Source organism: Emydura macquarii, unplaced genomic scaffold (assembly GCF_026122565.2).
Source record: "Emydura macquarii macquarii isolate MOO-44397 ecotype Brisbane River unplaced genomic scaffold, CSIRO-AGI_Emac_v2 contig_2924, whole genome shotgun sequence".
Lineage (NCBI taxonomy): Eukaryota > Metazoa > Chordata > Testudines > Chelidae > Emydura > Emydura macquarii.
This window is the reverse complement of record NW_027133061.1, coordinates 4602813-4806548: the sequence shown is the minus strand read 5'-3', so window position 1 is coordinate 4806548 and position 203736 is coordinate 4602813. Positions and strand designations below refer to the sequence as shown.

The 203736-nt window shown below is 52.9% G+C and overlaps 6 protein-coding genes across 12 annotated transcripts; 3 read left to right on the top strand and 3 right to left on the bottom strand.

Moving 5' to 3' along the window:
- The first annotated feature begins 68989 nt into the window (after positions 1–68989).
- Positions 68990–81723, top strand: TNFAIP8L2 (TNF alpha induced protein 8 like 2). 2 transcript variants are annotated; one of them, XM_067569722.1, is made up of 2 exons: positions 68990–69033; positions 80103–81723. In XM_067569722.1, the coding sequence occupies exon 2, from the start codon at positions 80108–80110 to the stop codon at positions 80666–80668; it is 561 nt and encodes a 186-aa protein (XP_067425823.1). In that variant the 5' UTR covers positions 68990–69033; positions 80103–80107; the 3' UTR covers positions 80669–81723. The 2 variants fall into 2 exon arrangements, with proteins under 2 accessions (XP_067425823.1, XP_067425824.1); XM_067569723.1 differs by lacking the exon at positions 68990–69033 and adding an exon at positions 69056–69105.
- A 1233-nt stretch (positions 81724–82956) lies between these two features.
- Positions 82957–89137, bottom strand: LYSMD1 (LysM domain containing 1). 2 transcript variants are annotated; one of them, XM_067569721.1, is made up of 3 exons: positions 89044–89137; positions 85966–86282; positions 82957–84919 (listed from the first exon to the last, which is right to left on the bottom strand). In XM_067569721.1, exons 1-3 carry the CDS (start codon positions 89092–89094, stop codon positions 84760–84762), a joined length of 528 nt encoding a protein of 175 aa, XP_067425822.1. In that variant the 5' UTR covers positions 89095–89137; the 3' UTR covers positions 82957–84759. The 2 variants fall into 2 exon arrangements, with proteins under 2 accessions (XP_067425822.1, XP_067425821.1); XM_067569720.1 differs by lacking the exon at positions 89044–89137 and adding an exon at positions 88149–88479.
- A 40-nt stretch (positions 89138–89177) lies between these two features.
- On the top strand, positions 89178–95317 carry SCNM1 (sodium channel modifier 1). 2 transcript variants are annotated; one of them, XM_067569719.1, is made up of 8 exons: positions 89178–89338; positions 89997–90067; positions 91306–91394; positions 92050–92148; positions 92230–92329; positions 93125–93309; positions 93875–94001; positions 94514–95317. In XM_067569719.1, the coding sequence occupies exons 1-8, from the start codon at positions 89288–89290 to the stop codon at positions 94566–94568; spliced, it is 777 nt and encodes a 258-aa protein (XP_067425820.1). In that variant the 5' UTR covers positions 89178–89287; the 3' UTR covers positions 94569–95317. The 2 variants fall into 2 exon arrangements, with proteins under 2 accessions (XP_067425820.1, XP_067425819.1); XM_067569718.1 differs by having other exon boundaries at positions 89180–89338; positions 94509–95317.
- A 4479-nt stretch (positions 95318–99796) lies between these two features.
- On the bottom strand, positions 99797–116700 carry TMOD4 (tropomodulin 4). The gene is made up of 10 exons (XM_067569455.1): positions 116583–116700; positions 112769–112933; positions 112158–112314; positions 109437–109559; positions 106644–106733; positions 106022–106152; positions 104409–104516; positions 102750–102893; positions 100795–100939; positions 99797–100104 (listed from the first exon to the last, which is right to left on the bottom strand). The coding sequence occupies exons 2-10, from the start codon at positions 112889–112891 to the stop codon at positions 100082–100084; spliced, it is 1044 nt and encodes a 347-aa protein (XP_067425556.1). The 5' UTR covers positions 112892–112933; positions 116583–116700; the 3' UTR covers positions 99797–100081.
- Positions 115275–123233, bottom strand: VPS72 (vacuolar protein sorting 72 homolog). Its single transcript, XM_067569454.1, has 6 exons — positions 123075–123233; positions 122574–122726; positions 121539–121650; positions 121087–121266; positions 119900–120044; positions 115275–119211 (listed from the first exon to the last, which is right to left on the bottom strand). Exons 1-6 carry the CDS (start codon positions 123189–123191, stop codon positions 118821–118823), a joined length of 1098 nt encoding a protein of 365 aa, XP_067425555.1. The 5' UTR covers positions 123192–123233; the 3' UTR covers positions 115275–118820.
- An 8469-nt stretch (positions 123234–131702) lies between these two features.
- LOC137167485 (26S proteasome non-ATPase regulatory subunit 4) lies at positions 131703–192432 on the top strand. Of its 4 annotated transcripts, XM_067569691.1 has the most exons (24): positions 131958–132063; positions 142033–142067; positions 143313–143402; positions 147978–148108; positions 148590–148707; positions 150081–150233; positions 151652–151951; positions 152823–153028; positions 153761–153844; positions 154582–154630; positions 155065–155149; positions 155422–155559; positions 156452–156533; positions 160635–160666; positions 161288–161303; positions 178270–178410; positions 178935–179049; positions 181465–181551; positions 183993–184061; positions 189811–190026; positions 190136–190244; positions 190878–191009; positions 191651–191718; positions 192077–192432. In XM_067569691.1, the coding sequence occupies exons 1-24, from the start codon at positions 132006–132008 to the stop codon at positions 192242–192244; spliced, it is 2682 nt and encodes an 893-aa protein (XP_067425792.1). In that variant the 5' UTR covers positions 131958–132005; the 3' UTR covers positions 192245–192432. The 4 variants fall into 4 exon arrangements, with proteins under 4 accessions (XP_067425789.1, XP_067425790.1, XP_067425792.1 ...); XM_067569688.1 differs by lacking the exons at positions 160635–160666; positions 161288–161303; positions 178270–178410; ... (6 more) ...; positions 191651–191718; positions 192077–192432 and adding exons at positions 157568–157648; positions 161412–161496; positions 162320–164860 and having other exon boundaries at positions 131703–132063; positions 156452–156581; XM_067569689.1 differs by lacking the exons at positions 160635–160666; positions 161288–161303; positions 178270–178410; ... (6 more) ...; positions 191651–191718; positions 192077–192432 and adding exons at positions 161412–161496; positions 162320–164860 and having other exon boundaries at positions 131703–132063; positions 156452–156581.
- Positions 192433–203736: the final 11304 nt, after the last annotated feature.

The window sequence follows — 203736 nt, the reverse complement described above, 5'->3', positions numbered from 1 at the left end:
GCCCAGGGTGGACACACAAGGGGGCTGACGCGAGGTTGCATGGACAGCCCTAGAGAGCTGCCATTTCCTACCTTTCGAGGGCTTTGCCACCTAAATAACCTTTTTCTAATGCCTTTTTTTGAATGCAACTTCATTAGGAGGTCAGCCATTTCTCCAGAGGATGATGACTTTGTAGTGAAGGCATTGGACTCAGGAGATCTGGGTTCAGTTCCTGGTTCTGCCACCGACTCCTGGGTGACCTTGGAAAGACTGTGTCTTTCTGTGCCTCAGTTTCCCCACCTGCAAAATTGGGATAATCCTCCTTTCCTTGCCTTGTCTGTTTGGACTGTGAGCTCTTGGAGGCAGGGACAGTCTTTTGCTCTGTGTGTGCAGCGCCCAGCATTATGGGATCCTGATCTCAGTCAGGCTCTGCGCTGCACCCAGTACAATATGGCCCTAGATGCTACTGTCATGTAAAGAACAATAACACAAAGTAAGGAGGGACACGAGGCGAGGCCAGATCCTTGGCTGCTGTCAACCAGTTCAGCTCCAGCGATGTCAGCTGAGCTTGGGTGACTGAGATTCTGGCCCTGTGGGTTTTTCCAGCCTGTCTGGATCAAGATCGAACATGAAACTCGCGGGTGAGGAAATCAGCTGCTCCCCAGAGATGTTGGAGCGATTTGCCCCAGTGGCATCAGAGGGGATTCCGGCTGGGGCCCCTATGGGCATGGAAGATACACGGGGGGACTCTCTGGCTTGAGATGGGAACCTAGTGGCCTGCAGTTGGGGCTTCGCAGTTCCCGCGACTGAGCCAGGCCCGGCAGCAATCCAGCCACGCAGAATGAGCAGCTCCCCGTGGGACGCGCCCCGCCTGACGCGGTGATGGCTGTATGTGGGCTGGGCGCACCCAGCGGACACGTGACTAGGTGATGAGTGTTCCATATCCTACGCTGCAGGGACTTGCTCCAGCAAACACGTCTTTGGCTGCCCAATATACTTCGCTGGAGGCAGGCGCGTCCCAGGGGAGAGAGCACCAGGTGAGCTGGGCAGAGGGAGAGCGACGGATGAGGGACGTGTGCCAGCAGCTGAAGGGCTCGGAATGCTGGCTGGGGCACATGCATCCGCCACCGCCCTCTGCTGGATGGAACCCTAACTTCTCCTCTGTGTGTCCTAGACCCCAATACTGCGCATGGAGATCCCCTTTCAGCGCAGGTAGCAGGAGGGGCTTCACAGCTCTCTTTAGCCCACCCCCTCCCCACCAGCCACGTGACCTTTGCAGCGAAGACTCCAGCAGAACGGCTAAGCGAGCTGGCTCCCTGATCTTGCACTGGTGTGGATGACTGCGCGAGGGGCAGAGAAACAGGGGTAATCGGGCCATGGGTGGCTAAATAGCAGCAACATTGGCAAGGCATCTATTTACAGACCAGTTCCCCCGGACTTTGCAGAACACTGTCACAGCTGGAGCTGGACACAGCATCTCCCGGTCCTGAGAGCTCAGGCTTTTCAAATTGGGGCTAAAAGGATCAAATTCCTCAGCGGGCAGGAGGGGCACAGTCCTGTTCTGTGTTGATCAGTGCGCATCGGTGGGGGGCATAGAACACCCACTGGGAGCTCATGTCACCGTTGACACTTGACACTTCCCCCAGAGGGAGCTGCGCTGGGTGGCTGTCTGTGCCTATGGAGGTGACAAAGAGATGGGGGGTTATTATCTGATCTTGGAAAGTCATGTCCCATCTCTGGGCCTCTGGCTCCCCCTCCCACCTCGGACAATGGGGGAGGGAAATGAGGCTGACCCCCTGCCCAGGGTGTGTGGCTTCATGGTCAGGAACAGGCTTTGAGACGAGCGGGTGGGGTGAAAGCAGCTTTCCCATCCCACGAACAGGGTCAGGATTTTTCAACAGTTTTCCCGCTCCACGGTGGGACGAAGTCGCCGGGACCGTGCCAGGTTTTTTCACACGGAGATAGAGGGGCACAGAGATCCCAGCCGGGAGCAGCCAGGAGGGTTGCCAACCTTGCATTTTCGTTTTTACTGAAGATCTGACGTTGATTTTTTTTTTACTGACACGGTAAATCTTTCACTGACATCACTAAAAATACCATAAACAATACAATAAAGTCACAAAAGCGTGTGGTCACTCGCGATATTCTGTGCATTGGAAGCACGCAATTGTTTTAGCTGCAGTTAATTGATCAATCGGGTTCTTTGGCCGTGTGCAATAATAGAAAACAGGAAATTGATAAAGTCCTGATCAGGGCAGTTTTACGATACAAGGAGTGATTCTGAGCCATGACAATCAATGTAAAAACACAGCATGTTTTATTTCTACCCACTTTTATGGACATTTTCATTTATTTACCGATTTACTGACAGTGTAACAACTGCACATTTTTTTACTGCCTGTCCATACATTGACGGCTGGTTGGCAACCCTGAGCCAGGCGCCCCGTGGCCATGGCATTCACCTGGCACGGGGGAGACCCAGGCTCAGGGGCCGGTTCTGAATCAGGCAAAGCCGGGATTTGCGCCTGGGTCACGCACCCCAGCTGTGACCCCTGAGCACGAGGCTACAGAGTCACTCTCCGTCCGGAGCTGTCTCCTGCTGCCGCGATCCCACTTGGTGGCAGCGATTAACCAGGCCCTGGAGCACGGGCACCAGGCAGGAAACACACCCAGACCTTGGTGCTTATTTACACTAGGCTCCGACAGCATAAAGGGGCCTTCAGAGTGGGGGTCGATTACAGCTGGGGCCACCCTAGGGCCTGCTTGGTGCAGGGGAGCCTCGCGGGACACGTCAATCAGGCCTGTTCTCACACCCCAGATAGAAAGATCTGTGGAGAGGCCCCCCTCTGGGAGCTGGGAGTCCCCTGCACAAACACACACACACACACACACCCCTCCTTTGCATGCCGGGGCCGCCTCCTCGAGCTCCACTCCCTTCCCATTCTCCACAGACAAGTGTAGACGGGACCGGTGTGACTCAGCTGGGAACTCTCCCGCCCCATTCTGCAAACCTGGCTGAAGGTCGAGGCCCAGCAAGATCAGCAGCCCGGGGCACAGGGCCCCTGGCTACGTGACAGGAGGAAGGCAGCAGCGATGAGTCGTTGCAGGGGCGCCGAGGGGGTGGGCGGAGGGTTGTCTAAGGGAGGAATGGGAGGAATTTAAGAGGGGTGTGTGCAGGGAGAGGAGGTTCTGGCCTGACCATCAGGTAACTATGATCCTGTCAGGCTGCAGCATGATCCCCTCCAGGGCAGGGTCGGGGGAGGTTTACCCCTAGACGGTCGAGGTCCGTTGGCCTCCAGGCTACAGCAAGGGCTGCACGCACTGACCTGATCCCCCAACGCCTGACACTGCCTATCACAGCAGAGCAAAGTGGGTGCTGAGTGTTATTTGGGGTTTTGACACGCATGGGTATAAATGCCAGCACAAGGGCCGGGTGGGGGGAGTCGGGGCCCGAGTGTGGAGTCCCAAACATTCAGCCCTGCCTGGGGCTGGCTGAATAAGGAGATAAAAGTGAGCTGGAAACATCTTCCCAGGTCTGCCTGCTCACAGGGTTCCTCTCTGCAGACTGCTCAGCCCACACCTAAGGACAGCCCACCCCAAAGAGCCTTCTCCCCATGGCTGGCTGCTCCTAGGATTCCTGACTTTGGACTTCTCAGCCCACATCCTAGATCCCACTCCACCTCCAAAGAGCCTTCTCTCCCTGCCTGGTCACTCCTAGGGTTCCTCTCTCTCTGAACTGCTCAGCCCGCACCCTGGATCCTCACTCCCACCTCTCTTGTATCCATGTGGGGAACAAGAACAGCAGGGGTGTTTTGGTGCAGTCCTGGCATGGCACACACTCCAGATCTGGTGCGCCAGCAGGAAGGGGTGATTTGTAAATGAAGGTAGCCGCCTGGGCCAGGGTGGTTTAACTGGCTGCTCTCCTTCCCCGAATTCCTGTCAATCTTCCCCCCTCCAACTGGCATTTCCATCACTGGCTCCTTCCCCAGCTACGCCCTGTTGCAGCAAGGGAGCGCACCCCATTAGAGGCCTGAAGAGAGTAATTAACACAATGCAAAGGGAGCGAGCACCTCGAGGAGCAGGGGTCTCAGAGGTTGAGCTCTGAGCTGCCCAGGTGGCAGAGGGTGTGGTACTCTGGGGAGAGCGCCTATGGGCTGGAGGTCAGGATCTTCCCTCTGGGAATTGTTAAGTCACAAGCTGCCCCGGTAGAGCTTCCCACAGCTCCTGGAGGGAGGAATTTATCATACCCTTATTTCAGAGAGGGAAACTGAGGCACCAAGCAGGGACGTGACTTGCTGAAGGCCACAGAGCGAAAAGATGGCAGAGCTGAGTACAGAACCTGTACGTGGTTCCCCTGCTCTAACCACTAGACCGCCCAGAATTGGGGCTGGGAACCCAGGAGTCCTGGCTCCCAGTCTGTTCTCCACCCAGAGCTGAGACTAGGAACCCAGGCATCCTGCCTTCCTCTCCACTACGTCCACACCAACACCAGGGCTTGTTAAACATCCACCTTCCAATGACGCTTAAGCCACGTAAAGGGGCGCACAAGAAAGGGGGTGCAGTCAGACGCAGACGCTACAGCATGCGACGCAAACAACCCAGGGTCCCTTTAAGACCCAGTGGGATATTAACATCTGAAGAAGCTGTTGGGTTGATTTCCCCTCCTTCCTTCCCCCATTATTTTTTGACTCAGACATTTCGTGGCAAACATGAAAACACTCTGATCCCAGCTGAAGGCAAACGAGCCCAGCTGGCTAGTAAATACCGTGGCTGTTTGTTTACAAGGGGATCTCTTTGATATAGATAATTAAATGTTGGCCCCCTTCCCGAAGGACTTAATTTTCCCCGACCAAGGTACTTTCGGGAGGAAATGGAAGCAACAGCAGGGGGTTGAGACTAAATATATTCTCTTTAATTTTTGTCGATGAAGCTCCGAGCCAGTGGAGCTGTGTAAATAAGTCCAATATCAGAGATTAATGGGAGTTTAGCCTTGCTAAATTAATAACACTCCAGCAAATCTGTAAAATACTGTCCTTGGCTGGTACAATCTAGCAGTCCTGCATATTTCACCTGTCCTGCAGCATGGAATGTCTTTTAAACAAGGTAATAATTCCAGCGCCTTGCTCTTAGCTAGGCTTTTCATGAGTCAATCTCCAAGCCCTTTACAAAGGCGTTCACTAGCATTAGCCCTGTTTTGCAGATGGAGAAACTGAGGTCCAGAAAGGGAAGTCCCAGGTCAGAGCTGCAGAGCCAGGAATAGAAACCAGGTCTCTTAAGTGCCCGTCGAGTGCTCAGTTCACTAGGCAACACTGCCTGCGTCATTCAGGGCGGCAGGCATCCCTGCACAGGACCTCAAGGGTCTGATGCTCCAGCGCTCAGCGCTTTGGCACCCGTGCAAAGGCGGGTGTGAAATGCTCCGCTCGTGTTTTAGATCTCGCTTGGCGCGGGCGGAAATGGAAGCCTGCAGGGTGGGGAATGGGGAAAGCCGTCTGCGTCCTCCTTCTCAGATCGAAGCGACACCCACCAGGCGCGTCAGGCTGGGGACTATTTACCAACACAGTCCAGCCTTAATTACAGCTCTGTCCTGCAGCTGCATAGTGGATGGAAAGTTAAAAAAAACTGACTGTGTCCCTTGAAATAAACCAGAGAGGGGAGCCCAGGTTCCAGAGAGTTTTGATCTGCCATCAGAAGGCGGGTCGAAGGCTGTTGGCCAGCGTCTAGGATTAGACGTGGGTTCAATTCTCTGCATGACGCTGAGCGAGTCACTTAAGGCCGGATTTTGACAACAACAGGAGTGATGGGGCTAAATACCTGGAACAGTCTGGCCCATCGTTGTTCTCTGCCTCAGTTTCCCTATATGTGCAATGGGGATAATAGCCTGCCCTACCTCACAGGGGCGCTGTGAGGATCATTACATCCAAGACTAGGAGGTGCTCCGCTGTGACAGGGGTGGAGACCAGGTCAGGGCCAGAGTTGGAAAACGTGGACCTTGCCCCAGACCCACAAAGGTACTGCGGTGCCTAACTCCCATGGACATCAACATCCGGCCCTAAGTGACTCCCTCAAAGTCAGGCCGCCTGAGCGGTGAATTGCACCGAGTGCTCCCATGCCCCAGGGAACAGATTTCAACGGGAGTGCGGTGCTAAAACCCTTGGGAGGACATGGGCCCAGAGCCCTTGCAATAGACTGGGGCGGGGAGGATGGAGACAGCTGCTTCTGTGTGGGGGGGATCATCCCTCCAAAGATGGCCTGTGTCCCTTTAAATGGTTCCAGAGCCCAAGGCCCAGCGAGCAATCACTCAGCAAACAATCAGATCATCAGCCACCCTGCTCAGCCCTTCGCTGCAGGCTCCTCAATTGCCTCCATTTGTCCACCTGTCAAGACCCCGTTCTGCGCCGACGAGCCGCCACCGCCGATCATTTTTCCCTGTGAAAAATCCCCCTGACGATGACTATTTCGTGGGCATCGTGTCTGAACGGGCGGGTCGGCGGCAGGGGTGGGGGGAGGAGGAGAGAGGGGAGGAATAAAGCAAATCTGGCAGCACGGTCTGCAGGCTGGGGGGGGGGTCATATCGATGAAGGGGTCTCAGCTCCCTGGGGTGCTTGGGGCCAGCTGCAGCTGACAGCTTACCTGGGAGTCAGCTGAAGAAAGCCAGGGTGGGATGGAGACGAGGATCCTGCTGGCCCAACCTTGGCAGAAGTTCACTTAGCTCCAGAAACAGTGTGATCTCGACCTGGCTCTGAGCGGCACACTGCATTCGTTGATTTCATCTCCCCAAACTCCGACAACCCCCAACCCCCTGTAAAATGGGGAGAATGGAATTCCGGCCATCCAGCCCCCCTACTCTAACCGCTAGACCCCACTCCCCTTCCAGAGCCAGGCATTCCTGGGTTCCCTTCTTGACTCAAACTGTGGCCTTGGGCAAGTCCTTCTCATCTCCCTATGCCTCAGTTTCCCCCTCTCTGTTAAAGGGATAACAATACTCACCCTCCTGCACAAGGCGCTCTGAGAGCACAGCATGACAGAACAAATCACTGATGGTTCTATTGTCCCCTAGAGCTGGACCAGAGCCAGGCCCCCAACACTTGTGGGTCCAGAGAACCGCTCCTAACCCCATCACACTCGGATACCCTGCAACAGAGGGGGCTGGGTTCAAAGTCTGCGGCTTGGGGGTGGCAGCAGCGGCAGGGAGGGGGATAGACCCTGAGTGGGTCAGTAAGCAGTAAGGACACTTTCTTGCGGGGCTGGACTCTTTGGGGCTGGTTCTCTCCTCAGCCCAGTGTAAATCCGGAATAACTCCATTGGCGCCAAGGGCGTTAAATGGAGAAGTAGCTGAGACCCTTGGCATCTCCAGCAAGTGAATCTGAGCTTTGGCCCACATCTCCGGAGGGGTGCAGGCAGCTGCCCCTTGGTCAGAGCCAGACTGACCTGCCATCCTCTTCTCCCCTCCGTTCCCCAGGCAGGGTAGCCACGGGCCAGCTATCTTCCTGCCAGTCCCCGGCTCCGCCTAACAGCCCCCATGGAGGATTTAGGCAGAGGGGGGCCGTGGTGGCGGCGGATGCATTACGGGGAGTTCATTAGCATCTGGGGAAGATAGATGGATCATAAACAGCCTGGCCCAGAGTGATTTACAAGCTTCCTTCAATGATGCGATAATTCCACTGTCTCCACGGTGACACTGTAATTGACCTAGACGAGGAAGTATTTTAAAGGGGACAAATATATACGTAAATAAAACATCCACCCAGGTGTGCATCTTGCACACAAGCACTACATGCACGGGGCGTTGCCAAGGCAAAGGTAAGCCCCTCAATGTCCGGAAAAGGCAGACGTAAGGTTGCCCATAACTCTGTGGGGAGGGAGGATGGAGGAGCTGGAGCATGGGTGTGGTCTAGGGAGAATTTAGCCGCCCAACCCTTCCCGCGTGCACTGAGCGTGCTCACACTGAGATGCCCTCGGGGTACATTTTCTTAGGGAGAGGAAAAGGCAAATCCTTGGCCTCAAGTGATTCCCTCAAAGGCAGAGGGGGACTGAAGCATCTCAGTGAAACGGATGTAAGACGGGCCAGAACAACACGTTCTTTTTAAGCGCCTCGTTCTGGGGACCGGCTGAACCGTTTTAGCGGAAACGCTCGCCAAAAATTCCCCCTGAAGCAGACACACGCTGGAGGAAAGAGGCCAAGTTGTTGATGTCTGGCAAAATTATAAGCCATTGAGAAAGCGGGGTCTTATAATGAGACATGTCGGGCAAGTTACTGGAGGCCAGGCCATGAACTGTGCCTAGAATACACACACGCACAGCACAGCTCCGGCAGCAGGGCTGGCAGGACACAAAGGAAACCTGGCAGCTAGCACAGTCAGCGCTGGAGCAGAGGGGACAGCAATCAAATCAAGGAGGAATGGGCTTGGGGGTGGAACTGAATTACGAGCCCCAGCTAATCCTGTTTCCAGGAACCTAATTAGATTGTTTAAACTCTCCAGGGGAGCAAACGAAAGACCAGATGTATTAATCTCCGAGCTAAGTGGACTCTGCTGTTTGCCGCCTGGCATGCTGGATGGCTTCAGGGCAGGGCTCTGGGAGCATAGCCATTTCAGTAGGGGGGAGGGTTGCCCCGTTTCTATTAGCAGTATAGGGTTTATGACACACGCTGGAGCAGCTCTGATCCCAGCAGGGGGCAGCATTGTGGGCGATGGAAGGTAGAGGAGCTGCTTCATGCCAGCTGTCTCCTGAGCATTTGACTGAGCTCATTGGCTCTGCATTGTGACTCCTGCCCCAGCATCTCCCCCTGCCCCTGAGCCAAGGTGCAGCTGGGAAGCCCCCTCCCATTTAGCTGTATGGAAAGGACTGGGTAGCTTTAATTCCTTCTAGTCAGCGCGGGCGAGGGGCCTGGCCAGATCCACCGGCTGTTCTGGGAAATGGCTATTTGGTGCCTGTGCCACCGCTTAAATCTAGCACACACGCCCTTAAACACATGCACACGCGTCCCCACGTGCACACGCACCTGTGACCACACACACATGCACATGCGCACGCTCATGCATCCATGAACACACACATGCGCACACGCCTACGAGCACACGCACACACATGCACATGCAGCCATGAGCGCACGCATGCACACGCACCCGTGAACGCACACACGCACACACAGCTGTGCACCACCCTGATGCACTCAAACACCCACATCCCCACATGCGCACACACCCAAGCACCACCCCATGTACTTGCACAAAGGTACACCACTGCACACACACACACATGCACGCGCACGTCCTTCCCACACCTGTGTAGCACCCCCTGCACCTACACCCTCGCACACCCACTCATGCACGCACATTCACACCCGGGCACTGCCCTATGTGCGTACACTTGCTCACACATACTTTGCCTCCAAGCGGGCCCAAGGAGCTCAGTCTCTATGGGCTGCGCAGCCCATGGGGTCCCTGTTGAGGCGCTGATGATCGGGGGGGCTGGAACAATTTGTACAGTGGGGGGGGGGGCTGAGAGCTACTGAACCAAACTGAAAACCCTGCATGTGCTGGAAACCACGTCAAGCCAGGGGGGGTGCGGCAGGAACCGCCTCCCAACCCCCTAGTTCCAGCACCCATGCCAATGGTGTCAGTTGCGCTGGTGGCTTTTGCAACATGGACACCAGGCAGAGACCCTTCAAACTCAGCACACGCCAGGGCCAGCAAACAAACACTCCGGCCCCTGCCAGCTGGGGCAGGCTCCAGGCTGGGCTCTGTCTCCCATTCCAAGCCCCCAGCTCCTGCAGCCTGTCTCGCAGGGTCAACGCGAGCTGCTTCATGGGCCAGCAGCTTTGATACAGGACAGGGGAGTGATGGATTCCGGCCAGGGGGGAGACCAACCGGTGCCAAAACAGGGCTTGGCTGTCCCTTGAGCTCTCCCAGGGAGCAGGGAACGCAGCCCTGGGGGGTCATTCGCTGAGTACGGGTCCCACCCCTTCCCACCCCGACCAAGCGGGATCCAACGAGGGAAGTGGCAGGAAACCGTCAGCGTCCGCCTGGAAACACAATTTCCTTTTCGCCAGTGACACCGAGAAAAAAACCACGCCAGGCTCTCCTCCTCCCGGTGTCATTATCCTCATCCATCATGCTAAACCAATTAAATGCAGAGGCAATTAGCACTACAGCAATAAACAGCTGCAGGGCTATGTATGGCTTGGCTATATTACGCTCATCGATTAATATTATGCCGCCAAGACTCTTACAGCAACCAGAGAGAAAACAGGCTGCGCGGGGCCCTTCGTAGAGGGAGGTGGGGAAAACCTCCGGAGGCATTAAATACGCATCGAGAAGTGACCGCTGGAAGTCACCGGCTGGCATGGGCGGGGGGTGGGTGGGCAGAGCCTTGGCAAGGGGGGATGGGAGGCCCCCTCACCTCGGGGGTGGGTTATGTCGAGGCAACTGATTCATGGGGGATCAGGATCAGGCAAGATCCCCCCATACTCTGCGCCTGCTCACCGATGTCAGCAGCTGGCACGGGGGGGGAAGGACAGACCTCGCCCATTGCTCAGGTTCCCCCTCCCCCAGCAATCCCCTACTTTGCCCCACCCGGCCCTGGGACCATGCCGCCTAGCCCTACACCCAAAGCAGCAGCGGCACCTTGTCCTGCACCTGGCCTTTTATCCGGAGAGGAGGCGGGGCTCTGTGTTCTGGGCGGGGCCAGGCCTCTTGACTCCACCCACCCTCCTCCACTGCCTGTATAAAAGGGTCTGCACGAAGCCCGAGGGCCAGGGATCCTGGGTTCTTCTCTGTAGCACCTCACCCCCACAAGTGGGGCTTCCGGGAGGCTCCATTACCCTGTCTGGGAGCCATGGCGCGGCACCACGCTCCAAGCAAGCAGGCGGCCTGGGGCAGCGGCCCGTAGTGTCCCCGGCCAGCTGGCCCACCGCATCCCGCAGCTCTGCCAACTCACCCAAATCCTGCCTTGACGTGTCCTTATACTGTCTCCTTCCAGGGCTGGGATCCCAATGCCCATCACAGCTCTGCCAGGGTCCTCAGTTCTGCCCCACAGCCCCCTGCTATCCCGGCTCTCAGCTTCCCCACACACACACACAACCCTGCCGGTGCCCCTCAATTCCACCCGCCGGCGGAGCACCCACCCGCCGGGCGCTGGAGCGACTGGCTCCGCATTGTGTGGTGGGGTGTCTGTGTGCTGGGGACCAGCCTCCGGCCAGCTGCACTGGTGCACTTGGGGGGCAGCCTGTGTCTGTGGATTGGGGGGGTTTGTATTGTGCAATTCTGCACGGGGCGGGGGGAGGGGATCCGCTACTGTTTGCGGTGGGAGGGTTTGTGTGTGCACCCCTGTGTGTTGCTGGGGTGTGGGGGGGGGGCACAGGCACATGCCCCAGTATTGCTGCGGGTGAGTGGGGGTGCACATGGGGGGGCACTGGTGAGCTGGCATGCGAGTGCTGGGGCCTGTCAAGGAGGGAGCGGGGCAGAGGAGGGGGGGCTCCCTGCGCGGCAGCCTGTGTCCCAGCTAAGTGGGATCATCTCTTTACCAGGGCTTAAGTTCTATCTATAGGGAGAAATGGCCGAACCAGCACAAGGTGCTGCCCTGTCCCCAGGGGAACCCGCTGGGTCCCCCTGCCCCCTCCCCAGGGGAACCCGCTGCCCCCTCCCTAGGGGAACCCGCTTCCCCTTTCCTGGGGACCTGCTTCCCCCTTGCTCAGTGGCTGCAGGGGGGGCGACTCCCAGAGGCCTCTGATAATTTGAAGGAAGGATTGAGCAGGGCGGGGGGAGGTTAACAGCCAAGGCTGGGCAGGCCCCAGCCTCTTTCCTTGCTGCATTCGTTTGGCTCCCTGCCCCTCCGAGTCAGACCCTGTGCAATGCAGACATGGTGGGGCAGGGGAGGGTAGGGGGCTGAGAGAATACAGGGCGCCCCCCCCCCACTCTGCCTTTCAGCTCCAGAGCGGCTGCCCCTAACGCGCTCACTGAGCCCCGAGCTGGGGTCTGATCTGCAAGGGGAGGGCACTGGGGCGGGGATACGGGGGGGGGCAGGATTCCCTAGCTTCGTCTGCCTCCTCCTGGCCCCCCAGCGGTCGGAGTGCAGGCCCCGCTCCCTCCCCGCTGGCTGGCTCGGCTGGCAGCGCTAACAAGGGACCATATGGACGGCTTGCCTCAGCCGCTGGGGCCGCTCACCTCTCTGCTCCGTAAGCCTTTAAACCCACAAATCCCTGCAATCGCCCTGCCCTAAGCTCCTCAAATCACAGACACACGCTCCATTAGCCAGACCCGGGGAAGCGAGATGCCATGGCTCTGGCCCGGCCGGAACGGGCCCAGGAATTCTGGGTTCTGCTCCCAGCTCTGGGAGGGGAGTGACGTCTAGTGGTTCCAGCAGGGATGAGGGCCAGGGGGGAGGGCTTTGTACTTAGGGGTCCTTTCCCACCTCCTGGGTTCCATTCCCACCCCTGCCATTGACTTGCTGCACTGACTCCCTGTGCCTCAGTTTCCCCCTCTGAGGAGTGGGACTAACGGCACCGAGCCGCGCCAGGGGGGCAGGGAGGCTTGTGAGGCTTAATTCATTGGGATGGCAGGGGCTGGAGACGCCCTGGCTGTTTCCCCCCAGAGCCCATTGATCGGAAGATGGGTGTCGCTGTGTGAAACAATCAGACATACTGTCGTCCCCGTCCCCCCCCCGCACCCTTGTCTGCAACGCTTGGGTTCTTCTAATGTACCCAGCCATGGGGGGCAAGGGCACCCCAAGCTGGCTGGAGGCGAGAAGGGCGGCACTTACAGATCACCCCTCACAGCTCCTCCTCCGGTCCCAATTCCCCTCCTGCCAAACCAGGGGCCGGGGGCCCTTTAGGACAGTGGCTTTGCAGAACAAAAGCCAGGACTGTTCACCCCTGCCCCATGCCTGGCCCTGGACGGGGCACACGCTGGGCCCCAAGTGGGGGTCAGGATGCTTTCTGCATCGTACTCACCAGGGTGGGACTCTGGCTGGCTCAGCACATTGCTTTCCTTTGACCCCATCGTACCGACTGTTTCCTTGGGCTCTCCCATCAGTCCCTCTCCACCTCTTGGCGCACGCTTTGATTGGCAGCTGGCTGGGGTAGGGACCATCTTTTTGTTCTGTGTTTGTACAGCACCTAACGCCAGAGGGTCCTGGACCATGGCTGGGCTCCTAGTGCAACCCTAACACAGACAGGGAATAATAAGCAGAGCCTTTCGGAAGGAATTTAGGCTCAACGTTTGCGTTCGAGTCACCCACGTTGCACTGGGTGTAGGTGGCTGGCCAGGGTGCAGGGCCATGAGAGCAAGGTTGGGCGGGAAGAGACCTCGAGAGCTCATCATTCCAGCCCCGTGCGCTGAGGCAGAGACAAGCAAACCTAGCCCAGCCCAGGCAGGGGTTTGTCCAACCTGCTCTTCCAAACCTCCGATGATGGGGATTCCACAACCGTCCTTGGAAGCTGGGTCCAGAGCTTCACTCCCCCGACAGTTAGCAAGTTTTTCCTGAGATCTCACCTAGATCTCCCTTGCTGCAGACGAAGCCCGTCCCTTCTCGCCCTGTTTTCTGTGGACGCAGAGAACAATTGATCCCCATCCAATTTATAACGGCCCTTAATGTATTTGAAGACTATTCTCAGATCCCCCCTCAGCCTTCCTTTCTCCAGGCTGAACGTGCCCAGTTTTTTAATCTTTCCTCGGAGGCCAGGTTTGCTAAACCACTGAGCATTTTTGTTGCTGTCCTCTGGACTCTCTCCAATGTGTCCACATCTTTCCTAAAGTGTGCCAACCAGCACTGCACACAGCATTTACCTGGACACTTACCTCTAGTGTCTTGCATGCACCTGTTAATACACCCCACCATAAAATTAGCCGTTTTTGCGACTGCGTCACAGCGTTGGCTCATACTCCATTTGTGATCCACCGCAACCCCCAGATCCTTCGCGGGCTAGCCCGCTAGTCCCCATTTTTGTAGTTGTGCATTTGATTTTTATACCCTAAGTGTCACACTTTGCACTTGTCCTGGAGAATCCAACCATGATTCAGGCGAAGAAAGAATAAGATTCACCTGTGAAATAGTTAAAAAAAAAAAAAGTCTCGGAAACCTTTTATTGACTTCTTGGAACAAGACTAAAAGGAGCGAACGTGGCAACCCTCTTTTTCTCTCCCCCCTGTACTAACAAATGGTGAAGTGTAATTGAGTTGTTATTGCAAACAGCTCAGTGTTATGGTTTAATTTGACTAAGAAAATTGTTTGCAAACCATACATTTGTAGAATTTTTCATCTCTCTGTCATACTTTAAAGCACTGGAACATTATCCGACGACGTTACACAAGCCTCCTGGAAAAAAAAAAAAAAAACATTATGAAAATGAATACTCCAAACAGGCTATTTGTAAGGGGGAATAATAAAAGTTTGCTCTCAGGCAGTGCTTTTCATCAGAGGATTTCAAAGCACTTTACAATCGCTTAAAGATCACAATGTTCCTGGGAGCTAGGTGTCATTAAATGCACTTTACAGGCTGGGTTAAAAAGGTGCAGACTGACTTGCCCCGAGTCATGTTATGTGCTAAGTGGAAGAATAGAACCCAGGAGTCCTGATTTGCCCTAACCCCTCTTCTCCCCAAGCCAGGAACAGAAGCCATGTGTTCTGACACCCACGCTCCTTTGATCTAACCAGTAGACCCCACTCCCTTCTCAACACCAGCCACAGAACTCAGGACTCCTGACTCCCAGGCCTCCCTGCTCTAACTACTAGACCTGCTCTCCAGTTTGTCTTCTGCCTTGCATCTGCTTCACTCAAGCATCCTCTCATCCCAGCCTGCCCTCAGGTCCCCTCGATTTGCACTTTGGGATCATTGCTTTTTATTATTAATTAGCTTTTTTTTTTTGGTGCCTTCCATCCTCACGGCGCCCTCGCGGCGCACAGAGATCAGCCCCTCCCACCCAACCTGCCGCTGCAGCATCAATTACGAATGGCTGGATGGGCACCCGATGTGGAGATTTATCCGGCTCCCACTGCTGGGGAATCATTCTTCCATACATCCGCCGCTTCCACTGCATTGATTCCTCGCCTCTGCTCGGCTCTGTGAAGGCATCCGTCTCCCAGAGCATTAGGGATGCTAATGAATTCAGGGCCACGCACAGGGCTCAGACACACAGGCTGGCAACCCACACCGCTGAGCGCAACACACACGCACTCCCCTGGCTTATTCCCTCCTGTCCTTTTGAGCTGACCTTTTCCTGACCCATTATTAGCATGAGAAAGGCAGGTGAGGGCCAGGCTGACAAAGGTATTTAGGCACCTTGCTCCTGTCGTCTCATTCCTTTTAAGGATGTAGGCCTAGGTGCCTATCTGTGTCTTTAGCTGCCTAAATACTTTGTCATATCTCTGTAAGGAAGGGGCGGCCTGGGTCTGTACAGCACCTAACACAAGGAGGTCCTGGTTTCTGATTGGAGCGCCTACGCTACCATCATACAGAGAAATAACGAGGATCATAATTAATTAATGCCAAAGGGTGAGCGGAGGCTTCGGTCCTCCCTGTCTCCCAACAGAACAAGGGGCCAATTGATGAAAGGTGGCAAACGCTGAGCCGGTCAAAGAGGAGCTGGGGGATTAGCCTGCGGAACTCACCGCCACAAGACAGTGTTGAGGCTACGAACTCGGCATGACTCCGAGAGGGGTTGGATATTTCTGTGGGTGACAAGACGCGCTGGGGTTAGCATGGATAATGCTGACTAAAAGAGCATTGGCAAGGAGCCATGATTTCCTGTTTCAGGGGTGAAACCCGTCTCTGATTACGAGGGTCAGGATGTGATGGGGGGAGATATAACTGTGGGCTTCTGACACCTCCCTGTGAAGCCTGTGGTGCTGTCAGAGCCTGGGCAACGTGGGCCTGGGGTCTGCTCAGCTCCGCGGATTCCTGCGTTCCTTTACACGGGCTGATGTGTTGTTTCAGGAGGCAGCCGCCTCTCAGTGCTGGCTGGGGGGAGGGTGCTGAGTCACTGGCAAGATTTCAACAGGAGCAGAAGCAAAAGGGGCCCGGTAGCCAAAATACAGCCCCAATCCCTGCCCCAAAGAGCTCACAGTTCAACTGGGCCAGGAGAGCATCATGAGCCCCATTTTGCACCTGGGGAAACTGAGGCACTGAGTGATTAAGGACTCTCCCAAGGAGCCTGCGGCAGAGCCAGGATTAAAGCCCAGTTCTGTGGCAATTGCGTTCCCACATGCCCGTCCTTCCTCTCTCAGAACCGAGCTGCTCCTTGGTGGCCAGGGACGATCGCCACTTCCCAGCAGCCGTTTCCTCGCTCCCCTTCGACCTGCGGCTGCTTCTGTTGCTCCTGGGGCTCCTCATCTCCGCAGCCAACTGCAGCCAGGTTGGGTGCTCCCCCAGACACAGGATCATTTTCTGTCAGGCCCAGGGTAACCCAGGATATGGTGCAAGCAGCCAAAGACACACACACACACACACACACACACACACACACACCCCTCCCCGGCTCAGGTACCCTCCCTGCTTGGCCAGCCGGCCTCATTTAGGTCAGTCCCCAGCCGGCGATGGGGTGGGGATTTGGGTGATTTTCCCTGCCTCATCTGCGGATGTGAGAGTGGATCTGCGTGCGAATCCTGAAGAGCCTTGAGATCCGTGCAGCTTCAGCACCTATCAGGCCCTTAATCCAGGGAGATTACGGCGCCCGGCTTTCCTGAGCGACTTCATTTGTCTCTTAAATCTTCTCCATGGCACTAAACCCCCCTCCCTCCGTTCTCAGCCAGGCCGGGGCAGACGGAAGGTGCTGGAGAGCGGAGCCTGGCCCCGGAGCCAGCGGGAACCTCTCTCAGGCGGCACCTCGGGCTCCATGGCCCAGTCAGTCGTTGGCTTCTCTGCCAGCCGGGGACAGGCCGGTGCCCATTTAGAAGGCAGGTTGCTGGTGGAATGAGAGAAGCAGCCTCCGGTAAGAGACACGAGGGTGCAGCGGTCAGGGTGGGAGACCCAGGGAGTGTCTAGGCAAAGTAATGGTGGACCTGCTGCTCATCTCTCACCACTAGGCCAGACCACCCTACCTGAGCTGTGACGAGGTGCTTTAGCTTATACCAGATCCCAGGCCTAAAGATGCTCACCCGGCAAAAAGACGTTTTGCTGCTGTGTCTAGGCCACGGCCTTTGCTAACATAAAAATGGGGATAAATACCCCCCAGCCTCAGCCCCCAGGGCAGCAAATGTTTCTAGCGTAGCCGTGGCCTTAGGGGTCCTGTCTTTACGGCAGAGCTAACGCTGAGTTCTCTGTGCCTAAGGTAGCCGGGTTTCAGCCGCCTGGGGGTGGACGAGCAGCACAGAGCGGGCGCGTTAGCAGCTGGTAAGTTGGGCTGACTCAAGCCGTGGCCTTCGACCCCCTGATACGGCATCTGGCTTGCGCTGAAGCGTGCCCACGCTCCGGCCCAGGCTCCTGGAAGCAGGGGGGCTCTCACAGACCAGCAGCCATTGTCCGGAGCATCATCCAACCCCTGGTGAAAGTGCCTGGGGCATTTCATTGGGGGGGGGGCGCCCTAGGGATCTGTGGGGAGCAGAGCTCCCAAGATCCACCCCCTCTGCCCCCCAGCCTGTTCCCAGCGCTGTCACTGTCTCTCAGGCAGGCCCTGCTTCCTGCCCACCCCCCACCCCCCAATGGACCATGCAGATTAAAGCCACTTAATTAAAACCAGCCACTGAGCTGCAAACGCAGATGGGGCCTCGGCTGCCAGAGATTAACGGCTTCTTGGCACAGACAGCACTAGCGGGGGGTCCCCCCCACCCCGATTCATGCAACAGGGCCTGGGAAACCAGCTGGGAGCTGGTTGCAGTTAATGAACGTGCTACACCCCCGCAGCCACCCATGGGGGCTCTTGAGCTGACACCCCCCAGGGATCATTGTTGAGGGTGGGGGAAGGCCACCCCCTGGGAAGCAGGGATCCCCCTTTTAGGATCGGCTCAATGCTGCCCCATCGATCCCCCAATGCACCCAACTCCCCCACCACCACCCCGCCAGCCAACAGGGGCACAGGGCACTTTCCCGTGAAGCCAGGGCAGATATAGCAGGGGGCCGTGGGTCGGGATTGAGGGGCAGCAGCAGAGCTGGGGGTGGGGCGGTGGGATTATTCCGTAGGGCTCCATTGGGGGTTCGCTGAGGCTGGCCCAGTGGTGGAAGGTCGCAGAGGGGCACCTCCGGCTCACTGCAGCCTCTAGACCATTCCCGGAGCTCTGGGCCCCTCTGTGCCCGGGCAGGGCAGGTGTCTCTATGGCGGGAGGGGAATCCAGACTCACTGGGACTCAGCCCCAGAGGCGATGGGCTGGGCTCAGGCAAGGGTGGAGCCCAGCTGGGCTCTGGCACGACATCCCCCTGCCCCCTCCCCCCCGTGTCCAGCAATGTTGGCATGCGGCGGGGGCACTGTGGAATGAAGGGCAAGCATGCGGCTGACCGGGGCCACACACACGCAGGCAGGAACGCGCTGCCGAGAGCGGCGGGTCCAGGCCTGGAGCTGGGGGTGCAGCCGTCCGTGCTGTTTGCAGGGTTTCGCTCTGGGAAGAGAGCCCAGACGTCCCGGCACGGTCCTCTGCTCTAACCACTAGACCCCCCTTCCCGCTTTTCGCAGATGCTGGGGACACACATACCGGGAGAGAATAATCAGCCGTCGTCACTGGTTACGGGCCCGGCCCGGCACTCTCCAGGGGTATTTCGGTTCCAGCAGCGCATTGATTCTGTCACTGGCAACTCCGGACAGCTCAGTCATTGGTGTCACGAATTCACAGTTCTCTGCTGGGTATTTTAGGGCTCTGCAGCGTCTGGCAAGGCCCCCAAGGCCTGGGCAGGTGAATGATCAGGCACCGGCCCTGGGAGGGGAGGGGACAACACCTGCCCCCCCCAGCTCCAGAGTGAAGTGGAGAGTCAAGGCTGGCTGAGTCTGGGATCCTACCAGCCCAGGTCACTGGTTCCACTCGACCGCCCCTGCCGGCAGCCCCCATGGACACTGAATTTGGGGGGATCTCAGCCCAGTTCCTAGGGCATAGGCACCCAGCCCACAATAGCCGCTGCCCCCCACCCTGCCGGATCCAGGGTTTGGTCTCTGCCTACAGAGGGGCCTTTGGCACAAGCCAGAACTCAGAACGTGGGGGAGCCAGGCCCCCCTCCTCTCCGATCTGGGCTCCCAACGCCTCCCTAGGTGCTAGTGGAGCCCCGCCCCCCTTCATCAATCAGCACATGAGGGATCTCAAGGGGGCGGGCAGGGGGTCAGCTGCAGCAAACTCCCCACCCCTTCTCCCCAGGGTCCAGCTTCTTCCCCTGAAGCCCCAGGGGCCAGCTGGTGGGGGAAGGGGTTTGTCCCATGGGGAGCCAGGCTGGCACCAGGGGGGCAGGAGCCCCGTGGCCGTTTCTCCGCAGACAGGAGCCCAGTGCCCGGCGTGGGCTGGCGATAACAGAGGCCCCATTCTTCCCTGCAGGGGCTGGGATTCTTTCTGGGGTGGGATCAGCCAGATTCCTGCACGGCTGGGACACTGCCTGCCCCACAGTGGGAGGTGGGGCAGAGGCTGGGTCACTGGTGCTAGGAGAAGGGGCCCTGGGCTTATCTGCAGATCAGCTACGTAGCCGCGAGCTTCCCTCCATGGGCCTGCTCCCTGCCCTGCCCTGCAGGGACCCCCGAAGGGCAGTTGGGGGGCTCGGGCCCCATGGCTCATTCTCTCCAGAGCACAGCTAGGCTGAGACCCCCAGAAACTCCTTGCACTTGTGATCTCCCCACACGAGCTCAGCTCCCCAGGACTGCTGCAGGGACACCCCTGCCCCCTTGGGGGGCATAGAGCAAATAGGGGCCCCTGCCCAACTCCCCCCTCCCCCCCCACTGCCAGAAATACTCTGTCTCGAGACAGGCTCCCGCCCCCCTCCCGCCCCCAGGACAGGCTCTTATCTCCCCTTTCTTCCCACTCCCAGGCCCTTCATCTCCATGCCAAGCCCAGTGCCCGCCGGGGAGCCGGCTGGCACAGTGATGGGCTGGGGGGGCCGCGTCACTGCCTGCCGCTGCCGTGCGAGGGGCAGCTCTGATCTCCCACCCTGCTGTGGCTCCCTCCCCCAGCCCCCCATCTCCACCCCTGGGTCCTGCGGTGAGAGCCGGGGGATACTCAGGATCGGGGTCTCTGCGGAGTCTCCCACTGAAAAGGGCCAGGGAAATGGGAGCCGACTGCGGCGCAAGGGCCGCTTGGGGAGAAGGGGCCGGGCGTGGGAGGGTGCCCGGCGATGCAGCCCAGAGAACAAGCTGCCACTAGGAGCGTCCGAGGGCCTCCGCTGGGTCTGCTCACAGCAGCTGAGGGGTGGGTGGGTGGGTGCTGGGGCTGGTGGGATCCACAAGGACTTGGAGAGCAGCGGGAAAGAGGCTGCGGGTCTCGCTGGGGCAGGGGGTGCCGCCAACCTGGCCCGAGCCCGGGTAACGGGCACCAGACGACAGCAACCCCTTCATCGGCTGCACCCTGTCACCCCCTGGGGCCGGCAGTGCTGGGGCGGGACCGTGCCCTGGCCGTGCCCAGGGAGGGGAGTTAAACAGATCCAGACTCTGGGGCTTCTCCCAGCAGCCTGGAAACACCTGCAAGGAACTCACCTGCTAGCCCGTGGTGGGGCTCCCCGGTCATGCCCCCTGCAGGGCCAGCTCAGCCCCTCGGGGCAACCCCATCATGCAACTCTGCCCTCTCCCTCCGGGCACCTCTGCCCTGCTCTCTGAGCATCCCTCGGGCCCGGGGCTGGAGCAGCCTCCCGTCCTCCCAGACGAGCCCCCCTTCGGGAGACACTGCCCTGGGCATGAACCAGGCACCCCAGGGCTAAATTCAGGAGCTGCAGTAACGTGAGCTAACAAGCCAAGCTCCCAGCTGGGCCTGAGACGGGGCCATAACCCCAGGGGAGAGGCTCGGCCGGGTCCAATCCCCCTCCGGCCTCCGTCAGCCCCCTGGCAGTCAGCCGCCCCCAGCCCAGAACGGTTCTCCTGCTCTACCCCCAGCTGAGTGCCCCCCAGGATCGCTGGCGTTTAGCCAGGAAAGGCACCTCCTGGTTGAGTGCCCAGAACTGCCCCGCGGTCCCCAGGGCCCCTGCTCCAATCAGGGAGTGCATCCCACTAACGGCCTAAATGAATATGCAACAGTATTAATGAGGATTTGGATGGGGGGAGGGGCCCCAACAGCTGCCCCCCCAATCAGTGGGGCTGCCTGCCCCAACGTGGCAGGGGGCCCAGGGAAGGGGTGGGTCTGGCATGCATGGGGTTAAAGCAGAGGTCGGGGCCACCTGAAGGGACCTGCATGGTGCTACCGGCTCCCCCTGCCCCCCTCCCATCTCCAGGCTCTCCCCCCCGCCCGCCCGCCCTGCATGCTGCATTAGCCAGTGCAATGAGCAAACTGATTTCCTGCTTGAGGGAAGAAGCAATTTGCAAGGGCACGGCTGAGGTTTCATGCCCGGAGGAGAGATGGGGGTGGGGAGCTGGAGATGGGAGCGGGGGCGCCCCACGCCAGCGAAGGAGGCTCCCCCCCCCACCTCCACGGGGTGCCCCACCTGGCCAGGGGAGGTGTCCCACAGCCGGCCCCACCCATCACCTGCGATAGCTGGGGCACATCGCGTCAGTCACGCCTGCTGTTCTGGGCTGCAGCTGCCCGGGGTGGGAGACACGCCGGCAGGGGGCTGAAGGGCCCAATGAGGGGTGAGGTGTCTGGGCCAGGTGCCCTGGAGTGCAGCCCGCTCTGGGGTGGAGCACGGCGCTCCATAGCTGGGGACAGCGCTGGGGAAGCCTGAGGGAGGCAGGACGTGACGGCCCAGCTGGGGATATGAGCGGGACCCAGGGCTAAGCACCCCCAGCCGCAACGGGCGTCAGTTTTACGGCACAGGAGAAGGCACCCAGCCTGCTCCCTGGACCGCCCTGCCCCGTAGCGCCACTGCCACAGAGGGGAGAGCGCCCCCGCCTGAGCCCCCCGCACCCCTCAAAGTCTCCCAAATGGTGCTTGCCCAGGTGATCACCAGGGATCTGATGCCACCCAGCAGGGGGGGGCTGTGTGCCGGCTGGTCCGTGGACCGGAGCCGGTGCCTGGGAAACATGGGGCTTTGAGAGCCAAGTCCTGTGTCTCCTCCCCTGTCACCCGCTGGGCCATCTCGTTGCCCCCCCCCCCACCCTCCCCAGCTGGAAACCTCCTGCCTGGGCTAGCAGCCACCTACTGCAGCTGTCACTCAGCAAAACCAGCAGGGTGCTCGGCGCAGCCCCGGTGATGCTGCCCACGGGAGAAGCAGCTAAAGGGATTCCTGAACAGCAGCTGCTGCCGCCCCCGGGGCTTCCTCGAAGGTGCCTGGGAACAGAGCCAGAGCTCGCCAGGCCTGGCATGAGATTTCTCCGGAGTCAGGGGAGATGGGATGTCAGCGTCCCAGCCCCCTCCAGCGTCCCCGTCCCGCCCCAGCGAGCCCTCCCCCAACAGCACGGCCACGTTCTCTGCTCTGCTGGTCGCCAAACGGCGCAGGACGGGCTGGGGCTGGAGGTGGAAGGCGAGAAGCAGGATTGCCCAGTGGTTAGGGTGTTAACTGGGACTTCGGAGCTATGGGGGAGGGGTCAATTCCCTGCTCTGCTACTGACTTCCCATGTGACCCTGGGCCAGCCACTTAGGCCCAGATTCACACGGGTGTTGGTTTTAACAGATGTTAGATGCCTAAATGCCTGTGTGGAGCTGCTCTCTTTGTGCCTCGGTTGCCCGTTAAAGCCGGCGAGGTGCTGGCGAGGTGGGGTGATGGAGGCCGGGGCAGTACCACCAGTGCCCTGGGAGTGGGCAATTGAAAGCCAGCCCCAGATTTGGCCTGGCCTATGGGGCAGGGCTGAGGCACATGGCTGGGGGCAGAGCACGGGGGAGGGGATGGCGAAAGGCTGCAGTAATATGTCCTGATTGCATCCTACGAGCCAGTCCTCTCCTGCCCCTCCTTCCTGTGGACAGCGAGACGCCACCAGCACCGCCCAGGGCAGCCGGGACGAGGGCAGGAGAAAAGGATTGAGGCTTATCTCGGGCCAGGTGGGTGCAAACAGCTCAGATGACGCACGATGCTCGCAGCATCCTCTCGCCAGTCCGGCTCAACCAAGGGCTCCCAGGATGCCCAGCGCTAATCACCATCCAGGAGCTTACGCTCACCCACTCCCCACTTCTCCAAGGCAGGCTCCCCTTTTTGGACCCAGCTGGTGGAGGGCCGTGACCCCCGACGCAGCAGCAAACCTGCCTCCCTTCTTCTTCAGCCCCGCGCTCGGCCCCGAACCTGGCTCTCCCGCGAGCAGCACCTGCATCGAGCCGCGGGTGGCGGGCAGGAAAGGAGGCGGCCTGCAGGCGGGGACGTAGGGCGCGTGGAGCTCTCGAGAAGGGGAGAGTGGAACGTGCCCGGCCCGGCTGCGATTCTCATGCGTTCCACCCCATCCAGCGCTGAGCGGGGAAGCTGCAGACCCTGCCAGGGCAGGATTGCTCCCTATACGCGCACACGGGAGGCTATCCCGGCATCCCCCATCACTCAGCACCGTCTCCCAACGGCTGCCGCGTTGGTGAAGCAGGGCCCACACTAGCAAACGGAGTCGTAAATCACCCCCCGAAGGGCCGGGCAGCAGGACATCCGGGGAACTGTGGGTCCAGATGGCAGAGTGACAAGGGCGGGGGCTGTGGGGGGCACAGAGCAAAGGGGACATCTGGCCCTGGCATAACCACCTGGCCTCCATTTAATCCCAGCTGCAATTAATAATCATTGCTAATTACCCCGCCCGCAGCAGGAGAGCCGTAAATAACCGCTGAGTCCTTTTCCCCCTGAACGATCTGTGTCCGTGGGCAGTCTGGAGGGAAACCAATGACACGGAGAAAGAAAGAACAGACAGACAGACAGACAGACAGACACTAGCCAGGAGGGGAAGAGGGTCGGGGAGCCCCACAAGCCCCCACGAAGCCGGACCTGCTGCAGATGGCAGGTGCTGCTGGGTCCCAGGAGGCACTGCTGGCCCAGGCTGACCTTGCCTGGGGACGGATCCGGCCTCCCTTTCTCTGGTTGTTGGTGCAGGCCCCTTTCCCTGCAGCTCTCTTCCCCTGCCCCGCTCCACTGCCCAGAGCCATCCTCCGTTGAAGAGCAGGGCCATGGAGACACCAAAGGTTAGATCTGTCCCCCTGGTGTGCGAGCACCTGGGTGGGGGGCAGGACAGGGCGCCAGGTCGGGGGTGGCTTCACCCTGGGACCCGCTGTGATGGTGCGAAGGGCTGCAGGCTGGGCAGGTCAGGACCCTGCTGTCCCCTCACGTCCTGCTAGACTCACCCCTTCTTAGGACTCCCCGAAGGGTGATCTGCCCCCGCCCCCCAGTGCAAAGCCCCAGATCAACCTGTAGGCTCCACAACCTCAGGGTCATGTCACAAGCCAGATTCTCGGGCCAAAGCAGATCCAAACTGGGCAGAGCTGGTTTTTGGGGTGCTGGGAAGGGGGTGCCAGCTTGCTGGTGCCCCCCACAGCATGCATGCAGCAGGGGCAGGGAGGGGTGTGACTCGGAGACCCCAGAGATGGGTGTGTTTGGGTTGTGGGGCACTGGCTGTGTCAGGAAACTCCCAGAGCTGGTCTCCGGAGATCATGGGTCTGCTGTGAAATCAGCCCCTCCCAGGGCAGCTCCTATCCCCTGCCTCAGACAAAGGGCCCATTGAAAGGTCCACCCCTGCACCACGGATCATGTGGGGCCACGTGCCCTGGGGCTCCCATGACCTCCCCCAGACACCAGGAGCCGTTCATCACCGCCCCAACGCGGCCACAAGCTGGCGGAGCAGCCTGGTCCCTCGGCCACATCCACGGGCCATGCCACCAACACTAGGGGCTCCCAACGGGAAAGGGTCATCACCCAGCTTCCAGAATGGCCAGACACTGTGCAGCAACCTGGAGCTTCTTGGCTTCCAGACCTGGATGGATCTAGACCTTCAATCTAGAACCTGGGAATAGACATGACAGTCACTCTAGAACAGGCATGACGCAATGGGGCTGAAAACACAACAGTGGTTCTAGAACATAGCCAGAGTCATCGGATGGGCCTAGAACCCTGCTGTGGACACCCTGATGGCTCTAGAACCCCAACAAAATCCCCAGTGGTTCTAGAATTCAAAGCTAGATACATGCCTAGCCCTAGCTCTCCCAATGATTATGGAATCCAAATGCTTCTAGCACCTGAACCTAGAACCTCTGTTTCTCCATTATGCACCGCTGAAATGCAGCCACCTCTCTGGTGGAACACAGCAGCCATTTAACAGCAACACACACAGCTGTGCAGGAGCTGCTCTCCCAGGACTGAAATGCAGCCAGCTCTGGGGTAGAACACAGCAGCCCTTTTAAAACCACACACAACACTGCACAGGTATTGTTCTCCCAGCGCTGAAATGCAGCCTCCTCTGGGGTGGAACGCAGCAGCTGGACTGTGAAGAATACTGTCTGCAGGGGAAACAGCCGGTGGAGGCAGAATGTGATCCTCCAACGTTGAAAGTTGGCTGGAACGGTGGGGTTAAGCACCCTGACTCACACAGACAGTGCCCTCGGGTCTGTAATGATCCCGGGCAGGCAGGGTCTCTGGGGTAGATCTCATCCAAGAAATGCAGAAAGTCCAGCAGCACAGGGCCCCCTACGGTCCACACCTGCGGCCTGGGCTAGCTCTGATTCAGAGGGGAGAGCGCCTCTGAATGACCACCGGCTGCAACACCTACTTCTTCCCTCAAGCACCTCAGCACTGACCTTACAGAGGGCATCAGAGGAGCGAGACGCTAACCTGGGTGCCCCTGTCTGGGAGCCCCTTCCCTGTTCCCAGGCACCATGTCTCAGCCACTGAGCCACTCAGTGGGATGTGATACGGGGCGGGGGGCCGAGCCCGAGGCGGTGATGACACCCAGACAGCCACCGCGAAGGTAATTGCCGGGATATGAACCCATCCATCATGAGGGCAGAAGATGACTTGCAATCAGAGTAACATGCTTAGCCTGCCCCTGAGCCTAGGAGAGCAGCGATGGGGATGAATAATGCATGGGCCACTTGGCACTGGCGAGGGAGGAAGCAGCTGGGGTGGAGGCACTCCCAAGAGAGCCCCTTTGAGCCGATGGGCTAAGACAGAGCCCACCCCGGTGTGCTCAGGATTTCTTTGGAGCTCAGCAAACAGGGTCTGATTAGCCCCTCCCAACCCCCTGTAAGGCAGGGGTAGCATTATTCCCTTGTACTGATGGGGAAACTGAGGCACAGCTAAGGTCACACAGCAAGTCTGTGACAAGAGTCCTGGCTCCCAGCCTCCATGCTCTCACTATTAGACCCTATTTTCTTGTTCCACAGCGGAGAACGGAAGCCATGAGTCCTGACTCCCACCCCTTTATTCTAACCACTAGACCGCACTTCCCTCCCAGAGCTGGGAATTAGAATTCAAGAATCCTGATTCGCATCCCCTCATATTCTAACTTCTTTCTCTTTCACATGGCTGGTGTAGAGAAGCAACTGCAGTTTCGCCTCAAGTTGATTGAGCCAGATGGCTACATCAGGAATGGAAGAATATATTGCAGTGATGCCTCTTTGATATTTATCAGTTGGGCAATAGGTGGTGATACATTTGATGGTCTGTTGTGGGGAGCTGCACTCGCATGCCGGGGAGTCCTTGATTGTGCATTAAATATCCGCATCTGACATGGTTGGTTCGGATTCAGTTCATTGTCGACCAAGATGTCCACGACAGGGTCAAACCCAGGAACCTTTTGTGTGGGATCTGTCACAAGGTGTGTATTTTTCAAGTCTTGGTTAGCCCAATCTGTTTTCCAAGCCTCCTGACCATGGCCTGATTACACGAGGCTAAGCGAATATTCCCAGAAAAGCTTGCGGGATTTAAGGCATTGAGGATGGGGTGTTGTTGAGGTCTTGGTGGATAGGAAGATATACCCTAACCATTAGACCCCACTCTTTTTCTGCAGCTGAGAATAGAACCAGGAGTCCTGACTCCTATTTCTCCACTACACCCAGTGCTTTAATTATGAGATCCCACCATATTTCTGCAGCTGGGACTAGAACCCCAGAGTTCTGACTTCCTGACACTTATTCTGACTATTAGATTCCACTCCCCACTTCCCTCACAGAAAGAGATGATATCGATGTAGATATCGATATAGATATAGAAAGGGGAAGTGGAGAGTAATTAGTAATGAATATAAATCAGAAGCTAGGAATTGTAGAAAATTGATAAGGGAAGCAAAGGAACACAAGGAGACCTCAATGGCCAACAGAATTAAGGACCTAAGGAGTTTTTTAAGTATATTAGGAACAAAAATAATCCTAACAATGGTATTGATCCATTACTAAATGAAAATAATAACACAGAAAAGGTATATGTGTTCAACAAATATTTCTATTCTATTTGGGAGAAAAACAGATTATGTAGTTATATCATAATACTTTGTCCATTCCACTTGTATCTCAGGAGGATAAACATACAACACCTATTAAAGTTGGCCTTTTTTAAAGTAGTAGGTCTGGATAACTTCCATCCAAGAGTTTTAAAAGAGTTGGCTGAGGAGCTTGCTGGACCCTTAATGTTGATTTTCCATAAGTCTTGGAACACTGAAGAAGTTCCAGAAGACTGGAAGAAACTACTGTGCCAATATTTGGAAAGGGTAAACAGGATGACCTAAGTAATTATAGGCCTGTCAGTCTGACATTGAACCCTGGCAAGATAATGGAGCAGTTGATATAGGAGTCAATTAATAAAGACTTAAAGGAGGGTAATATAATTAATTCCAATTAACATGGGTTTATGGAAAATAGATCTTGTCAAACTAACTTGATATCTCTTTTGATGAGATTACAAGTTTGGTTGATAACGGAAATACTGGTGAGCTAATATACTTGGACTTCTGTAAGGCACTTGATTTCAGTACCTCATGACACTTCCATTAAAAAAAAAAAAAAAGAAATATCAAATTAATTTAGCACACATTACATGGATTAAAAACTAGCTAACTGATAGGTCTCAAAATATAATTGTAAAATCCAACGGGTATGTTTCCAGTGGGATCCCACAGGGATCAGTTCTTGGCCCTACGGTATTTAACATTTTTTATTAATGACCTGGAAGAAAACAAAATCATCCATGATAAAGTTTGCAGATGACGCAAACGTTGGGGGAGTGATAAATAATGAAGAGGACAAAGCACTGACATAGAACAACCGGGGTCTCTGGGCACAAGCAAACAATGTGTGTTTTAATATGGCTAAATGGATACATCTGGGAACAAAGAATGTAGCCATACTTACAGGATGGGGAGACTGAGAGACTCTGAAAAAAATTTGGGAGTTGTGGTGGATAATCACCCAGCCATGAGTTCAACTCTGGCCCAAAGAGCTAATGTGAACCTTGGATGCATGATTTACAGCGATAGACGCAAGGAGCTCAATCTATTTAGTTTAACAAACGAGACGATTAAGAGGTGACTTGATTATGGTCTAAAAGTACCTACAGGGGGAATAAATATTTGATAATGGGCTCTTGATTCTAGTGGAGAAAAGTCTAACACAATCCTATGACTGGAAGCTGAAGCTAGACATATTCAGGCTGGAAATCAGGTGTACATTTTAATCATGAGAGTAACTAAGCATCGGAACAATTGAAGAAGGCTCGGGGTGGATTCTCCATCGCTGGCAATTTTTAAATTGAGGTAGGATGCTTTTTCTAAAAGATCTGCCCTAGGAATTAGTTGGAGGCAGTTCTCTGGCCTGTGTCATCCAAGAGGTCAGACTAGATCACCCTTCTCACCTTGGAATCTAGGAACTGACGTTCATTCCCATCTCCCGACCCCACTCTCCTTCCGTAGCTGGGAACCCAAGAGTCCTGACTACCAGTCCCTTCCTCTGACCACTAGACCCCACTCCCCTCCCAGGGCTGGAGCCCCATCTCTCTGTCCCCTCTTCTGATTGCAGCCCGTTCTGCCAGCCCTGAGCCAGGGGTCAGGCCGAGCGCTTGGCAGCTGCTGGAAAGGTGAAGAGAGACGGTGCGCCCTCAGTCCCTCACCTGCTGTTTGTCAGACTCGAGACACAGAAAGCACATATTTATTCTGAGCACCTTCATTTGCTGTTCCAGGGTATTTTAAGCTTTAATTGCCAGGCTATTTTGGTTGAGAACCATCTGGTCCAAGGAGGGATTTTTTCCTCTCCTCCCTTCTTCCTTTTGTTAATTTCACAGCAACCCTGCGGGGCTCCTGCATCGCCTAGGGAAAGTAGGCATGACTATACACGCCTCCTGGGCGGGGGAGGAGGGAGAGGCACAGGCAGTCAGGTGTCGGCAAACCAAGCGGGCAGGGGAATCCCTCTGCGACATTCTGCCAAGGAACTGGTCCATGCCAATCCCGCAAGAGGCTGTCTGCAGACTCAGGCAGGCGTCGCTGTGTCAGTTACCCTCGGGGCAGCTCCTCCCTCAGAGCAATGGGCTGAAGCGCTCGGGGGAGCCGGGCAGGCATCGCTGAACTGGTTACGCTGAAGGCAGCTTTAGCCCAACCTGTTAAAGCCAGTGAAGATCTCTGGTGGCACCTAAGCGTCCGGACTGCCAGCCTGGGGTAGGCTGAGGCAATCTGGGCCCTGGCACACCTCCCGCTGGCTCTGCCTCCCATGGCCCAGCCCTGTCTTTCTCTCCAAGAGAGGCAGGGATAGCGGCCAGGGGCCCCTGCAGAACAGGGGTTCCTCTGCCCTGGGGTTGGCAAGCCTGCTCCACAGCAAGGCTGTGCTTGGGGATAAGACACTGACTTAACTTACCCAGCCCTGAATGGACATGGAGACTGAGAGGGGGAAGGGTTTGCCCGGTCTCCAGCCCACTTGCCCCCAGCCCCAGCCCTGGTTCAATCCTTGCCGCACACAGCGCTGGAACACTGCAGGCTAGAACCACTCCCCCCCCTGCCACTGCACTACGCCACGGGCAGGACAGCTGGAGCCGTGGTCCCTACGGCCCCTGTGTGGAGGGAGAGGGACCCTGGCAGTCTCACACAGGACAGATGGTGGTGTGACAGAACCCCTGGGAGGCGCACTGAATCGGTGGCTGAGGGTAAGGGGCAGCAGGCCTTGAACCAGATCAGGACTCTGGGGTGCAGGGCGCTGTACAAACCCAGAACAAACCTATTCCTACCAAGAGCAAACCGGGGTTTCTCTTCATGGCTGCCAGAAATTTGCTCATTGTGGGCTGGGGAAGATGTATCAGGCACGTCACTGGCCTGGATCTCAGCTAGCTGCTTCAGCGGCAGTCTAGGGGTTAGGACACACACAGGGGCAGGCACACGCTAGCCCCTTTGGATAACTCACCAATGTTGACTGAGCGCTGGAATGCACCTGGAGCAGGGAAATGGCCCATTGTCCGGAGAGCCTCAGAGTGTGAGATCACCGCACATGGGGGTCGCCTGTCCCCACCTTCACAGGGTCAGTCCTGGGCCTTCCGCTGGGCTGGGCCGCTCCCCGGGGCTCCCCGCGGCCGGGATTCATTCCTGAGACATGTACTGGGGTTCTCGGGGATCTGAGAGGGGGCAAAGCACCTCAGAGGCATGTTTCAAACAGGCCCTGGGGGAGAGATTGGAGGGGATGTGCCTGCCCAGCGCCAGCAGGGCCCCGCCTGCTCCACTGTGGATGGCCCAGCTTTGTAACATGGTGACCAGGTCCCACCTGCTGCAACGCAGACGGGTGAGGAAGAGTGGGGTCTAGTGGTTAGAGCGAGGGGGCTGGGAATCAGGACACCTGGGTTCTTGTCCCTGTGTTTGGAAGGGAGTGGGGTCTAGTTTTTAGGGCTGGGAGTCAGGACTCCTAGGTTCTGGTCCTAACTCAGGGAAGGGAGTTGTGTCTAGTGGTTAGAGCGGGGGGGGGCCTGGGCATCAAGAGTCCTGGAATCTCATCCCAGCTCTGGGAAGGGAGTGTTGCCCAATGGCAGATGTGGGGCTGGCCCCTCTGATTTAGGTTTATTATTATTTATATCTGGCCTTAGTTTATTAAGCCCTTTGGGATCTTTCAGGCTATAAAGTGCTTGCTCTGACCCACCAGGCCCCTGGGTTCCTCACTCAGCTCTGCCTCAGGCTTTGCAAGTGACCCAGTCCAGGGAAAGCTGCTCTAAAGCAAACCCCGTCTCCTTCCCTTGCACTGCGAACTCCCTTCTCCAAAATAATAACCCACAAGCTGCACGTGGCAGTTTTAATAACCCTGCAATTTGAATAACTGAATAACTCAAGGGGCTTCTGGCAAGCGGCAGCAACACGCGGCTCCACCTCTGATCATCTCCCTTCCTGCAAAGATCTGGGGCAAGACGAGCAAGCTTTGCCTCCCCGCCTTGCAAACTGGCAGCAGAGGGGCTGAGAAGCTGGTCCTGGTGGTGACCCTTCATGCTGCGCTGCGTTGGGCTACATGGAAATGTATTGCTGGTGAAAGAGGCTAGATGGAAACCGCCCACCCCACCCTGAGATCAGACTCCTCTGTTCCTCCGGAGACCAGGGACAGCCCAGGGGAGAACCACACAAACACACAATCCCCTCAGAGACTCCAGGTCTGTGGTCCATCCAGTCCTTGGTCAGTTCTCAAGCGGGAAGTGCAGTCAGCGCCGATTGTATGGAGGGCACCGTTGGGAACGGGATGGAGGCCCATCAATAGCCATGGGCATGACTTACAGGGACCACCGGCCCAAGCTGGACTGTGTTATCCCTTTTGGCCTGAGAGATGAGCCTATTTTCAGGGTCCTGCAAGTCTTTGCTGTTAGGAGGAGAAATGGATGGAGAATTTGAAGCAATCCTCTTTATGTACAAGGAATGTATATAAATTCCTGGTTCCCTGGACCCAGGAAGAATCCAAGAGGAGATTATCTCCTTGCCCATAGTTCCAAGTCTGTGTCCAGCCAGCACTCGGAAAAGCTCTCTCCTTCTAGGCATTTAATCAGGGCCATGCTTGGTCCAGCTGTCTCCTTAGCTTTCAACTGCCTTCTCTTGCTATTTCCCGCTCTGACTCACGCACAGCTGCAATCAAATCAATCCCTCTCCCCTGAGTTTGTTACCAGACTCCTGGGGAACTCCTTGGACCACACATCCCAGGCAGCCACCACCCAGGCTTGCATGCTCTGTGGTCCGTGTGGGGTGGCTTTCCATTGTTTCAGCTATCACTAAACAAAGGAACAAAAGGGGCATTTAATGACCACCTTCCATTCAGGCTAATTGAGGAGGCAATCACCCCCAACAGCTTTGAGGAGGTGATTTGATGGTCCATAGATCAAAGACACGCTTGTGGGGAGCTGCCCAACCCCCAGCATAACAACTGGAACTGCCCAACTAGAAAGGATCAGTTTCAGAACTCCCATTACCAGTCATCTAAGTGAGGCATTCCCTTTTTGGGCATACATCGTATTTTCTACCAGGCAAAGGGAACTAACCTCGTGAACTGCTTCCCCAGGGATATATCCAGAGCATTTTTTGCTTGAAGCCCCAGCTCCTGGAGTCATGTGAATTACAGTTTTAATGAAAAAAATTAAATTTCTTGACTTTGTTGCATAGAAAAGTTTGAGAATGTGATGCTTAAAACAGCACAAAAGCCAGAGGGTGAATTAAAAAGGGTCCCCTGATATATTAGTTTTTTAAAATTGCATGATCTCTAAGCCGATCTCAGGATTTTGGGGAGAACTGCTTCACAATTTTGGAGTGTTTGGGGGTTGGTAAAATGGGGTGTGGTGGATCGTGCTTCGCTTGGAGATTTTAACAATGCAGATCGGATGTTTCCTCTCTGAAAAGTGATGCTCTGAGTTCAACCGCAAGCGACAGGAATCTCTGAGAGGTGTTCTGGGCTGTGCTACGCAGGTCAGACAGATGAGCATGGGCCTTTTGTCTTTGAAACCTCTGGATCCGCTGCCTGGTGGAAGCAGTGTGTCCTAGTGATTAGAGCATGGGAAACACCTGGGTTCCATTCCTGGCTCTTGGACTGCCTGGGTAACCTTAGGCAAGTGGATTCTCCATCACTGACAACTTTTAAATCAAGATTAGATGGTTTCTTAAAAGACCTGCCTTAGGAATTATATTGGGGTCAGTTCTCCAGCCTGTGTTATACAAGAGATAGACTCGATCACAGAGGTTCCTTCTGGCCTTGGAATCTATGAAGAAATCACTTTCCCCTCTCTGTGCCTCAGTTCCCCCAACTTTATAAAGCAGGCGCTCCATATTATTGTTATTCTTATTCGGCCAGTGTAACCAGAACCTCGGGGGAACTCCCTCCTACAGTTAGCACATTAGACCAAGCAAACTGTTTGCTTCTCAGAGAAGATGGGAAATAAAAAATATATCGCTCAGCGCGCTCCCAGCACTCAAGACGTGTAAATTACCAAATTACGCAGCACCCACTGCAAGCTCCAAGCCAGGGCTTGTTTATTTTCTCTTTGTACGAAATGCCAATCCGCTTCCTTATCTGCCAAGGAAGAAGAGATGGGAATGAAAGAGGCTCCTTATAGCATCTGATCAGCTGCATTAAAGAGGGAGCAGCCGGCGAGATCAGTAGGGAAATTACATGAGATTAGATGAGCTGCCTGGAGATGCTGTGAAAGGAGTTCATCAAAAGCCAGAGAGGGGAGAATGGTGAGTAAGGCCTAGGTGGCCGGCCGCAGGGGCAGGGTGCTGCATTATGGACTCTGGCCATTTGGTCAGCTTTTGCCAAAGCCCTGTAGCGCTCAAGGAAGCTCAGGGCAGGAAGATGCATCACTAGCCGCCCTGCTATACTTAATCCTGCGGCAGCAGGAGGGCATGGATGAGAACACGAGACGACCTCTGGAGGTGCTGTCCAGCCCTGCGATTCAGTTCTAGGGCAGAATGATATATCCAATCCACATGGCCTGGGAGACGCGAGTGGGGGGAAATGTAGGGCACCCCAATGGGAAATTCAGTAACACAGTGCTCCATGAGCAGCACTGATTGGCAGGCAGCATGGGTCTGTGGGGAGGGCATTTGATTTGATCTGGGGTCAGAAGCCTTGTGTTCTGCCACTCTGCCCTCGGTGATTTTCTGTGCCTGTTTCCTGATACTCTGCCCTTGGGTAAGGTTCTGTGCCTCAGTTTCCCTGATACTCTGCCCTTGGGTGATTTTTCCTGTGCCTCAGTTTCCCCTCCCACAGCTTTATCTGTTCAGATTGTGAACTCTTTGGGGCGGGGAGCATCTCTGACGAGGGAGAGGTGGTGTGTTTGGTTTTTAATGATGTAACAAAACGCCACTGGGGATTCCCATTCTTTAAGCAACCGGGCTGCACGAGCGCCGCGCATGTGCCCACAAGTGAAATGAATTTGGAGGGTCTTAGCCAGCCTAGTCCCCGTGGGGGTTTGCTGGAGACCATCGCCTCTCCTGCTCCACACATTGATGTATCCGAGCCCCACACCAACTGTGATGCCACTATCCTTGCAGCACCTGCAACAGCAGCTGAAATAGCATCATCCTCATTGCATAGATGGGGAAACTGAGGCACAGATTTGATTTGATTTTTTTTTTAAAATGGGGGGTGCTGAGCGCGTCAGAAACTCTGTCTGACAGCACTTTGAGTGGGAGGGGGCCTGCGAGTCAGGATTTCTGGCTTCCTATTCTTACCTGTGGGAAAGCAGTATTTACTAGTGGTTAGAGTGAGGCAGACTCGCGGTCAGGACTCCTGGGTTCTTGCAGTATCACCAATCCCAGCTATTCAAAAATCCCAAGGTTTTACTAAACACTCAGTGCTGGGTTCTGTGTATTCGCCCTCCGCTTCTGGAGCCTTCAGGGCCAGCTTTTCTTCCCAACGCCGAGGGCGAGAGATTGCCTCTTTTTTGAATGGAAGCCGAGATCCTTCCATAAACTCATGACTCAGATCTGGTGCTTCAGGAGACCCCCCCCGCCCCACACATGGCCAGAACAGGAATCTCTTCGCTGCTTGGGCCCTGACTGCCCTGGGCATCGCTTTTCCCATCTGGAAACCCTGGAATTTGGGAAGTGCCCCGCGACGCTGCAGCTCACGGGCCTGGAGCCGAAGGGACCCCAGGGGAGCCATCTCCTAGTCAATATCCCTCTCCGTCCTTTGGAACCTCGCCACCCCTCCCCACATGCTGGAGTCAATCCGGGCTGATTCCATCAGCGGCACAGCTGTAAACCCAGCGGGAGAGGAGAATCCATCCCACAGAGTATAACCCTCACACCCCACCTTTCCCCTGCCCCATGTTAATTCCCCCTTCCCCCCCACAAGAATCACTCAGTCCTGGGGGAAGCCGCATGCTGCTTTATTAAAGCCCCGGTAGCTATAATTTCTCATAAGGCGGCGTTTGATAAATTCCCATCTCAGGCCCCGCTTTCATTTTCCGTGCCGGGCCCTCGGGGAGGGGGGATTCGCTTATTAAAATGCAAATCAACCTGAAATTCAGCTTGAAACCCTTCCCCCCCCCCCACCTCCCGCTGATCAGGCATAAAGGCAAAGCGCCTGCACAGCTGACACAGGGGGCCCCATGCCATGCCACACCAGCTACCTGCCCTGCTCCCCAGTGCCAGCACGGCTGGCAAGGAAGCAGCTGGCGTCTGCTCCCGGGGCCAAGGAATTGCAATGGAGGCATGGAAGTGAGCCCCATTCCTTCTCTGCTGCGTCCAATCCTCTCCCTGCCTCTCACCCGCCGCTGGCCCAGGCCTGAGTTAGGATTTATTCAGTGTATCACAGTGGCGCCAAGAGGGCCCAGCCGAGAGCGGGCTGCACAGCCCCGGAGAGAGAGACAGTTCTGCCCTGAAGAGCTCACAGGTGGAGGGAGGTGAAACTGAGGCACCGACAAGGCAAGGGATGGGCCCAAGGTCACCCAGCAGGCCGGTGGCAGAGCCCAACGCGGGGCTGGTTTAAATTCAAAGTGAAACAAGCTGATTAACAAAAGAGAGGTTCCGAGTGAGTCCCAGGCCCGGGGATCAAGACAAAACAATGACGAGCGAATACAAGGCAAACACACTGCCTGCTTGCTAAGTCGTAGCTAGCAACAGCCTTGGCGCGAGGTCGATTTCGAGCCAATCTTTTTCTTCCCAGCCATGGCTGACCGTCTCTGAGTCAGGACCTTCCACAGCTGCGCAAGGGGCTGGTGTCCCTTGTCTTCCTGGCTCAACGATCTTTGCCAAGGCAGGTTTCTCACCTATATTCAGTCCCCCAGGACTTCAACCCCCTCCTTGGTTGAAGGACCCATCTGTCTCAGCTTGCAAGAGCTCTGACCTCTTGCGTTTGTCTAGTGACGGACGCCGCAATGGCTTTTGTACATCTTCTCAAACTTTTGTCTCCAGACTCAGGATGCCCCCGCTGCTGTTCTTCCCTGGCTGGAGACTCCCACCGCCCTGCTGATTCATATATAAATGGGGTTTTGTTGGTTTTGGTCAGACCTCGCTCCGGGCAGGTCTACACTACAGACTGCACAGGTCTACACTACTCACTGGAGTGCTTCTGACGAAGACACTCTATGCCGACGGGAAAGAGCTCTCCTGTGGGTTTAATAACTCCACCGCCATGAAAGGAGGTAGCTAGGTCAGCGGAGAAGCTCTCCCACCAAGATAGCGCTGTCTCCACAGGGGTTAGGGTTAGTATAACTATGTCGTTCAGAGGTGTGGATTTTGCACAGCCCTGAGTGATGTAGTTATACATAGTAAGTAGGTAATGTAGACCTGGCCTTAGGGTCACAGGAGACGGGTAGCTAGCTGCCTTCCTCCCTGTCTGGGAGAAAATCTGTGTCTCCCTTGACTTGGTCACAGACTTTAAAGCGTAAAATGAGTGAGCTTCCACGATTCCTCACATCGGGTTAGCACAGACGTGTTACAAGGACATTAATCACCAGTGGATCATTGGCTTTCATAAAAGACCTTCCTTGTCACGCTTTTATCATGCAGTCACATTCCTACAAGCAGCTGATTCAAGTATTTATCATCGGAGGGTCAGTTCCCCAGTAGAGGCTCCCTCTGGCCTCTCATAGGGTGATGGCTTTGTTTACTTTTTATGTAAATGAGCCCTCATTATCTCTGCCTGACGACCAAGTGGGTCAGACAAAGAAACACACGGTCCTCTGTCGGGGGCAGGCTGGGCTGCCGCACGGCTGCCCGAGACATTTCAAGAACATCATTCTAGCACTGATCCATCACCCGAGAATATTAACCATCAGTGAGTTATTAGCTTTACAATGCCGCCTTCCGGGTCCCTGGCCTGACAACAAGGTGTTAGGTGTAGCGAGTATGTCAGGCCTGACCAGAGTTGCCGACACCTAGTGACCCGCAACGATGCACAGGGCCGGCAGGCAGCCGCGCAGCCCGGCAGGCTCTGGGTGGGGGGCTCTCAGAGGGCAGGAAGCTGGTTGTTCACCCCCTGGTGCAAGTGAGTGCTGCTCTGGGGGGCAGCTGGCGCCGATCCGCCCCTGAGTGTGGAACACAGAGTGAACCCACTCGAGCCACTGGGCCAGCGGGTCCTGAGAGCAGGGGCCGTGTGGCAAGTCGGGAAGGGAGGAATGGGGACCAGAGAGGCCCTACCCTATGGCAGACCCTGCTCTGTGTGGGGGAAGTATGCAGAGCCCCGGGTGCTGGGAAGTCTCTGCCAAGGGAAGGCCCTGCTCAGTGGGTAATCACAGCACAGGCCAGCAGCCCTAGTGACATTCCCCGCGAGCAGCCGGGTGCCTGCTGAGAAGTCCAGGCAGCGGGACCCCGAGCCGTCACCCTCCCCAGCACTGAATCCAGAGGAGCAGATCCCCCGCTGGTGTAAACAGAGTGAACGGAAGTTATTGGAACAGGGCCCGTTCACGCCAGCTGGGGATCAAGCCCATTTTAATTCTTTCAAACCAGTTTCCCTCTGCTCCAAAAACAGAGTTTCCTGCCAGGTTGCTTCCAAATTCCCAGCGGGGCATTTTCCAGTGACCTAGCTGTGAGCCCCACCCCCGGTTTAAAAACTGGCCCTCCTGCTCTGTCTATGCGGGAGGGGTGGGTGGGGGGGGGGGGTTGCGGGAAACACCCCGCATACTCTCCCCACATCTCAGCCCAGCTGATTTGGATCAAAGAGGCCACTCCTAAGGGAGCTGTTCTCTCTCTGTGTTGTAATGCGCCTCTTTGTTTGAGGGGCCTGAAGCAAAAAGCATTTGACTTTTCAATCCCTTCTCCTCGGAGGCTGTTTTTGCCCATCTCCCAGCTAGCAACACGGCCCGGAAAATGCCAGACGGGGGGGAAAAAAAACCAGGCTAAAAATAAAAAGCTCTTTTTTTAATCGTTTTCCCATCTGGATGCATTTTACCTTTTTTCTCTCGCTCTTTCTTCCCATTCTTAAAGACTCCAGAGAAAAAAGAAACCGCAGGAGGCAGGTTCTGATTGGTCGACTGCAAGGTGGACGTGCCAGTGGCTGTCTCCTGCAGGAGACATTTGCGCGCGGTTCCTTGACGGCGCTAAGTGAGCGGCTGGGTCTCCTTGTGCAGGTGTCGGGCAAACCTGACTCTCCTTTGGGGTGCTGTGCAAAAGCCCTGAGCCCTCCTCCACTAATGGGGTCTCCCAATAGCCATGCTTTATGGATGGGGAAACAGGCACAGAGGGGGGTGGCATGACTTGGCCAGGGTCAGGCAGTAAGTCGTTGGCAGGGCTGAGAATGGAACCCAAGGTGGCTTGGATGCTGGGGGCACTTGACTCTGAGATACATCATGGGAGCCTTTCTAAAAAAACCAGGATCAGCTGTGGTTCAGGGTGGGGTCTAATGGTACTTAGCCCTAGCCCGGAGTGACGCCCATGGCCGAGACAGGAGCTCAGTCTCCGTGGCCTGGGTGCGGAGAATGCCTGGCCAAGGTGCTGGTGGTGCCACCAGATGGGGACAGCTTCCTCTAGTGCCACATGAATCAGATTCCAAGAGGATCCCTAGAGGAGAGCGGCTCTCGACCCCATCCTCAGCCTCTGGGTCTTCCACTCCCGAGAGCAGGAGCGTAAAGACCCGGGGTGCTGCTGACATGGGCAGCAGCCCTTTAATAAGAGGCAGCATGGTCTAATGGCTAGTGCACTCAGCTGGCCATCAGGACACCTGGGCTTCTGCTCCTGGCTCTGCCACTGGCCTGCTGCATGACCTTGGGCAAGTCTCTGTACATCAGTTTCTCCTCCCTCCCCTTGTGTATTCAGACTGTGAGCTCATTGGGGGCAGGACTGTCTCTCCCCCGGTGTCTGTGCAGCACCTGGTGCAGGGGGTGGAGGAGGCCCTGATCTCAGCTGGGTGCTGCCAGGCTTCCCCTCAAGATGGTGCTATTGAATCCCCATTTCTGTGCCCTCATCCGGAGCTCAGAAGCCCTCAGGTGGCTGAGAAACTCTGGAAAATGTGACTCCGATGGGTCTGAACTCCCGCGGCCAAGCCACAGACCCCTCGGGGATTGGTTTGGAAAATCACCTATTTTTTTCAGCCACTCATGATGCTGAGGGGACCTGACGCCTGGCTGTGGATCGGGTAGTGTTTTTCCTAGCAAAGGCCTCACAGCAAAGGAGAGAGTCAAGGAGGACAAGGACGTTTCCAGGAGACAGCATGGGGTGAGGGGGGGGAGAAAGCTTGACAGGGGATTGTTTGAAAATGCAACTAGTGGGTGCTGGAGGCTGGGCGTCATGGGCTGCTCTGAGGCGGGAGCTGACCTTCCGAGAGCGAATGAGAGCTGCTCAGTTGGGTGGGGACAAGCTGTGAAAGGCGCTTGAAAGAGACAACCAGCAACTCCCATTTGATGAGATACACCAGGGGGAGCCAACAGAGGGACATAGCAGCAAGAGGGGAGACATGGGCAAAGCAAGGGGCTAGGAGAACAATCTGGGCAGCAGCCTGCTGAACGGAGGCAAGTGGGGTAAGCTTCAGTACAGGAAGGATGTGGACAAATTGGAGAGAGTGCAGTGGAAAGCAAAAAAATGCTGAGGGGGCTGGAGCACTGGACTTATGAGGAGAGGCTGAGGGAACTGGGCTTGTTTAGTCTGCAGAAGAGAAGAGCGAGGGGGGATTTGATAGCAGCCTTTAACTCCCTGAAAGGGGGTTCCCGGGAGGATGGAGCTAGGCTGTTCTCGGTGGTGGCAGATGACAGAACAAGGAGCAACGCTCTCAAGTTGCAGTGGGGGTGGTCTAAGAAAATATCCATAGGATATTTTTCCGTAGGAGGGTGGTGAAGCACTGGAATGGGTTACCTAGGGAGGTGGTGGATTCTCCATCCTTAGAGGTTTTTAAGGGCCGGCTTGACAAAGCCCTGGCTGGGCTGATTTAGTTGGGGTTGGTCCTGCTTTGAGCAGGGGATCGGACTAGATGCCTCCTGAGGTTTCTTCCAACCCTCCTCTTCTAGGATTCTATGATTGTAAGCCTGTTGTTGAGCCATGAGAGGAGGAGGGTGAGGGTTTTAGCTGTGGGGATGGGAAAGGCCGTATCTTAGGAACGCTCCGCAGAAAGAATCCGCAAGTCTTAGACATAACCTGGATGTGAGGACCTAGAGAGGACCAAGTCGACTAGCTGACGTATGTTAAAGCTACAACTTGCCTTGTCTACACTAGGATTTTACTCACTCTGACATGGGTTTAAAAACATGCCTGTTTTCTCATGTCGTGCCGGCCCTGGGGTTGGCCAGGCAGCAGCTGTGTCTGAGAAAAGAGGGCTGAATAATTCGATTTTCTTTTTTCATTTAGGAAGCTCACCCAATAACCACAAATAACTGGCAATTTCTGTGACTTATTCAATATTGTGAGTCATGAAATTGCTCTTCAAAAATCCCACATTATGGCTCATAGAAAGCTCTAAAAGCTGCTGTGTAGACGGGGGGGAGCAGATATTTATGTCTTTATTACTAATACAACCTTCTTGCAAGATCACCCAGCTTGAGGGCCTTGGGAGAAATAGCTGTGTGTGTGGGAAGCCCGGGGCACCTAGCCGGATTGTGTCCTTTGGGCCTGATCCTGCTTCCCTCGGTGTCAATGGCCAAACTCCTATTGGACTTCAGTGGGGCCTGGCTCGGGCCCCTCGCTTGGCGACGTGCGCTGTAAACAGGAAGCAGGTTTCCCGAGGTCGGAGCCAGGTCGCCCCTCCGGCACGAGCCCCGTATCCTGCCACCAGCGGGGGTGGGGATGCCTGCCCGTAGGGGCACGCAGCTCCCTCGGCCTGCAGCTGGCCAGCCAGGAAAGGCTGCATGAGGCCGGGGTGGAGGGGATGAGTTCGTCCAGATCTAGCTCGCAGACAGAGCGCACCCCAAAGGAAGATATTGAAGCGCACCTGTCTCCGCTTGCCTAAGGGAGGGTAGGTTTAGAGAAAAGGCCCGAGCACCAGGACTCCTGGGTTCCATTCCCAGTTCTAGGAGGGGGTGTGGATTAGTGGCTAGAGCAGTGCACCAGGACTCCTGGGCTCCACTCCCAGCTTGGCCAGCGACTCTGTGTGTGATCATGAGCAAGTCATTCCCCTAACTGCTCTTTGCCTGGGTTTCCCCACCCTAGAACATCGAACATCCTCCTGGGGCCTGAGCCATTGAGTCTCAGCCCTTGGAGATCTGGGGATAAAAGACGCTCCCAGAGGATTCTTATCTGCAAATACTAAACAGACTCTGGAAAAAAAAACACAGCCGCTCCAGGATCTCTCATTCAGAGAGAAGAAATCTCTGATGGGTCCCAAATGGTTTCCATAATGAAATTTCTTGAAAAAATCAGCAGACGCACAAAAGCTCTTCGCACGCCATCACCGCCAGTGTGCCCGGGCAACATCAATCCCCAGGGCGGCACGGGGCAGGCGCCAGGCTCATTGAAAGATTTTTAAGGCCAGTCACATCTCGACAGGGTGATAAATTGTGTTATTGCAAAACACTCAGCAGCAGCGGGGCAGGAGGGGGGTTATCCGCCCCCCCTGTTCAATCAGGCACAGGCTGCATGGGAAAGAGCACACGTGGGGCGTTAGCGTGCACGCACATGCCAGTGCACATGGGTTAGGGTGACCAGATAGCAAGTGTGAACAATCAGGACGGGGGGGGGGCCCATAGGCGCCTATATAAGAAAGGCCCGAATATCAGGACTGTCCCTATAAAATCGGGACATCTGGGCACCCTAACACAGGTGCAGGCAGTTGGGAACACGTGTAAATGCACACGCATCCACATACGCACACGCAAAGGCACATGCACACACGCAAAGGCACCTGGGAACCACACGCAAAGGCACACGGACATATGGGCCTCCATGCACATGGACGTGCAAAGACAGACACAGACAAGTCCAGGCAAACGCCCACGTGAACCCACACGTGCAAGTGGCCTGTGGACGTGCTCTTGGAACCGGGGAGCAGCGTCCGGGTTTTCCCTCTCTGGGTCCTCCTCAGAGGGGGACCACCCCTCCCGGCTACCTCCCACCGGGAGCAGTCTTGTGCCCTTTTCAGGGCAAGCAGTCTATGGCCAGGCCCTCAGGCAGGGCTGGCCAGGCAGCAGTCCGAAGCCAGGCCCTCAGGCCGGGCTGGCAGGTGAGCAAGCCGCTCTCGGGAACAGCACGGCGGGGAAGGCTTCCTCACGGAGGATAGGGAAGTGGGGAGGGGGACGCAGGCCCGCCCGTCTCCACTGCGTCCCAGCCCAGGGCCCTGGCAGTGGCAACAGCGTTTGCCACGGGGTCGGCGGGGCTCCGGCCGCAACACACCGCCCGGGTTGCCCCTGACTCAGCCACCAACGTGCGGCTATCCCTGGGCTCCTTCCTCCCCGAAACCCCCGGTACCTGCCTCCTCTGGACCGCGGAGGTGGGGTAGACCTGCTAGGCCCTCCTCGTCCACGGGCGGCAGCTTGGGTAGCTCCATGGGCTCGTCTTCGGGGGGTAGCTCCTCCAGGTCCTGCAGTCCCCAGGCCTCGGGCAGGGCCGGTAGGTCCTCGGGGTCCCAGGCTCAGCACTGCTCTGGCAGGTCTGGTTCTGGCTCCCAAGCCCCAGGTGTCTCCGGGGGGTTCTCCTCCGGCTCATAGTCCGCGGGGAGCCCCAACGGGCCTTCTTCCAGCCCCCAGGCCGAGGGGGGTCTCTGGCAGTCCCTCCAACTCCCAGGCCGTAGGGTACCTGGGGGAGGCCTCGGTCAATCCCCAGGCTGGGTTTAAGGCCGGCCACTCCCTCTCGGCCCAGCCCAAGCTAGGCGCTCCAGAGGAGACACATCCTTTCCCTTCGGCCACCTCCCGCCAACTGAGCTCACCGGCCTGGTTCTTAAAGGCCTAGCTCCGCCCCCCTGCTTCCGGTCAGGTGGGGCCACTGGGGCCTTTAAAGGCCTAGACCCGCCCCCTTGCTTCAGGTCAGGTGTTTCCCTGGGGCAGGCCTCTGTCAGCCAGGGTGGGTCTGGCTCCCTCTCTGGGTCCTCCTCAGAGGGGGACCACCCCTCCCGGCTACATGGCCACACACGCACCTGTGCACACATACACACGTGAACACATGCAGACACATGCACACACAAACACATGTTCATATGTACAAATGCACCCATATACAAATACACATCTATGCATGTGCACACCATTTCCTGTACACACCTCCACAGACTCTGATTTGCACCTGCGCATGCTCACTCACACACATAGCCTCCCCCTCCCCCCCCCAACACTCCACATATCCCTCCTGCACAAGGGCCTGCCCAGCTGGTGTGGGGCTGATGTAAGAACACTGCACCAGCCCTGCTCCCAGCCCCCGACATAGGGGGTAGATCAGGGGATGGTCAAAGCACGCTGCACTGTAGCTATTCTCTGCTCCCCAGCTCCTGTAGGGGGCAACAGGGAGCAGGGCACAAGGCAGAGCAATCCTGAGGCTGCTCTAACTTGCCCCGGGACCCAAACATGCCCCAGAACACAGGAAGCACAAAGGGGTCCCAGAGCCACTTTAACTCCCCTTGCCACATCCAAGCCCCAAGCGCAGGGATCAAGGAGCTGAGAATGGTTCAGTCCTGATGGCCAAATCCATCGCCCCAGCAGGCATCGGCGTGACAGTGCCCACCAAGGAGGGAGACGGAGCCCAGCACCAGGAAGCTCGTGGTTTCTGTGGCGGCGGGGGGAGGGACACAACAGCTGTTCCGTCCAGGGAGGGTGTATCTCACCCACCCGGCCATTAATCACCTCGCGCTAGAATAAACCTCCGTGGGGAAAAAATCACCAAAAACCCAGACCCCCACAGTGCAGCCTCCAGCCGCCACAGGCACCAGAAGGACTGCAAGAGTGGGGAACCAAGTCCCCCCCAATGGCCCAACCATCCCAGAGCCCCCCCATCAGCCTTCCAGAGCCTCCACTCGCCCCCCCCCCCCCCAAACACTCTCCTTACCTTACGCTCTCTCCTGCCCAGCCTGAAGGCCTCGAGTGACGAGTCTGTCCCGCTTCCCAGACCCGGCAGGTCCCTTGCACCAAGAAGAGCCTCCGCCGCAGTTTTGGTAGCTGACAGGTGAGGATCCGGCTACTGGCACGTGGCTCAGAGCAGACTAGGACCCGGATACTGGCCAACCAGCTCAGGTCAGGGTGCTCTGCCTCCCAGACAGATTTTAAAGGTGGGCGGTGGGGGGGAGGGCTAATGGCAATTAGGTCCTCCCACACACACACACACACACACACCCGCCATCTCCAGCACCTGTGGCCCCAGCTTGCATGGAGACGTTGGCTCTGTGCTCAGTGATCCTATTTGAAGAGAAAGCTGAAAAAATTCTGAGGCCGGCAGAGAGCTTCATGGCTTAAGGCAGGGGGCTGGAAGGCCCAGACGCCTGGGTTCTATTCCCCAGGGTACCCCAGAGCTGCAGGCATGGCCCACTCCCCCTGCCTCAGTTTCCCCCTCTGTAAAATGGTGATAAGGAGCCTTCCTTCTCCTGGAGGAATTTGCATTAATTAGCGGTTTGTGGAGCGTGGTGTGGACCTTGGCTGGGCGTTGTTCCAGATTTGCAAAGTGCTGATTATTAAGTGCAAGCACCGTGCATTTCTCCTTAGCAGCGCAGCCCAGCAGCCCAACATCCCTCGGAGATTAGGGCATCTGGGGCCAGATCCAGACCTCAGGCCCAGCCGTAATAATCCCACAGACCTGGATCCGGCTTGGAGTTACCCTAGGGTCAGTCTGTGGAATCATTCCAACTTTACACCACATAAGTCGGCTCAGAGCCCAGCCCCTTGACTCCAGTGCAATGATCAAGAGTCCAGCCCCAGGCCAAGCAAAGACACAAGCACTTGCCATCCAGCTAAGTCTAGAAGACTCAGCAGCCCCTCCCGGCCTCAGGATGTGTGAGCCTGTTTGTATCACTTGCCATTGCAGCAGCCTCATTGGCTCCAACGGGAAGAGTTTTTAGAGCTGGAATTTCCATCCCCCTTGACATTAATCTCTGCCCCTCTGAGCTGCAGCATTGCCTCCTGGGAGCTGTAGTGCAGGGGCCCCATGCGCCTCTCCAGGCCAGAACTACATCTCCCATGATGCATTGCATTGGGTCAAGGGAGACTGAGGTGCCTCATGGGAGATATAGTCCAGCCAGAGAGCGTGGGGGCACAAGGCACCATAACTATAACTCCCATGATGCACTGGAAGGGAGACCATGGTGCATTGTGGAAGATGTAGTCCAGCTAGGGAGCCTAGGGTATAGAGGAGAATGGGGACATGATGCACCAGAACTACAGCTCCCATGATGCACTGCTGCAGCTCCGGCAGACACAGATTAATACTAAAATGGTTAGGTTTTCCTGATGGAAAAAATCTAAAACTTTGGGCAAAAATCACAATTTTAACCTTGGAAAAATTTGATTTTTGTGGAAAATGCATTTTCCATGGGGAAAAAAGACATTCTGAGAGAAAATTGCTGAGTGGCCCGAACCCTCCTGGGTGCAAAATTCCACCACTGCAGGATCAGGGCCAGGGCTGCAATGCGTCAAAGAGGCATGGCACTGCTTGACAGGCAGCAAGCTGGCTCCCAGGGCCAGGAACAGGTCAGGAAGCCACTGGCCTCTCTGTCACTGGCCAACCTCCAGCCCAGCTGCCCCCTCGATGGCAGCTACTGGCACCGTCCAGCACTTTCCCAGAGCTTCCATCTCTGCTCCAGCAACTGCCCGCCAGAGGCAGCCTCTGCTGCTGGGAATGGAGAAGGAATCTACACGCACACACACTCACACACATGCATTCACTCAGCAACAGCTGTCAGTAGCTGCTGTGTGGCTATCAAGAAGGGCCTCAGACTAGACTCCAGGCGCCTCCCCCAGCCCAGAGCTTCATGGTCGATCTGCCTGTGTTCCGGGCACAGGCACCTGCCCAGCTGGCAAAACCCTGCCCCACGCAGCCCACCCAAGCAAGCAGCCAGGTGGACAAAGGCAGGGGGTTTTGCCATGCGCGTTTGCATGTGCTGGTGTAGTTGCGAGTCCGTGCTGGAGAAGGCTTCCCACGGGGGCTGTGCTGAACATAGAACCCAGGAGTCCGGAGTCCCCATCCACCCTGCTCAGATCACTAGGCCCAGCTCCTTCTCACAGCTGGGGAAGACAACCCCCGAAGTCCGGCTTGTCGTCCCTTAGACAACACCCCCACCCAGTGCTGTGAATTGATTGCATGAGGGCTGAGTTCCAGTCCCACCCCCTCTAACCATCAAACCCGATTCCCCTCCCAGAGCTGGGGACAGAACCCAGGAGTCCTGGCTCCCAGCCCCCCGGCTCTAACCCTTAGACTCCCCTTCTCTCCCAGAGCTGGGGACAGAACCCAGGAGTCTGTGAGGGCTCAGTTACTGTGGTGAAGGGAACCAGGGACAAACCAGACGTAGCTGCTCCATCTGTGAAAGGGGGGAAGGAGCCTCCTCCTGTTCCCAGCCCCACAATCACAAGATCAGCTTCAAAATCAAGAGACTCTTCTAAAAACCACGATAAATGTCAGGTTCTGACTGTTTCCACCTGGTTTGGGAGGCTGCAGGAACGACCTTGGCTCACGTCCAGCTCTCCTTCCCACCCACAAGGGCTAGAGACATCCCACGTCTTTCAATAAAAGCTGAGCGTCTCAGGAAATCACGTGACTCCCAGCGCTGGGGCTTTAAGAAACACACCCAACGTTACAAGTCTCGCAATAAAGTCGTTAGAGTTGGCAACGTTGCGTGGTTATCTTTATTCAGACTGTGAGCTTTCAGGGCAGGGACTGTCTTTAACTCTCTGCTTGTGCAGAGCCCGGTGCAACAGGGCCCCCATCTCAGTTCGTCTGTGTCTGTGCAGCACCTGGTGCCCAATCTCAGCTGTGACCTCCAGGCGCTACCGTAATATTACCAGTACTAATCTGTGCCTGCATTGAAGCCCCAGGGCCAATTACTCCCAGGAGCAGCATTTCCAGCAGCGGCTACCACCCGCAGCCGTGTGGCTCACGCAACTTCTACGCAGTGGGTTGGGTGGGCGGTGCCATGGTAAAGTGTAGCCCAGGCAGCAGGACTCGATCGCTTGCTCACGTGGAGGCAATTCAAGTTCGAGTCTGCCGGCCGCCCGGCTTGCATCTCTAACAGCCAGTTGAAATCTTCAGCTCCCGCCTGTGCTGAGCTGGTTACGCTTGCACCCGGCGCCAACTTTGACACAACCCAGTCCCAGCGAAGGGGCAGATCTCCCCTCTTGCTCCTAGATGGGGTAGGGCGGGGACACACCGGCAGATGCGGGGGTGGGGGGAACCTTGTAGATTTCCGCACCACCCGGGCACCGTTCTGATCCTCGATTCCGGGCTGGCATCCTGCAGAGAATCTTGTCTCGTGCGTTCTGCACCTTGCCCTCATGGTCTCAACGATGCAACAGCCCAGCGCTGCCTCTGCATGAAATTCACCCCTGAGCAGAGAGCTAACGGGAGGCCCGGGCACTGCTGGTGAAATTCACCCGCTGTCCCCGGCTAACTCAGAACTTGGCACGGCAGAGTTTGCAGTGAGGGCCAGCAATTCTCCCCGGTCCCTTCCCTGGCATTGCTACAGCCCCTGTTGCCCCTGGCACAGGATTTGCCTGCGGGGACAGAGGAAAAGGATTGCACGGAGTGTGAAGGGAGAGACAGAGACATATTGCTCTCTGTCTAGACACGACCAGGCAGTGCCTGCCAACGAAGAGCCTTCGTCCAAATCCCCATTAAAGCATCGGATGTTTCCACCACGTCTCCGTCCCCCATCGCTGCCAGTCGCCAAGGCATCTTTCACACCCCCTCATCCTCCTCCGTCCCAGTGGGGGGGGGTAAACGGCTGGGGGCAGGGCAGAGAAAGTGAGGCCCTAGATCACAGGTTCAAATCCAAGTCGTGGCTGGGAAGCTGGTTATTGTCTGAGGGCTGGGGGGGGGGGCTGTTGCATGAGATGAGTTTGTTGAGTCTCAGCCCAGTTCTGAAGGGGGTCAGTGACCCCTTTGTAAACAGCTAGAGCTGCACAAGGCTGCGTGGGCCTAGAACCCAGGTTGCAGAGACACCAGGAGGCCAGGCAGAGCTCCAGCCAAAGGAACACTGTGAGGACCAGATGGACCCATGCTAACTATTTCACCCCCAGGGTGCTTCAGCAAGCCAGCCGAGCAACCACCCAGCTTTCTGCCTGGCTGTGACTTCACACCTCCCCTCGCTCTCTGATCTCTCGCTCCCGGCTCTGGCTCTGATCCCTGCTCACTGATTACCGGCTCACGGGCGCCCGTGACATGCAGACATGACGAGCCATGGCCATGAGAGGCCGGACTGCCTATGCCCCAGGCCCTAACAAGCCGGCCAAAACCCCGTCATTTCCACCCTGCAGCAAATTTCAAACATTGGTTTCATCCTGAAGTCAAAAAACCTCAGAGGCAGGTGCAAGAAGCCTCCAGTGGCCAGTTGAGGAGTAACTCCAATAGCACATGCAGGAATATCCATGATCAGGGCACGCGGGGGCAGCACGGCCACCCAGCATGGGCTCTAGACGGGGGCACCTGCTTTCCTTTGCCGGTTTCACGACTGATGCTGAGCAAATCACTTCCCCTCTCTGTGCCTCAGTTTCCCCCTCCCACCCTTTGTCTAGCCCAGGGCCCAAGCATAACTTTTTCGGGCCCAGTACAAACTTTTAACACGGGCCCCCTCCCACACTCATACCACAATCCCTCATCCCAGACATACAATCTCATGAGCCATGAAAAATGTCTTCCTCATGATAATGGGGGTTGCCGCCTGGGCCGGGCCTCCAAGGGCCGCTGGGCCCTGATAAGGTGTACCCTTTCCCCCTCCCCCCCATGTGGGGGCCCTGGTCGAGCCCTTGGGGGAAGGATGTGTCTCTCACTGCGTGTCCATGCAGTGCCCAGCAAACTGGCGCTCTGAGTTCACTTGGATCCTATAAGCACCGCCATGCTACATATAATATCTCCAACCCCAAATATTCGAAACTCCTGTGCCTGGCCTCAAAAAGTCCTGAGACTGGCTTCAGAATCATGAGATTAAAAAAACAACAATATCTTTTGGAGTTCTTTTTCTTTGCTTTCTGGCTTTACGGCCGCATTCGGGTCACATTTTCAAGCTTTTTTTTCAAACGCCAGCTGAGCTTCTCATGTAATCACAAGACTCCAGGAGCTGGGGCTTGAAGGGCAGCACCAAATATCACGAGAGTTGACAACGCTGTATTAGCTGCAGGGAGAAGGCAGGGTTACGCCAAATATTAATTGGAAAGTTTCTGGCTTGAGCATGCTCTGCAACAGCTTCAGAGCCGGCCAAATCTCACTGCAGAGAATTCCAAGCTATTCATTTCCCCTGGAACAGAGCGACCGAGGCCTGGATTCTTGTTCACTGGCAGTGTGCTGGATTCGCAGGCCATGCTCCCTGCTCTTGGACTGGGATGCAGAGATATGACAGCCCTCCCGAAAGCAGCCCAGTGTGTATTCCTGCCTGGAGGCAACAAAACCGCAATCAAATCTTGCATTTCTGGGTTGATTTCGGCACTGGCGAGAGGTGCCCAGGCTGCCGGCTGCCTTGGCAATGATCTAGAAGCTCTCCGTCCACAGAGCGCTGGTTCTATGGCCTGTTCAGTCCTCAGCTGCTAAGGCGCACGAGGAGTCCCAGAGGTAACCTTCGTAACGTGCAAACCTATCTATTAGGAGCAGAGACCCATCAAACTCATTTCACTCAGGCCACCCAACAGCCATCATCAGTATAGAAGCCTCCCTGAGATCAGGGCCCCTTTGAGCTAGGCTCGCAGAGCGAGAGATGGCTGCTGCCCTCAAAGAGCTCATGGACAAAGGAAGGATCATTATCCCTCCTTGGGAGAAACTGAGGCACAGAGAGACGTAGCAACTCACCCCAGGTCACATGTGGAGTCAGCGGCTCCAGGGCTCCCCTCCCAGTGCTTCAATGGCTGGACCATCTGTTGCCGCTCTGCTTTTGTGATGCAATGTACAGAATATGAGATAACCACCTGGCCGTAGCTGGGCTCCAAGTATCTGTGTTTACAACTCTCTAGGACAGACAGACCTAGCTCCACAGACACACGGATGCTCTAGGGACCCTGCCCAATTCCGATACGCTACACCACCCTCCTTGGCTTTCTTAGCAGCTGGGGTGGACCTGGGCCCCTGTCCCACTCCTGGAAGCCAGGCGTGAGGTCAGTAACAGCCTGACCCCTCCTCAGTAGGCTACTAGCAACGGCAGCCTGGCATTCCAGTGCCAAAGGTCGGCGCGTGAAGGGAGGCACAGAGATCTGCCCGTCAGGCCCCTGAACCTCTTGCCTCTTGGCATCCTGCGGCTGTGTGAAACTGGCTGGGTCTCAGTCCCATTCCCAGCAAAGTAGGCGTCCGTGGCACAAAACCACCCCCCGCCCCAGCTGGCACTAACCATCGCCCTCTGTGGCAGCCCCTGCAGAGGGGCCAGGAACTGAACGAGCCGCAGAGAAGACGGGCCCCCTGCGTGGGGTCTGTCTGGGGTGGAGGGTCCGTGGCAGGGCCTGTGGGCCAGGGAAGGTTTCCCGGGCATAGTGCAAACGTTGTGCAAGGGCTGCCAGGCTCTCCGCACAGAGCCTCTTGCTAGGGCTCAACACGGCACCCAAACGTCTGGGAGGATGAGGGTTAAAATGGAATTTTCCCCTTTGATCTGCCCCCCCCCGGCCGGGGCTCTGCAGAGGCAACCAGAGGGGGCAGGAACAGGGTCTGGTTTTCTACTCAGTACGTGGCCAGGTCTGGCGGCTGTAGGGAACCGATGGCAATCAGATGAGGTAAGAGCTGCAGCCGCACAGATTCCTCATCTCCCCCTCTTCTTCTGTGAATGCGCACACATGCACAGCCCTGCATGCCCTGCACACACCCCTCTGCACACACCCCTCTGCACACAAATATACACACCCACACCGGTATGCACACACCTGCACACACATACCTGTCTGCACGCACACACCTGCGCACATGTACACAGATCCCTGCACACACGCCGCACAGAGATACACATACACACACCTGTGTGCACACACATGCACACACACCCCTGCATGCACACACCCCTGCACGCACGTACACATACCTGCATGCATACATAAGCTCACAAATACATGTACACACGCACCCCTTCACATGCTCACACACATTCGCTCCCACTCCCTGCCCCCTGCCCACATATCCACACACTCCACACACACCCACATCCCCACCACCAACCTCCCCCCATACACACATGCTGCCTGAAGAGCAAAACGACCCAATTTCACCTGCTTTAACAGCTCTCCTGACTGCGCCTGCCTGGAGCATTTAACGGCCTAAATCAATTAATGAAAATCCTCCCAGTCTGTGCCTGGCCTAGTTCCCTTACTCGCTGCTTCACTTCCCCATCGCTGTCTGTGCCACATGCTCGGACTCCTGGCCACGTCCCTCCCCTCCCCGGCCAGGTCTGGACTCTCAGCACCAACTCCCTCTGAGCCTCTCCAGACCCTGACACGGCTGACGGACACCCCTGTTGCAGGGGGATCCCCCGGCAATGCAGAAAGGCTCAACTGGGAACATTACGGTGCCACAGGGCAACTGCTGTTTGTGTCAGGGGCCAGCTCACACCCCAGCTGGTCCCCAGATCAGCGTGGGGCGTAATGCGACCTCTGACCGCCACCCCTAAGCAAACCAAATGCTGGCACCACACCTAAGGATCCAGGCCCAGATGTCTGCAGGAAAAACCAAGGGGCTTCTCTGCGTGCGAGACAGGGCTGGAGATGATCCAGTGTCTGCATTCAGTCCCACTGGCTCTTCATTTGGATTCAATAGCCAAGGGAGTCTAATCGGTTTCACGCTTGCTTCTGGTCAGTTTCATCTCTGGCAGCCCTTTACTTTTTCATCCATGCTTTCCGGATCCCACCATGAGGTCACCTGCTCCCTTTGTCCCGAGTCTCCACCAGACCGGGGAGACTCGCCAGCATTGCACCCTCTGGCACCTCTGTTTTTCCAGCAGCCTTCGTTGTCGCCCCGCAGCAGTGCACCCTACTAGGCAGCTAGCTCTGCCTCCGGCATGGTCACGGGACTCCCCGCATACCTGGCTGGCTTCTGCTCTCCTCCCGCCAGGTTGCAAACCGGCTGCGGAGGGGCTGGTGCTCGTTAAGACCCTCCCAGGACCTGGCAGGTGCAGTGGTAACGTTCTTTCTTCTTCCTCACCTGGGCTGGTGGGATCAAACCTGGGACAGCCTGGTTCCTTGACTCTGTCCCCATGTGCTGCTCTTGTCCACTGAAGTCAATGGAGCTTTAGGTTGTGCTTGATGTACCTAGAACATCCAGCAACACGGCAGGTGGGTTCTATCTGGATGTACCTAGAACATCCAGCAGCATGGCAGGTAGGTTCTACCTGCATGTACCTTGAATATCGAGCAGCACAGCAAGCCGGTTCTACTTAGACATACCTAGAACATCCAGCAGCCTGGCAGGTGGGTTCTACTTGGACATACTTAGAACATCCAGCAGATGCCTTCTACCTGCACGATATCCAGCAACACAGCTGCACACTCCTTTCCCGTCTTCCTGACCCATCTATTCCACAAGGACCTTTGTATATTTCAATCCTCGGTTCACAGCTGGAACAAAGTAGATGGCTAATTCACTGGGAGAGGGCGAGCAGGCTTCATGCTCCAATCCAAGTCTCCTTCCAGGCCCCCCATTAAATTCCCCTTTCCCTGATATATTTTTTCTGCCCCAGTTATATTTTTATTGCCTCATCCATTTCCTGGGGAAGGCAGCCTGGCCGCTGATGGAATATTACCAAACACGAGGCGAGAAAGCTCCAGCTAAAGCACATGCATGAAAAATATGGCCATTCCAGAGAGGGCTGAGGTTGCAAGAAATCAACTGAGTAGGAAAAATTGGCCCATTAGAAAGTCTATTATCATGTGGCCGGCTGGAGCAACCCAAATAATATTTTGCCAACAATTCTGCAAAGACACCAAGGTGTCAGGGAAACGAAGTAGCTTCTTCCACAGCAGGTAATTCTCCGGGGACCCAGGAGACTGTATGGCTCAGGGGGTGGGGAGAGGACTGGGACCCTTTCCCCTGCAAATCACCCTCTGGGAGCTTGTGCTTGGTCAGGACACGGAGAACAGGCTCTAATTAGCCAGAGCAGGGATGTTAACTGCAGTGTCTTGGAATACGATTCTGATTCTCCAGCCAATATCCCGGCTCTGACAGCGTCCTGCACCTCGGAGGAAGATGTAAGAACCCAACATGAGATAATCTGCCCCCTACAGGAGCTCTCACCTTGAGTCCCAATAGGCAGAGATCAGTTTCAGTCCAGAATCAGGAGGTTTAATAGCCCTTCCAGAATTTGCATATTGATTAATTCATAATCGTTAGTATGACGGTAGCCCTAGAGGCCCAGCCGAGATCGGGGTCCCAACACTGCACGGACACAGAACGAGAGCCAGGCCCTGCCCTAAAGAGCTCACCATCTGAATAGACAAGACAAAGGGGGAGTAGGGAAACTGAGACATAGAGAGGGGAAGGGGCTTATCCAAGTTCTGTGGCAGAGCCCAGGATAGAACCCAGGAGTCCTTGGTGAGTCTGGATAAGTGACCACAGTTTCAAGTGCTCAGCACCCAGCAGCCGACACTGAAACATTTATGGCTTAATATGATCACTTGGCTGAATTGGAGCTAAGCCCTCTGGCAAATCGTCCCTTAGCCACTCAGTTCCAGGGTCCTGTACAGCGCCTGGCACACTGGAGTCCTGGTATGTAACTGGGGATCTTAGGTACTACTGTAATTCACCTAATAAATAATGCACAGCACCTGGCTGTTAATATGTTGTTATGATCATTAAAAAAAATTCCCCCTACAGGAGGGATAAAGGATTCTCCTTCACCTCCTGTGCCAAATGGCTGTGCAGCATCTTAATTAAAACAGCTGCCCCGTGCTGACCCAGAGGTGGCTGCATCTCAGTGGTGGGATAAATGCAGTCTGTAACATGCTTTGGGATGGGGTAGTGCTGTTGTGTCATCAACTGATGGGGAAGGACAGGCAGGGAGGGGGAATTTTTATGAACAACCCCTGCCCTCCGCAGGATGGGATCAGAAAAGCTTAACTCTGTGTCAGAGTCCCTCTAGTGCTACTGGTTAGTAGGGATTCTCCTTTAGCGCAGGTGTTGGCGCTTGAGCATTTGGAGCAGGGCAATATGAGTTCTAGCCATGCTGCTGCTCATACCCAAGAGACCGTGATCAGTAGCCTAATGACAAACAAGTAGCCCCAGCTGGCCCCAGGTCTGAATTAAAGCTAGAGAGAGATGATCCTGCCGCTCTTCAGGTTGGCTCGTAAGCCAGCTCATTGGTTCCGCGCGTCGTGCAGTAACCTGGGCTGCGTTCCAGGAAACCAGGAGCCAAGCAAGTCCTGGACAGGGTGGGCACTTCCCAGGGTGGTCTTTGGGGAGTCAGTTTCACAACCCTGCCTGAGAATCCCCCAGCTGGAGGGGAAAAGGGATTTCCTGGGGGGGTCCCTTCCTGGCTCTGAGCGGTTTCTGGCACCGGAGATGGCAAAGGGGAAAGTGGCTGGCGGTTTCATTTGGATCCAAAATCTCTGAGCCCAAGCCTGGGCGTTTATGATGATGAGAAAATCCCTTGCAGCGTGAGGTATAAATAGAAGCCAAGAATCCTCCTGGGGCTAATCTAAGAGGGGGCACCCCCTCCCTCCAACCCACACCTGGCAGCTACTCCTAGCCACCCAGCCCTGCAGCTTTGACTGAATGGCCCCATTCCGCCCACAGAGGATCCAGGCAGTGAAGGCCAAGACAGAGTTATTAAAAGAAGGGAAGGTAATTTCTCCCAAGTGATGATACAGGCTGGCTGAATCCAAGAACTTTAGAAGGGGGGCCGAGAGCTAGGGAGCTGAGTGTGGAGAGAGAGATGGATATATAGAGAAATTGAGGGGGAGGATTTGAGATCCCTGGAGAAATGACCCTCAACTCCCCTGGCCTCTTTCCTCCTTCACTCTGTCTGCAGCTCTGACCCATTATAATTAGAGCCAGGCTACCAGAGCACCCAGACACCCGGGTGGGTTCACATTTAAGCGCCCACCGTCGCCAGATGAGCAGTGAGAAGCCAACAGCTAAGGTCCCTCCTGAGTGCTTGGGGCCGGGCAACTCTTCACATAAGCAGGGGCATCAGACACAGCACCTCGTCCGCATGCCGCCTCCCAGTTACATTCTGCCTCCCTGCATCTCCCCACACCGCCCCCATGCTTTCATTCTTCCTCGCCCAAACCAGATAGCATTGCTGTGTGCTGCTAGACAGGGGCCTCGTTTCTACCCAGAAGCAGTGACATTTCACTGGTGGGTGATGTGATCTCTCTGTGACCCTTACCTACTTTACAAGGAGGTTGGGAGGCAATTGGTGCTTAGCAATGTGTTGTGAGAGTCAAAGCTGATGAACGTGCGATAGACAGACAGACAGACAGACAGAATGAAAACATGGAAGGAAGGGGAAGTGGCTGACTCCAGCGGCTCTACGCTCACCCATCCGCAGCCGTTGCCCTGCCTGGAAGAAGACAGCTTCCTGGCCAGTTGCAAACGGAAACTCTCCCCAAGCCTGGCTCCCTTGGCATTTGCATTCGCCCAAGTCAGCACTTTCCCTCCACGCGCTGCGGGTCTGTATGTGATTTTTCTCAGCCTAAAACTCCCGCTCTGTTTTCCAGGGCAGGCTCGGCTGTGGCCCACCGGGAAGCTAACAAGACCGAGCACCAGGGCTTGGCGACAGGCTGGAAATAGCGCTGTCCTCTAGGATCCCCCCCCCCTGCCCCCACCAGTTATGGAAATCTCACACCTCAGGGCATAAATGCATCAGCTGTGGGGGTGAGGGAGGACTCCCCATGCCCAGCCCCTACCATACCCACTGCACCCTCCCCCCCCGTGGGTACCAGGACAGCTGCCTGGCGCCAGTGGATTCAGAGAGAAGAAATCACCTAGAACTCAGCGCAGAGAAGGTTGACATTGACCTGACCTGTGAAGAGCTCCTTCCCCCTTCCCCCCCGCCCCCACTTTCCAGCAAGAAGCTGCATCGTTTTCTCCTGGCGCAGCATTTCCTGCACCGGTTCCTACTCCCCAGATTCATCAGCCCCAAGGATCAGAGGGGCAAGGCCTGGGGATTTTACTGCACCTAATATGGGCAGGGCAACATGCCAACCCCCCTGCCAGAGGTAAAGCAGAATCCAGCTCGGAGCAACCCGGAGTTCTGCCCTCTGCTCCCCCGAGCAACATGTAGGCCACAGCCCCTCTGGGGTGCGGCACATCAGCAGCCTGATGGCTCCTGGGAAACGTTCCACACACCCGGAAAGACACGGAGCAGCCGGCAGAGTCAGCCGCAGCCCCCTTCCGTGCTGTCATGTCCTCCTGCGCTTGGCCCGGCTCGTGGAGCCGCGCTGGAGAAATGATGCTGCCGGAGCCCCGTCACAAGGCCTGCAGGGGCAGGGTTTCGCTCACCCGGGGCAGCCCTTAAAACTTTCATCCAGGCCTGGGGAAAAGGGTGTTGAACTCAGGCTCCCTCTGCACCGCCCCCACCGTGCCGATCCAGCCACCTGTAGCCCATCACTACCCACTCCCTCAGGCCCTCCAGAAGGGGTGTGAAGCAGGCAGGGAAAGGTGAGGGGACACCTCGTGGCCATGTGGCGTACTGGCACTGGGAGAGCTGCCTTTCTCCCTTTCTCCACTAGGCAGCAGCAGGGCGAGCGTCCCACACACACTGCCCCCCTAGGGCTTCCACCATGTCACGGAAGGACTGCTATTTGGGGGAGGGGGCTGGGGAGTTCTGACCTCCCCACCCTGGCCTCCTCAGCCTTTGAGCTCATCCAGCCAACAAACCAGGGGCTCCAGTGGGGGTGGCTTTTGCAAGGCGGACAGTCACCCCGCAAGGAACTGAGCTGAGGCCCAGCCAGCTCGTGCCACGCAACAGGGGCACTGATAGCTGGAAATGCTCAGGCCTGACGAACCCAGGCGGGACTGAAACCAGGGCCCGAGATATGCATGGACTGAAGAGGTAGCGCGTTCCCCTGAGACAGCCCACGTGGGCCTGTGAATCAGACAGGAACTCAGACGATGGTGAGGCTTGGCTATCAAGAGGTAGCTAGATAGATCTGGGGACGGATGGGCAGACAGAGAAATTCTGCCCTTACTCACATCCCTGCCACCCCGCTGTCTTCGGAAGGGTGTGTTTGGCGCCCAGATCCTCTTGCCCCCCCCACGGCCGGGTGTGTGGCCATGCCCCTGACTTGTTCGCTGACCATGCAGGGCATGTCGTGGCACCGCCTGCAGGCGAGGCCAGGCCTGCCACAGCGAGGTGGGAGACCACGCTAGATGGGCCAGTGGTTTGCCCCAGCCGGGGCAGGACAGAGGCCTGGATGGGCCGTTGCTCTGAGCCGGTCTCTTGCGACCTATGGCTGCATGGCTCGCCCGCTGGGACTGCAAAGCCAGCCCTGGTCGCTGCAGCTGCTGTTATCTGAACCCGCAGCCAATGGACCCAGCTACCACGAAGGATGCCTGGGCATGGCTCATAGGGATGCCCTCAGCGTGGGGCAGGGCAACGATGGCTCATCAGCATTCGCAGCCCAGGTGGCTGCAGCTAACCTGGTGCGACGCTGACACCTGCTGGCCACCTGGAGCCACAGCAGCTCTCTGCACAGCCGAGTGGAAGTCTGCGTACGCTGCAGTCGCCTGCACCCTGTCTGCAGGGCAAGGAGCTCCTGGGACCTAGCTGGGGTGTGACAGAACAATGTGACACTAGCCCAGAACCTGCCCTGGTGGCCACCAAGCCCCAGTCAAACAGGAACAATGAATGAAGCAGGAAGTAGCACGGAGACAGGCCTGGGCATTTAGGGACGGAGTGGTGTCCAATGGTTAGAGCTGGGGTCTGGGAACCAGGACTCCGGGGTTCTGTTCCCAAATTCTAGGAGGGGAGTATTCTCTAGTGCTTAGAGCAGGGGCCTGGGAGGCAGGACTCCAGGAGGGCTGGGGCACCTCCAGAGAGACAGTCCAGGCTGAGACACTGCCTGAGTCTCCCCTGGAACACAGATGAAAAGGAGAAGTCCTCTCTTACAAAACATGTCGCCTGGGCGGGTAACCGGAACAGGCAGACATTGGCTAATATGGACGGGTGGAAAGAGCAAGCGACGGCTTCAGCAATTACAGCTTCCTCCTGGATCAGTGGCTAAATGACCCTCATTAGCTCTCCCACCGATGGGGCTTCATGGGGCATATGGCACTGTGGATCTGGCCCATGTGTACGTCCTGCCTAGTCAGGTACCCAGAGCCCTGGGCAGGATTGTTCTCTACAATGCATCATTTAGAGCTTTGTCCAGACTCAAGCGATGGAGGATTCCCAACCCTTCCTCTGCGGGCCGCTGGTCCAGGCCTTCTCACCACTCGGCGGAGCTGGGGAATCTCCTCTACAAGGTGTTTGCTTCCCTTCAGCCTGCAGTCACGCCAGCCTCTCCTCTGGCTGCCTGAAGTGATGCCTGCCTCACACAGTGGCTAGGGTTAGACTGATCGTAAGAACAGCCCATGCTCGGTCAGCCCAATGGCCCATCAAGCCCCAGATCCTGTCTCTGATGGTGACCAAGTGACAGATGTTTCAGAGGGCATGACCAGAACAGGGCAATTATTGGGTGATCCATCCCCTGTCAGTTGGAGGTTTAGGGATACCCAGAACATGGGGTTACATCTCTGACCCTCTTGGCTAATGGCATCGATGGACCTATCCTCCAGGAACTTATCTCATTCTTTTTTTGAACCCATTTATACTTCTGGCCTTCACACATCCCTTGGCCATGAGTGCCACAGCTTGACTCTGTGTGGTGTGAAGAAGTATTTCCTTGTGTTCGTTTAAAACCTGCTGCCTATTCATTTCATTGCGTGACCTCTGGTTCCTGTGTTATGTAAAGGGGAAAATAACACTTCCTCATTCCTTTTCTCTGCACCATTCATGATTTTATAGACCTCGATTAATCCCCCTTTTGTCATCTCTTTTCCGAAATGAACAGTCCCAGACTTTTTAATCGCTCCCCTAATGGAAGCTGTTCCATCCCCCTAATTATATTTATTGCCCTTCTCTGTAATTTTTCCAATTCTAGTATCTTTTTTTAGATGGGGCAATCAGAACCACATGCAGTATTCAAGGTGTGGACTTATCATGGATTTATATAGTGGCATTTTGATATTTTCTGTCTTATTATCTATCCTTTTCCTGATGGTTCCTAACATTCTGTTAGCTTTATTGACTGCTGCTGCACATTAAGCAGATGTTTTCAGGGAACTATCCATGATAACTCCAAGATCTCTTTCTTGAGTGCTAATAGCTAATTTAGAATCCATCATTTTGTATGTACAGTTGGGATTATGTTTTCCAATATGTGTTACTTTGCATTTATCAACATTGAATTTTATTTGCCATTTTATTGTCCAGTTACCCAGTTTTGTGAGATCCCTTTTTAACTCTTCAGTCTGCTTTGGACTTATCTAGCTTGAGTAATTTTGTATCATCTGTAAATTTTGCCACCTCACTGGTCACCCCTTTTTCCAGATCATTTATGAATCTGTTGAACAGCACTGATCCCAGAACAGATCTTTGGGGGACCTGGCTATTTACCTCTCTCCACTGTGAAAACTGACCATTTATTCCTACCCTTTGTTTCTTGTCTTTTAGCCAGTTACTGATCCATGAGAGGACCTTCCCTCATACCCAATGTCTACTTACTTTGCTTAAGAGTCTTTGGTGAGGGACCTTGTCAAAGGCTTTCTGTAAGTCGAAGTACACTATATCCACTGGATCACCCTAGTCCACATGTTTGTTGACACCATCGAAGAATTCTAATAGATTGGCGAGGCATGATTTTCCTTTACAAAAGCCAAGTTGATTCTTCCCCAACAGATTTTATCAATGTGTCTGATATTTCTGTTCTTTACTACAGTTTTAACCATTTTGCCTGGTACTGAAGTTAAGCTTACTTGCCTGTGATTGCCAGGATCACCTCTGGAGCCTTTTCAAAAGTTGCAATAGCTACCTTCCAAACATCTGGACGATGGCTGATTTAAACGATAGATTACCTACCAGTTAGTAGTTCTGCGATTTCACATATGAGTACTCCTTGTGAATGCCATCTAGTCCTGGGGCCTTATTACTGTTTGATTTACCAATTTGTTCCAAAACCTCCTCTACTGACATCTCAGTCTGGGACAGATCCTCAGCTCTGTCATCTAAAAAGAATGGCTCAGGCGTGGGAATCTCCCTCACATCCTTTGCAGATCAGACCAATGCAAAGAATTCATTCAGCTTCTCTGCACTGGCCTTGTCTTCCTTGAGTGCGTCTTTATCTCCTCCATCGTTCAGTGGCCCCGCTGGTTGTATGGCAGGCTTCCTGCTTCTGAGATAAACAAAAACTGCTGTTTGTTTTTGTGTCCTCAGCTAGTTGCTCCTCAGATTCTTTCTTGCCTTATTGTACTTTTCCACTTGACTTGCCAGAGCTTCGGTTTCTTTCTATTTTCCTCACTAGGATTTGACTTCCCTTTTTTTTAAAGAACGCCTTTTTGCGTCTAACCACCTCTTTCCCTTCGCTGTTTAGCCATGGCGACATTTTTGTCTGGCTGGTCTGTTTAGACCTCAAGCTCTTTAGGGCAGGGCCAGTCTCTCATGCTGTGTCTATGCAGCACCCGGCGTGATGAGGTCCCGCTCTCAGCTATGGCCTCCAGATACTACTGTCCCAGGTGTTAACAATAAACATAGCAGAGACGGGGCACTCAGGACTCCTGGATCATCCCCGACCTGCTATGTCACTTCCCCCCTCTGTGCCTAGTTCATAGGCAAAGGGGGGCCGAGGGCTCCTGGGCGGATGTTTGCTGCGGGCTCTGAGCTCCCTCCCTGCGAGATAGAGAAGTGCTGAATTCTGTTCTGAGCCTCTCCCCATCTTCAGGGGAGGCACAAGTGTCTCTTCCTGCTTTGAGGCTCGAAGGCTGCAGGCAGGGGCAGGTGGCCACTGAGCTGAACAAGGCAAAGAAGTGGCTAAACTTCTGAGGCCCGTCGCACCCTCAGGCCACTGACTGGGGCCCTGACTCACAGCATCTCCCTGGGACAGCCTGAGCGTCTTGGGAGTGTGCTTTGCACAGGAGGGTCCCATGGTAGTGCGAGGGGGCAGGGCTCTGTCCCCGGCTGTGGGGGTGCTGGCTTAGCAGAGACCAGCGAACTCTCTTCTCCTTCCCCAGCTGGCTTCTGATATGGCCACACAACCCAGACTGCCTATGTCCCTCCCGGGCTCAGGGCGGAAAGATTTCAGTATCCGCGAGTGTGTGTGAGAGTCCGTGTATAACAGGGGGTAGGTGTGCCTATGAATACGTGTAAAAATCCCTAGCTCTTAGTGCATTTCACCAGTAGATCAAAAAGCACTTCCCACGCGTACATGTATTTAGCCTCACAACACCGTTATGAGCCATTCCCCAATGTGCAGATGGGGAAACTGAGGCACAGAGTGACTAAATAGCCTGCCTCCATTCCGCTGCCTGGGCTTCCAGTCCTCGCAAACATCCTTCCTCCAGCCCGAGATGGCTCCAGTGCACAAGTACAAGAAAGATCTCATTAACCAAAAACTCCTGCTCCATGACAACCTTGTTCACCTGCCTCCCACTCGCCGTAAGACCCGCCGACCCTTTGGGGTGGCTGGAGAAGCTCTCCGGCCATCCAGATTCAACCCAGAAGACACTTGGCAGGTTCAATGGGCTGGCTCTGACATAAACAACGCGCACCTTGCAGATGATCCCAGCCGCCTGGTTCTTTGCTCTGCCAAAGACAGCAGATGAGCATCAGCCGTATTAGGACGTACCATGGAAGAGGCGTGCGCAAATGGAGAATCAAGGGTGTGGGTGAGTGTATATATGTTTATCTGGGGGTACATGTGTAAGGGGTGTGATGTGTGTGTACACGGGGCGGGGGGGTACCCATGTGTTTGGGGCTTTGTTACTGGGTGTGAACGTGTGAATGTTCCTGCGCACGTGTGTTTCGGGGTGAGTCCATCTGAGTTTCGGGGTCTGTGGTTTGGGGTGGTTGCGAGGGTAGTTACATATGCACACGTGTGTAATATGGCTGCGTGCATAAGCACAGGTATGTGGGCACATGTGTGTGTATGTCAGTGTGTGGGATGGGTGTGTATGCATGCGGGCGGGATCTGTGCGCATATGTACACGTGTGAGGGTGGGGGGGTGTGCATATGCACAGGTGGGGGGGTGTATGCATATGGGGGTGTGGGCATGAGTGTGTATTCACATGGGGCCTGGATATCTATATGTGGGGGGTTATTCACAAGCGGTGTGTGGATATACACATGTGGGGCGGTGCATGCACAGGGGTATGTGCATACGCACATGGGGGGCTGAGTGTGTATGTGCGAGGCCTGGTGTGAACACGTGCACGCATTTGCCTTGACTCCTTCCCGTCTCTCTCAGGGCCGGGAGGCTGCTCCGGGCTGGGCTGCGAGTCCCTTCCTGCAGGTGAGGTTTCTTGAGGCTGCTGCCTTCCCCCTGGGCTTTGTCCGGTTCCCTGGCCCAGCTGGGCTTGGTGCGGTGCGGCCGCAGGCTGTTTTTTCCTGCTGGCCTCCTTGACTTCCGCCCGTCCCGAGGAGAGCAGGAATCCCAGTGCGGAGAGGAAAAAATAACCAACACCTGCCCGGCCTGCAGCCTGGACAGCTGACCCCGAGTGACCCAGCGCTGGGCACGTCCCAGGCACCCGTGCGGCAAATGCCTGGCTGCAGACGGCCCCAGGGGCTGAGCTCCCGGCTCTCCCTGCAGGGCTGGTGTGTGCACAGTGGGGTCATCTGGCCCTGCCTCTGTCCAGGCTCCACCTGCCCTATGGGGAGCACCTGGGCCTGTCCCTCCAGCCCTCTCCCGCCCCATAGAGACCCAGCAACCCGGATGGGAGCTGGGTGGGGGAGGGGGCAGCTCAAGGTGCTAGGCAGCCCCTGTCCTTGGTGCTGAAAGAGCTGGCCAGTCACACCCTGCTGGCTACTGGGCTTGGGCTGTGGGCAACCCCTGGCCACCAGCCATCACCTGCGATTTCCCCAGGTGCCTCTGCCACAGGGCTGGTTTTAATGATGAGCTGAATCCATGTGGGGCACGGGGGGTGGGGCGTGCGGTGCCAGACTGGGGCAGATTCTGCCATTTGCGCCCCTTGGTCTCCCCCTGCCCATCCCCGGAAATATTGCGCCCCAAGGAGATGGGAAATTCATTCCCAGAACAACCCATGCACAGAGTAGTCACGGCGACAGCCCCACCGCCTGTCTCCAGCCTCTGGATCTCAAAGCACTTTGCAGAGTTCAGTTCAGCCTCACAGCTCCCCTGGGAGGGGGAGGTTAGCGCCCCATTGTGCAGAGGGGGAAACTGAGGCACAAGAAAAGGTAGGAAATGGCTCCCCCAAGGTCACACCATGAATGAGCTGAAGCTAAACTCCCTCTCGCCTTCGTCTACCACTAGACCTCCACTCCCACTGAGCGCCAGGAAGAGAACCCAGGAGTCCTGCTTCCCAGCCACCCTCCTCTCCCCTGTAAGCTCCTCAGTGCTGCCAGAGCAGGGAATAAAACCCAGGAATGCTGACTCCTGCCCCAGCCCCTAGGCCCCCACCCTCCTCCCAGAGTTCAGAATAGAGCTCCAGAGTCCTGATTCGCCACCCTCCTACTCTAACCACTAGACCACTCTCCCCTCCCAGAGCCAAAACTGGAACCCAGGACTGTGCCTTAATAATGAGGCGCAGACAGATGGCTTGAACCTGCACAGCTGCAACTCCCCTGGAGCGTAAGCCTGAGCTGCTCCTTCTTGCTAGCTCCTGGTACCCAGGTTTTGTGTGGTGTGGAAATACGGCAGAAAGCAGGCTGGCCTCAGGTTCCATCCCAGTCCGCTGGCAATGCACCCATTCCAGCTCGTCCTTGGCCCTCACGTAGTGCCAGCCAGTGGGGTGGCTCAGATACGGTTGATGTCGCCCTGGTTGGCGGATATGCACCATGTGCAGCCAAAGCAGGACCTGCTGCAGCCTCTTGCAATGGTCCTTCTCGAAGGCCGGGGGTCCCAGAACCCTCTTTTCCTGACCACCGCCCCATTGAGCCAGGACCCCCTCCCCATTCAGCAGCGGGTTGTAGCTCCCTGCCATCTACCGTATCTATTATTATCTGCAGGACAGCAGCATCTCAAGGCCCAACCAAGATCAGGGCCCGAAATGTGCCAGCCACAGCACAGATCCCGACCAAGATCTAGGCCTCATTGTGCCGAGCGCTGCACAGTCCAGGTGCTGCTGAGACGCAGAGCGAGAGACAGCCCCTGGCCAGAAGCAGCTCCTGCTCTAGGCAGACTCAGAGCAGAAGAAAGGCAGAATTACTCTTATCCCCATTTTACAGATGGGGGAAACTGAGGTGCTGGAGGTTCACGCTGGGCAGCCAAACCTCATGGAACGTCAATGGGATCTGAGGGCATCTAACTCGGTCAGGCTTCTTCGCAGTCCCCTGTGCCCAGGTGATGCCCCTGGGAGCTGGCAGGCAGAACAGCCCTAGAACCCAAGAGGAACTGTAAGAGGAAGCGCTGGGCTGGCCTCTCACGGCGAGCGCAGTGCAAAGAGGAAGCAGGGGAGGCGGAGGGCAGATGGCAGATAAAGGAAGAGGCTTCAAACGCACACGCTCAGCAGAAAGTGTTGCTTTGAGGTTTTTCTGCTGACTTGCAGCTCAAGGGCCGGGGGCTCTAGATAGCTCCACTCCACCCCACCCCCATTTGTCCTCAGGCCTCCCCAGGCACCTGTGTGGGACAGGAGGCCTGGGTCCCTGTTGCGCTGAACCCTGCTCCCTGCAAAGGAATAATCTTTGGTGAACTTAAACACAAAAAAGCAGCTTACAAGAAGTGGCAGCTTGGTCAGGTGACTAGGGAGGGGTATAAAAATGCTGCTTGAACATGCAGGAATGAAATCAGGAAGGCCAAAGCGCAATTGGAGTTGCAGCTAGCAAGGGACGTGAAGGGGAACAAGAAGGGTTTCTACAGGTATGTTGCCAACAAGAGGAAGATTAGGGAAACTGTGGGCCCCTTACAGAATGGGGGGTTCAACCTAGTGACAGAGGACGTGGAGAAAGCTGAGGTACTCAATGCCTTTTTTGCCTCTGTCTTCACAGACAAGGTCAGCTCCCAGATTACTGCACTAGACAGCACAGAATGGGGAGGAGGTAAACATCCCGCAGTGCTGAAGGAACAGGTCCAAGACTATTTAGAAAGATTGGACATACACAAGTCCATGGGGCCAGATGCAATGCACCCGAGGGTGCTGAGGGAGTTGGCTGATGTGATTTCAGAGCCATTGGCTATTATCTTTGAAAGCTCGTGGCAACTGGGGGAGGTCCCTGATGACTGGAAAAAAGCAAATCTAGTGCCCATCTTCAAGAAAGGGAGGAAAGAGGATCCAGGGAACTACAGACCGGTCAGCCTCACCTCAATCCCTGGAAAAATCATGGAGCAGGTCCTCAAGGAATCCATTTTAAGGCACTTGGAAGAGAGGAAGGTGATCAGGAACAGTCAGCACGGATTCACCAAGAGAAAGTCATGCCTGACCAACATGACTGCCTTCTCTGAAGAGATGACTGGCTCTGCGGATGTAGGGAAGGCGGTGGACATGATATACCTTGACTTTAGCAAAGCTTTTGATACAGTTTCTCACAGTATTCTTATCAGCAAGTTAAAGAAGTATGGGTTGGATGAATGGACTATAAAATGGATAGAGAGCTGGCTAGAGCATAGGGCTCAATGAGTAGTGATCAATGGCTCCATGTCTAGCTGGCAGCCAGTCACAAGCAGAGAGCCCCAGGGGTCGGTGCTGGGGCTGGTTTTGTTCAATAGCTTCATTAATGATCTGGAGGGTGGGGTAGATTGCACCCTCAGCAAGTTTGCAGATGACACTAAGCTGGGGGGAGTGGTAGATACCCTGGAGGGTAGGGATAGGATACAGAAGGACCTAAACAAACTGGAGGATTGGGCCAAAAGAAATCTGATGAGGTTCAGCAAGGACAAGTGCAGAGTCCTGCACTTAGGATGGAAGAATCCCATGCACAGCTACAGACTGGGGACTGATGAGCTAGGCAGCAGTTCTGCAGAAAAGGACCTGAGGGTTACAGTGGATAAGAAGCTGGATATGAGTCAGCAGTGTGCCCTGGTTGCCAAGAAGGCTAATAGCATATTGGGCTGCATTAGTACGAGCATTGCCAGCAGATCGTGGAATTGTGATTATTCCCCTCTATTCGGCATTGGTGAGGCCACATTTGGAGTATTGTGTCCAGTTTTGGGCCCCCCACTACAAAAAGGATGTGGACAAGTTGGAGAGAGTCCAGCAGAGGGCAACAAAAATGATTAGGGGGCTGGAGCACAAGACTTATGAGGAGAGGCTGAGAGAACTAAGCTTTCTTAGTCTGCAGAAGAGAAGAGAGAGGGGGGATTTGATAGCAGCCTTCAACTATCCAGGGAGGATGGATCTAGGCTGTTCTCAATGGCAGTAGATGACAGAACAAGGAGCAACAGTCTCAAATGCAGTGGGGGAGGTCTAGGTTGGACATTAGGAAAAAGTTTTTCACTAGGAGGGTGGTGAAGCACTGGAATGGGTTACCCAGGGAGGTGGTGGAATCTCCATCTTTAGAGGTTTTTAAACTGTGGCTTGACAAAGCCCCGGCTGGGATGATTTAGCTGAGGTTAGTCCTGCTTTGAGCAGGGGGTTGGACTAGACGACCTCCTGAGGTCCCTTTCAACTCTATGGTTCTATGAATCTCATCCATTTATCATACATGGATCCTAAAGCACATTCCAAAGGAGGCCAGGCTCATTAGCCCTGTTTTACAGATGGAGAAACTGAGGCACAGGGTGGCAAAGTGACTTGCTTAAGCCACCCACTGGCAACGCCAGGAATAGAAACCAGGGTCTATCCACTAGGCCACACTGCCTGCCCCTATGGGTGATTGTTTCCCCCAGCAGCACTTTTATTTTCATGGGGAAGTCCATTTTTTTGCAGGGGGAGGGAAATAAATGAGATTGTACATTGCAGTTATTATGGGAGAGTCCTGTGGTGCTAGGTGCTGCACGTACACACATCGCACCTCTCTCAGCCTCGCTCCCCCCGCCCTGGCCTGACTAGGGCTGCCCTGTCCAGGTTTTCCCCCGATCATCCCTTTTTGGAGGCTGCTGCCCTGGGAAGTCTGTCTGGCTGCTCAGCGCACACAGCCAGCCGGCCAGTGTTATGGGCTCAGGATATCCCAGGTTTTCAGGCCTCAGAAGCAGCACGTCTGATTCAGGGCATGCAAGCTGAGGCCTGGAAGAAATCCACCCACTCACAACTCACCCAAGCCCCTTAGGGGAGAGGGGCATTGCCCTCTGCAGCAGCATGTATTGCCAAGGGCCAGAATTGCTCTGGACAAGAGGTCAGATCGGGCATGGCAGGAAATAGGATTTCAGACTCCGTGACCGGTTGATCTGGGAGGCATGGCAGAGGGTGGGCGGGCTGGGCATGGAGCATTGATGTGATCTGGCCTGGCAGGAGGCAGGCTGGGTCTGGCCTGGCAGAAAGCAGCGTAGGGTCAGGTGTGTCGGGCTGGCTCAGAGCTCTGCCGGGTTCTGTGCGGCCTGCACTCCCGGTGGGAGAGCCCGGCTGGGTCGACGCTGGTATTTCTGAACGGCCAGTGCCCAGCACCTGCAAACCCAGCATCTGCCTCCGGCCCCACCCTGGGAATCTGACCCCTGCCCACGGCATCATGGGCATCAGCCACGCTGCCTCAGCTCTGACGGGCTAGCAAGAACTCTTCAAAGCCCAGCACTGCTCAGCAAAGGCAGGGAGCTCGTCTAGTGGTTAGAGCAGGGGGGTGTGAGCCAGGACTCCTGGATTCTAGTCCCAGCTCTGGGAGGGGAATGGGGTCTAGTGATTAGAGCGGGGGGGGTTGGGAGTCAGGACTCTGGGGTTCTAGACCCAATTCTTGGAGGGAGCATAGGGCCTAGTTCTTAGGAAAAGGGAATGGAATTCATGACTTCTGGAGTCTCATCGTGCCTCTGCCACTGACTTGCTATACGGCCTTGGACAATCACTTTCCCTCTGTGTGCCTCAGTTTCCCAAACCTTATACTACGACTAACAAGATTTAGGCCAGCCATGTGGTCCAGTCGGTAGGGCACTGGACTGGGAGTCAGGACACCCGGGTTGTGTGCCCCGCTCTGTGCCTCATCCCACAACCTTAGGCAATTCACTTCCCCATCTCTGTGCCTCAGTTTCCCCTTCCGTCGAAGGGGTATTAAAAGAACACCAGGATAGGAAGCGGCTGATCCTTGCAGTCCCATTGTGATCATCAGGCAGGCGGGCGAAGGCTTCTTGTCCTAGCAAGCTCAGGCTGACTCAAGGCCAAAGTGCTTCAAGACAAAGATTTCAGGAAGGAGGAGAGGAAACAATAACCTCCCCCGTATCTGACCGGCTCTGCCTGCCAGCCGGCTTTTATATGTCTGCAGGGAGCAGTTCAAGCAAGCCCCGAAATAAGTCAGCTCTGTCAGCTGACGAGGGCGGGCCCAGCGGCGGTTCCTCAAGGAAGTTTCACTGAGGTTATCTCGCCAGGGTGCTGCTTATTCTGCTTTTTGCCCTCCTTCATGCCAAAGCCCGCGCCAGGGGAGCCTGCCTGAGCGGCGGGAGCCGGCGGGCGACAGCAGGGGACGCGGTGAGTGGCTTGCGCGCCGGCGAGGGGGCGGGTTGGCGAGCGCTTTGGGCGTCCCGTCCCGTCAGAACCAAGGTGCGTTGGGAACCGTCAAGAGATGTCTGGGGGGGGGGCAGGAGGATCGTTTTCAGTTCAGTTTCCGCCGTAACGAGTTGCGACAGGCAGCAGCTCTGAGTCACCGGGGATTGCGTGGGGGACGGTTAGCGATCGGGCCGGGACAGGGGGCTGGATCCTGGCACAGCTTAGCACGGCAACTGTCACCAGGGCCAAGCCTCTCGCTCGTTTCCTTCCTCACCCAGACACGCTTGCCTTCCCTCTGCTCCAAATGCACCTGGGCGCGCCAGCGATGGAGGGAAAGGGGGGATGCTGGCTGGGGGAGGTCTGTGCCCTACCCAGGGTGGGGCGGTGAGGGAGCAGGGAGGCAGGACTCCTGGGTTCTAGTCCCACTTCTGGGTGGGGAATAGGGCCTGGTGGTTAGAGCGGTGGGGTTGGGAGCCCGGGGTCCAGTAGGATAGAACTGGGGGGAGTCAGGATTTCTGGGTTGGAAGCATCATTTCAAGGCCAGGGAGCATCACCCACTGGGCCGTTTGAGACCAGACCAGCTCCACCAGAAGAGGTTGCAGGGGGGAGGCCAGGATGCTACTGAGCAGACACGTGCTCCTCGCTCCATTGGCAGCTACTCTGCTTTTCTCTCAGCAAAGCCAGCCTGTCTCCCCAGGGGACGCGTGGCGGGGAGGCAAAGACCGTGCACGCTGCCTTAGAGCTGGAGGAGAGCCTCCCCCAGCTCCACCGAGCACAAAGTCCGTTAGTTCCCCTTCTCCAGGCCGTGGCTGTGTCTGCGGGTGGATGTGGCAGCTGTGGTCAATGCGCAGGAGCAGCCGGGGCGGGGAGCGGAGGGTAGATCTCTGCGTCCCAGGGCAAAGCCAGGAGCAATGCCTCGCCGCACACACTTCCACTGCTTCACAAGGGGCGACGGAGATCTCCCCAGGCAGGGAGGGGGCGCTGGGCTGTGGGGAGCAGTGAACCCCCAGCGTGGTGGAGCTTCGGGCCTGCCGAGACGCTGCGTCACTTGGCCGAGACAGGGCAGAGGAACGGCGCGGGCCGCAGGCGGAATTAACGCTGCCTAGCGCCCGGCCGAGCGAGCCCTCAGCTTTGGGGGGGTGCAACTGGTGGCAGAATGAAGAGAGGAGCATGGGTGCGTTGCTCCCCCCGCGTGCGTGGGGCTCAGGGAAGAAGGGGTTAAGAGGACACTGCCCTCGCTAAGGTGATTGTAGCCCCACCGGTCAGTAGGAGGTAGCCGTACCTGAGCCACCGAGGCTGTTACGTTCCCCAGCTAGCACCTGACCCCGCGCTGTGGCAGCTGGTGCTTTGAGGTCCCTGGTTCAATTCCCAGCGTTCTGCAGTCACTCCCCGTCCCGGGGAGGCAGTGTTGCCTACTGGTTAGAGCACTGGCCTGGGACCTGTGTTCTATTCCTGGCTCTGCTGCTGGGTGACCTTGTGGGGGGCACGTCCCTCCTCTCTGTGATTCAGTTTCCCCATCTGGGGGGGGGGTTTGAAGATACCGCCCTCTTCGGGGAAGGGCTTTGAGATCTACTGACGACAAACGCTAGGTCTGATTATTGCTGAACTCCTACACTCTGCCTCTGTGGGGTATCCCCACTGGGAAGCCCGGTCGCTTTCTGATGTCCAGCCGCTGTGACGGATGCTTGTCAGCAATACTAATAGGCAGGCAAATAAATTAAACCACCCCAGGAAGGCGATTTGGATTCCTGGGCTGTCTGAGGTGCCAGCAGCTGGGAGAGGGGTGTGTGATCTTAGCAACGCAGCTGAGTCAGAGCAAGTGTCTGTCCTCCAAGGAGCTGAAAACCTAGAAGTCTGACAAGCCCCAGAACGATCATTGTCCCCATTTTATACCTGGGGGAAACTGAGGCACAGAGTGGGCATAACTTGAACAAAATGCTACAGGCCAGTCAGTGGTAGAGGCAGGACTAGAACCCTGGAGTCCCAGCTCATAGCCCTCACCACTAGACCCCACTCCCCTCCTAGAACCACCAACAGAACCCAGGCGTCCTGGCTCCTGGTCCCTTGCTCTCACCACTAAACATCCCTCCCCTCCCAAAACCAGCAACAGAACCCAGGAGTCCTGACTCACCCCCCCCCCCGCTCTAACCACTAGCTAACACTATCTCCTCTGTCTGGAATAGCACCCAGGAGTCCAGGGCGGCACTGCCCCGCTATGCCCACTTGGCAGTGCTCTGACAACGCCGCAGCTGTCGCACCCCCAGACCCGTTTGCTCCAGGTTTGCTGGCGTTGGGCTCGTTCCGGGGACAGCAGCGACAGTGACATTTCCCAGCCGTTCCCTCGCCTGAACTCTCCTTCCACTGAGCTTTTGCCTCCAGGGCGGCTGAGGCTGTGGGCTACAGTTCACTGCCCTGCGCCTGGGTCCGGGATCCGTGGCAGTGAGTCAGGCTGGCAGAGTCCCAGGAAAACCCCATCAATGTATTTAGGGACAGTCACTTCCTTGCAGACCTGCCAGCGAGGAATGCAGCTGGCGCTGTTCGCCCAGGGACACGGGACAGTTTCCTGCCCTACCCTGTGATGACACATGCAGGGACTAGACCTGGCCATCAGCTGTCAGGCCTCAGTGGGTGTGATAAACCCGTGCCACGGGCTGTTGCCCCCCCCCCCCAGTCTTTGCTCAGCTGCCGGCTCTGGCTGAGATCCCGATGGTTCCACCCAAGGAGGACGTCTCAGTCCCTGCAGAAGAAGATTGGGAGGGGGCAGTGGGAGGGTGAGCCTCTCATTCCAGGTCAGGCACTGACTCACCGGGGGGGCCCGGAGCCAGTCCTTTCCTCTGGCTGGCTCAGGGTCCCCCTGTGTAATGCAGGGATCATTGGGTTTACTCAGCGGAGTGAGTTTGTGTTTGCAAAGGGCTCAGGAGGATTGTTGTGGCTTCCAGCTCTGCCCTGGTACTTAGGAGCTTTGCAAAGGACATGCCATTGGAGTGGCCCAGGATTGTCACCACTGTATGGATGGGGAAACTGAGGCACAGAGGGGCAGTGGCATGCCCAAGGTCACAGGACATGTCAGAGCTAGGACTAAAACCCAGGAGTCCTGAAGTCAAATCCCCCCTGCTCTAACTACTAGAAACTCTCTTCCAGAACCCAGGCGTCCAAGCTCCCACGCCCTTTGCTCTAACCACTAGACAGGTCAGCACCCCATTCCCTAAGGATTCCAACTCCAATCCAGTAACGCCTGATGTCTGGGGAGGGCCCATTATCCCACTAATGGGGCCTAGCAAGTCAATCAGGACCCACCCACTGCTGGCGGGCTATTCCCAGCTCTGCGATTAATGGGGCATTACGCTAATCTCTCCAGCCGACTCACTCATCTGATTAACTGTCCCCTGCAGCAGGAGAGCCCCACGCAGCTTTGAGTCGGCCAAGTGCCACTAGCTCTGGACAGTTGACCCCCTGGTGCTAAGAGAGCAACGCTGTTAGCCGGCAGCAGTAGTTGGCTGTTATCCTCTATGGGGCCCAGCACGTTACGCTGCCTGGGCATGTCTGAAGAGGAGGCAGGAGGGCATGTGGGTGGAAGCCCCTAGAGACGGATGAAGAATGGATGCCCAAGGCTGCGGGAAGTGAGTGGATTCTCACTTTCAAGTCTGACTAGCCAGAAGCCAATTCCCTAACAAAGCAGCTGATTTGATTTTTCCTGCCAGGCGCTAACTGCTCACAAGGCCACCACAGACAGGCAGGACTCCTGGGTTCTGTCCCTAGATCTGCCACTGAACTGCTGCGTGGGCCCCGTCCCTTCCCCGCTGCATGGGTGCTTTGGAACCAGGGGCTCAGTAACGTAATGGTCTTAGGACAGAGATGGGCCAGAAAGAGGGCAAAGCCCAGAGGAAATAATCACCCCAGCCCCTGTAATGGGCAGAGAGGGGCTGGCAAGGGGCAGAGGCTGGCCTTAGCGAGCCAAGCAAAGCAACTGGCTCAGAAGCTGCTTTTGCAAATCCTTGCTGGCTTGGGTCTGCGACGCCGGGGCTTGCTCAGCTGGCAGCGGCTGCAGGGCTGGGGGGGGGAGGGGGTTGGTTGGTTGGTTGGATTGATGGTTCTGATTCTGGCTTTGGGGCCTCTCTGCCCGATGTTACCTTCCCCCCGCAGCCTTGGAAACAGGGACGGAGTGAAACTGACCAGCCACAGAGTGAGAAATTGGCCTGCCCGGGGTCACCGTGAAGTGCAACCGGTCAGCATGGAGGGGGAAAGGTGGCAGGGCAGGTAGCCAGGGCCCGGGCTCACGACTGTGGGTATGGCCAGGCGACGTACGCCTGAAGCTGTGACCTGCTGCCAAAGGGGAGAGGAACAGCTCAGAGACGGAGCCACCCACAGCAATGAGAGGGGGCGCCCCCAGAGGGCCAGGGCCTGAGAGGGATGCCTAGGTCGCAATGGACAGCTGGAGCACCAGCTGCTGGAGCTCGGCCTCCTCCATCCACAGAACAGATGCAGCCCAGGCAAGGGCAGGACAAGCTTCCTCCTGCAGTGCCCGGCCCAGGAACAGCATGGGCGCAGCAGATACCCGGTGGGGAGGAGGGGGCTCACACAGAAGTCCTGACTCCCAGGGCCCGTGCTATAACGACCAGCCCCCACTGCCGCAGTCCGTGTTAAAAGGCAGCCCCGCTTGCAGAGCCGTCCCCAGGGGAGCCATCCACCGTTCCCTCCCCCCCTCTTAGCCCAAGCCAGCTGGCAGGACTAGCACGCCCCTCCGCCGAAACAAACGACTTCTCCAGGCCCCCTCAGCTTCCTCCCCAAGCGCTGGAGCGGAAGGGGGCTCTGAAGGCTGGGGGCAGAGGATGCATCTGCTGAAGGCATAGCCAGGCAGGAGGAACGAGCCGAGCACACTGCACAGCCGTGCGGACGGCAGCTTCTGTGCTACGGGGCAGGGCGAGTGGAAAGGCAGCGGCCTATCTGCGATCACACAGTCACGCCAGGGCAGAGCCGGGAATAGAACCCAGGTCCTGACTCCCCAGATCCTTCGCTGCAACCAGTAGATACCATTCCCTTCCTCAAACCCAGGAGTCCTGCCTCCCTGTCTCTCTTGTGCTAACCACTCAGCTCCACTCCCCTCCCAGAGCTGGGGATAGAACCCAGGAGTCCTCCTTCTTAAGGCCTCCTTCTCTAACCACTAGACCCCACTCCCTTCCAGGGCCAGGAATCCTGACTCCCAGCCCACCTGCTCTAACCGCTAGACCCCACTCCTTTCCCAGAGCTGGGACTAGAACCCAGGTGTCCTGCTCCAACCACTAGACAATACTCCCTCCACATCACATGTCTTTCTCCCGGCTGGTTGGCTGACAGCGGATATGGGAGCTGCGGGGTGGGACCCCAGTAATATAGAAAGAATCAGGCCGCAGCACGGTGCATGCAGGTAGTTGTCTCCAATGATCATGTTCACCAGCTCAGCCGTCGGCAGCTACACTGGTGAACGACACGCGACAGGTGTCCAGCCTTCCCCTGTGATTTGCCGGCACGCCTGGCTGCACCGCTCTGCCTCATCAACTCAGCAGGGCTGCCCGTCTCCCAGGATGAGATGCAATCGCTCAGCCGGCCTTGTGAAATCTTCTGTCATCCAAGCCCTGGGGCAGGGGGTTGGCTCAGCCCGCAGAGCTGGCACTGGGGCAAGGCTCCTCCTGCTGCAAAAGCAGAGACAAGGAGCTGCAGGGAGCCCTGCAACGGCAGCCAACGGCACAGAATTTCATCACATCCCCAGGGTGACTCTAGGCAGTGCTGCCTTCCTGAGTCTGCAGGCAGGGCAGCCTGAACCAATAGCTCAGAGCGAGGGCACGAGCTCTTCCCTTTAATTCAGCCGGGTGTTGACTCTGAACCCTAATGATGCCGGTGCAAGCGCTGACGTTGTCAACTGATTGTTTCTTTAGCCAACAAAAAATCCAGTTGAGTGGATTGAGTTTGCGGTTGTGGGACGACCTTGGGGCTGATGGGTGGAGCTGGCCTAAACTACCCCCATTCACGTCAATGACTTTGTTAACTGAACCATAATGATGATGAGAGGGTCAGTGTCACCGTGGGTAACTATTTCACTGCTGAGCACCTTTTAATGGAAACATCCAGTTATCTTGGGGCTGGTGAGTGGAGTCTGAGCTACCCCATTTTATGGCAATAGCTGTGTTAACTCTGAACCCTAATGATGATCAGCGAAATGTCAAAGCAGTTGATGATTTCATGGGTGTTTGCTTTTCCAGCCAAAATATCCAGCTGCCTTATGACTGTAGTAGGAGCTTGGGGTTGGACAATGGAGTCTGAGCTACTTCCATTAGCTCAGGGGCTTGCTAACTGCATCCTAATGATGATGGCATATTATAGTAACTATTTCACTGCTGATCATTGGCTTGTGGTTGATGGGTGGTGTCTGAGTTGAGGCTCAGCACTATCTTCCCCTCACCCCCCAGTCTGATGATTACTCTCAAATCTTTTGAGAATTTTAAATTGGTCTAATAATACAAAATAAAACTAATAAATGCTGACAATAAATGAACCAAGAGCTATTTGAATCTAATGGCCCATGCACCCCGCACTCACAATGTGCCGGGCAAGGCCTCTGTTACCAGAATTCCCATTTCCTGGTCTCATCTGTCCCGAGATGTTCAGCCTCCCCCTTCACGTTCCCATGACATTGTCTTAATTGAGCAGACAATGGGGAAGGTAGAACAGGGGTCAGACAAATCCGGCACCTCTGGGAAGCACCGGACCTGGGCTCAGGAAGGGGCACGGTGGTTATACTAAGATGCAAGACGAAAAACAGGAAATAAAGCTGAGTGAGACAGAGAGAGAGAAACTTTCCCCTGCTCTAACGATCTTTAACCAAGGCGCTTGAAGAGCTTCGGAAACTTTAATTAAGCCTCCCAGCCCAACTGGAAGGCTGGCCTTGGTGTCAGAAGTGTGCTCCCTAGCCCTCGAGAAGCCTGACTTCCATCCCTCGCTCCGCTACAGCCTCCCTGTGGGCCCTCGGACCAATCACATGCTCGCTCTGTGCCTCAGTTTCCCCAATTGGTCTATTTTGGTGCAGAGCCCAGCACAACGGAGCCCGGATGGTGGTTGGGGCCTTCACGTGCTGCTGCCTTAGAAATCTAGCGTCCCGAGGCCACAATGCTCAGGCGTAAAGGAAGAGAGCGTGTTTGTCACTAGCTCATTTTTGCAGCTATCTCCTGCGGTAAGAGGCACTTCCTGCAGCTTTGCGACGGGCCGGAGGGGTGCTGGGTAGGGCGGGGAGCCTGTGTCTGGCTGGCCCGGAAGCATGTTGTAGGGTATTGCTCCAGAGTCGCCAGTGACACCAATGGAAACGCCTCAGGGCCGCAGCGAAGGCAATCTCAGCTCCATCCCTGCAATCCCCGCTCTGCGCGGCCGAAGCCGGAAGAGCGGGAGGCCGAAAGCCACGGGTGCCTGGGTGGCGCTGCCGAAACGGCCCATTGAGACTCGTGCAAAACCTGCCCGGCCTCCGCTGCCACCTGAACTGGTGTGCCATCCCCTCCCCCCCCCCTCCGACACTGCCACATCCCCAGCCCCCTGCAACACTGCACCACCCCCTGCAGTGCCATCCGCCCCCACACTGCGCCATCAGCCCTGCGGCGCCATTGACCCCCCTCCCCTCTGCATTAGCCCCACCCACCCCTATACAAGCCACCCATCTCTGCATCACCCCAGTAGCAGCTCCCCCCACCCCCTGCATTAGGGCATGGCTCCTCGGGGCTGCTCTGACTTACATGGGCCTCAGGCAAGGGGCGCTGTCCCGCTGCAGTCAGGGGGCGCTGTGCTGCTGGGAGCCGAGTAGGGGGCGTTGTAGACCTGGCGCCATGCTCCATCTTGCAGGAGGGGAACTGAGGCACAGAGATATGCTCTGATTTGCCCACCCGGGCAGAGTGGGGCCGAGCCAGCAATAGAACCCAGACCTGCAGAGGCCGAGCCCATCCTTCCTCTGCCAATCAGGGCTTTCGTCTTCAGGCCTTTCTGGCTTCAGCCCTGGTCACAGCTTGTCATAGGACACGTCCCCGCCGTCCAGCAGCTGGTCTTCCATCTCCTTCCAATCTCACGCAAAGCCAGCAGGCCAGACATGCAGCGCTGGGATCCCTGGCTGCCCAGACCCCTCTCACGCTGGGGAAAGCACAACCAGGCTGAGCCTGGGACCTCACGCCAAGCAGAAATTCCCTCGAGGAGGAATCTGCAATTAACCAAAGAATGCAGTCCACCAGGGCCCCATTAAACTGGCAGGGGTCCCAGCAGGACCCCTCAGGCAGAATAACCGGAAGCCTTCCTCTTCCCTGTGGATCCACAACTCCTCTTCCTCCCCCACTGGAACAATTGATTCAGCCACGTCACAATCCAGGCAGTGCAGCGCTAGGGCCCCTGATGTGGGATTGAGGTGTCAGCCGCTGACCCCAGTGCAGCGCTAGGGGGCACTGTACTGCAGGGAGCAGGGTGGCTGTCTCAATAGGGGGCGCTCTCCTCTCTCAGGTACTGTACTGACTCCATGTGACCTGCGATTTCAGCCACATTCTGTTGTCTTTGGTGCCCTAAAGTTGCTTCGTGTTGCTCTGCGTGCTGCGAACCAGAGGTGGTTGCATTTCAGGGACCTCGGTCCACCCTGGAATCTTTTGGGGTGAAAAGCACCAGAAAGCAAATATCAGTGGCCAAGACTTAGAAGGGTGACTGGTGATTTTGGGGGGGCCCAGCTTGTCACCTCAAGCATTGAAAAGTCATGAAATAGGCCCCCCCCAGCAAATCATAACATTCGCTTAAAAATCATGAGGTTTTTTAAAACAAATAATACAGGTGGGGGAAGGAGCTTTTTTATTCGTCTTCAGGGTTTTGAGCCGTTGGAGGTGGGGATCCAGCTTTTCTCTGCAGCCACAAGGGCTAGAAACCTAATTTGTCTTTAAACGAAAGCTGAGATTCTCATGTAATCACAGGACTCCAGGAGCTGGGGCTTGAAGAAAAATACCAAAAATATCATGACACTTGTGCCAAAGTCACCTCTTAAGGAACCAGGATTTTAGGGAGGTCATGTGCTCTGCGCTTTCTCAGGATCAGGCCCCAAGAAATTAAAGAATTCCAAACCCTCACCACAGAAAATCCTGGCTGTTACTTTTAATTTGGCTGGTGCATTTGCAGATGCTCTTTGTTATCCTTCTAAACAGCTGCTTCTTTTCCGAGGCACGGAGTTCTGTCTGTCTGGTATGGACTTAGCTGGCACCCGTTACCATCGCATCTGCACCCTCACCAGCTGTAATGTATTTTTCACCACAACACCCCTGTGAGGCAGGGCAATTACCTCCATTGGGCTGATAGGGAAACTGAGGCACAGAGCAGCTAGGCAACTTTCCCAAGGTCACACCAGATGTTTGTGGCAGAGAAAGGACTTGAATCCAGGTTTGCTAAGCTACTGCCCTAACTACTGGGCTATCCTTCATCTCCACAGGAGGCAGGGAGCCAGCGGAACATGGTTTTGCTCCATCCATCTCTGGGTTGTGGGCCCAGTGCCCTCCCACCATGCCAGTGGGGCCAGCCATTAAGTACATTTTGTGGGCCTAACATGCCACTTATGCTCCAAGAGGAACGTTAATTGCACTAAAAACATAGGCAGCTTTCTGCTGTGTAGTCCGTGCTGTTGCTTGTTTTCATTAACACTATAACTATTGATCAGAGGGTAGCTCTGTGCATAGAGCACCAGCCCGGGACACACAAAATCTGGTTTCCATTCCCAGAGCTGGCAGTGGCCTGCTGGATGCCCCGGAGCAAGTCACTCTGCCTCAGTTTCCCCATCTCTAAAAGAGCGATAACCATACTGCCCTTCCTCTGTAGCGCACTTTGAGATCTGCAACTGGAGACAGGATGTGCTAGAATACCAGAGCACCCACATGCACGCCAGGCTAATCTGGAGCACAGCCTGGAGTCAGTGGTTTGCATTGCACAGACAATGGGAAATCTGGATTTAACTGGACTTTGTTACCCCAAAGGCCTGTCCAGGGCAGCTCTCGTGAATAGCCTGGCACTGATGCAAAGGACTAAAGAGCAAGGAGGGCTCCCGAGATGTGACAGTGCAAAAGAGGGATTCCGTGTCATGAGTTGGTGGGTCTCAGTCCAGTTCCTGGCGAATCCTCGCCTCAGAAGCCTCTGTCATCCAACACAGCTGCCAGTCACTGCCGCGGGGTGCTGTGTAAAAAAGAGAAGTGGGTAAACTAACCTTTGTGGTGTTCCAGGCTGGGCAGTGGCATGGCAGGTGCTAAAAGGGTGCAGAGATGCCCTGATTTTGAAGGGGTTTAGGCTAGTCAATCACGTAAAGCTGCGCAAAATACAGGGTGTAACGGTTGGCAAATGTCTTCAGTCGATCCACGCGTGCAGAGCACCGGCTGGTTCACTGCAGATAGTCACAAGCCACAATTTCCGCCCCTGGTCTATGGCTGAGCACGACCCGCTGGTCAATAACGCACATGTCAGTTGTGGGGGGTCATGCAGCCAGGATTCACTTGTCAGAGGAGCGAATCCACGAGAAGCCGGTAAAAGTCCATGCAGCAGCGTTGACCCTCAACTACCCCACTGAACTGCTCCCCCTCTGGTCAAGCCAGACGCTGGACTCTCATGCTCCAAGGGCATCGCCTCCAAGACAAGACGGCAGGACTTGAGCAGGGGCAGCGTGGCTGGGAACCATGCCCCGTGTCTGCCCAAGCTGTGCCCGGCTCTGTGCACAGAGTCTTTGAGCCAGATCCCCAGTAGGCGTAAATTGGCACCGAAGTCAGTGGAGGGAGGGCAGTTGCTACACGAGCTGGTCTCTAGTTTCACCAGGAATAAAGTCACTGCTCATGGAGGGGCAAAGCCATGCAGGACATCTGTAAGCAGGGATTGGGGAAACTGAGGCACAGTGCTTTCTTCCAGGCGCCAGGAAGCAGTATGGCATTGGGGTGGCACCAGAGTCAGAGGGGCTCACGAGCCCCAGGCAAGAATTGCAAGTGACATGCTGCTATTCCACCTAACACCATCATCTCTTTTGCACCCCCCCCTTACAGCCACGATGGAGACGTTCAGCTCCAGGAACCTGGCCCTGCAGGCTGAGAAGAAGATCCTGAGCCGCATGGCCAGCAAGTCGGTGGTGAACATGTTCCTGGACGACACCAGCAGCGAGATCCTGGACGAGCTGTACCGGGTCTCCAAGCTGCACACCCAGAACCGGGCCGAGGCCCAGAAGGTCATCAAGAACCTGGTCAAGGTGGCCGTCAAGATCAGCGTGCTCTACCGCAACAACCGCTTCAGCGCCAGCGAGCTGGGTCTGGCGGAGGACTTCAAGCGCAAGCTGCACCAGGGCGCCATGACAGCTCTCAGCTTCTACGAGGTGGAGTTCACCTTCGAGCCGGGCGTGCTGGCCCAGCTGCTGCAGGACTGCCGTGACGTGCTGCTGCAGCTGGTGGAGAAGCACCTGACGGCCAAGTCCCACGGGCGCATCCGCCACGTCTTCGACCACTTCGCCAACCTCGAGCTGCTCGGCCAGCTGTACAGCCCTGGAGAGCCCTACCGGCCGCACCTGCAGAAGATCTGCCAGGGCTTCAACAAGCTGATGGACGAGGGGAAGCTGTGAGGGGGGTGGAGGGCTTGCTTCTCTCTTCCTTCTCAGACAGCAAAAGCTTATGGGAGTTGGGTCCAATGGAGGCCTGGAAGCACCTAACTCCCTTAGGCACCTATGGAAATCCTAACCTATGAGCACGGACCTTCAGGCTTATAGAGGATGGACAACTGGATGATCCCATGGGACAAACAAGACTCAGGTGAGGCCCGGTTGGGCTCTGGACTGTCTGCATTCTCCACGCCCACCCCAGTCCTCTCCGCACCCTCCAGGACTGGCCCCCCCGCCCCGGCTTTTCCTCCCCCCACGGACCTGCTGCGACTCTCACAGAGCGTTTCGTTTTGTCGTCGTTACTAACATGTTAAGAGGCAAGAAGCTGCTCCCGTCTCACTGCGTGGCATGGGGGATCCGCTGCATGGGGGCGCCAGGGCCAGCCTGAGGCGCCCGTCTGGGTGCATGGCATTACGGGGCTGGTTTGATGCCCACTGAAGTCAACTCCTCCCTAAACACCCCCAATGCAGGGGAGCCCCTGGCCACAAAGATCAGTCGCAGCTCCCCAGAGCCAGCAAAACACGAGGGTGAGGGACAGATTCCGAGTTCATGCACCAATGGCACGTCAGCGCAATGCCCAGGGACGCAGTGGGGAGGGACCAACCACCAGCATGAACCCTTGTCCTGGTCCCCCAACTCCCCAGCACTCAGGGATAGCCCCCAGGAACGTGCTCAGAGGAGCACAGCCCCGGCCAGGCAGGCCTCAAGCTCAGGTTTAGTTTAGCTTCAGCCATGCAGGGCGTAGGGCTGTCTCCCCCGGAGCCCAGCTGCTGCCAAAGACATGACGAGGCCACGAGCAGGGTGAGAAGGGGGGACCCGCGTGGGTCAGAAACTCTGTGGGTCAAAGGTCCTCCGGGTCACGCAGCGCATGAACTAGCACCCAGGCCTCTGAAGAGCTGCCGCTGCTGGGACTTGCTCCCTGTGCGACGGGGAAGGGGAAGCATTTGGGTGGGGACCTCCGAGGAGCCGCAGGAGCTTGCACTGACTAGTCAGTAGGGGGCATTCTGCCAGCCACCTCCGCCCTGAACCCAGTGCGCTCGGAGGAGGGCCGGGCTACTCAAGGTGCCAGTTTTCTCAAGGAGGGGGGGCCAGGCTGCGAAAGGTGCCAGTTTTCTCAAGGCTGCTCCTTGCACTGACATGTAAAAGCTGTTACGGTGCTGTGGGCTGCATGAAACGAGTTTGATGGGTCTCAGCCCAGTTTGCGGCACGCAGGCACTCATGGCACAAAAGGGGGGAGGGGCTCTTCAGAGGAGGGCTGTTTGCTCATGCACTGAGGGGATCCGGGTCTCCCAGGCTCTCAGTCCAGCCCCTGGCCTGGGCATCTGACCCACATCACACCTAGGCCAGGAGGAAGCAGACAGAGAAGTCTGTGGTTGCAATGTGCTGGGTTAGCATAAGCCAGGTGTGCGGGGCAGAAGCCAGGGACCGAGAGCAGCTCTGCGGGTGACAGCGACGCCAAGGGGACTCAGACACTTCCAGGAGGAAGGTTGAGTGCGGGCAAGGCCAGCCTGCAGCATCGTTGGCAGCCTACGTGGGCATCACAGCAGGGAAGGCAAACGGTGCAGCAATGGGACACGCCGCTTCGCTGGGCAGGGCAGAGGCAGCTGCCCCAGGGACGGGCCCAGACACGCTCAGGCTTCAGCCGGGGGGAGGCGCTACTCCTGCTTTCCTGTCACTGGTGACTCCATGTATCAATGCCTGTTTGCACCGCATCAGCCCCCTTCCTTCACCTTCACGCACCTCCCAGGCAGGAGCCCCACTCGCCCCCGGCTCCGCTACCTCTGGGTGCTAATCTGCTGCCCTCCCATCTCCACTATCCCAGCCTCGAGCCCTCCACAGACCCTGCCTCTGCCCCTTAATCCCAGTGCGGTCCCGGGCTCTCACATACACAGCGCTCTGCCGATGCCCCTCACTCCCCACCTACAACCTCCCCCCAGGGCTACAGGCTTCCCCCCTTCCATCTTCTGCAACCCAGCGAGTTCCACCCCGAAGAGCCTAAGACAAATGACATACCACCCATCACACACCGGCTGCCACTGCAACAGAGGGTAAAACGTCCACTGACTTCTATGGAAGCAGGATCGGGTCCATTTTTGGAGCACCCCCTCACCCCCATGACAGCTGGGTCACTGGCGCTGCTGCAGAAAAGCAGACCCAGATCTGATTTGTGCCTCACTAGGAAAATAAAAGGGAAGCAAAATTATTTACCCCGGAGATGTGGCGTGTGTTTTCTTCAAAGGGCCAGAGAGCAGTCAGGATAGAACACTTTTATTGGGAGGGCCCTTAGCCGCTGGCCGAGCGGCAGATCACAACAGACCTCAGTCTCGGGCAAGAAAAGTACCTGACACAGTTATTAAAAGAGGATCCAGGCCTCTCGCCTACAAGCTGGTTTTAAAGAGGAAACAAAGTGAGGGTTTGGCTTTTAACTCTGTTTCCCTCCCCACAACTGGGCCATGACGGACAACGAAGGGTTCCAAATAAATACAGCTGAATGAAACGTTCCAGCCGGCAAATCAGAGCCTGACTTACCTGCCCCATACAGAGCTCTGGGCTTCCGGCTCGGCTCAAGTGGCTAATATCTTCCGTGAAGAGCCTGTTCTGAGAGTCCCTCCATTCGCTTCGGCCCACAAATGCCAGTCACAAGCCACCAGCTGTCCCCATCCCCCTGCCCTGGCTGAAATGTTGGCCCTGGAGCTGAGAGTCAAGCTGGGTGTTTTCCCTCTCACCCCTCATCCGCCAGTAACAAAGGGACAAATTAACCAGCAATCCTCAGCGTTAGGCCTCGGGGTCCCCCTACTGCCCCAGAACCTCTCATGGAGCCAGGCGGGCGCAAAAGTATTGGTCAACCCTTGGTTAATGGCACATAAGGAGGGACAGACCCTGGCTCCCGCCCCCAGAGCCAGGCTACGAGAAATCCTAAGCAGTAAGCAAGCAGTCCCTGAGTAGCTCTGGCGAATGCACGCAGAGGACAGGTCCATGGGGAGCTGGGGGGGGGGGGAGGGGATGCGCCCGTCACTTTCAGGGCAAGGCAGCCAAGCAGCGTAAGGAATTGATCCCCAGGCCCCCATGCCAGGCCCCACCCAAAACCCCTCGAGGTCACGGGAAAGACTTGGGTGGATTTCGGCTCAAGCCCAAGGGGCTGGGTTTCAGCACGGGGGGGCTGAGCCCTTCCCATGGAGAAGCTGGGCACTGACAGCCCAGGGCCACCTGGGCATACTGGCCTCAGGAGATGCAGGCGACAAAGCTCGTTGGCCTCGCTGAATCCAGCCTGCCGGGCTCCCTATGGGATCAGTTGCCAGGGGGTCCCGCGAACCTCCAGGATGCCAGGCTTGGGAGAGCACCTGCTTTCATTTATCAACAACAGGCCAGGCTCCCACAACAGGAAGCGGGGAGGGGGGACTGCGGGTCAGGATGGAGGGGCACTGGGAGAGTCAGGACGAGGGGGCGGTCTGGAAAAGCAGGGGGCTGCGGGTCGGGATTGAGGGGCATTGGTAGATGGTTGGAGGGGGCAAGGACCTGGCCCTGAGACCTTTCCCCACAGGCTCAGCAGAGGAGCCAAGGTGACCCTTGGGGATTGTAGATGATGGGGCTGGCTCGGAAGACGGCGACCCAACGGGACAGGCCAGGGAGAGGCTGGCGCGCTGGGAGGGGGAACTCTGGCTGCTGAGAGCCGGGCAGGGGGAAAGGCCAGCTGGGAACAGAGCAGCGCAGAAAACGCCGTGCATGAGAGCGTGTCGCCGAAGCACCGCTGCCCCAAGGGGGTCGCTCTGCCCGTCCTGGCAGGAGCTAAACAGTCACCTCCAAGGGACACCTCAGTGCATGCTCCCCTCAGCCACAGAACGGCCCCCATACACCGATCCCTCTGCAGCCAGGCCAGGAGAGGGGAGCTGGGCTGGTGTGCGAAGGCTCACACAGACTCCTGCTGGGATCAGGGCAGGAGCCCCATCCTTGGGCCCCTGGCAGGGGCATCGCAAACCCAGCGTCTCGAGTCCTGCACCACTCCCCACGGGAGGAGGGGAGAGGACAGTCCAGGGGGGAAGGGAAGGCGCCGCCCGTCAGAGCTTGAAGATCTCGTCCTCCTGGTCCCGCAGCGTGGCGGCCCGCGTGGTTTTGGTGAGCGGCACGGGGCCCAGCAGGCAGCGCTGGTGAGTGGGAGGAGAGGGCTCGCTCCGACGGGAGAAGGTCCTGCTGGCTCCTGGCTCGGCCCCGGCGATTCTGCAGGGAGAGAGGAGGGGGTTAGACCTCGGAGAAGGAATGGCCACGCGGACGCACCCTGCTCGGGGTGTCTGAACCGGCACAGTGCCCTCTGCTGGGGCTGGGACAGATCCAGGGAAGACCCCCCCCCGGGGTAGCAAGAAGCTGCAGGTCAAGGTTTAGGGGCTGGAAGCTTGTTCAGCTGCAGAGATCTTCAACCTGGGCAACGGCGCCATCTAGTGGCCACAGAGACTAGTCACTGGCAAGCAGCAGCCCACTCATTAGCCCAGCCGGCTCCCTAGCCCAGGCCTCAGCGGCCCAGCTGTATGTCAGGCACACAGACTTGCAGGCCAGAAGAAGGGCCTTCCCCGTACAGCACCTGACGGAGGGCCGTACCGTTGTCACAGGCTCTGCGCCGCGCTGGCCGTTCATCCCTCCTGCAGCACTGCGAGGGGATGAAAACTGCCAAGCGGCTTCTAATAATCTGTTTCCAAAGCACCGGGGGGAGTTCTGCCCACGATCCACAGGGACGCAGGTGCTGACAGATCGGATCAGATCCATTGGCGATGGACTCCCACCTCCCGCTCCCACCACCGCCCCGACCTCTATTCACCACAGCCCCCATTCGGGCACTGCCCGTCAGCTTTGGGGGCTCCTGGTAAAGTCTGCTCCTTGCGGGGGGCAGCAGTCTAGAGGGTGGGCCGGGGGGGGATCTCACAAGCTTTGGCGCTGGACTCCTTTACTTTGATGAACGTGGTGCCTGATTTGACGGGGTTTTAATTTCTCCCTCCCCGTCAAGGGGCAGGTAAAACCTGCATTGGGGGCACTCAGGCATCGCTACGCCCCCTACAGGAGGGGGCTGGCACTTGGGGGGTCATCTCACCCTGTAGCAGCCCCACAGAGGATACAAGAGCGAACACAAAGGCAGCCAGCAGAGATTCTCCTTTAGCGCAAGTGGCAGGGGCCTACAAGCCGGAGCAGCAGGTCTGGGATTCAATCCCCTGTCCATACAGCCCAGGCACTGTGTTGGTTACTTAGCGCTACAGTAACCTCAAGGTGGGACTCACGCAATCTCCCCCTCCTGCAGCTTCTTCACCGCGGCCTTCTTGGACAGGCTGATCTCCGAGTCGAGCTTCCGTAAGAAATCCGTGGCTGAGAGGTCGTGGCAGGGAGTGACACCTGCGCTGGGCACGGAGCTATTTTTCAGTGCTGGCTTCTCCTCTCCCATGGCGGGCTGCCGGGCTCCTTCCTCCGCCTCCTCTTCCTCCAGGTCTAAGCCATTCACCATCTCCTTGGGCTCCACCAGGATGGGGATGTGCAGCGTCGTCTTGAGGAAGATGGAGTCACTGGTGTACAGCCGGTTCGCTCGTTTGATCTGCTCCATCTGGGAAGGGACCACAAGCACCTGTAACCCCTCCAGGCCTGGGACAGACATTACCAACCTCCTTCTCTATACAACAAGAGAACAACTGGCTCTGATCTGGGGCCTACTCCCCAAAGCCCCTTTACAGGCTGGATGCCTAACATGACAGTGCCACCAAAATGCAGCCACCAAACAGAACACCGGGCGATGAGGGAAAGTTTGTGTGTTCAGACGGATCTGGGCTGCAGATGCGGGGTTTATGCTAGCAGGGAAAAGGTTTAGAGGGTTGCTGAAACTTGAATGTCAGGGGAAGGAAACTGAATGTGCTGCAGGGGGATGGGGTTCAATGAACCCAGGCCAGGACTGTGCTCTCCCGCTGGAGGGGAGAGGGACGTGCCATTGTCAAGTATGCTAGTAGGCCTGCCCCTGCCTGTCTCTTACACCCAGCCAGGAGGTGGGTGAGAGGGAGACAGCCTGGAAGTCCATCACCATGGCATGTGCCTCAGCTCCAGCCCAGAGACCCTCCCTTCTACCTGATTGGCTGCTCGTTGGGCCCCTGAGAAATGAGCTGGCAGATTCTCAGCATCAGCCACACAAACACAGCCGGCCCCCCTGGCTGGTAGCCCCAGAGACAGCTCCCCTCTTTCCCTGTCCTTTCAGCTGCAGGGCAGGAGCACATCAGCAGGGGGCAACATGCATGTGTGGGGCAGAGAGGGGGAGAGATTGAACTGGGGCTGTCAAGATTCAAACTGCTGCGCTCCCACGGTCAGCCACCCACTGCCTGACCATGCGGCAGACTGCAACGCAAGGTTAACCCAGGGGAGGATTTCACTCCCACCACCAGGAAGGTTTCTGCAGCAGAAACCGTTTCCGTGTGAAAGCCACATGAGGCCACTAGGAACAGAAAGCTGCCAAAACAGGAAATGAGAAGGGCGTGAGTGCATTACCAGGGTCACATCAGCCTCAGGACAGAGGAGACAGCAGCAGGGCGGTGGAGGGGGAAGAAAGCAAGAAAGACAGCAATTGCAGGATAAGAGCCCTTGGCCCAGGCTGACCCAGACATTCAGCCCTCCCAAGCAGCCACCCAGACACCCACAGCCCCAGGGACTCCAGTGGGGTGCCTGCTCAGAGTCCTGTGATCAAGACCCTGGCTTGTAGACTCCTAGGGGCAGGGACTGTGTCTTTGATTTTGCAGCCAAGTCCCTTGCACTGCTCTGGAGCTGTATGAATTGTTATGAGTCATTACGTGTATTGCAATAGCACCTAGGAGCCTCAGCCAAGGACCAGGAGACCCCACTGTAGGGGGATCAGAGGTGCCTGGATTCCAGAGGGGGTGACTCCTCCCAGGAGACCTGGCTCCCCAGTTCCATAGCTCCATCCACCCTACTCCTCTCCCAGAGCCCAGGATCCTGGCACTCCGTCCCCTGCTCCAACCATGGGACCTCACTGCGTTCCTCCTGCAAGCGGCTCTCCACCTTTCCAGATGACTGCACCCCTTCCAGGAGTTTGATTTGTCTTGTGGACCTCAAGTTTCACCTCCCTTAAAACACTACCTGCTTACAAAATCAGACACAAAAATACAAACGTGTCACAGCGCACTAGGGCTGGAAAATGGCTGACTCTCATTTTTACCACAGAATTATAAAATAAATCAATGGGAACATGCAGTGCGTACCACACAGAGCAGCGTCAACAAGTCATTGTCTGAAATTTTAGCCTGTCGTGACTTCGTTAGTGCTTTTTAAGTAGCCTGATGTAAAACCAGGCAAGTGGCTGGCTGAGCTGATGGACCCCCTGGAAGAGCTCTGCGTGCCCCCAGAGGTACAGGTAGGCCTGGCTGAGAACCACTGCCCTGGATCACAATGAGACGCTGCCCCGCAGACCTACCGTGACCCCATACTTGAGTGCCAGCCCCTGCAAAGTGTCCCCCGGCGCCAGGCGATGTTCCACCCTCCTCTGCCTCACCGGGGAGCAGGTCGACTTGACGAGGCTGCCGTAGGACCGGGTCCGGCTGCCGCACAGCAGCCCAGCCTCTCCAGGGAGCCCCTGTCTGGAGGGAGAGGCCATCCCTGCCCCCCAGACAGTGGGGCACCAGTGCGGGCAGCCGAGGTGCCTGGCCTCGGGAAGGATCACGCCTCCTGCCAGCACCCCCTTTTCTGAGGGGCGCTCATGGCAGGACCCCCCCGAGCAGAGTAAACAATGCCCCACCCCCACTCCTGCCCCCCCCACAAAGGTCTCTGCTTTGCTGCGTGTTCTCCCCACCCCTCAGCTTTCACTCCAGGGCTCAGAAGGGGGGGGGCCGATTTCCGCCCCACACAGCAAAACCCACTCCGCAGAGGTGGGGGAGGGGGTGCACGGTAGATCCCCCCAATTTCCTCCCCGCCCCTTACGCCGGAGAGGAATAAAAAGGGGGGGGGGCGTGCCCTCAATCTCCTCTGCCCCCCGCCCCCTTCGTTACCGGGGGGATTTCCTCCCTCCCCGCCCCCCAGCGATCCCGCCGCCCCCTGCCCACTCGCCCCCTGCAGAGCGGCCAGCGTCCGCAGCAGCGCGCAGCCTTGGGGCAGCCAGTCCGCAGCAGCCCGGCCCCGCAGCTGAGCGCCGCGAGGTGCGGGGCAGCCCCCTCCCCTTCCACCCCGCGCGAAGGCCTCTGGGAAATGTAGTTTCTCCCTGGCTAGCTGCCCCCGCCCCCCAACAATGCTCCGCCCCTCTGGGAACCAAGGAGGAGGCACGGCAAGGAACAACTCACCCTCCCCCCCACACACACCCCAACCCAGCCACTAACCTCGTCTAGGCGGAGAGGAGACACACGGTCCGGGACTACATTTCCCAGCATGCCCCGCGCCCTCCCTGCCTCCCTCACTCTCGACGCATCACGGGAGCTTTAGTCCAAGGCGCCCCGAGGCATGCTGGGAAAGGTTATACCGGAAGTTGACTCAAACCGGAAGTGCTGGGTCCGGCGGTGGCCCCCGGTGGCCAGTTCCCATGGTTACCGCTAGCAGGGGGTCCGGCCCTCCGGGGGCGCCGCCATGTCCTTCAAGCGGGAGGGGGATGATTCGGGCCAGCTGAACGTGCTGCAGGTGAGTGGGTCGGACACCCCGTCTCCGCAGGGCGGCCCCCGGCAGGTGCCCAGAGCGACCCCCGGCCCCCACCCCAGTTCCCCGGTTCACCCCCATCCCCAGAGCCGTCCCCGATCCCCCCAGCTACTCTCTAGCCCCCATCCCCAGAGCGAACCCCCCGGCTCCTGGCTGCCCCCCATCCCCTGAGCGACCCCCCAACCCCCTCAGCTCGCCCCCCAGACCCAGAGCGATCCCCCAATCCCCTCGGTTTCCCCAAACTCCGTCGCTGCCCCCCCCTCCCAGCCCCCTTCCCAAACTCCTCGCCACCCCCTGTTTCCCCCCAACCACCCCCACCGCCACTCTCCCAATCCCTAGAGTGATCCCCCAACACTTGGCCTCTGGCTCCATCCCTGCTGCCCTGGCTTCTAGTCCCAGCATTGCCATTGACCTGCTGGACAACCTTGAGCAAGTCATTGCCCCACTCTGTGCCTCAGTTTCCCTATCTGTAAAATGGAGTTAATGATACCAATCACCTTTGTGAAGCGCCCTGAGACCCACTGATGAAAAGCACGAGATAAGATCTAGAGATTATTATTCATCTGTGCTCACCTGGCTGCCAGTTATTCTGCTGCCCACACCAGAGAGAGTCCTCAGTAACACGGCCTGTTCATTTATTCAGAAAAGAAGAGTTGCGGATCTGCTGGCGAACTACATCCCCGAGGATGAGGCGCTGTTGCTAAGGAGTGGCAGGTGTGTTAGATCAATTTCACGACAAGCAACATGGTTCTGAAAAGACCGTGTGCATAGGGATTGGGTCAGATATGAATCTTTGAATCAGTTCAATTAATTAATTAGTGTATTTATTTATTTTGGGGTCTGAAGCTGCAAAATTGGCAGTGTGGCCTAATGCACATAGTACGGAGTGGGAGACAGGCACCTGGGTTCTCTTCCCAGATCAGCTACAGACCTGCTAGGTGTCCTTGGGTAGTGCCCTTCATCACTCTGTGCCTCAGTTTCTCCATCTGTAAAATGGAGATAACAATACTGCCCTTCCTCTATAAAGTATTTTGAGATCTACTGATGGAAAGCAGTAGATAACAGTTAGCTAGGGGTTGTTGTTTGTTATTAAATTCAGATCTAGATTTCCAATGCCCCAGCATTCAGGAATGTTTTGTGCCGGCCCTTCATAAAAATGGGGATGGTCTGTAAAACATAGACCCGGACCCAACTTTGGATTTCAAACACAACCAAATTCCAGGCTGCTGGGATCTGGTCTGTGTATCGAGGCTGATCTGGGGATTTTTATTTTAGTTGTCATTTTGGCATTGCAGTTCCCACTTCTCTTCAGATGTAAAAGAGCACGTACCCCCGAGAGAGCCTCTGGCTAATATTACAGACTAAGACAGGTTGGATCGGTATTCAGACTTTTGGATGTCTGTGAGAGAATAAGCACTGTCCAGTGGCTGCGGAGCCTGGAATTTTGGGTTCAGTTCTTGACTCTCCTTGGTTGAGACTTTCGTTCTGCTGACCTGTTTCCCCAACTGCAAACTGAGGATAACAAAACAGAGGGCGTGTGATCCAGCATCCAGGGCATTGGAATGGAAGGCATTGTCTGCACAGCTCTGTCGTTAGCGGAGAGCTCTCCCTTTGACATAATGAGTGGGGTTAGCTATGTTGGCAGGAGAGCGTTTCCCATCAACATAGAGCTGTCCACACCGGCACTTTTGTCGGTGAAACTTATGTCAGTCAGCGGAGTGTTTTTTCACACCTCTGACCAACAAAAGTAGACATAGCCTGACAACCATGGCAATTGAGTCTAGTGGAAATATAACTAGTGTCTCTTCCGACTCAGTATTACCAACTAACTGTACTGTGTCTCTTAACGCTGATGGGAAGGGCTGGGCCCATCTGCCCTAGCAGGTGTGGCGGGGAGGAGGTTAATCCCGGCTTGATATGACTGTCTTACTGTCTTATCTCGTCTTTCTCAGATATGCCTGCACAGTGTGTTTCCACCGTCCGGTCTTTGACACGCTTGACATGCTGACGGTCCACAGGACCGGGAAGAAACACATAGCTAGTAAGTCAGCCCTAAGGGCTCAGTTGCTCAGAGAGCTGCAGATCCTGGGTTCCTGGGGACAGTGCAGGAGGAAGGAAGAGTCCAGCTTGACTCTCAGAGCTCAGGGGCGGTTGGTGGTGCTGGTAGTTAGAAGGGCTGTCTTATCACCGACATAGAGCTGCCAGGCTGGATCAGTCCCAAGATCCTTCTCGACCTGTATTCTCAGCCAGGAGCTTCAGCTGCAGCTGTGAGTAGCAAATGTGGGATAATCTGCCCCTCACATAGGGCTCTTCCTGGTGTCTCATAGTTAGAGAGCAGCTAAAGTTGCGCTTGATCCCATACAGAATCTGTGCCCTGGAGTCTCGGAGAGACAATAGACATGAGCCCCATGATGCTATTTATAGAGGTGCCTTTCAGGGCTGAGCTATGTGGAACTGTCTGTCTGCCTTGGGAGAAGGACAGACGGAGATGACCCTGTGAGGTTTGGACCTTTACGGTGTTTGGGTTGCTCAAAGCCATCCCCCTGAGACACGGAGGGAGGTGCAGTCCGTGCCAGCCCAAATCACCAGCCACTTGGGCAGCCCTTTGGTGATGTGCTCCCAGCTGGGCAGCAGACTACCTGGCGAGGAGTCTCGCTGCCTGGATTAACCTGTGTCTGTCTCTGTGTGTGCCCCAGGCCTGCAGACGTTCTACGGGAAGAAGCGGTCGCATGAGAACGAGGTGCAGAAGCGGCAGCAGCAGGAGTTCCTGCGGGCAGAGGAGGCGGGCACACAGGTTGGCATATGCAACTCGTTGGAGCCCCTACCACGACCTTTACCGGACTGGCGATCCTGAGCTTGTCTGTGTTTCCTTTATGGTCTTGCGTGCCCTGCACCCTTGCTGGCTCAGACCAGGAAGATTGCCCAGAATGCTTTGCTGAAAGCCTCTCCCTATAGCAGCTGCTGCCGAAAGAACAGGTAATACCCGTGGGTTCTCTGCCGGCTCGGGTCGCGAGTTCACCATGGCATGTGGGGCTGCTCTGAGAGCCAGGCACAGCATTGGCAAGGTCTTTGCTGCTGGGTAGCGCCACCACCTGCTGGAGAGCTGCCCCACAGCCAGCTCTTCTGCCTTGTTCCTCTTTCCGGGCCGTTCGCCCCACTGGAGTCAGTTAGCGTAGCTCCAGGGACATCTGTGGCCCAGTGCTGACTTACACCAGCTGAGGATCTGGCCCTGAATCCTTAAACTGGTCATTTTCCTGGTGGGCCAGGCTCCATGTGTAGTGGGAATGGGTTCAAAGGCGGGAGGATTGCCAGTCTCTTCCATGCTTGCTTTATATTTCAGCAGCAGAACTTGTATCATGTTAAGGCACCAGCTTTGCAAAAAAGTGTGGGACGTGGGTTCTATTCCCAGCCCTAGTTGTTTAGGGCAGAGGACTAGGATTAAGGATGCCTGGATTCTCTTCCCAGCTGTGGGAGGGGAGTGGGTCTGGTGGCTAGAACAGTGAATTGGGGGTCCTGGGTTCTGTGCCCAGCTGCGCCACTGACTTGGTCACTGCCCCTCTGTGCCTCCGTTTCCCCATCTATAACACAAGCATAATATTTACTTCCCCTATGTGGGGAGTTGTGCAGGTTACTCCCTGTCCAGAAGTCGCTTTGGGATCCTCTGGTAGATGGTGCTCTAGACAGCAAGAAGCTATCCCTGATTGTTACTGTGGCCATGCACAGTGGGCAGCCGGTCGCCACTAATCTCAGGAGACCTGCCCTCTGTTTTAGGTCCGATGGGAGCAGCTCAAATGTTAGTTCTAGGATGGAGCCTGCTGCCCCCGCTGCCTCCATGGGTGCTTTTGGGAAGCAACCAGCAGAACCTGAAAGCTCCTTGACGAGAGGTGAAGAGGGATCTGCTGCTGCCGATGGCCCAGCCTCCACACAGCTTCCTGGACACGCCGGCCCTCAAGCAGGTACAACCAGCCTGAGGTGCTCTGGGGTCTTGCCCCTTCCTCTGAGGCGCTCGTGGACAGTTAGATGGAGCATTTGCCTGTCCCACTGCAGCAGCTCGTATGTTTCAGCAATCCTTGGGAAATTCCATTGCTCTTGTCTGCTGGTTAGGGCGGGGAAGCTGGGAGCCAGGACTCCTGGGTCCTCTCCCCAACTCTGGGAGGACAGTGGAGTCTAGTGGCTAGAGCAGGGGGGCCTATGTGTCAGAACTTTTGGGGTCTCTTACTGTCCCCACCATTGATTTACTATGTTGTCTTGGGGCAAATCCGCAGGCCTCGGTTTCCCTTGGAGGTGCAAGATGTCAGGTTTGTAAGTGGTGTTACAGATTATTGTAGAAATGCAAAGCGCTGTTACACCCATTGTGGGAGCTCCCTGATCTCAGCCTCCCGCAAGCTGCCGGTTCGGCTCAGAAGCACACGCGTCCAGAGAGGGGACGAGCTCTCCGCAGAGCTGCCAGTGGGCAGTGATGCTCCATCCCGATCTTCCAAGGCCTCGCAGCCTCATCTGGCCCCCTTCCTCTCGTTCTAGATTTGCAGAAGGAACCTGCTGCAAGGATCAAGAGAGGCAGCAAAGGAAAATCCTCCCCGTCTGCCCAGCCCGGAGCCATCAGCCCTGAGAAGCGCCAAGCCCTGGAGCACTATCTCCTGCTCAGGAGGTGAGCTGGCTTTTGCCTGTTCCCTTCCCTTCCCCCCATTCCCCCTCCCCACACACACACACACGTTGGCAGGGGTCTGATCCCTGGGACTCAGCTCAACACTCAACAAAGGGAAAAGCCCCCTAAGTCCCATCCAGCCCATTGCTGAGAGCCAGCACAGGGGCATTTCCTGCTCCCTATCTTCCATGGCTCTGCCCAGTCTAGTTCTTGGGCTCTCAGGCATGCATGCACTCCCACACAGCGTTCCTCACCCATCCGTCTCCCAATGCTTTACAAAGGGACAGCTATCCCCACTTCACATGTGGAGGGAAACTGAGGCACGGGGAGTGGGATGGAGTGACTGGCACTGACAGAATTGGTTATAGAACCCAGGGGTCCTGGCTCCTAGTCCTGTGCCCTGTCAATGGAGAAATCATCTCCTTAGCACCATCCTTCAGTCTTTTTAAATTGGCGTCCACTTGTCCTGGTGTTTGTAATTCTCTGTCTGTCTGTCTTTCCTTCCCTCAGCTCAGGCTGGATCCAAGACCCTTCCGGCAAGTGGGTGAAAGACGAGAATGCAGAGTTTGACTCTGATGAGGATGAGCCGCCGTCCAGACTTCCCAGCCTCTCCAGTTAGCGGGATACCCCCGGGAACCAGGCCCGGTACTGCACTACACTGACCGATCTCTTGGACTGGAGCTGGCAGGGTGATTGGCAGAGAGGGGCAGACAGGGATGGCCTGTCTGCATCTTCCCAGCTATCCTCATGGCTCTGCCTCTGTGACTTTGACTTCGGATATAAATCACCAGGGAAGAAGGATGTTTCCAAATGGTTCCTAGAAACCCCCATCGCCACCTCACCATATCCACGGACACTGCTGGGGCCACTCGTGGGAGCCACCATGTCGCCACTGCCGCAGCTTCCCAGCACAAGTCCCGCTCTTTCAATGGGGGTGAGATGTAGCTTCCGGGGGGATGCAAAGGAAAGCAGGGAGTGCTGGAGGAAGTCAGTTCTTTGGGCTCATCTGGCATCTTTCAACCCAGGATCGTAAAGCATCTTCCAGGGGGAGGCAAGTATCACGCCCCTTTTATGTGGGGAAACTGAGGCACAGACTGGAAGCAACTTGTCCATGGGACCCCAATGTGCCTGGCACTGCACCGACACAGACCAAAGAGATGCTTCCTGCCCCACAGAGCTCACTAGAAAATGCTCTCTCCTAACAGGCAATTCTGTGCTTTTTCTTTTTTTCCTGTGGTTGAAAAGTCCATCTTAAATTTGAATTGGCTTCTCCCTGCTCTGTGGTAGTGGCTTGGTAAATTAAAAACCACGCCGATGTCTTCTGTTCTCCTACTTCCTGTGTCCTATTCTGCAGCAGCCCGCTGTCAAGGGGGCAGCTTCCTGTTGGCATTACATTGATGCGTCATTTAAAAAATATATATTAGCGAACACACGTGGTGACAGAAAAAAGCCGGTGTTCTCTACGAGGTGTTCTAGCACCCTGAGCATTTAACACCAAGCATGGGCTTAAATGCTTTGCTGGACCAGGGAGCTAAAATGATTAATATTATTTATTTGGTGTATTACAGTATAGCTTAGAAATCCCAGTCATGAACCAGGACCCTGCTGTGCTAGGTGCTGTACATTATTTATTAGGTATACTACGGTATTACCCGTAGCCCATGACCCTATGGCATTAGCACTATACAAACACACAACAGACAGATGCTCCCTGCCTCCCAGAGCTCAGTCTCCCACTTGGTTTTCTCCTTTAGCCCTCAGGGCTCCTAGACCAATCATAGAAACGCAGAGGCCAGATCATCTTCCTTCCTAGGCCACGTTCAGGCTGGTGTAACTCCACTGCCTTCAGCGCGCCACACCTGATTGGCACCAGCGGGTGAGAAGAGAACAATTTGTTTCCCACTGACCTGTCTGAGTTTTCCAGGTTGAATCAGCCCTCGATCTGCGCCCTGGCCCGTTCCTATCCCCATTCACCACCTCCCTGGCCCAGCACCCTCCCTTCTCGGGCCGCATCAAGGGCTTGGGGTTGGCCCCTCCAGGTGCCCTAGCTCCTGTTCAGTTTTCTAGCCACCACACATACTGGCGGATCTCAGAGCCTGATGGCCTTACAGGGCACTGGAGCCACTAGCCACTCACTGGGAGAGCAGCCCAGGCCACAGCAGCTGTTTGAATCCCGAATTCCCAGCTACTGCTCCTGCTCCTGCTCCCCTGGGTTTCCAACACTCGTTAATAGCAGCTTGAACTCTCCCAGCTCTGGTGACTCAAGCAGGGGGCGGGCAGTCTGGTCTCCTGGGTTCTCTTCCCAGCTGTGGGAGGGGAGCGGGTCTGGTGGCTAGAACAGTGAATTGGGGGTCAGGACTCCTGGGTTCTGTGCCCAGGCATGAGCACGGGGCCTGGGACACAGGACACCGGCACTCTCTTCCTGGCTGTGCTACTGACCTGCTCTATGACCTTGGGCAAGTCCCTTGCCTTCCCTGTGCCTCAGTTTCCCCTTCCCACCTTCTGTGTGTCTGGTCTATTCAGACTGTGAGCTCTTTAGGCCAGGGGCTGTCTCTTGCACTGGGTCTGCAGCACCCGGCATGAGGGGTCCCTGACCTAGGCGCCACTGTCAGCCAGTGATAAATCTAAATCTCTACAGGGGCAACGTTTCTTCTCTGGCGGCATCTGCTCCACTGCACGGAGGGGAGGAGCATGGGGCTGGGTGCCGGCATGAAAGGGATCAGGCTGCAGGGAGAAGGACCTGCTCTGGGTGCGGCCACAGGCCCACACATTCCCCTGGCCGGGGCTGGAGTCCCCTCTGGGGCCTGCTGGGCTCAGTGGAGCTGACTGCGGGCAGAGGGGACTCACCACCCAGCAGGTTGGCTTGGGCACCAAGAAAGGACAGAGAGGGCAGGCGGGCACCATCCCAGCAGTGGGAGCAGGCTCCCCTTGTGTGAGGCTGGCTTGATCTGGCTAATCCCATGTGAGCCTCCCCGCCCCGCCGCACACACCCGAAGGACAGCTGCCTGGCCCGCTATAATAGGTTGTTTCCAGCGGCTAGATGTGTAAATTTTAGGGCTTATAACCTTTCCGGCTGGGTGGGGGGCAATGCGACGCGCTTGACTGGTAGCCAGGGGGACAGTGGTGGGGGAAGGGGAGCATTGTGGGTAGGATCACAGGAGCCTTTGTCTAGCTGAGGAAGAGGAGAAGGCAGGCAGGGGGGGTGCCATTGTCGGGTGATAGGATCTAGCCCCGCTTGCTGGGTGCGGGGGACTGGAAACCCTTGGCCTTGTTCCTCTCCTCCTTGAGGGTGACGTCCGCGTTGTCCCGTAACCCGATCGCCCTCGCTCCGTTTCACGGGCTGATCTCAGGGGTATAAATACACCAGGCACGGGGCACTTGGCCGCGGCGCTGCCTGCCTGCCTGCCATCGGCCTTTCCCACTGCAGCTTAGCCACTGTCTCCTGAGCAGGCAGCAGCCTGGGCAGGGAGGGCAGTGCCATAGGGCAGCGCCATTTTGGGCTTGTGCCCGCTCTGGATGCTGCAGCTCCTGTTACTGCCCCTGCCCTGCTGCTCACCCAGCACCTTTGGAGGCAGCCAGAACTCAGTGGCAAAGGCCCCATGCTTTAGCCTCCAGCATCCACCTGAGCACGGGCGCAAGCCAAAGCTGATGGCTCCTCACCTCCTCTCCGCTGTGACACGGCGTGCCCTGCTCCGCCTACCCCACCCCCCACCTATCCTGCCCTGGGGTCCAGCTGCAGCGGGGCAGCTGCCCCTGAGGGGTTGGTGGGACTGGATGCGGGGGGGGCCTCATCCGGTACTGGCCCCCCCAGAGGCTCCCAAGATACTTTGCCCTCAGCATACCTCCCTCTGAGCATCGAAAAGCAAGTGATAGAGGCAGGGCAGGATCAGCAGCCCCATACTACCGAGGGGGAAACTGAGGCACAGAGGGGCTTGCCCTAGGGTTGCACAGGAGTCAGTGGCAAAGCAGGGAATAGAACCCAGGTGTCCTGACACCTCCCCACCCCCACTCTAACCACTGGGCCATGCTGCCCCCCATTTAAAAAGCTCTTGCGCCTCTGCTCTGATTTGCCCCTTCCCCTTGCATTGGGCAGGACTCATCAGACCTGCGAATGGAACCCAAGCGTCCCTTCTCCCCCTGAGACGTGCGGCTCTGCAGCAGGCAGGTTTGGCCAACATCTGGAAGGGGGCCAAGAGCCAGCCCAGCACCATAGCCCCCATGCAGTGCTGCCCCCTGTTGGTGCTGCGAGGGGGATGCCCGTGGCCACCTGTGCAGGGACCCAGCCGAGTGACTGTCCTGGCGAGAACCCTGCCAGCTGCCCAGACCCCGTCCCCCTTCTCCCCTCCCGTGCGCCTCCATCAGTCATCCCTGCTCCTCGCGGCCCGGGGCCGCGGCCCTTTGATGCTGAGTAACACGCACAAGTGTGAGCTGCGCTACTTGTTTATGAGGCTGGCCGCCCCGGGCAGGGCTTAGCGTGGCACCGGACACACCTGCTGACTAATGCCCCCCTGCCCCCCACGGCCCTGGGCGTGACGGCTGCGGCGACAGGGAGGGGGTCAGCGCTCCACATTACCATATAAGCCCGTCAGTCGGCTCCCAGCTGGGCCCCTTCCCCTCTGGACGCTGAGCCAGGGCAGCCATCCCGGGCATGCGAGGCCAGCCACATTGCCTCCACCCCCACCTGCGGCTGCCCCGCCGTGGAGCCTGGATCCGAGCTCCTTCCACCCAGGAGCGTTTGTTTCCCAGGCTCCCCGGCCCTGCAGTCAGGGTGACAGTGGAGGGGAGGTCCCCAGGACCACAACCACCCCCCTCGTGGCGGGTGCAGCCCCTGTCGGGCAGCGGGATGGGGTCTGTAACGAGGGATGATTGCAGTGAGGTCCAGCCGTCAGGCGCGAGGCTGGAGGGGAAACCTGGGCCAGAGGGGCTCCGACAGCTCAGAAGTGAGGCTGCCGGGCTAAGTGCCCCAGGGGATGCCCCCCCCCGTGCCATGGTGCCCCTTGATTCTCAGCACCTCTGGCAGGAAGTGGGGGAGATGCAGGGGGCAGCCTTGAAATGGCCCTACAGCCCCCAGGGTTCGGCGAGGCTGGCGCGGAAGCTGCGCTAGGCCCTGGACAAGCAGAGCCGGGGCAGCCCTGTGGGAAAAGCAAGGGGGTCAGGTTAGCAGCGCCGGCACCCCAGAGGCAGAGTGCTCCAGCGGGGCGGGGTCTCCCCAGGGCCACGGGCTCCAGGCCCTATTCCACTAAGGGGTGAGCTTAGGTTATCCACATCCCCTCTCCACACCTCGGTTTCCCCTCCCACCCCTTGGCGAGTTACAGGGTGAACGCCGTGGGGCAGGAGCTGGCCGCACCTGGCCCTGAGCTCTGGGGTGGCCTCTAGGCACCACTGTAGGGAATGTCATAGCTGGAGTTGTGGAGGGGGGTTTCGGGGGGTTAAAGAAGGGGAAGGGGGATGCAGGGGCAAAGGAGGGAGGCGCAGGCTGGAGCAGGGGGCAGGGATCCAGGAGAAGGGGGGCTGGAGAAGGGGGACAGGGATCCCAGGGGGGGCTGCTCCAGGCTGGAGCAGGGGGGTCAGGGATCCAGGAGAAGGGGGCGGCCGCTCTCCAGCATGGGGAACTGGAGACAAGCGGGTGAATGTAGTGATCTGCAGCGTGGGGAGATCAGCTGGCCCCGCTGCAGCTCAGAGGAGCGTGGGGGGAGGAGCTGCCCTTTCTCTGCAGCAGCTGGCACTGGCCCCTGGGAGAAGAAAGCTCCCAGGCCCCACAGAGCGCTGGTCCCCACCCCCAGTGCCGGAGCCCGGGCCCACAGGGTGATCTTTTTATTTACAGTGATAACCAAAATACTCGCTGCAATTCTCTTCCAAGGAAAGAGTAACCTGAGCTGGGGACTCCAAGTGCTAGATGGGGCGGGAGGAGGGCCGACAGCTGAGGGTCGGCTCCAGGAAATCTACAAAAAGAACCAAAAGCTCCGCTTTGCTTTGAGCCGGTGGCAGAGCCCAGGCCGCGGGGCACCAGCCGGCCGGGGCCGAGGGTTTAGAGGCACCGAGAGGCGTTAAAGAGACGGGCTGGCTCTTGGCGGCGCCAGGCATTATGTCTTCCTCTGCTTGCGACCTGCGGGGCAGACACAGCAAGCGGGTCAGCCTGGCTAACCCGGCCCCTCCTTAGCCCACTCCTCCCTGAACCCTCTCCCCCGCCCCAGATCGAGCTCCAGTCCATCCTGCAGATGAGCAGGAAGGAAAGGCTGCGGGGCCGTTTAGGACAGGAAGTGGAGAGGCTGACATCCGCCCGGAACGGGCGGCCCAGTGTGATTGTCCATGGGGGCATGACAGTTCCCAGGGTGTTAATCCCCCTGTCCCGGGTGAAGTCCTGGGCCAGCTCTCCCATTCTCCCCTCCCACATCCCCGCTGCAGGTTCAGCCGGCTGGAGGAGTCTCCTTAACTTCCTGTCCAAATCAGCGACACACGGAATGGCCCCACCAGGCCAGGGCAGGGAATTGAAGCCTCAACCTCCACGTCCAAACGCACAGGCCACAGCTGCTTGACTAAAGAACCAGCACCACTAGCGCCCCCCGGTACTCGCTCCGTCCTAGCAGCATCGTACCGTCGACCCGGCGCTCCACCCCAGAGTGGGGCGCACCCAGTCCTTGGGTCGTCAGCAGGGCCATGGCAATGGGAGCGAATCTGGGGCGAGGAGCCCAAGGTAAACCCGGGTCTCGGGCTCACAGAGCTGCTGTCGGGGGTGGCGGGGGAGCAGTTGGTCTGTCCCCTGCCCGCCCTTCCCTGGCGGCGGCGTGGCACTTACGGAGCTCATTGTTCTTGGTGATGGCGGTGGAGGCTCTGGCCCTTGGTCCCTGCTGCGTGAAGTGGTACCCGAAGCGGATGATGGAGGGGCACTTCTCCAGCATTGCAGCCATCTCCATCTCCACCGAGTCCCCCAGCCGCTGACACTGTGAGGGGAGGAGCGGTAGATCTGGTGGGTACCGCCACACGGCTGAGCTCAGCCTCCGGCGCGGGGAGCTCTCCTCCCACCTTCCCCAGCCTGCCCCGCCAGCCTCTCCGTCAGCCCCGCCCAGTGCAGACCTGCCTGACACAGGCTGCACCAGGCCCCCGGGAACTCTGCAGCTGTCCTCGCTTTGCTTGCAAGCCGGGGTAGCCTTGGAAACAAACCCCCCCACCACCCCAGTACCCTCCAGGGCCCAGTCGACCCTTGGTCTCTCTGTGGAGGGCGGCTGGGAAGCAGCCTGGCAGCCGCCAGCCACACTTGTTTCACACCAGCTGCTGGGGGTGACTATGAAGCGGAGCCGGCTCCAAGCCGGCCCCTAGGGTGGGAGGCCTCGTCTCCCGTTCCTCAGCCCCCAGGAAATGGGGGATCGTTGCAGATGGACAGCAGCGTCTGTGAGTCCTCAAGTGGCGACTGCAATTCAGGTACTGGCGGTGCCTAGGGTCCTGCCTGGGCCTCCAGGGCACAGCCCAGCCTCAGTACCTGTGCCAGCCCAGCGGCTGGACTGGCTCCCTGGTCTCTCGCAGAGGGGGCCCCAGGGTGGTAGCCGGGAGCAAAAGCATCGAGTGATGGTTTCTCTCTCTCTGCAGGGAAGGCCAAGCTGTCGTCAGGCAGCTGCCAAGGGCGAAGGGCCCAGTGGGATCTAACTGGAATGTAACTGGGATGTAACTGGGATCTAACCCAGTGGGATTGCCCAGGGCATGTGGCCCAGCATGGGGCTCACCCCACAGCCCGGGGCTGCATGGCGCTATGCCCCCTCTGCTCCATGGCCTTACTGGGTGCGGGGAGAGCTCAGCCCCGCCCCGGATTGGGCCCTCGATTAGCAATGTGCAACTGACCGACCAGGGCCAAGCATAATTTTTTGGGGCCCAGCACAAACTTGTAACACAGGCTCCCTCCCCTCCCTCATCCCAGACGTACAATCCCATGAGCCATGAAAAGTTTTTTCCTGATGGTAATGGGGGTTGCAGCCTGGGCTGGGACCCCCAGGGCCTCTGGGCCCTGGTAAAGTGTACCCTTCCCCCCCCGCCATGTGGGGGCACTGCAGCCGACGATCATAAATAATTAGCCTCTGTCTACAAATCTGAACCCTCAGAACGATAAGGGAGTGTTATAATAATACCCTGCCTTGGCTAGTGAAGCCCAGCTGAGGATGTCAACGCCCCTTACAAACCCAGGTGGAGTTATCTCCATTTTACCTGGGGGAAACTGAGGCACAGAATGGCCAGCTTCTTTGTCACAGGGTGACTGGATCCTTTAAGGAGAAATGGGGCCAGCCCTGCCTGTGTCATGATTAGCAGCCTCCTAGCCTGCGGGGGAAGGACTAACTGGGGTCAGGTGAGAGCCAGATAAACACCTGGACCTCATAAAAACCTGGCTAAAGGGAAACTGAGGCAGGGATGCTGCAGAGCCAGGCCAGGCCACAAGGGGGCACATGGAGGCCCCCCCGCCCTCTCACACTCCTATTGGATTCAATTGCCAAACTCCCACTGACATCAGGGGGGCCAGGATTTGACCCTCCACGGCCATGGAATCGGAGCCGGGATTAGTACGGAGGGGTTCCCAGCACCCAGGGCTGTATCCCAGCCACCACTGACACCCCCTGTCCTTGGACACCCCCCCCCCCTTCACTTCCCACTCACCCAGCAATCTGGCTGATGACTCCTGGGCTCACTCGCCCAGCTGGAGCCACGCCCCCACCCAGCAGTGCATCGGACCCCGTCCCAGCTTTCCCTAGGGGCCGGGGTCGGCCGTACCTGGTTGTCCACTTTGAGCTCGGCCAGCATGGTGTTCTGCCGCATGCCCTTGATGACAGCCAGCATCCCGGCGCTGGTGATGAAATTGGATTCGATGTTGAGGCTCTGAAGGGTCTTGTTCTCCTTCAGCATCTCGGCCACAGCCTGCGGGAGTCCCAGACCAGCCATCAGGCGCATCCACCTCTCAGGGCGGGGCAACTTCCTTCCCGGGCAGACCCCACCCGTACGAAATGGGACGCTAAAAGGTCCTGGAGTCCTTAGCATTATCCTCTTCCCCCTTTTCTTGAGCCCCCGTGTAAACCCCACCCGGGACCGGGTCTGGATGGAAGCCCAGGCTGTAGTTCACTATGAGTGACAGGAGACACAGACGTCCTCCCAGCACTCGCTGACTAAGGAACAGCGCGTGTAAACACAGCTCCCACCAGGCCCCTCGATTCAGTCCCAGGCCAGCTCTGCACACAGGCCAGGAAGCCCGAGGTAGCGGAGGAGGGGTGCTAAAAAAGCGTGAGGTTCCGGGCCCCAGCCCCGGCCAGCACAGCTGCCACCTTCCGCAGTTTCAGAACCCCAAGGTTAGAAGGGACCACTGTGAGCATCCGGCCTGACCCACACAGGCCAGAGAAGCTCCCTGAGCAGAACTTTTAGAGACATAACCGGTCCGGACTGAAAAATTGCCAGGAATGGAGAATCCACCCCGACCCTTGGGAAACGGTTCCAGTAGCTGGTTACCCTCACCTTCTGGGAACCAGAAGCCTTGACAGACCCAGATTTATAACAGCCCCAAGCGCTTCATCCATGGATCTCAAAGCACTTTCCAAAGGAAGACAAGCATCATCACCCTCATTTTACAGATGGGGAAACTGAGTCGCGAGGCGGAGCCGTGACATGGCCAAGGTCACCCAGCGAGTCAGTGGGGACAGAACCGCAGACTCCAAGGCCAGGGCCCTACACCCTGGACCACTCAGGGATTTCTAGTGGTAGCTAATGGCGTTTGCTTGGATTCTAGTCTGGTTCTTATCCGAGCCTGTTCACCTGGGCTCCTGCCAGAAAGTGCTGTAAGCGCCAGGACTAACGTCTGTCGCGGGTGGCTCTTTGCATGACAAGCTGAGGGTCGGTAACTGCAGAGCACCGAAGTGCATGCCTGAGTCCCACTGATTGTGTCTACACTGCCACAGGGAAGCGCCGTACCCGCACCAGCTGGGATCTAGCTAGACCCACCCTCTCTCCAGTCCAAACCGCAGTGACGCTGCAGCAGCAGAGGGGGGCTGCCCGCCCAGAACCCTGGCGATGTAAACCAGCAGCTAGCCCCTGCCACGGCGGTTATTGTCACTCCGGCTCACAGCTTGCTGGGGTCTGTCTACACATGCTGCAATCACACCTCCCGACGGCACTACAGACCGACCCACTGAGGTCAACAGGACCTAAGCCTGTGCTTGAAGTTAAGCACGTGCTTCAGGGCGTTGCTGAATCCAGGGCTTACGTCTCCAGCCAGGGAAAATTCTTCCCTCGTTCCTGTCGGGGAAGCTATTTCCCTCTGGGAGACTCAGAATCCCCAGGGATTCCAGTGCCAGCTACGGCCTGTCAAAGTTTTGGTGGGGACTGCAAATGGAGACGCTCAGAGCGGTTCCCTGGGGAACGGCCATCAGGAGCTGCAGGGTTTACCTTGGCCACAGGGTCGTTGCTCCGAGTCGCCACTAGGCTGAGCTTCTTCACGTGGGTGTTGGTTTTCATGGCTTCGCAGATTTCCTTCAGCGTGGGAATGGGAATGTCCTGCAGGAGAAGGGAGCGAGCCAATGGGAGCCTTTATGGGTTTGTCTAGCAACACAATGGCAGGACGGATGGGGGGATGGATGAGGTGGATGAGGTGGATGAATGAGTCCATGGGATGGGGGGTTGGGTGGATGAGGTGGATGAATGGGGGGATGAGGTGGATGGATAGGGTGGAGTGGAGAAGGTAGAGAGATGGATCGATGAGGTAGATGGATGGAGGAACAGATGGATGGATTGGTTAAAGAGGTAGATGGATGATGGGGGGTTAGATCCATATAGATGGATGGAGGCTCCTGGCTCAAAGGCACAGACAGATGATTAAGTAGATGGATGGATTGCAAGGGCAGCTGGGTGATGGGGTAGATGAATGGATCAAAGAGATATGCAGATGGAGGAATGGATGGAGGAACGGATGGAAGGAAGGGGTAGACAGATGGAGGTAGGTGGATATCGGGTGGCTGGATGGATCGAAGGGGTAGGTAGGTGGATATTGGGTGGGTTGGTCGAAGGGGTAGATAGTTGCAGGTAGATAGAGATCAGGTGGATGGATCGAAGGGGTAGATAGATGGAGGAGGTAGGTGGGTATCGGGTGGGGGGGGAAGGGTAGATAGTTGCGGGTAAGTGGGTATCGGGCGGGGGGGTGGATGCAGTGGGGTAACTAAGGTGTTTCTCAGCCGAGAATAGGGCCCTTTTCCTCTTTTCCATGAAGAAGCCCTTGCCACTGCCCAGGCAGCCGAAGGGATGGGTCAGCGGGTGTGAGTTCAGCGTGTACCTGTAATTTACACCCGTGGTTTGCCAGAGCAGTGCAGAGGGCTCTCAGGACACCTGAGAACTAGCCCGCCCCCTGAGCTCTGCACTAGCTAGCTGCTACCATGCTGTGTTACTGAGGTGCAAAGCCATGAAGCTAGGGTGAGCAAGGAGGATGTCGATCCCCAGGAGTCCGACCCCCGAGCACTGTCAGCTCCCTGCCCTGCGTGTCTCTTTTCGGAGGGGGGAGGTCTTTGCCCACCATAGCCCTCCATTTGCTCCCTTCTACTAATGGCGGCTCATGGCTCTGAACCAATGCCAGCCACCTCCCTTGGGTCTCGGAGAGATCCGCTGCTGCGGAAGCTGACGGCTAGAGGAGTCGGAGACACCGGCAGGTCGGCCTGTGGCGGCAGAGAAGGAAGGGACACCCGGATGGTGCTGGCGTCTCAAGCGGGAGAAAGAGAGGAAGGGAAAGCTCTTCATCTTGTACGTTTCCCTGCAGCCAGGCCGGTGCTGATCTGCTTTGGCCATCCCTCCCCTACATCGAGCCAGAGGAGACCAAGATGGAGAAGATCCATGTAGCCCGAGATCATGGCCCATGGGCTATTCCCCAAGGGGCTGAGGTGGCCCCAGTGAATCAATGGCCCCACTCTGCTTGACATCAGCAGGGCTGGGATTTCACCCCAGGGCTTTGCCCCATCAGATGCCTCAGGCTCCAACCCTCTCCCATGCCCCTTGCTGCCTTGGGGGGAGCTGACCTTGATATTATTCAGGTTGACCTCCTCCAGGTCCTTGTCGTTGCTCTGGATTTTTTTCAGGGTCTCCTCCACGTTGGTGGGGTTAGGCGGCTCATCTGGGACTGGTTTGTACTTATCCGGCTTGACCACGCCTGATGGGAAACACACACACACACGCCCCACTGGTGTCGGCAGGGGGAGATTCACTGACCCGATCCTCTCCCGCGCCCCTGGGCCCGACTGGCACCAACTGGCCTCAAAGCCAGGGGAACACCGCCGCTCAGCCGAAGATGCTTCGCTGTGGCTACTCCTGATTTACACCGAGGTGAACGCTGGGAGGGTTTGGCCCCCATTTCCTGACATCTCCTGCCCTGCGTTACTCGTAACGATCCGAACAGCAAGAAATTCATGAACCCCACTAAGTTCTCTTCCCAGATGTTGCTGGTTTCGTGCATTTCACATCCCACATGTCCTGGGAGCAGGTTCACAGCCCTGCAGGGGGAACAATCCAGACCTAGGGACCCAGGCCTGGTGCTCCACGAAGGACTGTGCTTCCCCCCTGGGCTCAGTGGGCACTTGAGGGCGCGTGGGGTGACCACAAACCCCAATTTCCCGCCCCGCTAGTCGACGGGAGCGCACTCACTGTTGATGCCTTCGGTGTTGGTGATGTTGCCGCTGCAGATGGCTTCGTAGTACTGCTTGTTGCTCATCAGCGTGTACATCCCCAGAATGGCTGTTGGGGAGGGAACAACAAACAGGTGCTGGATTTAATAGCAAAGGCCGAGGGTCTCAGCTGCAGAGGTAGGAGATGCCACCCCTTTAAACACCTACCACCTTGCACCTCAGAGGTGGCTACATCTCAGCACAGGGGAAGTGATCGCACGTCTGATGTACAAACAGCTGCTGTCGCCCACCCCAGAAGTGGTTGCATCTCAGCACTGAGCGAGGGATCCCTATACAAACAGCTTCCGCATTCCCCTCCAGAAGCTGCTGTGTCTCACCACTGAGGGAGCGTTGCCTAGATAAAGCCTTCCACCCCAGCGATGGCTGCATGACCACAGTGCGTGACGATACCTTTTATAAACAGCTGCCGCGTTCCACCCCAGAGGTGGCTGCATGACCACAGTGCGTGACGATACCTTTTATAAACAGCTGCCGCGTTCCACCCCAGCGATGGCTGCATGACCACAGTGCATGACGATACCTTTTATAAACAGCTGCCGCGTTCCACCCCAGCGATGGCTGCATGACCACAGTGCATGACGATACCTTTTATAAACAGCTGCTGCGTTCCACCCCAGCGATGGCTGCATGACCACAGTGCGTGACGATACCTTTTATAAACAGCTGCCACGTTCCACCCCAGAGGTGGCTGCATGTCCATAGTGGGTGACGATACCTTTCATAAACAGCTGCTGTGTTCCACCCCAGAGGGGGCTGCATGCCAGTGGGTGGGCGAGCGATTCCTGTACATACAGGGCTCACAAGGTGCCCTGTGACGCTCAGGGTTGAAGGCACTTCACTGTTACTGTGACAGACCACAGGGCAGCCCGTACCCAGGCTCACAACCTGACCGCAGCCAGCAGAGAGGCCATAGGAAAAGCCCCTACATGTAATCTCTCACCACATGCCCCACGTATTTTTATTGACCTAGCATCTCCCTGGCGGGTGTAAGCGGATAGTCCTGGAGCCTGCCGTTCTCATTTTAGCCACCCGCTGGCTCCCAGCCAGCTCGCTCGCTGCTGAGGTCTGGGAATTGGAGCTCGTCGACTCAGCCTGGCTTGTATGGGCAGGAGCAGCCCCGTCCCCAGCGGCGGCGTGGGGGCAGGGTGGCTGGGAACCAAGGCTGGGGGTCCGGAGCTAATGCAGTCCGAGCTTGGCACCGCTGAACTGGGGCAGGGGTGGGTCTGAGTCTCCTTCTGCCACCTTTTCCCTCTACACCCCTGCACCCACCTGCGGAGCTAAGAGGACTGCTGTGTATCTGTGCCAGGCCACGAACCAGCCTGAACGTGCGAGGAGCAAGCAGTCCCTGGAGCACGGCGAGGGCACAAACACACGCGAGTGCATGCACACGCCAGGCCAGGCTTGCACGTATGCTCACACGCACATGGATTCACACAGGTGCATGTATTCGCACAGCGGCATACAAACATGCAGGTACAAACAGACACGTGTGTGCAGGCACACGCCAGACCACACACGTGTACACCCATGCCCATGCATATACATACATGTATTTGCACCGGGGCATACAAACATGCAGGTACAAACAGACGTGTGCATGCACACGCCAGACCACAAATGTGTACACACTTGCACATTCGCACGAACATACATGTATTCACACAGGGGCATATAAACATGCACACACACAGGCACATGCACATATATGTACGCACACATGCACAGGGGCAGGCATTCGCCCAGGGCATGGATTCACATGGGAGCACCCAAACACAGGCGCACCGATGCACACACCCCCCATATGCATGCACACACCCACACCCATGCATTCACACAGAGATGTGCCTACAACATGCACAGACACACATCTCCTTGCACGCACACACATGGCAGCATCTCACACAGGCACGTGGTTTGTCAAGCCACTCCCAGTTCCCCTGCCCTGCGCTGGCATGCTCCGTCTTTACAAGACTCCACAGCTCCCCCGTCTGGGCAGGAATGGGGGGCATTTTCACACACAGCAGACCCCAAACCTCAACTCATTCGCCGGACGCTAGCCCCACTGAAGTTTGCACGACACACTCTCTAATTACAGGGGCTCTGATGGGGCCAATCCAGCCCTGGCATACGTGGCACGACGCCCCTTGATTTCAGCGGTGGCTGTGCCCACAGGCCTGTGATTTGCTCCCCCTGACCTGTCCCCCACCGTGCGTCCCGGAAGGGATGTTTTAGGGCAGCTGTCCCCAGAGAAAGCCCCGCAGCTCTAAGCCCCGAGGTCATTCCTGGTGCCCATCCCAGCTCCCTGTGATGACGCCCAGGCCCCGTGTGGGTCAGGCGGGATCTGTTCCCTGCTGTCAGCGTCTCCCACCCCCTCGAGCCTGCAACAGCCTTGGCCCTCAGACTAGCCTTCCAGCTGCGGCAGCAGAGCCCGTGCTTTCTGCTCCGGAGGGCTCTCAGATTCCATCCCCACTGCAGATGATCCACCCCGGGGATGCAGCATCTCACCAGCTTCATCTGAATCCCGGCCCCTCCCCCCCGGTGCCAGGACCCAGCCAACCATTGCTCAGCACCAGTCACGACAAGCGGAAATGCCAGGCGCCCAGCTGCAGTGAGGTCAGGCCAGAGCCTGCTGGGCCCCAGCCATTCACCACTAGCAGGTACATGGTGGGGACGTAGGCATGGCTGCCTCCCCCACTGCCGTAGCCCCAAAGCAGACAGAGTTTGCTGCCCCCGAGGGCTCCAGGCCCTTCACCTGCAATGTCACACATCTCTGCGTCGGTGGCGTTGGCCAGGGCTTCTTCCAGTTCAGGTTCCAGAGTGATCTGCTCCTCCTTGGGGATCTCCTGCTTGGGGTTCTTTGGGATAAAGGGTTTCCCTGCAGAGACACAGACTGGGGTTAGCGTCATATTAGAACAGCAGCAGCCATGAGCTAAGAAGCAGGAGGTCACATCCTCCCGTTCCAGCTCAGTCACATCAAACACTGTAATATCTATCGGGCTGTCAAGGAGGCGTCCCTGCCCTTAATCGAACCTGCCACCGCCAGATACAGAAACGGAGCGTGAGAAGTTTAAAGAAGACAGTGGCAGCGTTCTGTCCGGCAAGGAACCACCAACAGGTGTGGCTGTAAAATCCACACCTATTGGTTTGTCTTTATGGCCCCTACTTCACTTCTCTATTGTTTATCTGAATTGTTCCTATCTGGTGCACAAGTAATCGTGCAACATTTAACTCAGCGGAGGGGGTGGGGTGTGATTGGTTCAGGACCTATTTCCGACGGGCGAGGATAGGCGGTTTATAGCACTTCCGTTTAAAATGATTAGTTAAGGTGTGGCTAAGCAGGACCCACATTTTAATGATATAACTGGGATCCAAAAGGAAGTTCTGTGGAACCCAATTCCAAGACCCAGCCCAAGACCAGAGCTGCCAGACCTCAACACCCTGCCAACTCCATTGTGCAGCTGGAGTCCCCAGATGATCTAATCCTGACCAGCCACCAGGAAAAGTTGTCTGTCGGAGTGGCAAGCATTGGCCACTCAGCGTGCACGTTCTGCTTTGGTGATTGTTGATAAGTAGAGGATAAGGATATTGCTGGGTAAGGCGTCTTTTCTGGTAAAAGGCCCTGAAAACCTGCAGAAAAATACGCCCAGAGCCCTACAAATTGGGAAAGGGAAGGTACTTAAATTAACAAGGTTACGCCAGGAGCCCGACAGCCTGGGAATGGGCGGCCCTAAGCCCTAGGAATTGGGTATGGGTAGGTGCCTTTCCCCAGAGCCCTATGGAGTGGGAAAGGGTGGAGGTGCCATGGGCCCTCCGGTTTGGGTAAAGGTGGGTGCCCTAGTGCGTGCGGATGACATGATCCTCGGCCCCCTCACAGCTCAGTCGGCGGGCAGCAGCGCCACCTGGCCGGGGGAAAGCTGCCGAGTGGAGTCAGCTCCCTAACACCCTCGGCGTGACCTTCGAGAGGCAGATTTAGAGCTCGGACCAGGAGAAAGGGAGGTGACCTGGCATTTCACAAGGACTCTGCTTCTGCCCCGGGGCCCCACATTGATGTCCTAGTGCCACACGTTGCCAGGCCCCTGGGCGGATCTTTTAGTGCCACCCCATCTCCATGGGGTCGGGAGGGTTACGTCCAAGAATGGTGTCTTTGTGGCAGAAGACGTCCCCTGACTGGCCGCCCTGGGCATTCGCAGGATGGGCACAGCCTGGACTCAGCTTCCCCTTATGCTGCCTTCCCCTCTACCCCCCATGGGGACTCCTCTGGGACCAGAGGGCAGCTCCGCCTCTGTGGTCCACTCTCTCCTTGGCTTCCATGCTGAGTCTGCCAGGTGGGTTGGGGTCACACTGACCCCGCTTGACCCCAGGCCCCTCTGATTTGGCAGGGGAGTCACTTTCAGCCCCTGTGAGCTGAAAAGGAAGCCGGTTGCGCCAGGACGGAGGCTGTTGGGCTGGGGCCCATGGTGAGGCTGGGGAATGGGATCCTGGGTGCCCAGCACAGTGGGTGGCAGCTGGGGGGAGGGGGCGGCGTCTCACAGGAGGGATCCCCAAGCAGAAAACAGAGCATTGTCCCTTTATTGTTACGGTGGCACCAGAGATTGCCCTGAGATGGGGCTAAGGTTGGGCATCTGCATAGACTCAGAGCGGGATGCACTCCCTGCCCTGAAGAGCTCACCGTCCGAATAGACCAGACAGACTTGGGAGACAGGGGAAACTGAGGCACCGAGAAGGGAAGGGACTTGCCCAAGGTCCCCTTGTAAGACAGTGGGAACAGAAAGCAGGCGTTGAGACCCCTGCCAGCCGCTGCTGGCTCCCGGGGTTGATGGGGAGATGAGTGGCCAGGCCAAGGTGTGGGTTACAGGGCCAGGAGCTGCTGCGCCTGGGCTGGTGGGACCCCAGCTTGGATCGGACAGGACATCCGAGCCGCTCCCCAGGATATTTTGGAGCAGCTGCGGCTCCTGGGCTGAGCTAAATATAAATCCCTTCCGTCCCAGCCCTGCAGCCCAACATCGGGGCAGACGCTCGGCCAGCGGCACCCAGAGACAGCCTTGCCCACCCCCAAAACGCCAAGGCAGGGCCTCGCCCCGGGCCATTCTCGCTGGTCTGCCTGACCCGGCACTGCTTGGCCACCCAGCGACGCAGGAGGGGGCATGGCCCCTGGTGCTGCCCCTTGCTCTGGTGAGTGCCCCTAGTGCTGCCCCCATGGGGAATGAAACCCCCCAGCTGCCAGGGGGCATGTGCGTCCCCAGCCTAGCCCTGCCATGTAGGGAGGCCACGTCCCCTCCCGGCCTAGCTCTGCCCTGGGGATGGGGGGCTCCTATCCTCTGGCCCTGGCCCCATATCAGGGCCAGGAACCTCCTGCCAGCTTGGGGCCACGAGGGCGATCAGGCAAGTGCAGGAGTCTGTGGTGTTTGGGCCGGAGCCAGTGTGGGTCAGGCTGAGCCAAACCGCCCCATGCATTCCCCCACCGTCCCAGTACCTCTCTTCTCGCCGGTGAATGGCACCAGGTCCTCACGCTCCTTCGCCTCCAGCGCCTGCTTCTCCAGGTGCTGCATGAGGGCGTCCCGGTCCAGCGGCCCCGTTGGGCTCTTCTTGGTCTGGTCCCGTTGGCGCAGCCCGGCCGGGAGCATCATGTTCTGGACGAGGGGAGCGGGCAAGGATCACAGGCAGGACAAGCCCCCAATAGGAAGCACAGACCCACCCCCGGGAAGAGGCGCAAAGCCCTTTGCAGAGGGCAGTGAATGAAGCCTGACACCAATGCCCCATGTTACAGTGGGGAAACTGAGGCACACAGAGACTGGCTTACCCAGGGAGCTAGTGCCAGAGATGGGAATAGAACCCAGGGGTCCTGGCTCCCAGCCCCCTACTCTAACCACTTGACTTCCCTCCCCTTCCACCCACACTGGTCTGAGCTTCGAAGGGTTTTATGACCATCATGGCTGTACCGCAAAGGCCCAGGTGAGAGCCAGGGGCAGGGCGGGGATCCATCCCACTCCAGACACCAGGCTGGGGACAGGATTTAGGCTTTGAAGCCTGGAGTGTGGAGGTCGGCACCTCCCCTCAAGCCGCAGCCTTACCCCCTTCCCTCACCTCGGGATCCATGTCCTGCAGCTCTAGCTCGAGCTGGTCCAGTTCCTCCGGGGAAAGTTCCTTCAGGAGCTTCTCCTCATCGATGTCCCGGTACTTCTCCAGCTCCTTCCGGTAGGAGGTCATGGTTCAGCAGTTCCTTCCCACAACCAAGCACAGCAACTTAGCCTGGGTGGCGACACAGACCGATGTGGGCACTCCCTGCTGTGGGGCATTCATAAGGTTCACCCATGGGACTCCCAGCTCCCACACAAGACCTATGGAATTCATCTCAGAAGGGCTGGGACTGGTGTTAACCTATGGAACTCCCTGCTACAAGATATTGGTGAGATTAGCCCGTGGGACTCCCTGAGACGGGCTATTAGCAAGGTGAGCCCATGGAACTCCCTGCCATCAGATATTAGTGAGGTTAGTCTGTGTACTTCCTTGTTAGTCAATGTTAGTAAGGTTAGCCCATGGGACTCCCTGCCACTGAACATTACTGAAACTCGCCTGTGGAACTGCCTGCCAGGAGATATTAGTGAGACTAGACAGTGCAACTCTCTGTCATTGGATATTAATCAGGTTAGCCTCTGGGACTCCCTGCCACTGAGTATTAGTGAAGTTAACCTGCGGAACTCACTGTCAGTGGATAGTATTGAATTCCCTGCCATCCTTGCAGTCTGAAGGCACTGTAGGGCCCAGAGAATCAGCAGCAGGAAGCCAGCAGCCAGGCCCAGCTGAACCCCCTGCCCCCCCCCCCCCCCCCTCCAAAGCCTCAGCACAAGGGTTCTGTGGTGGAATGGTTGAATCAGTCCCTATTCTCCCCCACAGAGCTGCCCCCTCCCTGCCTCCAAAGGGCTGCAGTAGCTCAGTTCCTTATCAGAGGCCCCTCGGCCCCACCCAGGGCCCGTCCCAGCCCCGCAGCCATCGGCACCAGCTGATAAGGGAGCTGAGCAAGGTGGGAGGGTGCAGAGGGAGTTGCTGGGCCCAGCCCCAGGGGAAACTTGGCCCCCGGACGGGGAGGGGGTCTGGTCTCGCTGACACCAGAGAGTCCAGTGGAATCCATTGGTCCAGCTGAGCCATACTGGGAGGGGAACGCAGCCAAGAGTGGGATGGGGGTGGGGCTGAGCTAAGGGTGGCCGTGGGATGGCACCTGCACTGAGATAAGGATGGAGCTGGAGAGGGAATGGACTCCCTGGGGAAGGAGGGGGCACATGGGGCATGGGGGGGTACATGGGGGATGGAGGGGTCCCTGGGCAATGAGGGGGGCATGCCAGGGATTGAGGGGGTGCTGGGCACAGAAGGGGCACTGGGAGCAGAACCTAGAGGGCAGATGGGGGGTGACACAGCCAGCGCCATCCGCTTCTGCAGCTGATCAAAACTGCCAAGGCAGCTGCTCCAGGAATCTGCCAACCTGGCTGGACACGGGTCAGCCTGGCGCCCAACACCGTGTCCCGTGATGCTTGTCCGTAGAGCGGTGGCAGCTGGCAGCTGTAGAACAGGTGGGACAGCAGCCCCCCCCCCAATCCCCGCTGGAGCAGGGTCTGAAACAGGATGGAGAAACTGGGGCCTTAAAGGCACTGAACTAACTGCCACCCGCTGTGGTGGGTTCTACTGGGATGTCTCAGGGCTCCTGACATGGCAGTAAATTGGAGAAGTTCAGAGAAGAGTCAGGAAACTGACTAAGTGATTAGAAAACCTGCCTTGAAGTGAGAGACTCAAGCAGCTCAGTCTATTTAGCGTAACAAAGAGAAGGGTAAGGGGTGACTTGATCACAGGCTATACAAGTACCTACATGGGGACCACGCACTGAATAACGGGGCTCTTCAGTCCAGCAGAGACGGGTCTAATGTGATCCAACGGCTGGAAGGCGATGCGAGACCAATTCAGCCGGGCAATAAGGTGTACATGTTTAACTGCCCGAGTAATTAACCATTGGAACGATTTCCCAAGGGGCATGGTGGATTGTCCATCACTGGCCATTTTTTAATCACGGCTGGATGTTTTTCTCACCGATCTCTCTGGAAATCCCTCTGGGGCAGTTCTCGGGCCTTCGTTACAGAGGAGGTCAGACGATGATCACTAAGGTCCCTTCTGGCCTTGCAATCTCCATGCACTGCCCAGGCTAGACATCCCCATAGTTTCCCCCTCAGTAAAATGGGTGATGCTTTGAGATCCTCAGCTGGGAAGCATGTTAAAGAATGGGCCAGAGTCACATTTACCCTCAGGTCCTTTCACCCAGCTCTGGCAGTGGGAGCATCTACAGAATGTTCACCCCCTTCAAACCCTGCCACCTCTTGCTGGTAAGCTGATTGGCGCAGGGCCCAGATCCCATGGTGATGGGCACCCTATAGTCATTAGATGACCATATAAACAGATGGGACTGGCCAGGGCACAGGGAAAACACTGAATTAGATCCACGAAGATGGATTGTGATTAGTCTTCAGTGCAGTTACCAGCCTAAGGACGATCAGTATCAAGCCACTAGCACTCTTGGTTTACTCTGACCTCCCGCACCACGCAGGCCAGAGACGCTCACGTGGGGGTACCTGCCCCGGAGGGAATTATTTATACTATTACCACGTCAAGCAGCAGCCAGACACCAGCTCCAGTGGAAAAAGCCTTTTTAACAGCTCCTTCGGCCACGCTGCTCCCTACTGGGCTGACTCCAGCCTGACTTTGATCTGCTGGGATCGGAGCGGCCAGGTGCTCACATGTAGCTGCAGCCTTACCAGGGTTAAGCTGGCTTCCGAGTACAAAGCAAGGGCACAATGTCCTGGAGGACTCTGAGAATCTGGTGATAGCTCTTTTGCTGTCCACAGCCCTCCACCCCGCGAGCAACCACCAGTAAAGAGTCTGGCTTCCAAACCTCACCCCACGGTGTGCAAGGCTGCAATATTGCCAGGATTTGCCTTTCCCCAGAAACACGGCGGGGGGCCAAACTTGTCTGTCCTCTTGTTTTATTCCAAGCAATTCAGGCTGCAGGTGTACCACCTGGTGCTGGGATCCAGGTACACTTCAGACGCTGAGTAGGTAAGTTGGCTAGCAGACCTCCAAGGGACACCCACCCAGACCTGCAGGCAGCAGTGTTGGGGGGTTCAATAGGTGGCGCTATCCTTACTATGTCAGCATTGACCATGCCCCATATGTGCTACTAGGGGACGGCTGTTTGCTGCTGAAACACACAGCAGAAACCCCCCCGCCCCCCATCACTAAAGATGCCATAGCGCTTCAGAGAGTGTTAGCCTGAGTCCCAGCCACATTCCCGCCTGGGCAGTGTTGCCTACCTAACATTTCTCCTGCAGTTATGATCGCCAGGCCCTATCCTAAATGGTTTTAACAGCTGCTGCAGCCCACCTCAGAGGTGGCCACATTTCCCCGCTAGTCGAACCGACCCGTTTGGGTCTGTAACATTTACACAGCGCTCTGTGCAGCAAGCACTGTAGAGACATCCACGTCATAGCTATTTAATGCTTTTCGTAGTCTTTTGGAGGGGGACAAGCCAGCCTAGGAGCCGAAACCCATCCTCCATCAAGATCATGCATGGAGCAGTGACAAAGTTGTTCACCCAGAAGGTCACGTACAAGCAGTGGATGTCCTAGGCAGAAAAGGCCTCTCAAAACTCCAGAGAAGGGTGCCTTCACCTACCGACAAGAGGGCCACGCGCCCTACAGCCCACAGAAAAGCAGGCACTGAGCCCGACACGCACTGGCAGAAGAGGGCGAGCCAGCCCCACGCCCCTTCAGTGAGCCGCTTAGAACATTAGCTTTGCGATTAGATCAGCCTCACGGCCCGTATACAAACCCACTGCCCGGGAGCAGGGCTTCCAGCTTACCTTCCCCAGGCAGTCCAGGACGCCGCCTTTCCAGGCTGGGTGAGAGCAGCAGCAGCGCAGTGTGCTGAGGCAAGGGATACCGCCAGCGAAGTGTGTGAGATCAGCATTTTATTATTTTAGCTCCAGCTGGGCAGGAGGGGTGGGGGGTGGGAGAGCGGGATCACATATACAGGCAGGTTATCAATCACTCCCACGGCCCGGCAGGTTTTCCCAGAGCCCTGCAGACCCCCAGCGGTCAGATGCCAGAATTGCCACTAAAAAGAGGCAGCTCTGAGTCAAACAATTCTGGGCAGTGAAGGCCCGGCTACCGTCATGTACATGCCGGTTGCCAATTTTGCTTTGCAGGTGGGGAGGCATTAGCAACAGGAATGGCTCCTGCAGATCAGGGCCAACCACATGGGCATCCTGCTGGAGCAGACAAGAGAGGGCCCCTCTTGCTCCAGATCCCACGTGACAGCACTGGGAATCCTGGGTTTAGCTCAGGACCAGACCCACAAGAGAAATTCTGTAGCCTGGATCAGACAAGTGGATTGCACTGAACGCTCTGTGAGGCAGGGATCAGCTCTGCTGTGCCTGGACAGCACCTAGCACAGTGGACTCCTGGTCCATGACTGGGGTTCCCAGCTGCTACCGTAATACACCTAATAAACAAATGTACAACACCCAGCACAAAGGGGTTCTGGTTCACTATTGGGGCACCCTGCTGCTACCATCGTACACTTAAAGGTCCCTTCTGGCCTTATAATTTATTAAACTGAATTAGAAAGGAAAAACAGAAAGGAGGTGAGGAAGCTGATTTATGAGGACAGCTTAAAGGAGGTGGAGTAAGGAAAGGATGAGCTTGCAGTTAAGGCACTGGCCTGGGACTCGAGAGATCCAGATTCAATTCCCAGCTCTGACTGCCCATGTTAGTTGGAGACCCTGTGCCTCAGTTTTCCCCATCTGGAAAACAGAGACAATGCTACATCGCAGGGAGGTTCTCAGAGGATCAATATACGACTATAGGCAAAGCATTCAGATACTTTGAGAACAGGGGCTAGATAAGACGCTAGATAGGCAGAACTAAGATGTACCCTCTGTGCAAGGGGATGCTAATAACCAGCTGCAAGGAGGGAGAATTGCTTGGGGTGGAACGAGGAAAGAGGGGGAAAATTATGCCGAAGATCAGGAATGACTTGTTACAGCGAGCTCTACTGAGCTGCAAACTCGTCCCCCACGGCGTGGTATTCCCAGTGCTCGAGACTTAAAACCAGAGTGGAGTAGAGAGGGGGCAGGGATCAAGCTGGCAGTTGGCATAAGTAGGAAATCTGACGGGTTGACGCAGGGAGGACGACTGAGGAAATGGCCCTGGGAAAGGAAGTTCTTTTATTTCCCTTCTCGCCTCTCTCGTTATCGAAGCAGCCGGGCTGGTGATGCTGCCAGAGGAGTAACACGCGGCTCTGGACCTGCCCCGGGCAGTTCTTATCAGAGCCAGGCAGGCTCACGCAGCCACCCTGGAGCACTAGCGTGAGGCAGACACCAACTAATCTGTCTGGAAGACGGAACCGGCCGTACTATACAGCCCTGCCACAGCTCCAGTCAGCGCCGTTCGTCGGGGTTACAGCGCAAACAGCTACTCACGCCTCTGGCTGTCGAAATGGGAGTTTTACCCTGCCTGCTGCCTCAGCTAGAACCAACTGAATGTCACACGGCGCCTGACGCTCCCTGGAGCAGGACAGTCACACACTGGCGCTGCCCCTGCTGTAGCTGATCAGTGAGACGGGGACAGAATCTAGCTTCTTGCACCGGCTCCTCTCCTCCCCGGGGTGAGCCACGCAGGGCAGCCAGCATCTGTCCTGTCATTTTATCACCTTTCTAAACTGTTCAACAACCATCAACAGCCTTGAAGAGCTTAAAATCCATCCTGCCTCCTTTCAGAATAAGCGATTCCCTCCTACTCTGCAGGTGCACATTGGTTTGGTTTCAGTCAGGTCGCCTGGGCATGGCAGGCTGCGCACGCAGGTTTATCTCTTGAAGAGTCTCCTGGCAGGGATGGGCTGTGCACACTGGTTTGCTCTGGTCGGGCTGCTGCAGATGTTTTTTAGTAAAAAAGGAAAAGCCAGGAACCCCCACTTGTTTGAGGCTGAAAGACAAAGATACATAGGGAAAAAGAAGGGGTGGGTCAATATTGAGCCACCCAAATGCGCCCGTGTCCCTTAAAGAAGTTCCTTCCTGGAAAGGGAACACCACTCCTCAGCTTTATGTTGCCGGGACTGTTTGTTTGATGATGATTTTCTGCCTGGTGGCCCGGACATTTGGGTCTGTTGTGGGCGGCCCCACCCCCAGGGCCGCAGATGTCGCCGCATTGGGCAGTCCATGGGCAGTGATGTATTTCTTGTAGGCCTCGCGGATGATTTTGAAGGCCCGGATGTTGGAGTAGGGGATGTCGGTGATGGGGTCCCGGTAGATGGCCGGCTTGTGGGTGACAGGGCAGATCTCCTTCACGGGAAGCTTCGGCTGCTTGGCCTTGGGGAAGAAGCGCTCAAAGCTCTCGTCATCACTGAAGGTGATGAAGGTGCGAGAGCATTTGCCAGCCGGGGAGGCAGAAGCCTGGGGCGCCTCTGCTGTTTGCTGCATGTCTTGATCCAACCTGGGGGTGGGGAAACCACAGGAATCAGGTCAAGCTTCAAATCCAACACCAGGAGCAAGAACATACAGGGCTCTGGGGGTGGGGGTAGGTGGGGACAAAGGATATACCAGGCACCAGTGCTCAGTAAAGATCTCCAGGCAACCTCCAAATGAGTCAGGGTGCAAACCCCAGATAAATCCCAGTTTGGGTCGGCACATTCCAGCTAAAGGAGGTATAGACCTCCCTTGTTCGAGCCCGAGTTTTAATCCAACCAGCCCCATCTGTGATATCCTTAGAATACGGGAGGTGCTAGGGATCAGCATGGGCCTGAGGCAGAGCTCTCCTTGAGCAGGAGACTAACCAGGGCCCAAACACCTGCCGCTTCGGGGGATCCAGATCGGACTCGTGCGGCTAGTGATGAAGGAATCAATGGCTGTTGGGACTCAGGGTCTGCTTCAGAGAAGCAGCTGAAGGCTGGGACGCTGAAGAGGACTGACTGAATGGCTGGGGTCTGCAAGATGGGGCTGACGTCTCCCAAGAGCTGGCTCAGGGGATCCCCTAGGAAGTGGGGCTGGCTCTTGCCAGCCAGAGGGCCAGAGTCAGAAGGGACAGTAGGATCTATGTGGGAGAGGGAGTTGGCAGCTCTTCCCAAGGGGCTGGAATTCAGGCTTGGGAGATGGGAAGAGCGAATACAATCCCCAACACCTACCCTTCCACATCCACATTCTCCTCCTTCATCCCGAGGTCAGTGATCAGTGGCATGGTCCCCGAATAGTAGCGGATTACCGGCCCTACGCACTTCCGCTTCTTCTGCACCTGCTTCTTCTTGTCAGCTTCCAGCCGCTCATAGGTCTCTGCAAGGGTGATCAAACAGAAGGTAAGTGGAGCAGAGGTCGGAGCAACGGGGCAGCTTGGAAACCACCACCAGTCAACAATCCAGCTATTGGCATCTCTCAGAGCTCTGGGCTCTTCTCCTCACACACGGAGGAACCACGTGGAGCCACTCGAGGCTCACATTAGCGAATGCAAGAGCCATCAATGGCCAAATGACCGTGACGCCAGCATTTCAACAGAGGACGGACTTGTGTCACACCAGCAGCATTCACACTGCAGCCTGCAGGTCGCCAATGGCGTGCAAAACCCTTCCTGGTGGTCCGAGCACCAAGGAGGAGCATGCAGGCTCCTGTAAGGAGTGGCCGGTATCTGAATGAGCCAGAGAACTCCTGAGTTACGCCTGTAATTCTGAACCATTCATGATGGTGAGTGGAGGTACCTAGGCACTTCTATATATATCATCCACAGAACTAATGCTTGGGTAGCATTATCCAAACTTAACAGCTGGGGAAACGGAGGCACAGAAAGGCAAAATGAATGGCCCATGGCAAAGCTGGAAATAAAACCCAGCAGTCCTGATTCCACCCCCCACGGCTCTAACCACTAGACTCTACTCTCTTTCAAGAACTGGGAATAGAACCCAGGAGTCCCAACTCCAGGTCCTCTGTTCTAACTACTAGATGACAGGCCCTTCTAGAGCTGGGACTAGAATCCTAGAGGCCTGATTTCCAACCTTTTGCTCTGCTGTCAGATCACACTGTCTCCAGTGGACCAGTACAGCCCTGACTGGTGCTCTAGACTCCTGGTGCTAACCTGAGTGAAAAGTCTGTGCGTTTCCCAGGGCCTCCCATTCAGTTGCAAGCAGGAGAGCTTAGGCTGCTCTAAGCCCCATACTTACACAGGCCAGATAAAAGCACATCCCTAACCACAGTCATTTTACCCTCTGATCTCCCACCGCTCAGATCTCTTCTTTGGGTGACTCAATTTCTGCCACCACACTGGGGTGAGGGCTATTGCCTGAAGACCGCACAAGCCTCTTGCCTTCCCACCCATGTCACTCACCCAGAGACCGCAGGTTAAACTCCTCTGTGATCTTGGCCTCCTCCAGCAGTTCCTCCTGCGTCAGCGGCCTGTCATAGTTCGGCCCCCCCTTCTTGCGCTTCGACTGCACCTGACGCTCCTGGACGCGCAGGAAGGTCTGGCGCGTGTGCTCCGTAGTCGACTGGCGCATGTACTTGCGGCCTGTAAACCCAAGGAGCGGGAGGGAAAGTCAGGAGATTGGGTAAGGCAGGCGGAGACAGCGTAGCCACCAAGAAACCACCGTAGCAGCCCCACAATGATTCCTCCCTGTCTGTGGGTCACAGTTCAGCCCAGCAACCGTACTTGAGTAACGTGAATCAAACATCTGCCCTGCAAATCAATGCAGCAGCTTCAAGAAAACCTTACGAACAACTGGTTTCTACTCATCTAAAGGCACTAAATTTGATCCTAATGAGCATCACAGATACACTTACTGTCTCCCATTTCATCCTGGAGTTCCAGGGGCGCAGACTTCTCCTCTCGTGCCTTCTGGGAGCTGCTGGCAGCAGCATCAGGTTTCTTCGGTCGCAGGCTTTTGATGGGCTCCTAGTGGGTTCAGGTAAGAGCTGATGTGAGGAAAGAGAGAACCTCCCAGGGACTTGTTATTTCATGCTGCTTTTGAGCTTTCAGCCCCATTTAAATAAAAAGCCACAAGGGGTTTTGCAGCTTGTTTTTGCAAATCGTTTCAAGAGGGCCCCTGCCAACATAAATGCCTTTAAAAAGAAAAGTACCTTGCCCGTACTACTAGGTACACCTGTGATTATAGAAAGAACATTTTCAGTCTCTGATTTTACTTTTACTGCTGCCATCTGTTTATTTTGGTCTGTTTCTAACCAATATACATCACGCCCTCCAAGAGCCAGGAGTCCTGATTCCTGCTCTCTTCCTCTAAATCACAAAGCAACACTCTCCCTCAGAACTATAGATAGACCCAGTAATCCTGACTGCCCAGCTTCTGGTTAAACATTAGACCACACTCCATCCCAGAGCTGGAAACAGAACCCAGGAGTCCTGCCCACCAGACTCCCACCCTGAACGGCACTAATTGCTTACAGGATTCTGCTACTGCAAAGCACATAAATGAAACAGCCTATAAATGGAACTAATCCCAACTCCTAGGTTACCCTGTAAATTAGGTTACAATCTGGTTTTACTGAGAGTTTTGGCAGCAATTTCCATGCAGGTAACTCGCTCAGCCCAACAGGGCTATATCAGAAATGGCGGTTAGGCAGCTGCTGTGTTGAGACCACTGCCCATCATCATGCTGACTGAGGTTGTCTCATTGTTTTGTGCTCCCCCATCTGTATCCACATGGTGTCTCTTGTCTTGTACTTAAATTGGAAGCTCTTTGGGGCAGGGATCACCATTTTCTTCAGTGTCTACAGCACCAAGGACACTGGGGTGTTGGTCCATGACTGGTGCTCTGAGGCTGAGTCACCCAGCACCACGACCAGCCGCTGCATCCTCACCTTGTAGGCCTTGGTGACCACCCTGCGTTTCCTCTTGGGCTCGTCGTCGTCCTGGTCGCTGGCCGGCTCGTCGCCCTCGTCGATGTCGAAGTCCGAGTCCACTTCGTCGTCGCTGTCCGACTGGTCGCCTTTGTACTCGTCATCTCCCGACTCCTGCCCGGGAAGGGGGGGGGGAAGCGTCAGTCACAGCTGAGCGGATCCCACTGCCCCTTTGGGAGCACCCCTCCCCACACACACAGCCCCCCACTCCCACCCACACACAGCCCCCATTACCCCACCCACTCAGCCTCCTGCTGCACACTTCCCCCACCCCCCACTCTGCTGCCCATGGGACCCATCCCCCCCGCACACTCGGGGTCCTGCTGCACATGGCCCCCTGGGGTCCCACCCCCCCCATGGTCCCCACTCCCCCCGCAGCCCCCCACTACCACAGCCCCCCCCAAAGAGTCCCCCCCACACACACCCAGTGCCCTGCCCCCCCCGGGCCCCTCACAGCCCCACCTCCGTGAAGCCCCCGTAGGTGGTCTGGTAAAACTCATCCTCCTCCTCGGCCTCCAGCAGCCCGGCCAGCCGGTTCCCAGCCGTGCGGCGCGGCGCCCTGCCCCCCGCCAGGCTCATCGCGGCCCCGGGCTCCGGACCGGGCCGCGAGCGATTACTCCGGCCTGGGCCAGGGGAGAGCGAGCGAGCGAGCGAGCGAGCGCGCGCGCGCCGAGGCTAAAATTCACCCCGCTCTGAGCGGTCAGGGGAGAATGATCGAGCACGGAGAGATCGATGGGAAAACTGGGCGGGGCTTGAGGAGGCCCTGCCCACCTGTCTCTTTGCAGGGCGGTGCTTTGGCCCCGCCCCCCGCCATACCCTCAGCCTACCACCAGCAAGGGCTGATCCTGAGCTCTGGGGCTCTATTGAAGGTCTCCCATCCACATATGGGTCCAAGCCCAAGGCTGCTTAGTTTGCCAAAGCTACCGGCCCCTGGCCCCCACAGGAGCAACAACCTTCAGTGTCTCCCGAACTCCCAGCTGGTCCCCTGGACACCTACCCTCATGCAAGTGGCTATTCACACTGCAGAGCCAAGCAACGCCCTGCCACCACAGTGACAGACACGCGAGTCCTGGAACACTACGGACAGCCCCCAGCGCCCCACAGTCATCACCATAGTCAGCGTCAGCCCCACACCAACCAAAAACTCACAAGATTAGCTTAAAAATCATGATTGCATAAAAAAAAATCAATTATTGGCCATCAGGCTTTTGACTTAAGGCATCGTAACTTCCAGCTTTTCTCTGCAGCCATAAGGCCTATGAGCTGGATCAGGTGAAACTATTGTGGGTTGAGTCAAAAATGAGACTCGTTTAAGCCCCCATTTAAGCCAGTTGTAAGAGACAGTGAAGGGGCTACACCTAAAACAAAGCCTAATAAAGTCTGCCCAGAAACTAGCAGCAGGTGAGCAGATGGTTCATCTAGGTATTGGGGATAGAAGGGAAGATCTGCATACACAAAAACCATGAGAACAGACAGAGGAGAGAACCAGAAGTTAGCCTGAAGGAGTGAGCAGCTGAAAGCATGTGGCTGACAGCAGAAGAAAGTTCAGGAGAGGTTTTTTGGTCAGGAGTGCAGGCTGAAAAGTGCATGCCTGGAGCTGTGAGGAAAAATAAGCTGTTTCCTGCTATTTGATTCCCTCTGCATTCAGAGGCCCAGGACTTTGTACATTCCTTGTAGATAAGCAAACTGCATCACAGACACCTGACAGTTTCCCATTTCTATTACCAACTCAAACACCACAGGGCCCCAAACTTTGGCTAGCAAGTGTGGTCCAAAGAGGCAATACTGCCCTTTTTAAAAAATGAAAGCAGAGAGTCTCATGTAATCACATGACTCCAGCAGCTGGGGACTTAAACAAAAACACCAGATGCTGCAGGACTTGACATAAAATACCATTGAGCTCAGTGCAGCGGCAAGAGTTGGAAACACTGCTAGTGAGACTTGGGAGGACACAAAATGGATGTCCCTCATGACCTGACCCAACCCATGACCCATTGAAAGAGCATAAAGACACAGTAAAAGTTCCTTCTAAACATTAACATTAACATTACTGCTTGCAATCCTGCAGCAATATGTAATCAGGCAAAAGAGACCAGCTCTGTGCTCCAGGGGCCTCACTCCCCCGATCTCATACCGTGCTTCATCAGTTATACCTGTACAAAGTAATTGTAAAATGCTGTCCCAATTTGTTTGCATGTCACACCTGCGATATGTGGTGCAAGGCTGGAATGAGCAGGTGTAACTCCACTGATCAAACCTGGCCTTTCTGCCTCAGATGTGGGCCAAGTAGGCCAACGGGACACATAGCTCTTCTCAGTCAGCTTGCTGAAGCAATCTGGCAAATTGCCTAATTATTCTGAGAACACTTGTGACCTGCTAATCCCTAGTGTTGCTGACTGTTTATACACGGCTCACTAGATTTCCCTGATGTGCTGTTGGTTTTTGCCCTGGAACTGTATGTTGGGGATAAAGATTGAAATTAAAACAGGAGCTGTTTAGAACAAGCTCCACTGATTGGTATTTTCCCATTTTCCTCTTTCCTTGTTTTATTGTTGCTAAAGCTGTTTGCATTGAAACATGATCATTCAGGGGGATTCTTTGCCCTGCAGGGATGCCTTCCATCCAAAGAGCTCAAAAAACTCTCCAAATATTAATTATTTGTTTCAGCAGCTGGCCCCCACCCGCAGGAGGTAGCTCAGCTGTGGGGACCCAACAAATAAAGCAAACCTCAACCCAAACCACTGAGTTTCACCTGGGTTGAATGCGGGACCATGATCTGTTTATTTTTAATCTGGGCTTAGTCTTGCTCAAAAGTTGCAGGAAACTTTCGAGGAAGCTGATTTGAGTCTGAACTTTGGCACAAAAACAGGTTTTACGTGATTTCAGGTTTCTTAGTTTACAACTTCATAGATTCCAAGGTCAGAGGGGACCTTTATGATCCAGTGGTCCCCAAACTGTGGGGTGTGGCCCCCTAGAGGGATGCACAGGAATGTCTGGGGGCGGAGGAGGACGTGGCAGAGCCTGGGCCAGCCCCCATGAGGGGGTGGGGAGGGAGCACCGCCCAGTCACGCTCTGCAACCAGCTCCGCAGCTGCAGCCTGCTTGCATCCACTGGCCCCTGCTCTCAGGTTCCCCCCGCCCCCTCAGCCCTCCTGTGACTCCACTACTGGCCTGGGGGGCGCAGACACATTCTATTACTGGCAAGGGGAGGCGCAAGAGGAAAAGTTTAGGGACCACTGATCTAGTCTGACCTCCTGGACAACACAGGCCAAAGAACTGCCCCAAAATAATTCCTAGAGCAGATCTTCAAGAAAAACATCTAACCTTGATTTAAAAATTGCGAGTGATGGGGAATGCCCTATGACCCTTGGTAAATTCGGTGTGCTACTAAAACCAATCTTGGGCTTCTGACACCATAATTCCACCGCAGCCCAATTGTGATGGCAGAAACAGGTCTGTGACCTCAAATGGGAAATAAGACCAATGAGTTAGATGTATCCCAACTGAAGGAGCAAAGATCCATGGGCCAAATTCAGCCCTGGTGTAAATACTCACATTAAGTCAATAGCAGTTGCATCCACTAACACAAGAGATTAATTTGATCAACAAAGAGAAATAAATCAAATCTCAGATCTCAGCAGAATTGTCTCTGCTGGGAAAGATTTTCAAATTTTTCCACTAGGTATGAATTTATCATGGCATGTGCATTTCTGATGTCCCAACACAATTAACTCATCTTTGTTATAAATCTAGATTTCTAATATACCTGGAAGAAACTTACAATACTGAGCTGAAAATGCATGATTAATTATCAGCTGATCTGCTTTGTTGCTAAAATATGTACTGTAAATCTAACTCCTTCTGATTAGTTTAATTTGGAACCTACAGGTTTTTCACACCACAGGAAGTTCCATGGCATTTTTCTGAAAGGTCATTTTAAAGGTCTGATAAGTAGAGAAAACTTTAGCATCTGAGGCCATGTCTACACTACAAAATTATATCAACCTAACTTACGTCAGCATACAGCCACCACAGTTATTGATTCGCTTGTGTGTGTGCACACTTGGCTCCTTGAATCGGCGGTGTGCATCATCACTAGAAGTGCTTGTATCTAGAGCCCTGCGCGAATACAAATATGTCCATCTGCATCCAATCCACATCCACAGGAATAAACTTTTAGCAGACTGCAATCCGCCCTTGTAACACAGTGTCTACACTGACACTGCGTTGGCCTAATTACATCACCCGTGACCCTACTCCGCTCAGGGAAAGGGTGTTACCTAATTGGTGAAGAGCGGCACCTACATTGGCAGGAATCAACTCTAAGTGAAGATACTTCCACAGCGAGGTCAACGCAAGGCAATTTACGTCAACCTAACCGTGTAGCGTAGACCAGGCCTAAACGTAGGAAATCTAACCTGACTTGCCTGAGTTTCAGCTAGTTTCAGGTTAGCTGGGGCTGGTAGCTATTCTGAGTGGTAAGAAATACCCTTTGGTGATTGTATGATGCACTCATTCCATCCAATCTATCTGATCTCACATCCATCTATTCCTCATTGCCCTTTCAAATTTCATCTCTCTCTCGGGCTTTATTGACAGATTGGAACAATCCTGCCCTGGGACAGCATCATTTTAAATCTGCTTTGCATCGATGTAAATGACTGCACAACACTCAAGACGATAGGGAATCAGATTTGGAGTACAGAGCATGTGTTTGGTTGTGCTGCCCTATCTGAAATTGCTTTTGTTTTCTGAGCTCCATTGCGTTGTTGTCTAAAGGTTCGAGCACAGACATGGGAATCAAGTTAATGTTCATGCATGGTTTTTTTAAGTCAGTGCAAGCCTTGCCTGAGTAAAGATTGCTTCAATGGAGTTACACCAGGGATAAATTTGGCCCAGTATAATTACAGATCAGGTTTAGGAGCACTCTCACTTACCAAGGGGTGACAGCTTTTAGCAAGATCCAAAAAGGGACTAGATATTTCTTTGGATAACCAGAATATCTAGATTTAGCACAGTTACTGCTAACAACAGTTCTAGAAGGGATATTACATCTCCTGCTTCAGCGTTTAAGCTGATCTCTCTGGCTAAGAGAGTATGTCTACCCTGCAAAAAAAGACCCTGCACCAGTGAGTCTCAGAGCGCAGGACTGCAAACAGCTGTGTGGATGTTCCTGTTTGGGCTTTGAAGCCAACTCGCTGCCACGGGGTTGTTGTTTTGTTTTGTTTTGTTTTTTGCAGTGTAGACATACTCACAGAGACCAGGATGAGACCTACTATGAGGGGCATATTACCCCGTCTTTGCTGCTGTTGGGTTCTTACACGTTCCTCTGAAGTAGCTGGTAGCTGGGCATTATTGGACACAGGAGACAGGACCAGGTGGACCTCAAGTCTGATCCAATTTGGCAATTCCCTATCTTCCTATGGAATGGAAACTTTTAGCACCAGTCACATGTTAGTGGCATGGTTTCTGCCTGGATTGTTTAATCTGTGTTATTTGTAACGAGTTTCAGTCACTGAATCCATTAGTACATACTTGCAGGGGGTACCTGAGGTACAGTTCTGCTAGGTGAACAGGATCATTTGCATGTCTATGGTACCTTCCACCTAGCTATTGTTCTCCAGGTCCATTAAGGGCAGGACAAGAAATAATCCTTTTAGTTTGCACAATGGAGATTCAGGTTAGATCAGGAAAACTACCTAACTCTAAGGATATTAAGCACTGGAATTAGCTTCCAAGGGAGGTTGTGGAACCCCCATTGTTGGAGGTTTTCAAAAACAAGTTAGACAAACACCTCTCAGGGGGATCTCGGCATACTTAATCCTGCCTCAGCACAGGGGGTTGGATTAGACCCGTGTTTCTCAATTACCGGTCTGTGGACCGGCACCAGTCCCTGAGATCTCCCTGAGACACAGTTTAGGAAAGCAGCAAGCTGGTCTTAGGTGTCAGTAAGACTGATCAACACTGAACTAGATGATCTTTTGAGGTTCCTTCCAGCCCTAAATTCCTATGATTTTATTATCTCAAATTAACTCTTACAACTCCCTGTGAGGTAGGTATTAGTGCCTCCATTTTACAGATGGGGAAACTGACGCACAGAGTGGGGATGTGACTTGCCCAAAGTTACACAGCGAGTCTCTGGCAGTGATGGGACTAGAACTCACATGGGTGACACGGGATAATGGTAAGGATGAGCCAGGATGAATCAAGTAATGTCTGCACAGTGCTTGGTCCATGTAAAGTCGAAGCAGTGTTATTATTCTTTGAGAAGTCCCCTCCAATACAGACCTGATATCATTGGCAAAGCAACAATGTGAAGCTGGTCTCCCCACCTGTGTATAGGGCAGCAAGAATGACCAGCTCAAGAGAAGAAATGAACTAGACTTAAAAATCGCAGCCATAAATGATGACAGCCTGCGGGTCAGCGGGGCCTCTATCCTTTGTTTGGGTTTGGACAACCCCCTGCGCGGGGCCCCATTGAAGACAAAGGGCTCCATGAGGGCGCGGTACAAGAGCCTGTCTGCACAGAGCTGCCTGCAGGAGTTTTCTCCTGATTCTCTTGAAGGCAACAGAGGGCATTTGATTTTCTCATCATTACTATGAGCCGAGAATTACCAGGTTTAAATTAGTGTTGAGGAGGTGGAAAGAAACAACCAGAAAAACATCTTAGGAGTCTGGATTTTAGAAACATCACTTGACATGCAAAATAACCACAATTGCCCCAGGGTTACAGGACTGGCCCTTGGACAATCTGATTATATTCTTGTTACATCACATATAAGTAGTCTTCTTATGAAATCAAGATTAGTAGGAATGCGCCTTAATTCACTGGGCCAAGCTATCCGTTCTTTCGTGATGGATTGTTGCTAAAGACAAGAAGATTGGATCTGTCTGAAATCCCCACGGCAGCTGTCTTTCCTTCTGTGTCTCTGATGTTTTGTCCATAGGTGGCAGCAGATTTCTAACGCCTGCCCATAGGGTGCTAGGCATCCCAAACAGACCTATTATTACCCTGCTGTGGGAAATGATACGATTGGTTAACTGAGCTGACAGATTGGAAAGGACAGCGCTGTAATGCAATGCTTTGTTTCATGGCTTGTAACCTATCTGAGTCACCAGTTAAAATAAAGCCATGCTTAATTTGACAGGGAGCTTTCAAAACAAGGACTCTCCCAGCAGCTGCGAAGGTCCCATTCTGTTTTCACAACAGCGGGTCTTACCGATGTGAACATAGAGAGTTTCCCTCATTGCACTGACTCAGTTACAAATAATGCATGGCACTTCTGACCTCCATAGCGCTTCATGAACATTCATTAATTAACAATTCCCTTCTTCCCATGCTGTATAGGGGTTAGGTATGTGCTATATCCACACTTTACAAGAAGTGAGAGTGAAGCACAGAGGTTAACTGACTTGCCCAAGGCCAGAGATGAAGTCTGTGTCAGAGCTGAAACTAGCCCTCAGGTGTTCCTGTTCTGCTACTTCTGTGCATGCCTCTCGGTCAAAGATAGTGTCATATAATCTATTGAACCTATAACGCATCTTTCATCACAAAATTATTTGCAAGTTGGAATGACTGACTTCACCATTGAAATGCAACCAGTTCTGGGGTGGAATGCAGCAGTGGTTTAACATTCCACAGCAATGCTACATGACAGAAAGTGAAGAAGAATCTCATAACCAAATGAAACTGCAGTGAGAATTTAGGGACGCAGAATTTAATTACCCCAGATTTACTCAGGACCCCCTTACTTTTGAGTTAGAGCCAGAGATCTTTAATGCTGTCCAAGCATGGACATTGCGTGCATGCTTTCACCCGGCATTGCAAGGTGACGCTGCAGCCTGATGTAGCATGACATTATACCAAGACACCATCAAGTCACTGGGACAGGATGATGCACCAAGAAGAACATTCCACCAAAAGATGACATGCCACAATTGCACCACAAGATGACAGGCCACAATGCAACATCCCACACTGAGCTGTAGAGGCCATCCCCTGGCTGTGGGCCATGATGAAACTGTGCCAAAATACACTAACATGGCATCATGGCATGATGACTTGCCATAATGTGACAGGACAAATTTGTGTTAAAACACGAGCAGTTAGTATTGCAACCATTACATCTTGCTGTGTTGCAATATGGCAGCAGTAACCCACGGGGGCTGTCAAGTAGCATTGTGACAAGCTGGTAGGGTCATGTGGGCAGCATGATGATACTCTGTGTAAACACTCTTGTCTTGGCATGACAACATGTCAAACTGGCCAGTGAGGCGATATGATGTCATTCCTTGTTGCCACATGTCCAAAAGACCATGGTTAGGTGTTAGGATATCCTGGTGTGGCAAATGGCCATTGCCTAGCAATGCAGCATTATACAGCTTCTTGTCAGCTCATGATAGCATCAAACAAAAGTCCCTGGTGTTCTGTTGTGGTGTCAGGATGGGCTAAGCCCTTGCCTAGAGATGCAACAGGGTTATGTTTCTCATGGCAAAATGGTGCTGCAGCTCCACGGGTCATGATGTGATGCAGCGAGGCCAGCGCACGACTTGGTGGCAAGTTGCGGGTGCTACAGTGACATGATGGGAGGATGAGGTCAGGATGTGAGGCCGCATGGCCACGCAGTACGGTCAAGAAGTGAGGTGCCACAATGAGGTCAGGGCCGGTCGTGGCACGATATGATAAAGAGGTGATGGGGTGAGATCAGTCTGTGAGATGCTGCCGTGGCACGCGGAGGTCAGGCCATGTCGTGCCATGACCTGATGAGGTGAGGACCTGCGGTGCTACCGTGACATGATGGGAGGGTGAGGTCAGGACGTAAGGCGCCATTGGCAACGGGGTGAGGTCAAAGCACCATGGGAACACAAATGAAGTCAGGAGGTGACATGTTCTGTTACCATGGCAACATTCCAGGATCACCATGATGGGCCCGCCCCACCCCTTGACATTAGACTGGAGGAGGTTATCATTGTTTTGGGGACCTCCTCCACTGCCACGTGACCCATGGCGGCCTCCACGATGGCTTCAGCCATCCTCTTCAATGCGCATGCGCTGCAGGCAGGCAGCGGCAGCAGCCGCCCTGTCCAACAAGCCACAACCACAAGACAAGAGCCGGGCGGCGGGCCCGGGTAGGGGAAGGGTTGAGCCGCACACAGCTGGGCAGTTTATCATCACTGCCCCCCCCTCCTGTCCGCGCTGAGTGGTTCGGTCCGAAGCCGGCAGGGCGAGTCCAAGTCCAAGTCGGAGGGAGAGAGCCCGAATGGTGCGGCCCTGAGCCGCGGGCGCAGCGGGCCGGGCGGCACCAAGTGAGGGGCTGAGCGGGGGGGAGGGAGGAGCTGCCGGCGGCCAGAGCCCGGACTAGAGTGGAGCAGGGCAGGGAGAAGCTCCTCCAAGATGGCGTCGGCCGGGCCGGAGTCCGGGGGCAGCAGCAGCAGCAGCGCCGGCATTGCGGGTAAGGGGTCCGGCGGGGGGCGCGCGCCTGAGGGGAAGGGGGGGACCTGGGCGTGCTGGGAGCCGCGGCCCCTGTGTCGAGGCGGGGGGAGGGGCGAGGCCCCCTGAATGGGGTGGGGGCGAGGCGCCTGTATGGGAGGCTGTGGGGGTGGGGTAGCTGGGCGGGAGCTGAGTCTCTCCCCCCCCCCCGCAACCGCGCGGCTCTGCTCCCGCCCCATGCCCTGGCCGGGGGGTGAGGTGTGATGACTCCCCGTCCCTTCCCCATCCCCTTTTCTTTGGCGGTGGGTGCCGGAGCCAGGCGCTGTGGCGGGGCGGGGCGGTCTCCTACCGTTGCATGGGGAATGGAGGGGAAAGGGCTGGTGTTTGCAAACACTGTCATTGTCGCGCTCTGGCGGGGGATGCCCAGGGGTCTGGTGCCGAGGGCAGGGCCGGTGAAGGGGTGATGCGAGGCGGGGTGCTTGGTCTGTGCTCTCTGGTGACACTGGGGTCGGGGGGGGCGGTATTCGGGCAGGCTAGCTGTGCAGCCGTAGCTTTTCAGAGTCCTTCCGGACCCTGCAGGAGGTAAGGGGCAGTGGGCAGGTAAATTATCATTTAGGTTTGTTTTATGAAGAGGATCCGTGTCTGAGAAGCCAAGGCGCAGATTTTCTGGTCCTTTCTCTATTTACAAGGATGTGGAGTTTTTTTGTCCCTGCTCTTTTAACATGTATCGTCTCTGAAGTCCTGGTCTTTTCTCTTTATTAATTGTAGCTGAACCAGAATTGGTGACAGCGGCTTGAAGGAGCTCTGAATGCCATTGCCAGACCTGCTGGTGGAGGCCAGTAATAATAAAAATGGGGTTGTGGGGCAGCCAGCCACTTCTGGGAAAGAATGGGGCAGACACTTAGCATTTACACACACCTCCATATTGCATCTTCAGAGCATTTCACAAACGCTAATTCTTGCAGTATCACTGGGGAGTTACTGAGCAGCACCATTCCCTTTTTACAGGAATGGGGTTGGGTCTGTAATAACCGCCAAACCAAACACCTCTCTGTAGCCTGTGGCTACAATGCAAGTTAACTTCTTTAAAAGGCCTTTAGTTTACATTGCAAACGATCAGTCCACCCTTTATGATCCGTTTTACGTATGTATCCTTACTTCATCATTTACTGCACAAGCTTTATAATCTTTCTATCTTCTCTTCTTCCTCTTGCCCATCCCTTATGAGTATGTGCACTAAACTACTTTTGGAAATCTCCCAGAGTGGTAACAATGGTGGAAGCTCTAGTGTACACAGGGCAATGACATCTTTGTCACAGTTTCATCTAGAGCTGCTCTAAGCAGCATTAACAAGGCAGTAAAATGCTGCCTACACTAGTTCTCCCAGTGTTGCTGCCTCTTTACCAAAAAAAAAGTTTAGTGTAGACAGGCGCAGCCTTTGGTGCAAGTGATTGCCATTAAACTTTTGACTGTCCTGTGACTTGTAAGTTTTTTTATTATTTGACTAATTAGCAAATATTGGTTTAGACCAGTAACTGTTCCCTCTGTTTCAAATGATAATTGCCTTATCTTGTGATCTTATTACTGTGCTACAGGAGGATACAAACTCTGGTCCTGAATTCAGCAACCATCTTCTCAAGAATTTAAGGGTATCTTGGTTCTTTTTCCAACAAACATCTACAGGGAGGCACCCCAGGAGCAGCATTGTCAGGCTCCACAGGCAGCAGAGTACAGCCTTCTTCAGACAGAAAGAGCATAGTAGTTGGATATTAAAAAAAAGCTTGTTAGCTTGGACATGGAGAGTGCACTCATTCCTTTCCCACAATACAACTAAAACCACTTCAAACCTTGGCATGGCTTGTTAGAGCACTGTCCACACTGTAGCACGTTACTATTTACCCTCTGGCATATTGCTCAATTACTGGCTTTTCTCAGCATACGTAAAGGGGATGAATGTTTCTGAAACTTCCATTCTTTCCTCCTTTCAGTCCAGTCACGCAGAGTTTCCCCCATCCTCTCTGCAGGACATGCCAATGTGTCGTCTTGTTTGTATTTTAAACTATGTGTGGAAACACCCAAGAGGATCGCACCTTGTTGCTTTCACTTTGAAGTGGGACAGAGAGGGTGTGCCAAAAGTATCAATCTGAGACTTCAGATATTTGATTCTTTCTGCGTTCAGTGCAGTAGTCACTCCATAGTTGTAGTTCCAACTGAGTTTTCATTGTAACCCTGATTTTTGGGACCCTCTCTCAAATCTCCAAACAAAGGAACATAGCCAGAGACCTGACCTAACCTAATTTTGAGAGCAGAGGTAGAATTTTTCTGACAGATTTGAAGTGAATTGGACAAGGGGGTTCTGAATTATGGTACCATAAATAGTTAACTAAAACGATTAAAAAAATTCTTTAAGCTTTCCTGATTTGTAGGGGAAAAACATTTAAAAAGCGTAGAGAAAGATAACTTGATTCTTGATCTCACCTAGTCAAAATCTAGTGCAAAGAATGAAAAATTAGTTGAGTAAACTTCAATTAAAGGTTTTAAATAGTAGCTGACAAGCTATTTAGATAGAAATATCTTAAAATGGGATATTAAATGACTATTGGAGTCCTAAGCCTCAATTTTAAAAAGTTTCTTGCCCTTTTCCTCACAGAGATAAACTTCAAAACCCAGGGTGGATTGATTTAAATCACCAAGTGGAAAGGCTTAATTTAACTTATTTTTTAAATTAACATGATTTGTTGTGCCATATTTGTAAAGCTTGACCTCAAAAGTAAGTTGTTTTTGACCTGATTCTTTATATAAAAAAGCAGTGTTTAACTCAAAGCTGCAGGGGATACAAAAATGAGGGGGGGAGGGATGCACGTGCCTCCCCCGATTTCTGCCTTCCATTTAGCACAGAGGTTTTCAAATTGGGGGGTGTACCTCCCCTAGGGTGGCTTGCCCCACAGTTTGAAAACCATTGCCTCCTACCAGGAGCCAGTGGATTGGAAACTGATGGGAGTGGCCCAGTCCACTCAGGCCCCTGACTCTCTGCACTTTTGAAACCAGGGTGCTGGCTGGCTGCCCAGCAGCCCTTCCTGTCCTGCTCTCTAAGCCAGGCCACCTCTGCACGGCAGGGCGGGCTCCATAGGCAGGGGTTTAATCCAAGGGGCATTGCTGACCAGCTGTGGGCTCCTTTGGGGAAGAGGCAAGAGCTCGTCAGGGATGCAGCTTGGAGCTGTTGCGCTTGGCCTGCATCCCTTCTAGGAAGCGCAAATATGCTTGCTCGTCCTGGGTGCTAAAATGCCTAGTTATGGCTCTGGGCCTGGTCCTAAACCTGTTTAAATCAGTGGAAAGATTCTCACTGGCTTGACGTTCCAGAGGGGTAGCCATGTTAATCTGTATACAGCAAAAACAATGAGAGTCCTCTAGCACCTTAAAGACTGACATGCATCTGACGAAGTGGGTTGCAGCCCATGAAAGCTTATGCCCGCAGAAATGTGTTAGTCTTTAAGGTGCTACAGGACTCTCGTTGTTTTCACTGACTTAAGTGGGTTTTGGTTCAGGACCTGAAATTGTTAGTTGCCCTTAAGTATCTCTGTTCCTGGGTTTGTTACAGTAACAGTCTCAAATAGTGAGTTTACCATTCTCATGGTCCAGTAGGATTACAATGCTCACTTACTAACATGAACACTTCACCCACAAACCTTAAGGAGATGGGGAGAGACGTTTGAAAACCTGTTTTTCTCCCAATTTGCCAGATCTCTCTGTGCTATAATGAGGTAAAGTCCACAGAGCTTCCTGTGTTTTCTTCTATTTCTGGATGTTGTGATGTCTGAGCTCAGCTATCTGTATTAGATATTTATAAAGTGCCAGTCGCTGTAACATCCAAGCCCTGGGAAATAGTCCCGTCCTGTAAAGCAACAAGAGGAGCTTGCTATGATAATGTTGTGCAAAATGTTTAGAATTTTCCTGTATTCCCCAGTAAACTCTAATGGTCTCACTCTGAGCCTAAAAATTGTCAGCAGCATCCCAGTAACTTTAGAAATATCCTATCTCATGCTCTGATCAGTTAGTTCATAGTACAATTGAAGTATTGAGAGAAGAAATTGTGCACTAATCCAGGGTAATACAGTCTTTCATGCGTATGTTAATTCTGCTGACTCCTAGCAAATTGTGGTAGCAAGAATGAGTAGATAGTGAAAAAGAATCTACAAAATTTAGCTAGTCTTAATCTAGAGGTTCTTTAACAGCAAATTTTAAATAAAAAACTTTTAGGAATGTTCTTAACATAAATTGTTGGATAGACCTATTGATGCAGAGAACTTCAAAATGTCACTCACTGCTTGGCCTTCCAGCCAAGATCAAGTGTTTAAAATATATATCCTCTTTCAGAGGACTGTATTCTGCCCTGGCAGGGGGTGAACTGAATGATCTAACAGATCTCTTTCATCTCCAGCTACTATGATCAAGAATGTTGTTTTGACTTTTCGTTCAAGCCAGGCTCCTGGAGTGTCCATAAGAGTCTTTTACCAAAAGTAAATGAAATATTTAGACACTCATCTTCTAGAGCTACAAAAGAGTTTAGTTGTAATGAACTCATCAAAGTAGAGGGTGTCTTGTTAAGAATGCAACACTTTTTTGTTTGTTTGCACAGTTTGAGAGGTGTCCTTTCTTACTTTACAGAAATTATATTTAGTCTTGATAAAATTTGTTCCTGTAACTGAAGCCACAAAAAAATCTCCCATTTCTTTAAGGGTTGAATTTTCAATTCACATTTTTTATCTTATAAACTTTGTTTTTCCTCATAGGTTTCAGCTTTTTGTGCTGCTCAGTGTTTTCTCAAAGAGGTAGACATGTTGCATATATATGCTTCACAAGCATGGGTTTTCTTCCCATCTGATAACTAGCAGCAAACTGCACATTTTATATAACTGTCTTGGCTTTCAAGAAGAGAGATACAGAATCAAGCCTTTTGTAGGCTTAGTAGATGGATGTTATAACTGTGTTTACTTTAATTAAATGGCTTTTTTTTTTTTTAAAGTGCACGTTGTATGAAAGTATAAGCTATCTCCTGACATCTAAACGGCTGTGCGTGTGCCAGGATTATTGTAGTTAGGCTCCTTTTTGCTTTCATACTTATCTGATATGCCTTTCTAAAAACTTCTCTGCTGTCTTCCATCTGAAGAACCTTTGAAAGCCATCCTAATCGAAGAGATTTTTTATATGTCCCTCTCCAGTCTTGTGCTGGAAGGGTTGAGATGAAACCTGAAATTGGGAGAGGGAATGGAGATACGGCTTCTTTCCTCAGAAGAGCTTCTAGCAGCTTCAGTGCATGCTTGTTTGGTGTGGCTGTGATGCTTAGCTTGTAAAATGCTTCATACACTGAAGAGTGTAGCGGCTGATGTTTGGGTTTGATGTTTTCACTTTTATTTTTATGTAAAACATGAGATACAACTACAATTTGTCTGAACAGCTCCATAAAAATAGACACTGGTCGCTATGAATCTTGGGCACCCCGAATTAGCACGCCTATCTACTAGACAAATGAGTGAAGTGAGAATTTGACCTGAATTTCCGTGTTGCATATTCCTTTCAGAGAAGTTCCTTGGCTGTTTAACCAAAATGCCACCACAATAGCTTTTAGACTATTTATTTGATGTGCTGTGAGAAGTATACTACTTGTAGTGGTCCTCTACTATTTTCATCCAGCAAAGGCCAGAGGAAGGCAGCCAGTTTCTATTTGCTTAGCTCGATTCAGCTTCCAGTAAATAACTCTATGGACAGTCTGAATTCTCCTCGGGAGTTGGTTAGGTAATGTTAAAAGATGCAAACATATGATAAATCCATCCTTTTTGTATGTGTGTAGGTAATTTCTAACATTTATCTAATCCCTCTAACCCCAAAAGAGAGACTAGGCATGGAATTAAACCTCAGAGAATCAAAATAGCTAACAACTCTTTATTGACCACCTGCTTGATTTTTATTAAGGACTTAGATTAAAAAATATTTAACTCATCTCTTTTTCAAAAAACATGAGTTTAAGCAGATCTAACATGTTTTCAGAAACATCCAGGTACAAGCTAAACTTTATCTAAAGGTGGTTCAGTTTTGTAGAAAATGTGCTCATTGAGTTGGCTGATGCTGCTCTTCGTTTCTCCATATACTGCAGAAGAAATGGTCATTTTAAAAAAGAGACTAACTCTAACTTCCTGGTATGGAAAGTCTTTTAGTTTAAACTATTCTTTGGCTCTGTGTATGATGCCTCCCTCTGGCCAAAACTAGGAATGCTTTTAACTGAGGAAGCTTATGAGTTTGCAGGCAACTCCCAACATTTAAAGGAGTTGCACCTGCCTGTTTACATTAATCTCCCCTTTGCTTAGGAGAACAGACGCCTGTTGCATGTTCATTCTAGTGCTCAAGTGTGGTTAAGCATCTTTATTGTGAGCAAACAGAAATAACCCATTGCCCAATCTCATAGACTGAAGGCCAGAAGGGACCATCATGATCATCTGGTCTGACCACCTGCATATCGCAGGATGCAGAACCTCACCCATCCACTCCTGCAATAGGCCTATAACCTCTGGCTGAGTTACTGAAGTCCTTAAATCTTCATTTAAAAACTTCAAGTTACAGAGAATCCACCACTAAATCTAGTTCAACCAGCAAGTGACCTGTGTCCAATGCTATAGAGAGAGGCAAAAAACCACCAGGGTCTCTGCCAATCTGATCTGGGGAAAAATTCCTTCTAGAACCCAAATGGATGCTCAGTTAGACCCTGAGGATGAGAGCAAGACACACTAGCCAGACACTTGAAAAATAATCTCTGTAGTAGTTCAGAATGCTCCCCATCTAGTGTCTCATCTCCAGCCGTTGGAGGTATTGCAATCAACGGATATTGCACATTTGTTTGGAAATGAGCGAACTAGGGAAAGGAAGGGAGTGCTTCCTGTCTTGCACATGGTGGGTGTGTGTGTTGGTTACTGATCCTTGTTACAGCATCCAGTAACTTCCCTGTGCTGACAAGTGATCTGTTCTTGTAAATAGTGCCACTTGATTTGAAGATAGTTATTTGGAAATCAGATATAGCTTATGTGAAAAATTGTAACATTCTCTAGCATTACATGATGGGAGACTGGTCTCTAGCAGTTAGACCAGGGAAGTAGGAATGGGGATTCATAGAATCATAGAAATGTAGAGCTGGAAGAGACCTTGAGAGCTCATTAGTCCAGCCTCCTGTGCTGAGGCAGGACCAAGTAATCCTAGACCATCCCTGACAGGTGTTTTGTCTAATTGTTCTTTAAAAGTTCCATTGATGGGGATTCCATGACCTCTCTTGGAAGCCTGTTCCAGTGTTTAACTTCCCTTACAATTAGAAAGCTTTTTCCTAATATCTAATCTAAATCTCTCTTGCTTCAGATTAAGCCAATTGCTTCTTGTCCTGTTTTCAGTGGACATGGGGAACAATTGATCACTGACCCTTTGATAACAGCCCTTAACATATTGGATGACTTTCATCAGGTCTCCCCCTCAATTGTCTTTTTCTCAAGACTAAACTTTGCCCAGGTATTTTAGCCTTTCCTCATAGATGAGATTTTCTAAACCTTTTATCATATTTGTTGTTCTCCTCTGGACTCTCCACTTTGTCCACATCTTTCCTAAAGTGTCTCCCCCAGAACGGGACACGGTCTCCAGCTGAGGCTCACCTGTGCCATGTAGAGCCAGATTCTTGGTTTCTCTTCTCAGTCCTGGTGCTGATTTGCTGTGTGATTTCAGGCAAATCACTGTAGGTTACTCTAAACCTCTGTAAAATGAATGCCTATCTCACATTAGTATAGAGACCATGTGAATGTGAAGTACATAATTTGGAATCCTCAGTTGAGACGTGCTACACCAGTGAAAAGTTGAGTGATGTGTTTTTGGTGGTTGGGTGTTTTTTGGCTTACTATCTCTTGGATGTGATTAAGACAATATAAAAAGGCTTATTTGTTCCTTTTGAATAAATAGTTTTTGGTAAATCCTCCTAGAATTTAAGGTTTTGATTGGATGCTTATTAACATAGCTAATAGCTGTGCTACTGTTTCAGTGTGACTTATAAAGTGATTTGCATAATTACAGAATACTCTCTTGGAAAGGAAATATGGCTCAATTGTTGCTGAACAGGTGCTGCATTGTAATGACTGAATTGCTTCCTCTGCCTCTGTGTCGCAGACATTAACCGTTTGGAAAGCCTTGTTCAAACAATCACCTGTATTGGAAGGTGACAGAGCAAAGCTTTGTCAATTTGTCATTAAAACAGCATACTGAAAAACTGGTTATGGCTGCGTGGTTTCTGTTAGCAAGACTGAAATGTATAGAAACTAGCTTCCAATTGGTAATCTATTTGCTTTCAGATCCAATCTGTTCTGTAGTGACAGAACTTCCTGTTTGGGGAGGGAGGAGGAACAGAAGCTGTTAATATGGATTGTCAGAGAGTGATGGCCTGATAGGCTCCTGAAACTTCAAGCCCATGGAAACTCAGAGCCTCTTTGACTCCAAAACTGTTCAGCAGGCCAAATTGGATAGTGATAGAAGAAGCTTGAAAGCATAATTTGCTTGAGCCCTTGGACCTATGTCCCAGGACACCTGACTCCAACCAGTGTGCAGAATTGGCTGTCCTGCTACCCTGACTGCCTGTCTATGGCTTTGCATAGCACAGCTAGTTGCAAGTCAGCGCATATGAATAGACTACTCATTTTTACGAAGGGCACAAAATGTACTGAGAGAGGGAAGAAATAGCTCCTGAATGTGTGGAACTTTAAACATAAGAATTAGAACCTGTTATGACACCTTTCTTGCCTTACGGGAAGAACAGAGGAGGTGGGAAACAAGTTGAAAAAGCCAGTCACTATATTCTCACTTTGATTAGTGAAAAGCTTTTGGCACAGATTTTTTTTGCTCACTGTTTCATCTATCTTGAAAAGGGTGCTTTGGTTGTTTGATAAATGGATCCGAAGGAGGATCAGGTTTTGCTATTAAGTGCCTTTGTATCCTTTGCTGAAATAGTTTTCTTACCACAATAACACTACTTTGCCCATTTTGGATGACTGAGGTTGCCATGGTTGAGAGAGAAGCTTATATCAGACTGTATTTGCGGCTCTCACCTGGGAAGGATGTGCTGCCATGGAGGCGGAGTTGTTTTGGGGTGGGTTTTTTTTTTTGGGTCCCAGGAAGAAATGCAGGTTTTCCCAGGACTCCATTTTATGTGGGGGCAGCATTTTTGCTTTTGCAGTTCTGGACTGTCTCTCAGCATTATTGCCACTGTGTGTGGTTGTTCTGTGACTTAGACAAACATCCACAAAGGATCAGGATCACAGAGTCTGTTTCTCTTCCCGTATCCAAGAAACAGGACTGGAATCCAGGCTTCAAAAGGTGGAAAAAGTAGTAAATCACCTCACTGTCATTTAGTCCTCGTATTGTCTGAATCTTAACATTCAACTTGAAGGATTTATGTTGTGTTTTTAAAAACCCCTGGAAATAAGTTTAGAGTGGAAGTGCTGACGCTGCCTTAACTGCAGCATCGCAAAGCTTGAACTATGACCATTGGGTCTTTGATGCAGTGATTTTAATTAATGGTTGGCTAGAGCCATATTAAGTCTTGGTGTAACTCCACTGAATTTGATAAATGTGCATCATCTTACACCATGTCTGAATTTGGCCCTGAATGTTTATACATAGCCAAAAAATTCTTGGAATCTAGCTGAGCAGGGGAGATCAGACTAGCAAATAGTTATACTGTGAGAGATAAACAAAGTTAAGATGGGATGGCTGTGTGGTAAGCAGAATGACATTTCCTTGTGGCCTGAAAAAAATTTCTCTGTGCTGTGAGCAAGAGGAGAAGCTGGGAAGAAATCAAAGATGTGAGATGCATTAAACCATTCAAACCATGGCAGAATGTCAGGCTTTCTCTACAATATATAATCGTGATCATCTGTTTCTTTGCTAAACGCCTCTTAAATTTTTATCTTGACAGGGTCAGCAACATTCAAAAAATCATTCACCTCAGAGGTAAGTTACTTCTTGAGATTTTTGGTGTGCTTTGTTCAGTGGGCACTGACATAAACAGGTGCCTTCTGTGAAACTAGGCATTTTGAGCTCTGTATGGCTTGAATCTGAAAGGGAAAGCAGGGGACAAAGCTGAACAAACAATTATAAGGCTGCAACGAGCTGGTGCATTCACTTCTGGAATCAGTGAGCCTTTATTCCTGATGAAGAGAATTGGGTCCATTTTTATATCCGAATGGCCCTGGAATGTCAAGAGATTCTGTGCCACCAAAACACTATATAAATATCATGCCACAGAGCCTGTGTTCAACTCATTTTGACTAAGGAACACAGTTTATAGAACAATAGAATGGCCATTTAGACAGAAGATAATGACCCAGAGAAGTTTCCGAGGGGTCATAGAGCAATGCAGACAAGATGCGGCTAAAATTGCCACCTCTACCTGAGAAACTAAATTAACTTGTACCACCAACTTAGCTCACTTCCTGAAAGGACTCCGGTCTTCTCAGGGTATGTCTGGACTGCAATCACTAGGGTATCACTGCAGCTCAAACACACATAGCTAGCTCGGAAACTGGAGCAGTGACGCTGTGGCAGTGTGTACTTGAACATGAGATGTACAAGCCTGTCTGGAATCCTGGGTAATTACTCAAGGGGCTAGCCCATGCTGCTGTGGCTTCACTGCTCCTGTACCCAAGCTAGCTAGAGTAAAGCTAGCTCAAGTATGTCCTCTCAAGCTGCGGTCACACCCTGTGATTGCAGTATAGCCATATCCTTCATGGGAGCTACTTTTTACTGGTAAAAGAAGACACAAAGTGGTTGCAGCCTGAGGTCATTTGGGACCAATCTGCTGGGAATTAAGGCTTCTAAGAGCAACCTGAGAACTCTTTTTTTACAGGAACCAAAAATCCTCCTCCTAGCTTATATTGTGCAAAGACAGTCCCCTCTACCTCTTCCTCTTCATTTAGATTCTAAGTCTGCATCACACAGGAAGCTCCCAAGAAGCTAGTATCTCTCCAAGCAGCTTCTGGCATTGCATGCTGGGACTTGTAGTTTTCTGCAATCTGCATGTTTGTATTAAAGGTGGAAGTCGAAAACAAATGTATTGTAAAACTCCACAGGCTTACCCTTGAGATATGCATTGTAGCCTTCTATAGTTCTGCCCATTGATTCTGGACAGAGAGATACACCTAGGATGTTTTTAAAACTTCTTGGTTCTTGTCTCTCCCCTTCCCCTCCACTCCCTAGATGTCTAGTTCTTCTGGACAGCCTGGCTCACAGACAATAAAGAAAGGTCATAGAGGAGTAGATTCCACTGGTGAGACTACGTATAAAAAGGTAGGTGCTTCTCGCCTAATTAATCTGATTGTTTTCATTCTCTTATTCACTAAATTAATACTGCGCAGAGCTCCAGGGTTTCTGACTCATTCTATTTAGCATAAAAGGTTGGGTAACTTGCGTGACAAACATTGAAGAAGATCTCAGTGGGAGCAAAGACTGGCAAGCTGGAAAGACTGAAGGGCTGTACATGTGCTTTGGGAGTAGCTTCTCTGCCATCACTTCCTAAAGACCGAATTATTTTTTTGAACCTTACCCCATTAGCAACACTTGGATCCTTCTCATTTACTGAGAGCGCTCTATGCTGTCTGGACACAATAGCAGCTACAGATTGTGATTTTTGCTGGAATTTGCTTTACAAAGGGCAGATTGTGCATTGGTTTCTTAAACCAGCCTATGGACGTGGGGATTTTTGGACACGACTACTAACTTACATTGAACTTTATCAGTATGTGCCAATTTGCTTTGCAACAAGAGTGGTTTCCCGTGTCTGGATTAAATGGATAATGGCATGATCCAGGCGTTTCAGCAGCTCTCGCTTCATGTAAGTGGAAGCTTCTCATTTGAAATCTCTAATCCAGCTATGCTTTAATATCCATATACTATGTGGTGACAGGTTCACTTCTAGAAATCTCCTGGAAAATAAGTGAGCTGAGTGAGTGGGAGAGAACTTAAACAGTGCTTCTGTTGAATCTAGTCTCTCTCTAATTTATTGTTACTATAGTTGACTCTGTTTAAACTTGGGGTTCCAGCTCAGCTCTCCAGTATTGCAGCATGCTGAGTGGATGAGGAGGAAGAGGTAGCAGTACCGGCTTGGAGAAGGCAGCGACCAAAGTGGAATAGATGAGACACTTAAATATGTTTGCAGGGACCCCAGAAACTAGTAACAGGGGGACTCCTAATGGGGCTACCTGGAAATGACTGGCAGGCTCTTCTTGTTTAAGTTGTTATGGCTATGTCTATCCCTCCTTCCCTTGAGGTGATATGTTGATTAATTTATTCTCTCTGCCCTTGTTAAAACAATTGTAAGCAGGCAGCTGACTACTCCGCTTATGATGAGGGGAAAAAATGCCATTAAGCTGTGTGCAATCTGTCATTGTGGCTCTTTGCACCAACAGATAATGCAGCAATGCCAAGCTGGTGTTTGTAGTTTCTTTATCTTTAAAGTGAAACTACCTTTTCAGTATAAGCAGTAATGGGTATGCTGAGTTTGCATGGATTTTTAAGAAATGTTGATCTTAAAAGGCAAGAAGGAAAGGTATTTGGAGAACTCTTTTCCTATGTCCTAGATAGTGTGATAAATCTCACATGGACACATCCCAGTACCTGATAAGTAAGAAAAAGTGAAGGAATGCCGTGACATGATTTAGAACCTGACAGAGTTAAGAAAAACCTGAGTTCTATTCTCAGCTCTGTCACTGACTTACTGTGTGATCTGGGCAGGTCACTTACTCCATCTCCATTTACCACCTTCTGCTCTGTCTCTCTCATCCCCTTCTCTTTCTTTTCCATTAACTGATCTTTTCCTAACTACACCACCCCCAAATATGATAATGGAACTAACCTGTTTTCTGCCATCCCGCTGTCCACTCTGCTTGTGTGTTCTACCTCTTTCCCCATCCTATATCTGTCCGTGTCTATTTAGATAAGCTCTTTATTTCTGAGTTTGTACAGCATCTAGCACAATGGGGCCTCATTCTCGGTTGGTCCTTAGACGCTATTGTAATAAACAATAATAAATGGGGTTCATGTTTATTCATTTTTTAAAGATTTTGTAGGTACTCAGATGAAAGCCAGAGCATTTGTTTTAGAAGCAATGGAGGGGAAATCTAGGTAAACTAAAATGTGCCTGTCCAAATTGGAATCTGGCCTAGTCATCAAAGTTAACCTCTATCTTTCACATAGTACCTTGATCTTAAATGATCAAGTCACTAGCAGGGATCCTAGAAATCCGTTTCATCAGTGTCATTTATTCCAGAGCTTCTCAAACTGGGGGGTTGTGTGCAAAATGTATTCTGGGAGATGTGTGAGAAGCTGCTGGTGACGGTGCTGCTTTCAGAGCTGGGTGCCTGACTAGCAGCGGGTGCTCGCCACACAGCTCTGAAGGCAGAATGGAGAGTGGCGGCTGCTGGCCCCGCACCCAGCTTTGAAGGTAGTGCCACCGCCTGCCAGCAGCTGTGCAGAAGTAAGGATGGCATGCTGTGCTATTGCCACCCTTGCTACTTCGCTGCTGCTGACTGCAGCGCTGCTTTGAGAGCTGGGCAGCTGAAGAACAATTCTTAATTTTATTTTATTATAATGATTGATGGCACTGATAGGCTTCAAACTTGCTTAAAAATTGTAAACATTGCATTCAACTAATACCTATATATGTTGTGGCTAGGGAAACTAAAGTTCAGCATTTCATTTTAATCATGGGAAAACACGGATATTTGTTTGTTAGAGAACTTTGTGGGTTTTATCATGGGAAAACTAGGATCCAGGATAATCAGGACATCTCGTTAGATGCACAGTGTCCCTTGGCACCTTGCTGAGGTATTGGTTCAATACGGACTGTTAGAAGAACACCAATTGAGTCACCTGCTCAGGATTTTGTTTAGGTTCAGTTGCCTTGTATGAAAGCAGAATAAAATATCCATGAACTGCACTTAACTGTACACAAATACAACTTGCACCTTTTCAGCAATAGTTTTAACAGCCTTTGCAGGGGGCTTATGTCTTATAGGCAGAGAATTGACACAGAGCACGTAACTTCAGTAGTTGTCACACAGATCTTATTTGCATCATCCTGGAAGACTCGTGACCATGTAGAACAAGCTGGATCTCAGCAAGTGTTAATGGCCTAAGACAAAATCACGTGTTCGATAGCAGTGGCTCTCAACCTTTTCAGGAGTCTGATTTGTCTTGTGTACCCCAAGTTTCACCTCACTTAACTACTTGCTTACAAAATCAGTTATAATACAAAAGTGTCACAGCACACTTACTGAAAAATTGCTTGTTTTCTTATTTTTTCCATGAATTATAAAATATCGAGCAGTATAAAGTCATTGTCTGTATGAAATTTTAGTTTGTAGTGACTTCGCTAGTGCTTTTTATGTAGCCTGTTGTAAAACTAGGCAAATATCTAGATGAACTGATGTACCCCCTGGAAGACCTCTGCATACTCCTGGGGTACACATACTCCTGATTGAGAACCACTCTTCTACAGGCAGGAGCAGACTAGCAGGTTCTTGATGTTTGTAAATAGCTGCCACAGGAATATAATACTGCATTGTTCTTGGACAGTTTATGCAGAGGCCACAACAGCAAAGCTTGTGCCCTCACTACGGTTTGTTTTTAAAACTAGCGCCCAGCTGTCAATTAGGCTTAGAAGGATCAGATTTTCATGGGTAAACATCACTTTCACTGTACATACACACACACACACACAATTTCCATCAATGATCGAAATTTCAAATAGGCAATGAAAAAGGCTGCTTGAGAACTTAGTTTGATTTTAAGGATATTTATTTCATGTATGTTGACAGTTTTTGTTTTAACAGTTGCAAATTTTAACTTTTCGAATCTCAACATTTACTGTCATTTAATTTACTGTTGGACTCCTCCCAATAATTTACCACAAGTGTGAAAAGTTAAATGGATAAAAATAGAAAAAAATGCTTAAAAATAAACGCTACTATCAACATTGTGTAAATTTTAAAAAAAATTATTGAATTCTGCCAAGGCCCCTCCTACTGTTTAAGAACCACAAGCCTAGCAAAGGAGGAGGGTGAGATGACAAGGTTGAAACCCACAAGTGTGAATTCTGTGGGGTTAGTTTATTTTGTGGGCTAGCTCGGTGGTGGTACTCTGCATTGCCTTGAGGAAGACCAGAGTCTATGCCTAGGCCTTCTTGTCATGCAAACCTAGGTCTCAGGAGATGGAGATGATGCAAAGACACTGTGCTTATCCACTTCCTACAGGAAAGAGAGTACTTGCTGTTCAATAGCCAGCTCTCCAGTCATTGTACAGTGTGGAAATGAACACCTTGGAAGGAGGTGAAATCCAGTCTTCATGAGGTGGCTACAGTGCAAGTTCTCTGGGGTAGCAATGCTGCAGAATGGAGATAAAATGAGATGGAAGGATTGTTAGGGCTTTGTCAGGGATGTAAAGATATCCCCATCCCTAATATATGCCAGAAGCTAGTTTTATATCTTCTGCACTTCAAATGGGTTGAAGATGGGGCTCTCATCGCCTTAGTTTCGAAGCAGCTTAAATATTCTGGAGACAGGATCCCTTTCATGTGATGATCTTGCTGCACGGTGATCAGTGTTTCAGACTGCCATGAAACACAGCAGATTGCCAGGAAAGAAAGCAGCCAAAGACTAGGTTAGCCAGTTAGAGAGAAGCATAGAAAGGAAACAGGGATTGATGGGTGTAAAATAGCATCTGATCAGTGCCTGATGGAAGGATAATATTTTAAAGGGGGGCTTATTTTTGTTTGAAGACAGTCATCCATTTAACCCTTTTTGTTCCTATTTGGAACCTGCTGCTCCATGTCAGTTGTTTGACTTCCTGTTCTCTTCTCCCCTCCAGACTACGTCATCTGCCTTGAAAGGTGCTATTCAGTTGGGCATCACCCACACAGTGGGAAGCCTGAGCACCAAACCGGAGCGAGATGTTCTCATGCAAGACTTCTATGTAGTAGAAAGTATTTTCTTCCCAAGGTGAGAGCTTGCTTGCTGCTCTGAGAAGTACTTTTACTTAGGGTTATCCACTCTGAAACGAGTCTTCCTGTGGGGTATGAGCTAGTACTGTTACTTTATCTGTAGGGATGTTCAGAGAAAACACAAGGATTCCAAATAAGCACCCTAAAACATATACAGATGTCTCTAAAGCATGCAATAGGATAGTGGTTGGTTCTGCACTTGTTGATATGGCAATCACATACCAGAATGCACTCAGGTCCTAATATTAGGTATTACTTGACCTTTTCATTAGAGCAAGCATTCAACAATGATGGTTCTAACGTTATACCTGAAAAATACCTGCTGCAGCTGAGGCATGTGAGGATGAATGAAAGAGAATTTAGGTGTTAAACTTACCATCTGTTGCAGAAAATTGCCTTGGGGTGGCCCTTCTTTATTTTTAAAAGAGGCATTTAAAGTACTGTGTGTATTTCTAACTGCCTGTTCGCCTCCCCCACAGTGAAGGGAGTAACCTGACCCCAGCCCATCATTACAATGATTTCCGGTTTAAAACCTATGCTCCTGTAGCATTTCGCTACTTCCGTGAACTGTTTGGAATACGGCCAGATGACTATCTGGTAAGTCACTGGGAGAGCCAGGTTTATTTCTGTCAATACTCAATAACTGGTATTTTTCCATTATTTCCCTATGTACATGGATGTTATCCCGTCCCACTCCTAACCCCGTGCACACACCAATGGATGTTGTCCCAATTTCCCTCCCTTTATTTATTAAAGTTTACCAAAAAGAAGCCCTTGGCCAGGTCTGCACTTCCAGCCATCAGCCTGATCCCCAATTCCCCCATGTGGGCAGATTAGTATTTCTCTCTACTGGGATCTCTTGACCCTTCTGATGATTATTGCCTTATGTTCTGGAGTGAAGCTAATGAGACCTGCCTGGTCTGACTGTCAGATTGTCAGCATCCTAGTTCTGAACCTCCATACAGAGTCCTGTAACGTTTCCATTCTGATCGTGCTTCTCAGGCACCATCATACAAGACTTTCCTAGTCTGGACCCATGGTAGGCCCCCTTGCAACCACTGCTTAAACCAGGGTGGCCAAAGCGGAGCCACAGAATTTACAGGGCCAAATGCTGGGCATAGAATTCTATTGTGCAGCTCCCATCTTTGATGTGCAGATCAGGCTAGTAGAATCAAAATGGGGTTGTGCACACTGGGCCAGGTAATCTCTGCAACTATGCCACCACATTAGAAGTAAGAACAGTTGCATCCTGCTCTATTTTATACAAATTAGGTGTGATCCTTGCTTGTAGGACCTCTTGGTTGGCCAGAATATGTTGCCCCTTGGCTGATCAATGGGCCAGTAGTTTCAGGAAGGAAGCAAACCTTTTACGTAGCAAGCAAGTGCACTAGCCCATGGAGTCCTGGTCTATGACTAAAACTCCTAGGCACAGTGGTAATACAAATAATTACTAATAGTCAGAGAGCAACCGAAAGAAAGGGAGGGAGGGAGCGCAGCTGCTATGATGTCACAGGCTTATAACTACATCTCCATGCCTACCTGTAATCTCCCCAAACAAGACATGTTCTAGCACAAAGTTATGAGCATGAGACAGCACTAACCGGAGGGCCATGGATTCTGGATACAGTCATGCTGGGTACTTCCCCCAACTCCCCAAAGATGTGCCATGACTTGCTGTGCTAGATCCCTACATTCTTCTCCTAAAACGTCCCCCGTTTATCTAATTTAAGGAACTAGTAACCAATATCTGTACTGAATCGCATATGTATCTATTTGTGGGCAATATATGATGCTGCTGTTCACCTGAGTGGCTCACAGTGCTTTGCAAAGGCACATGGGTATGTGTAATGGCTCCATCTCTCCATACTCACATACCCACATTGACCCTTTAGCTATGCCTTCAATAAAGATGTCTGTGCTTTGTTTGCTTGCTTATCTTATGCTTTGGCTTTTTAATTCACTCCCCTCAGTACTCGCTCTGCAGTGAACCACTCATTGAGCTCTCAAACTCCGGGGCCAGTGGTTCCCTCTTCTATGTATCCAGTGATGATGAGTTCATCATTAAAACAGTTCAGCACAAAGAAGCGGAGTTCTTGCAAAAGTTGCTGCCAGGTTACTATATGGTAAGTTGCTTGGGTGATCTTTCTGTGTGGGTTGTAATGATGTTTCTCTGACAGCATAAACTTGAGAATATTATCATAACTGGCAGGCCACATGCTGTCTGGCAGGTTAACATTTGATCTCAAAGCCATATTTTCAGAGGTGCTGAGCACACTCAACTCCCATTCACTGCAGTGGTAGATGCTCAGCACCTCTGAAAATCTGAACTTCAGCCCTTTGGGTTGGTTGACTCCATTTTGCCTTTGCTGGTTAATACTGATACACCCTCCTATATGTGAGTAATATAGGCTGCTGGAGCTCTTCTGAGACCTGCTTACTGTACAGGAAGGCTTGCACCAGACCTTCTAATTTGGATTGTTTTGAACAGGCTGGCATTCCTGGGAGGGACCCGCCCAGTATTTAGGCTTGCACTAGATTCTTCATGGTTGAGTAGCTGAATGTGTCTGCTCAATCCCTCCCCCAAGTCAGTGTTTGTGTGAGGAGCTCACACCCATGATATGCAAAGACTAGCGAAGCTCTTTATTTCCTTTTCCTCCCTTCTGGACAGTTCTTTATTCTAACAATCCTGCCCAACAAATACTACTTTTTTGTTAAATTTAACATGCCCGTGTTCCATGGCCTTTGAGAGTTTGTCTAAAGAGACTAAAAATGTGATCGTAAATAGAACAGTGGGCCCTACTAGTCCTACAACAGAATCAAATCCAACCCCAACGTACAATACATACAAAATCCCGCTCTATATGGCCTTGCATTTATATCCATATGGTCCCAGAATGCTTTCTTCACTGACTCCCTGAATAGGAATTTAGCTCCATTATCCTGGTCAATGTCCCTGGCTTAGAAAAGTGCCATGGGATTCTTAATATATTCATTGGTTAAGACCTCTTCTTACCTACCCATGGCACCACCAGTACTTTGCCCATATGAATGGGCTGGGGCTCTACACTTCTTCCCTTAGGGTCCCAGCTGCTGAACCGATTCTAGTTTCTGCAACCACCAGGGTTTTAGTGGTCTCTCATTCCAGTATGCACCCACTCCTTTCCCGCTTAGCACGAGATCTGGCAATAGCCTAGCTTGAGGAGAGAAACTAAAAACTAAACTAAAAAGACTAAGCACAAAAAAATCCTCCTTTGTCCTGAAGGCTGCCATAGATGGGCTCTCGCAGATAATTGTGTGGCTGAAGGGGCAAATTCCTTCTTTGTGCAAAAGCTGCATCTGACATTCAGTTTTGCAGAGAAAACATTTCTTACCCTAGGCATTACCCATCGAAGCCCCACGTTCACCCAGCCCTGATAATGACTTTGGATCCCTGACTGTGTTGTTTTGATTTAGATACACCAGTAAAGCGCAAATAACTAATCACTCTGAGTTTAGGGAGTTACATGGGCTCTGAAGGTGTCTTCTGTCTTTGGCCATTTAGAACTTGAATCAGAATCCTCGGACGCTGCTGCCGAAGTTCTACGGGCTGTACTGTGTGCAGGCCGGAGGGAAGAACATCCGCATCGTTGTGATGAACAACTTGCTGCCCCGCTCTGTGAAAATGCACCTGAAGTATGACTTGAAAGGCTCCACCTATAAGCGTCGAGCATCCCAGAAGGAGCGGGAGAAGGTCTTCCCAACATACAAAGACCTGGATTTTATGCAGGACATCCCTGATGGCCTGTTCCTAGACTCTGACATGTACAATGCATTGTGCAAAACACTACAGAGAGACTGTTTGGTAAGTGAAGGGTGAGACGAGCTACGTTGGAACCGATTCCCCTCCTTCCCTTTGGATTAGCTTCATGTCTATTGACGTGTATGTACCCCAGAGTCATTGTAAAGCTTCTTAGGCCTGACATTTGTCCTGTTTTTTTTTCCTTGTGTATCTACAGTCCAGATAATTCTGTGGTGCAGTTTTTAAATGAAAGGTGCTAGAATTGAGTCCTTTGTCCCCAGAAAGGCACAGCCCAGCCACTCCCTCCCTGTGCTTCCCATATAGCTCATGTCTGACCCAAGGAGCTCTGCTGCCATTATCCATTCAGTCTCTGCCATGAGAGCCAGCTACAGGGCTAGTTGCTTGGCATTTGAATGGTGTTGTCCACTGGGAACAAGATAGACCACAAACTCCTTTTGCATGTTCAGACGTTTCCAAGCTGGGGTAAAATTCAAAAGAGTAATTGAGAGGGGAACGGTGCAGTTTCCTCTTCCCAATCCTGCTGAGCAATCAGATTTATTCCCTCTACCTAATAATGTCTTACTACTTTTACAGTAGGAAGAGTCCTAATTTTAGAGTAGCTGTGTGGTCCAGCTGATAGGGCACCAGAGTGAGAGTTAGATCCGATGTCTGTAATCTGGTGTGCAGCCCTGCACAAATCATTTTCCCAGTTGCCCTATCTGTAGAAGAAGATACTGATATTTACCTTCCATTGTAAAGGTGCTCATTGATATCTGTTGGTGAAAATCACTAAGTGTTTATATAGAGCCCTCCCCTTGGTATCTTCAGAACACTTAAGCAAAAAATACTCAGTGCATGCATAAAACTGCAATAGTTTAACAATTCACTTAGCTTGCAAAACATAAATGATGCTGTATTGACTTTTTCTGTCCAGGTTCTGCAGAGTTTCAAAATCATGGATTATAGTTTGCTTGTGGCAGTCCATAACATTGATCAGGCACAGAGAGAGCGTGCAATAATGGATGGGACGTCCCAATCAGATACACGAAGGCCAGCTGCTCAGAAAGCTCTCTACTCCACAGCCATGGAGTCTATCCAAGGAGAGGCCCGGCGAGGCGGCACCATAGAGACTGATGATCAGTATGTCTAATGTCCAATTCATACTTAGAGCAGATAGGGTGAAATTCAAGGAATGAGAAGGAAGGCTTGATTTAGGTACCAATTATGGATTACAGGTTCAAAGCGTTGAGGTAGGAGTATAATGTAGTGGGCTGAGCCTAAGGCTTGGAATTCAGGACTCCTGATTTGCAGCTCCTTATCTTGAACAAGTCACTTAAGTCCTCTGTGCCTCTGCTTCCTTGACCTGCAAAAGCAGGATGCTTGCCTGCCTCATGGGAGTTTGTGAGGATTAATGTGTCTGTACAACTCTTGGAAGCTGTAAAGCACTCAAACAGCTAAATATTAAGTATTCATAAAATTGCGTCTGTGGATCATAGGAATTGCTATAGGAGATCAGGTCTGAACTGCTGTCTCTAACGGGGGCCAGCACCAGATACTCCAGGGTTTTTTGGATTCTTCTTTAAAGTGGACAATTACAATTAACCAGCCCACAGTTTCAGTAAAATGGACAGATGTATAGAAAACAGGGATAAACTCTTGTATTTTGATAACTTACTGACTTAGCATTTATCTCTGATTTGTCTTAACTAGAGTTTGCTAGTTCAGCAGTAGATATTCTCTGCATGTTGTCACTTATTAATCCACTTAATGTTTAACGCAGGCAAGGCTGAGTTGTGAAGAGTCCACATGGAATAAAAAGGTCTTGATCAGGGTAAGGCCTGCAAATCTCATGCTTCCTGTTTTGTTTTCTAGAATGGGAGGCATTCCAGCCCGGAATTCAAAGGGGGAGAGGCTGCTTTTATATATTGGTATCATTGATGTGCTACAGTCCTATAGGTAAGAGCTTTTAAATAACACCTGTATGTTGTCAACAATGGATTAAAATAAACCTCCAGTAATAATTGGTCGTGTTTGGTTGCATCTGTTTTGACACTCTGTGACTTGTTTACTGAAGACTACAAACAGTGTTTGGTTTTATTGCCCCATTTCCTTGATATTTTTCATAGGCTGAAATGCCTTCATATTCCTCTGGATCTTGTATATATCATTTATTCAGTGTCCGAATACAGGATTGCTCTACAGGGCAGGTTTTTCTTAGACTTGGTGATTATTCTGAAGGGAGTGTACAGGAAGTGGCAGAGAAAAATAGGTGGTAGCTTAAAATTGCCATAGCGCCTCTTCCCTCTGGAATGAAAAATGGCTATATGACTTTGCTTAGATGTTTGTAATGTTAGTGTCAAGATAGTGCATATCTGGGAATTCTAGCTAATTTTTAAAAAAAGTCTAAGGATAAATGTAGAACATTCCCATTAAAAGTCAATGGGAGTTACCTCACTGCCATTTGTGCCTCTTAAAATCTCCCCCCAAAAGATTAAACTGCTATTGAATGTTTGGATTCTTTTAACTAGGTCTGTAAATTATTTTGGCTTTAGAAAAAAAGTATGTTTCAGTCATAACTGTCAGTGTTAAGAAGCCAAACTTCAGCAATGAATGTAACTTGCTAATAGTGACCGCAAAGCCTAAATTTGAAAATTACTATTGTCTGTTCACTGCTTTCAAATCTCACTTCTCAGATTCGTCAAGAAGTTGGAGCACTCATGGAAAGCATTGGTGCATGATGGGGTAAGTAGCAACAATGTTACCCTGGGAATCTTAAATTACCTGACATTAATATTTTCAAACGATGTGTCCTATCAAACAGATAGTTGTGTGTAGAAATATGTATTTTAAAGTAGTATCTATGGTCATACTTTATATTAAAGGGACATTTATAAAGGGTCAATAAATGATAGATGCTAAAAAGTGCATAATCAATTGTAAATCCAAGTTAATAGCTTGCTTTTATAATCATTTATAACACCTTCTACTGATGTGTTTATAACATATACTGCTCATGCTTTCAGCTGCTGTTAATCACTTTATTAACTGTTTATACACCATTTATAAAGATGCCTTTAATATAGTGCGACCATACTTCTTCCAAAAAACATATGCTGTTTTAGAACTCTGCTTAGCCCTAGTTACATATATAACATTTGTTCCTTGGATATTTTTAGGATACTGTATCTGTGCATAGGCCCAGCTTCTATGCAGAAAGATTTCAACGATTCATGTGCAACACTGCATTCAAGAAAATACCATGTAAGTATCTCTTCACAGGTTCCCATTGGTCTGAGTGGGAAGCTTGTTGTGCTGTGTCAGGGCTTCTCTTGCTTGGCAGGAAGATGCTTCCTGCCCCACAGACCGTGAATGACAACTCCTAGGAGAAGGTCTTTCATACATCAGCTTTCTTCAGGGTGCAGCATTTTCTCATTGAATTGATGGGGAAGGTTATGGATGTTGCAATGTACAATCTATTTTGTTTCTGGAAAAGGTGATATCAAGTAAGATCTTTCTTTGCTTTTGTCTTTAAGTAAAACTTTCTCCTTCTAAAAAGAGCCGGTCTGGCACAACCGTTCCTCGGAGGACGGGTCAGGGCGGAGCCCCTTCCCAGTCGCATTTGTCATGTGAAACTAAAGCGCAAGTAACGACAGAAGCAGATGTGGAGCAAGGTTGGTGCCTATGCTAGAAAACCCAGATGGCAAAAATTGCTTTCCTTATAAAAATGAACTGCAAAAGAAGCTCGGTTCAGCCCAGATTTTTGTGATCAAAGACCTCCACTGAGCACCATCATTCTGGGATTACAGATCTAATCACAACTAACAGGACTCAGATGCAGCCATTAATATCTTGTTAGATCATGGGGTGTGGCATTCTAAGGTGTCTTCAGCAGCCCTAGAGGAGTTGTCAGACTTGCATGAAATGTCTCTCTCAGCCCATTAGTAGGGTCCTACCGCCAAAGATTTTGCATTAATGGTGGAACAGTTAAGGGACTTTTCCACACAATGTATAATTAGCTTGTGGCACTCAAGGATAATAAGATTCAGTTGTAATTCTAACACATTCTGGAAGAGATTTTAAACCTCAGGCTTCAGGGCATAAGCCTACATCTAACTCTTAGGGATCAGGAGAAGACCTAATGTGGGGAGTGGATTATCCCATGGCAGCAGTGTTGTTACCCCATCCTCTGAAGTATCTGGTACTGGTCACTATAAGACAGGATACTGGACTGATTGGACCTCTGGTCCAATCCAGTACAGTAATTCCTATGTGGTCACCCTACGTGATGTCTTGAGCTTTTGTCTCCTTCCCTATGGATCATGCCCTGGCAGTGTGTTAGTGGAAATGTTCGTACAGAGTCTGTACCACAAAGAGCTGGATTCACTAAGAATGGATACTAAATGTGCTACTATGGGCCATTCTGTTGTGTAGTTTCCAGCATGGTGACTCTCTGTAACATGATGCAGCATTGGCTACAGAAGACACTGGCAAATGACTAGTTGTTGCTCATGCCAGGGGATGCTATTCACTATGGTTAAGCTATCTGCTCTGCTCTCCTCCCAGGTTCCCATCTTGGTCGCCCCGATCTCCTTCCCAGAACTCCTCCAGTAGATGAAGCTAACAGTGACTCCATAGCGACAACCTTGTCCACTTCCTCATTGGGAAGTGGAGGCCTTAACTCTCCAGCAAACAGGTAACACTCCATTAAACACAACAGTGCGTGGGAGAGCACTGCTGCCTGCAGGCTGGGGTCCTCTGCTTTCAAAAACGTCAGCCATAGGGCAGATGCCTGCTGCTTTCATGGTATGTTTCTGGTTTTGGCATGCTTGTCAAAGTACCCCATGTCTTTGAGCAGTCATCTGGTGCCGTACAGGCTCAGCATGCGCAAGGGATCATTGTAACCCCATTAATATGCAGTGTTGTGTTTGAAGGCAAGGCCATGTTGCATCCTCTGCTTTGTGAGGCTGAGCGTCTTGGTGACCTTCTAGCTCCTTGCTGGAACTGTGTAGCAGCTTTGGTTTTTGGACTCGGATCATTTGGAACTTTTTGCAATAGATGATTTGGTGAAATGTCACTAAAAACGACATGCAGGAGAACATGAGCACAGTAACAAGCAAGGTGGGCAGAATTTACTTGATTTTTCTTTTTCCAGAGGTGTTGAGCTATTGCAGCTCCCATGGACTCCAGTAGATATTCTAGGTGCTTAACACCTCTGAAAATGAGGCCAAAAGAAAATGAGTTTTAAAAGTGCATCTGCTAGGAGATGAATGTGCATGGACAGCCGTAAGGAAGCAATGAAAGGACCATCTTGAATCTTTTGTTTGTTGCAAAAGGGGTAAGAATGGTAGAGAATAAGAGGGGCTGGGGGGCAGTCCCTATTGTGGAAGCTCACAGCTGCTCTGATGCTAATTTATATCACAAAGATCAGAAACTTTCTGTCCTCATTAATCCTAGTCCATTGACTGCAGAATATCACAAATCCAGCCCAACGTCTGGCTTTTGTTCTGTCCTAAATGGTGGTGGGTCCGAATTGGATTATAAATTTATAATTTGCCCATCTCCCACAAACTTCTTTTTAGGGACCCTAAACCAGATCATCTCCTTTTCAATAAAGTCAGCATGCCTGAGACTTTTTCTTGACTCACCACTGAGAGTCTCTTTCCTTTAATTTCTGCTTAGGTCAGTGGGAGTGCAAGTTCACAAATCTGAAACCTCGCCAAAGGATTTGGTTAGAACAGCTCCTGCCATCTGCTCAAATAGGTGAGGGCGAGGACCATGCTTTGCCTGAAACCTGTTCAGTTCTAAACAGAATTTTGACTTCTGCTGTCTGTAGATGGAGTACTTAGTAGCCTATTTTTTTAGTAGGACCGCTTGTCCTACAGAGACACGTTGCCATGTGCCCCTTTACTGTTCAAGGGCTATAGATGGTCTGCATGTAGGTAGTTCATCATATGTAACGTAATACCGTGTAACACAGTAGGTACTTGCACCAAGATACAGAAGCCCTGGTGCTTTTATAAGCCGGACGGCAGAATGATAAGTGCCTTCACGGTGTGTATCATCCTTGCGTGATATGATATTCCACACGTCCCCAGGCATTCGTAGGATTTGCCTTGCGAGGTCAATCCCATTCTCCATCAAATCTGGAATCCTGTGAACATTTATTGTTGCTTTTAAAAGAAGGAAACACCCTTCCCTCCTGCACCCACCAATTAATACACATGGCCAATGGGGCAACAGTACATATGGAGAAAGCAATTCCTTCCTGACCCCTGGAAGCAATCATGAGATGGAATTATCCTTCTCTAACCTCCCATAGAGACAAGTGAGCACAGATTGTGGTTCAGGGGTTAGAGCAAAGGTCTTGACCTTGTGTTCAAATCCCAGGGTACTGTATCGGTAGACTAGCACTGAGGTAGCTTCGTAACTATAATAATTGTTTACATGGACTTAAATCAGAACTTTTCCTTCTCTAGATAGTCAACAAGCCTCTGGTTTTGTTTTTCCCACTCAGTGTGGAGCTTCACCTTTGTAATCTCTGTAGGTCAGTGGGAGTTCAAGTTCACATGTCTGAAAACTCGACAGTGAGAACAATTCTCAGCTTCTGCTCCAATAGGTGAGGGTGAAGACCTAGATGGGAAAGGCACTACTTTGCTCTGTACTTAAGCCCGAAACACAAGGGGATCAGCCTCCTATTTTGCGATGACAGGTTGAAAGAACTACTTCAGCCTCTGTACTGCAGCACAGTCACTTCTCATCCTGTGGAGTGTTGCTTTATGCCTCCGTTAGCTGTGCGCAGTCTGCACTGAAGGTGATGCACCCCCTCAGAGCTACGTAAGCAATACTAAGTAACTCTGTGTGCGCTTACAGTAAATCCTGGCTCCCTTTGTGAGGTGTAAAGCCAAACCCCTGGTGCCTGCCACTGACGTGTGGCTGTCTGCACGACTCCCTGTCTGTGGAGTGCCCCTGGGCCAGCTCTGATGGCAAAGCAGGTTTGCCACACTGGATCAAACCATTGAGCCATTAAGTCTGGTGTCCTGCCTTTTGCAGTAACCAATACCTGATGCTTCAAAGCAAGCTGTAATGCTGTGCAGGTGGGAAGCAGAATTTCTCTGAGCTATGGGATGGTCAGTTTATATAATCTATAACCTCAAATGAGAAGAGGGGTTGGTCCAGAATAGCATGGGGCTGGGAGTTAGGACTCCCTTGTGTATCTAGACCCAACTCTGCCATTGACTCTCATATTGTTTGTGAAGCACTGGGTGATCTTCAAACAGTGCTGCTAAATAAAGTGTAAATTATTCAGCCATAGTGTTTGGCTGGCATCCTGTGGCAATGAGTTCCACAGGTTGTCCTTCCTCATGATTTTAGATAGGGGATTTCTCTTCATCCCTTTGGTGGATTCTATGGCACTAAATAAATGGCCTTGAATTAGGATGTAATTTCCTAATTTTAAAAAGCAAGTTTTATGTGGGTTATCATCAGACTTTCCCCCTCTTTATAAAATCAATGTGTCTGGAGCTTTATATTCACCAGCTGAGGATTTCTCCTTTTAATCTCTGTGTAGGTCAGTGGGAGAGGAAGTTCACAGCTCAGAAAGCTCAGCAGAGGATGTAGCTAGTACAGCCCTGAGTAACAACTCAAATAGGTGAGGCTTAATCTAGGCAGGAAAGATGCAGCATTGTGGTAGGTACCCTCTTAAGTCCAAAGACAAAGGCTCCAGTGTCTCCAATCTGCTGAATGTGAGTGAACAGAAGATTATTGAGCAGAGGTCATATTTTTGCAGGGTGACCACTTTTCATACTCTGAACATTGTCCTCCATCTTGCAGTTTGACAGCTTTATGCGTTTTGTACCCTGCTACTGATGCACTCAGCACCAGATGACATGGTGTAGCCTGCTGGAAGCAAACAAGCCCTGGGTGCATTAGCAGCGTAAGCCAAAGTGCCTTCAACTTCAGAAGCATGTGGAATCACATTATGCAATCACAACTCTTTCTTTAAGACTGTGACATGACTAGAGTGCCCTGGTACCGTGTGAAATCCTTGCTCACCAGGTTGAATTTTCCCTTTATCTAGTCCATGGATTCTCAACCTGTGGGTCGTGAAGCAGAGCCAGGAGGCAATGCTTACACTGCCCGTCCTGTATTGCTATGTGGGAGGGGTGGGCAGGCCTGGTTTGGAAACCTTCACAGTGCCACCCCCAGGGCGGGGATCACAGAAGGCAATCATTGAGGTCGTAATGCATGAAAAGAATTTACAATCTAAAGCAAAGGAACTCTTGCTCCCCCGGTCCTCAGGCATCCTGACCCTTTTCCAGGCCAGGTACTGTCAGCCTCTTGAAACACACACACAAATTAGTTCCAGAGGGGTAGTCGTGTTAGTCTGTTTTTAGCAAAACAGTGAGAGTTCTGTGGCACCTTAAAGACTAACACATTTATTTGGGCATAAGCTTCATCTGACACAGTGGATTTCTGCCCACAAAAGCTTATGCCCAAATAAATTTGTCAGTCTTTAAGGTGCCACAGAACTCTCGCCATTTTACACACAAATTAGAGATTTACCATTGGTGCATCTCATTAGAGTAAAAGTTAGGGGATGATGATATTTTTTTTACTTCAAATAAGGGATTGCCGGTTTGAAATGGTTGAGAAATACTGCTTCAGCCCATTATATCACTTTATCATCTCTTTAAAACTGCTTTCATATAGGAGTATTTATTTACGTGCCAGCAATGTGCCAGGTTAGTAGCTTTCAACCTGTGGTCCATGGACCCTTGGGTGTCCGCAGACTATATCTAAGATTTCCAAAGTGGTCCACACCTCCATTTGAAACTTCTTTAGGGGTCCACAAATGAAAAAAGGTAGAAAACCACTGTGCCTAGGGAGTCTTGTGAAGAGGAGCCATTGGCTTATCTGAACATAAGCATTCTCATCTAGTGTTTAAGATACACATGTATACAATAAACAGAGCAATTAAAATTAGGGGAGGGAAGGTGCCTGCTCCAACAGAGTAAACAGGAGGGATAGAATGTTTGTGGAATGGAAACGTGACGTAAATTGGCCTTGACTTGGCATTTCCCTAAATGAGTCAGTACCCAGCAATGGTCCCACCTGTTTGCCTGAAACTCTCCTCAAATAGTTAGTCTGTGATGAGGGCAGTTCTTCTTTGAATAAAAACCCCTGCAGTTCCCATGCAGAATGTGGGAAAGGAGCAGTTTGCCCCAGAGAGACAGTAAGACATCACAGCACTCTTGTGGGGCAGGGAGGGGAAAGCTGGATTCCAGACTGGCACAGTCACGTTGAGGTGAGGTTTATTTTTTTTCTAATAGCTGGTACAATCTTTCCAAGTACATGTGCCAAGATGGATAACGAGTCAGGGACATTTCTCACGTGGCTAAGAGATGCTTAATACATCGCTTGGACAGTACTGTGGGCGTGGTAGGAAACTCAAAGGGACACGAAGTATTTTGAAGGCTTATTTAGAAGAAATTGCTTTATAGGTGTCCCTTTTCTGTTTCCCCAGTGGCTCCGCAGGGCCTTCTGTAACAGAACGCTCCTCAGAACTGACAGAACATTTTGAAGACGTGCCTGAGACGGAGATAAGCTTTGTAAGTGCCTGCATTTCCATAGGTGCGAGGAGCACTCTGTCAGGCAGTTTTAGTTGTAGTTAAAAAGGTTTTAATTTGGCTGTGAATTGATATGTTCCTCTGTGGTGGTGGAAATGCAGAAGTTTTGTGCTTGGTATGTGAGAATCACAAAACGCAATGAACTAACTCAATTAATGACTTGGTCTTTTGATACCTCCTGGCTCTATCTGAGATTGGAGTCTCATTGTGCTGCATGCTATACAGACAGCTAGTGAAAGACAGTCTCTGCAACACAGAGCACTTGGGGTGGGAGGGGACATGGAGATGCAGAGCTGACATGCCCGAAGTCACAGAGCATGGCTATGGCAAAGTGGAGAATAGAACCACAGCAATTGTATTCCAGTCCAGTGCCAGAGCCGCTAGGCCACAAAGTGCAATTGTCCAGGTTAGTCGCACTGTCCAAACTGAAAGTGAACCACCAGCATGATTTGGGACACACAAAACCACACTCAAGTGTAGATCAAACCTACATCCTCTCTAGCCAGCATTCTTTACGAGAGCATCTGCCTCAGAGAGGCCAAGAATGGTTAGGCCACAGACACGTGCCCCAAACTACTCAAGGACAGGAAAGAATCACGTAAGACACGTGAGCACAGAGTGGTTGTGCCTGTTCTGCGACTAGCTTTTGAAATGTCAGTGAGGCTTTGCATTGCTAATGCTTTTGAGTCTCTTATTCACTACCACCAGTTAGCAATCCAGCACCTTTCACCAAGGAAGGAACTCGCTCAAACGGCTTAGAAAACCTTCCTGACTACTTTACCTATTGATTTTTTTCTCTTCACAGTGAAATAACAGAGGGACAATTGTGATATGAGAAGAAGATTTCTCTGTACTCCGCGTGGGCCATAGAGTCTGACAAACATTCAGCCACTGTGGCTGAGCTTAGAAATCTTACCCGGACAGAATCCATAGAAGCTGGAAGACTGGGACATATTTAGTGTCATAGTATTAACAAAGACTCAGCCCAGATCAACCTCCTCTTCTAAAACACAGCCCTCAACCTGTGGCTGGTTGCATCAAGTTTGTTTTCTGCTGCTGTCCTCTCTTCGAAGGCTGGCAGGAGCAGGAGCTGCTCCATGCAAGCCAGAGTCCTCTGGAGAAAAGGAGCTGACTTTGGGGGAGAGTTGGTTACCGAAGATGGAGGACATCATAAACCTTGCAAGAACAATGGTCAACTCTGAAGAGCACATAGGGAAATGGACATTGGAGCCTTGTTGGAACAGTTTGCAACGGATCAACATGGTTTTTGGTTTTTGTTATTAATTTAAGGTTCTTGAATTCAGTCATATCGTCTCTTTTAGGCTGCAACAATTATATCCCTTCTTTTTTAAAATAGTTTTATCAGTGTTCCACCAAAAATATCCCACATCAGAGGGAAACAGAAGGGGGAGCAACTGTTTTTAGTCCCACATGAAAAGTATTGATCATGGATGTCTTTTCTGTAAAATAATTTTGGGTGCAGAAGTCTCTTCTGTATTTATGACATTGCACCATCATCATCTTGAGAGAGTGACATCGAACAGACCCGCCCACAGCACTTGGTGCTTTATCACAGTTTGGTGCTTGGAAGATTTTTGAATGTGATGCTTTTAAGATGTCAGGGAGGTTTTTGCATTGCTTTGTCCTGTTTTAAACTACTCCTTTATTCTCTCCTCCTCACTTAGAATGAGAAGCAACAGAGATTTAGGGAGATCTTTGTGCCTGGCACATTTTTAAGCCTTCAGTGTTTCTTAAGCAAATGGACCAAACCGATCCTGCTTGGTTTTTTCCCAGTATTGTGTGTCCTTTTGGGGACACAACTTGTAAAATTTTGTATAGCTAAATTCCCTTTTGATAGCTATGCTTGTCTTACTCTTTGACATCAGTGCACGGTGCTCTGACCACATCCAGATAGAGTCCCATAATGCTACTCCAAATAAATGGCTGCCGGGTCTCTGGGCAGAGCAACAGATTTTTGGTTTTTTGCCTCAACAAAAGTGTGTGTCGCACTCTGATTCCAAGGCTACGGTTTATTAAAATCAGCTGAAAAGATGCATTGCTGTGTTATCTTAGCCATTTGCTGTACATAACTTGGTAAGGATTGCCACAGTCTTATCGGCTGCAGACACATATCTAGAAACCTGAGCATATGTTGTACTGATTTTTATTTTCACTAAAGTTTTTTTTAAAATTAAATGAATCTTAGTCTTTTTTCCCCACAAACAGTAACCCTCTCCCCCACCTCCTTTTTATATAAGAAATAATCGTTGCTCTTGCACATACAAGGGTTTTATATATCTATTACAGTCATTGCTAATAAAGCTGAAGAATGTAGTGGCTTAGAAGGGTTTTTTAGCTGATGTATCAGGGCTGAGTGTTTTGGGTTTTTTTTCCATCACACTTGAAGTGTATATAATTCAAGCTGTTAGGTTTTAAAAAAAAAAAAAAAAAAAAAACCAAAAAACAGATTTTTGAAAGGAAGACCAGGCAGAAAAGCCTTTCTCCCAGAGAGCCAGCCAGGTGTCCAAACGCAAAAGAGTTTAGTCAAGCAGGAAAACGGTGGTCTCTGATCGAAGGGCTCTGGAACTTCTTTATCTAGAATAAACATCAAGCGATGTCATGAGACCTGTAATTGAAAGATCAGTGTAGTGACAATTGGAAGTGGCTCTAGTAGATTCCTACACCCCCCCCCCCCCCTCAGCAGGTTCCTTTTCCATATTCTGATTAAACGTCTATATTAGACACCCGTTTCTTGTCTTCCCTCCTAACTTTTTTAACCAGGAGGAAAGGAACCCATTCTGTTTTTTCATGATTTAATATTTATGAAGTTGTATTTAAGTGTTTTATTCTGGGAATAGTTATTCGGTGTGCAGGGAGCTCAGAGGGTGGGGGAGGGAGGGCATTGACATTTATATATCCTAATTATCAACCTCTGCTTTGTAGTGGTTTAACAACAAAGGCTTCTTGCATTCAAAAAGTGGCAAGTAACTGGTATAAGGTATTAAAACTTGATCAGTTATTTCCATCATGAGGGGATCAGAATCTGCAGATGGCTGGACCTCTTTCCTGCTCAGTCTACACAGACAGCTTTGATTCCACACGGCAGGATCCGTTGATGCTTCGTCAATCCAGCAAGGAGGATCTAACCTGAAAACATACATCCATAGGAAAGAACTCGTGCTGTGTTGTGAATATTGTCATTTTAACATTGTAACACTTTTGCCATCAGTGGCTGTTAAATTGAATATTAAAAACAAAAGCTGTCTCTTAGCAGCCTGTCCTGCACAGGGGATAATACTTCTGTGATGGGCCGTTACAATACACAGTATGCTACTAAACCCAGAAAGGTGTCTTTTTTTTTTTCTCTTTCTCTCTCGGTGGTGATGGGTGGAGTGGGGGGACTTGAAATTGTTTAATCCATTTCATAACATTCATGCAACTGTCTCCTAGCACGCAGCAATGGAGATGGTCGGTCTGATGGACAAGGAGATCTGGGAAGGGTCTACTGTCACCACTAAGTTCAGGGACCTGCTGTAGAAGTATTGAGCTGTGTTTATTAAAAGAGGAATTGTTGCGGTACATTGCCTTGGAGCTAGCAGTCTGCTGTGGGGCTAGCTCACCCTCTCCTTTTTAGGCCGGGTCTACACTTGAAAAGTGAAATGACCCTAACGCCATGGCTCAGAGCTGTGCAGAGATTTTGCACCTTGAGTGCGATGGTTAAGTTGACCTAACCCTGCTGCAGATGCAGCTACATCAACAGATAATTCTTCCGCTGATGTAACTACTGCATCTCGGAGAGGTGGATTTAACTACGTTGACAGGAGAAACGCCATCCATTGATGTAGGAAGTATCTACACCACAGCGACGGTGCTGCAGCTGTGTTACCGTAGTGCTTGTAGAGCAGACATGGCCTTAGCGGTGTCCCACTGAACGATTAATTTTGTCCTTGTAACGGGGTTCACTCACCAGTGGGGGGTGTGCCTCACATTTGGTCTGATGATCAGCGCCCCCTCCTTCGGTTGCTCACCCTCTGGATGCAGGGTGCTCCTTCGAGCCAGGTCACTGCACCTCTCCCCTCCAGAATGTCACACTTCCACTGCAGACTCAGGCAGTCTTCTGAGCCACCTCTGAGTACGTGCCGCTTTCCTTGTGGCCGGCACAGGCACCTGGCCCTGCCCACTACTATAGGTTCCAGCCTAGGGACCTTAGGCCAAGCCACCACAATCTGCTTAAGCTCCAAGCTCATGGTGTTTCCCTGGGCTCTCTCCTACTGTTCTTTTCTAACTTCCGGCCCACCTCAGGGTTACTAGTGGAGCTTCCTTTGCTCCCCCGGCTACTTCACCCCTCTCAGCTTCTTGCCAGAGTCTTTAGTTCAAGGCAGGAACCCAGGGCCTACTCTCCTCCCAAAAACTTAACTCCATGTACCTACCTAACTCCCTCTCTGGAGTGTGACTGCGAAGCTTCTCCCTGCAGCCCTCTTCTACAACCCACTTCCTCTCTTTGTAAGCCTAGCCCAGCTCCTCCCCTAGCTGCCCCCTCTCCAGGGGCAGCCTATTAACTTAACTGGCCTATTTTATCTGTTCAGGCTTCCTGCGGGGTAGACACCCCATCCCAGGCCCCCAAGGAACAAATCCGTGGGGAAGCAAAGGGGACTGAATAGTCAAATTCTGCCCACACTGCCAGCTTGGCTGGATTATACTGACAAAATGATCAGCGGTAAGGTTAAGATTCTGTCAGGGGTGTTTTTAGTAACAGCGATAGGTTGCGGGCAACAAACAAAAATTCACGGAAGCTGCAACCTGTCCCTGACTCACTAAAAGTACCTTTGGGTGGGTGGAAACCGAGCTGCCCCTCCAGCCTATCTCAACTAGCTTCTCTTTTCCCCAGAAGAACAGTTCTTACCATCTTTAATACCATCTAAAAAACGGTCAGCTGGGGTGGGGGGTGGATCCTTTTCAAAACTCTCTCCAGTTCCAGGGAGAGGGAGTGAGGGACGTTCAAATGAAAGCCTTAAAACTTGACATTTTCCTTCTATGTATTTTTAATATAGAATTCAAACGATTTTGAATGGTGTGTTCACCATGGTACGAGTGGGCGGAGCTCTCTGTGGACTGAACCTTGTTTAATACTATTGGACAGGGCCAGCATCATGTTAACACCTTTGACTTGTTGGGCCCCTTTATTCCATCTAACTTAATACAACAGCCATGGAGAACAATTGACCCCTGCCTTCCTTATAACAGCCCTTAACCTAGCTGAAGACTGTGATCAGGTCCCCAGACTAAACATGCCCAATCTTTAAACCTTTCCTCGGTGCTCAGGTTTGCTAATTTTTTTAGCATTTTTGTTGCTCTCATGTCTGGTCTCTCACCAGTTTGTCCACATGTTTCTTAAAGGGTGGTGCCCAAAACCAGATCTGATAGTGCAGCTGAGGCCCCATCAGTGCTGAGTAGAGTGGGACAGTTTCTTCCTGTGTCTTACGTGTGACATGGAATTCATTTTCTCATCCATACAGCTGCCAGTTTTGCACGCAGTTGTCATTAGGTTTCAGAATCAATTATCCAGTTAGATGACTAAGCAGTCCACAAGACTATGGGTTGTCTGCAGGCTCAGAAACAAAGCAATGGATTTCAAGGCCAGAAGAGGCCAACCCCCATTGTGCTCATCTAGTCTGACCTCCTTTATAACACAGGCCAGAGAACCTCCCCAACTATTTCCAAGTAATTTGCTTTTAGAAAAACCTCCAATCTTCATTTAAAAATTCACTGATGGAGAATCCACCACAACCTTTGGGAAATCGTTCCAATGGTTTAAATTTCCAATGGTTTAAATCTCTGGTTTAAATTTACACCTTATTTCCAGTCTGAAATTATCTAGCTTCTACTTCCAGCTACTGGATCCTGTTAGACCTTTCTCGGTTAGACTGAAGAGCCCATTATTAAATGTTTGTTCCCCATGTCTATAATGATAGGGTATAATCAAGTATTCCCTTTACCTTCTCTTTGTTAAGCTTAATCGAGTCTTTGAGTCTCTTACTAAAAGGCATGTTTTCTAATCCTTTATTCATTCTCACGTCACTCTCTGAACCCTCTCTAGTTTTTCAGTGTCCTTGAACTGTGGGCACCAGAACTGGACACAGGATTCCAGCAGCAGTTGCACCAGTGCCAAATACAGAGAAAAAATAATCTCCCTCCTCCTACTCGAGATTTCCCTGTTTATACATCCCAAGATTTAATTAGCTCTTATGGCCACAGAGTCCCCCTGGGAGTTCATGTTCAGATGATTCTCCGCTACAACCCCCAAATCTTTTTCAGAGTCCCTGCTTCCCGGGATAGCATCCCCCACTGTGTAAGAATGGCCGCATTCTTTGTTCTGAAATGTACATATTTACGTTTAGCTGTACTAAAATGCATGTTGCTTCCTTGCACCCAGTTTACCAAGCGAGCCAGATGGCCCTGTATCCGTGACCTTCCGCTTCATTAATTATTGCACCCTGGATGTTTGTGTCATCTGCAAACTTTATTGGTGAATATTTTTTGTTTTCTTCTAGGTCACTGATAAAAATGTTAAATAGAATAGGGTCAAGAACCGTTCGCTGTGAGACTGCTTTGAAAACACACCCGTTCCATGCCGATGCCCCATGTACAGTTACGTTCTGAGACCTATCAGCCAGCGCTGTGGGAGGCTTTCTTCATCACCAGAAGCGGCATTAAAGCTTGTGTTCTGCAGAAATTCAGGTGGCCAGAAACAGCAAAATGGTGGGGACCACGTCTCCCAGCCAGCTGAGCTCTGCTGCCTCCACTCCTGTCCGGGCGAGGCTGCGTTGCACGCTCCACATTCCAGGATGTCCTTATGCACGTCACTCCACTGTCGTCAGTGAGAGAGTGCATGTGGAAAGAGGGCAGGAACACAGCGGGCATTGTGCCCGGCCTTTTGGAACCTTCTGTAAAGCTTTGCTCTTTGCTGGTACATTTTGGTCTGGGGGGGTTTTTGTTGTTTTTTTAATATAAGTCTTCAGGCAACTGCATCTGCCAAGGAATTAGCTTCTGTCAGAAGGGATGCAGCTCATGTGTGGTTCGTGAACTAAGGAACTCATGATCCCTTAATGGCCTTCTGCATGTGGCCTTCTTATATCACTGGTGTCCAGCCTGGCTTGTTAGAGAGTTGCTCCTGATAATTGAGCTTTCGCTGTATGTTCGCACGCACAGCCATTCTGGAGGAAAAAGTAGACTGAGGCTAAGCCTCCCTGCACTGTTCTCCCCTTTGCATTCAAACCGCTATCATGTGCTGCACATATCGTGGTGATGTTCCTAGGAAGGCTCTGCTGTCTGTCTCATTCTTAGACCAGAGCCGTGGGACTGCATTCTGTCACCAGTTTGGGCACTGATTTTTGTTTTGGATCAAGAGCAGGTAGCTTCAGCTCTCTGAGTGTCCATTTTTCTGTAAAATAGGCTTATGCTCAAGAATCAGCCACCCATCCGCGATAGACACTGAATAAACACAGAACAGAGACAATCCCTGCCCCAAAAAGCTTCCAGTCTAGCTATAAAACAAGAGGCAACAGCCTGACTGTTGTCAGTGTTTCTATAGGTCTCATAGCAAAGTAGAGTTTTAAGGAGGATTAAGAACATAAAAATGGCCAGACTGGGACAGACCAATGGTCTATCTAGCCAAGGATCCTGTCTTCTGACAGTGGCTGGTGCCAGATGCTTCAGAGGGAATGAACAGAACAGGGCAATTATTGATTGATCCATCTCCTATCGTCCAGTCCATCTTCTGGCATTTAGGGACACCCAGAGCATGGGGTTGCGTCCCTGACCATCTTGGCTAATAACCGTTGATGGGCCTATCCTCCAGGAACTTATCTCATTTTATATTTTTGAACCCACTTATACTTTTGGCCTGGCAACGAGTTCCACAGGTTGACTGTGCGTCGTGTGAAGAAGTGCTTCCTTGTGTTTGTCTTAAAGCTGCTGCCCGTTAATTGCATTGGGTGACTCCTGGTTCTTGTGTCATGTGAAGGAGTAAATAACACTTCCCTACTCACTTTTCCCACATCACTCATGATTTTGTAGACCCCCTGTCATATCCCCCTTAGTTGTCTCTTTTCTAAGCCGCACGGTCCTAGTCTTTTTAATCTCTGCTCGTATAGCAGCTAGTCCATCCCCCTCATCATTTTTGCAGCATTTCCAATTCTAATATCTCTTGTTGACGGAGGATAATGACGTAGTTTTGCAGATGTTTACAGGTAGCTTGTCCCAGGCGTGAGGGGCAGAAGGGGAGAAGACACGAAGGTGCTTTTTTAAAAATGTAAGAAGCGGATGGTAAAGACTGATCTCATGGGACAACTGAAAGTTTGGCTCCCACCTCTGATCCTGAATGCAACATACTAGGGAGGGCAAGGATAACTTGTGAAGGACCTTGCCCCTAACCAACTTACTTCTCAGAGAAGGCAGAAAGGTTGAACTTCAGGCATATTGCAACCCTTTGATGAAAGATACAAGGCTCAGATTTCTCTTTTCCTCCTTCCTTACGAGGACGTCAAACTGTAGCTGAACTCTGCTGAACGTCAAATGGGCCTACCTCGGACATGCTGTGTTTTTATATGCTCTGTGCCTGAGGGTAGCAGAATGCTCACGTTTCCCCTCAAGGCTGTTGTTTTTATTGGTCTGGCACAGCGGCTCCCAACCTTCCTGGGTTCATGTTCCACCTCCTTCAAAATATTCTGTGACATGAGTGGATGGCGTATCCCGCTCCTATACCACCAGTGTACACAGAGCACAGTTAGGGGAATCCCTGGCTGGTTTATTAGCTAAGGAGAACTGGGAGGAGGCCCAACTGAACCTGCTCTCTTGCTTTGCGTGCAGACCAGCCTACATCCTACCGCCGGGTGATGAGAGCTGTGGTCTGTTTGAATCATAGTGTCTGTTGTGTTGGAAAGCCCCTTTTTTTTTCAAAGAGCTGTTGCTTTCTTCACATCACAGTCTGTGCACTCCTTGCCGGCACGACTTTCTTGTTTTTAATGGCCCCTAGCCGGGGTTCCTTCTACAATGAATTGGCCAGCCAGTCCTGAGAAGGGATCACTCGATGAAATCATAGTGCGTCAGAGCTCCCCCATCAAGGGAACATGCCTTCAGAATGTACCAACAATCGTCCACCAGGGAACCATTTTTAAAAGAGTGGGGAGGGTTCTCCAGTCTGAAATGTATGTGACCCAGCTGGGTCAGAAGGGGGACATACTATTTGCTGTTTATATTGTGGTAATACCCAGAGGCCTCAAGACCCCACTGTGCTGTGTGCTATACAAACACCTACAAAGCCACGGTCCCTGCACTGAACAGCTCACAATTCTCACCTGCTGGGTGACCTTGGGCAAGTCAATTCCCCTCTCTGTGCCTCAGTTTTTCTCATGGAAAATGAGGATAATGAAACTGACCTCCATGGTAAAGCACTTTTGGGGTCTACTGATGAAAAAAATCACTATTATTTTACTATTAATATTACAATCGCCACTAGAGGCCCTAACTGAGATCAGGGCCCCACTGTGCTAGCTGCTATATGTACACATAGCAAGAGACAGCCCCTGCCCTGAGGAGTTTATATGATCTAAATAGACAAGGCAGACAAAGGGTGGGAGGGGAAACAGGGGAAGTGACTCACCCATCCTCAAACCAAATCAGCCAGGAAGAGAAGAACCCAGATCTCCTGGCTTCCTGTCCAGTGCCTTACGCACTAGACCACATAGGCTCCCTTATAGATCAGAGGTGTTCAAATTGCGGGGTGAGGAACATTCAGGTGGGCGCAGCCAGGCCCAGGGCCAGCCCCCCAAGGGATGCAGGGAGGGAGCGCCACTCAGCCCTGCTCTGCTCCGGGTCCAGCCACAGCCTCCGACCCCAGCTCAGCCTTAGCACCCGGAACTGGCTTGGCCCCTGGCCACCATGGCCCCCAGCCCTGACCACCAGTCCCCAACTGTGGTCCCATTTCCAGCCCCAGCTGGGGGGGTAAAGTGGGGATGCGGACTGGGATAAAGGAGGGCGTGGGGTAACACGTTTGGGGACTACTGTTAAAGATGGATGAAGTAAGTTAAGATAACAAAGCTCGTTGTTTTGTTACTGTGGCTGACTTTAAACATGGGGCAGAGAGATCATCACAAGCCACTCATGCAGCAGGAATCCCTAAATAAAATGTGCAGTGGTTCTAGCCTTGAATTTCACCATCTAAACATCAAGTCCACCTTTCAAAATATTTCTTCCACAGAAACACAAGTACCTGCTCTGTCCTCTTGAGCTGGTAGTGCAGTGACCCCCAATGGCCTAATATGGTCAGGACATCTCATCCCAGCTGCTTTTAAAACAATTAACAAAAGATCCTAGTATCTTTGTTTACACTGTAAGTCAAGATTTATCGGTGTACATGTGGGAGTTTTTAGTTACCACAAGCCTATTAATCCAAGGCTACCATCCTCTGGGTAATTTCAACTGGCAGGGATGGATTGACGCTAAATGTGATACTGATTAAGGAAACATGTTGGGGGGGGAACCCATCCAAGCACTACTCCCAAACAATTAACAGATGCTGCACTCCTACATGTACTTGAATTGTGGGTACACATTGTAAAGGACTCACTCATTGGGGGGGGGCAGCCACACTCGGAATCATTGTAGCAATGGTGCATCTACAAAGATTAAATTGGGAATACAGGGCTTGTACATTCCCGCAAGGCCAGTTTTAAACGGCTGCTGTTTCCTCCAAGAGAGAAAACCCTTTAAATGCCATCCTTGCAAAATTCCTTCTTGAGCGCTCCTTGGGTGAGAGTTTGTGTGTTTCTTTCCCCACTATTTACAAGCAAGAAGATGATTCATAAATTGCAAGGCCAGAAGGGAACACTGCGCCCATCTGGACCTCCTGTATAAGGCAGGTCAGAGAACATCCTCAGAATAATTCCTGACAGCTCAGAACTCTGGTGGGGCTTGAACATACAACCTACAAATGCCCTCCCAGCTCTGTACCTCTCGCCTTTCTCTTTTCCCCCATTGTCATCACAGCAAAGGGCCGGCAAGTGAATTCTGCATCAGGGCCGGTATATTTCCAAGGCAATACCTGCAGAGCCAAAGCCCACCCAGATGGGGAATAAAATGCAAATAATCTCCCTGGGTGAGAGGATTCACCAGCGCCCTTTTTTTTTTTTTTTTTTTTTTTTTTTTTTTTTTGCCAGGCTGGGGCGCTAGGTCCAACGAGAACCTGCTTGCCTGGAACCAAGTTGTCCTACTTTCTGCAGTCACTTTGGGGGAAGACGAGATGAAACTACAACTCCCAGCGGGCCTTGCGGCCGACCTTTCAAGATGGACGCCGGTGATTGGCTGGAGGCTGGGCCAGTGCGAGGGTGGCTTGTAGGCTGACTGACTGACTGAGCGCTAGGCCCGGGCCCGGCTGCCGGTGTCTGTGTCTCGGAGAGAGGCAAGATGGTGCTGGAGAGCACGATGGTCTGGTGAGGAGGGGCCGGGGCGAGGGGCGGCCCGAGACGGGCGGGGCGGGGCGGGGTCGGTCCGGGCCGAGACCCCGGGGAGGGGCCGGGCCGGGCCGGGCCGGGCCGAAGAAGGGGGACCCGGCCCCCGTGGATTTCCCTGAGTCATCCCGGCTCCTGCCCCGTTGCCTAGCGCCTAGGCCCGGCTGGGCGGGAGGAGGATTAGTCTGAGGTGGAGCAGGGTCAGGCAAGGGGGGGCCTCGCCCAGGTGCCGCGGGGGGGCAGGGTTGCGGGGCTTGCCCCGGGGCGGGGCGGAGCGGAGCAGGGGTGGGGGCAGGTAGCGGGGCTCGCCCAGGCCCCAGAGCGGAGCGGAGCAGGGCCGGGAGGGGGTTTCGGGGGGGCTAAGGTGGAGCTGGGGGGCTGGTTCAGGCCCGCGGGGGAGGCAGCTGGCTGCGGGAGGATGGGGGCGGTGAGGGGGTGGAATCGGCTGGGGTGGGGGGAAGCGCAGGGCCGGGGGCTGTCGAGGTGGGGGTGAGCCGGGGAGTGCGTGGAGCTGGCTCAGGCAGGAGACACTGGGGGGTTGGGGGGCAGGACCACGTGTGGGGCACAGTCAGGAGAAAGGGGGTTTGGGGAGCGGGGCTGGCTGGGCGGCCGGAGGAGGGCAGGTGGGGGTGGAATATGTCAGGCCGAGGAGGCTCTTGGGGGCAGGACCCTGAGGTGAGGGGCGGGTGAGGCCTGGGTGCGGTGGGGTAGGGATGGGGGGATGTCAGGGGAGGGTTGGTGTGGAGATGGGGGGGATGTGGAACCGGCAGGGTGGGGAGACTCTGGGGGGCAAGTGGGGGCGGGACCAGGGTGGGCGTCTGGTTCAGAGGCGGGAGGTGGGGAAGAGGAGCAGGGCTGACTTGATTGGGGTGAGGGGAGCTCGGGGTGGGGAGGTAGGAGGGCTGGATTAGGGTCGGGCAGGAGGAGGGCTGGCATAGCCCCAGGCTGGAGAGATGTAAGGGGGAGGAGGCTGAGGTGCGGGACTTGGGGAGGGCTAGTGCCAGACATGGGGTCTGGAGCTGGGCTGGGTTAAAGTCAGGCAGTGGGGAGTGGATGGGGGAGATGGTTACAAGATGGTGGGAATTGCTGTCTTTATTTGGGGGAAAAGTTAGTGCTGGGCTGGTGGGGGGACTGAGCTGGGTGTCCATTCCAGGCTGGAAGGTGGTTTGGAGCTAGGGCGCTGGCTGAAGTAAGGGCAGGGAGAGTTGTTTGCTGGATGTACGTTTGGGCTGGGAGGGCTATGGAGATGCTCGTTGTTTGGATGGGGAGCTTCACCTTGGCTGTGGAAGGCTTTAGGCTGGTAGGCAGAGAATGATAGGCTGATGGCACTCTGTGACAGGAGGTTCAGAAGTGGGGCAGTCCTGGGGTGTCATGACATTTGGGTCAGCTGGGATAGGGCCAATGTTTGATACTGGTTGGGGAGGGCTTGATGTTGCGGAGAAGCTGCAGGGCAAAATGTGTGTGGCGGGCAGAGTCTGGGAGATGGGGAAGGGCGGACTCTGGGAGAATCAGTTGTGGCTGAGAAGTGGCAGCATTTGACATAGCTGCACTTAGTTCATTCACTTCACACTGGACCAACAAAGATAGCCAGGGCCTTCTTTCTATTAACTTGCCTCTAGCCTGGCCTGGATTCAACCACCAACCTTCCTGCCCATCCATCCCCTGCACATTATCTCATAGCACAAGCAAGGCTAGTTGGAGTTTGATGTGGCCCAATGCAATTTGTTACAGGAGCAGACAACGGAGACTGTTCACAGGGTACAGTGTCTGACTTCCCCTCCCAGAGAGCTAAATAACCTTTTTGCCCTCTCAGCTCACACCCCCTTTCTTCCTCCGCACTTTCAGTGACTGGTGTGTATAGGTGAATTAATGCATGGCTGGCATGAAATCCTGGGCAGCTGTAATCCGACTGTATTAGTGTTGTGCTGTTGCTTAATACCAGATGTGAAGTAAAATGGTGGTGTTCGTTTTGCCTTCTATATTACCAAACTCCTAGCTAGAGCTAAAATCAGGCACAGAAAATGTTTGTAGTTCAGAAATGCATAAAAAATCACTAAAGTTATTATTAAACATACTATTGTCTGGTGCACAATAAAGATAATGGCTACTACAATACCTCAGACCCATTAGTTGCTGCAGTCTAATTATCAAATGAAACAATGGCAAAGTTTCATAAGATGCACAAAACTTCCCTTGTGGGTTGTATCTAAATAGCTCTCCACTTAGTTGGACAGAGGCATCAGAGTAGTTTGACTTGCTGAGTAATTTCCTAGTAGCTTGATTTGCTAAGTAACTGTGTCAGACCCAAATAAGAGACAGTGTCAGGTTAATTATTGTTCTCTTGCAGCTGTTGATTTCATTACTTGGGGGGAATGATTTCTCAAATTGGAGTATAAACTCCCAGATCTAGTGGGTCCAGTCCATTGTTGTCCTGTACAATGTGTGGTCATTTATACCATTGCAGAATGGGTGCAGTGGGCTGCCCTTCTGGTCTGGCAGTGTATTTACCCTCATTCTTACACAATGACTGCACAAGGTGCAGGGCAAGAAGGACTGGGCCACGGGTGTGTGTAGTGGATTAGACCAGAGCACTGGGAGTTGTGAATCCTGGTTTCTGGCCCACGTCATGCCACTGGTACTGTGTCACCTTGGGAAGTCATGACATCTGTGTCTGGTAAAATAAGAATATTAACTTGCTTCTCAGGTTTGATATGAGACTTAATGTGAGCAAAGCATTTTGAAATCTATATGCCATGTACTATGTCTTATTACACACATTAGCTTCCATTCATTGTGTCAATGAATGGCTGCTTTTTGTAGTAAAGAATATTTGCATTCAGCAGCACACAGTGTAACAGTTTTGCATTTTAATACAGGGCATGAGAAACTGGCTTTGTGTTGTAAGCTAAGAGAGCAAGGATTAAAACTGGATCCTGTGCACTGACGTTCTGTATGTGAAAGGTTTGAAATTGCACAGAAGCAAAACTACTATGTAGTTGCTTCTGTGGGCTGAGCTCCTTGCACACACCTGGGGCTCCTTGCTTCCTTCCATTCGCCCCACAAGCTGTTGGTGTGCCTTAGTTCAGGGGCTCTCTGCAACCCCTCCTTGCCCCTTTTCAGGGGCTTTGTGTGCCCTCCATTTCCCCACCATTGTTTCTTCTGTCTGGGAGATATGTCATTCAGAGGCTCGACATTTTAAACTCTATTGGGAAGAAGGGAAGAGCTGAGATGTGGGGGGCGTGGAAGATGACAGTGGCCCCATCAACTGGTTCCTTGATCTACAGAGAATTACAGACTGGTTGAAGCTGGTAACTCAGCTAACTAGATGCCTGGGGCTCCCTATGTCTCCTCCTTCCCAGTTTTGTTTTTCACCAAAATCGATAGGGTTCTGCCCATTAATGCCTAGATTGAACATTCCCTGAAATGGATCGGCTCTGGCATTCCAAGGTTATGTTATCGACAGACATGCCATCAAGTTGAGTGTCTGGCCCCTCTTTGTTCAGCCAATACTAATATTAATGAAAGTCCTATTGTACTAGCCCTCAGTGTTATAGATGTGTTAGCTTGCATGGAATGGGTCAGCCAGCAAGTGGGTAGAGAGTAAATCAGACTTACGGCAGGGACTATCTTGTCTTGTTAGCATCATCTTAACTGAGGGGGAGCCAGAATATTAATCTACTTTGGGAACACAAGTGAAACCACTAAGATGGTAATTCACTGTTTGATAATACTATGCACATATATGGCAACTTGCACCCAAGGAGCTCAAAGCATTTTGCAAAGAGCAAGTGAGAATTAGCTTCATTTTACACTTAGGGAGGGAAATGAAGCTCTGAGGGGTGACTTGCCCAGTGAGTTAGTGGCAGAGTCCAGAATAGAACTCAGAACTCCTCCTTCCCAGTTCCTGTTTTAACCACTAGACATCACTGCCTCCCAAACAATCAAATCTGTATAACAGGGGATACCTGAACTCTGGGACAAAGCCATATTGACAGCTTGCCAAGAGCCTGGCCTGCATTGAATGTTTCATTAGCTCAGTGGTCCCCAAACTTTTTACCCCACAACCCCCCTTACCCTTGTCTGCATGTCCCCCAGCCCCTGCACCTGTCTGGCTGGAACTGATAGTGGGGCCATGGTTGGGGACGGGGGGGAGGGGTCTGCAGTCAGGGCTGGAGGCCAAGGCTGGGAGCGGGGCTGTGGTAGCCAGGGACCCTGGCGGCCGAGGCCGTGGATGGGAACTGCAATGGGGGGCCGGGGGCCGCAGCCAGGGATTGCAATGGGGGGCCCAGCACCAAGGCAGGCCCAGAGCAGAAATCGGGGCAGAGCAGGGCTAGGTAGCATGCCTTCTGTGATCCCTGTGGGGGCTGGCCGCGCCCCTCCCCCTGAACGTTCCTGCACCCCACAGTTTGGGGACCTCTGCATTAGCACCTGGGGCTGAGACACATGAGACCTCAGTTTTAGTCCCAGCTCTCATTGACTCTGTGTGACCTTGGGGAAGTCTCTTCCCTGTCTGGGGCTCAGTTTCCCTATCTGTAAAATGGGAGCATGGATATTTGTCTACCTTTGCCACAGCACTTTGGAAGCTACAGATGAAAAGTGCTATAGCCGTGCTAAGTTGCTATAATATCAAAAAGCTGTAGACTGCTTCTTAAAATGTCAAATAAATGCTCATGCCCCTAAGAGATGCTTGTGTATGTGTCTGTATCCTGATAGGAACATGGTTATTGCCCCATCAGATTGGTCAAGCTATTCTTTATCTTGTCTCCAGCCATGGCGAATACTGCTGATGGATGAAGAGAAATTGCTTGTTCTTTGTGTTCACCTGCAGAACTTAGACCATGCAGGTGCTGTCAAGTGCTCTTCAGCTTGCAGTTACAGGGAGAAGGAGCGCCAGGCCTCGTTTTAGGACTCATGGACTGAGGCTCTCGAAGGACAGGCCCCTGGATTGCCCTACTATAACCAGGGCTTTAAAATAGGTTTGGTTCTTAGGTCTGAATGTCAAGACCGTTGAGTGTGTTAAATATGGGACTTCTGTAGGTCAGTTTTCTCTTGTCTGAAGAACCCATGACGTTTTTTGTGGGCTGTTTGTATCTTTCTTTCTCTTTCTCTCTGCCTGAAGAATTGACTGCTAGCAGTCTGACCACAGATCTAGGGTCCTGAGGCTTCATTGTCATGAGCTAGCTTAGGGTAAAAACCAGACTAGCCTGTGTTTCAGTTCTGACCTTATCTGCTTCTCTTTGTATTTCAGTGTCGACAACAGTGAATACATGAGAAATGGAGATTTTTTACCTACCCGCCTGCAAGCCCAGCAAGACGCTGTCAACATTGTGTGCCACTCGAAAACCCGTAGCAACCCAGAGAACAATGTGGGGCTCATTACCTTAGCGAAGTATGTCTGCAGAGTTCCCCCTCCTAGAAATCAAAATGACTCCTGCTCTCCCACCCAGAAGATGGGAGTGGTTTAGTGTAGGGTTTCCCAGACAGTGGGTTGCAACCCCCCTGGGAGTGGGGGAGTAATGTGAGGAGTATAATACAATCTATAACAGAGATCCTGCTCCCTGCACACCTTGATCCTGCAAGGTCAAATATTCCGTCAGCCTCTCAAAATACACAAATTACACAGGCTTATCATTGATGCATTAGTAAATCTAAGGGAGTTACAAACCTTTCTGACCTTGCATGAGTGAGCGCCAACCTGAAAAGGCTGAGAAACACTTATCTAGTGTATTGAGCACAGACCTAGGAACTGGCTTCTGCTGTCAACTCAGCCCCTGGTTTCTCCATGTGACTGTGGGAGACTGTGCCTCAGTTTCCCCATCTATAAAAGGAAACTGCCTTTCAAGGGGAATTGGGAGGGTTTATTAATGGTTTGAAAGGACTTCTATAACAATGCAACCATTTATGTTGTTTTAGTAACTGTGAAGTGTTGACTACACTTACTCCAGACACGGGACGGATCCTTTCCAAATTACACTCGGTGCAACCCAAAGGGAAAATTACCTTTTGTACAGGAATCAGAGTTGCTCATGTAAGTGACGGTGTTCATTACTTTCTCTTAAATGAGTCATCATCTTATATTTCTATAGCCCCTCTCATCCTAAAGCACTTTGCTAACTGCTAGTGTGGCCTAGTAGATAGAGCACTGGGCTATGTCTCAGGGGACCTGGCTTCTATTTCTGCTTCTGCCATTGACCTGCTGGGTGATATTGAATAAGTCACTGTGCCTCAGTGTCCCCATCTGTAAAATACGGATAGTGATATTAACCTCATTTGTAAAATGCTTTGAGATCTGTGGATGAAAACTGCTAGATAAGGGGTTGGTGTTGTTAAAATAAAGCCTTAGCACAGTAAAAACAATGAGAGTTCTGTAGCAATTTAAAGATTATCAGTCTTTAAAGTGCTGCAGAACTCTCGTTGTTTTTGCTGTATACAGACTAACACGGCTACCCCTGTGGAACCCTTATCATGGTGTTTGTTTCTGGGTGGAACACAATAGCTGTTTAACAGAGTATAGCCCTGCTACCCAGCAGTTTAGGATACTGAATATCTTCATTTGAAAGTGCAGGGTGAATTTAGACAAGTGACCGGTAACTACTCAAGTTGGAATTGAGCCAGGTTATGGGATTTAATGTAATCCTGCTACAACTCCAGTCTGCTACCATGGTGAATAATTCTGTTGAGAAGTTGTGTGAGAAAATCAATGAGGCTGTTTGGTGAAGGGGAAGAAAGAGAAATATAAACTAGAGAGAAGCTCAGAGTCTTTGGAGATGGCATTTGATTTGATACAAAATTGCAGGGATACAGTTGAAATACATCTCATGTATATGCAGCCAGTTTATGGGGGCCAAATTCCAGCAATTCACACCCACAAAGGAGGGATGCCTTTGTTTCCCTTAAACATCTGGAATAGGTCTTAGGGTTTAGTCACTCCCTTCTCTCCTGTTCTTTCGCTCAATCCTGGTATATGTGCTTCTCATCTCATCCGCTGCCATGTACATCTGGAAAGCTATTATTGAGAGGGGGAAGGATGGTCTTGTAGTTAAGGCATAGGACTTGGAGTCAGACCTTCTGGTCTGTTGCCAGATCTGCCACAGATTTACTTAGGGTATGTCTATACAGCAACTAGACACCTGCGACTGGCCGATGCCAGCTGACTTGGGTTCTTAGGGCTTCGGCTGCAGTGCTGTTTTATTGCTGTGTAGTTTTCTGGGCTTGGGCCAAGCTCTGTGACCCTCCACATTGCAGGGCCTTCCAGCCCAGGCTCCAACTCGAGCTCAGACATGTACATCGCAGTGAAATAGACAGGGTGCCAAGTCAACTGGCATGGGCCAGTTACGGGTGTCTAGTTGCTGTGTGGACATACCCTTAGGGACCCTGAGTAAGTCACTTAATCTCTCTCTTGCCTCAGTTTCCTTGGGTGTAAAATGAGGATCAAAATATCTGCCTCACAAATGCAGCTAGATTAATATTTGTTATACTTGGATCCTTTGATTGAGAAGTGGCATTGTTAGTGCCAGTTCCTTCTAAAGCTTCTTGTAGAAGCAGCAGACACTTAAAAGCAGTTTGTTGCCTTGTCCTGAATCACTAGCATACAGAGCCTTAGAAATCCTTGACAGTGTTTGGGGTGGAGACCTATTATCACTTCTAGCCCGTTTTCTAGGTCAGTGAAGATCATTTTACAATGTATTCTCCAGCACTTTGCTCAATGTGGGTGTAAATCTCAAATAATACGGCTTTCATCATCTTGAAAATACTCCTCAGCCTAATGAATCTTGCTTCTTAAAAGTGCCTCCTGGTATTTAGCTCAGCTTTAGTCCATTATTCCAAGGGTATATGTGTGCACGCACGCTGGGCATTTACATTTGCTTAATAAATCAGTCACCATCAGCTTCCATATGAGGATTAACAAGACTGGAACTGTCCAACTTGGAAAACAGATGACTACGGGTTGATGTGCTAGAGGTCTCTAAAATCATGACTGGTGTGGAGAAAGTGACTTGGGGAAGTGTTGTTTACCCCTTAGCATAACTCAAGAACCAGAGGTCACCCAATGAAATTAACAGGCAAAAGTTTTGAAACAAACAAAAGGAAGTACTTCAACCTGTGGAATTCGTTGCTGGGAATGTTCTGAAGACCAAAAGTATAAGTGGGCTCAAAAAAGAATTAGATACGTTCATGGAGGATAGATCCATCAGTGGTTATTAGCCAAGATGGTCATGGATGCAACCCATGCTCTGGGTGTCTCTCTGACTGCCAGATGCTGGGGCTGGGTGATGGAATGGTTCACTCAATAATAGCCATGTTCTGTACATTCCCTCTGAAGTATCTGGCATTGGCCACTGGCAGAAGACAGGATACTGAGCTCAATGGACCATTGGTCTGACCCAGTATGGCTGTTCTCACATTCTTATGTTCACCATGGATGACAATTCTTATTTTCCAGTTGGCTTTGAAACATCGTCAAGGCAAGAATCACAAGATGCGCATCATTGCCTTTGTTGGAAGTCCTGTGGAAGATAATGAGAAAGATGTGAGTAAAGCACAACCAGTTAGATGAAATCTCACGGGTGTGTTTAGTCTGTGATGGTGAACCCTCAGGTCTGGTCTACACTGCAGAGCTATATTGGTATAACTAATCCCTCAGGGGTGTGAAAAATCCATACCTAAACACTTGTGTAGACAGCGCTAGGTCGACGGGGGAGCCTCTCAGGGAGGTAGATTAACAACACCGACAGGAGAGCTCTCTCCATCGGCACAGAGCATCTTCACTGAAGTGGTGCAGCCGTGCCAATGCAATGTTTTAAGTGAAGCCCTCAGTCTTCAAAGCAGTTTCTTTAGCTGTTTATACTACTCATCACCATGGTATCAAATACCTGATAATTGCTGCTTTTTTGAAACTGGAACTATTCAATGTATTTCAGAACTGGCTGTGTTGGTCAGTCTTTATATCCAGAAAACCTGGTTCTAAAGAATGTTAATTGAGCATTGATAATAATATTGAATCTGTACCAAGAACAGTAAGACTCAAAGCTTGTGTCCCAATGAGACCACTGTTTAGCTGACAAACCCTGTTGCTAGTATGTGAGCTATTGAAAGGGGTTGGGTGGGAGTGAAAATGGAAAAGAAGGAATGATGCAATGAAACAATCTTGCTCTCTCTTAGAGAATACATATTCTCTCTCAGGCAATACAAATTTCTATCAAAACAGAGTCTCCTTTATCCTATTTTATACATAGGCTTGAAAGGATTAGATTTCTATTGGTAAACGTTGGTAAATGTTGATTTCACCATACACACACAAACTGATGAAAAATATTTCCATCTATGATAATCGAAATTTATAGATGGGCAAAGTAAGAAAAATGCTACTTGAGAACTTACTAGAGTTTGATTTAAGAATATTTACTTGGTATATTTTGACATGTGATGTTGAGATTCAAAAAGTTAAAGATTTATAATTAACTGTCTGACCTCCCCATAATTTCCCTGCAACTGTGAAAATTTAAATCTATAAAAACAGGAAAAAAAAAAGTTTAAAAATAAGTGTCAATATCGATCGCAATTATTTAAAAAAAAAAAAAAAAAAAAAAAGGAAGGGGAAAAAAAAATCTTATTCTGTCAAGACTATTTATATAATGCCCAAAAGTGTGTGCTGAGCTTTTCAAGATAAGGATCTAATTGTACGGCAATACGTGCTAGGGATGTGATTTCTAAGGTGTACCAAAATGTTGCGCACTAACTGGCTTGTGTAGCGTAAGGAATTTATAGTTCGCCCCAGCATTGTCTCCCCAAGCCAATAAGTGCATGACACACTGGTGTGCTTTAGAAATCACACCCTTCTAGAACTGTGTAGACAAACCCTAAGACCTTATGCCTTAATGGACAACATACAGGATGTGGAGAGGGAATGTCTATCCAAATCTTTCATCCTATTTCCTGTAGACCTCACATTCTGATCTGTAATGTCGGTATTGCCCCACTTTTCACTTTGCAGGTGAAATGAAATCCCTAGGAATAGTATGAAGACAACTGAGCTGTCTCCTAGGTAATGTCCCAGTTCTCATAATACATGCCCCAAGGAAGGAAATCCCCACAGTGCAGCAGGTCCACTTGGCTGAAAGCTGCTCCTGTTCCTAACAATGGCACTATTATCCCTCCCTTGTCAGAGTGGCAGGACCTCAAGAACAACAATAATGAATGACAGCCCTAGATGGGAGAGCCTGTCTCTTTGTCTCAGCCTTGTGGTCAGATGATATTGCAGTTCATACCTGTGGAAGAACAGAACTGGGGAAAGAGAACTTTGTTCAGTGATGGAAGCATTGAAGCCAGATCTGTTCTCAACCACTTGTCAGTACACACTGGGACCATACGAGCTGCGGAATTCCTTGTCAGAGGAATGCTAGCAAGGCTCTTGATGGCCAGTAACATTTGAATCCCTTGTAAAAGTAGGTTAGGGAATCTAAATCGGATCATATGTCAGATCATGCTTAAATTTCCGGTTGCAGCTTTAAAAAAACCTTCGAGCATCAAACAATCAGAAATCTAAACTCTAATTGTGTTTGGGTGTTTTTTATTTAAAAAGAAGAAAAAAATTTGTAGATAGATACCTTTTAATTAAATCAAGGTACATACAATTAAAAAGGTGACCTCAAGTAATTCAGATTGTCAGTTTGTCTTTTTAAAAGAATATCGGAAGCTTGCTAGCTTTAAGGTTGATTTTAAGTTGTTCTGGCCTATTTGGCTTTTCATAGGAGTATAATGGAGATGAAACCTCTCAAACATTTTACTGTACATTTTCTCTTACTCTGAAACTTGTAGAGACTGTGGCACCTGTAAATTGGAGGCTATGATATCTGGCTTTGTGCCCTGATGAACGAATCCCACGTGTTTTTGTCTGCTTTGTTATGTGAAGGAGATGTGGGAGCTGAAGATGAGTGATGAAAGGCTAACACTCTTTTCTCTTCATTGCAGCTGGTGAAACTGGCAAAGCGCCTTAAAAAGGAAAAAGTAAATGTTGACATTATCAACTTTGGAGAAGAGGTGAGATTTTTAAACTGGTCTCCTAGGAGTCTTTGAAATACAAACCCAAGCCAGGGATTTACATCTTATTTTCAAATACTTGGCTCCTATCTATCTGGGAACACAAGTGAGGAATACTAACACAGTTCCCCATATCTTAATCTCTTCAGCAGTAATTTTAAGGCTGATCTGTTCAGACAATAGAAATCCTTCCATTAATATTTTACAGATTCCAAAGAAGACTGTTTTCTCAGATACTCCCCTGCTGTGTTTGTAAACCAAACATTTCACACTTATGCTAGTGCTTCAGTAAAACTGGCTCTAACTAAAAGTGAAACTGACTGATCTAGACTCACCATCAGTGAAGGGCAAAAAAGAAAACAAATTAGATTTTAAAAATCTTTTGTTTCCATAAATGAAGGTATTGAAGGACCTCTTTGGTTTTAATATTTTTTTTAACTTTGTTTCTGCACACTTTAGTCGCCTGCCTTTTCACAATGTTCTGGCTGAAAATAAAAAGCCAACTATGATTCTGAGTTTCCTCCATCTTTATCAGTTTGGAGTACAAACTTTTGTACGTAAAACATACTTTACCCTTTGTATTTAAAATACCAAATGGATTCTTAGGATGAAACTTCTAAGGTAGTGTGAAGTTCCCATGTTCCCTTGCAACCATACATCGAAGACTTTAGCTATTGTTCATGAAATGTACTGTTAATATTCCAGAACGCTTCTCAGAGAGTTACTGGCTACATTAGTCAGGGTCGGCTTCAGTCTTCCTTGGGCAGAGTTCTGCACTGTGGTATAAGGCTAAGGAGCAGTGGGGTGGTGTTGGTAATAAAAGTGTGGTTGAATTTTGACTGACCAGTGCTTAGTTCTGTGAGGTGACCCCCCTCCATCAAGGTAAGTGAATTCCTGGATTATCTCATCCTTGCTGGAAATGCCCCATGTAGTCCCCTATGCCTCCGAATGATGTTGCTGAGCTGCAACGCTGTGGCTATGCAAGAATCTTGTAACCACTTTAAAAGACTTTGGTGGTTGGTTTTCAGGACCAAGCTGGTAATGACATTCCAGGTGAGTAGGAAAAACAATAGGTTTGGTGGTTTTTTCCCTTTCCTTCTCTTCTCCAATTCATAGAATCATAGAATATTAGAGTTGGAAGGGACCTCAGGAGGTCATCTAGTCCAACCCCCCTGCTCAAAGCAGGACTAACCTCTGCTATATCATCCCAACCAGGGCTTTGTCAAGCCGCAGCTTAAAAACCTCTAAGGATGGAGATTCCACCACCTCCCTAGGTAACCCATTCCAGTGCTTCACCACCCTCCTAGTAAAAAACTTTTTCCTAATGTCCAACCTAGACCTCCCTCCCTGCAACTTGAGACCGTTGCTCCTTGTTCTGTCATCTGCCACCACCGAGAACAGCCTAGCCCCATCCTCCCTAGAACCCCCTTTCAGGTAGTTAAAGGCCGCTATCAAATCCCCCTCACTCTTCTCTTTTGCAGACTAAACAAGCCCAGTTCCCTCAGCCTCTCCTCATAAGTCCTGTGCTCCAGCCCCCTAATCATTTTTGTTGCCCTCCGCTGGACTCTCTCCAACTTGTCCACATCCTTTTTGTAGTGGGGGGCCCAAAACTGGACACAATATTCTAAATGCGGCCTCACCAATGCCGAATAGAGGGGAATAATCACTTCCCGTGACCTGCTAGCAATGCCCCTCCTAATGCAGCCCAATATGCCATTGGCCTTCTTGACAACCAGGGCACACTGCTGACTCATATCCAGCTTTTTATCCACCGTTACCCCCAGGTCCCTTTCTGCAGAGCTGCTGCCCAGTTCATCGGTCCCCAGTCTATAGCTGTGCATGGGATTCTTCCTTCCTAAGTGGAGGACTCTGCACTTATCTTTGTTGAACCTCATTAGATTTCTTTTGGCCCAATCCTCCAGTTTGTTTAGGTCACTCTGTATCCTATCCCTACCTTGCAGGGTATCTACCACTCCCCCAGCTTAGTGTCGTCCGCAAACTTGCTGAGGGTGCAATCTACCCCATCCTCCAGATCATTAATAAAGATGTTGAACAAAACCGGCCCCAGGACCGACCCCTGGGGAACTCCGCTTGTGACCGGTTGCCAGCTAGACATGGAGCCATTGATCACTACTCGTTGAGCCCTATGCTCTAGCCAGTTCACTATCCATTTTATAGTCCTTTCATCCAACCCATACTTCTTTAACTTGCTGATAAGAATACTGTGAGAAACCGTATCAAAAGCTTTGCTAAAGTCAAGGTATATCACATCCACCGCCTTCCCTACATCCACAGAGCCAGTCACCTCATCATAGAAAGCAATCAGGTTGGTCAGGCATGACTTTCCCTTGGTGAATCCGTGTTGACTGTTCCTGATCACCTTCCTCTCTTCCAAGTGCCTTAAAATGGATTCCTTAAGGACCTGCTCCATGATCTTTCCAGGGATTGAGGTGAGGCTGACCGGTCTGTAGTTCCCCGGATCCTCTTTCCTCCCTTTTTTGAAGATGGGCACTATATTTGCTTTTTTCCAGTCCTCAGGGACCTCCCCCTGTTGCCACGAGCTTTCAAAGATAATAGCCAATGGCTCTGAAATCACCTCAGCCAACTCCCTCAGCACCCTCGGGTGCATTGCATCCGGCCCCATGGACTTGTGAATGTCCAATCCTTCTAAATAGTCTTGAACCTGTTCCTTCAGCACTGCGGGATGTTCGCCTCCTTCCCATTCTGTGCCACCCAGTACAGCAGTCTGGGAGCTGATCTTGTCTGTGAAGACAGAGGCAAAAAAGGCATTGAGTACCTCAGCTTTCTCCACATCCTCCGTCACTAGGTCGCCTCCCTCTTTCTTTAAGGGGCCTACACTTTCCCGAATCTTCCTCTTGTTGGCAACATGCCTGTAGAAACCCTTTTTGTTCCCCTTCACGTCCCTTGCTAGCTGCAACTCCAATTGTGCTTTGGCCTTCCTGATTTCATTCCTGCACGTTCGAGCAGTGTTTATATAATCCTCCCTAGTCATCTGACCAAGCTTCCACTTCTTGTAAGCTTCTTTTTTGCGTTTAAGTTCGCCAAAGACTTCTTTGTTAAGCCAAGCTGGACGCCTACCATATTTGCTATTCTTTCTGCACATCGGGATGGTTTGCTCTTGTGCCCTCAATAAGGTCTCCTTAAAATACAGCCAGCTCTCTTGGGTTCCTTTCCCCCTCATATTAGCCTCCCAGGGAATCCTGCCCATCAGTTCCCTGAGGGAATCAAAGTCCGCTTTTCTGAAGTCCATGGTCCGTATCCTGCTGTTCCCCTTTCTTCCTTTCATCAGGATCCTGAACTCGACCATCTCATGGTCACTGCTGCCTAGGTTGCCACCCACTTCTACTTCCCCTACCAAATCTTCCCTGTTTGTGAGCAGCAGATCAAGAGAAGCACGGCCCCTAGTTGGTTGCTCCAGCACTTGCACCAGGAAATTGTCAGCGACACTCTCCAAAAACTTCCTGGATTGTTTGTGCTCTGCTGTATTGCTCTTCCAGCAGATATCAGGGTGATTGAAGTCTCCCATGAGAATCAGGCCCTGTGAACTGGAAACTTTCCCCAATTGAGTAAAGAAAGCCTCATCTACCTCATCCTCCTGGTCTGGTGGTCTGTAACAGACACCCACCACGACATCACGCTTATTGTTCTTGCTTCTAAGCTTAACCCAGAGACACTCAACTGACTTATCTCCAGTTTCATACTGGAGCTCAGAGCAGTCATAGTGCTCTCTTACATACAGTGCAACTCCTCCCCCCTTTCGCCCCTGCCTGTCCTTCCTGAACAGTTTATACCCATCCATGACAGCGCTCCAATCGTGAGAGTTATTCCACCAAGTCTCAGTTATTCCAATCATGTCGTAGTTTCTTGACTGTGCCAGGACTTCCAGTTCCTCTTGCTTGTTTCCCAGGCTTCTTGCATTTGTGTACAGGCACTTGAGATAAGTAGTCGACTGGCCTACTTTCACAGTATGAATCGGGAGGCCTCCCCTGCTGCCCCCTCCTCCTTCTGCTTCCTTGCGGTGTCCCTCTTCCCCACTAACCTTCGGGCTTAGGTCCCCGTCCCCCGTCGAAACTAGTTTAAAGCCCTCCTCACTAGGTTAGCCAGCCTGTCTGCGAAGATACTCTTCCCTGTCTTCGTTAGATGAATCCCGTCTCTTCCTAGTAGTCCTTCTTCCTGAAACAACATCCCATGATCGAAGAATCCAAAGCCCTCTCTTCGACACCACCTGCGTAACCACGCATTTACTTCCACAATGCGACGGTCCCTACCTGGGCCTTTTCCCTGAACAGGGAGGATGGATGAGAACACCACTTGCGCTTCAAACTCCTTTATCTCTTTTCCCAGAGCCACATAGTCCGCAGTGATCCGCTCAAGATCATTCTTGGCAGTGTCATTGGTGCCCACGTGGAGAAGCAGGAAGGGGTAGCGGTCTGAGGACTTGATAAGTTTTGGCAGTCTCTCCGTCACATCCCGAATCCTAGCTCCAGGCAAGCAGCACACTTCTCTAGTTTCCCGGTCCGGACGGCAGATGGATGACTCCGTCCCCCTTAGGAGGGAGTCCCCGACCACCATCACCCATCTCTTCCTCTTGGGAATGGTGGTCGTGGAACCCCCATCCCTAGGAGAAATCATCCCTTGCCTTCTGATCAAATGGGTCTCCTTCTGATCCATTCCCTCTGAAGGGTCCTCCAAATCATTCTCCGCCGTAGTACTTGTGCAGAGAGGATGAAAACGATTCCTTACTTCTATCTGCATGGTGGGCACATGGGTTCTCTTTCTTCGGGAGGTCACATGCTGCCAATTATCCCTATGCCACTTCCAGGTCTCCGAAGGACATACTTGCTTGGCGGGAGCAGCCTTCACCGGGCCAGTTTCAGTTCTGGGACTGTTCTTTCCTGATTGTTAGAGTGTGTGTGGCATCAGTGATGCCCGGATGATACCCCAGCCACCCTACTTCCCTTTGGGCCAACCCCTACTCAGCGGAGAATGAGTATTCCCTAAGCCAAGACAGCTGAGTCCCAGAAACCCACCACAACCATTCCCAGTGTAGCTGATGATCCGGATTCAAAGCAGAGGGTCCTGATGCCTTACCACATTGAACTGCCCTATCTGGATAGATGCAGCAAAACCTCAGTGTAACATTGATCATGGTGGAGGGCAACAGTATGAAAATTAATGCTGTATTCAAGATATGGGGTGCCCATCTTAGGGGGAGAAATAGGGCAAAGTTTGATTTGGTTGTGGGGCAGAATCTCATCTCTAGTGTTGCTGGTAACACCTTCAGGCTGACTGCCAGATAACATCCATGCCATAAAGTTCCTGATCCTCCAGTGTGGTCACAGCACTATGAAAGGAAATTGCTGATACTTCCTCTAAGTAGGACTCTAGACATGAGCAAACTCGGGATGAATTAAGCAGAGCAAAGTTCAGGGCCGACTGTCCTCTTACTCTGCACAGGGACTTCATGGGGGGATTTTAATTGGAGAAGGTCCATAACACAGATGGTCTCTTCCCGCTCTGAGACGTGATGTGTCTCTGTATCCCCAGTGCATACTGATCACCAGTCTTTGTGCTTCTTTACTTAGAGATGAGTTCCCTGAATACCAGCTGGTAAGAGCACTGCAGGGTTCTTATAGCTCCTAGTGCAGCCCAGCATCATCTCCTTTGAATCAAGCCGACAGGAGGAAGTCCGCCTGGGTTCTAACCCCTCTCTCGTCCCCTCCTCTAGGAAGCCAACACAGACAAGCTGACTGCCTTCATTAACACCTTAAACGGCAAGGATGGGACTGGTTCCCACCTGGTGACTGTGCCCCCTGGCCCGAGCCTTGCTGATGCCCTCATCAGCTCCCCCATTTTGGCTGGGGAGGGCGGTGCCATGCTTGGCCTTGGCGCTAGCGACTTTGAGTTTGGAGTGGATCCCAGCGCAGACCCAGAACTGGCTCTGGTAAGAGATGATGGAACCAAGAATGACTTTGAAGGAGCCAAATGGTTGTGAATGTGCTGTTTGCTGTGAGTTTACCCCATTGTCTCTGCCCCGATTCTTCTCTCCACAGGCGCTGCGTGTGTCCATGGAGGAGCAGAGACAGCGGCAGGAGGAAGAGGCCAGGAGAGCTGCAGCTGCTTCCGCTGCTGAGGCAGGGATTGCAACCACTGGTGGGGATGGTAAGAAACCAGGCAGGGATCCAGTCCGTCTTCATTGGGGGGTAGGGTGAGCAGAGTAAGGCAGTTCAGTGCAGAGGGGAAAGGGAGTGTGCTGATGCAGCCAGACCATTGTGTGCTCGAGTCCTGTCCGGCCACCAGTGCGAAGCAGGGCCTGGGTTGCATTTAGATGGGACGGACACCTAGGTGCTGCAGGGGATTCATCAGGGATGGGTGCACTTCCTTTCAGTGTGGTGGTTCCTTAGAGCCCCCCAGTCTGGTGCTCCCTTCACGTGAGATGTAAAAGGAGGCCCATATCACTCTCACTGTGAGAGATCCCATGGCACTTGCCATAAGGATACTGATAGCCCCAGCGTCCAGCCCAATCCCTACTCGGGCAAGTACACTCTGCCATCCCTAAAACTGCCCCCTGCACTTTCAGTTGGAGACAGTATTTTTCCTGTCCCGAACTGTTGTGCATTGTTGCTGTGCGCTTTATGCAGCTGTCTTACCCCACCCCAGATGTGGCTGCACTTCAGTGGTGGGGAGGGATTCTTCTTTAAAGGTGAAGAGTGGGCCCCATGTTGATGAAAGGCACTCTAGAAATTGGTGGGAGAATTGCTTTAGGAACGTGTACTGTATTGACTCCTGTGCCAGAATCGGACGATGCCTTATTGAAGATGACGATCACCCAGCAGGAGTTTGGTAGAGCTGGGCTGCCTGACCTTAGTAGCATGACAGAAGAGGAGCAGATTGCTTATGCCATGCAGATGTCTCTGCAAGGGCCAGGTGAGTGGCTAGAATTTATCACATCCGTCTAATGCCTGAAGCCAAATCCTGTGCTGACTGAGCTGTCCCAGTGAATTCAGAGACAGCAGCAGGTTCTCGACACCTATAAACATCTGACACAGGTTGGGAATCTAAAAATTGAGATGCACAAAATTAGTGAGTGTTTGTCTGAGCAGGCCTGAATCCCATGAATGTCCTACTTTTCTAAGGATGAGAGGTGTCAGCACCTTCATGTCAGGCCTTCAGACCTGAATCTCCTTTCTCAACTCTCACTATTCTGCGTTGGGGCTTCCTGCTGCACGCATCAGTATTATCCCCGGCACCTCTTGTGGTAAATCTTGACTGTGCCGTCTGTAGCAGGGGGCATCCGCTCAGTGGGGAGGGAATGATTTTCAGTGTGTGGCTATGCATCGGCATAGCTGGTAAGGCAAGGATGGGTTCAAGTGCTGACAGATTCCTGGCCCAAAGGCCTGCAATTGTGGATATCTTGTTTGTGAAACTCCTGAGCCACTAACTGAAGGTGATCTGCCTCAAAGCAGTATCTTTACATACACACCCTAGTGACAATCCAGCATAAATATTATTGCAGTAAAGGTGGTGGTGAATACTCAGTAGCCAAGATGTTTCTTTCCTCTCTTCAGAGTTTGCCCAAGCTGAATCGGCAGAGGTTGATAGCAGTGCAGCCATGGACACTTCAGAACCTACCAAGGTGATGGTTTACCAATGCGCCCCTTTCCCAGTCTCTCAAGACATCCACTCTATATAGAGTCCAAAACTACCCCCTCTTTAGACTTGGTTAACAGAACAGTTCTGCTCAAGCCTTGTCAACAGGATTGGCTGCTGCTGGGGTTCCTCCCTTTGGGCTGCTCAGCTCGCACCCTAGGTCCCCCTTTTCCCACACAGCCACTCCCAACTCCCTTATAAAGAGCTGTCAGCCTCAGTGAGTTCCTGGAACCATACTCAGCACTTGCTCACAGGGTGGAGTGTTTCAAGCAAGCACTGCCAGCCTGTTAGATCCCAGCATATGGATAAGGAGTGGGGAATGACTCTCTCTACATGCTGTGCAGGAAGAAGATGATTACGACGTGATGCAGGATCCAGAGTTTCTACAGAGTGTGCTTGAAAACTTGCCTGGTGTCGACCCCAACAACGAGGCTATCCGCAACGCCATGGGCTCCTTGGCCTCGCAGGCCTCCAAGGAGAACAAGGACAAAAAAGAAGAGGAGAAGAAATGATGGCCTTGGGATACCGGCCTCCCTCCCACTGACAAGCGATTGGGATAATCTCAGCCCTGCATGTTCCGGTCCATGTAACCTAATAACTTCAATTTACTTAATCACTGTTCTCCTAGCTGCGGAGCGATCACAGGGCGAGGGTAGGATTTTTTTTCTTGATGTAACAGTTAATAAAAACGTTAAATTTTTTTTCATCTCCCTTTTAAAGTAACTATAGAAAATGCTAATAGATTTTCTTATAGGCACACAGGAATTGGCAGATTGGCCCAAGCCAGGTACAACGTGCTCAGTCTCCTGACTCCCGCCTAGGACCAACTGCTTCTGAGCAGGGTGCAAAAATCCCTGCAGTGATGGGGGACCCACCTCCAGGGAAAGCTGCCCACTTACACCTAAGGGGCTACAGAGGGGGAAGAGGTCTTCACCTAAACCAGATTAACTGGGTCCAAGTGAAATCCTTGCATCTCTTAGGCTTGGTCTGTAGACAGTTTTTCTACTGGTATAACTGTCAAAGGAATGATTCTCTTTTTACTGATATAATTATACCAGAACAACTCCTAGTGTGGACTTGGTTATACTGGGATAAATGTGCCTTATACTGGGATAGAGAGGTCTTATACTGGAGTAGTGCATCCCCTTTCAGTGTGGGAATAGCTATGTTTGTGTGAAGCACCTTTACACAGAGATAAAAGTGTACCTGGGGGTATGGTGGAGGTGTTGTATTGCTGTAGTAGTTCAAGCAGGACAACTTGTGTGTAGATAGGGTTTCTCCCATGGAAAGCTGCATTGCATGGTCTGGAGCCCCTCTAGCATGCAGGTCCCCTAACTTAGAGAAGTGGTTTCATGGAGCAGAGCTGCCTTAAACTGAACTGAATCCAAATCTAACCTTCCAAGTAACATCCCTGGCTTGCTGATCTTAAATACATCCTCTTCTCGGCTTTGTGGTACATAGGGACCTTTGTGGAAAAGGAAATAAAATCCTGAGTGCCTTCCCCACTATGCCCAGATCCTGCAAACATTTAATCAGATGTGTAACTTCACTCACAGGAGTAACCCCATTGACGCAGACAGGATAACCTAGCCTATGGAAAAGTTATGCATGGATCCGATACCTTGGTGCTCCTTCATCTAGCCGGACAAAGGCTTAACAGGAGCAGTGGTGGGGAGCTGAAGTTGGCAAGCTTCAGACTAGAGAGAGGATGCAAATTGTTATTGGTAAGAGAAATTGACCAGCAGAACAGAATCCCAAGGATGCAGTAAATTCTCCATTCTCAGAGTTCTTAAATCAAGACTGGGATATCTTTCAATAGCAGGTACTCGAGTTCAACCCCAGGTCATTGGGCTCAGGGCAGGAATTGCTGGATTAAATTTTCTGGCCTATATTACGTGGGAGCTCAGGCTAAATGATCAGAACGGTGCTGTACGTGTTTGCTTGAAGGAGTGACGCTAGCATGCTCCAGGAACTGTTCTCCTCTGTGCAGTGGGGAAGGGGCAGAAGGAGAGGCCTTATTTTAAGTGCCTCTTTATTAAAAACCATCACCCCTCTAGCAGGAGGCAATTCCCTAACCTTCAGCACAGAAGCCATTTGGTAAAGGCCCACACGCACCTTAGCACGTCCTATTTGCTAAGAACTCCGTGAGCCTTCTCATGAATCCCCTCCCATGGGGTCCTGCAGGGTGGGAGTGAGGTAGGTTAACAGGCCTGGGAAGGGAGCCTAGGGCTAGAACAGCAGATGACCCTGCAGGTCAGGATGAGAACTGTGTTGGAAATTCCGTTTGGACTTTATTCACCCCTGTAAACTTGCCCACCAAAAATGTCTTATGGCTGAGCCTTACCAGGTAGATAAGGCTCATTGTCACAGCCCTGAACAGCTTGGACTGTCTCTCCAGCTGTGATGTGTGGGGCTATAAGCCCTGGAGTGCAGACGGACGGCTGCACTTTCAACTTCTTAGCAGTTCCAAGAGACAATCTGGCACCATCTCGTTTCTATATGGCCTTCTCTGAGAACAGAGCATGTTTGAGCTCTGCTTTCAGCCTAGGCAGCCTCTGGGAAGCAGTTCAGAACTCATGGGGCCTCCCTCGCTGCATCTGCAGAGCAGTGAGGAAACCAGTGCCTTGGCCTTTCATGCTGCCCTGTAGTCTTTAAAGGGCTGTAGGGCCCAGTTCTTGATCTCGTCAACCCACCCATCCATACATTGCAACAGAGCCCTCCATTAACTCAGCTGTTGAGAACACACCCACATGGTGACTCTCCCTGTCTCAAAAGATTTAAAAGCCAAAGGCTGTTCAGGAACCCTTCACTCCTGCACAGCAGAATGCTTGCTAGGAAGTGTTATCGATACCAGAAATGATCGACACTGAGACAAAGGCCATTTTGTGGTGCTCTTTATTGATCACTGTGTCAGTCATTAATACATCCTCGTATCCCCGGTGAGGGCTTACTGTAGTACAGAAGGTGCTGAGGAGGCACTAAACCCATGTGAGTTACAGAGTAATGAAGGATCTCTGCAGACTGGCTTTTGCTTCTGAGTTGATTAGTTAGATACATGTTGATGCTAAGGGTAACTCGGCAACTTGTCACATCTCTGAATTTTATTGCTACTGATTATCTCATGCAAAGCAGTGATACAAAATCCCACACTTGTTAGTTGTTGGTTCTCCCCCCAAATATGGAACCAAAGGCTAGAAACGCGTAAGTCACTTGCAGACGTGTTCCTGTCCATCCCCTGTTGATGTAGCTGGAATTAGTACAGTAAATTGGGACAGCTGGATTTGCAGTCTGGCGTTCCCTGCGTGAGCTCTGGGCTTGTTAAGCAGCCATGCTTATGTGATGCCTGGGGGAAGCTGCGTAGACACAAAATTAAGAGATTTAGTAAGCGATAGGTCTCCTCTGCCCTGATGGGTCATAAATGGTTGATCAGCTCTGGCTGCCTCTGCTCTTAGATGCACCCAGATAGTCAGTAGGCATTTTCCAGATTTTGCCACCAAAGGGTGTGTGTTGCTCATCATAACATGGGGTAGGCTGGCTTCTTTTAGAGGCTGCTGCCACAGGGACTTTGGAGTTTTCATAGAGATTAGCGAAGAAACGAGAGACTCGGCAGATCTCTCACCCCTTGCATGGTCACTCCCCGCTGCTCTGGCCAGCCTAGTTCTAAAGTGTACCATGGGACTGGCTATCTACCACCTCTTCCATGTATCTTGGTAAATGACTGAGCTGAGAATCCTCTTTTAGCCCCGAGTTGCTGGGCAGGACTGGCCAGAGAAGCAGACCATTGCATTAAAGGGGGCAACTCTTAGCCACACCAAGAAATAACAGCCTTTGTCTAATCCTAGCAGAGCTTGTGTTGGGTGTTGTCATTTTGCTGCTGTCGAATCAGCTACTGTAGAGAGTGTGTGTGTGTTTGTATACAACACAGTTGTGAGTGCTTGTTATGCCTAGATCTTGTTCACCACCCCTAATTTTACATCTCTGTCCAAGATCCTCCTTACAGGATATTTCAATGTAACTAGGGCCCAGGACTTGTGTTCAGGCAAATGCTGCAACTCACTGTGCTGTGACTCCTGTATTCATTTTTGGGTCCAGCTGGCCAAATAGCTCTGGCAACTCCCCTCTTAGGGATGACGGAGTATGTGGCTGCAGGTTGGTGTAGCCCTGCCTTGCAAAAATGGGTGTGTCATGGCTGCAGACTTGGCTTTTTTCCCCACCTGCCCCAACCTGGTTCACTTGCTCAGTGATTTCCCTGGTGCCCTCTGAGCCTGGGATCATCCCAACGTGCTACTTACATGCCAAGGCTGTGATTAAATACGTGGGTTTGTTGCTGCACAGCAAGCTGGTCAGGCTGCCCAGGGTGCTGCTCCCCATGCTCTGAACGTCCGAGGTAAGCCCCAGCGAGGCGTTTCTCTGCAGTGGGATCACAGGCAGTTGAGTGGGAGGTTTTGATGCAGACTTAGGGGGAAGAAGTACCTGGGCCTTTGCATGGCCTGTGTGAAGCTGGAATTGCACCAGCCAAAGTGTCTCCCCTTGGAAGGGTGTGAGAGGAGACTTGGAGGGCTGGGCATCCTAGTGTTTAGTGCCCCGACCTCTGGCCTCTTCCCATGAGATTGACAGAGGTACCTGGTTCCTGCCCCTTAGCTGGGAATCTTCTGGCCCCCACCTGCATCTGGGTGACAGCCCTTCAGGGGGTGTGCTAGAGGGACCCAGGCCCTCCCTCTCCATCAGGCCCCAGCCCAGCGTCCTGTGGGAAGCAACGCCAGCAAGCTCCTTCCTGCAGAGCATCTAAGTCCACTGCCCTGGGCTACTTCCTACCTGTAAGTCCCTTCAGTTTGGGGCATGGCTCCTCTAGTCCAATCAGTTGCTTAAAAGAAAGTCCACATGAGCAGGAACTGCTGGTTATGGGAGTGACGGGCTGGAGAAGGTTCTGCCTGGGGCCTTATCCATACTGTGCTCCCCTCTCAGGCTCAACCTTCCACCTGGCTTCCCGGAGGAGTCATCTCTTCTGCTGCCTGCGTCCCCCTGCTTTGCTTCTGAGCTCCTTTTAACCTGCTCCAGAGCATGCTCCGTGAGCCTTTAAGGGTGGGGCTACCTGGGCCTAATATGGCCAGGTCCTTTTAGCCCCATCCAGCCCAGCGTGGCGTCTGTCTAGCCTGGCGTGAAGGGCTTGCACGTCTAAGCCTCCGCATCTGGCTGCCTTGTGGCCGATCCGTGTAGCAACGCCCTGGCTCTGGTAGTCAGGAGGCTGTGACTCCAGCCCTGCCTCCTCCCTCCACATGTAAGTTGAATTGCAATGGGTCACCGCTGCCTGAGAACAGGTTTGGGCCTGGTTTACTCTAGCCTCTGTTCAGCCTAGCCCCCGGCTCCCTTCCCTGCCAGAGGTGAGCCAAGGGGCCTGTGTGCTCATGTTCCTACCGGCAGGAAGGGCTCCAGCTCCAGGACTCCAGCCCAGTCACGCAGGGCAGGCTGGAGAGCGGGATGCGGGCTGGCTGTTAGCACTAGAATAATGGAGATGGTGGGTGGGAGATAAAACCTGAAGCTTCAGGGCTGAAATCAGGCTCTGCTAGAGATCAGGACAAGCCCTTAACAAGGGCAGGGGGAGGGCTACGGCAGGGGTCTCCCCTTTCTCCTAAAGTCCCTGGTGGGAGGCAGGATACCAGGCTCTAGGGACCTTTTGTCTGACCTAGCCTGGCCGTTTTTATCACTGGAGAGGACAAGGGGAATGGTGGCCTGCCTTCTGGCTTTGTAGGCCTCTGATGTACAAGAGAGTCTCTCTGCAGCATCTGTGGTGCCACCGTCAGTCAGGGGAGAGGGGGAAATGCTTCTCTCGCAGGCAGGCCTTATCAGAGCCAGGCTAAGCAGGCACACGTCCTTCGCCCCAGCCAGTGCTTGGATGGGAGACATTCAGGGCAAATCAGTGGCTGGCCCAGCTGGTGCTGTAGGTGGGAGACACTTTTCCCTGGAGGCTAAACTGCTGCTTGAATGTGGGCCCACGAGCAGCTGCTCTTCACGGGGAAGGTCCAATTCAGGCCTCGCCTGGAGCCCCGCTGGCCCTTGAAGAAGCCAGAGGGCTCTATGCTCCTGGTTACACCCCGCTCTGGTATTTGCATCCCACTGCCCCTCGCTAGGGATAGCGGAGCTGCCTACTCAGCTGCACCCTGCAGAAGGGCTGCTGGGGGAGACCCTGGAAATGCAGCCACTTCAATGGGGAGAGCTGAGAATCCTCAGAGATGAGCTGGACTTGAGGGGCCCCCTCTGACTCTGTGTGTGTGTGTGTGGGGGGGGAGATGGGGGCAGCTGCAGCATCTCTTTGCTGAGACGTGAAGCACAAGGTGGTTATTTACCAATATAGCCTGGAAGTAGCTTTCCAGCTCCTGGCAGGACGGCAGCTGGTCGGAGGGTTCCATCTTCCGGGCCACGCACCCTTCTGGCTGCCCGTGATACACCATCAGGTGCTGGGGAGAGGGAAAGCAAGAGCACCCCACCGTGAAAGCATAGCCTCTGGGCAGGGCTTCGCGGCTGGGGCTCTGCCTGGGTGGTGCAGTGGGGGAGCTCCTGTCCCTGAGATAGGAGGTTGTGTTTAATTCCACAGCACTAGGTTTAGCTGGGACGGGCTAGTATCCTGTGTGCTTCCTCCCTGAGCCAGGGCAAAAGGGACTTTCCCCGCTGCTCTGTGCCCGTGGCAGGCATGAATCTGGCCCTGGCACTGCCCTGATGCAGCTGAGAAGCACAAGCATTGGGGAGGAGGTTGCAGAGCAGATGGTGACTGAACAGTGGCCCCCACTGCTTGAGACTTACAGCCAAGCAGGGGCTCAGTGTTCATTAGACCCACAGGGTGTTCTGGGCAGGAGGGAGCCTTGTGGATCGTTCTGTTCTGCCGCCCTTGTTGTCCGGATCAGAGGTGAGATTTTCTCGCGTGCCGGGTTCTCAGCTCTCGGGTAGTGTTGTTGTGGGCTGTTCGCCAGCCACTGCATCCCACCCCAGAGGTGGCTGGCTCTCAATGGGTGAGTCCTGTGTAGGCTCTCTGCGAAGCAGCGGGGGCCTTGGGGTGCAAGGGGTCCCTGCAATGCATGGTGGGTGCCCACATCTCCCCCCACCCAGCACTCAGTCCAGCTGCACTCACATTTCTCAGGTCGCAGGTTATCCCTGGTGAGACCCCCTGTTCTCCCAGCTCGCTGAGAGCAAGGAGCAGCGATGCTTCGTTCTGGACGTTCACCTGGGCAGGCAGGTAACCGTAGTCTCGCTTGAGCAGGGCAAAGGGGGAGGGAAACGGAAGGAGAGTGGATTAGAGGGAACAAGAGGAGGCACCAGCCCGCGCTGACTCTGGTCACTGAGAAATCCCCGTGAGCTACCATTCCACCCAGTCCCCCTCCCCGCTGCCTTGTTCTCCCCCTATTAGCCGGGAACAAGCTGATCTGCTCAGCAGGGAACCCCCTGCCCCTCCCCTTCCAGGATTTCCCTTCCTTCCTCCTGGGGGAGCCAGGTCTAACACGCACCCCTTCATGGTCTCCTCACTGTACCTGGATGCAGGTAGCTCGCCCCAGGTAGGTCGCCACGAGGACCCCTACGATGCTGACGGTGAGCACTGCAACCGCTCCCGCGGTCATGATCACCAGCTTGCGGCTGGAGGGAGGAGGCCCCTGCATCTCCAGGCTGGAGTGGAAGGTCTGAGGAAGAGGGAGAGCGTGGGACAGGGAGGGGGCAGCAAGCTGCAGATCGTGGGTGTGCTGAGAAGAAACCCGTGGCTGGATTCCCAGCTGCTGCCAGCCAACCTTGGCAGGGGCTGGAATTAGCTCTTTCCCGGGCTGTAGAGCCCATCGCTGCCACGGCACCACCTCAACATCCAGCCCGGTGTGGTGGCCACGGGAAACTGCTGCCACTGGCTGGCCCATGTGTGAAATGAACTTGGGGAGGTCTCAGCCCAGCATGGAGCCACCCGAGGCAATGGCTTCTTATTGGCATCTTGGCAGAGAGGTGAGGGGACTAGAGAGGCCATGACAAGCTCCCTTCCCAGCTGGCTGTTGGAAGGGAGAAGGTGTCTTTTTAAAATCAGATCTACTTCTGCTCATTGTGAGGTGTATTATGGTAGTACCTAGGATCCACAGACCGAGCCCCCATTGTGCTAGGTGCTGTACAAACACATGGTCCCTGACCCATTCATACTCTGCTCACCTCTGAGCATCTATGTATGGGGGCTGATAGCCTCACACAGCCCCTGGCAGAAAGGCCTAAGGGAAGGGGTGGTGGTAAAATGCCAGGAACAGCCTGGATGCAAATTGCTGTGGAAATTCACCGTCGCTTTGTTTCCGGACAATTTCTCCCGTGCTAGGCTGCGGCTCGTGCTTCCCTGGCAGCCCTCTTTTGTTTGCTGAGCTTCATGGGATGTTTTAAAGGAACCTAAAAGTTGTGCTTGAGATGAACCTGATTTCCTCTGGAGCTGGAGTGCTCCTGCAGGCCAACTAGCGGCAGAGAGGTGGGGAAACTGAGGCACAGAGCAGGGATGTGAACTTTGAAGGCTTCTCAGCAAAACTTTGGCAGGGCCAGAAGCCAAGACTGAGTCTCAGCTCCCTGTTCTAACCACTAGATCATGCTCCCCTCCTGGGACTACAAAGAGCACCCAGGAGTCCTGGTTCCCTGTTCTGACTGCTAGACAGCAACCCCTTCCAACAGTAACCCAGCTCGTCCTTAACGCACAGGCCTTGGTGGGGAGGGTGCTGCTGAATGAGCCCAGGGAGCGCTGTGGTGAAGGAAGGAGAGAGCCGTGTGGCAAGTGCAGCCGTCCTGGGTGGGCTTGGTTCATGGCACCTGCATGTGGCCTGGCTGAGAGCAGCGTCTCTGCCCTTGGCGCGCTGGGGGATTAGGGCACTTCTCTGCGCTAACCAAGGGTGAAGGAGCCGCAGCCTGGGGTGGACGGAGCCAGGGACCCGGCTTCGGCCCCTCTGTGCAGGGCTGTGGGACGAGCCTGCTTCTTCCACAGAGTCCGTGGACTCTAGTGCCTGGAGGGAGGTTTGGCGGTCACCCTCTTCCCCCGCCCCCCCACGGTTTCCAGTCGCTCCCAGTTCTGGGCCTCTTCTGGTCTCGCCTCTCACGCTCCTCCAGGCGCTTTAACCTTTTTCCCCACCCTAAAGCTCTCCTTAGTCCTGACCCCTTCCCCCTGCGGGGGAGAGGGAGAGTCTCCCCCTGGCTGCCTCTCACCTGCAGAGCTGGGCATCTCCCCACCCCGCTCAAATCTCTCTGTCCCCGGGATGGGGCCCGGCAGGTGTTTTCGCTCCTTTCCCCTGCCTGGCTGAGGGCAGGTTGGTGTTGGAGTATGAGAGGGGCCAGGCTTCCCGGTACCAAATGCAGTTGCACTGGTAGCCCAGCCCGTGTCCAAGCAGGCCTTGAGGGTTTCCAGGCTGGACCTGTGTGTGCAGCAGGAGGAGAAACGCCTTCCTCTGCCCTGGTTGCTGGATTCTGCCCTGGAGGCACCTCTCTGGGACGGGTGTTCATGCTCCATGGCCCACTGGGTCCCTGCCCTCTCCTCCCAGCTGCAACTAACACCATGCAGGTAAATCAGCAAGCGGGATGTCTACCCTAGGAGCTGGACTGAGCCCCCCACTCGCCCCGCTCTCCAAACTCCTCTCCCCAAGGATCAGTCTGTCATTCCCTCCCCCCCGGCTCTGATCCATCACTTACGTAGGGGGGGCTCTTCAGCTGCAGTCCAGCTGGCCAGGAATCCGGGCTCTTCTCTTCCGCAGACATTCTCCAGGGACCCAGGCGACCTAGAGCCCTTCTCGCACTCAGCCAATGGCGCCAGGGCTCCGGGCGTCTTATAGCGGGTGCGAAGTTGGGGGGTGGCCTAACTTGGGCTGTCTGTCCAATGGGATTGATGCAGAGAGTGGAGCCTCCCAGCCCCGCACCTGTCCCCACTCTTCCTGCAGCCTGAATTACCTCTTTGTCCTCTCCTGCTTGCGTCCCCCCAAGAGCCCCGAGCGCGCAGCCCAAGGCGGTTTCCGTCGGCAGCCATAGAATCATAGAAGACGAGGGTTGGAAGGGAGCTCTGGAGGTCATCTAGTCCAACCCCCTGCGCAAAGCAGGACCAACCCCAACTAAATCAGCCATGATCGTAACCTTGCAGGGCAGGAAGGGGGGGAAGGGGTGGCTGCAGGAATCCTCCCCCTCCCTTCGATCATCTGCTTCTAGACCGCGTTGTGCCAGAGGAAAAGAATGGCCCGGCCTGTGCATTAAACAACCCCCAGGCCAGGCCCTGTACCCAGAGTGATCTACGCCCGAGGGCGGGCTGGAGCCTGAGGGGCTTTCACGAAAGCTCTAGAACTGCCCATCTAGAAGTGGCTCCTGAATGCTCGGACTCTAGCACGTTTTGCAAACATCCCAAGCCGTTTCTTGCGAGCACGAGTGAAGGCAGCTGCTTAACTCCACGCAAAAGAGCCAGCGTGGAGCAAGAGGCGAGCCTCCCATACAAACTTGAGCCCAGTGGCTAGGGTACGCCTCCTGGGAGGTGGAAGAGTCAGTTCAATTCCCCCCCCTGCCTGATGAGGAGAAGGGATTTAAACAGTGATCTCCCTCCTCCTCTGCCATTTTGTGTGGCGTTAGGCTCTGAGCACACCTACTAGCTCAGGCCCTCCAGGCCAGGTAGGCGGCTGAATGCCTGTCTGTCCCTGGGTCGTGGATCGCACTGGTGGAAATTCACACCTTATGTTTTCCCGGTGCAACTTCCCCATGGAGATCAGCCCTATGTGACGGACAGCAGCCCAGAACACGTGGCTTGCCACGGCTCAGTGGAGTTTCGTCTCAAAAGCTTTCGAGGTCAGGTCTAAATCTGGAATCCTACAGATGGCTCCTGACTGGGAGCAAAATAACTCCCTCTTCTCCTTGATGGCTGGGATCAATCCTGCCGTGCCAGCCCTGCCTACCACCAGAACTGGGAGTCTCTGATGGTGTCAAGCGCCCTGTGAGGCAGGGATCATTGCAGACTGCAGAAGGGATGTTGCAGAGTCTTTCACTGGCCGTAAACTCTTAGCCTTGCATCTTCTGGCTCTCTCTGCGGAAACCTCACTCCCTCTCCAGCGGCCGTGCTTCAACTCCGTGAAGTGTCCTTGTGCTGCAGCCTGCCTGGACGGTACTCTAGAAAATTGGCGTGTTGCATTCCCCCTTTGTGGCACTTTGCTGTCGGCCTAGTAGAGTCATGGCCCAGCCAAGTTAGAGGGCCACTGTGCCCCCCTCTATCACTTAATGGCACCTTATGCTTCAATGGTAACACATCATGCAAGGAGCCCAGAGTGAGAGACAGCTTCCCTGTGATTCAGATGGGAAACTGTGGTGCAGGGCATCCAGATGCTCCAGCGATGGGTGCTAGAGAAAAGCCGAAGGCTCTTTCCTTCTTGGCCCAAACTCCAGTGCTGCTATTGGCAGTGTTCATGATTTTGTCCCGAGTCTCATGATAATGAGTGTTTTCCTTAAAGCCTCAGTTCCTGGAGTCGAGTGGATGTGTGAGGATTTCAGCCTTCATTCTTAAAGAAAAAGGACGTTTCTAGCCCTCGTGGCTGTGGAGAAAGCTTCAACATGTGACCGCAGGGCCCCCTAAAGGCTCAAAAAGCAGAAGGCAAATAAAAAGAGCACCAAATCTCATGATTTTTGGGGAGCCTGGCTCATGATTTTTGGGCGTTTGGGGTTGGCGCGACTGCAGTGGGCGTGCTGGCTAAAGTGATCTCATTTGGGGAGAGAGCCGGAGCGATGGCTCTGCTCTCATGCTAGCTCTGTCCCTCTCAGGGTGGCTCGCTAGGTCCTGGAAGGACCGGAAATTCTGGGGGAGATGCCTCATTATTTCATGGGGCCGCAGCAGAGGGGGCCCTTTACTTAAAGGGGTGCAGAACTCACCACCATTCCTAAGCTAACCAGACTTTCTGAGCTAGGGCGGTTAGCGATGGAGGTAGGGCAGTGCCCTGGCCAGGGCAGACTGGGCCCTTTAGCACTGTCCATCTCTGCTTTCAGCCGCCCTGCTCAG

What these genes read in the sequence shown, in the direction of transcription:
- SCNM1 (XM_067569718.1), top strand. Translation starts at nt 89,288, where the DNA reads ATGTCCTTCAAGCGGGAGGGGGATGATTCGGGCCAGCTGAACGTGCTG. An exon ending in CTGTTGCTAAGGAGTGGCAG is followed by an intron (nt 90,068 to 91,305) that starts GTGTGTTAGATC and finishes CGTCTTTCTCAG; the next exon opens with ATATGCCTGCACAGTGTGTT. An exon ending in AGCTGCTGCCGAAAGAACAG is followed by an intron (nt 92,330 to 93,124) that starts GTAATACCCGTG and finishes CCTCTGTTTTAG; the next exon opens with GTCCGATGGGAGCAGCTCAA.
- VPS72 (XM_067569454.1), bottom strand. Translation starts at nt 123,191, where the DNA reads ATGAGCCTGGCGGGGGGCAGGGCGCCGCGCCGCACGGCTGGGAACCGG. An exon ending in TGGTCACCAAGGCCTACAAG is followed by an intron (nt 121,651 to 122,573) that starts GTGAGGATGCAG and finishes TGAACCCACTAG; the next exon opens with GAGCCCATCAAAAGCCTGCG. An exon ending in CCAGGATGAAATGGGAGACA is followed by an intron (nt 121,267 to 121,538) that starts GTAAGTGTATCT and finishes TTGGGTTTACAG; the next exon opens with GCCGCAAGTACATGCGCCAG.
- LOC137167485 (XM_067569691.1), top strand. Translation starts at nt 132,006, where the DNA reads ATGGCGTCGGCCGGGCCGGAGTCCGGGGGCAGCAGCAGCAGCAGCGCC. An exon ending in CACTACAGAGAGACTGTTTG is followed by an intron (nt 151,952 to 152,822) that starts GTAAGTGAAGGG and finishes TTTTCTGTCCAG; the next exon opens with GTTCTGCAGAGTTTCAAAAT. An exon ending in TGCATTCAAGAAAATACCAT is followed by an intron (nt 155,150 to 155,421) that starts GTAAGTATCTCT and finishes TTTGTCTTTAAG; the next exon opens with TAAAACTTTCTCCTTCTAAA.
- LYSMD1 (XM_067569720.1), bottom strand. Translation starts at nt 88,328, where the DNA reads ATGGCCTCTCCCTCCAGACAGGGGCTCCCTGGAGAGGCTGGGCTGCTG. An exon ending in CACTCAAGTATGGGGTCACG is followed by an intron (nt 86,283 to 88,148) that starts GTAGGTCTGCGG and finishes GTCCCTTCCCAG; the next exon opens with ATGGAGCAGATCAAACGAGC. An exon ending in CTGCAGGAGGGGGAGATTGC is followed by an intron (nt 84,920 to 85,965) that starts GTGAGTCCCACC and finishes CTCTCCCTGCAG; the next exon opens with AATCGCCGGGGCCGAGCCAG.
- TMOD4 (XM_067569455.1), bottom strand. Translation starts at nt 112,891, where the DNA reads ATGACCTCCTACCGGAAGGAGCTGGAGAAGTACCGGGACATCGATGAG. An exon ending in TGCAGGACATGGATCCCGAG is followed by an intron (nt 112,315 to 112,768) that starts GTGAGGGAAGGG and finishes CCCCTCGTCCAG; the next exon opens with AACATGATGCTCCCGGCCGG. An exon ending in CACCAAGAACAATGAGCTCC is followed by an intron (nt 100,105 to 100,794) that starts GTAAGTGCCACG and finishes TCTGCCCCGCAG; the next exon opens with GTCGCAAGCAGAGGAAGACA.
- TNFAIP8L2 (XM_067569722.1), top strand. Translation starts at nt 80,108, where the DNA reads ATGGAGACGTTCAGCTCCAGGAACCTGGCCCTGCAGGCTGAGAAGAAG.